Source organism: Hippocampus guttulatus, chromosome 12, assembly GCF_054856545.1.
Source record: "Hippocampus guttulatus isolate MCC_2025c chromosome 12, RoL_Hgut_1.0, whole genome shotgun sequence".
Taxonomy (NCBI): domain Eukaryota; kingdom Metazoa; phylum Chordata; class Actinopteri; order Syngnathiformes; family Syngnathidae; genus Hippocampus; species Hippocampus guttulatus.
The window spans coordinates 8,497,617-8,741,409 of record NC_141272.1 but is presented as its reverse complement, the minus strand read 5'-3'; the positions used below and the strand labels follow the sequence as shown (position 1 = coordinate 8,741,409).

General features: G+C 42.4%; 22 protein-coding genes across 47 annotated transcripts in view; 11 read left to right on the top strand and 11 right to left on the bottom strand.

Moving 5' to 3' along the window:
* The first annotated feature begins 6,034 nt into the window (after positions 1-6,034).
* On the top strand, positions 6,035-10,334 carry LOC147197242 (cdc42 effector protein 2). The gene is made up of 2 exons (XM_086126274.1): positions 6,035-6,198; positions 8,554-10,334. Exon 2 carries the CDS (start codon positions 8,720-8,722, stop codon positions 9,482-9,484), a length of 765 nt encoding a protein of 254 aa, XP_085982400.1. The 5' UTR covers positions 6,035-6,198; positions 8,554-8,719; the 3' UTR covers positions 9,485-10,334.
* Positions 10,335-11,582: 1,248 nt separating this feature from the next.
* Positions 11,583-20,374, top strand: ercc2 (excision repair cross-complementation group 2). The gene is made up of 23 exons (XM_086126250.1): positions 11,583-11,715; positions 11,883-11,982; positions 12,524-12,601; positions 12,672-12,734; positions 12,819-12,932; positions 13,777-13,893; positions 13,971-14,087; positions 14,875-14,998; positions 15,077-15,173; positions 15,309-15,442; positions 15,512-15,680; positions 15,760-15,878; positions 16,155-16,224; positions 16,479-16,548; positions 16,626-16,727; positions 17,164-17,227; positions 17,572-17,693; positions 17,781-17,873; positions 17,954-18,026; positions 18,661-18,731; positions 18,814-18,957; positions 19,130-19,273; positions 19,725-20,374. Exons 1-23 carry the CDS (start codon positions 11,711-11,713, stop codon positions 19,815-19,817), a joined length of 2,283 nt encoding a protein of 760 aa, XP_085982376.1. The 5' UTR covers positions 11,583-11,710; the 3' UTR covers positions 19,818-20,374.
* Positions 20,375-29,711: 9,337 nt separating this feature from the next.
* Positions 29,712-42,257, bottom strand: klc3 (kinesin light chain 3). Of its 4 annotated transcripts, none has more exons than XM_086124820.1 (14): positions 42,156-42,257; positions 35,097-35,331; positions 34,873-34,938; positions 34,625-34,792; positions 33,772-33,847; positions 33,544-33,695; positions 33,343-33,425; positions 33,131-33,218; positions 32,479-32,580; positions 32,060-32,233; positions 31,891-31,990; positions 31,519-31,693; positions 31,041-31,107; positions 29,712-30,964 (listed from the first exon to the last, which is right to left on the bottom strand). In XM_086124820.1, the coding sequence occupies exons 1-14, from the start codon at positions 42,161-42,163 to the stop codon at positions 30,884-30,886; spliced, it is 1,575 nt and encodes a 524-aa protein (XP_085980946.1). In that variant the 5' UTR covers positions 42,164-42,257; the 3' UTR covers positions 29,712-30,883. The 4 variants fall into 4 exon arrangements, 3 of the variants coding, with proteins under 3 accessions (XP_085980946.1, XP_085980945.1, XP_085980947.1); XM_086124819.1 differs by lacking the exon at positions 42,156-42,257 and adding an exon at positions 36,304-36,750; XM_086124821.1 differs by lacking the exon at positions 42,156-42,257 and adding an exon at positions 36,132-36,743.
* ckmb (creatine kinase, muscle b) lies at positions 40,446-44,574 on the top strand. Its single transcript, XM_086124822.1, has 9 exons — positions 40,446-40,530; positions 41,701-41,813; positions 41,985-42,081; positions 42,176-42,330; positions 42,521-42,653; positions 43,061-43,232; positions 43,484-43,607; positions 43,671-43,860; positions 44,193-44,574. Exons 2-9 carry the CDS (start codon positions 41,721-41,723, stop codon positions 44,369-44,371), a joined length of 1,143 nt encoding a protein of 380 aa, XP_085980948.1. The 5' UTR covers positions 40,446-40,530; positions 41,701-41,720; the 3' UTR covers positions 44,372-44,574.
* A 571-nt stretch (positions 44,575-45,145) lies between these two features.
* mark4b (MAP/microtubule affinity-regulating kinase 4b) lies at positions 45,146-75,309 on the bottom strand. Of its 9 annotated transcripts, none has more exons than XM_086125253.1 (19): positions 75,024-75,309; positions 66,025-66,222; positions 65,528-65,581; positions 59,796-59,844; positions 59,652-59,717; positions 57,867-57,937; positions 57,566-57,622; positions 57,205-57,441; positions 57,020-57,139; positions 56,530-56,629; positions 56,348-56,457; positions 55,525-55,708; positions 55,231-55,451; positions 54,014-54,105; positions 51,817-52,104; positions 50,094-50,176; positions 48,754-48,798; positions 48,372-48,396; positions 45,146-47,297 (listed from the first exon to the last, which is right to left on the bottom strand). In XM_086125253.1, the coding sequence occupies exons 1-19, from the start codon at positions 75,063-75,065 to the stop codon at positions 46,964-46,966; spliced, it is 2,376 nt and encodes a 791-aa protein (XP_085981379.1). In that variant the 5' UTR covers positions 75,066-75,309; the 3' UTR covers positions 45,146-46,963. The 9 variants fall into 9 exon arrangements, with proteins under 9 accessions (XP_085981379.1, XP_085981378.1, XP_085981380.1 ...); XM_086125252.1 differs by lacking the exon at positions 75,024-75,309 and adding an exon at positions 73,101-73,995; XM_086125257.1 differs by lacking the exon at positions 75,024-75,309 and adding an exon at positions 73,101-73,995 and having other exon boundaries at positions 47,172-47,297; positions 48,754-48,790.
* Positions 75,310-76,154: 845 nt separating this feature from the next.
* On the bottom strand, positions 76,155-81,664 carry LOC147197237 (uncharacterized). 2 transcript variants are annotated; one of them, XM_086124918.1, is made up of 8 exons: positions 81,520-81,664; positions 80,173-80,274; positions 79,791-79,956; positions 79,557-79,606; positions 78,701-78,814; positions 78,185-78,392; positions 77,181-77,920; positions 76,155-76,895 (listed from the first exon to the last, which is right to left on the bottom strand). In XM_086124918.1, exons 2-8 carry the CDS (start codon positions 80,248-80,250, stop codon positions 76,629-76,631), a joined length of 1,623 nt encoding a protein of 540 aa, XP_085981044.1. In that variant the 5' UTR covers positions 80,251-80,274; positions 81,520-81,664; the 3' UTR covers positions 76,155-76,628. The 2 variants fall into 2 exon arrangements, with proteins under 2 accessions (XP_085981044.1, XP_085981043.1); XM_086124917.1 differs by having other exon boundaries at positions 81,256-81,543.
* A 695-nt stretch (positions 81,665-82,359) lies between these two features.
* Positions 82,360-90,768, bottom strand: LOC147197236 (uncharacterized). Its single transcript, XM_086124916.1, has 9 exons — positions 90,465-90,768; positions 88,867-88,968; positions 88,192-88,357; positions 87,018-87,067; positions 86,713-86,817; positions 86,060-86,252; positions 84,814-85,559; positions 84,024-84,128; positions 82,360-83,729 (listed from the first exon to the last, which is right to left on the bottom strand). The coding sequence occupies exons 1-9, from the start codon at positions 90,615-90,617 to the stop codon at positions 83,472-83,474; spliced, it is 1,878 nt and encodes a 625-aa protein (XP_085981042.1). The 5' UTR covers positions 90,618-90,768; the 3' UTR covers positions 82,360-83,471.
* Positions 90,769-91,164: 396 nt separating this feature from the next.
* On the bottom strand, positions 91,165-96,636 carry LOC147197235 (uncharacterized). Of its 4 annotated transcripts, none has more exons than XM_086124922.1 (7): positions 95,229-96,636; positions 94,227-94,343; positions 94,013-94,121; positions 93,892-93,951; positions 93,168-93,509; positions 92,564-92,909; positions 91,165-91,754 (listed from the first exon to the last, which is right to left on the bottom strand). In XM_086124922.1, the coding sequence occupies exons 1-7, from the start codon at positions 95,337-95,339 to the stop codon at positions 91,211-91,213; spliced, it is 1,629 nt and encodes a 542-aa protein (XP_085981048.1). In that variant the 5' UTR covers positions 95,340-96,636; the 3' UTR covers positions 91,165-91,210. The 4 variants fall into 4 exon arrangements, with proteins under 4 accessions (XP_085981048.1, XP_085981049.1, XP_085981045.1 ...); XM_086124923.1 differs by having other exon boundaries at positions 94,227-94,271; XM_086124919.1 differs by having other exon boundaries at positions 94,013-94,343.
* LOC147197234 (uncharacterized) lies at positions 95,992-101,493 on the bottom strand. Its single transcript, XM_086124915.1, has 5 exons — positions 101,003-101,493; positions 100,440-100,771; positions 99,922-99,991; positions 98,675-99,099; positions 95,992-97,840 (listed from the first exon to the last, which is right to left on the bottom strand). The coding sequence occupies exons 1-5, from the start codon at positions 101,373-101,375 to the stop codon at positions 96,668-96,670; spliced, it is 2,373 nt and encodes a 790-aa protein (XP_085981041.1). The 5' UTR covers positions 101,376-101,493; the 3' UTR covers positions 95,992-96,667.
* Positions 101,494-102,310: 817 nt separating this feature from the next.
* On the bottom strand, positions 102,311-137,743 carry sptbn4b (spectrin, beta, non-erythrocytic 4b). Of its 3 annotated transcripts, none has more exons than XM_086125043.1 (44): positions 137,608-137,743; positions 134,721-134,880; positions 133,946-134,097; positions 133,582-133,755; positions 131,627-131,718; positions 131,438-131,518; positions 130,683-130,798; positions 130,489-130,601; positions 130,233-130,420; positions 129,843-129,960; positions 129,617-129,775; positions 128,323-128,625; positions 127,351-127,501; positions 127,102-127,238; positions 126,886-127,035; positions 125,842-126,210; positions 124,637-124,851; positions 124,311-124,448; positions 123,646-123,886; positions 122,710-122,868; positions 122,234-122,364; positions 121,651-121,876; positions 121,259-121,461; positions 119,530-119,620; positions 116,956-117,102; positions 113,841-114,104; positions 113,472-113,696; positions 113,042-113,131; positions 112,358-112,636; positions 112,064-112,194; positions 111,433-111,637; positions 110,818-111,063; positions 110,564-110,698; positions 110,226-110,470; positions 109,762-109,900; positions 109,564-109,648; positions 108,772-108,968; positions 107,717-108,052; positions 106,529-107,034; positions 106,166-106,226; positions 105,139-105,395; positions 103,970-104,140; positions 103,821-103,863; positions 102,311-103,735 (listed from the first exon to the last, which is right to left on the bottom strand). In XM_086125043.1, the coding sequence occupies exons 2-44, from the start codon at positions 134,863-134,865 to the stop codon at positions 103,439-103,441; spliced, it is 7,911 nt and encodes a 2,636-aa protein (XP_085981169.1). In that variant the 5' UTR covers positions 134,866-134,880; positions 137,608-137,743; the 3' UTR covers positions 102,311-103,438. The 3 variants fall into 3 exon arrangements, with proteins under 3 accessions (XP_085981169.1, XP_085981168.1, XP_085981170.1); XM_086125042.1 differs by having other exon boundaries at positions 137,582-137,715; XM_086125044.1 differs by having other exon boundaries at positions 103,970-104,137; positions 137,582-137,715.
* Positions 137,744-138,372: 629 nt separating this feature from the next.
* Positions 138,373-140,864, top strand: blvrb (biliverdin reductase B). Its single transcript, XM_086126358.1, has 5 exons — positions 138,373-138,552; positions 139,851-140,012; positions 140,104-140,193; positions 140,275-140,406; positions 140,641-140,864. Exons 1-5 carry the CDS (start codon positions 138,468-138,470, stop codon positions 140,793-140,795), a joined length of 624 nt encoding a protein of 207 aa, XP_085982484.1. The 5' UTR covers positions 138,373-138,467; the 3' UTR covers positions 140,796-140,864.
* Positions 140,865-144,579: 3,715 nt separating this feature from the next.
* LOC147197231 (sushi domain-containing protein 6) lies at positions 144,580-152,093 on the top strand. 3 transcript variants are annotated; one of them, XM_086126120.1, is made up of 5 exons: positions 144,580-144,746; positions 146,180-146,269; positions 147,568-147,768; positions 150,725-150,869; positions 151,189-152,093. In XM_086126120.1, exons 2-5 carry the CDS (start codon positions 146,188-146,190, stop codon positions 151,460-151,462), a joined length of 702 nt encoding a protein of 233 aa, XP_085982246.1. In that variant the 5' UTR covers positions 144,580-144,746; positions 146,180-146,187; the 3' UTR covers positions 151,463-152,093. The 3 variants fall into 3 exon arrangements, with proteins under 3 accessions (XP_085982246.1, XP_085982245.1, XP_085982244.1); XM_086126119.1 differs by having other exon boundaries at positions 147,550-147,768; positions 151,192-152,093; XM_086126118.1 differs by having other exon boundaries at positions 147,550-147,768.
* A 1,224-nt stretch (positions 152,094-153,317) lies between these two features.
* On the bottom strand, positions 153,318-157,703 carry LOC147197230 (uncharacterized). The gene is made up of 9 exons (XM_086124986.1): positions 157,615-157,703; positions 156,508-156,598; positions 156,293-156,416; positions 155,562-155,710; positions 155,254-155,396; positions 154,987-155,179; positions 154,441-154,574; positions 154,208-154,370; positions 153,318-153,447 (listed from the first exon to the last, which is right to left on the bottom strand). Exons 1-9 carry the CDS (start codon positions 157,701-157,703, stop codon positions 153,382-153,384), a joined length of 1,152 nt encoding a protein of 383 aa, XP_085981112.1. The 3' UTR covers positions 153,318-153,381.
* A 537-nt stretch (positions 157,704-158,240) lies between these two features.
* hif1al (hypoxia inducible factor 1 subunit alpha, like) lies at positions 158,241-169,096 on the bottom strand. 3 transcript variants are annotated; one of them, XM_086124983.1, is made up of 14 exons: positions 168,932-169,096; positions 165,260-165,450; positions 165,015-165,181; positions 163,638-163,719; positions 163,397-163,512; positions 163,069-163,253; positions 162,434-162,540; positions 162,197-162,344; positions 161,602-161,783; positions 160,736-160,968; positions 159,910-160,058; positions 159,571-159,703; positions 159,367-159,481; positions 158,241-158,870 (listed from the first exon to the last, which is right to left on the bottom strand). In XM_086124983.1, exons 1-14 carry the CDS (start codon positions 169,033-169,035, stop codon positions 158,812-158,814), a joined length of 1,971 nt encoding a protein of 656 aa, XP_085981109.1. In that variant the 5' UTR covers positions 169,036-169,096; the 3' UTR covers positions 158,241-158,811. The 3 variants fall into 3 exon arrangements, with proteins under 3 accessions (XP_085981109.1, XP_085981110.1, XP_085981111.1); XM_086124984.1 differs by having other exon boundaries at positions 159,583-159,703; XM_086124985.1 differs by having other exon boundaries at positions 160,808-160,968.
* A 1,536-nt stretch (positions 169,097-170,632) lies between these two features.
* On the bottom strand, positions 170,633-177,346 carry LOC147197228 (WD repeat-containing protein 20). The gene is made up of 4 exons (XM_086125964.1): positions 176,562-177,346; positions 175,623-175,805; positions 174,001-175,386; positions 170,633-171,947 (listed from the first exon to the last, which is right to left on the bottom strand). Exons 1-4 carry the CDS (start codon positions 176,973-176,975, stop codon positions 171,900-171,902), a joined length of 2,031 nt encoding a protein of 676 aa, XP_085982090.1. The 5' UTR covers positions 176,976-177,346; the 3' UTR covers positions 170,633-171,899.
* Positions 177,347-178,152: 806 nt separating this feature from the next.
* LOC147197227 (von Willebrand factor A domain-containing protein 5A-like) lies at positions 178,153-190,798 on the bottom strand. Of its 3 annotated transcripts, XM_086125512.1 has the most exons (22): positions 190,708-190,775; positions 190,402-190,431; positions 190,012-190,093; positions 188,857-189,059; positions 188,569-188,791; positions 187,788-187,954; positions 187,588-187,702; positions 187,354-187,502; positions 187,044-187,132; positions 186,807-186,951; positions 185,919-185,998; positions 185,354-185,468; positions 185,086-185,244; positions 184,027-184,130; positions 183,082-183,290; positions 181,907-181,936; positions 181,708-181,740; positions 180,836-180,868; positions 180,586-180,708; positions 179,591-179,727; positions 179,385-179,508; positions 178,153-178,615 (listed from the first exon to the last, which is right to left on the bottom strand). In XM_086125512.1, the coding sequence occupies exons 3-22, from the start codon at positions 190,052-190,054 to the stop codon at positions 178,536-178,538; spliced, it is 2,361 nt and encodes a 786-aa protein (XP_085981638.1). In that variant the 5' UTR covers positions 190,055-190,093; positions 190,402-190,431; positions 190,708-190,775; the 3' UTR covers positions 178,153-178,535. The 3 variants fall into 3 exon arrangements, with proteins under 3 accessions (XP_085981638.1, XP_085981637.1, XP_085981639.1); XM_086125511.1 differs by lacking the exon at positions 190,402-190,431 and having other exon boundaries at positions 190,708-190,798; XM_086125513.1 differs by lacking the exons at positions 180,586-180,708; positions 180,836-180,868 and having other exon boundaries at positions 190,402-190,740.
* Positions 190,799-192,308: 1,510 nt separating this feature from the next.
* On the top strand, positions 192,309-202,490 carry vwa7 (von Willebrand factor A domain containing 7). Of its 3 annotated transcripts, XM_086126239.1 has the most exons (17): positions 192,315-192,563; positions 194,087-194,352; positions 194,433-194,666; positions 194,767-194,863; positions 195,825-195,959; positions 196,209-196,404; positions 196,651-196,820; positions 197,514-197,626; positions 197,701-197,817; positions 198,356-198,562; positions 198,823-198,955; positions 199,659-199,811; positions 199,886-199,978; positions 200,085-200,389; positions 200,532-200,668; positions 201,253-201,412; positions 201,877-202,490. In XM_086126239.1, exons 2-17 carry the CDS (start codon positions 194,113-194,115, stop codon positions 202,381-202,383), a joined length of 2,997 nt encoding a protein of 998 aa, XP_085982365.1. In that variant the 5' UTR covers positions 192,315-192,563; positions 194,087-194,112; the 3' UTR covers positions 202,384-202,490. The 3 variants fall into 3 exon arrangements, 2 of the variants coding, with proteins under 2 accessions (XP_085982365.1, XP_085982366.1); XR_015102538.1 differs by lacking the exon at positions 201,877-202,490 and having other exon boundaries at positions 192,309-192,563; positions 200,085-200,393; positions 201,253-201,399; XM_086126240.1 differs by lacking the exon at positions 192,315-192,563 and having other exon boundaries at positions 194,199-194,352; positions 194,438-194,666.
* An 877-nt stretch (positions 202,491-203,367) lies between these two features.
* LOC147197225 (sodium- and chloride-dependent GABA transporter 3-like) lies at positions 203,368-209,588 on the top strand. The gene is made up of 13 exons (XM_086125390.1): positions 203,368-203,570; positions 203,641-203,775; positions 204,686-204,826; positions 205,396-205,470; positions 205,547-205,680; positions 205,767-205,901; positions 205,971-206,074; positions 206,459-206,583; positions 207,408-207,545; positions 207,846-207,947; positions 208,268-208,368; positions 208,523-208,693; positions 209,236-209,588. Exons 1-10 carry the CDS (start codon positions 203,411-203,413, stop codon positions 207,920-207,922), a joined length of 1,224 nt encoding a protein of 407 aa, XP_085981516.1. The 5' UTR covers positions 203,368-203,410; the 3' UTR covers positions 207,923-207,947; positions 208,268-208,368; positions 208,523-208,693; positions 209,236-209,588.
* A 4,816-nt stretch (positions 209,589-214,404) lies between these two features.
* On the top strand, positions 214,405-222,538 carry LOC147197224 (sodium- and chloride-dependent GABA transporter 3-like). The gene is made up of 14 exons (XM_086124856.1): positions 214,405-214,549; positions 214,617-214,751; positions 215,867-216,007; positions 216,778-216,853; positions 216,946-217,078; positions 217,155-217,289; positions 217,358-217,461; positions 218,849-218,973; positions 219,259-219,371; positions 220,062-220,199; positions 220,736-220,838; positions 221,135-221,235; positions 221,749-221,919; positions 222,077-222,538. The coding sequence occupies exons 1-14, from the start codon at positions 214,405-214,407 to the stop codon at positions 222,173-222,175; spliced, it is 1,719 nt and encodes a 572-aa protein (XP_085980982.1). The 3' UTR covers positions 222,176-222,538.
* Positions 222,539-225,807: 3,269 nt separating this feature from the next.
* LOC147197223 (sodium- and chloride-dependent GABA transporter 2-like) lies at positions 225,808-231,004 on the top strand. Its single transcript, XM_086124861.1, has 14 exons — positions 225,808-225,952; positions 226,023-226,157; positions 226,482-226,622; positions 226,731-226,815; positions 226,890-227,022; positions 227,114-227,248; positions 227,318-227,421; positions 227,936-228,060; positions 228,620-228,732; positions 228,799-228,936; positions 229,169-229,271; positions 229,738-229,838; positions 230,626-230,796; positions 230,906-231,004. Exons 1-14 carry the CDS (start codon positions 225,808-225,810, stop codon positions 231,002-231,004), a joined length of 1,728 nt encoding a protein of 575 aa, XP_085980987.1.
* An 803-nt stretch (positions 231,005-231,807) lies between these two features.
* LOC147197222 (sodium- and chloride-dependent GABA transporter 2-like) lies at positions 231,808-238,832 on the top strand. Its single transcript, XM_086125289.1, has 14 exons — positions 231,808-232,048; positions 232,109-232,243; positions 233,905-234,045; positions 234,267-234,345; positions 234,424-234,556; positions 234,648-234,782; positions 234,857-234,960; positions 235,390-235,514; positions 236,441-236,553; positions 236,623-236,760; positions 237,372-237,474; positions 237,767-237,867; positions 238,379-238,549; positions 238,697-238,832. The coding sequence occupies exons 1-14, from the start codon at positions 231,889-231,891 to the stop codon at positions 238,793-238,795; spliced, it is 1,737 nt and encodes a 578-aa protein (XP_085981415.1). The 5' UTR covers positions 231,808-231,888; the 3' UTR covers positions 238,796-238,832.
* Positions 238,833-241,578: 2,746 nt separating this feature from the next.
* The window catches only part of numbl (NUMB like endocytic adaptor protein), a 33,455-nt gene continuing 31,240 nt past the window's right edge, over positions 241,579-243,793 (top strand). The window contains exon 1 of the mRNA XM_086126082.1: positions 241,579-241,713. The gene's annotated coding sequence lies outside the window, so the exon portion shown is untranslated. The remainder of the gene's footprint in view (positions 241,714-243,793) is intronic.

Below are 243,793 nucleotides of genomic sequence, written 5' to 3'. Positions count from 1 at the left end.
ATTACCTTTTTGGGTCAGGTTTGCAGATTTATATGTGATAAGAGAAGGCACAACAGCGGGTGGATGTGTAAATGTCTTTGATGGCTAATCTTCTTAGCTGCCGCTACCTGCGGCGAGTGTGAACATACTGTATATCTATATATATACACGTATAAATATATTTAGCACATGAATCCTCTTAAACCTTTGACCGGGATTTGGAGATCTGACGACGGCAAAGGGTGCCTGCGCTACTCGCTGGGATCTTGCGGGGGCGCTGTGCTTGGGAGTCAGGTGACAAGAGTATAAATGGTAGCTATTTTCAGTCCATTTAGGGATTGGTGTCATGTGAGCTTGGAGCAGTCTGTCTTGCAAATGTACAAAACGGTGCTTGAGTTGATATTCGTCTTTATAGGCTATTCACATCACTTCCCTTTTTCTACATTTTGTGAAATGTACGAAAAATCAAGAAATTATATGTACATGTAGTGAATACATTAGCATTGATGCATCGTGGCATTTTGGTTTCATAAATTTGAGTAGGCCAAAGTTGCTGGTCCCAAACATCCCCAAACTTGCCTGACTCGTTTATGATGGGACTTGACCTTGACTTCAAGGTTAGGTCAAAGTTAATTATTCAAGTTAAAAAGGTTCACTTTAAAAAAAAAACTAATTGAAATGAATTAAAGCCAGTCATGAAGGTTTGATCTATCCTTATTTTGGCGATACGCCCTTATAAAATAACCAACACTGTGACCAAAAAGCACGTGTGGAAATGTCACATTTCACACAATTGATACAAGTCACTGACTTTGGGTTTAAATGCAACTTGATGAGACATTAACTGAGAGAATGGAGGAAAAGTGGATCTCGATTAACCTGAGGGTACTAAAGTAGCCACTTAGGTCTTGGCTTGCGTCCTGCCCTGGCTTCAAATAGCTGATACGTGACTCTCTGGCGGGAGGCCTTAATCTCTTAATGTCTCCTTGTGTCTCGTGAATATCAGGACACTGGAAAGTACCCACACATGCAGCAGAACTGTTACCTCATGTTCACCAAAAGAAAGACAAATGTACTTTTGTCATATTTGTACGTCTTGAGCAAATCAATCTAACGAGGCACTCCAAGGGATCCTTGCTCCTGACGCCACTGTTGCTCTGTTTGCACAATACCCCACCTCCCACCCCTCACCCGTTTTCACAATGGGTCATTCCGCTAAATCTTCTTGCTTGTAGCTTTCCCGTTAAAGTCGGAGGAAGGTTTTTACGTCAGGTGACATCCAGCCCACATTTACCGGTACTTTCCTACTCTTTCAACTTTTAGTGAGCTCTTGCCTTTTAATCATTCTGAACCGGAATGAGGGATTTCAAAACTGACTTTACCTTTTGATACACACATTTGTCAGAGCCAATCGACTTCCGGAAGATTTCAACACGCTCAGCTCAAAAGATTTAATAGAACGTGAAAATTAACATGCTTAGCTCAAATTTGTCGCTATCATTTTTAATGTATTTAGAAAAAGCAAGCTGTCTTGTTAAAATAAATTGCTGCGTGTGTAGCTATGGTATGATTTGTCATAATAAAGACATTTTAAACAAAATTATGTGCAACCATGAAAATGACTTTTTTTTTTACACTTTAAAAATTATGATAGTAATTTTGTGCACCAACCGCCAAGTAATATTAGCTGTTCCGCGTCAGGATTCACAACTGTATAGATAAGTGGGAAGTATAATATTATTGACAGTGATGCATAATGATCCAATAATGACTTATAATACACCTAATACGTATATTGTATGAAACTGCAGATTTGCGCACTTATGCGTCTTATGAGACCAAATTTTCTTGCCTGTCTTCCCTCCATAGTATAAGGAATACGAACATTGGTAACATCGGGACCACCGTTGTTATTTTTTGGTAGTCTCTTTTTTGGAATAATAGTTGCTAAAGTGGTTGGAAAACCTGCTAAATATTGCAAAAACATTGCTGAACTGGCATCGCTGCAGACACAAGTTGTAGCTCTTGCTTGCTACCTGTCCACACATGTGCACATGAAATAACAGCACTACTTTCAAAATGAAAGCACTGCATAATTTGTTTGATTTCAAGGTCATTGTGAAGGAGACTCCCCAGGGTCTGCTCTAAAGGAAGGCCACCGCTTGCTGCCCCTTTCACACTGCCCCTCAAAAGCTCCCCTTTCACAACTTTTTTTTCTCCATTTAATCTGAAATGTGAGTGCAAACAGCTGTGTGAGTCACAAGACTTTGTTTGCTGCATTTCTGCCTCTGCCACGCACAATCTCACCTCTTTCTTGCAAGCAATAAACTATAAAGAGAACTGCTGGGGGTTTTAGTCCAAGAACAACATCTCCGCTTCCTGTTGTGAAGCACCAACTTGAAACCACCTCGGCCCGGAATGTTCCGACAAACGCTGACACGGGATTCAAGCCCCTCCTGCACTTCCGAGGAACTTGTTATTGTCGTCACACACACACACACACACACACACACACACACACACACACACTTGCAAAGTCATGTGATGTTTGTTTTCCGCTTACAAAGATGCCCAACTCGTACACACATTAAAACAGTTTTGAGTTTTGATCTTGAATCTTGATCCCCTTTAAAGACCGAGCCGATTGGTCGCCACTTAGCCTTGTGTCTTCCTCCTCCTCGTCTATTTCGGAATGTTTGTCACTGGAGGGCCCTGACCTTCCCGCACTTCAGCGGAGCCTCGAGAACAGGGGGCGGGGGTGGGGGGGTGCAGATTGTGGGAATGAAGGATGAAGGGCGGGACCATCAGACCCTGAAGGGAGGCGGGAGAGAGCGAGCACGGATTCGTTTCCCATCCTGCGTTGAATTTGTGATATCGTGCTTTTATGTAAGTCACTCCACAAGCAGGGAGTGCGTAGCTCCTTTCACCAGGGTCTTGCATTCTGAAAAATGTAAAGAAGGGAGCGGGGGGGAGGAGTGTGAAAGGGGCTACATGTGACATTCCACCTTTGACTTTTGGGAGGTTACTTAAGCGTCCCATTCATCAAGGACCTTTCATACTCAATCTTTTGGTGCTCTTGTGTATTCATTGGTAGGTATCAGTGTAAAATGCGCTCTTCAAGTCAACCCGCAACTTTGTGTGCTTCTAACATAAAAACGCAAAGTGGAATGTCGGCTGCCCCTTTCACGCTACTTGTTGAAGCCGGACTTCTTCGCCGCAATTTTGTCCATTTCACAGTACCCTTCAGAATTGGCTTTTTCTCATATTTTTCTCTATGTTGACTTCAACCCCCATTCTGTATCGGTACCTTTAATGCAGGAAATACCACCCGTTGAATGACCAACCTACCTGCACACCAATTTCCAGCGATATTGTTTAACCCTGTCATTTACAATGTCTACACTACTTTTGAACAAACGTCAAGGCAATTTTCTGCCCCAGACAACTGGGAAAGTCTGCAGTAATTACAACAACAACAAGAATTCACCAGATCCATCCCAGTAACATCATTGAAAACGTTAGCGAGGGACATTTTATTCACCGTGTGCTATGATGCTTTGTAACACATTATGTAACTGTGTCATACTCTACAGTTTGATCAGTGTCGCTCTGTTTCCTAACTGAGGTGACATCATCTTTATTTCGTGCTTCCTCATTCCTGGTTGGGAATGTCACCGTTAGTGTTCAACATGACGAAGTAAATCCTCTCATTTTTGGGCCCCTCGTGACAGCAATCACAGCGAAGTGGATCCACATGGACGTCTTATGGACAGATTCCCAGAATTCCCCATGATGATGTCACTCCAGTGTTACAGCTGCATGTCAGTCCTGGTCCAGGTTTTGAGTGTTTAGGTTTTGATCCAAACAACCGAGGACGCTCGAAACTCCGGAGAAGGTTCCGTTCCACCTGTTGCGTAATAGCACAGAGCTGAACAGCATAGATCTGCTGTAAAGGGGGTAACTTGGCACAGCACCAACGTCACAAAGTGTGCATGGATATGGACTATTTCCTGTTTGCTCTCCTTCTGTTCCGTAACTTCCAGCACATCCCGAAGGTTGCCAAAATAACACCTGAAGTGGTGCGTGTGAAATTATATCTGATGGGCATTGTGAAAGGGGTAAGAGGCAGTATTTTGCTGGTAATCCTAGGTCATCCATCTATTTTCAATTGCGCTTACCCTCACAGGGGTCGCAGGCGTGCTGGTTTGCCACTCCAACAATCGGATACTGTCGGACGCCTGCAAATTCACAGCTCAATTTAAATTATCCAATCTGTACCTTTCACACAAGACAAACTACCAGGGAAAAACTTGATCGGCAATGTGAAAGGGACTATCTGTGTTGTGCTGTTGTGGACCTCACACGGGGCCTCCTGGCTGGGCTGGAGGGGGGGTTGTCTCAGCATGTGGTGACACCTAGGGGCCTGGGGCCTCACCATGAGGCCAAATGGAGAGCCGTAATAATTACATTTTGATTTATTTAGATGATGTCATACCCCCTGCACGCGTGTGTGTGTGTGTGTGCGTTTGTTTGCGCACGCGTGTGTGATGTAGGCACATGTTGCAGAGTCCTTGTATTTATCTTCTCTTCACATTCCAGTCACTTTTCAAAGGCTCTGGAGAAAAAAATGAGGGTTTGTACAATGTGAAATTACATTGGATGTTACGATGTACTGATATGATATTGATGATATCATGCTACGGTGTTGATGTTGTGATGTGATGCTACAATGTTTAATGTTACAGTGTTACGATGATGTGTTGGTACAATGTCGCGTTGCTGCTTTGCTTGAGTTACAATGTCATTATGCAATGTTTGATGTTACCACGCTGTGAGACTATTGGTACAATGTTGGCGTACGACAATATTGTGAAACTTATGCTACAATGTTGTAAAGGTACAATACATTCATTCATTCATTTTCCGAACTGCTTTTATCCTCACTAGGGTCGAGTGATGCAATATTGTTGGGACAGTACTAATTTTCTGTGATGTGTTGCGATGCTGATTCATCAGAAAAAAATGCTACTCAAGCACAAAGCACACAAATATTTTGTAAAGTGTGTGTGTGGGGCAGGGCGGGGGCGGGGGGTAATTTTCCCTCCAGGTTCCCTCAGGACTGTATACTGTGAGAGCCAGCAGACACAATGCTGACAACACACATGTGCCTAATTATTATCTTCATCATCTTCCTCACCACACATAATAAGAGTACAGCTGAGTGTGTGACCCTTCCTGTACATATTAGCACAAGCAATATTTGTAAGATTAGAGTTAACATGTTTTGAGAGCCCAGCAGCAAAATGGAAATTGTCTCGCGTAACCCAAACTGCATAAGCATTGATGAAATATACAGTTTTGTCACATTCAGCGTGTCAGGCATTAAATTGTAAATAAGACAACATGAGTGTCTTATTTAAACAGGTTATGCAGGTTATGAACATATAATGACTGATCATGAGTAATATTATGATAGTATGTTAATATGTACAGTTTAATTAGGCAGTGTACAGTCCAAATACATGATGTATTTTCAGATGGACCAGTTGGGGTCTTTGGGTTGTTTTTAGTTTCTACTATCCTCCTACTAATCAAATTAAACCACAAGACACACACGCTCGCACACAATCCACAATAAGAGATCCGGTAGTGAGGGGTTATTTCAAACCTTCCACGGCCATTAGCACCTTTATAGCACCTTAGTACCTTTACCTATTTAATGAAATAACCTTGCGCGAATCCTCTTAATCCACACGCCAGCACTTTGATTAGCATTTTGTGGCTCATCAAGTCAAAGGAAGCCACACCGGAAGTCAACCTTGCCTTGAAAAACTGTCAAAGTAAAAGAATCTGACTAAAAGTTTATGTATGTCCTTATACGTTGTTAATAGTCATTAAATACATTTTATTTTTAATATAGTTGTTTTGATTGACACTTATTCACCAAGAATCGTTTTCAACAATAGGAACTAAAGACAATTCCTTTATTTTGAAAATAACTAATAGGATGTGTTTATTTCCATCACATAACACTTCTTGGCGGCCACACGCTAGTTGTCTGGTCCACCGGAGGAGTGCCTACCGACAGTCTGTCTTCAAGAGGTTTACTGAAAGGTGGGCTCCGTCGCCGCCACCACGAAAACAACGTTTGCTTCAACGAAAGAGGATGAAAATATGAAACGAAAGAGGATGGTTTTGGAACCACGCGTCCCTTTTTAGGTAAATATCAGCCACACACACACCAGTCAAGAAGTGGGGGATTTCATTCTTAACTCAATATTATTATTAACATGAATAACAAAAAAGAAAAAGGATAAAAAAAGAAAAAAAACGTCAGAGTAAACTGTGAACACGCTGTGACACGCCCTTTGCGAGCAGGAGGTGGTCCGCATCTATCTTTAAAACCGCCTTAAAGCAATCTCTGTGTTGCATTTTTGCGACGGAGTCGCTTTTGAACGCACGTGAAGATGTTGGTGGAGATAAAAACTCCTGGTGACAACAGAAAAGTGTGTGTCTGTGTGTGTGGGTGCCTGTGTGTGTGTGTGTGTGCGTGCGCGTGTTGTGCGTGAGTGTGTATGTCTGTGTGCGTGTGTATGCGTGTGTGTGTGCAGAAGAATATATATATATATATTTTATATGTTTTTAAAGTTTAAAACTAAGACCAACAAGACAACAAATTTGGCTACTTTTGAAATGTGACTAGCAAGAACTACATAATAGCAACCGTGACAGTTTAAATGAGACGAGTCGCTCATGACGTCTGTCCTGCGTGAGTTACTCTCGTGACATCACCTTTAAGGGTCCCTGAGTGGGACACAAACAAACACAACAGCAGCAGTGCAGGAGAGGTAGATGCCAAGCTAAAGTCCTTGGCTGTGTGGCTCCTGATCCACAACATTGGACCCCCCACATGTTTGTGGTTTGGCACCCGCTGATTCACCTCTTTGCAGATTTTTTTTCAATTACTACTTTTTCTTAATCTCTCTCTCTCTCTTTCTACTCTACTGTCTGTACTGTAAAAATGTTATTACTGTTCCATTTGACAATATATTTATAGCTTTGTATTAATGTATGTAGTAACCTATAAAATTTCGGGAAATGAGGAAAACCAATCTTTGCCCTGAGCCCCACTCTGTCACAAAATTTCGTAGGAATATTTATCCTCATCCTCCAGGTAGTAGTTTATGCTTGTCAATATTATTATTTCACTGTGATTGGCTGCTTTTCTGAAGAATCACTTGCTGCTAGCAGCTGTGGAGCTCGCGGAGATTATGTAAAAATGGAGTACTGATCCAAAAAAAGACAAGAGTTTTTGACTGATAAGCTTTAATGGCAGTCACCTGGAACAAAAGCAGAAAGTAACTAGTAATTTACCAGAAATATGGAAAAAGAGGAGATTCATTAGACAGCTTCGATAAGCATGAATAACGTACCATGCACACCGGTGATGTTGTGTCTTTCAGCATGTCCCAATGCACAGTAATTCTACTTTATAAAACCAATTTATTTCTTAACATTGTCTTTTCACAATTCATCCCTATTTCGTAATTAAGGACATGGAGTAAAAGTTTCCAAACACATTTCAAAAGTAGCCAAATTTGTTGCCAAGTGCTTTTTGGAAACAAGTTGTCATGGTAGTCTGAACAACTGTTAAATCAAGCAACAAAAAAAGACAAATTGGTGCTCTCATGCGTTCCTTCATGTGTGTGCATCTTAAGTAGAGGATGATAAGTAAGTCAATAGCTAAAAGAACAGGGGGGGCTGTATGGTCTTTGTGCCAAAAAGGATGCTTAGAACAGAACCAGATGTCACAGAGATGACATCACCAGGTGTTGGAATGCTTGTTTGTTTGTGAACACAGTCAGAAAAAACCCAGAAAAATCCTTCCAAGTTAAGCTTTTTCGTCAGTTGAAATGCGCACATCTCTTAAAAGTTCAGCAGTTGGCCACTGTTGATGATAAAAGGCAAAAGCAATTAGTCTTAACTTTCATGGTGAATTTGATGTCACTTGAAGTTTCATTTGCATGCAACTCTGTGTTATGTAACATTCTTATGCTCAAAAGAAAATGCTAAATGCTTTGTATGTGAAATCACTTCCTTTCTTTTTCCCCCTAGATGACTACTTTTTAAATATGGCCCAAAAAAAAGCCAATAAAAAGCAAAACTCATGCATGCGATGAGTTAATTCCTAGATACGTATGTATATGATATTTATTGTGTACCTAATGAAGTGGCTAGTGAATGTACAGTATGTGTAGCTTTCTAACTGCAGTTAGTGCAATTCTATGGACTGTTACACACAACACAGATAAAACTGTGTGTGAGTGTGAACATTCACAGGGGCGCTTCACATGCCATCGTCATGACGACACAGACTGAAAACTCACTGAGTGATTGTAACTTGGCCAAACCACAATTACTGTACATTAGCTAACTGAGGACGATTGTTGGGCCGCTTTTGAAGGAATCCTACTACCAATGTACAGTAAATCGACTAGAATGTAATAAATTAATCAAAATACCATTAATTCAATGCAAACATTATTAAATACATATTATTTTCTCTCTGCTCAGATTCAAGAAGAAGACGAAAAAGTCACCCAGAGCACTTTGCGCCGTCCTGGGTGTGGAAGCGTCTTCCTGGACCGTTTGCACGCCATCGTGGTGGTGTCTCCGACATCTTCCGAGCACGCCCGATTGGTCCGAGGTATCCGGTGGAGGCGACGAGTCGCCCCGCAGGATGCCCGCCAAGACCCCCATGTACCTGAAGACCACCACACCCAAACGAGGCAAAAAGGCCAAACTGCGTGACATGCTGTCTGGTGATATGATCAGCCCCCCGCTGGGCGACGTGCGCCACAGCGCCCATGTGGGGCCGCAAGGCGAGCAGGACATGTTTGGAGACGTGAGCTTCCTAAGGGGGAAAATGGACATGTTACCGGCGCGTAACGGCGACGCTCGCTCGCATAGCGTGGACGAACGCCACGGAGACGTGTCCGCCACCTCGGACTACTCCTACAATGGATTCCACTACCAGCCCTCATCCTCTGGCTTGTTGAAGAACACCATCTCCATGCCCGTGTTCATCGCCCACGAGCAAGCGCCGCCCAAACCGCCGCGCCTGCACCTGGATGATGCCAAACAACGGCACTTACAGCCTGCTGACAAGCAGCAGGGACAGTGTACTTCAGAGAACGGCGGCCGGGACATCTCCCTGTCCCCCTCCCTCCGCCGACTGGTGCCCTCATCCGGATCCTTTTCTGAGGAGTCATCGGAGGAGTCGGTGATGGACGCATGCATGCCACTAGATGAGCAGCGAGGCCTCAGTCTGGACTCGGACGCCGGTCTGAGCAACGAGGACCTGCGCAGCGATTCGCCGTGCGGACTGTTCCTGCGATCGGACTCCGCGGCAGACCTGGACCTGGATCTGGGGCCCTCCATCCTGGATGACGTGCTGAGGATCATGGACCGCTACAAGGATGTGGACCACCGATGCGAGCTGTGAGCAAATGGAAGATAAGGTGGACAATAAGGCCTTTTACTGAGTCAATGTACTGAAAACCTGACAACATGGCGGACATTTTGGATACAGCACTTCCATAAAGTACTTACAACGCTTAACTGTTTCCACATTTTATGTTACAGCTTTATTGCAAAATTTATCAAATGTATGATTGTTCTTCAAATTCTGCACATATGATCCTAAAATGACCGAGTGAAAAGTTATCTTTTTTTATTTTTGCAATTTTGTAAAAGGTAATGAACTGAATGTGGTAAAAATGAAGTGCTGTGAATGAAAAATGCGTCACTTTTCTTCCATAGCTTTATTCTAAATTTTATTACATTTTCCTCAGAATTCCTAGGCACAATACCCCATATGACGTGAACATATTTTTTTCAAATTTTTGTTGAACTAAAGGCAGAAAACTTTGTTGTACAACGCGTTTGAATAGTATGCACAACGCTTCACTTTATTTTTTTTCCACATTTTATGTTACAGCCTTATTTCAATTTTTCACACCCTTTAAAATTCTACACACACCATCCTATAATACAATATGGAAATATTTGTTTCAAATTTTTCCAAATGCATTGTATAAAATCTGATGTCTAATTTTGTGCTTCATGGGGAAAAAAAAGATGGAAGGGGTTGATAATGTTTCAAGGGTCTTAAAAAAAAACCATAAATCACATTGGGCTGTGGTGCATCCCGTGGCAATTTTTTTTTTTTAAATACCTGAACCCAAATTTCCAGAAATCTTTCATTTTGTCATTATGGAGTGTTATGTGTAGAATTTTGAGTGGTAACAGGCTACAACAAAACATTGAAACATTAAAGTGCTGTGAATACTTTGCGGATGCTTTGTGTTTTTGGTCGATGGTAACAGGCTCAGGCTGGTCCTCAAGAGCTTTATAGCAGCAATCTTCAATACCCGTTAGTGTCATTTTATCTCACGTGAAGCTGTGAAACGTCCAAAATCACGCAAACGGTTAACAAACGCTTTCTGTATAATAGGAGACATCGGCATTTTTTCCTCAATTTAAAACAGGTTTCAGGTGTTTTACTATGACGTTTGTGGCATGCTTTTGTCCAACTATTCCAATGATTTACACATCCTTCATAAGCCTGTTTTGAGGTCCTGGCTCATACAAAGGAGTCACTGCTCAAAAATCGTTGTCATATTATTTATATGTACTGTATATTCTGTCCAAATTGGCCACTCACATCAGTAATATATAACTTGATATGTGTCTCAGAAGCTAATGGAAAACTGCTTTTACATAGCTAACTAAAAATGTAGAGTGCTTCTTGTCCAACTGGTTTTGACTGACACATAAGTCTCTTGTTCCATAAGTCATGCATGCTGTGTACATTTCTGTGAATATATCAATAAAAGTCAATTGTGAATCAAAAGAGTCTGATGTGGGTTACATCATATGAACGTGAGTAGATTATCCTGTATTATTTGTACTAGCCGCAGTATAATTTATGAACATGTCTTCTTAAAATCATTATCTTTGAAAAGTGAAGGTAGTCTTTAATAATTACAATTGAACCCAGGGTCAGTAAACAAATGAAATGCTTGTTTAAAACCCCGTAACAAAATGTCATCAAGAAGAAATTCCATTCAAAAAAGAAATACATTTTTAAAAGGAACATTTACTTTGACGAATAAAAATGCAACGGTGCAGAGGTACCGGGTTCGATTCCAGCTCCGGCCTCCCTGTGTGGAGTTTGTATGTTCTCCCCGGGCCTGCGTGGGTTTTCTCCGGGTGCTCCGGTTTCCTCCCACATTCCAAAAACATGCATGGCAGGCTGATTGGACGCTCTAAATTGTCCCTAGGTGTGAGTGTGGGCGTGGATGGTTGTTCGTCTCTGTGTGCCCTGTGATTGGCTGGCAACTGATTCAGGGTGTCCCCCGCCTACTGCCCGGAGACGGCTGGGATAGGCTCCAGCACCCCCCGCGACCCTAGTGAGGATCAAGCGGTTCGGAAAATGGATGGCTGGATGGATGTTGTAAGCAATACAGTACTGTACTGTATTTGTGGTCCTATGCTACACTAGGTGGCAGTATACCAAATTTACGTCGTCATTTAACAAAGCGAAGAAGAAGGCACCTGTATGTCCACTGTCCAGCCTTCTCCTCACAACAAATTTGTCCAATGTCCATGAAAGCTTGTTAACGCATAAAGTGAGAAAGAGTCACAGAAGGGAAGACATTTAGGAACGATGAAGTGAGTATTCCGTGTGGTTAATATTGACCTTATTCTACTTGAAGACAGAGTACCGGCTGTTACGTGCTAGTTGTGTCATTTAGCTTCGCGTGCGAAACTCGAAGCTAGCGTGACTAGATTGACTTGGATTGACTCATGTTTTCATTTCAATGTTCATATTATTTCAGGCTCAACATCGACGGTCTGTTGGTGTATTTCCCCTACGATTACATCTATCCTGAACAATACTCGTACATGCTGGAGCTCAAGAGGACGCTCGATGCTAAGGTGGGCAAAGCACATAAGCATATACTAAGGAATTCATAGCAAAATGTTGGATTTATATGTCGTAGCGCCTTTGAAGGGACCCTCAACAGTAACTAACGGGGGTAGTTAAAATGTATTTCTTGTACAGTGGCAAGTAAAAGTTTGTGAACCCCTTTTAATGACCTGGAGTTACTGCTGAAATTGGTCATGAAATACGATTCGTGTAACGCAGAATGAGTAAAACAACGTAAAATAATAATAATTACTAAATATTACTATTTGCATTAACTATGTAATGGCATGTTTTAATTTGACACACCAGGTAAACAGTCGGCATGATTGGAAAAAAACCTCGTGCTGACTTCACCCAGGTGTCAGGAGTCAGCCGGGGGATGTAGGTGTTGGTTAAAGCTGTCATGCCCTAGCAAATTGCCAGTTTTGAGTTTGTTGTACCCTTGTGGATTGCTGTCATTGAAATAATGACCATTTGGTTCCCTTGGTCAGCAATGGTAAGACCAGTAATTGAACAAGAAAAACTGTGTTTGTCTTCTTGCACTTTCAGGGACATGGCGTCCTGGAGATGCCCTCAGGAACTGGCAAGACCATCTCACTGTTGTCACTAATTGTTGCGTACCAGAAGGTGAGTTTGACCCAGTGTGTATGTTCTGGTTCTGTTCCTTGCCTGAGAACATCTTCTGTTTTCTCCTTAGGCGTTTCCTCTGGAGGTCACCAAGCTCATCTACTGCTCCAGAACAGTCCCCGAGATTGAGAAGGTGACTCAAATCAAACCCCTCAAGATGCGCACATGCAGTATGAGATGATACTCTTCTGGCTCACTTTTTTGATGGTGCGTCGAGGTGGTGGAGGAGCTGAGGAAGCTGATGGAGTTTTATTCCAAGGAGACAGGGGAGAGAAACAACTTCCTGGCTCTGGCACTCTCCTCCCGCAAGAACCTCTGTATCCACCCAGAGGTGAGCCTGTTTTATTTATTTATTTTAAATAAAGTAATGCAAATGATCTTTTATCTACTTTTTTAAATCTGATTCATCTGTTAATTGACAGATTAATTTAGAATTAAAATAGGATTTTTCCTTCTGGGGATGTAATTGTCATATATTAAATTATCTCAATAATTTTAAACTATTAAAATGTCAATTGGCAATTAGTGTTCTAAGTAGGTCATGATGTTGATATGTCATGAGTCATTGTATTTGAACCTATTTAATCTTTTTTTTTAATTGTTTCCCAATCAAAATTAATAATAATAATAATAATAATAATAGATTTTATTTATAAGCGCCTTTCAAGACACCCAAGGACACTTTACAATAACAAAAAACACAAAACAATACGGGTTGAGCAGCGGCAGCCAAAACGCGCCAGCGTTCACTCAACCCGAAAGTCAGAAAGAAACAAGGGAGGGAGAGGGGGAGAAAAAAAAAACCACGCTCGAACTGCCCTCATTTGAGGATAATTTGAGTGAGGCAAAAAACTCCTGCACAAGCATATGACAGTTACAACAGGTCACAAGACATAAACAATGAAGACGGTGAAACAAGGGAATGTATGAGGGAGGGGGTGATGGTGGGGGACTAGCTTCCGTGCGTACTTTCATCAGGGGAAGGTCAAGATAGCAGATGTTGTTTTGGTAGCAGGCTGCCCAAGAATTTAAGACAGCCTTGAGTGGGCAAAGCACATAAGCATATACTAAGGAATTCATAGCAAAATGTTGGATTTATATGTATGTTTATATTATTGTAATTTTTTTCCCCTCATTACAATGATTTGAAATACCTTTCTATATTGCTGTTTCAGGTGAGCAGCCTGCGTTTCGGAAAGGAGGTGGACAGTAAGTGTCACAGTCTGACAGCGTCGTACATTCGCGCCCAACGTCATAGCAACCCCGACCAGCCCGTCTGTCACTTTTACGAGGTACACCCCACACCGCATGCTTACCTCCACTTCCTGCTTGACGAGAGCTGAACAAAGTTGTCCACTGTGCCCACCAGGAGTTTGACGCGGTGGGCCGGCAAGTGCCGCTTCCCGCTGGCATCTACAACCTAGACGACCTGAAGGACTTTGGCCGCAAAAAAGGATGGTGTCCCTACTATCTAGCACGCTACTCGGTACAAACAAAAAGTGGAAACATGATGTCGACCTAATTTTATGACAACACTTTCACACTGAGATATTGTGAAATAACCACTTTAGAGCTGGAACAGATTTTTACTCGACTCTTCTCAACTTTATTTTATAGAGCATTTTAAAAACAACCATAATTGCATACACAGTGTACACGGAGTAAGATCAGACATGCAAAAACAAAAAGACTTAAAACAATACATTAATAAAAACGGTAAACAGCAAAAAAATACTAAAACAATGCCAAGTCTTATTATGAGTCCAAAACCGTAGAATAGTAGAATAAAAATGCGTTTTAAGAAAAAAATTTAAAAATGGACTTGCCTAACTTGTAGCAGGAGTTCATTCGAAAGAGAGGGAGCGGCAACGGAAAAGGCCCGATCCCTTCTGAGCCTCCGCTTAGTTTTCAGTCGCGTCTAGTCCGCTGACCTGAGGCACAAGGGCAGGTGCATAGGGGGTGAAAGAGCTCAAGAGAGCGAAGGTGGGGCGAGACCATTTAATGATTTAAGAACAAATAAAAGATTCTTAAAATGAACTCGAAAATGTACAGGGAGCCAGTTAAGGCAGGACAGAATTAGTGGCAAGCAAGATGGAACCCAGCAGCAGCAAATACAATGAAAAAAAGCAGGGACCTCAATTGAATGCTCCAGAACACCATACACCAGTCACACAGAACCCAGGAAAGGCAGGATATTGTCGCGACAATGCTGTAAACACAAGTTCCTTGGTTGGAGATCACAACAGCATCCATGTTTGTGTTGCTGTGGTCAGATCCTGCATGCTAATATTGTGGTGTACAGCTACCACTACCTGCTGGATCCCAAGATAGCAGACCTGGTGTCCAAGGAGCTGGCCAAGCAGTCTGTGGTGGTCTTTGATGAGGCGCACAACATCGGTGAGTGTCACTTTGCTCTGTTCGGACTACAGCTGAAATTTCATACATGACTTATGGAGCGTTTCACATCATCGGTAGACAATGTGTGCATCGACTCCATGAGCGTCAACATCACCAGGCGGACGCTGGATCGTTGCCAGGGTAATGTCGACATGTTGCAGAACACCATACACAAGTAAGAACATGTCTGACATATCTTTTAGTTTGAGGAGGAACTAAAAGCTCCCGGTACTCGCGGTGGAAATGCAGTTATGAGTTCACGGACAATTAAGGACCTAAGTTGAGATCATCAGCTTTTTGCCTTTGACAGCATCAAAGAGACTGATGCTGCCAAACTGAAGGAGGAATATCGACGCCTGGTGGAAGGCTTGAAGGAAGCCAATGTGGCGCGGGAGACAGACGTCTACCTCGCCAATCCCGTGCTGCCGGACGAGATCCTAAAAGGTAAAAGAACGCCCCTGGCATGAATATTGTAAATTTTCCGATTGGCTGTTGTTTGGATGATGGTTACAGAGGCCATTCCGGGCACCATCCGGACCGCCGAGCACTTTGTGGGCTTCCTGAGACGCTTCATGGAGTACTTGAAGTCCCGTCTGAGGGTGCAGCACGTGGTCCAGGAGAGCGCCCCGCAGTTCCTCAAAGACATCTTTGACAAAGTCTGCATCGACCGCAAGCCTCTCAGGTCCCCACCGCCACCATCACTTATCAGTCCTGAGACATGTGACATGTGGCCTCACTCCCGATTTGACGGCGTCTCGCAGGTTTTGCGCCGAGCGTCTGCAGTCGCTATTACGGACGCTTGAGATCACAGACATTGCTGACTTCTCCGCCGTCACGCTCATCTCGAACTTTGCCACGCTGGTTAGCACATACAGCCAAGGTGCGATTGTCGATGGGATCCCGACCGCCTTTTTATTTCAAATGTTCATATTTATGTGTGTGACATAAACTTTCTGAAGGGTCTTTATTTATACTCTAAAGAGCCTCAATTTAAATCTAAAAGTACCTCCAGTTTGATTCAACGTTAAGCTCTGATTTTGGTTTAAAATTCCCACTTACTGTGGTTTAAAAAAAATCCTTTTTGAGTCCATAGTTCCTCGGTTTTAATTCAAAACGATCTCTATTTTAGCACTAAATTTAACCTTTCACCTCAAAGGTTTCACCATCATCATTGAGCCCTTTGAAGACAGAACGCCGACCATCGCCAACCCCGTGTTGCACTTCAGGTATGTGGCCCTTCAGTTTTGCATTCCTGTCACCTGCAGGACTGGAGGGGAATTGTATAATTTGAAACTTTTGGTGGTTAATTGTTTAAGTCTTATCTTGTAAAGAACTAAATTTGAGGAAATATTTCAATTTTAGAGAAAAATATATATTTTTCTTTTTTAGGCAAATTTTTTTTTGGGGTGGGGGGGTGGAAAAAAATTAAATCATGTTTCAAAACGTACTATATGATCTCTGACTTGTCTCTGACCCTCAGCTGCATGGACCCGTCCATCGCCATCAAACCTGTCTTTCAAAGGTTCCAGTCGGTCATCATCACGTCAGGGGTAAGTCCTCCGGCCTCAGCGTACGGGTTTTGCCCTGTCTGCAACCCTTCACCATCTCGCATGTTTGTTCTGGCCAGACGTTGTCTCCGCTGGACATTTACCCTCGCATCCTGGACTTCCGGCCTGTCACCATGGCATCTTTCACCATGACACTGGCGCGAACCTGTCTCTGCCCGCTGGTGTGTGTGCGCACGCTACTTTGAATAGCTACAGTATGAAGACTATAACAATTTTGTTTTTGTTTGTTGTGGCCATATAGACACATTTATGGCTTATTATATATGGCCACCACCTGGGTATGATGTGGCTTTAATATCATTCCCATCAACAACTTTGACATCTTAGCTTACAAAATACAATCTGCAATGTTCTGTACCTTAAAGTTTTCAGAGAAGGTACACTCGATTGTCTTAGCCACCTGTCCAGCAAAATTAAATATTACTAATTGTATTTTGTGTGAACGGGGTACCTATTTTGTGTCCACATGTTTGAATTACGTGCCTGGAGATGATCATTTTATGTTTGCATGATATCTGCAGTGAGGTCGCAGTTTTGCCCCTATGTCACTTCTGTCATCCTGACTCGTTTCACCTTTCCTTTTTCCTATTTTTCCAGATTGTTGGGCGAGGAAACGACCAGGTGGCTCTGAGCTCCAAGTTTGAGACTAGAGAAGATTTTGGTGAGTAGAAAACAGCATTCCCAACATCTTGGAAATGTTAGGGGATTTTTTTTCTGGGTCAAATTGAGATGATTTTACATTTCAACTATGTATTATACTAAAATACAAAAAAAATGTATGAATACACTTTGATTAGATTATGTATGAAAAAGTAAGTGTGTGTGTGTGCGTGCAGTTCAACAGCAAAATAACTGAACTTCAACTTGGCTAAATGTGGCCCTGCTCAATGGTATTTGAAAATTTTCTTGAGCAGTGCCATTGGCACATTTAAGTAAATTTAACCTCCAAATTTCCTCTTCCAAACTTCATATACAGAAAAATTAAAATTGATTTTTTTTTTCTAGCTGTGATCCGTAACTACGGCAACCTGCTCCTGGAGATGTCCGCTGTGGTTCCTGATGGCATCGTGGCATTTTTCACCAGCTACGTCTACATGGAGAACATTGTGGCGTCCTGGTACGAGCAGGTCAGCGTTTTGTTTCCTCGCAAGCTCTCTGTTAGCATCAGACTCACGTAGCGACTACACATAGTTTTTATTTTTAAATGCTCTCAGGGAATTCTGGAGAACATTCAGAAGAACAAGCTGATCTTCATCGAGACGCAGGATGCCGCAGAGACCAGCATGGCGCTGGAGAAGTACCAGGAGGTGATGTCCTTGTCCAAGTCAGGATTTTAAGGAGCTTTGCCCACCACCTTCTTCCTCCTCTTCTCTCTTTCTCTTGACAGGCGTGTGAGAATGGCAGAGGAGCCATTCTGTTGTCGGTGGCGCGGGGGAAAGTGTCAGAGGGGATCGATTTTGGTAAATGTGGAAAAAAAAAATAGTCATTGTGTTGCCTCAAATTACAACAATTTCCTGATGAACTAGTACAGGGAAAAAAGTCTGCCAGTTATTTTAGATAATTTTAATATTTTTTTCTTTAAAAAAAAATATTTTTAGAATTATTTTATTGTTATTATTTTTATTAAATATTTTATTTTATTAATTATTTAATATTTTCAGACGTTTGTGTGTAGACTTAAACACACACCATATGTCTTGAAAATGCTGAAACGTTAATTTTTAAGGTCTTATTTATGTTCAAGTTCTATTTTAAGGAAGGGTCGTTCTTTCAAGAAAATGTTTGTTCTTTGTGGGGGGGGTTGTTTTGTTTTGTTTTTACATTTTGAGGACTTTTTCTATGGAGAGAGGTTGTTTTAGATTTTTTGCTTCATTATTATTATTTTTTTTAAATTACTGTTAATATTTTGTTGGGGGCAGGAAAATATTTTTGGGAGAAGAAAACCATTCTTTTGTTTTTTATTGGTGTGGGAGGTTATATTCTTTAAAGTATTTTGGGAAAGTAGAAATCTTATGAAAATAAAACCATAACCTTATGAGAAAAAGTTAATACATTACATGTCAAACATTCAGTAACTGTTTTGTTTGTGATCAGTGCACCACTTTGGCCGAGCGGTCATCATGTTTGGCGTTCCGTACGTTTACACACAGAGCCGCATTCTCAAGGTAACAGATCTCCTCCTTCGCCCCTGTGCTGTGAACACGCTTCATTTCTACTTGGATGATGTGACTGCGTGCCGTTGCACAGGCCCGTCTGGAGTACCTGCGTGACCAGTTCCAGATCCGTGAGAACGACTTTCTCACCTTCGACGCCATGCGACACGCCGCGCAGTGCGTCGGCCGAGCCATCCGAGGAAAGACCGACTATGGACTCATGATTTTTGCTGACAAGGTAATTTGGTGTTTTGTTTATGTCAAGTGGCATCAGTTTCAATTTTGTACTGCTGCTGTAACATGGACACTGTTTGGGTTTATTTTGAGCTAGCTAGATCATGGCCACTAAAGATTAGTTTGAAATTTTTTATTTCTGGTTGATTGTGATGGCCGTCCTCTTCCTACGGCAGCGTTACGCCCGAGCGGACAAGCGCGGGAAGCTTCCTCGCTGGATCCAAGAGCACATTAACGATGGCAGCCTCAACCTCACTGTGGATGAGACCATTCAGCTGTCCAAGCATTTCCTCAGACAGATGGCTCAGCCCTTCAGACAGGTCAAACTCAAACATAGCCTACCATAAACTCCCGTTTTTAGACGCCACCTGACCTCATATTGAACAGACGCCATAGAGGAAATTCCATGATAAAGAGAGACCAGAAGGCATTTTTTTCAGTTGTACCAGTCTCACATGCTTTAAACACACCTCTACTTACTAAGTCACATTAGCATCTGTTCTCATTCTCACTCATTCAGTTCTCCACCTGAGTGGCTAACCGTGCTAAGATGTTCGTCACTCTCAGTTAAAGTTTTGTGCAACGCCGACACATCAAACAAATTAAGCATTGTAAATTTAAACACAAAAATGTTCAAACGTATTCTACGTTTCGGTCATGATTAACTTCATATGAGTACTTCTCGCCAGGCAGTCAAACCACCTTTATTTTTTCGAGCTACTCAAGACATTTGGTATCGCTAACCGTTCTGTGTCACACCCTGCTGTACAGGAGGACCAGCTGGGCTTGTCTCTACTGACGCTGGAGCAGCTGCAGTCGGAAGAGATGCTGAAGAAGATCGCTCAGATGGCTCATCAGAGCTAAAAGTGCTCCCAGTCGACTCCCAACAATCATCACGATCATAGCAATGTTGTTAGTGCAAACCAGTGATAACACGTGAGTGGAAAGTCACTCTTTGGATCGTCTGTTGTACAGACATTGATGTACTTAAACTGGTCATGTGACGTTTTATGTATAGATAGCTTATCATTTCGTCTTTTTCCAGTTACACCGGGGGTCACTGACACAGTTAAGTGCCTTTTAATTTTCTTGTCAGATTAACTCAGTCATCATGGAAAATGGAGCAGGTCCTATTGCAAGAAGCGAAATATTTCCGCGTATACAAGTTCAATGGTACCATTTTTCTTGTCCCCCACACTGATAATTCCAATTGTTCCTTTGCATTGTTTTGATAATGTGTATAGTCTTATGTTCAGTCATATTGAACAAATTGCATGTCCCTGAAACTGCGTCTACCCTGTCATTATTGGATAATTGAACGTTTTCAGTGAAATTCTGTCGTTACAAGCTTAACATGCCCACTCTGCCATTGTGACATTTCTATTGATTAAAAAAAAAGAAAAATCAGAAATTTGAAATGTATTTGTTGTACAGTACAGTCAGCTTGCTTACTGAATCAAATGCCTGATCGACACAACGATTATGTAACGGCCGAAAAATACGACCATGTATATATCGTAAGGCGTTTTTAGCAAAAAAACCCCAAAAAACGACCATGTATAGTAAGGTGTTTTGAGCCCAAAAAAACGATCATGTGTAGTCAGGCGTTTTCAGCCGAAAAAAACGACCATGTAGATAGAGTAAGGCGTTTTTTGCACCAAAAAACGACCATGTAGAGTAAGGCGTTTTTTGCACAAAAAAACGACCATATATAGTAAGGCGTTTTTAGCTGGAAAAAAACGAACCATGTATAGTAAGGCGTTTTTAGCCGAAAAAACCCGACCATGTATAGTAAGGCGTTTTTGGCCGAAAAAAAACGACCATGTATAGTCAGGCATTTTTTGGACGAAAAAAACGACCATGTATAGTAAGGCATTTTTGGATGAAATTTTTCGCCGAAAAAAACGACCATGTATAGTAAGGCGTTTTTAGCCGAAAAAAACGACCATATATATTTTGGCGTTTTTGGACGAAAAAAACGACCATGTGTATTAAGGCGTTTTGAGCCGTAAAAAAACGACCATGTATAGTAAGGCGTTTTTAGCTGGAAAAAAACGACCATGTATAGTAAGGCGTTTTTAGCCGAAAAAAACGACCATGTATAGTAAGGCTTTTTTAGCTGGAAAAAAACCACCATGTATAGTAAGGCGTTTTTAGCCAAAAAAAACCGACCATGTATAGTAAGGCGTTTTGAGCCGTAAAAAAACGACCATGTATAGTAAGGCGTTTTTAGCTGGAAAAAAACGACCATGTATAGTAAGGCGTTTTTAGCCGAAAAAAACGACCATGTATCGTAAGGCGTTTTTAGCTGAAAAAAAAACGACCATGTATATATAGTAAGGCGTTTTTAGCCGAAAAAAAACGACCATGTATAGTAAGGCGTTTTTAGCAGAAAAAAAACGACCATGTATAGTAAGGCGTTTTAGCTGAAAAAAAAACGACCATGTATAGTAAGGCGTTTTGAGCCGGAAAAAACGACCATGTATAGTAAGGCGTTTTTAGCCGAAAAAAAACGACCATGTATATAGTAAGGCGTTTTAGCTGAAAAAAAATGACCATGTATAGTAAGGCGTTTTGAGCCGAAAAAAACGACCATGTATAGTAAGGCGTTTTTAGCTGAAAAAAACGACCATGTATAGTAAGGCGTTTTTAGCCGAAAAAAAACGACCATGTATATAGTAAGGCGTTTTTAGCCGAAAAAAAAACCGAACATGTATAGTAAGGGTTTTTTAGCTGGAAAAAAACGACCATGTATAGTAAGGCGTTTTGAGCCGAAAAAAACGACCATGTATAGTAAGGCGTTTTTAGGCGAAAAAAAATGACCATGTATAGTTAGGCGTTTTTAGCTGGAAAAAAACCACCATGTATAGTAAGGCGTTTTTAGCCGAAAAAAAAAAACGACCATGTATAGGAAGGCGTTTTTAGCCGAAAAAAACGACCATGTATAGTAAGGCATTTTTAGCCGAAAAAACGACCATGTATAGTAAGGCGTTTTGAGCCGAAAAAACGACCATGTATAGTAAGGCGTTTTTAGCCGAAAAAAAATGACCATGTATAGTAAGGCTTTTTTAGCTGGAAAAAAACCACCATGTATAGTAAGGCGTTTTTAGCCGAAAAAAACGACTATGTTTCGTAAGGCGTTTTTAGCCAAAAAAAAACGACCATGTATAGTAAGGCGTTTTTAGCCGAAAAAAACGACCATGTATAGTAAGGCGTTTTTAGCCGAAAAAACGACCATGTATAGTTAGGCGTTTTTAGCTGAAAAAAACCCACCATGTATAGTAAGGCGTTTTTAGCTGGAAAAAAACGTCCACGTATAGGAAGGCGTTTTTGCCGAAAAAAACGACCCTGAATAGTAAGTCGTTTTTAGCTGAAAAAAAAACGACCATGTATAATAAGGCGTTTTTAGCCGAAAAAAAACTACCATGTATAGCAAGGCGTTTTTAGCCGAAAAAAAACGACCATGTATAGTCAGGCGTTTTTAGCCGAAAAAAACAAGCATGTATAGTAAGGTGTTTTTAGCTGGAAAAAAACGACCATGTATATATAGTAAGGCGTTTTTAGCCGAAAAAAACGACCATGTATAGTAAGGCGTTTTTAGCCGAAAAAAAAAAACGACCATGTATAGTCAGGCGTTTTTAGCCGAAAAAAAACGAGCATGTAAAGTAAGGCGTTTTTACCTGGAAAAAAACGACCATGTATATATAGTAAGGCGTTTTTAGCCGAAAAAAACGACCATGTATAGTAAGCCATTTTTAGCCGAAGAAAACGACCATGTATAGTAAGGCGTTTTTAGCCGGAAAAAAAACGACCATGTATAGTAAGGCTTTTTTAGCCGAAAAAAAAACGACCATGTATAATAAGGCGTTTTTTGCCGAAAAAAACGACCATGTACAGTAAGCCGTTTTTAGCCGAAAAAAAACGACCGTGTATATAGTAAGGCGTTTTTAGCCGAAAAAAAACGACCATGTATAGTAAGCCATTTTTAGCCGAAGAAAACGACCATGTATAGTAAGGCGTTTTTAGCCGAAAAAAAAAAACGACCATGTATAGTCAGGCGTTTTTAGCCGAAAAAAAACGAGCATGTAAAGTAAGGCGTTTTTACCTGGAAAAAAACGACCATGTATATATAGTAAGGCGTTTTTAGCCGAAAAAAACGACCATGTATAGTAAGCCATTTTTAGCCGAAGAAAACGACCATGTATAGTAAGGCGTTTTTAGCCGGAAAAAAAACGACCATGTATAGTAAGGCTTTTTTAGCCGAAAAAACGACCATGTATAGTAAGGCGTTTTTAGCCGAAAAAAACGACCATGTACAGTAAGGCGTTTTTAGCCGAAAAAAACGACCATGTATATAGTAAGCCGTTTTGAGCCAAAAAAAAACGACCATGGATGATACTAAGGCGTTTTTAGCCGAAAAAAAGGACCATGTATAGTAAGGCGTTTTTATCAGAAAAAAATGACCATTTATAGTCAGCCGTTTTTATCGGAAAAAAACTACCATGTATAGTAAGGCTTTTTTATCGGAAAAAAAACGACCATGTATAGTAAGGCTTTTTTATCGGAAAAAAAACGACCATGTATAGGAAGGCGTTTTTGCCGAAAAAAACGACCCTGAATAGTAAGTCGTTTTTAGCTGAAAAAAAACGACCATGTATAGTAAGGCGTTTTTAGCCGAAAAAAAACTACCATGTATAGTAAGGCGTTTTTAGCCGAAAAAGAAAAGACCATGTATAGTAAGGCGTTTTTAGCCGAAAAAAAACGACCATGTATAGTCAGGCATTTTTAGCCGAAAAAAACGAGCATGTATAGTAAGGTGTTTTTAGCTGGAAAGAAACGACCATGTATAGTAAGGCGTTTTTAGCCGAAAAAAACGACCATGTATAGTAAGGCGTTTTTAGCCGAAAAAAAAACGACCATGTATAGTCAGGCGTTTTTAGCCGAAAAAAACGAGCATGTATAGTAAGGCGTTTTTAGCTGGAAAAAACGACCATGTAGATAGAGTAAGGCGTTTTTTGCACAAAAAAACGACCATGTAGAGTAAGGCGTTTTTTGCACAAAAAAACGACCATATATAGTAAGGCGTTTTTAGCTGGAAAAAAACGAACCATGTATAGTAAGGCGTTTTTAGCCGAAAAAACCCGACCATGTATAGTAAGGCGTTTTTGGCCGAAAAAAAACGACCATGTATAGTCAGGCATTTTTTGGACGAAAAAAACGACCATGTATAGTAAGGCATTTTTGGATGAAATTTTTCGCCGAAAAAAACGACCATGTATAGTAAGGCGTTTTTAGCCGAAAAAAACGACCATGTATATTTTGGCGTTTTTGGACGAAAAAAACGACCATGTGTATTAAGGCGTTTTGAGCCGTAAAAAAACGACCATGTATAGTAAGGCGTTTTTAGCTGGAAAAAAACGACCATGTATAGTAAGGCGTTTTTAGCCGAAAAAAACGACCATGTATAGTAAGGCTTTTTTAGCTGGAAAAAAACCACCATGTATAGTAAGGCGTTTTTAGCCAAAAAAAACCGACCATGTATAGTAAGGCGTTTTGAGCCGTAAAAAAACGACCATGTATAGTAAGGCGTTTTTAGCTGGAAAAAAACGACCATGTATAGTAAGGCGTTTTTAGCCGAAAAAAACGACCATGTATCGTAAGGCGTTTTTAGCTGAAAAAAAAACGACCATGTATATATAGTAAGGCGTTTTTAGCCGAAAAAAAACGACCATGTATAGTAAGGCGTTTTTAGCCGAAAAAAACGACCATGTATAGTAAGGCGTTTTTAGCAGAAAAAAAGCGACCATGTATAGTAAGGCGTTTTAGCTGAAAAAAAAACGACCATGTATAGTAAGGCGTTTTGAGCCGGAAAAAACGACCATGTATAGTAAGGCGTTTTTAGCCGAAAAAAAACGACCATGTATATAGTAAGGCGTTTTAGCTGAAAAAAAACGACCATGTATAGTAAGGCGTTTTTAGCTGAAAAAAACGACCATGTATAGTAAGGCGTTTTTAGCCGAAAAAAAACGACCATGTATATAGTAAGGCGTTTTTAGCCGAAAAAAAAAACGAACATGTATAGTAAGGGTTTTTTAGCTGGAAAAAAACGACCATGTATAGTAAGGCGTTTTGAGCCGAAAAAAACGACCATGTATAGTAAGGCGTTTTTAGCTGAAAAAAACGACCATGTATAGTAAGGCGTTTTTAGCCGAAAAAAAACGACCATGTATATAGTAAGGCGTTTTTAGCCGAAAAAAAAAACGAACATGTATAGTAAGGGTTTTTTAGCTGGAAAAAAACGACCATGTATAGTAAGGCGTTTTGAGCCGAAAAAAACGACCATGTATAGTAAGGCGTTTTTAGCCGAAAAAAAACGACCATGTATAGTAAAGCGTTTTTAGCTGAAAAAAAAACGACCATGTATAGTAAGGCGTTTTTAGCCGAAAAAAAAAACGACCATGTATAGGAAGGCGTTTTTAGCCGAAAAAAACGACCATGTATAGTAAGGCGTTTTTAGCCGAAAAAACGACCATGTATAGTAAGGCGTTTTGAGCCGAAAAAACGACCATGTATAGTAAGGCGTTTTTAGCCGAAAAAAAATGACCATGTATAGTAAGGCTTTTTTAGCTGGAAAAAACCCACCATGTATAGTAAGGCGTTTTTAGCCGAAAAAAACGACCATGTATAGTAAGGCGTTTTTAGCCGAAAAAAACGACCATGTATAGTTAGGCGTTTTTAGCTGAAAAAAACCCACCATGTATAGTAAGGCGTTTTTAGCTGGAAAAAAACGTCCACGTATAGGAAGGCGTTTTTGCCGAAAAAAACGACCCTGAATAGTAAGTCGTTTTTAGCTGAAAAAAAACGACCATGTATAATAAGGGGTTTTTAGCCGAAAAAAACCTACCATGTATAGTAAGGCGTTTTTAGCCGAAAAAGAAAAGACCATGTATAGCAAGGCGTTTTTAGCCGAAAAAAAACGACCATGTATAGTCAGGCGTTTTTAGCCGAAAAAAACGAGCATGTATAGTAAGGTGTTTTTAGCTGGAAAAAAACGACCATGTATATATAGTAAGGCGTTTTTAGCCGAAAAAAACGACCATGTATAGTAAGGCGTTTTTAGCCGGAAAAAAAAAACGACCATGTATAGTCAGGCGTTTTTAGCCGAAAAAAAACGAGCATGTATAGTAAGGCGTTTTTACCTGGAAAAAAACGACCATGTATATATAGTAAGGCGTTTTTAGCCGAAAAAAACGACCATGTATAGTAAGCCATTTTTAGCCGAAGAAAACGACCATGTATAGTAAGGCGTTTTTAGCCGGAAAAAAAACGACCATGTATAGTAAGGCTTTTTTAGCCGAAAAAAAAACGACCATGTATAATAAGGCGTTTTTTGCCGAAAAAAACGACCATGTACAGTAAGCCGTTTTTAGCCGAAAAAAAACGACCGTGTATATAGTAAGGCGTTTTTAGCCGAAAAAAAACGAGCATGTATAGTAAGGCGTTTTTACCTGGAAAAAAACGACCATGTATATATAGTAAGGCTTTTTTAGCCGAAAAAAACGACCATGTATAGTAAGCCATTTTTAGCCGAAGAAAACGACCATGTATAGTAAGGCGTTTTTAGCCGGAAAAAAAACGACCATGTATAGTAAGGCTTTTTTAGCCGAAAAAAAACCGACCATGTATAATAAGCCGTTTTTTGCCGAAAAAAACGACCATGTACAGTAAGCCGTTTTTAGCCGAAAAAAACCGACCGTGTATATAGTAAGGCGTTTTTAGCCGAAAAAAAACGACCATGGATGATACTAAGGCGTTTTTAGCCGAAAAAAAGGACCATGTATAGTAAGGCTTTTTTATCGGAAAAAAAACGACCATGTATAGGAAGGCGTTTTTGCCGAAAAAAACGACCCTGAATAGTAAGTCGTTTTTAGCTGAAAAAAAACGACCATGTATAGTAAGGCGTTTTTAGCCGAAAAAAAACTACCATGTATAGTAAGGCGTTTTTAGCCGAAAAAGAAAAGACCATGTATAGTAAGGCGTTTTTAGCCGAAAAAAAACGACCATGTATAGTCAGGCATTTTTAGCCGAAAAAAACGAGCATGTATAGTAAGGTGTTTTTAGCTGGAAAAAAACGACCATGTATAGTAAGGCGTTTTTAGCCGAAAAAAACGACCATGTATAGTAAGGCGTTTTTAGCCGAAAAAAAAACGACCATGTATAGTCAGGCGTTTTTAGCCGAAAAAAACGAGCATGTATAGTAAGGCGTTTTTAGCTGGAAAAAAACGACCATGTATAGTAAGGCGTTTTTAGCCGAAAAAAACGACCATGTATAGTAAGGCGTTTTTAGCCGAAAAAAAAAAACGACCATGTATAGTCAGGCGTTTTTAGCCGAAAAAAAACGAGCATGTATAGTAAGGCGTTTTTACCTGGAAAAAAACAACCATGTATATATAGTAAGGCGTTTTTAGCCGAAGAAAACGACCATGTATAGTAAGCCATTTTTAGCCGAAGAAAACGACCATGTATAGTAAGGCGTTTTTAGCCGGAAAAAAAACGACCATGTATAGTAAGGCTTTTTTAGCCGAAAAAAACCCGACCATGTATAATAAGGCGTTTTTTGCCGAAAAAAACGACCATGTACAGTAAGCCGTTTTTAGCCGAAAAAAAACGACCGTGTATATAGTAAGGCGTTTTTAGCCGAAAAAAAACGACCATGTATAGTAAGCCATTTTTAGCCGAAGAAAACGACCATGTATAGTAAGGCGTTTTTAGCCGAAAAAACGACCATGTATAGTAAGGCGTTTTTAGCCGAAAAAAACGACCATGTACAGTAAGGCGTTTTTAGCCGAAAAAAACGACCATGTATATAGTAAGGCGTTTTGAGCCAAAAAAAAAACGACCATGGATGATACTAAGGCGTTTTTAGCCGAAAAAAAGGACCATGTATAGTAAGGCGTTTTTATCAGAAAAAAATGACCATTTATAGTCAGCCGTTTTTATCGGAAAAAAACTACCATGTATAGTAAGGCTTTTTTATCGGAAAAAAAACCACCATGTATAGTAAGGCTTTTTTATCGGAAAAAAAACGACCATGTATAGGAAGGCGTTTTTGCCGAAAAAAACGACCCTGAATAGTAAGTCGTTTTTAGCTGAAAAAAAAACGACCATGTATAGTAAGGCGTTTTTAGCCGAAAAAAACCTACCATGTATAGTAAGGCGTTTTTAGCCGAAAAAGAAAAGACCATGTATAGTAAGGCGTTTTTAGCCGAAAAAAAACGACCATGTATAGTAAGGCGTTTTTAGCCGAAAAAAACGACCATGTATATAGTAAGGCGTTTTGAGCCAAAAAAAAACGACCATGTATAGTAAGGCGTTTTTAGCCGAAAAAAAACGACCATGTATAGTAAGGCGTTTTTAGCTGGAAAAAAAACGACCATGTATAGTAAGCCATTTTTAGCCGAAGAAAACGACCATGTATAGTAAGACGTTTTTAGCCGAAAAAAACGACCATGTATAGTAAGCCATATTTAGCCGAAAAAAAACGACCATGTATAGTAAGCCATTTTTAGCCGAAGAAAACGACCATGTATAGTAAGGCGTTTTTAGCCGAAGAAAACGACCATGTACAGTAAGGCGTTTTTAGCCGAAAAAAACGACCATGTATATAGTAAGGCGTTTTGAGCCCAAAAAAAACGACCATGTATAGTAAGGCGTTTTTAGCCGAAAAAAAACGACCATGTATAGTAAGGCGTTTTTAGCTGGAAAAAAAACGACCATGTATAGTAAGCCATTTTTAGCCGAAGAAAACGACCATGTATAGTAAGGCGTTTTTAGCCGAAAAAAACGACCATGTATAGTAAGCCATTTTTAGCCGAAAAAACGACCATGTATAGTAAGGCGTTTTTAGCCGAAAAAAACGACCATGTACAGTAAGGCGTTTTTAGCCGAAAAAAACGACCATGTATATAGTAAGGCGTTTTGAGCCAAACAAAAACGACCATGGATACTAAGGCGTTTTTAGCCGAAAAAAAGGACCATGTATAGTAAGGCGTTTTTAGCCGAAAATAACGGCCATGTATAGTAAGTCCTTTTTAGCCGAAAAAAAATGACCATGTATCGTAAGGTGTTTTTATCGGAAAAAAATTACCATTTATAGTCAGCCGTTTTTATCGGAAAAAACTACCATGTATAGTAAGGCGTTTTTATCGGGAAAAAAAACGACCATTTAAGGAAGGTGTTTTTAGCTGAAAAAAACGACCATGTCTAGTAAGGTGTTTTGAGCCGAAATAACGGCCATGTATAGTAAGGCCTTTTTAGCCGAAAAAAACGACCATGTATCGTAAGGTGTTTTTATCAGAAAAAAATGACCATTTATAGTCAGCCGTTTTCATCGGAAAAAAACTACCATGTATAGTAAGGCTTTTTTATCGGAAAAAAAACAACCATGTATAGGAAGGTGTTTTTAGCCGAAAAAAAGGACCATGTATAGTGAGGCATTTTTAGCCGAAAAAAACGACCATCTTCAAATCCCTCCTCAAAACTCACTTGTATTCTTTGGCATTCGACTCAGCATGACTTAGATTTGTTCTTGGTTTTACTGTTCGGTGCTTTCTACCGTCTTTGTTACTGATTTGTTTTACTGTTTATTATATTTGTTAAATTGTTCCATGAATCAAATGCCTGAGCGACACAACGATTATGTAACGTCACCTTTAAAATATAAGCCAATGTGTGAAACAAAAACCAAATAACTCCAGAAACACTAAAACATGTTGGCCTTTATTTCAACTTCCCATCTAGTTATTCCAATACCAACTGACTAAAATGAGTATCTATAGAAATATATGCAACCAACGTGATATTTTACACCACAGCAAAATCTACATTCAAGATTGTAAAAGCAAAACAGCAAGTAAAAAAAGCCAAAATGAATGAAAACTTAAATTTTCAATGAGAGTAGAAAGGTGAGTGTCAATATATAAATAGTTATTTCAAAAATCCTGCGGCATCACATGCCAAACTATGAAATAATCTTCAGAGTTCCACTTCCAGTGCAGCTGACATTAAATAGTTTCTATAGGGCCAGTTCTTGATTTGCTACAGTTTAATATGTGCAATAAGCTTCCAAGAGTTAAATAAAAGTCAGTTCCATCAGTCGTGTTGGGGGAAACACAACCGTTACATGTACTGTAAACAAACCCTCTCGGAGATGATAAATGATGAAAATACTTTGTCATTTCAAGGCAAAAAACGCATTAGACTTATTCGTCGGAATGTAAAACTTTTTCTGGAAATGTATGTTCATATTGAGGTGGAAGTTATTCATAAATTCAAGAAATCACATGAACTGGAATGCAAATTTGTCAAATAGTCAAATGATTGCCGAAGACGGTGTCATTAGCAGGACAGGCCACTAAATGGTGATGCAGAAACGCCACACACTTAGTTTTATCCACCTGTTGAGCTTAGCTTATATCGTAGAAGCACAACTAGCCTCAATAACATTAGTGTGATCCGCCATTTTTTTGTACTTTGTAGGTCAACGGCCTCCCTATTATCTTTTGAGGCCTAAAAATGATATTGGCATGTAAACAAACAGCCAAAAGACGTTTTATTTCCCCTCATGAAAATAGATGCCTCCCTTACATGCAAAGTTTAACAGAACCCAGCAAAAGGGGTTGTTGTGTGATTTACAACTCAAGACGGCAACGTCCAGATAATTTAATTGTGTGGCATGGGAAAAAAAGAATGGTGTCAAGCAGGAAAATGGAATCCTTTCAAGCATTTTTATCTCAGTTACGACTGACGCCACCTCTGAAAGTGCATTTTTGGCCCATTTTGTGACATTTCGACAGAATAGCGACTTGGGGGGAAGCAGGAAAAAAATCCTGTCTGTATAAAAGGGGCTTAAATGTGTGCGTTTGTGACGCTTAACTGGGTCCGAGTGATCCTCGCCTGTTGAGGTTCTGTGTACTGGAGCTGAGTCCTCGATGGTCCATCAGGCAGCGCGACTGAGCCACAAGAGCAAAACAAAATGTTGCCAAGGCCCGCGTCAACAACTTCCATTTTGGGACGGCATTAGCTCACCTGGCCGCCGTCCTGACTTTCTCCGCCGCTGATGTTGAGCACGTTGAGCGAGTTGGCTCTTTTCATTCTGAAAACAGGAATTCACATGACAACATTGGCTGAGCGTGCACTATTCTTTTGTTCACGTTCACACCTGCTTATCCAGCGTAGTATTTACTCTACTGTCAGTTTTGTCAGTTACCTTGGGAAAGTGACTTAGTTACTTTACTGATGACTTGTTTTGAAAAGTAACTCCGTTTTAGGATACAAATGAATTTATTCGTTACTTAGAGCAGACGCCGACAAAACGGCTGAAGAAAACGACAAGTGGTTTTGCTAATACCTTATTGGAAGTGCACTTTTACAGCTATGTTAAATGACTCCGTTTTTATTTAACAAAAGTTTCAAGGGAGCCAACGACACTTATTGGTTATCATTGAGACGGACAATACTCCTGACTATTGTTGCTGCCTTTACTTACAGACAAGCATTACTTTACCCAGCATTCCTCGGAGTGGCTTCCTCCACATCGACACCCTTGAGCTTGCGCACCAGCTTCTCGCTGCTTCGCCGTATGGACTCTCGCAGCTTGGTGAAAGAGCCACTTCGCCTCAGCGGGCCATCCTGATGCCCGGATTGGTCGCTGCCGCCCGACCAGCTGGGCCGGGCATCGCCTGGAACGACGGAAGAGGGTGAAGAAAAGATTGGATGTTATGACAGCAAGCCTTGATTAAAAATAACTAAATAACACTGAAGATAAATGTGTGTGTGTGTGTGTGTGTGTGTCTCTCACTGTCTCTTCTCCCCTTTCTGTTTTAGTCACCTGAGGATAGTTTGCAATCCTGGACGTCATAGTAACGTTTCCGCTTACCTTCCACAGATCCAAACTCCTTCTCATGCGCTCGGGTGAGAATCTCCTTGTAGAGCGCTTCCGCTTGGCGGTACTTGCCCTGCTTGAGGTAACAAGAGGCCTGACAGGAAGAAGACAAAGTTGAGAATGAGGATCCTGCGGTTGCACAACGGCATGACTTGGGGCTTACCAGGTTGTTTTTGGTCTTGGCCACGTTGGCATCGTCGGGTCCCAGCTTGCTCTGATAGATGTGCAGAGCTCGCTCGTAGTAGCGCTCCACTTCCTGGTACTTTCCCTGGTTCTGACACAGCAGTGCCAAGTTGTTGAGCTGCTTGGCCACGTCAGGGTGCTCTGTGCCCAGTACCTGGCAAACCACGCAAGGTACAACTTGGGCCGTTAACACATGGTCGTTCCAGTTTAATTTTTTTCCACCAGAAAACTATTGTTGCACTGCTGACATTAGTCAGGAGAATCCCAAAAAATTATGAACAAACAAAAAAATGGTAAAAATACAAAAATATGAGGAGGAAAACCAAAATATTAGAACATTTTAATATTAATGCAGAAATATGTTTAAAAAAATATTTCACAAGATTGAAAACAGTTGACCTTCTCGCGGATCTGCAGCGCTCGCTTGCACAGCGGCTCAGCTTCTGTGTATTTGCCTCGCTTCCCATAAAGCACCGCCAGGTTGTTGAGTGTGGCCGCCACCTACAAACACAAACAAAAACACGCATACAAACATGTGTGTGAGGGTGTGTGTGTGTGTGTGTGTGTGTGTGTGTGTGTGTGTGTGTGTGAAAAATGACCATGTATAGTCAGGCGATTTCATCGGAAAAAAAAAACATGGTCGTTTTTGTCTAATATTTCCAGGATGAAATATTAGACAAAAACGACCATGTTTTTTAAGGCGTTTTTAGCCGAAAAAAACGACCATGTATCGTAAGGGGTTTTTATCGGAAAAAAAACGACCATGTACAGTATACTAAGGCGTTTTTAGCCGAAAAAAAGGGCCATGTATAGTGAGGCGTTTTTAGCCGGAAAAAAAACGGCCATCTTCAAATCCCTCCTCAAAACTCACTTGTATTCTTTGGCATTCGACTCAGCATGACTTAGATTTGTTCTTGGTTTTACTGTTTATTGTATACGTTAAATTGCTCCATGTACAGCACTTTGTATGCAGCGATGGCTGTTCGAAAGTGCTCTATAAATACAATTTGAATTGAATTGAATTGAATATGTGTGTTTGTGTCCAACTTACAGCCGGGTGGTCCACTCCCAGTGTTTTCTCCCTGATGGCCAGCGCGTCATTTAGCAGGTTGGCAGCTTCTTTGTATTTGTTTTGGTCTCTAAATATACAAAAAAGGGTACAAATGTCTTTTTTATTTTTTAAAACATTTTTAATTTGAAGGGCAAAACGTTTGAATGACAAGTTACTGAAGAATGTTGTGTTGCCAAAGTTACTGTCCTCACCTATACACCAGTGCCAGAATGTTCAACATGGTGGCCACGTCAGGGTGGGTGTGGCCCGACGACTTCTCCAAGTCTTCTAAGGCCTGGGGAGGATTTCAAGTTTCGGTCACATGATATGTCTCCGTCACATGATCTTAAATGATTTCAGGCGATTTTGCGACCCGTGTCATTTCCGATACGTTGGCAGCAGGGAGCGCTCACCTGTTTGCAAAGGGGCACGGCGACCTCGTATCGTCCCTGCGAGGCGTACTGGATGACGAGGTTATGGAGCGTCCGGAGGCGAGCGGGAATCTCGTAGCCTCCTTGTTGGGCTGCCGCTGCCGCACTACTGTGGTGATGTTGCGACGTCGACACTGACAACACACATTATGCGCACATTTTCAGGTCATTTACATTATTCGGTTTATTTTGCGCGTGTGTGAGTGTTACTTTGTGATGACTCCTCAGCCTCGCCAGGGAAAAGGTAATCCAAAGACTCCTTGTTGGAAGATGTGTTCTTGTCATCCTGGAAATATTAGACAAAAAATACATAAGTCTTATGACAAATTGAAACTAAAAGTACTAGCTAAAATACTAGCTAAAAATTTGAAAATATTTGGAAACATAATAATACTAAACAAAGATGTGAATATGACAACATGTTATCTTTGTGTATTTTTTTAAAATAATTTTTATTTATATACTTTTTCATCTACTTCTCCCTTTCATAATTTTGCTGCTGTAAATTGGAAATTTCTCCATTGTGAGGCAAATAAAGGTATATACTGTATATATATATATATATATACACACACACACACACACACACACATATTCATATATAAAATATAAAGGAAATACTAGACCGAAAATAAATAACGTTAGATGGAAATAAACATTTTACCTCAAATAAACACATAAATAAATAAATAGGCAGAATAAATTTTAAAATAGTTGATGGAAACACAGAAACATTTTGGTTGGAAAGTTAATGAATAATGGAACAAAAATATGAGCAAAGAAAATGCTAGACATGAGCAAAGATACACAACTCTAAGACACAAACATTAGGTGAAACAAAAATATTGGGTGGAAAATACAACTGAAGAATCAATAAACTGTGTTTCTTCTTTGACCATTAGTTTGCTGTTGTGGCACCCAATGTATGAGAAAAACTGCTAAACGCACAATTTTTTTCTCAGCAGTCCAATCAACCATCTGAAGTGTAATCGCACTTTTTGTTTGCATCCTGCGAGTGCGTGCTAAGTGTGGTTAAGTGTGCCCGCTTGGTGTGCTGTCTCACCGGCGGCGGTGCCTCCTCCTGGTCGTACTTGCGCATGGAGGCCATGAATTGCAGATGCTTATTGTGTTCTTCTAGCGTGACCACATCCTGCTCGCGCTCCTGCAGACGTTGCTGGGTGCCCGCCAGCTCGTCGCGCAGCCACTGGTTCTCCTGACACAGGCGGCGCACCTTTAAATGGACGCCAAAACAAATGGAATCAACCTCCTCTTGGTCCTCCTTCTCCTCACATCCGCACTCGGCAGTCTCACCTGCGCTCGCAGCTTCTGCTTCTCGGCCTCCAGAGAACCCAAATGAGCCGACAGTGCCATCATCACCTGATCGCACAACACACAAACTAAGTACCGCAAGGTAGCGTTGCAGCTCGTTCTTCTCTGTTCTGTCTGTGTGTCCCCCATGAAACTACATACTGTTAAATTAAACTAGGTCATCATTTTTCTTGCTTGTTTCGTTTGCTTTTTGTGTCAGACTCAACCTGTGCTTCACTGAGTCCCAGTTCGATCCTGTCCAGCGACTGTCGTATGATGCCACTCTTCTCGCGCTCCACGCTGCAGTCGCTTTCAACCATCATTTCGGCACTCTGGGACGTCCCCTGCAGGCTCTCCAGCAGGCTGCGATTCTCTCCTCGCAGCGCCTCCAGCCCAGCGATCACCTGCTGCGTGCTGCACAGGATCTCCTCCGCCGACAACATGGCCGGACCTCCTCGCGTGCTACAGAAAGAAAGTACCACAAACGCAATCAAGTGAAAACCATAAATTGTGTTTTCAATTTAAAATTCCTTGATAGACTCTGAAAATATTGAAAATATATAAAATATTTACTCATGAGGTGCTCTAGGTGATATAAACATGCTGTCCAAACATTATCAGATGGTCGAACAAAAACCTTTGCATATGTTACAAACTTTGTGGGTGGGTGATAAAAATTTTTACATGACTGGTTAGCACGTTCGCCTCACGGTGCATAGGTGGATTCGATTCCAACCCCGGCTTTCCTGAGTGGAGCTTGCACGGTGTTACAAGACAACATATCTATTTTCTCAGCATTTTTAAAAAGTAAAAAAAAAAAACCACACAAAAAAAAAACAATTTTGTTCTGGGGGGGGGTGATACGTCATTTTTTAAAATGTAAATACTGTATGTTGAGTAGCAAATGAAATACTATTTAATAAAAGTTAAAGGTCAGAAGACATATTACTATTTAAAAAAATATCACGTCGTGTGTATACTTTAAAAAATATCACACCGTGTGTATTTTTTAAACAGAAATGGGCAGTGAAAAAAAAACATTTTAGAAAATGTTGATACAATGTGCAGCAGGCCCGCGAGCAATAATTATAATTCGCACATAAATCTCCCAACTCGGACACTTCGAGTTGTTTATGGGCCAAACGAAGTGAGGATTGCAGTAGAATAAGCAACATATGTTAACATTTGCGAGCTTGCAGCAAAGGTAAACAAACACAAAGACGGTTCATTTCCACTCCCACTCTAAGTTATTTTTAGCCTACCTGCTAAGTCTACACTCCGTCGGGATCTCGTCTGGTTTAGTGCCCTGCAAGGAGGTGCTGTTTTTATATGAGGGTGAATATTATTTATGATTTGTTGTACATTTTCGCCCGGTTTATGTGATGCTGAAAAGCTTATTGGTCTTAAAAAGTGATAGAAGTGTCAATGATCCACCTGCAACCTCCTCGACTCGCTGTCATCGCACAGAACTAGCAGCAGTTTTGTAGCACAATCTGGCACCAACTTCCGCCTACGAATGTGACGTCATAAAAGTAAACGTTTTGACGGCACGACACAGCACAGAAAAATATCGTCGTAATTAAAATGTTTCACTTTATTCAACATATTATTCCTATAATTGTGAGTCATATAATTTATGTCGGATAAACCTAAAAAAAAAAGAGCAGTACACGTTAGACTCCGTTTAGACTGGAGGGAAAAACCGCTAACTTCCTGTGTTTCTTCCCCTCGCTTTGTGACTGAAGGAGCTTACCTGATCCCATTTTTCCCAGCATCCTCTGCAGCTAAACGACGTCACCTGGATGCTGTTTCTGTCGAATATCATAATTGTGAGAAATAAAATATTAAATTTTGGTTTAATGACTGCTTCTCTGTGATTCGCCTGTACACTACTTGATTCATTGTTAAGGGTGCAGCGAGTCAGCAAAGATCAGTCAGAAGCAAGCGATATATTTTGTAATTGTTTACATTTTTAAATTTGTTTTCCTGAATATTTTTTCCTTCCGTTCTTAAATGTATTGTTTTGTATCATTCAACAAAAAAAACAACGAAAATAATTCCCAAAAGCTGAACTTTTTGGAGAACCAGGAAAAAAAATTCTGAAAAACAAACAAAGAAATTTGATAAATCCATGAACGAGAATTTTTTTTCACGAAATGGAAAAAAAAAATACTTTGAAAAACAGAAAAAAAATAAATACAAATACTCAAAAATAAATTACCCAGAAATCTTTTTATTTTTGTTTGTTTTCTCAAGTGAAAACTGACTAGTGTTACATCCATCCATCCATCCATCCATTTTCCGAACCGCTTGATCCTCACTAGGGTCGCGGGGGGTGCTGGAGCCTATCCCAGCCATCTCCGGGCAGTAGGCGGGGGACACCCTGAATCAGTTGCCAGCCAATCGCAGGGCACACAGAGACGAACAACCATCCACGCCCACACTCACACCTAGGGACAATTTAGAGCGACCAATCAGCCTGCCATGCATGTTTTTGGAATGTGGGAGGAAACCGGAGCACCCGGAGAAAACCCACGCAGGCCCGGGGAGAACATGCAAACTCCACACAGGGAGGCCGGAGCTGGAATCGAACCCGGTACCTCTGCACTGTGAAGCCGACGTGCTAACCACTGGACTACCGGGCCGCCCTTACTAGTGTTACAGTTCAATCAAATAAGAAAAAATTCTGGTTATTAAACATGCAATTGTGTATGTATGAGTGTGCCTTTTTAATCCGAGTGTAATTCATTGGGATTGAGGAAAGTATTATTGTTACTTACACATATTTAGTGAGCATCTTAAACAGCCAATCCACTAAAGAATGTGAGCAGATTGTCGTTGAAGTCACATTGTACAGCAAAATATTGTGTGTGTGTGTGTGTGTGTGTGTGTGTGTGTGTGTGTGTGTGCGCGCGCGCGTGCGTGTGTGTGTGTGTTTGTGAAAGAGAGAGAATGTGGTCGGGTCATACCCAGGGACAGCTGAGTCAACGCAATCCAATCGCGGTTCTGGCCGAGGAGGCACCACTAAAATAGTCAGAGTGTAAAAGTTGAACTGGTGTGACTTGATCAGTTTGTTCAGTTAGTGTTTCATGAAAAAAAAAATCCATATGAAAAACAACAACAAAAAAAAAATCAACAACACAACTGTTATGATAAAAAACACAAGTGCAGATTCAGCTGTGAACATGGCGATGGCAACGATATATGACGTGGCGTTGGTACGTGACAAGTACGTCCATAGAAATACCTTGCATGACTACCAAGACCCGTAAAACGTGACACCACAGGGGCCGCTGCGGTGGAAAGACTAGGACGTCATGGATGACATGCAGAAAAGGGAGGCAACTCAAACATGATGTGTTTATTAGTTAGGTGTAGGTGTGAGAAAGGCATCCATTTTTTTTGGTTTGTTTACATTTTCCAACGTTCACTTCAACAACACTTCTAGGAAATTACAATATCCCATCACTAGTGAGCTTTGTTTCCAACAGGCCCTCGGACTATATATCTACTTGAAGATGGTTTTGCAGGAACCATGTTGGTGACCCCTTCAATAATGTGCATTCAATGAGTAGACTGCATAAATGTATACATTCAAGTGGTGTAGCATAATGTACTACGGCATGTTTCAGCGTTACGTGTCGTAATGTTGTGCAACATAATGCCCTGTATGAAACATTGCATGCATTAATGGTTTGGACCATGATCTTATGTCCTACAATGTTCTGTACCATAATGTTGTATGTCATAATAACGTTGCCATAATGGTTTGTACCATGCAGTTGTTTTCAGTCATGTTGTGGAGTACAATTCTGTCAGTATTCATGTTATGAACCGTTGTGCATCAAAATGCGGCACCATTGATCTTGTTCACCATCAAGTCGTTTGCCCTCATGTTGCGTACATGAATGTGAATACTGATTGACACAGTGTCGCTGCTTATATAACTGCCCTTGTGGGCAGCTGTGGCACTGTGAGGGGTCGGGACAGGGCGGTGTAGTGTGTGTGTGTTAGGTGGGGGGGGGGGGGGGTGGATGCTGATCCAGTGTGCATCTAAAGTGGGAAACTGGATCTGTGCCACAGTAGCATATGATCAAGGGAGCACGCACACACACACCAGACATGACCCAAGTCCTATTGATAGTCTTATAAAAGTCAGCGTGAAATACTTGCTGTCAATACATACACACGTTATATTGAAAAGTTGCTTGTATGAGCCAGTGCTATGGAGTTGTCTGGCAACAAGCTGTCGCGTTTAATTTAGGGAGCGACACGGAGGCCTGTTTCAGTGAAACAAGAGACCAGGGGAGGATTTAGTACCTGATGCTCATGTGCAGCACAAACTGATGTCTTTTGCTGCGACACAAGGAACACACTTTTCAAAAACTACTTTGGCCCCATGTTAACATTTTATTTGCTTATTTTAGTACAGGATCTCACTCGGTGACGTCTCTAGTGAAGCATCCAAGATCCAGCATGATCTCAGTATGATTAAATAAGCTTCAGGCAGATGACTGAGGTTTAGCAAATTAGCAGCCGGTGCTAACGCTAGCGGCGCTTTGAGAGCGATTGGAGCAAAGTTTCACATGACGAGAGGGGGAATTTTCGGAAGTTCACCCCGTGAATCCCCACCCCAAAGCATCAGTCTCCAGTCATGTGATCTGTTCCATGTCTCAACAAGCTGGTGTTGAGTTTCACTGAGAGATGGTATCGAGCTAATAATGCACAGAAAATACCTGACTAGTTGCCAAAATGTTAGCAACAGCTCAAGTATTACATAGGGCACACACTGAAAATTAAAGCAAAAACAAAACATCCCAAATACATGAGGAAACGTGTTACAGGAGGAAGGAAACCAAGACATAACTCTTTAACCATAATTCAAAAAGATTTGTTTGCCACAGATACAACACTGTTCTCCAGCAAGAGAGCACAAGCTGATGCCTCAACATCTGAGCTATCCAGCCACTTATACATATATATATATATATATATATATATATATATATATATATATATATAAAATTAATAAAATGTTTGTTTTGGTTCATTAACGGTTACAACAATATGAGGATTTGAATTACAGGCAGGGTATTTGGTTGTACTGAGGTGATATTTTAAAGAGGTAGTATCAGCCGATACATCGGCTGGCCAATTAATTAGTCGGGCCTGGAACATACATGTATAGAAGAATGCGGTATCGTTGAACATGGAAGGGCTGAACATGTTTTGACAAGCACCGATTGGGAATTTGCGTAAATTGAATAGTTGAACAAGTACCGGTAATTGAACATGGCTGACAAAATGACGTGTGTGTACATGCTTGAATATAGCTGAGAACACGCTTACGAACACATCACACACACACACACACACACACACATACACTGGTCCTGCCGACTGCGGCGATCCGCGAGGTGAAAGTTCTCCATGTTCCTTCTGCAGCTGTCACCTCAACCACATTTCCTCGTTGCCTTTTACAACAGTCGGCTTGCCACTCGTCCAATCACATCAGAGCGGCCCGAGTCCTCTCAGCCAGTCGTGGTGGAGGTGACGCTATAAAAGTCAGCGTCCAACACCTGGCACACTTGGGCAACCCCTACATTTGGTGGACAGGATCTGATCCCGGGATCTGTTACCTCTCTCTTTCCTCCTGAGCAGGTAACGCTGTCAATCATGTCACAATTTTGTCTGGTGTTGATCATTAAAATAACACCAATGGAATTTGTAATTTAGAGGTTTTGATGTGCTCACTCTGTTGCTGTAAATCTGCTGAAAAAATAACACTTGTGTTTGTTAAGGCTGTTGTGTCTTCAAGGGGCCCCAATTGTGATGAGCTTTTGTTGAGGCAAATTTGACCGAAAATGAGATCAAACATTATCAGAGGAACATAAAATGTTCATATTTAAGTTTAAATTCAAATGAATGAATGCTAAAAAATACAAAAATAAAATTCCAATAAAACAATAAAAAATATTAAAATTGTTTCATTGTTTAAAAAAGTAAATGTTTTAAAATATTATTCACTTTAATACCTGAAATTTAAAAAATATTGCAAAACAATAGTCAAAAAAGTATTTTTGTATTTAAGTATTTACCGGTAATTGTAAATCCCAATTAAACTAAGGCAGCGCACCAAAATATTTGCCCAATCTACACAAGATAGACAAGAATATTTTTTAAAAATGAAGGTTAAAATCTAAAAAGTTAGATTTATTTTTCGCAACTATTATTAAAGTCGTTGCATAGTATTGGGAAAGCCTCATTGTCATGGGGGGAAAATGTGAAAATAGATGCTTCTACTTTTGAACTGTACTTGGGGCTGTCGCGTGGAACAAGCGTGATGATGTTCTGAGGTTGCATGAGATGCAACAGATTGATTCGCACACACTACCTTTCCTTTTCAGTGCCTTGGCCGAAGGAGCTGTGAAGGGGGCCAAGGCATGGAGGTGGGGGGCTTCTAGACTATTAATAATCCTCCCTGCTGGGAGTGGGCTCTTGCGGTGGGAGGGATGAACGGCACAGCTGAGAAAGATGTTGACAGAGTGACACTCAGACACAGATACCTTTGACTTTTAGCAAACACTTCAAGGCCTCCACTTCTATCAATCAGAGTAGTGACGCAAAAGGAGAGAAAGGCAGGGAGAGAGCTTAGCGGAGAATGAGAAGGTGTCTCCTCTTCTCCCAAAGAATCATCAACAAAGCCATTGAAGCACTGGGAGAGACCTCAGAAAATGCTATGGGTGCTTAATTCATTAAAATACACACACACACACACACACACATTCATTTTCATTAATAGGTCATCATTTTGAATGTATTTTGTGACAGTCGGAGCAGGAATTGCAGCCATGGCCAAGAATTGTCACAACGACTACAAGATGAAGTTCACATCGGACGATGAGTACCCCGATCTGTCCCAGCACAACAATCACATGGCCAAGGTAGCGCACGGCTACAGTAGATGTATTCACTGTACAGTATATGAATGCACAAGCGTGTGCATTTGTATACATACAGTATATCTATATTTATATGTGCGGATAGAGAAATATATACTGTATATAAAACTTGCATTGAATACAGAGCCACCGTTGTCCCTCTTCATGATGCAGGTACTGACCAAGGACATCTACGCGAAACTGAGGGGCAAGTCCACCCCCAGCGGCTTCACCTTGGATGACATCATCCAGACCGGCGTGGACAACCCCGGTAAGCCGAGTTCCAAACACCTTGCAGCTTTGACGACAAAAAAAAAAAAAAAGAACTAATAAAATGCCACCAACCTTGGCATCGTCCTCCTCAGGACACCCCTTCATCATGACTGTGGGCTGCGTGGCCGGTGATGAGGAAAGCTACGAAGTCTTCAAGGACCTGCTGGACCCCGTCATCTCGGACCGTCACAATGGTTATGGACCCAGCGACAAGCACAAGACCGACCTGAACTTTGAGAACCTAAAGGCAAGTTCTTCTTCATAGTTGGTACACAGAGAAGGAAAAAAAGTACACTCTTAAAAAAATAAAAAAAGAGATAACCTCAAAATTTCAAGGCAACAATCTTAGATAAAGTTTTCAGTTTGGCAATTGAACTAAAAGTTATAAGTTTTTTCAAAGAGACAGGTTAAAACAACTCGCTCGTGTGTTCTCGCAGGGCGGAGATGACCTGGACCCCAACTACGTTCTGTCCAGCCGCGTGCGTACCGGCCGCAGCATCAAGGGCTTCACCCTGCCACCGCACAACAGCCGCGGAGAGCGCAGAGGCATCGAGAAGCTCTCCATTGAGGGTGACTAGCTTGTCAGAAAATTGCTTCATTCAAATGTATTTATCCCCCCCCCCCACCCCTGCCAAAAAAAAAATCGAATGCTTGTGTTAACAGAAATGGTGACACAAGCTCCGACATTGCATACAACCCTTGATTGATACGCGATGCGATTGGCCAGCGGGGGGCACGACCAACACAAGACGGAACCCAAATACAATAATATACAATCCATCTATCCGTCCATTATGAGATACGCTGATCCTCACAAGGGTCACGGGCGTGCTGGAGCCTATCCCAACTGTCTTCGGGTAGCTGTCTCGGTGACCCCTGCACTCAAGCAAATGCTAGTACAAGTGCTAAGAAATGTGCCAACACCAAGCGCAAACACAAACGCTAAGTCAAGTGCTAACATTGTCCCGCTTCCACAGCCCTGGCCACCCTGGAGGGCGAGTTCAAGGGCAAGTACTACCCCCTGAACGGCATGACCGACGCCGAGCAGGAGCAGTTGATCGCCGACCACTTCCTGTTTGACAAGCCCGTGTCTCCGCTGCTGACGTGCGCCGGCATGGCCCGCGACTGGCCTGACGCCAGGGGCATCTGGTGAGTCCAAAACAACCGACACGCCATTCCTCAACCTCCTGAGCTGTGAATGCAAAATGTTGCGCAACTGGTCCCAACATCTGCATTTCTTGACGGACAATTTGTCAGTCTTGACCGGTGACAGGTACTGACAGACAGAATAAATTTATGGGGAAAAAAATCGAAAAAATATTTCCCTAATTGGCTGAACAAGTTGGGAAACACAATAAATAGACAGAGAGATAGATCGTGACATTGATTTGGTTATGCAGGCATAACGACAACAAGACTTTCCTGGTGTGGGTGAACGAGGAGGATCACCTGCGCGTCATCTCCATGCAGAAGGGCGGCAACATGAAGGAGGTGTTCAGGCGCTTCTGCGTGGGTCTGCAGAAGGTAAGCAAAGAACAAACGAAAAAAACAATGAATGAATATGTTGATAAATTGGCTTTTCCACAGATCGAGGAGATCTTCAAGAAGCACAACCACGGCTTCATGTGGAACGAGCACCTGGGCTACATCCTTACCTGCCCATCCAACCTGGGCACTGGCCTGCGCGGTGGCGTCCACGTCAAGCTTCCCAAGCTCAGCACGCACCCCAAGTTTGAGGAAATCCTCACCAGACTGCGCCTGCAGAAGCGCGGCACAGGTACCACCACTCCACTTCTGAACGGGGGCTCTGCTCGCTTCACTTTTTTCAATTTTTCTTATTCTAAAAGAGTGGAAAAAAAGTCACCTTCCAAAAGATACATCAAATCCTTGAAACAATATGTCATTTCTTTTAAAAAAAAAATCACTGTAAAACATCTTAAAAAGTCAGCATTTTTTTTCTCATAACATAACTGTACATCTAAACAAAATCCCCTTTCATAAGATTACATCTTTTTTTTTTTTTGGCACAAAAAATAAAAACAAACAAATTTCAAAGCCAGTATTTCTGCGAGGCGGTCGACCAAACTTGATCTTACTTTCTGCCTGTAGGTGGCGTCGACACGGCCTCCGTGGGCGGCGTGTTCGACATCTCCAACGCTGACCGTCTGGGCTCCTCCGAGGTGTACCAGGTTCAGTTGGTGGTGGACGGTGTCAAGCTGATGGTGGAGATGGAGAAGAAGTTGGAGAAAGGCGAGTCCATCGACGGCATGGTCCCCGCCCAGAAGTAAACGAAAAGACCAACGACCATCATGCTATGACTGTGTTTTTTTTACATGTATATCAAAACCAAAACAAAGCCTGGTTGTTCCTTGACATCATCGGTATCCTCCTTTTCCCCTCTGTGACATCCTGGGATCAATCCATCTGCCTAATATTCCTCTGGTCGTAAATTAAACTGGACTAATAAACAAATGCCCCATTTAAAAACAAACTACTTTGTGTCTTGTGTTCTTTTATGCTAACTGACTGTTAGCTACACCCCGGAAATGGAGAATGGCCAAAGAACAGCACACGCCACCTAAGTAAAGACATGTACGCGGTCTCTCAAAAATACCCCCCCCCCCCCAATTTTTTTTCTTAAATGTTTCCTTCATAACAATACAGCATTTTAAAAATAAGAAATGTGCTTCATACTTTACAGGGAAAAAGTATTTAAAAAAATGCAGTCAGTAAATTTGCATGCCCGTTTTTTAGGAAGAAAAAATGTATTCTTACCTTCAAAGTATTTTCCAAACCCCCAAGAACATTGCAGAAACATTGGACTTTTTTCCACATTACACCTCCGGCACCCCAAATGCTATTCAGTTATTTGACAAAACTCAATGAACACACCTGTCATCTCCAAGGTGTTCAAGTGCGATGCTGTTAACTAATATATTCCACATTTACTCACCAAAGCACGAGGAATCTAATGGCGGTAGCAACACGTTCCTGGTTGAAGTTAATTAGCTAATGTTAATTCCTCTTCCAGGTGAAACATAAATGCATGAGAAAAAAGATGATCTGGTTAAATCAGAGGTTGAAAGTCTTTATTTACGACACATGATGTTTTGAGGACTGCAGTTCGCTCCATAAATTAAAAACAGCGACGGCTACAATATGCGCTAAAGTGATGTCCTAGAGGTCCCAAAAGAAAAAAACAACACAGCTTGCTGTCTTCAGTCACCAGCTGAAGACCAGCCACAAACTGACAAAGCTTTTTGTCTCTCCATTGGTTGGTGATTTAAGATTATGATGACATATCATTAAATCAAAGAAAAAAAATCCAATATTCTGGGTATCTTTGAATTTTTAATATTTCTGTGTTAATGTTACGAAGCTCATCAGCGAAGCGTGTGTTTGTGTTAACCCAAAAATACATCACACACATTAAGTGCTTTAAGACAACGGGAGGAACTCAAATTTTTCTTAACGTCAATCAGCATTTGCGTGCCAAAGCTAACGTGATGTTAGTTTGCAAAACGTCTGTGAGCATTTAATATATTTGAGAAGTCCGATTGGATGCTTGCATGAAGACAATGACACATTGTCATTTTTATTGTCAGGTGTTTTTTATGCTAACATCGTAATGATTTAGCCAAAGGTGTGTGAGTAGGAACCAACTCATCCATTTTGCCTCATCTTCCAAAAATAAAGAAATAAACCAAAAAAAAAAAAAAAACCTACTACACAAAGCAGAATTTGTAACTGTTTCCTGCATGTCACCCTCTAGAGGCTGGAGGTCAAAATGCAGCATCGCTACTTCGGTTTGTAACACATTTTTTGCTGTCTGTCCTTTTGAATCAAAAGTTGAAAAATGTGACTTTAAATAGCAGCGCTTCAGGAAGGAATGATGAAAAATTCATTGGGGAATAAAATAATAGGTAATTATGAACTGGTATTAAGACCGCAATAAAACAAAGAAAAACAAATTGATGATACGACCAGATTCAAATTGGGATCTTACAGAAGTCATATTTTGGGGGGAGAAAATAGAATACAATCTTATGAAAATTCAATTATAATTTTTCAAGAACAAAAGTAGATTTTTAAGGAAATCACATTTTAATGTGAATGATTTTTGACTATCTTCACTTCCCTTCACAAAATTAACGCGTTATAGGAAATAAGACTTTGTTCTTGAAAAAAAGTGATTTTATTCTTGTAAAAGGACACTTTGTATTGAAAATCATCTGAAATAATAATCAAACTAACTTTGTTGCCCTCTTGAACAAAACTCATTTTCTTTTGAAACAAAACGACTATTCTCAATTTTTTTTGAAATGGTGATTGATTTCTCTTCCTCACAAAAAATTGCTGAAACCCTGATTTTATTCATGGTTTTTTTCCTCTCACAAATTACGTTTTTTTCTTTTCTCCAGAGAAACTTTCTCCTCAAAATTCTTCTGATTGTTTTGAAAATCAGTGTTTTCCAAGAAAAATTTTGACAATTGTCATAATTTTTCACAAAAATATGACAATTTTCTTTTCAATATACCGGTACATTTACTTTTTTCTCTGAAAAATACACGATCCCTTGAAAAAAAACGGACAATTTTCATGAGATTCTTTTTTATCCCCGACTTTATTGTACAATAGTTCTGACTTTAGTCTGAGTATTTTGCTATTCTTTTGAATGTGGTTTTAACACTCGTTGGTAGCTGATCAGTCAAACATGATGAAATAAAGTGTGTTTGAGTGATGTTCTCTTTTCGCTTGTTTTCAGCAGTTCAAGATGGGACACAGAACGAGGGTCTTTGGCGGAGGCATAGCGAGGAGTTTGCACCCGCTTCCTCCCTGCCATTTCAGTATTTTCTCACTTTGCCCCTGCTCCTCAGCCCTCAGAGCTCCAGCTCCTTGGACACTTTGGTGGCGATGTCCCTGAAAGCGAGCGGCGCCCCCCAGAGGCGCTTGAAGCGCACGCCGCTGCTCTGCGCCGGCCCGCCAGGCAGCTGGCACACTTCGGCCTCAAAGGCCACACGGGCGCCAGCCGCTCCATGCGTGCAGGACAGCAGGAAGGGGCCCGCCAGATGGACTTGGCAGCCACAGCCCTGGGCCGCCTCCCGCAGAGCCAGGATCACTTCGGCTGGGTCGCGGGGGCTGCGGACCCTCACATCCCAGCCGCTTCGGGGGGTCCGGGGCTCGGCCGCTTTCTGATGCCCAGATATATGGCGACTGAATCAAATGTGGGGTGGTGAAAGGGGGAGGGCGGGGGGGGGGGGGGTGGAGGTTAGATGAGTTATGATGAGTTTGACGGAGAGAAAGCAAGAGGAAAAATAGATTACTATCACACATTAGTTCAATTTAAATACAGCATCCCTTCATATGGTAACCAAGAGCTTTTGGTTATTAATTGCTGAGAACTAGACACAACTTGCGTTAATAAGATTTATATTCTAAAAACAATGTTAATGTTATATTTCATATTGTATGTACATTTTAAATTATTATTTCTGTGTGTGTGTATATACAGTATATATATAAAATCACCATATTAAAACAGAACCAAATCAAAATCTGTCTATCTAATCACTGCATTAAAACAGAGGACATCCAACTTTGAACAAGTCAAAAAGTGTCTGGACTTTGAAGAGAAAAATCATACACACCATAAAAGAACCGGAACCGGAAAGGAATTACGGTATGCTACACCGTATATCAGCCAGGTGGGCTGGCTCAAAAGGTTAAAAGTATATTAGTATAGTATGAAATATTTCTATCAGTGGGATGAACCTGCAAAAACAAAACAAAACAAAAAAAATCTCTACAAAATTAGAAAGTTGCTCCTGAAATGAAGACATTGTTTCACAAAACTGCTTTTTTCGAGCCTTGATTATACTAATCACTGACTGTCATTTGTTACCTTTAAGGACATAGATAAATTGTTAAGCAGCTTTTCTGACAAAAAACACACATATCAGGTTTGTAGATGCCACATTTGCTGACTCCTCTAAGAAAAGAAACCCTTTATTTGTCTCACAATGGAGAAATTCACAATTTACAGCAGCAAAATTATGAAAGGGAGAAAGTAGGAAAATTTGAGGAAATACATTGGTCTCTAAATCTTTTTTTATCCACAATGAATATCTAAGTTTTCCGAATGACAACTTTCTACATCACAAGTCAAAAGAGAGTGAAAAAGGAGGTCCATGTTGTTCAAATAAGAGTTCTCTTCTTTTTTTTCTCTCTTTTTTTAATGGGATTGTCAACTACGAGCAAACACAGCACGGCTAACGAAGCTAACGTTACCTGCTGCTGTTGTTAGCCTGAGACACTGAGAGGAAAAACACAACTTTTAAGAAACAAAAGGCACATTTGTGCATTAACGGTTTGCTACTTATAATGCTTGATCCTTATGTGGTATGATTAAATATAGATTTGCTCACTTAAGTAGGACACCACAGTTTGATTACTGTGTATGTTTTTTTCTGAATAACAAAAAAAATGACCAAAAAAAAGACCTCTGGCATAAGATTACAATAATTTACAAATTCTTGTTTTACAAATACATTTTTTTCTCCAAAATTGTGGCTTATTTTTTCATACATTTATTTTCCAAAAAAAAACAAACTTTTTTTTTGCCCCATTGAAAAATTCTGAAAATTTAGATTGAAAATCTTTCACAACTCACCTTGTGACCGGAGATCTGCTGATTCTCTCAGGTTCGTCTGTGACCCTCAAGAGGAACACAAAAGATATCCATTAGAAAACAACCAGGAAAAAAAACAATAACATGAAAAAACACACCTCCTGCTTACGGTCTACTTCAATGAGTAAGTACACTGATTAAAACACATAACACGGCTACTCATCCATCACTGTGATCAGATGTCAACAGCACACACAATGAATGTGAGGACTTCACACAAAACAGTCATGTGTTCTGCTGCATCTGTGTTGTGACTGATTTTATCTTGACACCTCAGAGACCTGTTGTGTGACAACGTGAGACTGAATAAATGTGGAGAAGAGTACAGGTGCATGATGGGAGGACAGCAAGAGAATACAATAGCAGTAAAGTGTTGGTCCAACAGCAGGGCAAAGGAGATTAACATCGTTTAACCTTGCTGGGAAACAGCAAAGACACTCGCTCAGGATCACGCGGGCACAAGCTGCCATCCTCTTAAACCACACCCACACACAATTCTATTCTTTGGAAACAACTTTAACTTTAAAAGCCACCTCCATTTGTATAGCACTACCTAACGAGCAAGCGTAGGAAGGAGTATGATCAGCAGTGAAGGAAAAAAAAATAGAAAAGTTTCAAAATATATTTTTTTTCTTTGTGGTGGAGTTTTCCAAATCAATGACTTCATTTAGAGAGCGACTTTCTAACTATGGAGCATTTTTTCCCCCTGCAGGTTGAGCCTTGAGTTCCTGAAAGCAAGGGTTTTATTATACAATTAAAAAAATACACACACAAACACCCGTCCTCTCTAAACTTCGACTATTTTTTTTCCTTTCCTGTGAGGCCCATTACATCTACTCTATGTACAAAGCCCCAAGCCCCAAACCCCAATAAACTGTTCTACCTTGTTCAACCCATAGGGGGCGGCACTGCAGCCCAAACCAGGGCCACACCCACACGCACCTGTTACTCTCTCTTCTCTTCAAACAACCGATCGCCGATGACACAAGCATGCACTTCACCGATGCACACACACACGCACGCGCGCACACACACGCGCGCACACACACACACGCATACACTCGCACACTCATAGACTTTAAGTCAGACACGCAAACAGTGCAGACAGACACTCGGGTTGCTGCTGGTTACAGCCGCTGTCTGATGCACATTATGATTTCAAAGTTTAAATATTAAAGACCAAAATTCTTACATACCGCCAATACATGCTTACAGTACATTCCAACCAGTGATAGGGACAGCTAGATAAACACACGGGTAGACACAGATGGACATGTAGCGAGACACACAGCAGCCAGAAAAGATGGGAAAGGAAGACTTACTAACTGTTTTTGTGGCTTGCGGGAGGTTGCAGCCCGACACGGATTTGTTTGAACTCTGACGCTTAGATGGGTCAAGAGTGACCCTGGAAGAAGAGGAAGAGGAGGTATGGAATGACAATAAGAGCAGAGTGTCAGGGCAAAGAAAGAAAGTGGGATAGGAGAGGAGGAAAACAACATGGAGGTGAGAGGAAACAAAGCAGAAGATTGAAGAAGAAGACAGGATGGCAAATCGGCAGGTGACTGGTGAGGGGAAGCAAACGTGGTTAGACAATCAAGCAAACACTGAAAAGCAACAAGCAGAACGCAACGCGTAGAAAAGAAAGTTGTCCACATCAGACGGATGCCATCACGAGGCGCAAACTTCATCAAATATGTCGTAATGTGTCATAAAAAACTGCGGGGAGGCACCTCAATGCAAGAAGTAATGCCATACAATATGATACCGCAGTGTGAATGAACTGAGAGGTTCCTTTCATTAAAGTCTCATTCCCACCAAGCCACAACGTGTTGTTCAGCCCGACACGCTTTTTTTCAGAAAGTTAAAAGTTTGACAGAATCGTTACTTTTCCACGATACGATAAGGAGACTGGGAGCGCAGCAGCCAAGTGTGGACGAGGGAAAGCGAAGGCACAGCAACAGGCTAACTTTGGTATCTTTAGAACTTTTGTATGACAATAAAAAATATCAAATTCATTACACAGAATTGTTAAAAGTCAGCCTTATGTGAAAGTAAAGGCAAATGAGCCATAAATTAATTCGATTTTTTTATTTGCTTAGTTAAAATAGGATTGTTAACTCGCAAAACGCTTGGATTTGCAGCCTTTCAAGTGTTCACGGCAACAGCTTGACAAAATTCTACCAAACAAGTGTGGCGTAAACGAAACTCAGTAAATCATACGTCAGATTCCAGCAATAATAATACGAAAAAATATCAAGGTCCTGAAGGTTAGCTAAAGTTAGCACATATTTTTGTCAGTTCTAGTCAAGGAGTGTCAAAATGTGCACACTTTAGAAGCATTGCCTCATCGTGTTTGCTTTGGCCAATGAAGAAGCATCGAAGGCCAATAGAGATGTTCTGAGTTGTTAACTGTAGCGTGGAAAAGCAGCGCTACGATGGTACACTCTCGGCAGAGCGGACTCAGCTATCTCCATCCCCGCAGTGAAAATAGACCTGCTCGCCATTTACCGGAACCGTATCAAATTAACATGCACTACCAGGTGGATATGAGGTCACATTTTTTTACATGGATTATGAATTTATCGCCATGTCTCAGACTACTGTGCCAAAACTAAACTGTACTGCCTGCTGGGAAAAAAAGGTTGGTACATTATGATGTTTTTTTTTTTTTTTTTAGACCGTTTATGTAGCTATTGCCATCCTGCTTCCACACCCCTGCGCTGGACACTCAAACATGATCAGGATTTATCTGGACCATATTGAACCGAATTGTTTTGCCTGGTGGAAACGAGGCTAAAGATGTAAACCTGAGGCAGACAACTTGTCAAGGCTTCATTGAAAAAGAATAAAAGCTGACTTTGTTAGTAGATGAGATCGTTATGTACTAATAGAAGTCATTGAAATCAGTCCACAGGCACAACATCATCCAGTGCACTTAAAAATGTCAGTTTTTAGCGTGCTAAACATTTAGCCACAACGCTAGTCCAGAGTCAGCAGACGTGTCCTCTTCCCGCCATGATTTTCTCCCGCGGCTTCTCCGCTTACCTGCGGGTCAACTTGGAGGTGAGCTTGCTGAGCAGGTTGCTGGTGGCGCGTGGGGTCCTGGCACCGGACAGGGTGCCGCCAGTGTCGTGCGACGAGGTGGGCGAGGCTGGTGTCACATGTAAGGGCGGCCGGCGGTCTCGGATTTGCCCGCCGTGGAAGGTGCTCCTGGCCGTGGAGCCCCGGGAGAGACGCGAGGAGGGTGTCGAGGTGGAGGACGACGACATGGCTGATGCGCCGGTGATGCTGTGGGTGGAGGGAGAAGCGGGGGGCAGCCGATGGGAAATCGAACTGGGGTGGAAGAACAAGGGGATGAAAAATGTTTGTTTTTTTTTCCCCCGAATGGAGTTCCAGGAGGGCATTCGTCTTCTCATGGAGCACTAATGCATGTGCGCACCTACTCCCTCAATATTACCCTCAGGCTGCTTTTCATTTCGCTCTACAAAGCAGAAACGCACGCACACACAGAGACGCACACCACACAAATCGCACACATAAGCTAACTAAAGCAGCATTGATGTTGCGGTAAATATAAACATCTTCTGAACATTGGAACGCAAGCGGGAGCAACACAGGAAAACAAAGCATTTAATAATACGCAAAGGCATGAATTCTTTTTGCTCTGCTAAAAACTATTTGTCTTGCTGCAGCTTAGTTTTCAATGGTCATCTTTGTCCATCATTGTCAAATTGATGTGCATTATATTTCTGAATATCATGAATTGTCCCTCCAACGGCCATGGCGCGCATGCGAGAAGGAGCAACACAATCAAAGTCCACTGAATTAAAGCATGTTGCAAAAACTGTTTTCGTTATTTAAATTCAATTTAATTTTGTAACTATTGTAGGCTTTATACTGTACAGTATAATACTGCCTAGTACTATTTCTCGCTTATTAAATAAACAAAACATGAAAAAAATGGGTGGTGTTTTTTTGAGGTGGCTGGAAAAAATTCACATCAATTCGATTAGCTGATTTGAGAGACGAGTGATATGAGTTAAGAAGAAGCTCGTTGGTCAAGGTGTCACTTTACATAGAAGTAATCTTGGATGACGAGCCACGTGTTGCTTCACCAAATTCACAACCAGACATTTTCTGTCTATTCGCACAGGTGCTTCTCTTCTCAAGTGTTAAAAGAATTCACCAAAGAGTGTGTGCGTGTGTGGACCTGCACGTGTTTACCCCATCAAAGCAGCGTGGCATGGCATCAACATTGACAAAGCCTCGGAGGCAAATGTAGGCATGAGGGTGGTGTTGATGTGGGCACTGGGCCAATTGCAACTTTGTCACCACAATGCTTCCTCCTACTTTATTATGCGCTGTGACTTAATAAATCTTGATTCACTAAAAATATGAACTAGTCTTTGCTTTTCTAGAGTCAATAAATATCGTAAGCATCACACTCACAATTTTGAGTCTTCAATGTAATTAATAATAAGCATGTTTTGGGAAAGTAGGAGGAAATCCCCATGCCAACACAGCGAGAGCATCCGAAGTCCACAAAGAACTTTGAAATTCCGAACGGTGAGGCAGATGTGCTAACTACACATCTAGCGTGCTGCTGGAAATTGAACTTAGTCCTGATACTTAATCACAAAGATTTATTCATTTGATCTTGTTCTTTGCTCTCTGTTGTGTGACTATCAGGAGTCTTCAAAGGACAAGTACCAGTAATCCTACTTGATTTAGTTTCATTTAATCTTATTATGCTAGTGGTTCACTCTTAAGTTAATGTTGTGTAATGTTCCTCCCACATTTGAGCTCCCGCTAGAGTAACAGCTAGTATCACTGATAGTGTCCTGTATTTAGTTGAAAAGTTGCGGGCTCTGGCTCCAGCATGGAGACCAACTTCACTGCAGCAAAGTGAAGACGATGGGGTACAATGTTGTCGTGAAGGCTAAGTTAGGGTTGAGCCAACGCGAGTGAAAGAGAGACAGAGCGAAGAGCAAGAGGCGACTGTGTCTGACACACTCAGAAGCACCAACATCTGTCACAACAAGACATCTCATGCTGGCTCCATAAACATACGGACACACAGATCAATTTGTCTAACTCTAAACGTTGACCCCGCCAAACATGCAAGACAAATTTCTAGTGGAATGATATTTGCCTTTTTTCAATTTAATCATATTTATTGGCTATTCGAGTAATCAGAAAGAAGAGGAGACCTCATGTATTTCCAGTTGGAAATGCTTCTCACCTGTTTTCTTTGCCATTTTGCAACAACGAGTGTCTGTCTGTGCTGCAGACGTACGTATTCCTTCGCGTCATGCCACTAGCAGCGACATTACTCTGCGGGGGTTGAGGAGGAGGGGGGAAGATGTCAACAACAAAATATGTCCAATTCAACAGAGGTGGGCTTCAGTCACATATTGCATGAGCAAGTTATAAACGAGTCTGAAACTTCAAGGTTGAAGTGTCAGGACAAATCAATTTGAAGTAAATTGAAAGTCAAGCGATATAACTTTGCGACCTTGCCAGTCATAACATACATTTCACATTGATCATAACACAAAAAAATACATTTACACGAGGGATGAGGCGTTTGCTGTTTTCAAGGTACAGCATACCGCAATTTTAAAAGACATCGCAGTTTAACTTTCCCATCAGCACTGACAGTATTTATTTACACATTAATAAACTATATGTGCAACTACTTCCCAAAAACATTTTGTAAGATAACGAATGAGCTGTGTTCCAGCTGGTTATGGCAAAGTAGATGTCGAACTTCACCCAATTTGATACGAGCAAGTGTTAAGTAAGTTGAGTCTCTCGTAATTGTTAGCCAAGTAAGTCCTAAAATTGGCAACTCTAGTCTGACTCGAGGGAAGTCATGTGACTCGAATCCAAAAGAGGACTCACGCGCATTTAAATACATTAAAGAGTTCATTTCAGGTTAATGTGGCTTCTGCTTGATTTCTTTTTCGAATTGTTCCAGTTATCCAAGTGTCGGCAAAGGAATCAAGGCATCTATATCTGATTTAATGAGCCATTCGCAGTGCCAGAAGGTCTGTGTGCACATAAACTTGCATCTTTTTTTAGATGCTCGACTGAAATTGTCTTTGCAAAATCTTTTGACTGTCTTTGTCCTTTGTAGTAACAACTCACTGCTAAAACGTGTTCTAATAAAAAGCCCAGTTGACTCGACGAACACAACAGCCGGCTGGCTACAGAGTTGGCTCAAGGTGCTACTCCTCCATCTTTAAAAAGTCACAAATTTTGACGACATTTCCACCTTGAAAAGCATCAGCAACCAACTACTGAATATACCCATTACACGAGCCCACACATTTCAAGAATGAGAGGATTCTTGAACATAGCATTTTACCTAAAGTTAATCTGCCGGATACGAATCTCAACACATGGATGCATGGACTCAATGTAACTCAGTGAAAGATATACATTTTTGAATGTTACCATGGTGGAGTTGGCCTCCTTCCGTCTGTCGGGAATCTCGGCTTTGTTGGGATTGTGAGCAGAGCTGACCATCGGGCTAGAGGGCGTCGGGATGCTGCGGGAACCCACGGTGTTGTTGCTGGACTTGCGGACTGAGAGCCTTTCCTCCTTAAGTCCAGAAACTTCTCCCACCCCACTCGGGCTGCGCTTGGGGTGCGCTGACCCAGGAGCTGCCGGACCACCTGCGAGACAAAAGATGCAAGCAGATTAGGGATCGGTTTGAAGCTTCGGGGATGTGATGTCAAGAAGTCATACAGAAGTCAGAGTGCCGTCTCTGGCGCTGATAGGTGGAGACGCTGCGTTGTGGCTTGTAGGCTGAGGAGGAGGACGCAGCCGCAGCGGAGGAAGTAGAGTGTTTGCTGGTACCGTTGACGATGGTGCCAGGCCTGACGCGAGCCAGGCTCAGACTGCTGCCTGAGCGGGACACGGTGCTTTCGGCCTGAGACAACACAGAGTGACTGCAATGACATTTTGTGCCAGTGTTGTGTTGGGAGTGTGAACAGAGCATGTCGCAGAAGAAGCAGAGCCAAGTTTGGCTACGCGTTGAATTTATTAAAATAAAAGGCAAGAATCCTATCATATTGAAATTGCATTCGAACAGATCAGAATTGAGGTAAATTGTATTGTAAGGATAGAGAGGGATTATTATGTATCATACTGGAATGCAATTGGTGGGAATAATATGGAGTGAATCGCATCGGAGAGATTTGTACAGTAATTGCAGCAAATCAAATCATATCTAACAACATTGTCATTGAAGTGAATTGTACCACAACGTATCGTAGTTGGCGTGAATCATATCATACTACATCGTAATTGCATTTTTAATTGCATCCTCATAAATTGAGTGAATCAGATTGTATAATATTACAACTCACGGCAACTGACGTGAATCATGTCGTTGGCATGAATCATGTCGTAATTGCAGTGAATGCCGTATAGTACTTGGAGTAAATAGTATCATAATTGGAGTGAATTGCATGGTAATGAGTTGGAACAGATTGAAATTTCAGGGAATCATAGCGAATTGGAGTGTATCATACAGAAACAACCACAATCTCATACATGTCATACTTGCCTCGTTCTTGCGTGCCAGCAGCAAGTACGTGGCCGTCACCTCGTTGTACTTGTGACCGACCAGAGAATCTCGGATCTCCTCCCTGGTGAAACCCATCCCCACCATCACATCTGCAACACCAAGTGTCAAAGTCATGCAAGCTTCAAAGCAGTGCTTTAATCGCTCTCATGGTATTTACTCACCGATGCGGACGTTGTCGTTGAAGTCCTCCTCGGGCTCTTTGTGAGGTTTTAGCTCCTCTCCATCGTAGCTCACATTCAACCATTTGTCTTTCATGATTTGCTGGTAAATTCATGTCAGCAAAATTATTACATCTTATCATGACTGCAAGATAGGGCTGCGCTATATGGCCTAACAACAACGTCATTGAAGTGAATTGTACCATTGCTTTTTTTTGGCAGGAAGTAGTCGCTGAACCCATTTTACAAAAATTGTTACGAAGGGGGTCGGAAAAGTCACTAAATAAAGGATTGCAATCAATTCATTCAAGTAGCAACACTGAATGCACCTCTCTGTTCGCAGAGCATGGTGTTTGGTGTCAGCGGTGCATATTAGCAGGGATGTACTTTGCATAACAGAACACACTAAAATAAAACATTTAGAGAAATAATAAATCGCACTGAAATAAACTTGAACGAATGGCCCATTCCTACTACAAATGTTGCCACTCACCTCCAGTGAACAGCGCTTGGTTGGGTTGAGGACCAAGAAGCGGCGCAGGATTCCCTCGCAGTCTGTGGACATGTAGAAGGGCACACGGTATTTCCCTCTCAGGACACGCTCACGCAGCTCCTAAATGTAACACAAATCCAGATGAGTTTCCGCCACAGAGACAATGATACAATTATGACACCCACCTTCAGGTTTTGGCCGTCAAAGGGCAGCGAGCCGCTGACCAGTGTGTAGAGGATGACACCCAGGCTCCAGATGTCGACCTCAGGGCCATCGTACTTCTTGCCTTGGAAAAGTTCGGGTGCGGCATAGGGCGGTGAGCCGCAGAAGGTGTCCAGCTTGCTGCCAGCCATGAACTCGTTGCTGAAGCCAAAGTCAGCGATTTTGATGTTGGAGTTGGCATCCAGCAACAGATTCTCTGCCTTAGATGGTGGAGCAGAAAAGATGATGTCATAGTGGCACATATTTATATGACTAAATCCAACAACTTTTTCCGCACAGATTGTGTCTGTAAATTATTACTATTATAATTTGGTGTGCACTCACCTTCAAGTCTCTGTGAACAATGTTCTTCTGATGGCAATAGTGCACAGCTGATACAATCTGTGTAAACACAAGAAAACATGCTTCATATACAGTGGACAATTGAATAGATGATTTCACTGCCACCGTTTATTTTATTCTGCAGTGCACCCCAGTGGAATAGTCTGTAGTGTCATCGTGTCACACAGCTAAACCACAGCTCATCTTTGCTGCCTCTCGTGCTCGTGTGTATGGTGCAGCAAATGCGTCTTTTTTTTTTTTTCTTATTCATCAGAAATACAAGTAGGGAGAAGTTAGAACCGACCTGTCGGAACTTGCCGCGGGCCTCTTTCTCCTTCATGCGGCCGTGAGCCACGAGGTAGTCAAACACCTCCCCTGTGAGTGATGACAAGCTTGAATGTCAATGCCATTGATTGCAGTTTTAAGATAAGATAACATAAGATAAGATATCCTTTATTAGTCCCACACTGGGGAAATTTACAACGATAATAAAGTCACACTGCAGAATCAAAGCAACTCTGCTCTGGGAAACTACAAACAAAAACAAGGGTGGAGAAGAGGGGTCTCTGACAATTTATTATTATTGTTATTATTATTTTTTGTAATGACAGCTTGTTTTAATCGAGAAACTGATAGAATCGCTGCAGTAAATTGGAGACTGTGGGATCATAAATAACAAATAATGAATTGTCAGCTAACTGTTAACTGCATCCCCCTTCAAACAATGAAAGATTGCCTCCAAAGTAAGCTTGGATAGACTCCAACTCAGCAAATTGATGGCTTGTCACTTTTTTGAGACTCCAGGCTAACAAGTAGACACTCCTAGCTTGATGCCTTGTAAAAAACAACAACAATTTGTGGTTGGGGGAAAAAAATTCCCAATTTGTCTGTCTCCTTTTGTGTCCTTTCTTCAGGAATACACTAAAGCACACTTCATCTTTGTAAGCTCCAATAAGTCCAACAGCTGGAGTTTATGTAATATGTACTGTAAATATTCATCCATCTGGCGGAAAAAGAACAACCACAATCTGGTCTAACGTGTTGGCCTAACAACTGAAGGTGAGTCAGCTACTTTGACACACGGTACATTAATTCTCTCTCTCTTTTTTTTTTTTAAACGGAGTCACAAATCATCCCCAGTTTGTGATGTGGACTACTTTATTGTGTGAGTAGATTAAGACTGGCTGCTCTGTCAATTCATTTGATGTTGAACAGTGTGCGTTTGTCTCCCATTTTGTGTGCTCGCTCCTTGTTAGATATTGTAGGCAGGCAGGAAAGACACCAGCACAGAGATGAAAGAAGAAAGGTAAACAGAAGCTTTCAAATTAGGAAGGCGCTAGTTTTCGCTTCATTGTGTGCTCATGCATGATAAAAATGATTCAAGTGTGACAGATCTGGAAGCACATTTACCAACAATTGGTCTGAATTTGAGCATTTTAAAAGTGAGTTTCTAAAAGAGTATCCTGAACAATTATCCTGTGGCATGGATTGTATTGAGATCGATTATGATGTGTGGGGTGCACAAAGATAGATTATGCTGTGCTCAGTGTGCTACGTTAATTAAGAGAGAGTTTTGCTCCATTCCGTGCCAGCTCCTCGAAAAACGGTCCGGCCGACAATCGTAAATGTTAACCGTTTACAATATTTACGACTGAAAACCTTTATGGGTGTGTTCAAAACCAAGTTGGGCCAAAGCGGTCTTCCTGCTCGATCCAAAAGAGAAGCTCACTGAAGGTGACATTGTTGGCACACACGATTAGTGGAGCATTTGAGCTGTACTGAGTGTTTGTAGAACATGTCCCTTAAAGTTCTTCACCAAAATGAAAAAATCAGCTTGCCAGACAAGATCACATTTAGCCAGTAGCTTCTTGTATTTCTTCTTCTTCTACTACTACCTGTACTACTCTTTCTTCATTCTGGATGCCCTGTGGCACCCCGTTGCCTCTCACAGTTCAGTCTAAGTACTACGACATACAGGCTTATGTGTGTGGCGTGCTGTGTTGCTCCTCTCCAGACACAGTAAAAACATATGGCCATCCCCCCCAAAATATGTTATATAAATTAGTATGTGTGCATTAGCGTCACCGACCTCCACTGGCGTATTCCATGATCAAATATAGAGTCTTCTCCGTCTCTATGACCTCAAAAAGCTGGACTGTAGCACACAAATGCAAAAGGTCACACTAAATGAAACGGACCAAAAGATCAATGGACACACTTAAGTGTGACTCACCGATGTTGGGATGGTTGAGGGTTTTCATGATGCGTACCTCACGAAAAAGCTAGAAAAAGGAGAGAGTATATCATCAATGTGGCTCATTCTCACATATACAGCTTTGGTGACCCACAGGGGCGCGTGACAGCAGTACAGCCGAACAGTCGGCCTCCGCCTTGGATAATAATAATAATAATAATAGATTTTATTTATAAGCGCCTTTCAAGACACCCAAGGACACTTTACAATAACACCCAAGGACACTTTACAATAACAAAAAACACAAAACAATACGTGTGTTGCACCTTGATTCAAGCTTAATAAACAAATATGACAAGGCTGATGCATTTTGCCCATAAATACTTAAATATTAAGACCTGCCTGATGATGACGATGTACTGCATATATCACACCTTCAGTGAGATTAGTAATTAGCAGTGCAGTAAGCCATACACATATGTTACTGGAAACCATATGTGGAGTGTACGATGATGATGGAAATGCAACGTGAATACAGTGCTTGCAGAAAGTACTCAAACGGTTTCAATTTTTCCGTAATTTTTTCACATTACATAATAGCCTTATTCCAGACTGATATTCATTCACCGAAATACTTTTGTAGGCGTGATTATGGTTTAAACAGATTTCACATTGTAATTATGGGATAGAGATGTTTTTATGTTGAATTTCAAGGGGAAAAAATGAAATTATAAAATCTCACAAGAAGGCTGTAACATTTGAATTCTGTCTCCATGTATTCTTCCTGTAATCAGAAAAAAAATCTTGACAAAAGAAAAACTTGTTTTACAATATGATCATCGTGTGTTGTTTCTAGATTTTTGAGGGGAAAATATCAATTTATTGGTTCTTGTAACAAAATGTTTAAAAAGTGAAGCACTATGTATACTTCCCATCTATATTAACTTGCTTTAGTCATGCAGCATCTAAGCAAGTCCAGTTGTACTTGATTTAAATTTACACGGTGACCACACACCAGTGACTCGGAACAAGCATCTTCTATTGTCAGTAATCACAGTAAAATGCACAGCTGCTGCCAAAGTCTCATTTCTTCAGCCAGTTTCATGCTGACGTCCCGCCTTCGCTTTGTTTTTTAAAACCAAACCCTGTGTGCACTTTCACACAGCAATACTTTGCAAGATGACTGCTTTCGACACAACAGGCGTGACATGTGAGTGTCGGGTGTGACAATGTTTTACGCCTGAAAGTAGACAATAGCGCACGGATGGACAAACTTTTGTGCAAGAGTCACATTTTTTGGGTGTTTAAATGTTTTTTTTTTTAACAAAGTAATGAGACACAGCATTTGTAGATAAGGTCACAAAAAAGTTCAAATATTTATCAAATTACATAAAAATAGTTGAATTTGATTATCTAATAACTCTCATTCTTTAATGTTACTAGTTATAATTAAATGTATGAAAATGAATAAATATATAATGTATGCATAAAACTATTGATTTTAATCAAATCAACTTAAAGAAATGTAATTTATAATTAATGTTAGTACAGTATAGTCAATCATTTCTATGATAATACATTATTAAACATTTGTTATATCTATGCAAAATATTTGTTTTATTAATTGAATTCATTCTCATTTTCAAATTTGTATTATTACAATTTTAATTAGTGAACCAAACATTTATTGAAATAAAACAGATTACATTTACATTATTTATTCTACTCATTTTTTTAAAAATTCTATGTTCAAGAAATCATTCAAACAATTATTTAATCAAATGAATAACTACATTTTATTTAACCAATTTTATGGATAGAAAAGAAAAGCCTGCTAAATCACTACATGTTACAGGATTTTTGACAATGCATTTGTTTGGTAGGCGAGATTAAAGGGCTGAATGTGTGACTTTTCATTCAAATGTTATTTTCAACAATAACCAGCTGTCGAAACAGCCCTTAATTCCACCTCTGTAAGGGTTCTAATACAAAAAATGGAGAAGGAAAATTCCTAGGTCAAATGTCCAATAACAATGGCGTGAAAGCAAAACGGCGACATGGGGGAAAAAAATAAAAATAAAAAAGGAAGCATACGATTAATGCGGCCGCAGTCTGTGAGAGTAAGTGAAGACCAAGAAGCTTCACTTCCTTATTTCCTCACTGCAACGTTGCACTTTTCTCCATTTGCGTAAATGAGATGAGACATTTGGCCTGGACGAACAGGTCCAGAGTCTGCAGACGTCAAGTAATGCATGCAGCACTCCCTAAATGATGTCACCAAAATGAAGTAGCATGAGGTTGTGAGGTGGTTATGAATATACTGTAAATAGAATCCAGAATCCAGATAGGGTGTTACAAAAAAAAGTCCTGATTACCATGACCAAAATAATCACTTATTGGCATGGCATCGAAGCTGCATGGCCTTTTCAAGGGTTCGTCTCCATAGGGCTGGAACTCCTTTCGTAAACTGAGGACCATAGTAACTGTTTGAAACGTTATGACATTTTATGAGTAAACACAGCAGCTGTGTGTGGCCCTCAGGGGGATTAATGCCGACATTGTCACAGCAACCATGACGCGGCATGTCCGTTGTCATGACAGCCGGGCAGTAAGTGAAAAAGATCCAGGCAGGGTTTCAAAGAGCAAGGCGGAATGGAAATGTTCGAGAGAAATGTAAACCTCATTCATCTCTGCTCGTGATTGACGAGATGTGGAAAATTTAAAGTGGAGGTGACAGGCTCATCCTCTTAATTCTTCTTAAAGCACTCAGATGCTCTACTTACTTAATTTGATTACACGCGCACAGACCGGTACGCTGTGTCATTGATTTTATCCACCCATTTTCAATAGCTCTTCTCCTCATAAGGTGACGTTAAGGGAGAGGCGAAGTACGCCCTGGACTGGTAGGCAGCTGAGGGCATGGCTGGTAGACAAACAAGCATGAACAATTGACAGCCTTCAATCAAACAATACTGACTTTTGGTGAGAGAAGTGTTTGTTGTAACCCGTGGACTGGTTATCAGCCAGTCACATTGCAAATAGACATACCACCAATCACGCTCAGATTCACGCCTGTATGGACAATCTAGAGGAGTGATATAAGTGCTACTGGCGGTAAGCCCTACTATAATAAGTGGGGGGGGGGGGGGGGTGAAATTTTATATATATATATATATATACTGTGTATATATACATCCATCCATCCATTTTCCGAACCGCTTAATCCTCACTAGGGTCGCGGGGGGTGCTGGAGCCTATCCCAGCTGTCTTCGGGCAGTAGGCGGGGGACACCCTGAATCGGTTGCCAGCCAATCGCAGGGCACACAGAGACAAACAACCATCCACGCTCACATTCACACCTAGGGACAATTTTAGAGAGTTCAATCAGCCTGCCATGCATGTTTTTTGGAATGTGGGAGGAAACCGGAGCACCCGGAGAAAACCCACGCAGGCTCGGGGAGAACATGCAAACTCCACACAGGGAGGCCGGAGCTGGAATTGAACCCGGTACCTCTGCACTGTGAAGTCGACGTGCTAACCACTGGACTACCGGGCCGCCTGTATATATACAGAATATATATTTTTTTTATTCCATAGCTACAGTTCAGCTTCACTACATTTTCACCTACAGTTCCAGGAGCTTTTACTTCATCTTCTTGTTCCTGGAACTAGAATATTACTAATCAGATGCAGTATTTTCAGAGTTGCAAACCCTAGTCCCAAGGTTCCTTGACCTCTTGAAAGTAACACCACCCCATATAGCAGGGTCTTCTGTCGTGTGTTTTGAGCACAGGAACTATGGTCTTCATTGAAGCCACATTTGTTTCACCTGAAGTACATTGTATTGGCAGTGAAATCTTGGCCAAGTTGCCAGTGTTGTGTTGATATTACTTGTGGGAAAAGCTGTTCTCAACATGGCTGTCCTCTTGTCTACATATTCTCCATACATAACCACAACAAAACACTCTGGGCCAACAATATGACACAATAGAAATGCATATAATTGCATTACACATGCAGACAAAAGGTGGTGAGACGACCAAGTCCGCGTAGTGTGTCTTTTCTCTATCTTGTCTTTCTCCTGTCCCGTGCCCAGGCCTCACAAATCCGCACCCCAGCCTGCTGCCCTTTTGTTCCCCTGTCTGGAATTCAGCTCTCAGTTTAGGGGGCCAGCACAGGGGACTAAAAAGAAGAAAAGAAGCTTCCCAGCATGGCTCGACGGTTCAAACACAGTCTCCAAACACTTTATCAGTGTCACTACTGGGCCGCACAAGGGCATGACAACATGACAACAATCTCCTGAAAAAGTTGCAACTGCAATTGTGGATGCAACGCGAGATGCTCGATAAATACCGGAATGACGACGTCTTGACAATAAATCTAATATCCAAAAAAAAAAAAAAAAAAAAAAGGACGGTCATGGGTACGATAGCGTTCTGAAAGCCAAAGAAAACGGTTGTGCTATCAAGAAAGGAAACATGCAAACCTTTCGCCAGAGGAGCCAAGGGCTCAAACAATGCAATCTGATTTCACGATTGACGTTGTGGGCGCTTAGGATCGTTGACTTTTGTGGGCCACTAAACCACTCGCCGCATACGGTTTAGACTTCCAAGCCACCGCTATCTTCTAAAACCCTGACTGAGTGTGAAAAATAGCAATCAGATTGTTTTTCAAAATCACTCAGCCCTAGACTGTGGTACCAGATACCACCTGAAACAGGGATCCCAAAAGAATAAAGCACCAAAATCCTCACATTTGTTGTTTCACGTGGTACCTAGGTACCTTTACTTGACAACAATCTGCTCAAATTGTTTCTGGAAATCTCGTATCATTGTTGTCAAAAAGTGAAGTGAAAAGGCTGTCACACGCATACCTGACGGTTGGCAGTGTCACTTTGTGGTGAGGTGGCTTTTTTCCCTTCGCTTATATTTAAAAAAAAAAAAAAAAAAGCAAAAACGAGCAGATCATTTGCGCTACAGTGGAGCTTGATAGCTATTTCGGCTCGGTGCGAGCCAGTATTGCACAGGGAGGGCCAGACGCCATCGATACTTGGGTTTATCAACACTTGTTAGCTAACCAGTAGACAACTCATCAATAGGCCAGCTGTGTGTGTTGTGGGTGTATCAGCGCGCACGTGTGTGTGTGCGTGGGCGATGGTGAATGGATTTTTCGTTTTGTTGTTGGGACAGTAATGATTAAGTCAGCCGATAATCAAACAAAGGCTACGTTTATTTTCTGTACAAAGTGCAATTTGTATCAAGTGTGAGAAACTATAACCAAGGTTTAGAAACAAGACAGAAAAGCCCCAAAAGTCTCATGTTTGATGTTGATTTGTACAGGGAGATAACATGATCGGTACACACTGGCACCTTGAGCTAAGAAAAAGTCATTCGAACATTCGCTGGTGTGGTCTTAGACGGTAGTTATGTCCTAACTAAACAAAACTCTTCCCCTCACTTCAATACGAGTTCCTGAGGCCCTAATCATGAAAACAGTGAAAATGAAAATAAAACAAATACGTAACATAAGACAATTATAATATAGTGAAACACATCCATTAAAAATAAAATAAGAAAATATAAAACAGATTAAATGTAAAACAAAAATATTTTTTAAATAATAACATTACCTACAAAATATAAATACTTAAATCAAAAGATAAATATATAGGATAAAAATACATTTGAAAATTATAAAAATAAAATCAACATTTGGAAATGAATTTTACATCACCCATAAGATTCATTAAATATAAAATACAATTCACTCACCTTCTGTAGGCTTGAAGGGTTGAGTTGGGTTTTATCAATGATTTTTATTGCAACCTAAACAACAAACAAAAGGAACAGAAGTCAATGACCATAAAAAAACAGTAGGTTCTGTGAAGACAGTCTACACTTTGTACAGAACAAAGAAGCTACTTTTTTTTTTTTGCTGCAAAAACATACCACAAACCAACCGGGATCAACAGTGCCTTTGTCAAACCAACTACTCTCACGTTGTCATGTGTGTGTGTGTGTGTACGGCAGGGCAACACTCATATGACAGGATGTTTTCTTTCTGACCTTCTTTAGACAAGTTAAATTTGCAGTAAGTCTTTTACGTCCATGTTGCAAGGCACACATCACAATCAGGCCCATGACAGTTCTACCGACATTAAATATGATGTATGCTACGTTAGAGGTGTTACAGACGTTACTATGGAATCAGTTACATGGACCTGCAGTGTAAATCCAGCCTTGAAGTTTAAGTCTTCAAAAAAACGTACCTCTCTACCCGTCAGGATGTGTCGCGCCAGTTTAACCTTGGCAAAGTTGCCCTTGCCAATGGTCTTGAGCAGCCTGTAGTTTCCGATGTGCGGCTGTTCATCTGAGCACAGGGCGATGGAGTTGCGGCATCGGGCACCCAGCGAGCGGCTGGACCAGCCTGAACCCTTGTCCGTGCGGCTGGTGGACAGCGAGGTGTGCTGAGGAGACAACAGATGAACAGTCGGCATCAGAAAAGACTCAACCGGTCACTGTGCAGCAAACATCAACAAATTATCCACAGCGTCTACAAAGTATTCACCGTGATTCAATTTTTTCCCCACATTTGATGCATTGCAGCTTTACTCTAAAATTGATGAATTTTCTCCAGTTAAAATTTTACACCACAATACCCCATTATGGCAATGGAAAATATAAGGTATATTATTTCACATTTTTGCTCATTTATCCAAAATAAAAAAAACTGGAAAAAAAAACAGTAAAGTGCTGTGAATATTGTCCACATGCTCAGTGTGGTGATCGGCAACTGGATCACAAGTTCCGTTGATTTGCTGTATGTTAGATATCAAGGAGGAAATCCGCTGAGAACACGTTTGAATCTGAATCAGGTGATGTTCACAAGTGGAATTGCAACAATAAATGCTGGCTCACAGTGGATCTGGAAAGAATTCACACCGCTTCACTTTCTCTTCTAATTTTAGCCGTACTGCAAAATGGATTACTTTATTTTTTCACCACAAAATTCAACACTCCATAATGACAACATGAAGAAGATTTTTTTTTGATAATTTTGCAAATGAATAACAATTAAAATAAACAAATGAAAAAAAAAATCACATGCACAACATATACTGCTTGGCCATTCATGGGGAAATTTGAAAATGGTTGTGCACCAAATGTTCCCCATCCAACCTGAAGGACTTTTGAGAGATACTGCAAATTGGAATGAGCGAACCCGCCCAAAGCTTTATGTGCCAAGTGGAGTAAAGACTGTGCTTTCAAGCCGCAAATGTTTTACTGAGCTAGCCTTGCCTCACCTGTACAAGTCTACAAGAAGAAAGGAGCGTGAGTGAGATGGAGGTGGTACTGGGTATTATTTCCAGCGACTAAAAAAGTTAATTTGCTACTTCTTACATCGTGTTCCACCGATAATATCTGACATACTCTAAGAAAACCAATGATGATGGCACAACGAAATGTGCTGCGGTCATAATGTGTGCGTGTGTGTATGTGTGTGTTGAAATAGGAAATGCATGGACTCCAGGAAATGTGACGTTGTGGCCCAGCTGAAGCAAAGTGGCGTAACCTTGAGTTTACCTCCCACCCCTGCCGCGGTAACACCAGTTTCCTTTTCCTCCCTAGTTGTTCATTCGTACACAAATACTCTCTCTCACACACACACACAAAATCTCTCTCTCTCCCTCTCTCACTCACACATACACACACATTGCCTTTCGCATGCACTCTCACACAAACATCGAGTGTCTCCCGGCATGACGAAAATAGACACGGGTGAGTCACCGCTTGACACAGGTGTTATTTAACAAGTCCCGTCCATTTTGTTAATGAGTTTGATTGATTGTCATCACACTATTGTGTTGCATGCTTGCGGCGACAGCAACAAAAGTCAACTGTTGCCAGACGATTCAGAGCCAAACCACAAAGGTTTTAGTGTTGCGCAACGTCACATTTTCTTCATTTTTCAACTGTCCCAACATTTTTGTCTCGTCACTAATGCCAGTGATATCCTTACAGCATTGGAAAGAACTACAAGAAGTTCCTTTGCATTACGTCCCGTCTGAGGGATGACAGCAAATAACAAAGACATGATAACACTTATGCAAAATTCAAAGCCTAGCGGCAAGATTCGTCTCCCCACATCATTTTCTGTGGCCCACCAAATTAAATCATGTGTGTCCATTTAGCGATTCATGCTAAAATTTGTGGAAAATTGCTAGTTGTCCTCACTTTTAATGTTGAAATATTGTTTCGCATTTTTCTAAAACAAAGGCTCTTTTTTTCAATGAGTGTATAAAATTATCCATATAGAAATTCCCGCTACAACATGGATGAGTGTATAAAATTATCCATGCAGAAATTCCCGCTACAACATGGAAAGCTGTCAATGCAGTCGCCAATGCATTTTTCAGCTGTTTATTGAACGCTTAAAAGACGACAAAAGTCAAAGTGTTTTGGAAGTTAGCAACTGTAATTGAAGTAATTAAACCGTCTTTCACATTTATTCGTGGTTCATTTGTCTTTATTTTAGTGCCAGCGTAACCTATAAAAAAGAAAACTAATCACAAATGAAATCGTAATCTCAATATTGAGGAAACAATCAATCACAATTTTTCAGCACTAGTTTAAAGTTTGTGGGGGTGGGGGGTCAATTTTTTTGTGCTATTCCGCGTGACAAATGGGGATTCACTGGAGATGTCAAAATAGAATGGGGCAATTGTACATTTGCTTATGGCTAGCCCTGCCAATACAGTACTGTATTACAGGACTCTTGACAGGGTTGGGTAGTCTCGAAGAAACAACAGACCATATATCCTTTTCCTGTCCCTTTCTAATATACTTGACAGGCATTTTTGAACTTTCCCACAGAAAGTGAACATATGACAAATATTTCCGTCCGCTGTGCGGGTCTACAAGACAACTACGTCAGCATTGCATTGTCACTGCATTTTTCAGTACAGGGCATTTCACTTGAAGCAGACGTAAGATCCCTGAAGGCTTGACATGCTCATTTGGAGTACATCCAGGTGAAAACACACTTGACGCTTTAAGCTTGACAACACAGCTCAAAACTATCACACGTGCATTCTCTGTCTTACAGTTGTTTATCATTGCAGAATGCGCGCCCAAAAGTCGCTTAACCTGTAACAGCAACAATGCAGTCAGTCGTCACATTTGGAAACATGATCACATAAGAAATAAAAATAGAAATGAGTTGATACTTATTAATTGCACAGAAAAAGTTTGGAGTCATCAGTCTGCCTACCATATTTAAAAGGTGGCATGTAGTCAATGTGCTGTTTGGTTCATGGTGTGTACTACACTGAACATAGAACACAAAAAGTAGCAATGTGACAAGAGTGCCCAAAAATGACATTCTGGCAAATGCTAACTCTGTTTGGAAAAGCCACTTAAAACTGAGTACCACACGCAATTAATTTGGAAAATCAGATGACAGGTTTTGGCGTTGGATGAAAGATGCAAAAGTTTTGATGTGATATTCCCAATAGAAAATCTGGTCAAAAAACGGTATGCCTTTGAATTTGAGTAAAACAGTGTAACCTCACTATTTGTCAACATAAATGCCGAAATTACGATCAGACCGACTCCAAGCAGCTTGATGTTGCTGATGTTACTGTTGCATATTTTCAGATGTTAACAGTCCACAGGACTGGAGTCATTTTCCCTGAACGTGATTGCAATCGGAAAATAGAACAAATGAATGGTAAACAAAGATCCCAGAACATCTTCCAAATAAATAAAAGGTGAACTATAAGGTCAAGGTACATAAGTTTCAAACAGCATCTCTTGTTGCTCGAGCCAAAGTTGACTTTATGGAAGACGCCTTATCAGCAATCATGAAAGCAAATAATTAAAAAAAACAGAGAGTCTGGAATTTGTCAATGCATATTGACAAAGCACAAAGCTTATGGGACATTGCCTTCTGGACAGATGAGATAAATCGGGATCTTTTTGACAAGGCACGTCAACTCTCTCTTCACAGATTCAAAACTGAAGCTTCCATCTCTCCATTCCATTTTCAACACCGCTTATCCTGAAGAGGGTCGCGGGGTTGCTGGAGCCTGTGCCAGCTGACTTTGGGCAAAAGGCGGACTACCATCTTAACTGGTCGCCAGTCGGTCGCAGGGCACATTTAGAAACAGACAACCATTCACACCCACAATCACACCGTCACTGAGTGGGAACCGACCCCACGCTTCCCGCACACAAGTCAGGCGAATGTACCACTACACCATCAGTAACTTAAACCGAAGCATATTATCTAGAAAAGAAATACTAATTCAAAATACTGGCATTTCCTCATTGTTACCAATCATTCCACACCAGCTTTCTTTGCCTCAGTATCAACCCCCCTCCAATGAAATCCAAAAGGCAAACACTATTACTCCGACCTGGGACTAGCAAACAAAAACTTATCTTACTATTTGTTGCCAACCAGTATGGGCAGAGGTAAACCCAACTGAGGAAACATGCTCTTCCTTTGTCAAATTATGTAGCTGTGCGACTTATGACGGCTCCTGTTGCCAAATAAGGTGTTTCTTTATTGAAGTATTCTTTGAGGGCTCTAATGGTCTAAATGCACAAATGCCATCGAATGGTCTAAATGCACAAATGCCATCGGGGTGCTGCCAAGGAGTGTTTTACGAAGAGAAACAGAATATGAAAAATGCTACAGATGCCTGGAGGAAAGTCTGGACTTCAAACATGATGTCACAAAGTGTCTCAATGGCAAGCAAGTGTGCTTCCAAGGAGAGACCTTTGTCATAGTTTAATGAAGCTTTATCAGCACTCACAAACGCTCATTGCGGCATTGCGTAGTGGAGCGACTTGCGGGTGGCCATCTTGGTAAGAGATGCTAAGAGTAAACAGACGGCACCTCAATCAACCTCCCAGAGCGCAAGCTTTAAGACGGAAACATTGCTGTGACTGTGCCATTTTTCTGACCTTACCACGCAGTCTGGGTGAAAAACAAAACCTGAAAAATATAGGTCACCACAAATCAAATTTTGTAGGCGTCATGCATGGCTGACTGGGCCTCAGTGGAGCACATGATGGAGGGCCTGAGGTGTGGTGCTAGTGCTGGCAAACAAGTTGTGACAGCAAGTCTATGACTTAACTTTGTGAGTCCAGGAAGCACAAAAGGGAAATTAAAGCAGCTGGTTGGGAGGTGCGCCACCCTTCTTTGGAGGCTATCAGACAAAATCTCAAGGACGAGTTCATCTTTGAAGGACCAACTAATAATGTCCTGGGAAAAAAAAGGGCAGACTTCCTTTGTTTATCCAGGCATGGCTTCATGATAATTTTTTGTGGGCCGACTCATGACTCCCACGCCTAACCAATTTTATATTGTTAAGTGAAACTGGCTTCAGGGGCTGAAATTTCAAAATATTTCAGAAGACGTGACCAAGTGTCATCAAATCATGAAAAGGGTGCTTTGAGCCAAATTGGCATACTTCCTTTGTCTTTTCAACCATGGTTTCATGAGTCTTCTTTCCGAGACTACCCATGATAGATTATATGGCGCAATATATTGCCAAGCAAGACTGGGAACACCCCCCCCCCCCCCCCACACACACACACTATATACATACATACATACATACACAGAGTGGACATTCTAGGGGAAAAACAACAAAGCCATGCATGTGCACACAGGCACTGAGCCACGCCCACGTGGGGGGGGGGTGCCTTTACACATGCTGATCAAATCTCACAACTCGCCTTGAGCAAAATATTTCAGTCCTGCAGGGACAACTTTACAGATAAACTTGTCATCATATGGCAAGGTCATACTATTGTAGCTCCGACTAGGGAACCATAAAAGATTGCCTGTATGACTGAAAAAGGTTTAATGGTCACACCTTAACCCTGGAATAATTATTGCCATTCAGCAGAATTACTGTAAATGAGCTTGTGGATACACAAGGAACGTGAACATGGCTGGGAAGAAATAGGGTGTGGAATTTATGCCCTACTGCTGTTGCCATTGTGAGGTTGCTACCACGGCTTGTGACTTTGGCCCTGTTCACAAGAAGCTTCTTTTTAAACCTCTTTTTTAGCAAAGCTATCTGTCAAATTAGGAAATATTACAAGCCATTCTTAAAACGAGTCACAATGAGATATTTCGTATGCCAGGCCTGCGTGTGACACTGTCATACTGCCACAGAAAGAGCTGAAAGATAAAGATGATGCACAGAATCCAAAAACATGTTTTTGTTGTGTATTATTTCAGTGTTATTTTAGCAAGACCCTGATGTCAAAGTACAGCACTAGGAATGAGAAAGTTTAGTTTTTACCAATAAATTGTGCTAACCTTTGGCGTGTTAGTACTGCCATTTCATATTTAAATTATTGTTCCTTATGATTGTTACTATAGTATAGTGTTTTTGGTGTAACAGAGAGCAGTCGTGGTTTTTCGGCTTCAGACCTCCGATGTGCAGCATAATTTCAAAGAAAGAAAGATTAAGAAAGACATTGGATTTGTTTGTTTATGGATCTCCCATGCTACAAAATGCAAGTTTCTAAGATGTCGGCTATTTGATTTTCACATCCAAAGAGGACTAGAGCAGAAGTGTGTTTGTATTTCACCAGATGGTAAATTACCTCAAGATCATTAGTCTGGAGGCAGATATTGTCAGAAAAAAATATCAGTGTGAAAGGTACCACCTGAAAGCTTTGGAGTCATTTTTATCTTTTAACTCAATATCATGGGGTCTTGGGTGCACGAATGACAAAAATGTATTTTGGGTGCTGACAATTTATAATGTGCAAAAATGACTTGGGGTTACTCATTGTATATGTCTTCAGATGTTTACAGATCTACAGTGCCATATTTTGCTTTTTAATTCCTGTAGATGGGAAATAAACTCAACACAATTAGAAATCTATTCAGAACATGTCATAGGAAAAAGTCAGTGTGAAGCAACCCCTATTTTATCAATTTTGTGGGATCGAGGCAAGCTAATAAAAATCATACTACTTGTTGATGTTTACAATTTCAAATTTATTTTTGTACGTAACTAACGCACAACACACACACACACATTTTCCCAATATCCACTTTACACTGATAGAGTCATCTTTCTGGTCGTATGTTTTCATTTGAGTGTGCTTCAGAGGCCAATCATTTAAAGGGTGAAGCGGGACTGAGTGGGTTTGTTCAAGGTGGTCTTGCATCAACTGGATTAAATATTGATTGGCTTTAGGGCATGGATGGTGGTGGTGGCGTCATAGCTCAAAATGGACATGATGGGACTCATCACTTCTAAACGTCCCATCGACTGTGCGTGTGTGAGTGTTGTTGTTTACGTGCACTTACGTGATCCGGGTTCCTCTCGTTTCCGGGCAGTGCGGAGCGTAATAAAGACATGCTCGTCCCTGAGTGCGATTCCGGTCAGAAGAGGGAGAGTAATGAGCAGACTGTTGTGTGTAGTGTACACACAGAGGCAGACAAGTCACCCTCTAACTGTCAATAGCAGCAGACGCAGCGTATTTGGGGGGTGGGAGGAAAGGTGGCCTTTCATACAATCTTCATGGTGAAGGTCCTTGAAGGCAGCACAGCAAAGAGTCCAGTGAGCTCCACGCAGCTCCACCAATTCAGCATCATCGAAGAAAAAAAAAAGAAAAACTGTACACGGGGGCCCGACTTTCAACCCACACTTAATGAGGACTCACTGCCTCTCGGCCCTTCAGCTCCACCGCCGCATTCCGGTGGACAAACGGCGTCACTAACAGGATGATCCCGGAGGTTAAGAAGCAAATGTCCTCAGTAACACCCAACGAGAAACTAGAGCGAAACCGCAGCGGGCTAAGAAGCTAGCTGGCTAACGGGCAAGCCGTTATGTCCCACGCTTTACAAAAGCGTCAATTTAGATTTGGAATTGTCACGATAACACACCCAGAGTCCACATTTCCACTGATGTACCAGGGGGCCTTGTCACGAAGAAAGCCTCGAGAATAAACCCACCGCTCCGCTTCTGGATGCGGCCAATGGAAAGTAGCCGGTGTCCGGTGGTCATGCGACGACAAAGCAAAAGGCTAATATCGCCTCCGCGGCGTCTTTTGAAATCTTGAAAGAGTAGTTCGGTATCGGGTATCGGAACGTGAGTTTAAGACTCTAGAATGAGACCGGTGGACGTCCAGTGTGATCACGGTAAAAGGGGAAGACAGGCTGACTCTCCCTCTTCTCCTCCCTCCTCCGACAATGGCCGCGATGCGTTCAGTGACACCTTGTAATTAGTGACAATCAGTCTTCCCACGATGGCGATGCGTTCAATGTCACGTCGTAATCGAAAGTTTACACTTCTCTATCACAAACTGAGTGCTTGTTTGTCTTTGTGAATACGGATTCTATAACAGTTGAGAAACAATACATGGTACGCCAAAATACAGTATACACTTTTCAAATAAGGGGTAGCCAGGTAATTTTTTTCCTCATATCATATATGATATCAAATCATATCTCATGTATCATATGTCCACTCATCTAAACAAGGCATTCTGATTAATATTGCGTTTGTGCAGCAAAATCCACCTAGCCTCGGGGCAACCATTTTGCCACTTGCTGTTGACAGAAAATGACATCACAGCAACAAAGTGCTCAGGTAAGGACCAATCACAATGGCTCAGGAAAAGGATAGTATGAAAAAAGGAAAGGATGATGTATGAAATGTAGGAAGTGTGAAAGGAAGGAAAGAAAAGAGGAAGGGAAGGCAGGAGGAAACTCAAGTGCAAGGGAGAAAAAGGACAAGGGAATAAAGGAATTTATCACCACTTTTTGGCTCTCTACCAAGTTAACACGTACAAACTTGCACTACCAAGTTGACACGCACAAACTTGCACACCTGGACTTGAAACCCTAACACTACACTGCTTTTTTTAATGACACCTGAAAAACCATCTATTTAAGTCCTCTGAGACATTCATTTGGAATGATGCATACACCATTTTTCATTTGGTTAATTTAAATGAATGACTAACAAGTGTTTTCCAAAAAAATGTTTACTGGAGTTATGGTTATACTACTGTGTTGGTGTGCCCACTTTAAGAAAAAAAGATTAATGACGACCCCTACGTTTAACTATCACACGTAACAGCTTGGAAATTTTATCTAGACTAGCCAAATTCTAAAGGAATTGCTATTTACTCAAAATATTTGAGCCATTCAACGCATCAATCTATTTAAATGTGTATTTGTATGAATAGTATCAAGAATCTAATCAGATCTTACAAAGTGTTTTACCTGGACTGATCTGGATCTTATGGACCGAACCCAAGGCCTCATCCTTCACTCGTTGCCTCTTGATTATAACTCCTCAATCTAAAAACTAAATACAAGTCAAGTAAACAGAACATAAGAAGTAAATGAAAGTCAAATAAACAGCAGCACTCAAAAGCAGCACTGTCATCTGTCAGAGCAGCTCACAAAGTGGACAGCAGAAAGCTCGCTGCTCTGACAGTGGAGATCGATGCTGGAAAGAACATCCATATTTCCATGAAGCAGCAGAATTGTCCGGTCAGAGGTGGATAAAGCAATTAGAGGGCAAAAAAAAAAAATAGTGGATGTGGAATTATCAATACATCCAACAGGATATGGGAGGCATGTGGGAAGCTCGGACAAAGGGCATGAAAATAATTTTAAAAATTTAACAATGAAACAAAGGGCATGAAAATAATTTTTAAAAATTGTAACAATGAAACAAAGGGCATGAAAATAATTTAAAAAATGTAAATTATTAATTATTTATATTTATAATTAATTAATTATTAATGACAATTAAATAACTTTTTTTTTAACTGAACTGACATTCAAGATAAAAATCACACTTTTCACATGGTCAGACCACACAATGCACCGACAAGTAAATCATCCCCCCCCACCCACCCAACACGCATCTCTAGAAGCTCCCCAGTTCTGCATGTCGTAGCTTTTGGAGTAAGTTGAGACGTTGGTGAACCTTCATCAGCAGACACAAGTATTTGGGCTTCAAATTACACGATACCATTTTATTTTCAGAATTTTACACCTTTTGTTCTGGAACGGAGATGCCTTCATCCACTAAAATGCAAGACATATTATTTGAGTAACATTCCTTTTTGCACTTATTTAAGTGAGAATATTTCGTCCAGATTTTTTGGGAGACCTGCAAGCTATGACTCACATGGCCCAGAGGGTCCCGAGCAAGGTTAGTTTCGTTAATGTAAGAACAAAGTCTAAAATTGACAAAAAAACATTTTTGGTAAAGAAATAAAAAAATAGAGATGCTTAAAAAATCTAGCTGAAACTACAGCTTATGTTTTAAAAGTGTATTTATTGTGAAAATGTCCATCATTTTCATCTCTGTCAATCAATACCACACATGAGCGTTCAAGGTTCATTTTAAATGTATTTATTTCGGTATTGCTGTCGATCAGAAGAGTTGTTTGAGAATTGTAGTTGATTTTATCATACAATTCTTTGTGATTTTTTTGACCTCGCATTGGACAAATAGCATAATCCATATATTTAAAATACAGTACTTTAATACTGAAACTAAGAAAAACAAAACTAAAACAAAGCAGTCGTGAAAAAAAACACTCAAAACTTGCTCTCAAAATAAATTAAAACTGAACTTAAAAAACAAATGTCAAAACTAAATAAACTAAAACTAATATATACCTTGGTCGTGGGACCCCAGGTTGATGACCTTTGCCATAAAGTTTTTGATCTCAACTAAGGACTTTTCCCAATCGTACCAGTGAGCATCGCAAAGGCTGTGAGGTATTTCACTATTTTACCGTAAAAACAACAACCAAAGCGTGCGTCCCTTCAATGCAACCATTAAGTTCAGTTCAACCATCCAAGCACTCAGTAGTAGAGGCACTTGTGGTGCTTGAGGTTCCTCCTGTAGCCGAAGCTCTTGCCACAACGGTCGCATATGAACTTCTTGTGGCCTGTGTGGACCTGCTGGTGGGCCTTCAGGCTGTTGCTCTGGTTGAATCTGCGACCGCACACATCGCAGATATATGGCTTTTCGCCCGTGTGGACACGGTGGTGGCGGGTCAAGTTGCCCATGTTGCTGAAGCGCTTGTCGCATGTGTTGCAGGCGAACGGCTTTTCGCCCGTGTGCAATGCCTAGAAAGCACAAGAAAAAAGCTCAATTTTACCCGGGAAGAATTCACCTTTGGTGAAGTACCATGTCGTGCCTGTAAATCAGGGGTGCCCAACCTTTAACCCAAGGTCTACTTTAGGAGCAACCAACCTACGCGATCGGCCCGTTACTGCACATGTCCACACACACAAATCTAAGACTTTATCAAGACTTTTACAGAAAGTCTCAAATTTAAAACCTTTTCAGCAATTTTGTCAATTCTGCACTTTTTGAGAGTGTTTTTTACAAACTTAAAAAAAAAAGGGTACCTTGTGTGTCTTGAGGCTGCTTTTTTGCGAGAAGGTGCGAAGACAGATGTCGCAGGAGAAGGGCTTGATTCCGATGTGTACCTTGAAGTGGATCTTCATGTAGCTTGCCGACTTGAACGTCTTCCCGCATATTGTGCAGCAATGCTCACCACCCGCCACATGGTGGTGCTGCTGGTGCGAGCGCAACTCCGCCGCTGTGGTCAGCCTCTGGTTGCACAGCATGCAGATGCTTGGCAAGGCGTCGGCGTGCGTTTGCAAGTGGCCGCGCATCATCTCCACGCAGTCCGCCGTGGCGCCGCAAACCACGCATACCAGCGCGGAGGCATCGGTGTGCGTCTCCAGTGTGCTCTTCTGGATGAAGGTCTTCCCACAGCTTGTGCAGCCAAACGGCCGCTCCCCCGTGTGGATCCTTTGATGGCTCTTGAGTGTATCGGCCTGGTTGAAGCTCTTCCCACATGTGTCGCAGCTGAAGGGCTTCTCGCCCGTGTGGATGCGCAGGTGGCGCCGCAGATTGCCGAGGACGCTGAAGGTCTTCTTGCAAAACTGGCAGCGGTTGATGCGCTCGCGGCGGACGACATGCAAGCGCTGGTGCAACTTGAGGCCGTGCGCTTGGTAGAAGCTCTTATCACACTGCGTGCACTTAAAGGGTCGTTCGTCATTGTGCGTTCGCAGGTGGTCCAGCAGGATCTGCTTGAGTGTGAAGCCCTTACCACACACGTCGCACATGTGAGCACGCTCGCCTGGAAAAACGCCAACAAGAAAATGTCAAACGGAGGCTGTGTTTTGTTGAGTCGCTTGTCACTACATAGAAGGGGTGGGCAATTTTTTTGCTCAAGTGTCCCATTTGATTATTGAAACAGACAGAAAAGCCAAGCCATTTGGAGATAACTTTTTACAGCAATTTTGATGTAAGTCATAATTTTTTTTAGGACCTTTTTCAGACCGGCTTGAAAACATATAAGGCCTTCGTAACTTCCATGTAAAACAATAAGGTGAGCACTGACCCGTGTGCTGCCGCATGTGCACGTTGAGGCTACGCCGCAGGGCAAAAGTGCGTCCGCAGAGTGAACATGAGAAGTTCTTGTCACGCTGGCGCGCTGCTTGATGGGCTCTGGGCTGCCGGTTACTCGAGTTCCTGCCACTCCGTTTGCCGGCTTGGAGACCATGTTCGGTGCCGTCCACGTGGCCGGTGTCATTGGCGTCTTCCTGCTCCTGCCCCATGAAAGAAGCGTCACAACAATGTTTTCTTTTCTTTGATTCCTTTTTTGGATGAATTCCACAAGTAATTATGTTAATCATCACGCCTGAGTAGTGTTTCAAAATTCTTTTTTCATTTGACCGATAAGTGAACGACTTACTCCACTATATAAAAGTCTCAGACCAACCACCGGTAAGTTACATTGGATGATTTCCTGCAGCACAGCAGATGGGGAAAGTGTACTAATAGCTTAGATATTATTCGTTAAATACAAATAAGAGTACAATAAATGTCATGATTGCTGTGATACTATTATCCTGACCTGATGGTCTGGATCATCATGATCCTTGGGGTCCGAGTTGCCTCCATGCTGGGCGGACCCACACGGCATCTGCTCAGCGAAATTGTCCTGCGTCAATGCTGGATTTACGTTGTCCTGTTTAACACACATATTAACAATAATAATGTTTGCTTTTGATCCACACCGTCAGCTACATGACTGCACTCTGTTGGGTGACGTTCTGGCATTTTGTTCAAATTTAATAACTTTGGGAAACCTTTACGGTCATTTTGATCAAATTAAATTTTTTTTATGTAACCTTGTCAGTGCATTTATGGAACCTTCCAGCGCACAAGGGACACTTGATCACTCTGATCAAGTGCAAGACTTTCCAATCTTTCGGATCAAATTTGATGAGACTTTTTAGGAGCTTTTTTTTTTGTGACAGTTGATATAATTCAACAGGTTGTGGATCCTATTACTTTAAATACTTTTAAGGACTTGGTCAAATTCAATTCTTGATAGGACTACTGTATTTTCATCACTCCAAAAAACAAGGCTTTTAGGATCACGTTGATTAAATTTTAGGGAAGTTTTTAAGAACATTGATACAGATAAAGATTGATTGATTTATTAGATTAAATGTAACAATTTATAGGACCCTTTGAGACCAGTGATACAAAAATTCAAGACATTTTATCACATGTAAGACTTTATGGAAAGATCATTGTACCTTGGTAGGTGTCTGCATTTACGGAGTGAAATTCCAAATAACTTTTTAAAGGCGCAAATATTAAGATTGCTGTCAAGTTGAAACTGCTCTGTGAGGTTGGGACAGTAATCGAGTGCAGAAAACATAACAAGGCAATGTCAACATTATTGAGATAGTTTAAAGTACCTTGTAAATTAGGTTAATGATGGTCGAATTCTTGACGTTCCCAGACAGAGCTGCAAACACAAATCATGTCAATGTCACAAACAAGCCCGTTAATGTTTTTGCAGCCATACCGTACAGCATCATTTACACTGTATTACAGTTTACTGAAAGAACACCATGGATGATACATCACAAAGTTGACGCGGCTGACGAAAATGGATATGATATTGACGATGATGAAGAATTGGAGGTCACCTGAACTGTGTGTGTCTACTTCTGCAACTTCTCCATCCACTTCCTGCTCTTGCACCTTCTCTTTCTCTTCCACGGTGTGGGCGCTCGTCAGCACCATACCCAGCGCTTTTTCTGCCACTTCCACCCTCTTCTTCAGGTCCTCCAACTGTGCCTCGCCTTGCATCACCTGTACACAGGCCATATTATTAAAGGTCATTCACATTTTTCAGATTCGTCATCCTTAATACATAAAATGGCATCTGTAGGGGAATCAGAAGATGAGAGGGAAGGAGAAACTATCCAGTGAAATGCAGTGTAATTGACACTCCTTTTATTCCATGTAGGCAAGTTCCTGCATTGTGAAAGCACCTTGAATACAACTGCGTTGGGTTGTGTGACGTACTTGCAAGTGCAGCAGAGATGAACATTCGTGGAAAAGCTGACAGATGTTGTTGGCCGCCTCTTGAGCCAGTGACGTCATGAAGGTGTTGGCATGATGGACCGCCTGATGGGAGACAATACAGCATATTTATTAATATAATGGTTTTCACATGGGATAGGTGTATTAAATACATGCAGGACTAAAAGAAGGCATCCACTTAAAAAGAAAAACGTTCATTATATTGCATGTGTATTTCCCCTATCCTTACTTCATACCCCTTTTTTGTCTTTCTTTCTTTGTTTTATATCATTTCCTTGGGAAACTTATAAGACCACTAACCTATTTAGGACCTTTGAAGACGTTTTTTTGTGCTATCCATTCTAGGACCTTTTAAAGACCCCTTTGTTCAAATATAAGATGGTTGGACCTGTTTAATCAAAGTTTCTGCTTTTTCGGGCCTCTTAAATACCACTTTAATTGGCATGATAGGAACTTTTGATAAAATGTTTAACTTTTTAAGTACCTTTTAAAGACCATTTAATGCACCACACCTCGTACATTTTAGATACTCTATTTTACCAATTAATGGGGTACACGAGCAATAGATCAATTCATAGGAACACAAAAAGTAAATAAATTTGAGTATTTTTTCCTAAATAGTCCTTTGGAAGCCTTGCATATTTGTGAAAAAATTTAAAACGCCTTTTGAGTATTCTATACAAGATTAAATTTAATATATAGCAATAGAATATCTGAATAAGCAGCTTTGTCGATTGTGATGTTACCCGATTAGATGTTTTCTACAATTGATCGATAACATATAGCTGAAGTATTTGAAGACGTACAAACAACTATCTTAATTCATGCTTGTCCGGACACAAAACGGCGAGCAAACTTGTTTCATAACACGCGGGAGTGACAATTAAACAAAATATTAAATTCGTTGTTATGAGTCTTGTCGTGAATTTAAAGCAGATGCTACAATGGCTAGCGAGCAAGCTATTCTATTTCTATGATCACCCAGGAAGGAGGGGCGGGATGTCAGCAAACAAACGTCCATAACAACAAACCCGGCACATTAATGAAATGAGCAATTAATTGTACTTTATCTATGGTTAAAAGTGGAGTGCGGTCGTCCTCGCCCGGCGACATTGCTTGGGTCGTGTCGCAGTCAACGACAACTTTGCTCATTTCGATCACAGCCTTGTTTGCCATTTGTTCCAAAATGGATGTCGCTCGCGCCTCAAAATCCCCCATATGACGTCTTGATGTACAGACGACTAGCAAAACAGACAATTGACCAGAAACAAATGATCAAAACCGTAACACCATTAAATTTTATGCACGGGAAAAAAGCGCTTTACTCACACCCGGAAGTGACGTTGTCCTCAGTGGTTGTTTCAAAATACGGGATTTTTTTTTTCAATCGTTTATTTTTATAATTTTCTATTCTTCCATTTTCTAATTTTCTTATCCTCACAAGGGTCACGGGCGTGCTGGAGCCTATCCCAGCTGTCTTCGGGCAATAGGCGGGCTACACCCTGAACTGAACACCGACGAACAACCATTCGCGCTCACGATCACACCTAGGGACAAAATAGTGTTCCATTAACACCTGCCTGCCTGTCAGCATGTTTTCTGGTGTAATGTGGGAGAAAACCGCAGTAACCGGAGAAAACATGCCACCTCACACGGGAAGGCCGGAGCCGGAATCTAACCCTGCACCTCTGCACTGCGAGGCGACAACCATTTTCACCGTGCTGCTCAGTAAAAACGTCACAGTACTATGATACGATGATATTGATGCTCTTGTTTCAATGTAAAGATTTATTTTGGGAGTGGCATTAGTTATACTGATGTATAAATGGAAAAAGATGGAAACACACGTTACCTTGTGCCATCAGTAGACGATCATTTAATTGCTGACCCTATTTACTAAAAACAATGTTTATTATGTTTAAAATATGGTGACAGGCAAAACTATGAAAAGCTCTTAATCGAGAGATGGCAGAAGGAGCTACCTGTATTCTTCATGGTCAACTAAAAAGGCCCAGATTTCACATAGTACTCAGTCACAAAATGCTGGTTCAGTGGATCATTTTTGAAAATCATACAGTACTCAACTGCGCCTTTTTAACTCATCTTTAGATAATGGAATATAGCCTACCATTAGTTAAAACAAATGCAAAAAAGTCATTATAGAATGAGTGCTCTTTCAATTGCTTTATTAAACCAAGAGTAATAAAATACAGTCATCAAAAAAACATTCGCAGGACACCTGCTGGTAGCCTCAACTTACACAGTCACAGTAGACCACAGTGGCTAACGCTAGAGCCGAGAAATCGCTGGCCAGTAGTTTGTACTCATATTTGTGTTCACAGTCACATCAGTTAGCCGAGCAGACCAACCTTATAAAAGTGTACAAACATTCAGTCATAATTACTAAGCTGTGGAACAGGCATGTCCAGCTCCGGTCCTCACGGGCCACCTTCCTGTTTTCCATCGCTCCTTGCTGCAACACACCTGATTCCAATTCCAAGGATCAGAAAGCTCTGAAGAAGCATGAGAATGATCCTGGAGCATGTACCAGGTGTCTTCAGCCAGTACACCCTGAACTGGTTGCCACCCAATCACAGGGCACACAAAGTCAAACCACCATTTGCGCTAACAATCACACATATGGACAATTTAGAGAGCATTCAATCACCCTATCAGGCATGCTTTTGGAATGTGGAAGAAAAACGGAGTACCCGTAGAAAACCCACACAGGTACAGGGAGAACATGCAAACTCCTCACAGTAAGGCCAGGGCCGGAATCGAACCCCAGACCTCTGCACTGTGAGGTGGACGTGCTAACCAGTGGCTCACCGTGCCTACTATTGATACATTTGTGAGTAAATTTAGACAGGGTCTTGATGAGATCAGTGTAATGTTTTTGGTGTGTGGTTTGGTGATGTGCCATGAGATTTTTCGAATGTAAAATTTGCTCGATAGGGGGTGAGTAACACTAGTGTAACACAACTGCATTGATATTTTTTTTTGCACATTACAGCCATCTATAGTTCAAGGTGGGGTCTTTGAAATGACCAGGAGGTGAAACATTGAAAATTGAAGGAGTACATGTTATAGAATTTTTCACCCATGTTGATTCAATAAAGCATCAGAATTAGGTCTCAACTCTGTGGACTTCAGTCATGCTAGGCGGCATTACAAAGCTTGTGCAGTGTTTCAGCTTCAGAAAGTAACCAAACAAGGACTTCCTCCTGTGCAAACTGCCATTTAACCAGTGAGTTAAAGGTAAACTATTCAAGTAGAGAGCATTAGAAACACTTGTGGTTCTTGAGGTTCCTCTTGTCGCTGTAGGTTTTGCCGCAGCGGTCACACATGAACTTCTGGCCGGTGTGGACCAGCTGGTGGGCTTTGAGACTGTTGCTCTGGCTGAAGCGGCGGCCGCACACGTCACAGATATACGGCTTCTCACCCGTGTGGATGCGGCGATGCCGAATCAGGTTGGGACCATGATTGAAGCGTTTGTCACACAGGTCGCAGGCATATGACTTCTCACCCGTGTATTCTCCCTGAAGAGGTGGGAAAAAAAGCTTAAATTAAGCAGGGAATATGAGACTTTTGGGCCAAGGAAGGATTTAATCTGACGTGCATTGCACCTCCTCTGGATGTAATTTGACAGACTGACACACAGTTGAAGCACCTTCGCCTAATGTATTGGTAGGAGAATTGAAACAACAACTAAACCACCTTCCACAAGTAAAACTCTCTAACTCCCAGTGGGCTTAACAAAAAAAATTAATTGTCTGAGACCTATACCATTTTAATGACCTTTCTCACTATTATTATTATTTTATTTTTTTTACCTTCTCAACTGTGTGGATGCGCTGGTGGCGGGTCAGCATGCTCAAGTTGCTGAAAAACTTGCCGCAAATGTCGCAGCAGAACTGTTTGTCACCAACGTGCACTTCCTGGAGAAGAGGACAAAAATGTATTATGTAAGTTATATAAGACGTGCATCGTGGTGGACATTTTAAAGCCACTGATCCTATTTTTGAATTTTGATACTTTTTGTTTTGATTTTTTTGCACTTACATCTTAGTTGAAAGTTTTGGAAACAGCACTTACAAGTAAATCCAAATGTAGATACATTTCTTACACTAACACCCGTTTACATTTGCATAAAAGAAGCTGAGAAGAAACAGTTGGCAAATCCAAAACAGAAAAAAAGTTCAATTTAGAAATCCCCAGCAACATCGTCTTTTCTCATATTTTTAAGGATCAGGATCTGCTACCATATCTCCAAATTTGTGGTGTTATTATTTTTTCTTTCATACTGAATCCATTCTCCCATGTTGATTCAAACTTCATTTTTGTGACCTTTGAACGACCAGCTTGATCAATTTTTTTTTGCCAAGACCTTTACATAACAGTGAAGACTTTTTGGGACCTTCTCAAGGTGTGAAATTTTCCTAACAGTCGGTCATTCATGAAGACTAATTGCTGAACCCTGCACAGAGTTCAGTTGGTTTTGGCTGCATCGCTAGATGTGGCAGGCCGAAGACTTTTAATGACATTTGAAAAACACTTTGATTAAAGAGAAAAAAATTTGTACCCCATTTTTTTTTAACTTATTGTCAAAAAAATAAAAAATACCTGGTGCAACTTGAGCCTGCAGTGCAGGGCAAAGCTACGGTGGCAGATGTCACAAGAGAAGGGCTTGACTCCGCTGTGCAACTTAATGTGTATCTTCAGGTAGCTGGCTGACTTGAATCTCTTGTTGCAGAAGGGGCAGCCGTGCGCACGGGTGGCCGTGTTGTGGTGGCGCTGGTGTGAACACAAAACATGCACCGTGGCCAGCGGGTCTCCGCATAGGATGCAGATGCACGGCATGGCGTCGGCGTGCGTTTGTAGGTGGTTGCGCATTCCGTCTGCACAGGCCGCCGTCGCGCCGCACACCACGCACGCCAGGGAGGCGGCGTTGGTGTGCAACTTTAAGGCTGACTTCTGGATGAAGGTCTTCCCGCAGGTGTCACATTTGAATGGCCGCTCCCCCGTGTGGATCCTCTGGTGAATCTTGAGGGAGTCGCCCTGGTTGAAGCTCTTCCCGCAGATTTCGCAGCAGAAAGGCTTCTCGCCTGTGTGGATGCGCAGGTGGCGCTGCAGATTGCATTGGAGGCTGAAGATCTTGTTGCAGATGCGGCAGCAGTGCTCGCCTGTACGCACGCGGCGGGAGACGTGCAAGCGCTTGTGCATTTTCAGGCCATTTGCTCGGTAGAAGCTCTTGGCGCACAGCGTGCACTTGAAGGGTCGCTCCTCATTGTGACTTCGTTGGTGGCTCAGCAGGATCTGCTTGAGCGTGAAGCCCTTACCACACTTGTCGCACGTGTGAGCATGTTTCCCTAAGGAAACAACAACAACAGGCAGTTGTCCCAAGAGTGATACTGACTGGGGCCGTGGTACCCCACCCTTGTTGACAATGATGGGTGGAGGATGCTGATTTATATTTTCCTAAACTAACCACTAAGTGTGGTTGGTGGTGTCAACTGCAAGACTTTTAGGACCTTTTGGAGACTGTTTTAATCAAATGAAAACTTTTTACAACATTAATGTGACCACTATTTTGAAATTAACTCATTCACTCCCAAAGACGTATTTAAACGTCTTTTCAGACTTGGTCCAGAATTGGCTGGTACTGAATGAGTTAAAGCTTTTTTGGAACAGTTTACATGCAACTTTAATCACATTTATGACTTAATAGGACCATTTGGGACAATTTTGATGAAAACTTTTAAGGACTTGTTAATGACTACTTGGATCGAAGATTTACTGGGATTTTCTTTCAAATCAGCTGGATAAAATGGAAGACTTCATGAAAACACATCTACAACATAATACTGACCCGTGTGTTGACCCGTGTGCTTCCGCATGTGTGTGTTGAGGCTGCGTTTGAGGGGGAAGCTGCTTCCGCACAGTGAGCACACAAAGTTCTTGTGCGGGTTGTGCGCTGCCTGGTGCACTCTGAGCTGCTTGTCAGCTGGGACTCTGCTTTCAGCTTGGTCCAAGTGGCTGGCATCGATGTCATCATCTTCTGGCTTCAGCCCAGAGAAAGAGCGGTCAGTCGTCAGGATGAAAATGCTTTTGTAATACACTTTAAAGCAAAAGAAAATTCCAATTTTGACACCGTTTTACAGTCTCCTTTTACACCGGAGTGAAAGGTCATACTGTCACTAATTTTATATAGAACCATAACATGACCTAACCCTAATGTGCAATGTGAAATTAGGAAGGAAAAATGCTGATTGTATGAAAAAGAAAAAAAATTATTCATTCATTATATTTTCTTATTTTTGTTGTTTAATACAACCATTGCTTCAGGTTCCTGGGATTAATCTGCAAAAAAAAAAAGCTCCACAATTAGACAGTTGCTCCTCAAATGGAGTCACTCATTAGCAAAACTTCCCCGCAAGGAAAACAAGTTATTTTCGAGCCTTCTATGTAAATGATAAATGAGAGAAAAATAAATGAAATGGTTCGTCTGATATGAGTCCAAACCTGGTCATTGTGGTCATCAGGGTCTGTGTTATTTTCCTGCTGGCTGGAATCACACAACGTCTCGTTAACAATGGTGTCCTGTGTCGGTGCTGCAAGCATGTTGTCCTGACAGACAAACATACAAAATAATGAGCTCCAAATTGTAGGTATGCATAGCAATGCCCTGAGTGACATCCCAATTATTATATTTATAAAGGCGCAATTATTAAGCTGAGTGGTTGATGTTAAGATCAAACTGCTCTGTGATGTTTGAGCAGTAATCCAGCACCGAAAATATGCCAGAGGTGTCAGGGAGTCTGGAGTACCTTGGAAGTTAGGTCAATGATGGGCGTCTTTTCAACCTCACCAGACATAGCTGCAAACGCAAATCATGCCAAGAAGTCAGTAACAAGCTGATCAGTGCTTTGGAAGACATTTTGTACTGCACCTCCACACTACACTGGAAGACAATCATACACAGCGAACCTTCATTTGAGTGTGTGCGTGCTGAAACGGCTGTTGCTGAAGTAACCAATGATTTTCACCTTGCTATGGACTCCGACACCTCATTAAAATGATTATTACTCGATCTTAGCACTGCCTTTGACACATACCGTAAGAATGCCTCAGAACGTGTGTTGGTCCTTCAGGCTGAGCTCTTTCCTGGTTTAGTTCTTACCTCTCAGAAAGGACGCACCGTGTATTTATGGTAATATGACTTCTGAGTTTTGTAATGTTACATGTGGAGTACCACAGGGATCGGCACTTGGCCCTCCCTTGTTCAGCATTTACATGCTTCCGCTCGGTGACATCATACATACATAGAACACTAGTTTTCATAGTTTTCACTGTTATGCTGATGACACCCAACTATATATCCCATGAGAAATAACTATGCCGCGCAGTTGCTGTAATCTCGAGGCGTGCCTTGCTGAGATTAAACAACGGATGACTTTTAATTTTTTGATCCTTAAACCCGATAAAACCGAGATGATGATTATTGGCCCTGCTCAGCATCGGCACCTATTCAGAACACTACTCTTAGTCTCAATAAATGTACTTTTAACCAAAGTGATTCAGCAAAATATCTCAGTGTTATATTTGAGTCAACGCTATCTTTTCAAATGCACATTAAGACTATAGAACTGCGTTTTTTTTATTCACCTTCGCAATACCGCTCAGATACATCCCATTTTATCTCCTGGTGACGCAGAAATCATAATTCACACGTTTGTTATGTCTCGTCTTGGTTATTGAAACGTATTGCTCTCTGGTTTTTCCATGTCCAGTGTTAAAAGCTTGCTTTTAGTACAAAATGCTGCAGCTTGAGTCCTGACGAGGACGTTAGATCACATGACCCCGATACTGGGCCAACTTGCATAGGCTTCCAATCCATTTCAGATGCGATTTCAAGGTTTGAAACACCGAACAATGATAAACTAGAGGATCACTGTACAATATGATAAACGATCTTGATGTTGATGACGAACTGCCGGACACCTGAGCTCTGCGGTTCCACTTCCGATGCGGCCACTCCTCCAACGTGCTCTTGCACCTGCTGTTCCACTACCACGGCATAAGCGCTTTGCAACACCATACTCAGGGATGTTTGCGCCACTTCCAGCCTCGTTTTCAGGTCCTCCAACTGCGCCTCCCCCTGCGTCACCTGGGCACAGAACAGGAGCCTTATTCATATTTATTCAAATTATTCATATTCCAGATCAGTCTTGCACAAAATGGCTTCTGGGAAAGAATGAGAACATTTGACTTAATGAAGGACTGAAAGAAAATAATGCTGTCAAGTGTACCGGTAAATACAATCTTTCCTCATACTTTGAAGTTACATAACTCCTTGACCACTTCAAGAGAATGTGCGCAAACTGTCCCATAATGCAAAATAATTACCATGAAAAACAAAATCAGACTTGGTTAAATTTGAAATGTTAACATCTGACCAGACCGGCATTACACCTTGAATGTTGCACAGCACACAACAACCCACCCAACCACAGAAGAGGGGAGGACACTTCATTTAAAAAAAGCAAATATTAAGACTTTTTTTTTTGCACCCAAAAACTGTACATACTCAATCAACATTAGGCCTTTAATCACATTCACCACTGTATGTGAATCTCTGCATAAATTGTGTGAATTTGAATTACTAAAGGGACATACTTGCACCCGCAGCAGTGCAGAACATTCATGGAAAAGTTGGCAGATGCTGTTGACCGCTTCTTGAGCCAGCAATGTCATGAAGGTGTTGGCTAGATGGATCACCTGATGGAAACAATAGATAGAAATATACATGTTCAACCTACGATGCCACGCCAGCTCTACAGCTCAAATTACCATTTTTGAAAGTGCATACCTGTGCTCTTATCCTGAGTAACAAAAAAGTAAATTAGCTAGTCCCTCAATGATCATGTTAACCAAGTATGAATTTTAACAACTTCCATCAATTTTCTATAAACCTAATCCTCAATAGGGTCGCAGGTGTGCTGGTGCCTATTCCATCTGACTTGGGGCAATAACATACCCGTCAACTTTTCGGAGCGCCAACCTGTATAAACTACCAAAAAAATCCTTATAACATACCAAAGCATTTTATATGTCAAAATAACGGCAGAAAATAACCCACGAAATTTTCAATGATATTTATTGTAGATCTCCATAATACAATGTCTGGTTAATGTCTAATCATCATTCTACTTAGTGGCATTCCTGTGTTCAGAGTTGTATTCCTGCGGTACTTTTTTGGCAAGTTGCCGGAAATGAAAGCATTCGAGTAGACTAGCACCATTCTGGGCAAAAGCAAACGGAACTACCTGTTAGGGGAAGAAAAAAAACCCGGAAATTTTCAGAATCCGTATGATTTGTGCGATACGGCCATATACGTAAGATTCAAAATCCGTATGAACTATGGCTAAACCGTATGAGTTGACAGGTATGCAATAAGTAACCTCAACCTTAGAACTGTGAGACTGACATGCCTGTCTCAATTTCCACCACTTCGAATTTTGAATCTACTTTCCTAATTTAATGATAAAGTATGGGTGGTGTTCCGCCTTCCTTGCAAGCAATTTACCACACGTAACACATTTTATTTCGGCTTTACGTGTCATACATTTAAGATACAGTTGTATAGAAGAAGGCGAATACATCATTAAAGCCATTTATGTTCTCTCTGTCGTCTGGCTTTGGTCAAATGACATGGGTTTGTACCGTTTGTTTACTTAGTAATGGTGCAAGCGGAGTTTCCGACACTCGGATGTACGGGTGCTGCCATGGCGAAGTTTTAATGACTATATTGTCCATTTGTGCTCTTATTTTTTTCAAATAAAATTCGGTCACTAACCCATTTAAAAATAAGAATCAGAATCAGGAGGTTGTAGAAGCAGCTCTTTAGCCAGGCCTGCAAGCGGTTGACGAGCGTCACACTCATGATAATTACGTATGTTGTCGTGCAAACTAATCTGTTTGATTACATTGTTGACAATTTTAAGACTGTTGTGACTTTTCTTCGATTGGTCGATCACATGTCACTGTATATAGACACACAACCACGAGATTGTCCGGTGTTAATCGAAACACAAGCTAGCAAAACGTGGCTTTTTGATACAAATTACGCACTGTTATTGATTTTAGCCGCAAAATACATTCGAGACCGTTCATTTTTTGGCAAAAATTCGGATGCTGAAGTGGCTAGCGAGCTTGCGCTTCTATTACTATGAACAGGCGGAACGGCGCAATAAGAAAGAAGTCATAAAATGTACCTTGTCCTGAGTTGAAACTTGAGCGTGGTCTTCCTCGCTCCAAAATACTTCTTGAGTCATGTCGAAGGAAAATACAACTTTGCACATTTCCATCACAGCTTTGTTCGCCATGTCCTCCAAAATGGATGTGGCTCGCGCCTCAAAGTCCCCCATTTGACACTGTCTTGAAGCGGACCCGAATCCACATGGAGCAAAGACTACTTCGGCATACGACTACTGCGGTCAGGCTAGCTTCTATTCGCAAAATTGAAGTCAAGACAGCCGCCACAGCGATAGTGAATACTGTGCATTACGGTAATCTGCGGCCAGCGAGCGGCGTTGGCCACTTTCAAAATAAAAGCGCTGTGGGACTACACAGTCATGCATGCACGTCAGTGGTTTGGATTTTTAAAAATGTTATTCCATAATTTATTGTAGGTGTGGAGCAACGATAAATTCACCCAGGGATAATGAAAACTCTCACAGAATAGCGCCAAGAATCGTTCTGAAGTTGAGATAAGGTCAATGGTAACTCTACATCAATGACTAAAATTTACGCTGATACTGTATTTAAAAAAAAAAGCATGAAAAAATGAATCGTAGTTATCCCGCAACCCCACCAGGTTTCCAACACACTCCGGCACCCCAGGTATCCAACCACAGTACTGTATTGGCATACAGATCGGCTGTTCCATTTCAAAATAAAAGGGCTCTGAATTAATAAAGTGAAGAATGTTTATTTTATTGTGTCAAACAATTCTTGTGAGTCAAGATGTCAGCAAAGTCTTCCCCAGCTCTTTCCCAGCACACGTGTGCCTCTTTAGTTGCCTAGAGTCGGAAAAGCCAATTCCACAGGCGGAGCAGGCGTATGGCCGCTCGCCCGTGTGCACCTGCATGTGGAACTTGACGTGTCCAAGCTGGCGGAATCTGACCCCGCACACCTCACACTCGTACGGCTTCTCGCCCGTGTGGATCCTGAGGTGTCTCCGGTAGTTGGTGTACACCCGGAAGGCTTTGCCGCACTGCTCGCAGGCGTGTGGCTTCTCACCCGTGTGTCGCAGCCGATGCGATTTCAGCGCGTGGTGGATAATGAAGGTCTTTCCGCACACGTCGCAGGCATAGGGCCGCTCGCCCGAGTGCGTGCGAAGATGGTAGTCGAAGGTGGTCTTGTAGAGGAAGGCTTTGCCGCATACGTCGCAAGCATACGGGGTGCTGCCCGTGTGGAGCAGCTCGTGTTTCGTAAGCGCCACCTCCGAGTCAAACCCGCGTTGGCACGTCTTGCAGGCGAACGCTGCCAACTCCACGGTGGTCCTGTTGTTAAAGTCAAATTTAAAATTAATACCGAATCTTTCATGGACAGAAAAATAGAAGGATCATTCGGGGCCATTATTTGAGCAGAACTATTTAAAAATGTGTACTTGTGTAGAAAAAAAAATCTGTAACCAGATACGTGGATGTGCAGTGGGTGGGCCGAGGGGGTGGAGGCTGCAGGCACCCAACTCAGGGTCCAGACGAGCAATAATGCTCTGTAGCAGCCATCAGGCATCACCCTAACCCTGGGTATAAACACACCTTTGCACACCACTGCAAAGGTGTGAAATAAATTTGCGAATGCGTAACCAGAATCACAAATCTGCTAAATTAATCTGGCTCTCTCATTGTGGGCCTCTAGAATGGATGTCATCTTGCAAAATTAGTTCTTGCACTTCATATATTTTCTTGTTTGCAGTTTGTGCTTATTTTGTTGTTTGCTTCAAACCCTTTGTTGTTGGGTTAGGATAGTGGATCGTTGATACATGCGTTGAAAATGTATTGTAAAAAAGGAAATATATTAAGAGCATGTATTTTGGATACATGCACGTATTTAGTTCATATCTACTGTAAATAAAGCATTTTTGTCATTGATCGAGTTAGGAAGTGTGTGTTCCTTTGTGGCTCCTGAGTAGCACGAAATACTGTACAGTATACCTTTTGAGCAGATGCTGTGGGCTGCCAAAAAATGCACAGCAGAGCAGTGAGTATTATCGAGTATTTGGCAAGTCACGCACTCGAGGCAAATCCACGCAAGCCTGAGGCAAATCTATAGAAATCAAGATAAGATTGGATGAATTTTCCATTACCTGTCGCGTTTGAAGATGACAGTGCGGTTTTCCCGTGCTCGGACCTTTCGCTGTCCTGCCTGCATGCCTGCCTCAGTGCCCTCCTGGTGCGCCACTTTCTGGTGCTTCTTTAGCTGCCAATTGTACAGGAAGGTCTTGCCACACAAGTCACACATGAAAGACTTGGTGGCGCCGTGGAGCAGCATGTGAGCCTTCAGCTTGTCCTGGACGAAACTGGCGCCGCACACGTGGCACTTGAACGGTCGCTCGCCCGTATGGATGCGGGCATGCCGCTTGAGGTTCTGCTGCAGCGTGAAGCCGGCACCGCATGTTTCGCAGGTGAACGCCTTACCCTGAGAAACTTGGTCTTAAAAAAAACACAAACAAATAAAAAAGTCATTAAAAGGAGAGCTCATTTATCTCCCAATAGAATAGCAAAATTGAACTGCATTTCTCAGAGTCTTATCTCCCATATGATAGATTTTTACAGATCAGATTGTGGGTGGGTCTGAAACATAGTGACTTTGAGGTTCATCCAGAAAAATCCATCCAAAAAGCCAAATATCCCGACCTTGTTGTGAGAAGTGTATTTTATCTTGTTTCGATTTTAGTTTTTGCAGTTTACCGGAGGCAAAGGGCCGCGCATCGTCACCGTGAACCGATTCGTGTGACTTGAGCAGTTTCTTGTTCTTGAAGGTCTTGTCACAGATAGGACACGTGAAGGAGTAAAGCGTCTTGTCCTTGTGACGCAGGAGGTGGCGCTCCAGCGCAGCCCTGCGGCGGAAGATCCTGGGACACTCGTGGCAACTCAGAGACTCTTTGTGGGTGTCCAAGTGTTTCTTGAGGTGGAGCTGACGACTGAAGCTCTTACTGCACACGTCACATTCAAACCCCTTCTTAATGACTTCAGTTTGCAAAGGATTCTGGGAGTCGGAGGATGCAGGTGTGTTGTCTTCCTCGGCAATGTCTGCAGAATACAGTTGGACGAATCAGTTTCTTACACACTGGCTATCTCAGCCAGTAATCTTTCTGATTTTTTTCACCTCCATGGCCTGTATGTAAACTTTTTGAGCACCTCATAACCTTTAAGACAACATTAGATGCAACAATTGCAGTATAACCTAAGTCTTACAGAAGGAAAGATCTATGAAACTTGGACAGCCCAGTTTAGGGTTGTTTTTGTACGTACATTTGGTGTGGGGCATCAAGGGAGTGGACGCAACACATTATTTGAAGATAGGTTTATAATATACAATGGTCAGAAAAGAAGAGTGTTATTTGCTGGGGGACTATCCTCTCTTTACCCAAATGCAGAGTCACCACACTCATAAAAAGTTGCATGAGCTTACGTTGTCTACATGCTGATGATGACTCGGCTCCATCGTTCACCTCCACCAACGCAGACTCTTCTAAAGGGAACATTTTAGTTAATATTCAGACATGAACATCACAATATAATTATAAGTGCACCTTTGATGCGTATGACGATGGCTGACGTTGTGGACTCAGTATCTTCCTTTGATAACTCATCTGAGTTCACCAATACACCGAAAGGCTTCAGGGTGAAGACCCATCCCGTCTGCTCATTGAGCACAGGGCATCCAGTCAACACGTTCTCCCTCCATATTCGGATGACATCAAAGTCTTCAGTGACAGCTTTCAACTGGCGCTCCAGCTCACTTACTTTGTCTTGAAGCATCAGCTTTTCCTTAGTGGTGGTGTCTAACAGCTGGAGGAAAACACAGTTGATCTTTCTGCTTGCCTCTTGAGCCAGCAGCTCCACCATTTTGTCAAATCCTACCTGTTGGAGCAGATACAAACATATGAAGATGGATACGTTTTCTGCACATAAAACTTTGAGGAAGGAATTACCTAATTTCAGGCCAGTTTAGTCCCTGACAGCATCAAAACTGTTATCTGACCAGTGTTGCACTGGTTGAGCGTCTTTTGTTACCTGGAATTTATTAATTTTAAGTGATTACAGTTTTTTTGTTCATATCAGGATTTAAATATCTCCTCCAACCTCAATAGTGAGTGCACTCTGAGTGGGCCGAGTCCGATGTTGGAGGGTCATACTTTTTTTCATCCAACACTGTCAATGGTTACATACTGTCAATTAGTGTTAAATATCAGCATGGAAAACATAATTTTATGTTTGCTATCCATTTAGGAAGACTGTTTGTCTATTGTTGTAGCTTAGCTGACTATCAGATCACATTTTGTGATAAATTTACGCAGCGCTCCCACGGTGTTGTCATTTGTTTTGGAAACGCTTCTGTACTCGCGTGTCGTCCTCCGGGTCTCTAGATGGCGCTACTGCAAACTGATAAATGTGGCCAGCCAGGCCTCTAGATGGCGCTCCCACTAGCGTCAAGTGACACAAAAAGCTAACACTTAGCCTAAATTCAACGGCGATATAATAATTCGTAGTCAGATTCCATAGACACAAATTAAACCACTTAAAGTATTAACACCACCATCACTAAACAAGAAAATAACGAGACAAGATTAAAGAGAGCCAAAGTCTCTGTGGAAACTTTAAATTTGCCGAAGATACGCGACAAGGCGCCATCTTAGTTCAGTTTCTTGTAATCCAATGTAACATCTCTGTAAAAACTGATCGATCCCAATCGTCAATACTTTTACTGGCAGAAAAATTCATATAAACACAGCTTTAAATGTTTACCTTCACAGAATGGTCCATTTTGGCCTGTCCAGCAGTTAAATCCAGCGCACACCTAATAAGAGTCTCCAAAATGGCATTAGTTTGAGAATAAAACACCAAACTTTCAGGCATTTTTTGGGACGTGATTTATTGCAGACTCTCACTAACAGCAGCTTCCGCTAGTTCGCAGCCCTTTTTACAAACACACTCCACAAGGTAAGCCGCTCGACCATGGGACTTCAAAATAAAACGTCATCAATTTCAAAATAAAATATCTCATTTTGCACATTCTCCAAAACACTCAACTAATGCAGTTATAATGCGGAGTAAATCATACTCCTGTATTGTACTAAAATATTTCAAACAGTTGTTATTTATGAAAATATTTTAAGAAAATAGGATATTTGTCATTTTGGGGGATTAATAATACTAATCTGTTTTTACAGATTGCATGTTCACCCCATGCTTTTGTGGGTTTTATCCAGCTACTCTAACTTCCTCCCACAATCCAAGAACATGTTCCGTTAAATCAAGACACTAAAACTGTACATAACTGTGAATGTAAATGCTTTTTTGTCTACACATACCTGGACCAGATCTGGAAGAGTACCTGGTCTTTCGCCCAAAGTGAGCTGGAGTAGGGATCAGCTCTCCAATATGTGGAAGTGTACAACATGAATGGATGGTTGTGTTGTGTTCTCTTTCTCTCTCTATATAGATAGATATGTACATACACACACACACACACAAACACACCTTGCAATTGACTGGCAAGAGCAAACAGTTCATCTTGTCACAGATTTTTACTGTGGCCACCAAATACTATTTAGTGCACACTCCATACATATTAAGGCAACAGGATGCACGTCTTGGATTTGCAGAGGGGATGAGACAGCTTCTCCAGCTTTTTTTTCCTTAACAGAAAAAGGTATAAATTACTATTGAGATTTTATTAATAATTCTGAGTAACGTTCGCGTTAAGACAATAATACTACAGGTGCACGTCAGTAGTGTCCAAACAATGGAAGGAGGTCATTTGTGGCCGGCTAGCCATTATCCATTTTTTTTCCCACCCGCTGCAGGGGATGTCTGAAATATGATTATCATTGGTTGTATCATTGCTTGATGTATTGGTTTTCACACGTTCAGTTAAAGGCACAGATTGCCGAAGTGGCACTTGCATTTTTCAATTTTTCAGTGTGCTGCCCTCAGAGAAAAAAATGATTGTATAAATATACTAGTTGTGCAGTAATGACATTGGTGACGGATTTGAGGCTAGCCGTGTTGAAGATATTCTCTCCGATTTGCAGTTATGTTATTGGTATTATTGAAAAAAAAATAGAACCAGTTTGTGGGGTGTGGGCTTCTGTAGAATTGTTTCCCCAGGAAAAAAGCACCAGGCGCCCTGCACAGTGCTCGGGACATTCTTTTTCAATATTTCCAGCTCGTAAAAAAAGCGCTCATGTCAACAATACTGGGACAACTGTTCCATCGCAACTGTGCTTCTTGAGCTGCCTCGAGTCAGAGAATCCTCGTCCGCAGGTCTGGCACGAATAGAGCTTCTGGCCCGTGTGCACCTGCAAGTGCGACTTGAGCTGGTTGGACTGGTGGAACTTGCGGTGGCAGTAAGCGCACTCAAAGGGCTTCTCTCCTGTGTGGATGCGGAGGTGACGGTAGAAGTTTCCGTCGGTGCGAAAGGCCTTGCCACACTGCTCACATTTGTACGGCTTCTCGCCCGTGTGGATGCGCTCGTGCTGCTTGAGGCTGCCGGCGTGGATAAAGCCCTTGCCGCACACCTCACACACGAAGGGCTTCTCGCCCGAGTGCGAGCGCTGGTGCGAGCGGAACGAGTACTTATTGTGGAAGGCCTTGCCGCACAAAGCGCAGGAGAACTCCTTGTGCTCACTGTGGCCCTTCTCGTGGAGCTTGAGTGAGCAGGCCGCACTGAAGCTGGCCAGGCAGATTTTGCAGCTGTACGGCTTGACCAGAAGCTTGTTCCTCTGCCTCTGAGGGAACACCTTGGGCTTGTCATCCTCCTTGGCGTGCACATATTTCTGATGGATCTGAAGGCGGCAATTGAAGAGGAAGGTCTTCCCGCACAGGTCGCACATAAATGGCTTTCGGGCTCCGTGCACCAGCATGTGCGACTTGAGCTTGTTGTTATCCGAGAAGCTCTTACCGCAATCCTTGCAGGTGAAAGGCTTCTCGCCAGTGTGGATGCGCAGGTGTCGCTTCAAATTGTTGTTGAGGCTGAAGCGTGCGCCGCACACGTGGCAGGTGAACGGTTTCTCCCCCGTGTGCACCACGCTGTGCCGTTTGAGCGCCGTACCGGTGCGGTATGAGCGTCCGCACACTCCGCACACGAACGGCGTGATCCCGGTGTGCTTGCGCTTGTGCACGGTCAGCGAATGGGCATACTTGAAGGTCTCGTCGCACACGTTGCACTTGTACTTCTTGGCGTTGGTGTGAACCATTTGGTGGAAGCGGAGCGTGTCTTTGCTCTTGAACTCCTTGCCGCAGGTGGCGCAGCTGAAGGGCCGCTCGTCCGAGTGCACCACCATGTGGCCACGCAGCTGCACCGGCGTCTTGCAGGTCTTGTTGCACAGCGGGCACTGCAGCGACTCCTTCCACTTCTGAATAGAATACGGTTGAAGAGAAAGCAAAATACAATGAATATTTTTTGGGCACATGTGACTCAAAGTTTGTGCACACAAACAAGGATGTTGTGCTCACAATTTAGTATTCTGTGGCCACAAATTATTGCCAACAATTTAATATTTTGTTGCATTTACTGTGCACGTTGTTGTGGTCAGACGATGGTATTCTGTGGCAACAAATTAGGACATTGGAGCCACAAAATACAAAACTGTATACTAATTTGCGGACCAAAATCAGTTTTTCCTTTTCCAAATAAAGTTAAGTTGTGTCTAATAATATATGTCACGCCTAAAAACGTTTGCCGATAACACGAGGGATAGACTAACTCTCTTGAGCCTTTTTAGAATAGCTGAAGAGTCTTGAGAGGCGTTTGGAAATATTCAAGATTGTTTGGATATTTTTTACCCTATTAAAGAGACTTTTTTTGGAGCCCCTGCAGATTATTTGGATACGTTTTGGACCAAATAACAAAATCTTGATAGACAAACGGAAGACTCTCGAAACTTGTTCTATAATCTGAAGAGTATTTCGAGATGTTGTGAAGTGAAAATGATTCCGATAGTTTTGACCCACAAGGGTGTCTTGACACTTGAAAGACCAATTAGAGTGTTTCGCAGAATATTTTGGACCAACAGAGAAGCTTTAAAACCTTGTTAGACCAACTGAACTCTGTCGAGGTTTTTCTGATCTTTCGACACTTCATGCCAGTTGCAGAGCAGAGGAGTCAGGAGGATTTTCTAAATGCAAAAAATAGCAAAAGGATATGGAATAAAATGTTGCCGTTGCTGTGAGGGAGATGATGTCTTCACCTGGTGGCGCAACAGGTGGTTCTCCAGAGAGCGCTCCACACGAAAGGTCTTCCCGCACTGCTCACAGGCGAAAGGCTTAGGCTGCGCCAGAGGTTGGTGCCGCTTCAGGTGGTTCTGTAGAGACTCCTCTTTGCGGTATGAGCGCTTGCAATGCGGGCACGGGAAGGGCAGTGGCGCCTTGGACGCCACCTGGTGGCTCAGTATCTGGTCCTCCACAGACGACTTCTCCGGGAAGCTCCTGTCGCACTGCTGCCGCGGGAAAGGCCGCTTGTGGAGCGCCGCATGCTTTTTCAGATCGGCCTTCCAATAGAAGGCTGCGTCGCATTCATCGCAGGAGAAGCGCTTCACGTTCCGCCGCGCCTTCTTTCTCGGGCTTTCATCCTCTTCGCCGGAGTCCATCTCGTCGTTGCTTATGTCGGCGGACGCTGACAGAGTTTGAGAGGGATGAGAGGCAACAAGACCTTCATTTAAAAGAAACCTGTTTCCTATTCAAATGCGGCAAAATCTCATAAATCCAATATTTTTGTTTGTCTGTTTGGATTTAGAGGAAGCATTCTCATCAGAAATAATGGGCTCCAGCCTCCAACTGTCACACAAGTGTTAAAAGAAGTGAACCACGGTTCATGTTAAAACACAAACATAATAAAAGGATGTGTACCTTCATTTTGATGAGTTACTGTGTGTACAACTGATATTGCTCATATTTTTTAAACATGTTAAATATTTATATTGTACATCAGATTTTTTCTAACACTTGTGTACCGGTATATGTCTCCTATTTTAATATTTTTGTTTGTTAATGTTTGTCATATTTGTGGTGGGAGAGAATTATATTTCTAATATTTTTAATGATCAAAAAAACATCATCATATTTGTATAGAAATATTTTGCACATTGTCTACTTTCCTAATACGGTTTTGCATATCATTTTTTGTACTATTTTCACATTTTCATATTGTGGCTTTCAGCAATTTTTGTCAAAAAAAATTCTAGTACTGTTATTTGGGATATTTTGTCTAACATATTGTGGAATACCTTAGGTATATACAGTATATATTAGTGACATGATATTTATATGACATACCTTTTTGGGGGCATTTGTTTTTTTTTGGTCTAAGGCAATATTTCATAGGAGTTTACTACAGAGCGACTTAAAGACCCATTTCCCATCAAACCTGATGGAATTCCAAATTATGCAACTTCAATAGGTTCACTTGTTACATAACCTGCCATCAAATCCTAGTTACCCATTTCCACTTTGAAGCTTGGCTTCCGTGTTCTTCTCGGTCTTCCTGATGAAGATTCTTCCACTGAGCCCTGTCACACAAACCAAATATTAAAAGCTTTTTCCTCATTATGTTGCCATACAAACACAGATGAACAAACTAACTAGTAATCTAGAAAGCTCTTATCAAGACCTATAATTTGGCATCCAACTCTGTGTGCCTTGTTGCAATTTAATCTTCAATTTGTTTACTAGTGAACTTTCTTGATTCTTGAGGTGAAAGTAAATCACCACAAAAGAAATCAACTGGGGAAGCAGTGTATCCTCTGCATGTCCACCAAATACGGAGATCATTGGATGAAAACGGCCGAAATTTTGAATGTGTGTGTTTTTGACTTATTTGGCATTGCTGTGAGTTTGACATTTAACCTAGTTTTTTTTACATGTTGGCATGACCAAAGCTACGTGGTGAATATCAAATATTTTGGTGCTGATTAATATGCGCCATAGGGTGAAAAGCCAATGTCTGAGACACCAAACCTGTTTCTCAGCTTGTTCCTGGGCTGGCTTTTTCTTGCTAAGTGGGCAGGAATCGGGACTTGGAGCATCTTGAGGCGAGACCGCAGGTTGAAGGACAAGTTGCGTCACAAACGATGCCTCAGTTATCTCCTGTGTGGGAGACTCTCCATCTTCCACAATGAGCATGGCGGGTGGACCGCCGAGCCCGCTGACAATCATCACCGGGGCGACAGCGGCCTGGGGGTCCGTTTTGGGACTCAGGACTGCCTCGTCATGTCCTACTTCCGAGACACTCGGACTCGATTCTGTGTCGGCAGCAGTCTGGTCGGCGGAGACTGACAACAGTGAGACTTCTGCATTCAATCAGAGAGGAATTAATGACATTATGGCAAATTAATGACTGGATAACTTTTCTCGTTTGCAGTTCATTCCAATACATGAGTGGATGATGATAATCAAATTTCGGATGGTTAGTAATACTGTTTTAAACATTCCATATGGTTACGACTAGCATATTTCATGTGGATTTTTTTTCAAAATCATTCTACCCTAGTCTGTAATAGGCATTTTAGTATCATGCTTGCCTCCTGCCGCAGTTCCTCCATCGCTGATGCTCTTTAGCTCCTTCTCCAGCAGCTCCATATCCCTGCCTAGCCGTCCTACCCGGACGTGCAGCTCCTGTTCCAGTTGTCCGGCCTTCCTCTGCATCACGTCCTCCAACTGCTCCACTTTGATCTTCAGCTCCTCGTTCTCGTCGCACAACTCGGCGAACACCCGCTGAAGCTGAGCCAGCAGACCGCGCTCGATCTCCCTTAGACCGCCAACGAGGCCGATCGTTGCCTCTTCCCACGCCGAGTTTGGCGCTTGTTCCTCCCACACCCCCCTGAAGACCGACACGGTGGCTTGGAAGGCGAGCTCGACGATCGACGCCACCTTGCCGTCGAACCTCGCCTCCATGTTTGTGAAAACTCTATACCGAAACGATTTAAAAACACTCAAATCAAGAATAGGACCTTGCTGTGATCAATTGCGACTCATGATACCAGACGATTGACTATGGAGGACTGTCCGTCGCGAAAAAACTTCCTCGATTGATTTCCGCTTCCGGTTTCTTTTTCTTCTTCGTCTCCTTTTCGCCCATTGCTGTCATGCATTAACTATTTCACTACTGTTCCAAATGAATAACACATAACATACTAACAACATACAAAGTTAAATTATTATATATTCTTTAGCAGGTGTTTAGCAGGTACTAAAACGGCAATGTGCAAACTATGGCCCACGGTCCACATACGGCTAGGTCTGTTCTTTAATATGGCCCACAAGTATTTGCATTGTACTAGATCGAGAGTCCTGTAAGTTATTTGCATTAATTTAGCGATTTACGCCTAAAATTGGATAGTTCAAATGAATTTTTTAAAACGTTGTTATTCTTTCAATAAAATAATATAATCAATTGATAGGCTTATTGTAAATTCAGCACCCTCCAACCCTGAACAGCATACGCAAATGTATATTGTATATTAGTGTATTAGTATGTTGCCCAACTCTGCTAAAAAGTCTCAAGGACCCAAGACTGAAATACAACAAGACATTGGACATTTTGGCTTGAAGCAGCCATTTGAGGCAAATTCCAGGGCTCTGACGAACTTTTACAAAGTTTTGCCAAAATAGTCCTGATCTGAAGCAGGTATCCCAGATAAAATGTCAAGATTCGCCATGACGAACCTTCACAAAATTTTGCCAAAATAGTCCTGATCTGAAGCAGGTATCCCAGATAAAATGTCAAGGATTCGCCATGAAAACAGGTGTCCAATTGTACTCAAGTAGGCAAAGAGTAGGACAACTGAGCAGCCAGTCTTTTGAGTCTAAGTCAAGAGGCGTGAAACAAATGAGTGTTTTGTTTTTAATTTTTTCCTACATGTGATTTCACGTCAAATCAGACATGCAAAGTCAAAAGGTGTGACAGCTGAAGCGATTTCCGGTCTGCCATCCATTCATTCATTTAGCCATACATTCAGTCATTCGTCCAACATTCCTTGCTTCCACTCCGCTGACATTTCTGTTGGTTTGGAACCACACATCTGGAAGACATTTGAACACACCAAGCACACGCTTACAACACGTTAGAAACCTGAGAGCAATGGACAGACGTACACATCAACCCGATTCCCATTTGATGGAAACAAAAAAAAAAAAGAGAAATTTGGATGATTTTCGTGGTATGATCAATGAGATTAGTTTCGGATTGAGGGCTTTCTCCACTAAAAGACACAGTTGTGTTCGGTATAAATAGCAGTGTGTTCAAAAAAGTACTTCACATTTATGTGTCACACCAATTCACAGGTGCCAGATGTTAGCCCACTCCTTTTGTACTCACTTATGAGTCTTTAAGGAAGATTATTTATTATTTATCGCAAATTATTAAAGCATTTTTGTTCTGCAGAATCTTCAAAGGTGGACCTTTGGGACTAACTGTAGCGTGCTTCAGATCTGTATTGCATCACGGAAATGTTAAAATCTTCAAATATTTTTTAGTTGATAGTTTCTCTCTTTTTTTTCATATTTGTTACAAGGAGTAACATCTTTGATACATGTTTTTCTTTTATGTTTATTTGGATTCAAGGTGTTGCGAATAACTTTTCTGGTACTGAAAACAAAAAACTGCGATTGTCAGAATTTTGAGGTTTACTCCCTTTTTTAATTACACTGCTATTACTCTGAACTCTACGCACACACACACACACACGCACGCACGCACGCACGCACGCACGCACGCACGCACGCACGCACGCACGCACCCACAGTTCATAAAAGCAATCAGAATAGGAACAGCGCAAGCTACTTGATATTCTGTCTCACAAGCGGCAATCATCTTCCCGCTTCACTTCCCTGCACAGCCAGTTAGTTGGCCGAGTTACGGCGTAGACACAGTAGGAGAAGAAGTCAGTTCAAAGAGTTCTTCTTTCCTGCGTCACGTTGCATCCAAGCGCTTCCACGTGGGAGGCGGTGAGAAGACATCATTTTTTCTTACTGGACTTCTCTGAGCGTTTGGCTTCCACCTTTCTACCGCGATCTGAGCGCTCTGCCCTGTCTTTGTCCCGTTCCCTGTCCTTTTCTTTCTCTTTTTCCGCCTTCTCTGCCTTCTCGGCTCGGTCTGATCGCTCGCCGCCGCGCTCCGAGCCAGCCTTGCTGCCGTCGTGCCGTGTGCCCTCATCGGTGGATGAGGTAGTTGCTTGGGGGAGGCCCCACTTGACCATCTCCTCGTGTTCCGCGATGCTGCTGCCAATACTGCTCACCCACATCTTCAGGTCCTCCTGACACCGGCACATAAACGAGTCATAGTCAATTTCCGTCAAGTTCCGTTGCCGTGTTTAAAAACAAAACAAAAGAATGACTCACTTCGTCTTTAGCGTGGAATAAGAACTCGCTCCCATCCTTCGTCCTGTGAGCACATGAGATCAATCAGTATGATTGTGTTCGGTATAAATGGGGCAATAAGGAGTTAAAAGTTGCAATATAAGGCGAGGGGGACGAGACTGATCTCGTACTTGAGCGTGAAGACATTCTTCTTCTTCTTGTAACCGTTGGTGACATCACAATGGCAGTGGGCAAGGTTGAGCATTGGCTCGTTGTTGTATGCCGTGGCGGTGTTCTTGGCATCCTTGTAGAAGCCCAGCCCACCTTTGTGCAGAATGCAGTACAGGTTCACCCAAGACCTGCTGAGGTGGGAAAGCGGAGGGGGTGGGGTTGAGGGAAAAGGGAAGGGAAGGGGCCGGAGATGTGAAAAGTTAGTGGGGGCTGCAGAGTACCCGCTGCTAAGCTAACACCTCACTCACCTGATCTTACAGGTAGGTGGGCGAGAAGGACCAACACCAACAAGGGAGGAGAAAACACACTGCAGACCAATACAAGACGGACGCCAACAGGGGAAGAGGGGGCACGTGCAGGGTGGAGGGGGATACTTACATTTTGGGGAAAAACGGGGAACTTAAATAGGACTTACCTTAGAGGTGACGAGGAGGACGGCAGCCAGCAGCAGCAGCAAACGATTGAAACAAAAAGTATGACAGTTTGGTTAAATGAAAGTTGATCAACAGAATACTCTAAAGAGACTTTTTAGATCAATAAGAGTCTTGAAAGACTTTCTGGGGAAAAAATAGGATTTAGAGATTTTTGAGGTCACTTGAACAGCCTTGAAAGACTTTGAAAGTGTGGTAATCAAGTTTCTGGACCAAATGAAAAATCTTTGGAGGGAGTCTTCTGAGACTTTTGAGAACAACTTAAATCTTTAGGGCCTTTTGGGATCAACAAGAGTCTTAAGAGAATTTATGGCTCAACTGAAGAGTCTTTTCTTTGGTGACTCTTAGACCAACCAAAAAAAAAAAGTTGTTTGAAACTTGACTGTCTTTGGAGCCTTTTTGACCAGTTAGAGAGTCTACTAGGGCATTTTAGACCAAATTCAGAGTCGTTTGATACTATTTAGGCCAACTGAATAGCATTCAGAAAATTTGTGGAACTTGTGAAGAATCTGAAGAGATCTTTTTTTTTTTTTTTCTCCGATCATTTGAACAGTCTTGAAGGACTCAGCCACCTGTGCGGAAACTTTGGGGGAATTCCTTTTCTGCTGGATAAGTTTGGTGTGTAAGACCACCCGTGATGAACTGTTGTGAGTATTCTCAGACATGTCTTGCATAGTATCAGGACCCCGAAGACCCACCTGTTGGTGCTCTTCTTTAGGCTCTCAATGTCTAGCTTGCGGAAGAGGAAACCCTCATGATGTGCACTGTGTGTGGGTGGCTGCGGGGCCGCGGGGCCACTCTGAGCTGGAGCCGAGCGAGAACGCCGCGTGGTTTCTCCCGGCTCTTTGGGTCGCGGCCGGCGCCGTGGTTTGGGTCTGTCCCGAGCTCGAGGCCGGTCAGGACGGGAAGACTTCTCTGGAAGGCCGTTTGGCAGCTGGGAAACCTCGCCTCGGGCCTGGAGAGGCGTCAATCAGGAGGATTTACATATGAATGAATGCACATATCTGTGTTCAGAGATATGGTTAGCCTAATAGCATAAAGAACTCATTTTTGAATGAGCAAGGACAGGCTAGTTGCCTCTATTCAAACTTTGCCTGTTACTATAACCCAGCGATTCTACACAGACATAAAGAATAGACACAATTTTGAGCAAGCGCATTAATTAGTACGGCAAGTAAAACAGATTTAGGCAACTCCTCGTGTTTCTGGGAAAATGCATATTAGAGGTTTTATAAAACATGTTTGGGGTGTAAAAGAAAAAAAAACCCATCACCATCAGCTTTTCCTCCTTCTGAAATAAATATTGAAAAAATGAATTATAATAACATTACAGGTATATTGGTTTAAGATAAGTGTATTTTACAAAAAAAAAAGCATTGTGGGCCGTACGTGTTGTCATTTAATGCTTTGTTTGTTGTATTTTTGTATCACAACTCAAAAATGTATCTTGTGCCATATATCAAACAATATCATGGGAACAGAAAATCATTTTTGCAATTCATTATGGGATATATTTCTTTTCTAGTGGACCTACTGTACTTTTCAAGGTACATTGTTGGATTGAGGGCACTATATAGGTGATAACCTATTGTGCCTACACGTTCGGACAGCACTACAAAATGACAACTCATTCAACTGTGCACTAAATCATGGACATGGACTGATTCCAAGCACAGCTAGTGACCTTTTGGAAAGCGCTGCGTTTAAAGTATGTAAATTTCCAACCTGTGCTGCTTCTCTCTCCTGAAGCTGCTCCACTATTTCTGCCATGGTGGCTCTCCTCTCTCTGCGGGGGAGAAAAAAAAAGCACACAAAGCAAGATGGCTGCTATTGTTTTGGTGTAATGAATATAATCGTGAGCCGGAGACAAAAGTCCACCGAACATTTCTGTTGGCTATAAGCACAATTGTGGATATAGTATGTAATAAAATGATAAGTTGATTATACATTGATTTGGTCTTAGTAATAACAGTTCTCTGAGGGAACCCTCAATACTGAAAATGAGTTGGACATCCCTGGAAATGGACAGCTTGGTGGTGGAAAAGTGACTGAAAAGAAGCATCATTGTCTTCAAAACAAACATCTCACCCTCCTCCTGAGCGTCTGTCAGACTGTTCCTTGCCAGTGTCGTGCTCGCTGGATTCCTGCCTCTCCAGCCGGTGCCGGTCTCGCTCCCTCCTCCGGCCCTCGTGGCCTCCGTGCCCTTCCTGTTCGCTGGATGTCTGCCTCTCCAGGGTCCGCCACTCCCGCCGTTCGGTGTGTTCCCTCCACACCTCCTGAGGAAGCTCGTTCTTGCGGGCCTGAATCAGCTGCTCGGGAGACATCTGACACTCCAGCTGGACAGTCTGAGTATGGACCTGCGGCTCAGGGTTAGTCCTGAAGGTCTTTGGCCCTCCATAGAGCCGGTCACGGTTAGGCTCCTGGAGGACCACCTCAGCCATCACGGCTACTTCGGCTCTCTCTGTTATCATCTCCCTGCCTTTCTCCCGAACCTTCTCCAGCCGGCTGGCAACAAGGAGGGGTGTCACAGCGTCATCCAGGTGTTTGATTTTGGGTTGGCGGAGGTACGGCGAGGGCTTGGCGTCCACTTCCAGCTGAAGAAAGGTTATCAGAATTTATGAAATCATCAAAACCATTGAAAAAACATTTTTGTAAACTAAAAGAGTAAAAAAACAAAACAAAATGGTAAGTCAGAGTATATACAGCCATGCTCCAAAAAGTTATATGATTGTATCTCTCTCTATATAATATATATATTTTTTTCACAAGCATAAAAACCTAGGGCAGCATGGTGGTCGACTGGTTAGCACGTTTGCCTCACAGTACAGACGGCTCAGGGTCCGATTCTGGGCTCCAGCCTTCCTGTGTTAAGTTTGCATGTTCTTCCCCAATGCCTGTTTGGATTTTCTCCGGGTACTGTGATTTCCTCCCATTTTCCAAAAACATGCTTGGTATGTTAATGGAACACTCTCAATTGTTCCTACGTGTGATTGTGAATGTGAATGTGTACCCTGCGACTGGCTGGCAATTAGTTCAGGGTGTAGCCCACCTGCTGCCCGAATACAGCTGGGATAGGCTCCAGCACGGCCTCGAGCCTCGTGAGGATAAGCTGCTCAGATAATGGATGAATGCATAAAAGCTGATAAAAAAAATAGGAAACCCACTCTAAAAAGAAAAGTAATTGAATCTGAAAAAGAAAAAGTCAAAAGGAAATAAAAAGTAACTTCGATCCTCAGTGGGATAGGGTCTTGATGAAAAATGCCCAGGTATTCTCACCTTGGGTTGAAGGTGACCCGCCTTCCTGCTGCTTTCTCGCGCCTGATTGGCCGAGACCAACATGGCGGCCGTGGCCACGGACAAGATGGACGAATGGGCGGGATGGACGGGATATCGGACTCTCGAGGGGGATGGCGTCGGTGTCGCGGGCGAGGGGGAGGGCGGTGTGCTGGCCTCATTCTGCTCATAGATGGTCTGTCTCATGACAGGGGAGAGGGGCAGGCGGTGGAGGCTGGAAGGGGGGGCGGGGGATGCATCCTGGGGGTCCAGGAAGACTTTACGGCCCAGCAGAGGCGTTGCCGGTTGTTTGCTTTGCTCGGCTTTCAGCTTCTCCACCTGGACAAATGACACAAACACCTGCTCATCTACTCGGAACACAACAGCAGGTCTTGAAACCCTAACTTGAGTCTGCTAATCCTTAAAACACAATCCCAGGCTTGAAACCGTACTTTAAAACCAAAACACTTACCCTTGTTTGAAACTTGACACCACAATTTGAAACTTTCAAACACTACTTTGAGACTCAGGTTTGAGACCCAAATGCAAACTACTTTGCAATCCTAACACTGCCTTAAAATCCTCATTTGAAAACTTTGGAACCAACTCTGATTTTACACCCTACTTTTATACTTTAGCCCTAATTTGAAATCTAATCCTAACCCAAATATGGAATCTTGACTTTGACTTGAAATCCTAACCCTTGTTTGAAACCTTAACCTAAGCCTGAAAACTTGATTTGAAACAGTAACCCAGTCTTGAAATCCTATTCGGTATTAAACCCCAACCCTGCCATGTCGCCTCAATGGGAAACCCTAATTTGAAAACCTATCGTGAAATCCTAATATGAAACCGTAACCCTGATTTGAAACCTGAAATGGAACTTTCAACCTCAAAACGTGCTTGAAAACCAACACTACTCCAGGCTTGAAACATAACATTGAAACATGTGTCAGGAATTGGTGGACTGCATGAGACAGTGGACACAGATGCGAAATGGCGCCTTGAATTTAGAAAAATTCGGAATAGGTTTAGATTAAGAACAAGCAGAGGCGTACCGTGGTAAGCCGTCTAAGTGAGCTGAATCGTTCCTCCCAAGTGGCGGCGGCTTTGCGGAAGGCTTCGTGTCGACGTATGAGCTGCTCCACCTCATCCACGCTGCCTCCCAGCTCCCTGCTGCTGACCAGGGGCTCCTGCGCCGTCAGCCACGCCTCCGCCACCACCGCCTCCTGAGCAAACTGGTGAACCTCCAGCACTGCACGGGCAACATTTAGACACCATTGTACTCTATATACAGTGTTCAGTGTAAAATATGAGCAAAAGACTTGTATGTGTCATATTGTGATTATGGAATGGACTTTTAGCATTGATTCGATATCCTTGTTATCTAGGTTAAGGGCCATGTACTCATACGGTCTTTTTCCTCACTCGTATGACAATTCAGTGCACTGCTGGAGTGACTAGCTAGAGCAACGATTTTCATTTTACAGTTTCGACCCATCCAAACAAAAATGGGAAGGCAGATGGGTCTCCAGGCAGGTCCCCAATTTATCTCACGATAATATACAAACTACAAGTTACTTGTACTGTCAGACCGAAATGTCACAAGCTGACAAATGTGTTATTAAGACTACTAATGACATTACAAAAATTTTACAAACTAACATCTAGAGCTTAACGAGTCATAATTTTAGTGTGCAGGTGTCAACTACTGCACATTTTGGCTCACTAGTAACATGTAACAAAGCGCATATTAGTACATGGACCTTTAGCTCAATACAAGGGATATTGAATAAGTGTTCAAACGGCTTTCTGTAATATACTGTACTTGTGCGTGTATGTGCACGTACGTTGCTGCAGGGCCTCCCAGTGCCTGTCCCACTTCACAGACAGCTCGTGTTGCTTGGCGACCACCTGGTCCAGCTTCTCCTTGATCTGCACTCAAATAATGTCAAACGTTCTCATCTTTATCATCATCATCGTTATGCGCCTTGATGCAATAAAAATTGGGAAACTGTTGCAATTCATTCACAAATTAGTAGAATGACCTGGTGAGCTGCAGGGTTCCTCGCCGCCAGCAGCATCTTTCCCATGTCGATACATTCCATCACACTCTGACTCCGGGCGTCCACCTCGTTCCTCAGACTCTGGTGATAGTTCATCAGAACCTCCACAGACGACACGTCCCTGAACACCACACGGTGACACATCGGAAATACACATAAGGACAGCATCACATACCAACAGTACCAACCAGAACGCTGTCGTGAAACCATACCCCTGGTTTGGAACTCACTCAATTCCCAGCTTGAAACATTACTTTGAAAGCCTAACACTCATTTGAAACCCCAAAACTATCTTGAAACTCTACTGGGAGGTCCTAACACTTGTTTGCAAGCCTAACCCAGGCTTGAAACCCCAATTCGAACCACATTGGGTTCATAATGAATACAAATACAAGTACAAGAGCTTCAAGATTAAAAAAGGCCAAAGAAGGGTGCTGCATGCATACCTTGGCTTCTCCCCCGTGTTGATCTGGCAGAGGATGGAGTCCATCCACATGATCTGATCGCGAGCAAGGCCCAAGAACCTGAGCTTGTCCGTCTCAGTGGTGATCTGTAGCCGACACTCCTCGCAGGAGGTGAGCAGCTCCTTCCAGCATTGCATAACTTGGTTCTCGCGGCAGGCAATGGCTTCCGCTTTCTCACCGGCATACACGGTCCTCAACTGGGCCGCGCTCTCCTGCAGCTGACGCACCTGATGGACCACAATGACGTTACAAGGCTCCCGCAGAAAAGGGACAATCTTGACCTTTTACATCAGGGGCGGCAAACATTTTATATGCTGTACCTGAGTGACCAGCAGCTGGATATCCTGCTCGAAGCCGTGCAGCAGCCTTTGCAGCGTGCTGGTGTTGGCCGTACTGCTCTGACAGATGCGCACCTCCCGTAATCTGCGGTGCTTGTCCTCAATCTGAGACAAAACCTGGAAACCATGAAAGCAAAAGTTGCTTCATGTCCAACTCATCCAGTAGTGTTTTCACATAACTTCATCAGTGCGACTTTTCGACGTTTCCTACCACCTGGGTGGCGCTACGAGCTCACCTCCCGGCAGTCAGCAAAGAACTTGTGCAGCTGGTGCGAGGCAGCCAGCATCTGTGCTCGTGTCTCTATCAACTCCAGCAGTTCAGCCCATGACTCGTTGACGGCGTCCTTCCACTCGGCGATGACGGCAGCATCGGCATGGCCGTAATCGATAAGCTCGTCCACCATCTGATTGACAGCCGTCACGCGTTCCTGACCCACGCTGCCTGTCTCTGATGCAAACTCTGTAAATTTCTCCTGGAGCAACTAAAAAAAAGATATTTTGATATTCTTGTAGAATCTTCCATGTTGAGAGGAGCAGCGCAGCTGTCATTTTATCTTCAACTTTTAGCCATCATGGTGATTAACTCATTCAGTAACAGCCAATTATGGACCAAGTCTGAAAAGATGTTTAAAAACGTCTTTGGGAGTGAATGATTCAATCTACAGCATCTTAAACACTAGCCAATGTAGAGTCTTTCATCGCAACTGGCCAAGTCGGTAAGCATTGCTTTGCCTTTTTTCCGAGCTCAGAATGTGGTAAGCTGCAATCGCTGTGTAAATGTGCATTGTCATGTTCTCTACTATTTATGGCCCTGATGCAGCTGATGCGGAATCCACAGTGTTCCAACTTACGCTGACATGCTCAAAGTCCTGTCCCAGCTCGGGTGAACTAGCCACCACTTCCCTCTGAGCAATCCATTGCTCCAGCTCATCCACCTCGCGGTTGAGCTGGTAGAGCCAGTACTGCTGCTCCAGGCGGCTCTTGCGCTCCTCCACCAGGTCCTTCAGCGAAACGTACAAGCGGTCCACCTGCGACTGACTCTTACTGATTTGCTCACTGTGCCAGAAACAGAATACAAAAGAGCAAGTTTTTTTTTACATCTGAGTGTCATTGATGTAAGAAAAAGCTTTTCTATATTTGTTCCAAAAAGTCTCGTAGACCCTCTTGGTGTGGCTTCAAAATGTCCCTGAAGACTCAGTTAAATCAACTTTTGATTTAACTGAGTTGATACAAAAGTTAACAAAAGTTGATTTGGTCTAACGGATTCTCTAGTTAGACCAAACCGTATTTAATGCCTATTCAATTGGTCTAAACAGGCTTTGAAGAATCTCAGGCCGATTCAGTTGGTCTACAGAGTCTCCAGTTGGTCCAAAAATGGACTCAACTGGTTCAAAACATTTCTTCTCACGCTTCAGTTGATCGAATATGTCTTTGAGTTTGCCCAAAAAGTCTATAGATTGCATTGTGTGTTTGTTCTCTAACCAGTCAGGGTGTCCCATCTCCAGCAGCTGCCGACACTGCTGAGACAGCAGCCCAATGGTCTCAGCATAGTCCTCGATGGTCTGTTCCAGGACCAGGTGCTTCTTCAGCAGCTGCAAGGTACTCGGCTCGTCCTGAATGGAAGAAGATGAAGATGATGAGGAAGGAAGACGTTTTATGGAGGCACCTCTGAAAAGAATTTTCACCCCTCAATAAATGCGACTGTTGAGCCTTTGAGGTGATTTCCAGATTATGTCAGCTTGTGCATCCCGAAAATATAGATATTTTTTTTCTCACCTTCCCTTTCTCCTCATTCATCATGTGCAGCTCCTGCTCACTGAGCCAGGCTTCCACCTCGGCAGTGTCAAAGTAGTACTGCTGCGCCTGGTACATGGCGTCCAGCACCAGCTGCCGACGTTCCGTTTCGGCCCAGAGCAGCGCCCAGAGCTGGGACAGCTGCTCGTGACCCACATGGACAGCATTTGCCTCGGGACTGCGGACCGAAGCGAAGATGGCTGCACGCTCCAAGACCTCCTCCACACGGCTCAGGTGGCCCCGGAGCTCCTTTTGGAGAGTCTGCAAGATAACAGGGGAAGGATGCATTCGAGCAGGGGTGGGCAAACTTTTCCATTCAAGGGCCACATTTAATTTTAGGAAATGGACAGATGGGCCAGGTCATTTCAAGAAGAGGTTAAAAAAAGTTATAATGTGTATATATAATATGTGTCGCTGATAGTGTAGTGGTACACTCGCCTGACTTGTGTGCCTTCAGCGTGGGATTGGTTCCGACTCAATGATGGTGTGAATGTGGGTGTGTATGGTTCTTCATCTCTTTATGTGGAATGAATATGGAAGTAATACAAACAAACATAAGAGGAGTTTTGATCATTTAAATACCGGTATGTGGTCTGTGAGCTGAATTTCGCCCATGACAGCATTACATGATTGCAAGTGCTAAATGGAGATTCTGATCGCCCAAACCTGATTCTTCTTCATGAGCTGCTGCACCGACTGCAGGGAGGAGCCATGTTCCTGACTCATGGCCAGTGGGAGGCGCTCCTGCACCCACAACTGCAACACGCAATGACAAGTCAGATATTCATGTTCTCACATAAATGTACAGTGACAGACTATCTGCTTATGTCACTATATTGCACATCTTTCCACTACACTCGTATATCCTTCACATCTGCCATTCTGTGCTTGTTTTCCAGGCTTTTGTGTCACGTGCTATATCACAGACTGTGAGCCTAATGCATGAGAGCAGAGTTGTCTTAAAAAAAGCCTAAAAGTAAAGCACAAGGTGAAGGACGTGTTCTACACAAAAGCTTGAAAACAAGTCCAGATGGAAAAATGTAAACAGTATGATTTTTTTTTTTTTTGATAGTCGCACATCGTAGACGATACTCACCATCTCATCCTCCAGGTCTCGTCCCACTTGGTGGACCTCCTTGGAGGCCAGCAGCAGTCGCCTGCGCTCCTTGAGAGGTTCGATGAGGCGCACCATGCGAGCCTCGACCGCTGCCTGCTGCTCAGCCACCGTCTCCTTGGCTCGTGTTTGTTGCGGCACAGCGGACGCCTGAGCCTGCAGCTCACCAACCTCCTGGTACCACTCCTCCATCTGGTACTCCATGTTCTGAATGTACAAGAACGGACAAGACCAAGTAGGTGCATGGGTAGATAGGTGGGTAGGTGTGCTGGGTAGGGCAAGTAGGCGGATAAATCGGTTGGTAGTTGTGTCGCGCATGCTAGTGTAGGTAGGATAAATCACAGTACCAACCTGCAATTTTTTCAGCTGCCTGTTGACAGTGGCCAGGTCGTGGCCGCAGTCCACGTAGGCCAGCTGGCCCTCCATCTGCCCCAGTCTCTGGTCCAGGCTGCGGTAGCTCTGAGCCAGCAGGTCTGTCTTGTTGGCCTGGAAGAGCTGCTGGGCCCTGGCTTGCGTGGTGCTCTCCAGGTCCAGCCAGCACTGGCGAATTTCCTCCAATTTCTGACGCACCAGCGGGCTCAGCTCAGGCTTCTCCTGGATCAAGTGCTGGCCCTCCTGCGAGACCCCAATGTTACATGTCAGCAACACAACATACTTGTCGTGCGGGATCAGATTTTTTTTTTTTTCCATGAAAGACAAAGACAACACAGACAGACAGTATGTCACCATATGTGTGAGTATATCTGTCTGCAATGGGGAGCTGCAGATGAAAAGAAGAGACCATGGTAATTGGGGGGAAGGGAGTGCAGATAATGTACCATTACATTACACACAGACACACACACCAAAGCACCTGCTCCCTCCCATCCCCCAGCCAAATGTTATTCCCTATTTGTACCCTTTTCACCAGTAGCAAAAGGGTAACATCACAACTGAAAGAAATCCTAGTTTTTGAAGAAAACCACAGCATTAGAGCTCACGGATGTTCCTAATCTTATGGCCAGTTATTGGCCTGAAAAGCAGCAATAATGTAGCACTGAGACCACTGCGGTGATGTTAAATTGTTGTTTAAATGTGTCTTGTGAATGTGGGAGGACCGCGTGGGCTGAAGCAACCACATTTGCTCACAGGCATGCACACACACGCACACACACACACACACACACGCGCACACACTCAGTAAATATTTTCTATATTCCTTGTAATGCATGCCGCAAATTGAATTCTAGGAGATTCATTGCAAGAATGAGATGTTGTATAGAGCAGACAGGGAATGCAGAACACAGGACCCTTTGACTCATATGGCAGGTTGCATCTTACACTAAACATCGTGATGACTAACATTCAATTCTTTACTGAAAAACACCAAGAGCCGCTTTTCTAGGTCAATTGTTGCGAAAAAGAGGAAACAAAACTAAGGCACGGAACCCAGGATTCAACGTCCCCTGACAACATATTGACAACGAGCCACCCTGCGATCACAAACATACAATTGTTTACTGGAAAACACTAGTAGTTTTATATCTCGCTGATTTCTTGCGAGAAACGGGAGACATACAGATGGAAATGCAGCCTTTAAGGTCTAACTAACATAAAAGCCACTGTCATGGCTGTCATAAACATGCAATTGTTTATCGGAAAACAATGTCAGTTGTCTTTCCGATTGATTCCTTACATGGAAGAGGAGATGATGAACAAAAAATTCGACATACACGAGTTTCTGTCTCACATGGGAGGTGATATCACTCATACTAAACATTAACCTCCTTGTGATCACAGTCATACAATTGCTTACGAGGAAACGGCACAAACGATCTATGTAGTTTATTCATTGCATTAAAAAGGGATGCACGGCGCACAGACGGAATTGCAGTGAACAAGGTTGTCTGACAGAAGCTCAGACGTACAGTCAGTCTGTCACTGTGGCAGACATCTGCTAGCCTCCAAATCTGCTAGCGTATCAATATTTACTCCCGAGCGTGGGGAAACCTGACAGTCATTCAGTCGACATCCTGGCTCCCCATGTGGAAGCAACATTTGTGCAAAGTCAACAACCACTGCCACTACCAGCAATTCTAACTAATATTACAACTGTTGCAACTAGTGTGCACATCCCTACGTTCAAACACTAGATTCTCAGGCCTGTCAAGGCATCACTTGTTTTCAAAGCGTCCTTTTGTGCATCATCATTGAGGATAAAAGTAGTCCACAAGCACTCAGAGGAGACGCAATCAGGACAGCAAAAAAAAAAAAAACAACTCACGACCCACGTCGACACGGCGGCGCTTAAATCAGGACGCCGTTCTCCTCAGTGTTTGAAGAGCTCTTCACGGACAATAACAATGGTTGACGCTCAAAGGAAAGAGCATATATTTTCTATTTTTTGGCTCTCAGCATGACAACGACTTTTGATGTTAAGTCATGATTAGTGCGCTGGCCGTTCTCTCTGTGCTCCCAGCGGAGGAGTTGAGTTTCAGCCATACCCGCTCACGGAATACTGCAGGGGAAGCTTGATGCGGTGCACAAGTGAGCGCATGCGTGACCTCCTTTTCGTTTTCAGCATATGCCTCACGAGGGAGAAGTCACCTGTTTGATTCCAACAGCATTAGGATTGACTTATGTGGAGCGGTTTGAGTGACGCTCATGTGGTGCCAAACATTCACGAAAGAAATGCTCGCTGCAATCCATCTGACATAGCATTAGCATCAGTTAGCATTAAATTATCCAAATGGTATCTCTTAATTTTGATGATTGGTGTGTACAGTATGATGCCAGATTAGCTCAAATGGGGTTTCATGGTAATATGAAAGGCAATAAAACAATGAAAGCACAATCAGACAGATGAATACAAATAGAGGCCATTTGTAAGTTACCCCAACGACTGTGCATAATATGCTGCTTTTATATGAGGATAGCATGCTACGTGCGGAAGGCAATGACAAACAGTAAAAGTAAAAGAAGCGGAGAAAAGGCTGCAGTTTGTAGTGTTTCGCCCCAAATCCTGCAGCGCATGACAAAGACAACAAAAGAAGAAGATGAAAGACCGAGAGAATTATTATTGTCAGTGAATGATATGACACTACAGTAGAAACAAGGAAATCATGACTGATTGCAAGGTTTGATTTTGAACAGCAAAAGCTAAAAGAAGAAAAGCTGTTTACAGTGTGATACCAAAAATAGCCACGCATGATATGTTGCGAGGAATGAGGAAAATGATGATACATTAATCTTGAATGAAATACACTGTGGAAAGCAGCAACCAAAACAAGAAAATCACAAAAAGATGGTGAGAGACTTTTCACAGTACTTTGCTGAAATAGAGCAGACTATGCATGAAGCAGAAAAGAGCCGAAAAGAGTGCGGCTTTCGAGCCATGGGTTGCCGTCCCCCGGCCTAGACAGTGCATGATATGCTGCTTGTTTTGAATGAAGGTATTAGGATAGCATGTCATAATAAATGGACTCACCGTCTCAATCTTGTCCAGCCACTCTTTGTTCTGTGCTAGCTCTGCCATGAAGGCCTGGTGCTTGAGCCATTTCTTGTGAAGCTTCTGCATGTCATCGCAGTTTCCGTCCCTCGCCATCAGCATCTTCTCGCTCACCCAGTTGCCCAACTGGGGGCAAAAAGAAAGAGCTTCATAATCATAATCAATCAATCAATCATTTAAAGTCAACAAGTTTTGATGTCCCGAAGCAATGGAGGCATCACATTACTGTGGAGTTTGCTTGTTTTCCCCGGGCCTGCGTGGGTTTTCTCCGGGTACTCCGGTTTCCTCCCACATTTCAAAAACATGCATGGTAGGTTAATGGAACACTCGAAATTGTCTCTATGTGCGAATGTGCGCGTGGATGGTTGTTCGTCTATGTGCGCCCTGCGATTGGCTGGCAACCGGTTCAGGGTGTCCCCTGCCTACTGCCCAAAGACAGCTGGGATAGGCTCCAGCAGGCCCGGCGGCCTTTGTGATAAATATATATACACACACACTGACACACACATGGTCGAATGTAGTCACCAAGTACACACATGTCAAGTAAGCAGGAATCCCAACGTACACACGCAAGACATATCCACACACACGTGCACACACACACACACACACACACACACACACACACGCACGCACACACACACGCACACGCACACGCACACGACAGCATCGTCATCTCCGGCAACAACATCCTCGCATCGGCATGCAGCATCGCCTTCAACTCAAACCGGCTTTTACCGGCGACGCTCCTGAGCAGGAACGGCCCGAGGAGGAGGACGAAGAGGAAGCGAAGGGGGGCAGGGGGATCCGTCACCAGGGTCCGCATCCGAGCACGTGCGCAGGAGAAAGAGCAGAAAAAAAAACTCGTCCTCCTCCCCCTCCTTTTCCCAAAACAATAAAATGGCAGACTGCCCGAGATGATGCGCTGGCGCCTCCCACATTCATTGAAGGAGGAGGTGGGAAGCGAAGGGAGGGCGGGGGGGGAGGAGTGAGGGGAGCTTACCGGACACAGCTGATGATGCAGGGGGTTCAATGTGTGTGTCAGTGTTTTCTTTGAAATGGATTTCTCTCTCTCTCTCTCTCTCTCTCTCTCTCTCTCTCTCTCTCTCTCTCTCTCTCACACCCACACATACACACACGCACACACACTTAACCACACCCCACCCCCACTTCTGCAGTTGGCCGCCGTACTGCAGTTGCATCGCACGAGGGGAAATTGGACAACGGTTTGTGCTCAACGGGCTGATACGCTGAGCCTCAGCGCCAATGACGGAATATTTTCTTCAGAAACTGCTTAGAAGTTCTACAGGCTTTAATTTCTCTGTACTTTTCATTAATTACAAGTACATTTTCAGCCCCTTTCCATTGTACCAGTTTGACCCCAAAAGAGCCTGGTTCCGAGCTCTGTGGTCGCTTTTCCATTACACTTTTTCGGGACAGAGTGATTACAATGGAACCATTCCGCAGAACCCCTTCCAACCTGGTTCTAGAGCGCAGGCCAAAGAAGAAGGCCGTAAAGTCAAGTGATCGAGTGACAGATGTAGGCGTTTATTTTAGAGATGCAGCAGGTGACTTCACTGCATGTGCCCATTTACTGGTTTTAATCAAGCAGTACACATATATTGTATTTTACAAACATACTGTACATAATCATATTTACAATTACATAATAATAATAATAATAAATGTATTTTGCATGCTTCGATCTTCCGCATGGAATGTCAAAGACTATGTGCGCTGAATTGGAAGAGAATGGGTGGAGCCGCTTTCATTGGTCAGGAAGTAAGTTGGCTGTGTTCACTCTCAAAAGAGCACAAACGCCCCTTTCTGACTTTGTCCGTCTCTGAAATTACAAAAAGAAAGAAAACTCCATGCACACAGTTGTGCTGGAGTAAAGTCTTCCCTCGGAGGGCCGTTACGACCGTGAAATCGAATAAATGTTCATTCATCTCACCCTGTTATTACTTGTACACAACAAATTGATAGATTACTAGTTTTGAAATCTATTTGTTTGTTGTTTGTTCAATCATTTTTCAAGTGAGTGTAAACAGGGTCACAAAATTATTGCAAAAGCTCAACGTTATTTATTACACATGACAAATTGACATTTCAGCACAGATTTTAGCAAGGGCCACCTAAAATAATGTGTTGGGGGGTGTATGGGCCCCTGGGCCTTGAGTTTGTCACTTGTGATTTAGAGTGTTCCATTCACCTGCCATGCATGTTTTTGGAACATGTCAACTCCACATAGGAAGGCGGGAGCTGGAATCGAACCCTGCACTTCTGCACTGTGAGGCAGACGTGCTCATCAGTCGATTGTGTGACTGGTGTGGTGCATTTGAGTCCTTATTTTTATGAACAGAGGACTTGAATTTGTATCTGATCTGCTAGCTTGGTCAATCATTAAAAACATGTTTTGCGGATACACGTTTCGACAAGTTTGGAATTTTTACTGTGTGAACAAAGCATACATTGTTTACAAACCCACTAACCAAATGGGAGCAGAGGAAGAAACGTTCAAAACAAATCAAGTCTGGTCTTTGACATACTCACCTCGTGACAGTCCTGGAGGAACCTCTGGAGAGCCCACTGGTGATTGAGTTTTTCCAACCACTGATGGGCCTGTTCGCGGTTCTGGTTGCCCCTGATCCCAAAACATAAGCACGTAAATTCAACACACTTTCTGTAGCTCTAAAGTTTGCATCTTTCAGTCGAGACAATGTGAAAGGTCCTCATACTGTAATATGACCAAAAAAACAGATATATAGGATTTTGAAGAAAACCATACGCAGTGATCATCTTTTTAAAATTCTGCGTATGCTATTTTAAGGCATTAAAAATAATAAGTGCAGCATAAATGGGGACAAGGTTATTATAATTCTTAATTCACTGCAATCGAATCGCAAATATACTGTTTACAGCACATTTACTGAAATTGAGCGGATAGGCAAACCCCTCAGCTGACGACACACTCATCCCTGCCCCAACAACAGACGGGAGTGTGCGCGCACGCACGCACACACACACACGCACACACACACACACACACGCACACGCACACGCACATATGCACACAATCAGATGGATTTCATGGGCAGATGTTAGTTGTGTCCCGGCTGCTGATGCTCATTGTTGTTTAATGGCTGAATAGCAATGCGACAGCTGCACTCACATTAGTCTGAATCATTGAGAGCAGGGTGTCTAAATCCGGTCCTCAAGGACCACTAACCTGCATGTTTTAGATGTTTCCCTCCTCCAACACACCTCATTCAAATAATCAGCGCCTCAGCAAAAGCTACAGAAGCCTGATCATGATTCTGATCATTTGGTACAGGTGTGTTGGAAAAAAAAAAACATCAATAATATGCAGGATGGTGGTCCTGGTATGTGTATGTGATTTGTATTGCTAATAAAAGATAATTCATTTATATTCTTTAAATAATCTTTATTTAAAATGTAATGAGAGTGAGACTTTTTTTAATTTAGCATATAAAAAAATCATCATTGTCAATAGTATAATTGCAATATTTTATTAATTACAAAGCATGAATGAAAAAAAATTCTTGAAATAATTAAAAAAATAATTTTTTAAACGAATCCAGTGGATTCCCGCTATTTACGTGGGATTGCAAATTGTGAAACTTCCCCATTCTTAATTGCATTATTTATCATTTCAGAGCATTGAGATATGATTTAATTCGTTCTGTGACCTCATAACGCAAAAAACCCACATTGCAAATCATTGATCCCCATTGAAATGAATGGGTGCGTCATTGATCTGTCCCAGTCTTACCCAGGGTGTGATTTTTCATCAGAAAAATAGCACTCCATAATATGGTACTTCATAAAAACATGGCATGATTAAAAAGAAAAGAAATTTAAATGTTTTTATTTATGAATAACTGAATAATTTTTATTATTGAAACATTTTAGCTTCAATTTAAAAGACATTGTGCTGCTCCTGGTTTCTTGGCCATTCTTGAGGCAGTGTAATGCAGATTCAGTCTCAGTCTCAGCTCTTCAGTAAACTGCAGTAATAGTAGTTGTTCTTCGTGGGGGATAAAAAAATATATGTCTTTGTGTATGGTTGTAATATATTTGGTGTTGCTCCACCGTTTGCGTTCAAATATCTGTTGCTTAAATAGTTATAACACAGCGCCACTGATGCTATTCCTTAGCCCGTCTATGGCGTTTATCATTATAAGTTAGCAATAAGCTTGTGGAGATAACTTAATTCGTCGGGGAAAAAAAAATCAATCAAGATCATTTTAAGCTGGGGTACCTGTTGGCAAGCATGTCTACTCTCTGTCGTATGCGCTCCGAGTAGATGTTGTTCTGGCTGATGAGGCTCTCGCCGGCCTCAATGACAGCCTTGATGCGATGCAGGTTGAGCTCCATGGTGGTGGTGAAGTCCTTGTGCTTCTTCACCGCAGCCTCCACTGTTTCCACTGTGGTGGGAAGCTCCACGTGGGCCAGCGCTGACTCCTACAAGATACAAAGCCTATGCTCTTTGGCAACAAGTGACTGGTTGGGGGGCTTCTGTCACTGGTGTGGCATGGTTGAGTCCAACTTTTTAATAGACAAAACGCCTTGGATTTTATTTTTCTTCACATCGGACCAGAAAAGTCAACACATCAACTAGTTGAGTGTGGTTCAGCCCGTAACCTTCCTCACCTGGTTGTTGATGAAGGACTCTGCCTGTTTGACATCACGCAGGAACAGGTGAAATATATGTGCCTGCACCAGGACGTCCCGCCGGCTCTCCCACATTTCCAGCAGCTTGTTCCAGCCCACGTCCAGCTTCTGCAGCCACTGCTGCAGGGCGGCCTGTGGAAGAGGCGCTTCCTCCGACTCCAGCAGCTCGTTCATCGCCTGCAGACGCTCGTAGTCCTCCTCGTAACTGCGGAGGACAACTACAATTCACTTTTTGACAACAAAAGACTTTGATTTGGGACCTTCTGTGACAAGCGTGGTGCATAAACTATGAGGGAAGGGAGAGAACGTAAGAACTTTCCAATTTTGGGGGGCATGGCGCTTTATGAGAATGACTGCTTGTCACAGCAGCAGCGCATCATGGTTTTCAAATGGTTTTGAAATGTTTTCCCTCACAGGATATCTATCTACCCATCTATCTGTCATTTTTGTAAACAAAGTAATATGACATTTTGGGTGGGATCTTTTGTGACTGACTGGTGTGCTGCATTTGATTCTAACTTTATGTTGACAAAGGATAGTGGACCAGCTTCGAGGTACGCACCGTCCAATTTCCTCCTTGAGTGCGGCGTGTTTATTGATGAGTCTCTCGGCTTCCTCCAAATCATTAGGCAGCTGGTCCGAGGCGGCGGACGTCTGAGTTTGGACCAGCCAGGTCAGAAACAAGTCCAGGTCCTGATGAGAAGCAGCAACAGGGGAATTCTATTGTTTTCTAATACAGAACGTCTTGTAGAGCTGTCGTGATGAATCACACCCAACTTAACCAAGTGTGTTGTTGACTATTTTTTGATTCTGTGGATTATTTGTAGTCATTGTTGACTTCTTTTGTGCAATGGGGCGGTCATCATGAAAACGATCACAATGCAGTAATTGTATGACTGTGTTTCGCAAAATAGGGCCCGAGGTGACATGTGGGTTAGAGCAAATAGAATAATTTTGCATGTTTATGTCATTAATCAATCAACAGTTGTTATGCCTTGAGTAATTGTCAGTTAATTGGCATGAGCGCCATCTGCTGACCTGGATGAAGCTTTGCAGTCTGCTGGCCACGAAAAGCGAGTCCTCGCAGCCTTGCAGGGTGCGTTTAAGCTCTTCCCACTCCACGCTGATTCCGTCGAAGGGAAGCAGGACCTCCGTGGCCCGGTTAGCGTGGGCTGTGGCGAGGTGCTCTGCTTCCTCCTGCATCAGCAAAAACAAATCAAGGGCTTAATGTTCCTCAACGTTCCTGCCGTTTTTTCTCTACTAGTACTGACGGTATTTTTATTTTTTTTCATAAGTATACAATACAATACATCCTGATTTGTATAATGCTTTCAATATATACGATTTATACAGAAATAGACAATTTTTAATGTAAAACTTTATATCATATAGTATACAGTACTACTTATTTTTCTAAACGTAAGACCTTTTCAGAAATAATTGACTTTGTTGGAAATGAAAAACCTTTTGAAAATGATTAGCGATTAAAAAAATTTTTTTTTTAGGAATAAAATTGACTCCTACTCTTCGCCTGTGCATTATGAAAATTCATGTACGAATGACACCCAAATAGAAAAGATATAAAAAAATCAATATAAAAATATTTCCATAAAAGTGACTTTCTCTGAAATATGTAACTTTTTCCCAGTAAAGGAATGTATGACTTTGTTTCAGACATATTTAAGGTTTTCTGATATAGCTAAAAAATTTTCTGATATTGATAACATTTTTAAATATAAAATATTTGAAGAAATATACATGACTTTTCCAGAAATATACCAAATTTTAAGAAATACATGAATTTTTAAAAAACATCCTAGTTTGTCAGAAATACACAAATTTGATGGAAATATTATTCGTTTTTATGAATGATATTCCTTTTTCCCAAATCGCCAACAACTTTGCTTAAAGACAAGAGCGACAGCTCCCATTTCCTCAACCTCCCCGCATATTTTTCCACCTGTCGTGCCTCACCTGTAAGTGCATCAGCTTGGGCTCCAGCACAGACAGCGCCCCCTCCATCGTGGAGAGGCGGCGCTGCAGAGCCAGGACGCCGCCCAGATCGCTGCCGGCGTACTGTGTCGCGTCGATGGCCTTGCGCTTCTCCTGGATCTGAGACTTGATCTCGCTACACTCCAGTAGGTAGTTCTGAAGACGCTGCATGCTGTCCAGCTGGTTCTTCTTCTGCTCCACCAGACCCACGATGCTGTTCCACCTGCCAAGGAACAAACATGTTAAACAGATCATATGGTGTGTGTCAGAGTGTGTGTGTGTGTGTGTGTGTGTGTGCATGAGAGACACTGTGTGTGAATGCATGATGTGAGGCCACCACATCCCTCTCCTATCCCCATTCTTTTTGTCATCTGCATCACCAATCAAGATCTTCTGGACTACATCTCCATCTCTCTCCTTATCCTTATCCGTTTCCTGATCTCCAGCCTACCCCCACAAATTCATTCTGCTTTTGCTCACCATCCCCTGCACATCACATTCAAGATTTTCCACTCTGAATGATCATTGAACTCCTCATAACTAGCCTACTCAAGATCATCCACACCGTGCCTCCATCATGCTCCTCATTTCCCCCCAACCCGTGTGGTTCTATGTTGGACATTGAAGTAGCAATTTTCTGTCAATACCTGGAGTTGAGGTGGTCCTGACAGCCTCTGACCTCTGTGGAGGATGGATGTCCCCCATCCAGAAGCTGCTGGACTATCTGGTTGACATCCAAGATCCTCCCCATTAGGCTATTCATCTCCTGGTCCAGGGACTCGAACCTGCGACCAAAAAAAGAAAAAAAGAAACCATCCTATATAACATGACACTTTCCATGTGACTTTACAGTTCCTATGTAATGATACCATAGTTATAGATCGTCTTATTCTGCTCTTGTTTTCTGTTGCTTTTTTGGGTTTTGCTTCTGTCGGGTTTGTCAGGAAACACATTCCCATCGGCAGTGCCCTACCTGTGCGCCACCACCTCCACGTCCTCCAGGTTCTCAGGGATCTCCATTTTGTTGAGCCATTGCTCTTTTTCATCTATCCAGAGCTCGCAAGCATTGACTTCGCTGAACATGCGATAGACAGCCAGGGCGTCGTGGAGCCATTGCTGGCGGAGAACGGCCACCTCTACCACCTCCGTGTACAGTTGTTCCACTTCCACTACCCGAACCTGCACGTCCTACACAAAACCGCATGGAGAAGCCACCAAAGCCATGGAACAACATATAAATCCATTTCATTAAGCCCTCATTAATTCTCCAGTTTCCTTACATTTGTATTTAATTTTAGGGCTGAGTAATTAATCAAATTCAAATATCGCAATGCAGTAGAATGCGATTTTCAAATCTTTAAGGCTACAAATTGTGAAATGCTTAATTTCGGTTAGTCTATAGGCTTTATTTATTTAAATGCATGTATATTATCCTGATTTATTTCTATTGTGTCTAGGTAAGTTCAATGCTTACAAAGTGAAGTCCAGATACCATTGTTTCATGAAAAATGAAAAGTTGACATGAAGAAGCCTGCTTATGAGTTGAGTTGTGAGTTCCTGATTAATATTTACACTTGTTTGGTTGAATTTTGAAAGGTTGTCGTCTTGAATGCGTAAACCACAGCAAGTCAGAGTACTTAGTAAGTTCACAACTGTAATTGAAGTCGATGAATAAAATGTCTTCAATCTTAATTCATTCTTCATTTGCCTATATTTCACATTGGTTAAACCTATAAGAACAAAGCATTAAAACTAGTGTAGATTATCAATTTGATATTTACTGTATCTGATATTATTTACTGTAATACATATTAATGTATTGCTTGTAAAATACATACAATTGTATAATAATATAAAATATAATAAATCACAATTGTAATATAAAGGGAAAACAAAAATCACAATTGGATAATTTTTATTAATGTATACTTTTTTCCAGAAATACGCAAATTTTTAAAATAAATACACAGTGGTGGAAAGTAACAGATTAAATGGCAGCGCTAACGTTAGAAGCGAAAGTTAGAGCTAATGTTTGAAGCTAATACTTGTGGTCCACAACCGCTGCAAATACACGTTTTTTATTTTCTGAGATCCCACATAATGGGTGCTAAATTATGTGTTCGCTTATTTGAACAGACTGCACGCTCTGTTGGCAACAGGTGCAAAAGCAGCGCCTACCTCTTGTTCTCTGTAGCGCAGCGGCAGCAACGGCAAGTGCCTGCGCAGCGCCACCACATGCAGCCGATGTTTGTCGATGTCCTCGCTGACACTTCGGTGCTTCTTGAGTAGCGAGCATGTGGAGTACTCATCATGACCAAAGTCCTCGCTGGAGACCAGACGGTACGAGTCCTGCAGCCACACCACCAGGTCGTCAGTCTCGGTCGAGAACTGGAAGAAGTTGAGCGCTTCCTGTAGGTGGGCGAGGCGTTGTGCTGCCTGCTCTTCTAGCCGCGTCCACTCATCCGTCACGTCCAGGATGCGCTCATGAATGCCCGCTGTGCCCAAGCTCTTCTCATTCAGAATCTGCTGACCGCGCTCGATGGTCGTCTGGAGATGGTACCACATTATCACACCGAGTCATTGAGTTTTGGGTTTATGGGGATAAGGGGTGATTGATAACCACTTTAATATTCATTCTTACAAAGTACTGATACCCGTCTTTATCTATAAAATTTCATATAACACAATGACAATAAATTGTGATTCCTCAACATGTCAAATTGCTGCAGGATAGCGCCAATGACTGCCGAGGACTTACTGTACTTGACGTCAGATTTTTTTTTCTCGATAAGTATCGGTGGCTGGTATCGGCAGTATCCATGATACACAATACCTTAAAATAAGGCCTGTATTGTCCTGATACCGATACCTGGTATCAATACTCGCCCAACCCCTAAAGAGGAGTCAATAAGCTTTACTGCAATTAGTGAATGTTTCAAACAAGGGCTAAGGTTTCAAGCATGGGTTAATGTTAAATGAATGTCAAGTCAGTCAAAACAGGGTCAGGATTTCAATCTACTACTACTACTGTCTACTGTTTGAAGCCTAGGTTTAAGGTTTCAAAAGCTTGGTCAATTTAGTGTTTACAGCCAGAGTCAGGGTATCAAGTTCAGCTTTCAAATTTGAAAACGTCTATCCTTATTCCGCTACTACCTGACAGAGGCATTGGGACACCAACTCACATGCAGGACAGCACGTGCACGCAAACAAAGAAACACACACCTCCAGCAAGGCTCGGTGGGCCATTAGTTCACCGGCGAGGGTCTTGTGTTTCTGGAGTAACTTGAGCACGCTGCTGAGGTCTTTCCCATAGCCCTGAGCCCCCAGGATGGAGCTCTTTTCCCGAATCCACACCTCAGACTCCTCCAGTACCTGTTTGGAGGACACATGGATAGCATGTTCGCATTTCTGTATAGAAGTTGAGCTTCCATCTCAAACCTGGAAAAAGGCCCATAGCTGCCTGGACTCCTCCAACTCAGAGCGTCGCTTGGCTGCCAACTCCTTCAGCTCCTCTAGGCAGGACGACACGTGATTGACCCGGTTACAGATTACTTGCGGGTCGCATGGCTGGTAACCTTTGGAGACGGCAGCAACAAAGCAGCCAATCATGTCGCTCACTAGGATGCGGGATCATCATTTTGTGGTTGCTCCCCTCTTTGTGGGTGAACTAATGTGATGTGTGTGTACCCTCAATGGTGGTAAATTTGAGTGCAGCAGCATTGAGTGTCTCCACCCTCTCAACCTGCACCCCAATGTCGGCTTCCTGCAGGCTGTGCTTCTGCAGCAGGTCGTCCACCTCCAGAAGATGCTTCCCAAAGTCCTTGGACAACAGTTGGGCCTAGGAGGGAAATGGGTACACGTTTTATCACGTCCGGTGGATGGATGGATTTTGAAGGCTCTTGACTATCGAGTGGGCAAAGTACGGCCCATGGGCCACAAACGTTGTGTTTCCTTTTTCTAGCTCACCGAGCATTTCACATTATCAAGACACCCACCATATTAGTTGCATTAATTTAGCTGTTTTTCCTAAAATTGGTTATTTAAAATGTACAATAAATAATTTTTGTATTTTGCAATACATAAATATATCTCATTAAATCAGTTAATAAACCTCTTGAAAAATAATCAAATGAATCTATAAATAATACAAAAACATCACATTTGTAAAATAACAATTTTACATATATATCGGTACATTTTTACATTAATTTTGAGAAATGGTTGTTTAAATAATTTATTGGCCAAAATAGAAAGAAAACTCCTAGTAAAATACACAGTTTGAGGTTTCATTACTTTTTTTTCATTTAATCATAATGCATTGTAAAATAACAATAATATTACATGTAATATAGTCATATATTTTGGAATATTTATGAATTAAGGGTTAGGTTCAGCAACAGATGGAATTTCTTTCTAAAACATGATAGCTATAATTTACAATGCATAGTAAAATCCGTATCACGTGAGCTTTTAAAGGTCAAATTAAAAAAGTTAGGATTAGTTATTAAGTTAAGAAAAGTGTTTAGGTTTTATATTATTCATATTTCATTTTTTTTAACCTCCTCTGCAAATGACCGATGGACCATGTGTCCATTTTAAAAGTCAGACATGGCCCCGATGCACAAATGTTTGGCCAGTCCCATTCTAAAACTCGGCTACCTGTGTGTCCTCCATCCAGTCGATCATGTAGACCATGTCCTGGAAGGTCTTCTGCAGGGCCAGGTTCTTCTCCAGCCGGGTTCGCCTGCCCGCCAGCAGCTCCTTCAGCAGACTCCACTGTCCCAGGATGTTCTCTTTGCGGGCCAAGATGCGGCGGATGTCGTAGTAGCTCTCCACCTCCATCTCGGTGGCCAGCTCCACCACCACGCCAATTCGCTCCTCATACGAGGCAATATCCGCCTCGATGGCCTCGTGCTTCTTCATGGCCGCCTCAACCGCAGGGAGATCATAGCCAAAGTTGTCCTAGAGGGGACGGAGAAGAACTTGAGGATAATTGTGGACCTGTTGAACTTCTACCCCAAAACCCACCTCCTTCCAGGACATAGGCAAGTTTCCAATCTTAGGACTGAGTTTGTTTTAGATTGTTAGAGTTGGAATTGACTATTAAAGGTAAAGCCACCCACAGTGATGTCACAGCTTCGCCGTCCACATTTCTAGGAGTGGACTTCACAATAGTACCACATGTATACTTTTCAGATGTTGGGAACGTGTCATTCGAGGTGTTTCAGTTATCCAGTGATCTATATAGTTGGAAATAATCCCTAAAATGTAAGGAAGTCCTACATAGCTAAATGCAACATCAACATTTCATATTTTTAGGGGTGAGCTTTCCAGTGGTGCCACTTGTTTCCTTGTACAGGTATATTGTCATTTAGTCTGTCTTGGATATTCCCAAATTGTCCCGGTTGGTAAAAACTTTTTTAACAGAAAATCATGCAGGACTGAATCTGACTTCTACATTCACCTGGATCCTTCTCGGATATCGGGAAATATCCAGCCTGTGATTTCGGGTGTTTCGGACATTCACGGATCATTACAGATAGAAATGACTGCTGAACTGAAAGTCATCCAGTGCTACCTTGACATTTTTATGAGTGAGCTTTCTTATATGACAAAGGGAAATGTCCCAACAAAGATTTTCAGCTGCTTCAGCTATTCATGGATGATTACAGTTGGGAATAACTTTTTAATGGAAAGTCATACAGGGATGAATCTTCTTTTAACTTCTAGACAAGGGGTCGGCAACCCGCAAGCGTCTCTTTCATCCTTATGTTGCAGCTCTGTATGGCTTGGGAAAGTGTCTGATGTAAGTGTTTGTTATTTTAACTCTGCGTTTTTTTTTGTGGTTTTTTTGTAAGAAAATGTTTACATGTAATACATAAAATGTAATTTTTTGAAACATGGATTTAACATCAAGAAGCCTCGGGTGCGTGGGTGTTGTTTTTCACAGTACCTGCGACACGAGTCTCTGGTTCTCGTTGAGCCACGCTTGTCTCATGGTGGTCTTGTGGTCAAAACGCTGAGCCAGCAGCTCCAGCTTCTCCTGGCGAATCAGCTCCTTACGCAGGGCCACACCCCTCTCGTGCTCCGCCTTCTCTAGCCGTTCCCACGCCTGGAAAGAAGCTACGTAAGGCTAACCGATAAATAAACTTCAAAAGGGTAATATCTTGTAAGACCACCTTGTTGATGTCGGAGATGAGCTTTCCCTCATGAGGCATGTAGGCTTTCTGGTTGTTAGCTCTTAGTTTGCTTTGAATGGTGAAGAGAAGTACCTCGAGGTTCCCCTTTTCCTGGAACCTGCAGTTAAGAAAAGTCATCTTGACATGGGACATCATTTTTGATGCTGTGAGGGAGGTTTTCGGATAACCACCACAGGTGTTTATTCCTGTTTAAAAATCATAAACTGAAGCTATATAGCTGATCCGCCATTGTCTTTACATGGCATTGGAGATTCAAATCAGACACGGGGAGAACATGCAAACTCCACGCAGAGCTGTTAAAATGTCATTTTTAATTAATATGCCCCCTTTAAAGAAGCAAACTGTGGAAGTGGAAACCATTCAACTCACTTGATTGGCTTCTCGACGGTGCAGTAGGTGGTGAAGGCCTGCAGCTGCTGCTGAACGCCGGTCAGCGAGTTGGCAAACTTCTGGTTGCCAATGACAGCAATGGTCTTCTCAATCCAGTCCAGCAGGTCTGACGCCAGTGCCTCATACCGGCCCACCAGCTTCTCGGCCTCGATGCAGTTGTCCAGGACCTGATGCGCATTATAACCGGTTGAATCAAAACACGTTTGGAGAAGGGAGGGAATAAACCGCTTGTTACCTTGCCGACTCTCTTGCCCTCCACTATAAGAGCTTTCATCTTGGAGAAGTAGTGGTAGTAGGAGACCACGTAGGTGATGATGGACTTTTCATCGGGGTTCTCCGTGTTCACATCTGCACATGAAGCAATGTGAATTCTTTATAGAACTCTTTTAAGTGAATGAATGACGAGGGAGGGAGGGAGGTCCAGTTCACCCTCAGGGTCCAGCAGCTTGGTGAGCCCCAGGTTCTGCTCAGCGACGTTGAAGGCCTGCTGCAAGTTGTGAGTAGCGTTGGATCTGGTCAACTTGTGGAACGCAATCAGATCCGGCCTGCAGTAAGAAAGCAGGACAATCTTCAGACACACCTCAATTTTAAAAGACGGTTAAACCTGCATCCCTAACTGGATGTAATATATTCCCACTCAATCCAAGATGGGGAGCGGTGGGAGGCATCTATTAGGTCAAGTGAAAGAGGAGTTGAAAACAAAAATAAAAAGGACTATTATGGAGAATGGACAGCACGGTGTTCAACTGGTTAGCAAGTCTGCCTCACAGTGCAGAGGTCGGGGGCTAGATTCTGGGCTGCAGCCTTCCTGCGTGGAGTTTGCATTTTCCCCCCGTGCCTGGGTGGGTTTTCTCTGGGTATTCTGGTTTCCTTTCATATTCCAAAAACATGCACGGTTGGTTAATTGAACACTCTAAATTGTTCCGAGGTGTGATTGTGAATGGTTGTTTGCCTATGTTTGCGCTGCAAGTGGCTGGCACCAGTTCAATAAAAATAATACAATAAAAAGACGGCATCTCGGCATAATGGCACCCTGAGAACTGACCTTACTTCTCAACACAAGAAGGCAAAATATTTGATTTTTGGTCGATCTGTCAATATTGTACACCCATAGCTCATGTATAGTACAAGAGGGGACACATAGTAAAGTGCAAAAATAAAACCACAGAAAAAGTCATGTCAACCTGTGCCTGTGTATGAGTGCATTGAAGGCCAGGCCATCCCTCCAGCAGCTGGTGAAGTTCTGGATGTTCACTTCAGGGTACCTACAAAGAAAAAAAAAAGAATAAATAAATAAAAATCTGTGTGTGTATATAAATAAATAAATAAAAACATTTGAATTGTGTTTCCTCTGATGTGGACTTCCCCCTCACCCGGCAGTCTTCATCTGACACCAGAGCAGCAGAGCGTCCTTGGCCGAGCGTGTCTCTCTGTTGTCAGCTGTGGCAATTTTGATCACTTGGATCTGTACAAACACAACAATGATGATGATTTACAACCCTCCCTATAGGACACGGAGGACGGATAACTTTGAGAGACTCCTGGAAAGATTGTGTTAAGAAAAAATTGTGTGTGTGCTGGTTGCTTCATTTCCCACTTGATGGGTTGGCAGGTACTTGATATGCTTGCAAGTGGACTTCTATTCACTGTATTCGGTTATAAATACATTTCCCAGTTACTACCTCCACCTCCACCTCCTCTTCTCCTTAATCTTCCTTGTCTTCTTCATCAGAGTACTGCCACACCTCTCTGATTTCAGCACAAAAGAAAGGCGGAAACAAGAAGTGCGAGAAGGAATCGTTCCTTATAAAGAAAGCCACAAATGTCCTCTACCTAGTTAACTTTCTTTATGAAAAAACTACGATACATGTGTGTGTGCGTGTGTGTGTGTGTTTATGACTCCTTCCATTGTGTGAGGCCTGGAATGACCCCTGCAGCTATGATTGACATTCATAAAATACCAAGCAGGTGATTGGGTGGCTGCAAGGCCAGCTCATTTCATTCATTTTGGGTGGGGCAGTTTTGAGCCCCTGATTGCATCTCAGCCTGGGGGCACCACATGGCCAGTCACCATTAATGCATTGTGGGTGTGGGGGTTGTGTATGTCTGCATCTGTGTTTTTCATGGGGGAGGTTACCACTAAAGTCTCCACAGTAGCGGTGGTCATAGATCAAAGCTCAACATAAAAATCAAAGAAAAAAAAAACAATGTCAGTTTACTTAACTGCAGATGGAGGCTCTCTAAAGCTGCAGTATTCTCTCTAACAACACTAACAGCGAGTCTGCTCTTACATTCAAGAGTTATAGCGACCATGCACATCAAAATCTTATTAGGCTTCACAATGTGGTGAGAGGGCGGTATGGTGGTTGACCGGGTTAGCACGTCGGCCTCACAGTGCACATGCCTCACAGAGTTCTGGCCTTCCTGTGTAGAGTTTTCATGTTCTCCCTGTGCCTGTGTGGGTTGATCGAATACTCTAAATTGTCCCTAGATGTGATTGTCAGTGCGAATGGTTGTTTGTCTCTGTGTGCCCTGGAATTGGCTGTCAACCAATTCAGGGTGTCCCCCGCCTACTGCCCAAAGACAGCTGGGATAGGCTTCAGAACACCCGCGACGCTCATGAGGATAAGCGGATAAGAAAATGGAGGGATGAAATACATTTTGTCAAAACTTGCCGTAGGTCATTATTTTAAGAGACTGACGATATGACGATATGATATTCAAAGTAGGATTAGAGCATACAAATTCATATGAAATCATTGTACTTTTCCTTTTGCATGTGCCATTATCACAATGACAATATTTTTTTCAGCCCGAATGTAAATTCTGCCTCCTAATAGTAGCTTTCTTTGAAGTCCTTCTGAAATATGACAATGTTCTAATGTTTCTCTCTTCTTTAGAAAACCCATTTATTAACTTTTCAGTGTAATAATGTAATGTAAATAATAAAACAGTAGTCTCACAAGGATAATAATTTAACAAAGAAAAAAAAGGTCACTTCTGTTACACTGAGGTAATTTTTGTTCTTCTACTTCTCCTTTTCATTATTTTTGCTGCTGTAAATTGGGAATTTCTCCATTGTGAGACTAATAAAGGTTTTCTTATCTTATGTTATCTTACACAAGGTCTTAGCATGTTAGCATTTAAAACCCATTAGGCTTTTAAAACAATGGCCAATTACACGGTAGGATGTATCATGCCGATAAATCTACCGAAGTGCTTTACCTACCATATTCAAGTTTCTAACTCATTAGCATTTCTAACTTACTGTGACCATGCTAGCATAGTCAGCATCGGGCCTGCAGCACATTGAGTTTTTGCTTGGTACCTGGAAGCGGAGGATGATGGTCCAGATGAGGCCCAGTGTGAGGCGGTGGTTGCCGTCCACAATGTCATGTGAGCCCACATTCTCCAGGTGGACCCTCTGCTCCTTAAGGAACTGGAGGGCTTTGTCCACGTTCTCCAAAGAGTGGATGCGCATGCGGCCTCGTGTCGGCCTCGGCTGTAGGGGCCAACAAAAAAATAAATAGCTGGCACGATGGTTGACTGGTTAGAACATTTTGACACATTGTCATTTTTGGGAAAGGTCACATTGCTAATTTTATGATCACTCATTCGGCTTTTCTTTCTTATTTGGCTATCTTGTCATGTGTTGGCAACCATGTTAGCATAACAAATCCCCGGGCTCTCACCAGCAGCTCCCCGCTGAGAACCTCGAGCAGCCGCGTGAGCATGTAGCCATCGCGCAGGTCATTGTAGAGGTCTGAGATGCGGCAGGACACTCGGGCCAGGTGGGAGTTAACCCATTTTGTGAACGTCTTCTTCTGGACGGCATCTCGCTCCTCTGTGGGGATTTAGACAAAACGTATTGGGACAAGAAGGAGGACTCAGTGTAGGCAAGAGTACAATGTTACATTGGGCTGGGAAATGGATCAATTTAAATGATTAATTAAAATGATCTTAAAAGACTTTTTGAATTCCTATCCAGAAAACTTAAGTGATTTTAAAAAAATTGTTTTTTAAAATTGCATTACTTTTAATAATGGTTTTGTATGTTCTCTTTTAAAATTACTTTAATTTTGTGGCCTTTCAAAAATTATTCTTAGATATTTTTTGTTGATTTTTTTCTTAATTATTTAATTCAGTGTTTCCCCACTGATGTGCACGGCTTTCACTCTCAACATGGTTGTGAGGTGCTAGTTCATAAAAGTTGAGTCAGTGGCATTTTTCCAAAGAGGAACCATTTCATTTATTTGTAAAGAAAAAAATATATATATATTTCATACTGTATATTTATTTTAAAGTTAGTACAAGTTGATGCCATTAAAAAAAAACACTTTCAATGCAGTTTTGGGATCAGGAGAAATTAAGCAAACCTCGTTTTGACTCATGTCATTGTCATTAGCTTTTTGAATTGTTTTATTTTAAGGCGATATCACCCAGCCCTGGTTGAATAATTCCCATTACCGGCCAGGGCTTTGATGCGGGAGCACTCAAACAACTTGGCGCTGGTGCACTCTGTTTCCCAAAATGCCGAACTGATGGGCCGGTTGTTGTTGTTGAGCTGGCGCTGGGCATCGGCGTTGTCCAGGTCCGGCGAAGCATTCGCCATGACGCCACCAACACCCTACCACACACACACACACACACACACACGAACACACAAAATTTTTACTGTAATACACACATTGCATAACATGCTCACTATTGGATGTGTTTATAACATTTAAGAACAAAGACCTCAACAGAAGCCAAATTGTAAATAACAGTAAAAATAAATATTTTAAAAAAATCTAATTTTAAACTAAAATTGGAAATGGCCCAAATCTCCCCAAATGGTTCCTTCAAAACAAAATGGCGGACTAAATTAAAATACACATAAATAACAAGAAAGACAAAACTGAACTAAATCCAATTACATAAGCTAAATTAAAATAAAATCGCATGCAAAAAAATGCAAAAATGCAGAGAAATACAAAAATATATTCATAATAAATAAGAGGAAATGTTCATCTTTAAGGACTTGGGTTTTGGTGCCGGAGGGTTAATTTTCAAATTCCACTGGGGACAAATGTAAAAATGGCAACTAATTGTTGAAAAGATGCTAGCCTGCTTCCTGGGTACATTCGAGTTGCCCTCGAGCAAGGCACCTTCCTAATCCCCCAGCTCAAGTGAAGCAACACTGCTTGCACATCTGTTTCCCCCTGCCATCTCTCCCTGCATGCATGCATTTTATCTTGTTCAGTGTGTAGTGTGCAACACAAATATACAGCAATACTGTATTGAGCAGACAAAAATAAACTTGGACAATGAGACACATATGCCGCCTTACCACACACAAAAAGTATTCATGTAAGAAAGAGTGAGACAGATGCCAGTGTTAATCAAGTCACATTGTTCCTTGCAGGCGTGTTCCCCCTTTTTGATCTGAGTCCTCATCAAAGCTGTCACCCTCTCGTCAAAAGTGTCAAAAGGCAAAATCCAATTGATGCGCACACCTGAACAACAGCTGGCCCCGGAGAGCCTGCTCAGCTCCCAGCACGTCGAATTAGAACATGTATATTTATATGTAGCCACTAGCCGTTAGCTTCAACCAGTGAGACAGACAAGCTCAATTGCAATTGGTTCATGGTAACTCATAAAGTACTCATAAACAAATGACTTGTTAATTTATACTTCATAAAGATTGTTATGAACAGTTCAAGTGTGCCATGACGTCCTGTTTGCTAAGAAGGCACCAAGTGCGCTAGCACAAGCTAACGATAGGAACCTAGTCCCTCTTTGTAGTGCTATTTTGTGACTCTGAGGCTCAAGATTGACTCATAACTTACCCCACAATACATGAATTAAATTTAGAGCTCATATAAAGACATAAAACCAATTTGGGTTGGATGAGAATATTTACATATCATGGACTCCTGGATACACACAGAAGCGGAAAATAAAAATTGGCCTGAACACAAGGTGTGAATGACAATATTTACGTCTCATGTTCACTAAGAAGTAGAAAGTATAATTTAACCCTGAACCTCATACATGTCAGGAAGATATTTTAACCACTAGGGCACGATGCTAATCAAGTCACAGTGTTATTGAGAAATTTTTGCACTCAAGTCCATCCATATTTGTGCTGTATATCATGTAATATAACGACTTCGTCCAACATGGTGGATTAGTGGTTAGCATGTCTCCCTTGGAGTTCTGAAGTTTGTGACTTTATTGTAGGCTCATGCCTTCCTGCGTTGAATTTTTCTTTTCCTAATACAGTACTCCTTTGTAATGTCATCCATCCATCCATCCATCTATCCATCGTTTGAACCATTTTATGGTCATGAGGGTCACGGATGTACTGGAGGCAAACTATACCCTGAACTGCTTGCCAGCCAATCGCACGACACACATAGACAAACACTTCACACTTACAATCTCACCTACTGTAAAGTAGATTTAGAGTGATCAATTAACCAACTATGGATGTTTTTTTTGGAATGTAGAAGGAAACTGGAGTGCCCGAAGAAAACCCACGCATGCAAGGGGAGATCATGAAAACTCCACACGGGAAGGCTGGGGCCTGGATTCGAACTCATGACCTTTGCACCGTGAGGCAGACGTGCCAACCAGTGCCGCCTTTTGTAATGTCAGCTGACTTTGGGTGTGAAGTGGGGTACACTGGACTGTATCAGAGCCAAACAGAGGGCACACACTGATGAACAAAAGACTAGCATTCACACCGTTGAGCAATTTTTAATCTTCAACCAATCTAAACTGACTTTTTCAGAAGAGTAGCGAGCTATAGCATGAACTGGTCGCCAGTCAATCACAGGTCAAGAATAGAAACAACAATACTCATGTACGGACAATTTAGAATCTTCAGTGAGGCTAACATGGATATTTTTGGAATGAGGGAGTTAAACCCCACTCAAGCTCAAGTAGACCATGCAATCTCCACCAAACTCAAACCAGAACCCCAGAGCTGTAAAGCAAACGTGCTGACCACATCACAATGCTGCCCATCACAACGTCACTAAAAGTAGAAAGTAAGAAAGAGCAGTGCAGCTAGTGTGTGCTGTTGCAGCTATATCAGGCCTGCTGCTACTATGTGACCAAGGATGCTCTCACTTTCATGCGCCCTCTGACGTGCACCGTCAACAGTCGTCACGCGTGCCCCATCCATCACATGTGCACCGTGCACGAACGGACCACTGCGGTATGGTACCCCTGCAGCCTGACGCATGTCCGGATGCCGACTCTCCTACCCACCGGTCCGAGTGTAACCTCATCCCCTCAGTTTAGCCCCATTTCTCTCCTTCTCCTTCACTGGCTTTTACCTTCCACGCGAATGCCGAGGACGGACCTTTGTGTCTCCCGGCGATCGAGTGCTCGTCCCCGGCTTGCTTAGCACCGGCAAGTGCAAGCCGAGCCGAGCCGAGGATGCCGCCGATTAAGTGCCGGGCCGGGAAGTGCTGGCCTGGCTGCGGCTGCTGAGGAGGATGATGATGACATCCATAGGACGGACCCGCTCCTCTCCCCCCCACCAGCGTTACCACCTGACAAAACCTCCTCCTCCTCCTCCTCCTCCTCGGCTTTCTCCTCAACGTCGAGATGCGGAAAATAGCAGCAGCAGCGGTGACAGGAGGGGCCGAGAGAGAGACAGAGAGAGATAGAGAGAGCGAGAGAGAGAGAGAAAGAGAGAGACAGACAGATCATAAAATGTGCACTAGACGGCGCTATCTGACAACCGCATTTCAATCAAGAGTACTTTACAGCAATAGAAAGTATAAAAATATAATCACGAATAACAATACATAATATTTAGGAATATTTATAAATGAAGTGTTGGGTTTAGGAATTTTTTTTTTCCTAGAACGTCATAGCTATAAATTACAACGGATGGTAAAATCCGTATTACGCAGGCGTTTATCGGTCGAACCTAAAAACAAAAAAATGAAAATACATCAAAAACCTGATGTGCAATAAAAAAAGTAAATACATTTTAATGCGTTTGGGCACACGAAGGCATCGCTGATTAAAATTTGCTCTTAAAGTGTGTTTCAACAAGCGAGGGTAGGGATCCTGCATCTTTAAATGCATTTAAGGGGAGGAGCTCAATGATAGGCGGAAGCTTACCATAGCCTGACCGACTTATGACTGTGTGTTTATTGTAACTTTTTTTTAATTTACCTTCTGACTCTCGAGACGCTCGTACCGTTGACAATGTCGGACTCCGTTAAGAACGTGCTCATTTTTGGGGCGACGGGAATGACCGGCTTGGCCACCCTGCCTCTCGTCGCGGCTGCAGGTGAGAGACGACGGATGACATCACGCTTTGACGTACCTCTCGTTATTTAAAAAAAAAAAAAAAAAAAACTGACAAAAAAACCGTTAAAAATTATAATTATCCTAAAAAAGGGGTCTAGATTGAGAGGTTGGAATGGAACTTAATGTATTGTGTTGTTGTGAATATGACGTATTTGTTAAAGATGGGTGACATAGTGATTTTAATATATCGTATAAAGTAATTCACATAGGTCTGTGATTCATTTGTTTATAGAAAATACCAGTAGCACTACGACTACATATGGTGTATTTGCATTCGATTTTGATCTTTAACAAATGCATCTACTGAGATAAAAGTCAGAATTCTCACTTTCAAGTCAGAATTCTGAGATTAAAGTCAGAATTCTCACTTTAAAGTCAGAATTCTGAGATAAAAGTGAGAATCTTGCCAACCTTTTTTTTTCTTCATTGGCCCTAATCCTCTTCCGTATGTATCCGATGGGATTTTTTTCAATACTATAATCATTTGATTAAAAAAAGGAAATTATTTCCATTATTTTGTCTTGGACAAAAAAAAAGAAAAGAAACTTGTTACCGTTAATTTGACATGTAGACCAATCAGCTTTCAGTTACATTAATAAGAACAATCAGTTGCTTAAATGGTTAATTAATGTGACTAAGCCATTATGGTCCTAGTGCAAAAACTGTTGAGTCATGTTAGATTGGCACGGTGATGATGGATGCTTGTTATCTAGTTTGTGCAGGAAGGGCGATGTCACTCCGACTGTTAGGTCCAATTTGGGGGGGGGGGGGGGGTGCAAGCGTGTGCTCTCGCATTTGCGCGCGCGCGTGTGTATGTGTGTGTGTTCACGTGTGATAGACAAGGAGACGTCAGGTACAACTGCTGATTGTCATATCATCATCAGACTAGATTCTTTTCCCAAGAGAAATATTTAGTCCCAAGAGGTTTTACTCCCCTTTTTAGTCCTATTCATTATTTATTTCTTTTTTAAAGTGAGTTTTAATTAGTCTTTTGAGGAATTTTGTTAGTTTTTGTTCTTATTTTTTGAAAACGCGTGATTTTACTGAAAATTGAGTATTCGAGTGCAAAAAAAGGTCACTAAGTATTGTGAAATAAAGAACACACACACACACACAAAAGCCCAAAAAAAAAAAGCCAATTCTGAATTGGCTTTTGTGGCATTGCGCGTTCCACTCTCTTGAGGTATGCCAGGCACTGCCTTTTTATGACAGTGCAGCCAATCACACGAGGGCACATTACCGTGGCGCTCCTTGGCTCACCTGCTCCCTATCTTGCAGACTACAACGTGACGGTGCTAGTGCGAGACCCTGCCAGGCTGCCAGCAGACCACAAGGCCTCCAGAGTGGTGGTGGGTGACGTGCTGAACAAAGACGATGTGAAGAAGGCCATGGAGGGCCAGGACGCAGTCATCATCATCCTGGGAACGAGGAACGATCTCAGTGAGAACAAAACACACAAATACACAAGACAGTCAACACACGCTGTCCAACTGCTAAACACATGAATGTGTTTGTATTGTGCTTCTGTCAGGCCCGACCACCACCATGTCTGAAGGCACCAAAAACATTGTGGAGGCAATGAAGGCTCGTGGCATCCGCAAAGTGGTGGGCTGCATGTCAGGTACAACACGTTTACATCCGATGTGTGTACGTTTCCGAATGTTTCCAAATGATCTGTGTTCTTTCTCCTCCCGTGGGTCAGCCTTCCTGCTCTGGGACCGCTCCAAAGTGCCGCCGCGCCTGCTGGCCGTCACCGAGGACCACGACAGGATGTACGACGTCCTCAAGTCATCTGGCTTGGACTACGTGGCCGTCATGCCCCCTCACATTGGCAGTGAGTGTTGACAAAAGAATAACAATTACTGTAAAATCTTTTGAATAAAACTTTTTTAAACAAAAAAAAAAGATCTAAAATCCAGGGGAGTATTAATGAACCGTTTTTGAGATAACATACGGATTAAACTACACACACACACACATATATATATATATATAGAGAGAGAGAGAGATAGATATGTAAAACATGGCCTTTTCTGCCCCTTTCATTTTCATTTCTATTATGACACAGATGATCTTCCTCTGACGGAGCGCTACGTGGCGACAGAGAACACGCTGAGGGGCCGAGCCATCTCCAAACATGACCTGGGACACTTCATGGTTAAGTGTCTGTCCACCAACGAGTGGGATGGCAAGACGGTGGGCGTGTGGGGGGACTACAAATAGTTCAAATCAAACCACCAATGTTGATCAATGTTCGGTTTTGTGCTTTTCAAATAAATCAAGTTGAAAATTTCTCTGCGAGACATTTTCATCCTTAAACTAAATTATGCTCACTAATATTCAAAGGCAACGTACCGGTACCTTTTATTCAAAATTTAAAAGTGTCGTCAGGTGTGTTCACAACATGCCTGTGGGATGTTTTATCCAACTTCTTATGGTGAAATCAGCGTCTTTAACCATTCACCAAGCCACTGAAACACACTTGTCAGTAAATGCACCGCTGTGGCGGATGGCAGAGCCAACCAGAAATCACCTCCACTCCAACATCGACAGCATCGCCAAACATTATTATCAGAGGCAAATGCTAATCTGAGCAAACATTGCCACTCTCCTTACCCAAAGGCTTTGGCATGATTATCCATCCATCCATCCATTTTCCGAACCGCTTGATCCTCACTAGGGTCGCGGGGGGTGCTGGAGCCTATCCCAGCCGTCTTCGGGCAGTAGGCGGGGGACACCCTGAATCAGTTGCCAGCCAATCGCAGGGCACACACAGAGGCGAACAACCATCCACGCCCACACTCACACCGAGGGACAATTTAGAGCACCCAATCAGCCTGCCATACATGTTTTTGGAATGTGGGAGGAAACCGGAGCACCCGGAGAAAACCCACACAGGCCCGGGGAGAACATACAAACTCCACACAGGGAGGCTGGAGCTGGAATCGAACCCGGTACCTCTGCACTGTGAAGGCGACGTGCTAACCACTGGACTACCGGGCCGCCCTGGCATGATTACATCAAGATGATACTTTCGCTTTGGAGTTTCGACCAGCCTTGCTGATCATATCATTGACTGATATGATCAGCAATAGACCAGTTTTTCACCACAAATTAGGCATGCTGGTAAATGCAAACGAATCTGCCCAGCCATCATTAAATGTTCTATTTTTTCAGTTTTTTTTCTTTTCTTAGATTTCACCATTTTTGGACTAGCTACTGTTGAAAGTCTCGATGAATGTATCCGGCGTTTTACGGGGCTGTCGGAGAGTGTGACGCATATTTTGAGTGATGAAAATAATACAATATATAAATAGTTTTATGGTAATATTTTGAGATCACAATAATCTTACAATTTACAAGTACAATTAAACAAAACGAACCAACACAAATAAAATACTTTTTCCATATATTTTGCTGTTTTGGTGTCGCTGAGCTGCTGACCTGTCAAATCTGCCCGGTGACACGCAGGGGCGGTTCTGGATCAATTTCACTGAGGGGGCCGGGCTGGGGCCAGGGGTTTTGATGGGGGGGCACATTCAACCCAGGGCTAAAAAGACAAATTCGAAATCTTATTTGACTTTGATGAAATTGTAGTCATAACATTCCAGTGATGAGAAAAAAACAGTATTAGGAGGGCTAAAATGTCTGCAAGCGTAACAATATGCCGTGTCCATCTGTTGAGAATATTCAAGCCAGGGGATGATATGGTACCAGCCTGCCGGGGACAAAAATTGCAAATACACTGAAGCTAGATGTTTTACATGCATATAATCATTCAATTTTTAAAAGGCAATGTCTTATATATTGATCCTGTTAAATAAAAATTAAAATAAAAAGGGACACTAAAAAAGTTACACACACACACACAAACACGCAAATAGCACTCGTGTGGTAATTTCCTTCTCTGCGGACTGCTTCTCATTTTCCCGCTCATTTTTAAGTGGCGCAGCGCACTAAAGGGTCCGACTAGAATGTTAAATCACGCACTTTAGTTCCACCTATCGCGTCGGCGACGCGGCACGACTGCGTAATCTGCGCTCGGAGGGGGGCCCAGAATCGGTGCTACAGGGGCACTGGCCCCCGTTGCCCCCCCCCCCCCCCCCCCAGAACCGCCACTGGTGACACGTCAAATGCTCCAAACGTCTCTGAAGAAGGCAAATGCCAGAGTGTAACTAAACAGTGTTTCCTTAACAGGTTACTGTATGAACAGCACAACACGAGGTCGTTCAACTCACTTGCGTCCTCAGGACAGAACTCCTCTCCTTCCTTTTTCATCTCAACAATACAGTATTTTTATAGCCACACTGCCACCTAGTGTACAGTTAGAGAACATATCAGAAGTGATACACGTTTTCAAGACAAATAACATTCACTTCCACCAGACACTGATGACTTATTTTTCCAAGCCACGCATAGCCGCAACATAAGGATGAAAGAGCCGCGGGTTGCCGAACCCTGATTTAAAGGAAAAATAACCTCATTCTTTAAAATTGTCTGAAGGAGGGGTTTTGTAATAGATACAGTTGTGATCCAAAGTTTACGTGCGAATATTTAACGTCAACCCTCAGTTTGTGCTATATGTCTGTCATTTCTATTATTTTATTGATGGGTGTCTTTTATAGTTTCATAAAATCAAAATTGTTGCATCTGGATCATAGAACATATGATAATAAAGATGTATTCTTTGTTATCCCCTCTAAACAAAGTTGGGATGTGCGATTCAAATAAGTCGTGAAAGTCTATGTTCACACGGACATGCATTTACTGTGAAATGGCTCATTAAATGAAATATGATGAAATGAATGAAAATCGATTCACCGACACTTGGATAATTGGAGCAAATAGTGAGATGAATCGTCATTTGGGATAACTTGACGTCATTTCAGCAGATTGCGAGAATATTTTAAACAGTTTGATACTATCACTTCATGTTAGACTAGTGACCGGAAGTTAGCACGCCTCCTGGACCCGAAATACTAAAATCATGCGTGCAAATAGCCAATTGCTATGAGTCAGTTTTCAAGCAGTCGTTTGCTCCCCCCTTGTGGCCAGAATGACATGACTTCATATCACTTCTTATTTACTGCACAACAAAACAAGTTGTTTTTGAATGATGTAAAATACGGCTTATGTATTATGTAACTAAGTGTTATTTTATTTGGTGACATTATTTTTTCTATACCAGGGAAAAATATACTTAATTCTCGGAGCATTTGAAAATGCACATTTCATCCATCCCTCCATTTTCTGATCCGCTTATCTTCACAAGGGTCGTGGGGCGTGCTGGAGCCTAACCCAGCTGTCTTTGGGCAGTAGATGCGGTACATCCTGAACTGGTTGCCAGCCAGCCGCAGGGCACACGTAGACAAACAACCATCCGCGCTCACACTCACACCTCGGGACAATTTCGAGTGTTCCAGTAACCTGCCACACATGTTTTCGGAATATGGGAAGAAACCGGAGTACCCGGAGAAAACCCACACAGGCGCAGGGAGAACATGCAAACTCCATACAGGAAGGCCGAAACCGGAATCGAACCATGCATCTCTGCTCTGTGAGGCCGACGAGCTAATTTATTTCAGTTTCATACGCGAGATTTTGTTTAAACTTTATGAACCTCTTCCGTTTTAACCCATTTAATCCCAATTTTTTCCCAGACATTTAAAAGTTAAAATTAGGTGTCATTGGTAGCCCTTTTAAGTAATCAGTAATAAAAAATTTTTTAGAGCCCTGTAAATTAAATCATTGTTGTCCTTCACGAATGTGACCGATGGGATTAAATGGGTTAAAGCCCATCGTATGTACAGTACATACGGTATATTTTAATATAATAAACTCAGTGTAACACCTAGCTGTTAAAAAGTGAGAAAGGGCAGGAAAGGGTTTTTTTTTTTCATGGAAAATGTCATCAAGTGGGAGATTCCGGGCAGACTCTTGCGCCCACGGAACCACAACCACCGTTCAACCACCGTGGGGGCGCGTCTAACTACTCGCCCTCAGCCAATCAGTCTCCTCGCGACTGTTCGCTTACGCAGCTGATCGTGGACCGGCTGCGGAGGTGGGGAGAAAAGCCAAGCCGCCAAGAAACTGACAAGACAAGGAGCCACTTGTTGTTACCGAGCAGCGAGCGGCGGTCTTCGGCTTCATTCGTCACCTCTCCGCTGCCTCCAGGTGAGATGTTCATGGTTTAACTATGTCGTCGCGAATATTATCTCCGGAAGTTCTGACACATATGACGACATAAACAAGCGGAGGATGATACATTTATGATCCATATTTGTGATGTTTAGATTTATTCGTTAATTCGTGTCACCGCAAAATTAGTTGTAAAAAAAAATGTAGGGATGAGTTGTGTTGTGGACTTCCTCGAGAGAGCAGGAGTGGACAACCTATAGCCGGTGAGCCACCGCTATGCAGTTCTAAAACAAATTACCAGCTGCAAATGATTTATGTTTTTCTACATTTCCCCCCGAATCGGTGAATTCGTTGGTTTCAGTACAAGTTGTGATACCCAAACAAGCCTGAGTGGTGAACATGTTGCACACCCACGCAGCACAGGGTCACGTGACACATACCAGCTCTGGGTGTGAGATGACTTGACCTCACACAGCTGTCCTATCTGTTGACAAAACACACATACACACAAATATATTTACACTACACACAAACACGAAGAGTATACATCCATCCACAAATTTAAGTACACACATGCGCACGTACAGTACGTCAGGCAGAATTATCGCATTTGCAAAACCTATTAATTTCCAGAGGGGGGGGGGGAACGTTTTTTGACCGATTAACATTACCTCGGCAAAGAGAGCAAGCCATTGTCAACACTAAATCAAAAAAAATATACTATATATAACCATTAAAAATTAAAAAATAATACCACATCCATGCATGCGGGGGCAAAGCAACATGCATTTGGGGAATGTGCAATACTCATTTATACTTTCTAATACACATTCCCACCTTATCCAATATGCTGGTGCACTTTACAAGGTCACTGTGCGATTTTACTTTTCACAAAGGGAGTAGTGAGGATGCTTCCAGCTGCTGATCCACTGCCCGAGTCACCCACTGATCCACCTCAGTTATGAAACAACCACTATTGCTCAGTCCACACTCACACAGCAGGGAGCAGGCTCGTGGTTGTGGTTTCCTTACTTGCTTCCCCACAGTGTAATACAAGCATGTCACGTTTGTCGAATTTCCCATGAGGGGCATTTTTTTTCTTTCACATCAGAGCTTACATACAAGATGGGACAGAAAGCACGTACTGTATTTCTTTTGCATACTAGCTCTGTTGCTTGCCTACCACTGAATGAATGAAAGAATGATGTGTGTATTGGGTCTTCACTTTCTGACCCAATTTTTTTGTTTATTATATTCATACTTAAAATGTTGCAATCCACCTCCAAAGGACTAAAGAAGGACACTTGATGGAAGGAAACATCATGACTTGACATCCTGTTTTTTTTACATTGCATGATCATAATTTTTCCATTTGCTTCGCCGAAAAGAAACGTGAAATTCAATGATCAAAGATTTGAATATTAAGCATCTTACCGAAAGGCTGCTCAAAATTGACATATGCTCCACAGGAAGTTGAATGTCTACATCAGCGTCGTCTCCATGGCCATGTCGATGCATCATCATCATCCTCTTGACCTCCTTACCACGCCTCTTTGCAGGTAACCACACTCCTAACCAAATTTAAAAAATATTTGTGGAAATAAATACATCTTTTTATTTTCCAGACAAGACAATCCGTTTTCTTTTTAAACAAAATATGGAATAGTTATGACAGAAGAAATGCGTGTTAAGTTTAAATCCATAAATATTAACATTCTTTTTCTGTTTTCTGTATTTATTTTTTAGTAAGTCACTGTATACCATCATTGGTGAGCTATTTTTAGATCATGGGACTGGGCTACTCATATAGTCCTTGGGGCTAACTAGTACCAGCTGCCCCTTTTTTTTAACAGTTTAAACTGTGCTTCGTAGGCGTGTCTCTTTGTAGGTGCCATTTTCAGTATGTTGTTTTGCAAAGGGCACGGACTTTATACAATATACCACCACTGAGGGCCTTTAGTGTCTTCATTCATGCCCACCCTTCCCACTTGAACGTCTGCATGCTGTCCTCAATTACATCAGCCTTTTTCTCGATATAAGCAGCGTGTCGGCACAACATCAGTCAGTCAAGCGAACCCCTCATCAAAGTTGCACAACAGCATTCATAGATTTTGGAACTTGGTGCATACACAAAGCGACCTGCATTATCAGACGCCCAGTGCGTTTTGGAGAAAAACTTTTAAGTGCGCCTTTTGGTCATGAAAATACGGTAGTTTTTCTTTCTTTGCACAAGGCAGTGTTTTCTTTTCCTTTCTGTATCACAACGAGATGATTTGTCAACAAATTACCGAGCAAGTAGTAAAACTGAAATGTGAATCTTGCCCAGTCTCTTGTAATCAATCTTCCACATACACAAAGTTATAACTTTCAGGTTTGAATACGCACAACTAATTCTCATACTAATGACAAAATTTCTGGGGCATTTACATCAGAACATCGCTCCAGAGTACACTCTTCCACTTACAACATGACTAACTGTTTTATCTGTACACAATGACATAAAGACATGTTGTTCTGATGGCAGTGACCTGTTCATTCGGTGACACAAATATTTACTTTTGAGAGATGTGTTCAGGATTTAGCGAAAGAAAATGGCTTTTTGGAGAAATGCACTTACCGTTTGCCAAATTCAATTCTGGTTGGAGAAATGTACCAAAGCAACTGAGAAAAATGTGTAATGCGTGCAGATTAAAAGAGATGTGTTTTGCTATGCAATTATGGCTGTTCCGATAAACCAATAAGAGGAGGGGGAAAAAGGACGCATTATAAAATCGAGAATAGACTGTGAGGAATACATTAACACAATTTGTGATAACGAACGATGTCCTCTTTACCAAAGCCAATGCACCCCCTACAGGCCGTCTGAGCAACTGCACACACCCTCTGGTCCCAGAGCATGGGGGCTTCCGCTGTGAGCCCTCCCCCTGTCGAGGTTTCCCCCACAAGAGTGCCGTACACCTGTTCTGTGAGGACGGCTATCGCACAGTCAAGTCTCCCATCTCCTGGTGCAATCACGGCGCTTGGAAGCCGCGCATTCCCGCCTGCGTCCGCATTAGAGGTGAGCATTCACGGGAGTCTGTCAATTTGGGTGTCTGTCAAAAGGAATTTGCTATTGATGTTTTGTCCGATTGCAACCAAATTTGGAAAATTCAGCTCTAGGAGCCAGTTTGACCTTGCAACTAATCCGCGCCTCCTCTCGAGGGTCACGGACATGCTGGAGCCTATTCGAGCTGCGTTCGCGCGGTGAAGTTTTATGAGGCGCCATACAACAGGATGCCATTTTATGAACATTTTGAAATTGCAGCCCCTGAAGACGGTTTGACTCAGCGACATGAAATTTGGTAGTCATGAGTAGAGCCAAAAAAATGTCTTACGAAGGTCTGTCCAATAATACGCATGACGTCTGTCATTTTGGCTCACAGTCCATTTAAGGCTCATTTGAGATATTTCCAGTTCTTTATTGACACACATTTTGGGGGGGGGGGTTGTCTGATTTGAAAAATCCACTCCCCCAAAGCCAGTTTGACTTGACACATTGATACTTGGAAGAAATGTCTTTCATGAGTAGACAATTTTCAGGGTTCCTTCACCAACTAACCTGTCCTAGAGATTTTGTCTGAATGTTGCAAGATTGAGGACTGCGTACGAATTGAGAAGAATTTGAGTTTTCAGCAGAGCATGGTTGCAAATGTGATGATTTGCCATAAAAGCCTATTGTATTTGATGAAAGCACATTTGAAGTGTTTCATATCATGGATCTAGATCTAAACGTGCTGACCTAGTTTCTCTTGAAAGTTCTTCTTTCTTGTTTTGGTCCTTCCGCAAGCGTAAATGCTGGTTTCACTCTCATTAGGTCATGTGATTCCTCCTCCTTTCTGCCAGGCTACAGACCGAGCACTGAATTGCATGACAGTATATTAATGTAGAGTACAGCGGCATGGTGTGTAACTGGTTAGCACGTCTGTCTCACAGTGCATAGGTGCATGGTTCGATTCCGACTCCGGCCTTCCTGTGTGAATTTTGTATGTTCTCCCCGTGCCTATGTGGGTTTTCTCCGGGTACTCCGGTTTCTTCCCACATTCCAAAAACATGCGTGGCAGGTTAATGGAACACTCAAAATTGTCTCTAGGTGTGATTGTGAGGGCGAATGGTTGTTCGTCTATGTGTGCCCTGAGATCGGCTGGCAACCGGTTCAGGGTGTACCCCCGCCTACTGCCCTAAAACGGCTAGGATAGGCTCCAGCACACACGCGACCCTCCTGAGGATAAGCTGATTCAAAAATGGATGGATGGATTGTACAGTACATACTGAACATTATGCAGTTGGCCATTTTGAAAACGTTTTGTAAATTGTTTGATCAATGGAACACCATAAACAAATAAAAAACAGGTAAAACCTTCATTTGAAACCCTACCCCAGATTTCAAAGCCTAATTTGAAATCTTATTTGTTTGAAACCTTACCACAGTCCTTCAAAATGTAATTTGTAATCTTGAGTTATGTTTTAAGGTCTCACATTGACTTCAAATCCTAACCTGTTTGAAAGCCTAGTTCGAGACCCTAACCCTACTTTGAAACTCTAGTTTGAAAATCAAACACTAACTTGAAATCTTACTTTGAAACCCTAATCCAGGCGTGAAACCCTAATTTGAATCCTTAAATTGAAGCCCGAATCCAACCTTGTAATCTTCATTTCAAACCATAACTTGAAACCAAAATCGGAACTCTTAACCCAGGCTTCAACCTGCAATTTGATACCATAACTCAAAACCCTAACCCAAGTGACGTAATTTGAAACCCCGATTGCATGACTGTCCGTGTTTTATGTCATGTGTTGTTATTTTATTTTATGTTAACTGTTCCGCGACCCTAGTGAGGATAAAGCGGTTCAGAAAATGAATGAATGTTAACTGTTTATGTGCCTCGGGACTACGGCTGAAAACTAGCATTTTTTCATAAATACTTTGAAACCTTAACGCAAAACCACAAACCATGATGAAAACTCTAACTTGAAACGCGAATTTGAGACGTCTCTGGTTTGAAACCTGAACCCAGTCTTAAAATCTTACTAATCACTGAAGGGTGCGTGTGGTGTTCACTTTGTTCTACTTATCATCCTGTTTGTGGTTTTGGTACCATGTCTTCTTCTTCTCTCAGTGGTTCTGCAAACAGGAAGTGAGAGATCAGAAGAGGAAGTGAAAGAAGCCACCAGAATAAACATGAAGCTGATAGACAGGAAGCACCAAAAAAACCACACAGACATCAAATACCTGTCCACTCTTTTACCCACGATGCCCTGCAATGCTGTGATCGAAAAGAAAATAAGTCTGTCAAACGTATGAAACTGTAATTTGACAGCACAACCAAGAATGCAAAGAACACCTTGAGTTTATATTCAAGATTAAATGAGATAGTGGCTGGACTTATTAAGAATGATTTTCATTTGGTTTTTATCTCTGACTTGCTATTCTAAAGATTCAAATTCCAACTCGATCATCCTCCCATGATTCAGAGCAATGATGCTATGACACGCCAAAACCGGAGCCCTATGGATTATTTTAAGCAATACATTCATGACTCAGTGTTTGAAGAAATGTCCCTGTGCACAAATCAACGAGAACTACTTGCGGCTGGAGCAACACTAAATATCCCACCTAAAGAACTAGAGACGATTTTTGGGAGTTCTATTGACATGGGCTGTCTAGGACATCCCAAAATTCAAATGTATTGGGCCTCTTTTTCTAGAGTCCAAATTGTGGCAGAATCTCTCATGTTGACTTTTTGATATTTTCTGTTGGTTGCAAACAAAGTTCCATTTCACATGTATCGGCTTCCAATGTCCACTGCAGTGGACATATCATAGCTAAATGAAAAAACAATTTTTTTCAAAAATGTATTTTCCGGTCTTCCAATTACTTCACAAAGAATGGGGAATTTCAAAATAAAAGTGATTGCACCACGACTATTATTTTAGACCTCAACCCTGGCTTGAAACCCGACTGCTTGTTTCTACAGGGGACGCTCGCATTAACGCCAACGGCGGGGCAGATTTTGGCGTGCCCAACGTGGCCACGACGGCTGTGGGCGTGTCCATATTCCTGCTCACCACAACCGCCTGCCTGGTGGTCAAGTCCCGCCTCTGCCCCTGCCAATCACAAAGGTGAGGTCCCTGCTGTCACATGTAATATGACAGCTGTCACGTGTTCTCTGATGATGCATGACGTGTCACATCTGTTACAGGATGTCACATGATGCATCTGTCACATGATGTGTCATGTGTCAACTAACATGTTTTGAATGAATTGTATCATGTCAAAATTATCATGTAAAATGTGGCACATGTATGATACATCACATGATGCCACATGGTGTGCCATGACACGTGACATGTGTTTCACGTTGCATCTGTCAGGTCACATGGTGTATGTCATATGTATCAAATGTGTCACATGATGTCTGTCACATGACACATTTCCCAGTAGGCGTCGGTCCTCGGAACAGCTGGACCTGATGGCTGAGGGATTTCCTGTGCCGCTGCCGTCCTATGAAGAGGCGGTGTACGGCAGCTGGGGCCAACCCCTCCCCCCTTGTCGCTCGCCCCCACCGGGACCCACCCAGCTCCTGCTGGCCCGGGAGCCGGCCGGCGATCAATTCAGCCCCGACAATCCCCCACCTTCTTACGAAGAGGTCCCATCACGAACGAGTGACAGCCGACGGCTACGCGTTTCTCTTTCGGACGACAAGGACGTTTGATGGACAAAACTGTGAGGCAGTTTTGATTGACAGCTGTCCGATGTGACGACTAGGCACTTTTTTCCCCCTTGTATTGGGTTGGACGCAGCGGGCTGGCGTCCAGACCAAAGCTGATTGGCCAGTTTGCACTCATCTGACAATGGGAGCTCTCAGGTCCAACATGAAATGCTAATTAAAATAACCCTGGTTTGAAACACAAACGCAGATTTGAAAGCCTATTGTAATCTTGAACCTTTGTCTTGAAACCATAATTGGAAACACCAACCAAGCCTTCATACAGTTCATTGAAACCCCGACTGTAAAACCCTACTTTGAAACCTTAACCCCGACTTGAAACTCTAATTTAAAATTCAAACTCTGGCTTGTACTTGAAACTAGCTCACCCCAACTCCAGTTTTCAACCAAACTTGAAACCCCAACCAGGCTTGAAACCCTCATTTGAAATCATAACCCAGGCTTGCAACCATAGCGACTTGAGAGGTTCCACTGTAGCCACGAACAGAATATTATAATTAATGTATGAGATTATATTTATGTGAAGTAGATCAATTGCAGACTGAATGTATTTTCTCTTTATGAATGCCATACTGTAAATAATATCGACTTAATTGATAAATACTGTATATCTTTACCTCTCTTTGTTCTGTCATGTTTCAAGTTTTCCTTCTGACCTTTAAGTTTCATTTAGTGGAACTTGCCACCACAGCAGGAAACCAGAACCCACACACACACCAAGATGTCTCATATTGATTTATCTAGATGATAAGTCTGAGCAAGTTATTATTATACCTGTAGCTATGCGGTGTCATTACGGAAGCCCCCCACCCCCCCTGCACAAATAAATAAATAAATACTGATTTGAATTCGCCTGCCGCTTACGAGGTACAGTAGACAAATACAAAAATGTTAAAGTCTGTATTTTAACAAAGCTCACTTTTGGTAACTAAACTGTTTACTGCATAAAATAACTGAAATGGTTTGTCCGGAAAAAAAAAAGAAGTTGAATTACAGTAAAGCGAACACACACACACACACACACACACACACACACACACACACACACTCTCTCTCTCTCTCCCACAAGCAAACACACACATACAGACACCCACGCCTCTCTAACGTGCCAGACGCTCCCTCGAGCACACGAAATACATGAATGAGGACAAATCATTAATGACTTGTTGCAACTTTTTTTTTTAAAATATAATTTGTGATTTTGGCATGAGAATCACAGGAAAAACTCTCCTACCGTGACGTACAGCATGTTTGAGTAGAGTTCATCATGACAATTCATTGCACAAGAGGGAGCAGCATCAGGAGGAAAGAGGTACGATATTACCACATTCAGGGTTGTGAATACAAGAGAAGAGAATGAGCCTTTTGTGATCCCGCAATTGGTAAATTCATCTTCTACAGCATGAAAAAAAAATCGCTTCAGTTCTGGAGTGAGGATTAATTGTACCTGGGAGACACTTTAACACTACTGTATATTGAAATAGTTAATGATTTTGCAGCATGTGGCTCAAGGTTGATTTTACGGGCTCAAACTGTCACATCATAAAAAGATTCAATAACTCCCCAGGTAACATTCTCAACTCTGTTACTGTACAATACAACAAAAATAAAGTAAAAACACTTGATGAAATGAACGTTATTGAAATTCAGGCTCTTGCCTCATGCTTGGAGTAATACTGTTCTTCAGTACCTTCGGTCAGATATTGGCCAGAATGCATTGGATGGCTGACCCAGGATGCATTGTACAGTACTACCGCTTCCTTTCCTCCCTTTAGACTTTGCACACAAGCTTGCACACACGCACACGCACCGGCACACATCAATACAACCATCACATGACTATGATTCTTGCTAGTTATTTTATTCATTTGAGTGTCACAAATGAGAACATTATCATCAAAACTTCAAATGAGAGGATTGGTGCAAAGAAAAACGAGCCAATCAGTGAGGCTGCCATCAGGGTTTCGAGGCTGAGGGCAAAAAGGAGAACAAAAGACAGACAGAAAAAACAAAATCAATATTTTTTTCCATGCTTTTTTCCATTAATGCCAATAATTTAGAATAATTGCTATGTACGATTGAGAAACATGATTGATGCTAATAATTTGTGCTAATATGCTAGTGTTTGCTGCTAATTGATTGAGTATCAATACCAGGTATTGGTATGGGGTCGATACCAGATACATTTCGATGTACACGTATAGGGTACTCATAAGGCATTTGATAACGTCAGTAATACTTAAGGTGCCGGCGCCCTCTTGTGGCCGTTTCACCATCAGGAAGTAAATGGCATGCATGTCTGACATTTTTCTGTGTGAACTGCATGCGTGTCCACCTCCATTTCATTACATACGTGTCCTAAAATCAGAGAGGGTTGTTTATGTGTTTTTTTTTGGGGTGGGGTCAGGAATAAATAAAAGGTCTTTAAAATCATGTTATTGGTATAATTGAAATTTTATGAATCAAAAGTACAAGTCTTCGTGGTATCAGTTACTTGGTATCAGTGAGTACTCAAAAGGTGCCTACCAATGCTGGTATCAGTCTGAAACATCCCTATAATTGATCGTCATGATACATACTACCGATTAGTGCTATTGATTGGTGACAATTGTCAATGACATGCCAATGACTGGTGATAATGACTGACGCATTTATTTTATTTTTTTTAGATAATCATTAGTGCTCATAATTGATGCAAATGATGAATGCTAATGATGGCTGAGGTCACACCTGCAATGTGTCGGTGTTCAGTGGTTGTCCGTCTCTTTGTACGTCTCGCAGGCGGACGGCTCCGCCATTGGGGTACCCCTCCTGCACCTCCAGGTGGCACAAGATGGATGCTGACTTGAGGTATACCAGCACACGCTGAGCAGGACACCAATCGATGGCGAAGCTGAAAAAGGAAGCGGGAGCGCCCGCGTCAGGTCACGGAGGACGGCGAGGGGTCGCTTGCGGAGCCCCACCTGGATCGCAGACTTTGGATCTCAGCCAGAAGGTCGGCCTGACCCACATAGTTCTCCATCACCTCCACCAGAGCGGCACTGAGTTCAGCGGGGCGGCCCGACGCGTCTTCCTGAAGGTGCTTTGCCGCGCTCTCCTAATCACATGACAGCAAGTCAAGTTCACACGTCAATTATTATTCCTTTGTTACTATAGAAATGTTCTTTGTTACAGCTGCAGCTGTTGTAAAACCAGTATATAAATAAAGATGTATTGAAATGCATATAACGGACAATATAATTCAGGAAAAAGTCCACTAAAATAAGTGAATGATGTCAAAAGCAACGACTGTATTCAGAATCATTCATCACTCCCAACTCCCTATGACACAAATAACGAAAATCTGTGCATAATTGACACTTCCCTGCTCAAAAAGCTTATAATTGCCAGTAGATACCACCAGATGGCGGAAGAGCACTACCTTTGTCTGAATGAAGCCCCAAAACGCACTTCAACATAGCTCCTTGGCATTAAAATGGCACCAAATTAAATTCAAGAGTTTTTCATACTGGATCAATCTGAAGTGTGAAATGGTCGTCTTGGCTCCAGATGATGGACAGCTTTAACGGCTCCAGCTCATTGAATGCTAGGTTTGTGTTGGCGGGGGTGTGTGGCCTCAGCTCCAGAGACACCTGCGATTGGTTGAAGGACAGCAGGCGGACGTGCGCCACCTCCTGCACGGCCGCCACGTACGACTGCAAGCTGCAAACAAGAGAAAGCTATGTCATTTGATGTGTCAAGTCACCTGTCCGATCAGGTGACCCAGTGACACTTACGCCTCTCTGCAATGCTGCCAGACGTCCACTTGCCCGCGCTCCGCTTCAAGCTCCGCCTTCAGCCGAGTCAGCTGACCATCACGTGTCTGCAACGCTTTCTGTGCCTCCTTCACGCTCGCCTGTAAGTCTTCACGCTGCTGCTTCTGAAACACACAAACACGTAACACGTGTGTGTGCGAGTATAAGGGCTAGGTGATACAGCCAAAATACCACTTCCAATTTGAATAGATTATTTTTTTATGCTAGGGCCACACCTAACGATTATTTTAATAATTTATTGTTCTGTCACTTAGTCATTGTGTGTGTACCTTAGCTTGCAGCTGTTGCAATAGTTGTTTGACTTTGTGTCGTTTGTCAATGATGTCTTTTTGCAGCGTGTTGACCAGCTCCTCCGTATGCTCCGCCGTTGTCCTGCTCTCCACCTTCAAAGCCTTCCAGTGGCCTCGAGCTTCGCCTTCTGCGGTTAGGAAACAGAGTAGTGCCTGACGTGACACGATACATGTCACCCAAAAGAAAATAATAGTGCGCCTTTCAATTCAGAATGCGGAGGGAGTATGATAAGAGCATTTCTATAGTGTTCACCGTGCTAAATTGCTGTTGACCTAATCTTTAATTGATGTCATCAAAAAATGACGACGTCAAGTAGCAAACTTTTCGTTCCTCCACACATTTGTCCCTCTGTTGTTGTCCTGTACTCTGATGAAAGGAGCTAACCCATAAACAGAGGATCCAATAAAGAAATTAGATTTAGCCATAGTTCCCACAGAAATTCTCCATTATCAATGATGTGGACGGAAAATCCTTTATTCCCCCCACAAATGTTTTTAATTGATCTATGCCAACCACTTATAGTAACAGGCAGAACAATTAAAAGTTCTTCCACTAGATGACAGAAGGTACTTTTTTAACTTTGGTATCCACTTTTTGTCAGTTGTTTTGCTAAATAGTGTGTCTTAAATTTTTCTCCAATGTGAAATATGTGCCTTGGCTAAATTAAGGTTGGGAACCATGGGTCGAAATTGACTGGAGGTGGGGCTACCCGACTGTGGGGGACAGGGCTGCGTCAGCAGTTGTTGGGCAGATTGAACGCGCTCCAGCTCGCACATCATGGAGTCCAGAACAAACAGTTGACGCCAACCAACTTTTTGCACACGCCGCCTGTCCTACACGGACACACACATACACACACACACACAATGAATGAGGATGTGGATGTTTCAGTGACCAAAACCTTCAGAAGAAGAAGATGAAAACCTGGAGAAAGAGTAGTTTCTCTCCTGCAGGGTCCAGCTCCTCCCCGCCATCACACAGCGCCGGAAGGGTTGGGTCACAGCGCTTCAATACACTGACAAACATGCACACATTCATGATTAAATATACACACAAGCCAAGACAAATGCACCCAGCATAACGTGAAATCAAGAGATATCCATCCATCCACGAGCGATAGCGTTTGTCCTCCTCATTAAGGTCGCACATGGGCTGAAGACTCACCTGAGTTTGGGTTAGAAATGAGGTACACTCAGGACAGGTTGCCAGACAGACAATGGCTGGGCACATATAGGCAAACAATGGCCTGGTCTAGGGTGGCAGTTGGTGTTGTGGTGCACTTGCCTGACTTGTGTGCAGGTGGTGTGGGATCGGTTCCCACTCAGTGACGGTGTGGATGTGGGTGTGAATGGTTGTTTGTCTGTATATGTGCCCTGCAACTGACTGGTGACCAGTCCACGGTGTAGTCTGTCTTCTGCCCAAAGTCAGATGGGTTGGGCTCCAGCAACTCCCCGCGTCCCTGTTCAGGTTAAGCGGTGTTGAAAATGGATGGATGGCCTGGTCTCCAGTCAGCGTCAAGGTGCATATACCTGTACTATCGATAGTCAATGTCTCTCGTCAATCAGAGGGCTTGAGATACCGTATTTGACTATGGTTTTATTAATGACGTTGTGCGTCACTTGCTTTGATGTATTTAACATTTTATTTTGGGGTCCAGAAAATAATTCATCAAATTTATATAGCGCTTTTCTGGACACTCAAAGAGGCTTCAAAACGTATACCTTCATCATCGCTCACACCTTCACGCTCTCTCCAGTGTTGGTAAACTACGGTCTGTAGCCAAAAATAATAAATCGAACAAAACCAAATTATAAAGGTTGCCCATGTAGCTGTGACGCAGATAGAAGTGGCATAAGGCTGCAGTCTTATGACATTCTGAGGTTGCATTTCTTTCATTTTTATGACTTAACGATTCCGCAATGCCAACATTTTTTTCGAAGAACATCTACGTTCAGTTAATTTATGTAGAACACAAAAAAAGACTGCTCAGTGAATCGCATGGAGAAAGAGACATTTAAACGTCAAACTTACTTTCGAACGGATAATGTTGTTGGCGTCTTGTGCGGCATTTTTATTTTCAAATACCCCGCGCGATTGACGTGGTCGCTTGTTGATGACATCACGAACTATCTTCATCTGACATTTGGTTTTAGCTGCTTTAGCGTCACCTGGTGTTCCGGTAAAATTAACAAAAAGGAACGATCGAACCTTCTTTTCCCTGAAATAAACTCATCAGGAAGCTTAACTAAAAATATAAGAACAAATATGAAATAAAATAAAATACAATCAACCTTGTGTCCACAAAAATGACTCAAAACCATATTAAAACCAGTCCAAATGGAAACGCAGAAGTAACAGACGTTTGGAGAAACTTTATTTGACGAATACTTTGAACTTTTACGGCCTTGCACTAACTCAACAGTAACGATAAAACTAGTGTTGTTTTGGGGAAACATCATTGTGAGGTTCCATATTCTTAACCATCTTTTTTTTAAATTCATCCATCCGGCTCTCCGAATCACTTAATTGGTCACGGGTAAACAGTAGCGTTTTCATTTATATACTTTATCCTATAAATGAATTAATCTATGAATGCATTTTAAAAATATATTTTCACCATGTTTTTGTTAGCGTGGACACATTAAATATTTCTGCGATTGCCAAAACAGTTTATTTCAATAGACACATTAAAAACAATCTTTCACGTCATTGAAAGTAACATCAACCTTGTTTATAAATTCTGACTCGGAAAAACCTTTCCAAAACTACTCCCCGCTACCTCAAAAAAGTCACATAGTGTGGTCTTTCTACTGTAGGTCTAAAAACTAGCTGGTGCTAAGCTCACTACTCATTTACTGCATGTTTATTGGAGAGTACACTTGCATAAAAACCCCAAAATACATACATGCATTTCTGAAATGACCCGATAAGAAGTGTTAGATCTTCTTAATATCACTAACCCAGCATATGCAAGAGAAATACAAATAAATGCCCTCAAAATGTCATGCCACTGTACGGAGTTGATAATTGTACACATGATTGGTAATTAAGTATAAAAAATATGTCAATGAAAGGCCTTTTGTGCATCAGAGCAGCAAAGCGTCATCATTTTCTGATCTTAACATGTAGCTGGTTGGCTGGCTGCCATCTGAGCATGTGCAGAAATCAAAAGACCACGATGAAGACCATGATGAAGACAATGACCACCACGATGATGTTTTAGCATGGTCAGGACATCGGAGACAAGTCAGGGGGCGGCTCGGATTTGAAGATGTCCATCATCAGTGCTACCAAACATATCAAACGGAAAATTCCATATAAATATCGCATTTTTACGGATATCAAATTTAATGTCCATTTACCTGTAGTGTAGTATGTGTAATACTATCATAATAATGAATGACTATGCAGTAAATGTAAGTTTGTAAGCAGCAGGCGGGGTACACTCTGAACTGGTTGCCAGTCAATCGCATGGGACACATTCACAATCATTCACACTCACAATCACACCTAGGGACTATTTAGCGCGTTCAATTAACCTACATTGAATGTTTTTGGAATGAGGGAGGAAATCGGAGTACCCGGAGAAAAACCACACAGGCATGGGAGAACATGCAAACGCCCGGAATTGAACCCATTAACTCTGCATTGTGAGGTGGACGTGCTAACCGTACCCTGCGACCCTGGTGAGGATAAGCAGTATGGAAAATGGATGGATGGATGGATGAATGAATTATACCATATCTCAATCCTATTTTAAACATTTTAGTTGCGAAAACCTACATGTGGTGTCACAGAGTCCTCTCATGCCCCCGAAGATGGGATCTCTGTCAGTAAGAAGATGACTCCGCCCCTTGGTGCCTGGCTCCTCTTCTGATTGACTCTCCGTCAGGCAGCCCTGTGTTAAAAAAAATAAACAAAAACATTTACATACAATAACAGTCACATTATCCACCACGATTGGCTGCTGGCTAACCACATGATTACCATCTCGCTCACCAGTAGCACATGGCTGAGCAGGAGCTGGTTCTCCTGGGACGCGGCGTCGCTGTCGTGCTTGTGACGCTTGTCGTCTGCTGCCATCAGCCGGGACAGAACGTCCCCGTCTGAGTTGTGAGCCCTGAATGACATGAGCGTGGTAACCACCATTGCAACTTTATATCAGAGCAATAATGTATTAAAAAGTAATTCGATGTAACAATTTATTTTCTACAATACAAATATTTGGAATAACAATGCAGAATTTAGATTTTTCTCTTTTCATATTACGACTTCACTCTTTCATAATTTTTTTTGTCTTCTGCATGTTTCCAAATGGTATCTGACCGTTTCCTGTTGATGGCGGTGAGTTCAGGTGGTGGCTCTGTGTTAACGTCAGTGTTGGCTTCTGGGACGGCGCTGAAGAAACTGAGCTGGAAGTCATCGTCCATTGAGATGTACGGAGCCAACATGTCCAGATCCACGCCATCCGTCACCTGACAACATACATTCACAGGACACTTTATTTGAGCCACTATTCAACAGCCAATACTAAAATTTGGCTTTTAAAAAAGCAACTGTACAAATAGTGGAATGAGGGCTTTATTTGCATTTTAAATAATACTTAACAATGTTGGTGGTATATAATTAATAAATAATGTTAAGTTAAAAACTAAATCATGTTATCTATATAGAACAAAATATCAAAATATTACATAAAAAAGTATTACCATTCATGAAATGCTATTTATCATAAGCATGCATTTGTTTGCTAAAAATGAAAAATTGTGAAAATACCAAAAAAGGACCAGTATTTTTTTGGCTTCTTAAAAATTTCCCAGAACTGTATATATTTATTTATTGTTTATGTTTTGCTCGATGTAATTTATTATAATTTTATGAAACCATTTCAAATGTATAATTCATGTAATTTATTTATTGTATTCATTATTTTTTTAAGTACAAATATTGAGGAATTATTAAAAACCCCTCAGAGACAGCATATTGGTTTATGTTTAATAAACTTTCTTAGATTTTATGTTATTTGTGGGGGGTTTTATATTCATTGAAGCATATTTTTAGAAAATGTATTCTACAACTAAAATATAAACATTTTAAATTGATGTTTTGTATTTACAATAGTCTATTTAATTTTATTTCAAATATTTAAAACCTCGCTGGTGTCCCGCACGCTGCCATCAGCAACGGTCGTTTCCCACGTTCTGCAGGCGAGCTTTGGATTTACATGTGCTGGCTCTGGATCCAGTGAGGATGATGACGAGGACGAAGAGTCATGGTTGAAGATGGGAAGGAGGAGCTGGCGCAGCTGCGGAGTGCAAAGGTCCTGAGGGTCCTCGGGGATGTTGCTCAGGCTGCGCGGCGTGGCGAAGGAAAGCGTGATGAAGTCTACGACATACGCAACAAGTGCAACGATTATTACATTTTATTGCGTATGATAGTAATTTGACTTGCAAATCGATTTCCCCTTTGAAATTACGTGAAATGTCATTGATCTGCTCCAGAAACAAAAATCGCCACGTTTGTTACATTTTGAAAAAATACAAATGCACTGTAAAATGAGACACTGAGAACTCAAGTGGGCGAACTGCATTTTGGTCATTTTAAAGTTAAGTGCAGAACCGAATAGAGAAGGGCATAACTTTCAGATGAAAAAACAAAACAAAACAAGGTTTGGTTCAAATTTCAAAAAAGCTAGCAGTCATTATTATACTTCTGCTGATTTGTCAGTGATGCATTCATGTTTTTACCTTGTCTATGATTCATTGACAGTTTTACACAGCAGGTGACTTTATTTACTTTTTAAAATCTTTTTATTTTGGAGGTTAAACATTTTTTTAACAGCAGGTAGTTTTCCAACTCACTGCCTGTCAAAAAATATAACTGTGTTTTTTGTTTAATTGTGTTCTTAAGAGTTTCTACAAAGATTTACGGGTATGAAAAAAAAAACAAGTAACAACAAATTTCATTATAAAAACAAAACAAAACAAAACAAAACAAAAAACAGTCATAGCACCCAACCTCCTGTCAGCGGAGCAACGGCATCCTTGTCTTCAGCAGTTGGCGGAAGAAGTATCTCCGGCGGGCTGCGGCTTTCGCAACTCTCGCCTGCATCAGTGTTCTTGTCGAGGCGCTCGGCTTTGAGGCGATGGCCGGCACGGATCTGCTCAGAGGAGAAAAATACATCCGACTGCTCCACAGCGCTGCAAAGAAGGAAATGTAACTTGTTTATTTATTCATCTGTGATTCAATGCTATTTGCAGATAATAGGGACAAGCACTGCCAAGAATAGGGACAAAAAAACCCCCCAAAGTGATGACACCCCTCTAAAATGTTTAGACTTCCTACATTTGTAGTTAAAAACGTAAACATGCCACAAACTACAATCTGAAAACACTTGAATATCATGACAAATTCACTTTACAATTTTGTTGAAAATCTACAACAACATCTACCAAATCAAAACAAGCAGCTTCTAAAAGAATTAAATTCCTGCTGACCTAAAGACAATGAATTCACATTGAACACAATTGAGGTCAGCATAGCGCGGTCCTTGACATCCGATACAGTTCGCTAATTTGGAAAAATAATTTCCTACCCCTGGTCTGTAGCATACCTGAGCACAAAGTTGAGGCAGACCACGGCCTCGGCATGTGACGTTTTCTTGTTGTAGAGGACGGTGGCTTGTGTCTCGGCCCACACGAAGCCACCGCCACTTGCCAGGAAGCGGTAGGGACTGGTGCTCACTTGCCCTTTGGCTAGCACTGCACGGAGAAGAAAAAATAAAGTAAAAGCGAAATAAACACAAGATTTTTTTCCCCCTCTCCCCTGGGATGAGATCAGGAGAACGTACATGTGTGCAGGCTCTTGTTGACATGAACCGAGTCCATTGCGTGATAAAACTCGAATGCTGAGCGGCCGATAAGATCGTCCGCCTCGTATCCCACCAGGTCGCCCAACCTAGAAAACAAAAGAACAGAAAATGAACATTTACCACCTCTTTTGTGTTCTGAACAGGAAAATACTCTTAAAAATTAAAAATTGAACCACCATAGAGGGAAAATTTGGATAAAACAAAACAAAATTAGCTGGAGGTGGCTGCCACGCAATTTTGAACGCAGCAAGAGAAACCCTGCCTGAGATGCAACATGACAGAGCCAAATCCAAGATAATAGTAAGTAAGCACCTTCACACTTTTGGTGATTTTGTTCCCTCTCTCAATCAAATCTATAAGCCATTTCATTTTGTAAGATGAGTTTGACATTTAAGTGTTTGGGGATGATAGTTGGTGGAATATTTATGGTTTAAATCATTTAAATTGGACATAGATGCCCCACTCAGCCTTGATGCAAGAGGACTTTACTAAAAGTCAAAACAAAACTCACGTCAAAAAAATGACAAGAAACTCACACTTTCAATGTGTGCTTGATGGAGTTTCTTTTTTTTTTTTTCTATTTGAATGTCTGAGACAGGCGCTCTGGTTCTGACCTGCCCTCGCAGTGTGTGAACCGCATGTCCATGCTGTGGCGGGTGAGGAAGGTGTGCGTATCCAGGGGGAAGTCCACGGTGGACGGGTGGGGGACGGGCTCACACAGCAGCGTCATCACAGTATCCACAGGGAGCGCTGCGGAAGAGTCGCCCAGTGCCCGCATGTGACCCGTGCAGTGGAACACCTGACAGAGAAAGACAATTGGAGGCTATTTTTTTCACTGTTGAAGTTGACAAGTGCCTTTCCACAAAACATTTAGTAAAGCCTAATCTGTTTACAACAACACACATTTACAATAAGAATGCATGAGGACGTGCGGGCAAGTACCTTCCAGCTGGCAGACTTGATGTTAACTGTGCGCCCCTTGCTGGTTAAAGTGCTCTTCATTCGCAGGAAGAAGTTCATCTGGCGCAGCTGACCCCCGCTCAGTGTTTTACTGCATACTAAAAACAAAGACAAATAATGCTTGTTTCAAGCTGAACTCATCCGACATACCACTTCATCAACGATGATGTCATCATCATTGTACTGATATGAATAATTCTCTATATAATTGGGTATAACTAACCAGGGTGCGTAAGGAGGTCCCTGAGCTCCTCCTGGTCGCAAGGATGAACAAAGTCGTACACGCTCTGACCCAGGAGCTCCAACTAGAAAACACACCCGGACAAAATCAAAAATATTGATACACATATAAAAAAGCACAGAGAAGGGGCAGTAGGAGAAACAAAAGAAGAGCAGAGTGGCGAGAAGGAGGGAGTGGAGGAAAATGAGGAGGAGTGGGAAAAGAAGATGGAGGAACAAAAGAGGAAAAAGGGAGAAGAATGACATGGAAGGGTGGGAGAGGGATATTTCTGTACATCGTCATATTTCACAATGTTGGATTTTTTTTTCTTTGTGTGTATTTTTATGGTACCGTACTTTATTCATGGTCATATTTTTCCATTTTTCCAACAGGATTTTTCTGTCTTTTAATATTTCTGTAGTTTTCATTCATTTTGTTGAATATTTTTTGCATTATCTGTCAAATATTTTTGTATTCATTTTTGTTCTTACTTTGTATTTTGATATTTTTGGTACGATTTTGAACATTCTTACTTTGGGTCTGGTTGAATTGTGCAATATGTTTCACTGTCAGAAGCTGCTGAACAAGCCCAACAGCTCATAGGGACAAAGAACATCATGTCATAAAGCTCCTCCACCTCCTACCATTACGGCATGAAAGCATTCCTGGAGACCATTTGTAGTTTCTTTGATGAATATGTGGGTCCCAACCCCCCTCTTCCACCCCATTCTATAATGCCTTCCACCCCCACTCCTCACAACTTGAAATCTGCGCAGAAGTACAAGGACTAAAAATACAAGGTATAGTGGACTTTACACAGATCTATCCCGCCGGTTAGGATCGGCAGATATTTTGCGTTTTTATGCAAACTCGATGACCGGTTGAAATGTCATCATTCGACGTCAGTGATCGATCGATTGACTGGATCAGAGATGAGTTAAACATTTTAATTTATTTTTTACTCGCTGATCAGCTCCAAAATACTGGTCTACCCCCTCCGCGCCAACACACACGGTGCTCTTTGACCTTAAGAATCAGAGGCAGTCAAAACCAGATCAAAGCAGTCTTAGTCAACTTATCACTGCATTCCGCATGATGGACCCGAAAGCTGTAATTCTAACTGCTTCCACACGTGACCAACTGTTGACTTAAGTGTTAACCTTTGAGGTAAACATGCAGCAATATTTGTAATATTAGTTTTATTCATTATTATTAATGCATTACATTCTTTGTTGTTGTTTTTTTTTAACTTAACTAACTTAACTTTTTTTTAACTAACTACTAATATTCCACTTCCTATTTTAATATTTTTGGGGGCTTCTCCTAATATTTGCGCATTTTTTAAGCATATGTTTTTGGTAATATATGGAGCGTTATTACCTGTGGGATGCCAATGTGTTTGCTGACATTGTCGGTCAGGTAAATAATGTCTCCTTCCGCCGTAATCACCACGATGAAGCCAGATAGCGCTTGAGTGTACAGGACATCCGCCGGGTCCTCATCGTCGTCGTCATCCACCTCCTCAGACGCCTTTGGACTCTCGGTCCCTGAGACCCAGAAATTGAATTAAGGTCCAAACAGCCATTTTGGTGGACAAGTGGACATTTTGGAGTTAATCTTCCTACCAGAATGGAGAAGGCGGTGCATACGAAGGACGCTGAGGGTAACCCTCATGATGGCCGCCTTGTCCAGATGTGTGGAGACGCGTCTGGGCAGTGGTAGGGTTCGAGCCAGGTCATAAAATAGTTCTGTCTCCTTACCTCGCCTGCAGCGAGCCGCGTCGCGAGAACGCAACTTCCTCTGCTCAGAGCAGCTCCTGAACCAGGAAGAAAGACAACACCAAATGCTAGGCATGTCATGATAATAATAATAATAATAATAGATTTTATTTATAAGCGCCTTTCAAGACACCCAAGGACACTTTACAATAACAAAAAACACAAAACAATACGGGTTGAGCAGCGGCAGCCAAAACGCGCCAGCGTTCACTCAACCATGATATCCAAACGTCACAATACGCTAAACTCATGACATGAAACTCATGATATGATAATTGTCGCGATATTGTGGGGAAGTCCGTGATATAAAAAGCTTACAGTGGCGTATTAAAAACTCACGATAGTTGAAAAAAAAGCTTGTGATATTGATTTTTTTTTAAATCACAGTATTTTTGTGTTTTTGTACATGAGAACGTCAGTGACAAAGAAATGGAATGTGGAAGTAATTTTGTTGCAATGTGTTCGTATTGGCTCAGCGGCGCAAAGTAGTCTCTGCACGGCACTAACTGAGCATGTCCTTTTGCGCTGCAGGGCCACATATTCTTACGCCACTGCGCAATGTGGCTTATGGCACCCCGTTTGTAACCTTGAAACATTGTATGTCGGTACTGTCGTAAATTGGGAAACCGCTGTAATTTTTTTACTACTTGTCCGCAACCTACTCGTCATGGGTCCGCGACCCGCTTCTGGGTCTCGACCGACCTGTTGAGAATCAGTGCACTAGCTGATGCAGCTCTCCAAATATAAACACATCCACCTGATGCAGCCCTTCAAAATAAACCGACTCCCCTGCATACCACCGATGCAGCCTTTTTCCTTTTAAAAGCCTCAGTGCAGGAATGTAAAAAAATTGTCCCCTGGGCTTGCAGTGAGACCATTTTATGAACACGACCCCAACCCTTCTTCCTGACCTTGTACACTAAAAACGATCCTTCTGCTGCACAAACACTTTGGATTGCCAAAATAAGAGAGAAAAGTCCAAAAGAGAAGCGAACGTTTCTAAAATGGCTTCTCAGCTGTTGACAACCTATTAGATACTCACCATTTGACCCATGCCTCCCTTTCTCGTCCTTCCCCCCGCCTCCTCCTCCGCAACCAGAGAACATTGCAGACAGGACAACAGCATACTTTAATTTCAGTTTATTGTGCATGCATTGCGCAATAAACTGATAGTGTGTGCATGTGCATCACGACAGTATTCCTACGCTGTCATGCAGGAACACTTAGTCGTTGTGCAACTTGGCTCGTGTGTTTGTGTTCATGTGTGTGTGAGAGAGAGAGAGAGAGAGAGAGAGAGAGAGAAAGATGCAATAAGTGAGAAGAGGCGCTGCTCTTGTTCATATTAGTGTGTCTTGCGAAAGGCAGACGGGAAATGCTCACAGACACACACGCACATATGCACACAACTCATTTCAAGGAGAGGACATGAGGCAGAGATTAAACTTTTGCCCTGCTTTGATTGGGACATGCTGTTCATCAAAACAGGAAGTGCGCACGCTTGTCTGTGTGTGTGTGTGCGTGTGTGTGTGTGCGTGTGTGTGTGTTGTTTTGCTGTGGATAAGAAGGTTTCAACAGACTCTGGCCCTAAACTGGGCATCTTTTATATAGACCGAGACATATTCTGTACGCCATTTTGACTTTGACTTGTAATTGAACCTGTGCAACTTTTGGGGGTTTACAGTTGTCAACATTTAAACCTGCAGATTTAAGAAAGCATTATTTTCACTTGCACAACTGGGGAGATTCATAGTCGTCTGATTTGATCTCTTATTTTATGGACAAGTGTTGTGAGACAAGGTGGTCCTGACGTAACTGGTACATAGTCAGTCCCTCCACAATTTTCAAGGATTTACAGTACATGGAGTCTTTTTTTAACTTGTACACCTTTTGAGGGATTAAGTTAGTCCTTGCTCAAATTGTAGCGATTCTGAGTACAGTGGCGCCTTTACTTAGGAGTTTAACTCGTTCCGTGATGATACTTGTAACTCACAACCCTCATAAATCATGTCAGCTTCTCCCCTCAAAGTGAAGTGAAATACCTTTAATCTCTTCCAGCCCTTGTGCTTCTTCTGTTGTGTGTGCCTTGGCCACTGACAGTTACTATAATACATTCATACACAAATGCAAACGAGTTTCACAACTCGATAACTGAGTGAACTGCAGTCATTTTAGCTGTTTTTTTTTGTAAACGCAAAAGATATATGCTTGTGAGTATTAATACACTGTCTGTCTACATGTGTTTCTGCACCGTTTGTGTTCTATATCCATCGCATGAAGCATAATAACACCGCCACATAAATGTTTTTTCTTAACCGTCTATGGCAGCTTGCATAGTGTGCTACCATTCAGCAAAGCACATGCGAAGTGTTGTGGTTGTGCCAAATACACAATGTGGCATTTGCTTTGTTTAATGTTTTGTTTGACAGTCAACTTCAACTAGAAGTCACAATAAACATCTTAAAAACCTCGTTTATATATATCGAATATTTCCCTCTGTGGCAAACTGCTGCTTGCTGTGAAACGAGTTGTGTCCACTGCTGTCATGAAGTGCTCGTAATTCAAACTTTTGTTCACAAGTCAAAGCAAAACAATTGGCCAAGCCATGGCTTGTATCTTAACAAACTCGTCAATTCGGTTCATTCATAAATCAATGTACCACTGTAGTCTCATTTTATTCAGCAAAATTTTTGGTGGATTGATGGTAGTCTTATTTTAAAATATGCACATTTGTGGGGTTTAATGAAACTCTTATTTTGATCTGTGCAACTATTATTGTGGTCTAATTTTCACGTCCATATTTGTTATAGGTATATTTGAACATGTGCAACTTCATCAGTCATTGCGGTGGCCTTGTTTTAGCCTTCACAACGTTTTTAGGGGGATGGGCGAGGGGGTTTACAGTCTTCTTTTTATAACATTCCAAATACTGTACTCCAAAATTGCAAAATAAAGAGCTTACATAACCTTCTCATGAAACATTTGGACGGATTCAAAATATTCCAACTGCTCAGCTCATTGAGGCACTGTTCCCACCATTTTCACAACAACATTCCCATATGAAGTGCTATCTTGAATACTAACCTACTGCTGCCACATTTCCTGACGACCTCAAGGCTGCCAGAACTGCATTGTCTAAGCATCATCATTATTAGTAGTATTATTATCATCATCACCACCATCATCTTTACTGTTATTCTTATTATGTTTTGGGTGTAACAAGTGGACTGCGTGTGTCATTTTGTTCTACTTGTGCATATAACGACTCATCAAAGGCGCCCAAGAAGGGCAAAGAGGACAAGTTTCTGCAATAAACTAAAACCACACATGGCAGGAACCACCACAAATGACCACAATAAGCACATATTGGCTTTTAGTGATCGATTATTGGTCACAAACTAATAAACCACCATCTATGAATTTGGTGAGAAGTCACTGCCTTCACTCGACTTGTGCTTCCCAAAAGTTTCCACTCACGACAGGAAAATACGAAGGCACCATTTGACGATAAACAAATCTTACCCGTTGACGGTCACATTAGCTTCGTCTCCGTCGTCCATGTTATCGTTCATTGGTGTTGCGATGTGTCCGGTGTCTTTTGGCTTGTTTTTGTCAGGCATGTTCATTAAAAAAAACACGCCACTAGTGTGTCAAGTGTCCGAGAAAAATAGTGTTTCCGGTTGTACCTTTTCAGGCTCAAAGTCAACAGGAGCTCGTGTTACAGGGATTCCCGGCACACAAGAGCACGAGGATTCCAATCTGATTGTACAACACGAGGAATGCACACTTGAGAGCAGGGCTAGGCAATGTATGGCCCACTCCATTCATTAATCTGACCCACTAATCGTTTTTTATCGACATTAATTCGTTATCAAGTACATTACTGCTCACATTTGCCCGACTCTGCTTTAGAGTAATGTGCGTTCTACTGACAGGTACTTACCAAACCAGTTTCTGTATTCATTTTAATGTAACTTTTTCACTTAGACGCAGTTGCAAGGATCAACTAAACATGACTTACTCTATTTAAGACAAGAGTTACAGTTCGAACGCACTTTGATTTAAAATATGGTTTATTCTGTTAAGAAAACAAGCAGCTTCCACTTTCTGTGGTTTGATATTTCTTCCACTTTCTGCGGATTTCAGGGTCACCCCACCCCCTCGACCGTTGAGCTATCCATACATCCATTTTTTAACATGTTTATCCTGACATAGGTCGGGGGCATGTTGGAGCATATCCCAGCTGTCTTCGCAGTCGGCGGGAGACACCCTGAATTGGTCGTCCGCCAATCGCAGGGCACACAGACATAACCATTCGCGGTCACAATCATACCTAGGACAACAGAGTGTAAACCTGCCATGCATGTTTTATGGAATGTGGGAGGAAACCAGAGTACCCGGAGAAAACCCAGGCAGGCACGGGGAGTACGTACAAACTCCACACAGGAAGATTCTTAGTTTTTCCTTTTCACATTTTTTTCTTCAAAAGATTAGCCTAAATTTGACTATATTTTTAAGATGGAAAAACAACACATTTTCAAGATTGCCTTACATTTCTGTAAACTTTATTAGATTGTTTTTTTAAGTTAAAAAAAATCTCAATAAGGGAAAATGTCGACTCTTTTTTTAAAGAAAAAATGCAATTGTTAAGAATAAAGTGGTGTTTGTTGATAAAATACACATTTTAATTTAATGTTTTGTTTTTATTTAATGTACTAATTTAAAATTATTTTGGGAAAAATGTAATTACTTGAATGGTTTAATTATTTCGGGTTTGAGGCCTTCTCTCAAGCAGTGATCGCAAAACATACCATTTGCTTGTGACAGCTGTTGGGGCAAGGGCCCCTATGTAACAAAACTATGTTTTATTTTCTGTATTTCCTCACATAATGGTGTTCACAAAATTATTTTCTCTATTCAAGTACACAGGGCCAGGCAACTCTTAGGACTAAGGTGTTTATTTGTAAGGTCGGCCTTATGGCTACGAGGTACTTTAAGCAAATAGCTTGTTGACACACTTACGGTAAGTTGTCATGTGGTAGCGTGCAATCAAATGACTTTTAAAAATATATAATCAACCTCATCATCACGTGTGTGCTGTGTTCACATTATCATGGTTATCATCCAAAAGGAAATCAAGCGAAGCAATCAGAACAACTTCATGATTTGGAATTGGAGAGAAAAAGACATGAATGAGATCATCTTGGAAGAGAGACACAAACATACTTGGCTTGTTTTTTTATTATCGCTACAAAGCATAAAATAATCACAGGAGACTTTGAAACAAATGTAGCTTTTATGTGCTGACGAATGTATTGAGTGGAGAGGTGGCGACTTTTTTTTTTCTGTGCAAATTATTGCAAGAGGCAATTCAGGTGCAACACTACCAAGGAGTATCAGGGCCACACTGGAAAGGAAAAAACATCAAATACAGCAAAAATAAAGGTGTAAAATTGGATTGAAAGCAAATGAACTGTGTGTACAAAATAAAGTCACGTAAAAATTGGCACGTTTTTTTTTGTGGGCAAAAGACAAAAAAAAAAAGACATTCATGTCCTCAAGATTGTAGCATTCTTCCTCCCCCCAAAAGTATATTTTCTTGTTGGAAAAAGTTCCAATATTTGTGGAAAAAAAGATATACTGTATATATTTTCAAGAATTGCGTATCCACACCACCACCCCCTGCTCAAAATTAAATGCAACTTTTCCCTAACTGTAATATGACTATTTTCCCCTTAGAGAATTGTCTTTTTAAACCCCCTTCTTTTAAATTATATCAAAAAAGCAAGTGTTCTAGAATATTTTTTGAAGAATTTCTTTTTTTAAATGTACTTTTACAACCTTTCCCCCCCCCCAAGACTTGCATAGTTTTTCTTTGAACAAAAGAGTGCTTTTTAAAAAGGATTGCAACTTTTTGCCAAAAAGAAAAAAAAATCTAACTTTCATTATTTTCATTTTAAGGTTGAACATTTTCTATAATTCACCCCCTCCCCCCATCTTCAGCCTCATAGTACGGTTCCTGCACCACCCCAGCAGGTTTGTAATACTCCTTTGTGCAACATGAATGAATACGACACATATGACTCTGCAGCTACCCCATCAGCAACAGTGTGTTTTGTGCGTGTGGTGACGTGACTTGGACCCGAGCTCGACATGCCGCTTTTGGAGCCCCTTGAAGCATCTCGAGAGCAACCGGCATTAACTCAAAAAGAGACGGTGACATCAAGACAGAACTCCTGAAAAGACATTCAGTGCGTTGCCACGTACAATGTGTTCACTTGCTTCCTGTAGCGCCTCCTTGCTGTTAAAGAGTACTTTGACTATTTACAGTATAAATTACTAGACAGTTTAATGATGAAATAAATTACTTAAATACAGCTGGCCGTGGCTTCTGCAGGATGAGCAGAGGGTAATACTGCATTGGTGAAGTGGTCGGGTGTTGTCGGTTGCCTTCCGTTTAGGGATGGTAGGAGGAGTGATGAAGGTGCAGCTATACCACCGTGCCGCTTGGAGAGTTTCCGTTCTGTGCTGTTAAGTTCTGTGAGAAAAGACACAACCCCCCCCAGCAATTTAGATGGCGAGAGGTAAGAGTTAGTATAGTGTTCATCAAACTGCTGCCACGCTCTGTCCATGAAATTACAAAAATACCAAAACAACAAAACCCACAACTGTTTCACAATTTAATCCGCTGAGTATACAGTACGTGATTCAAGTTTCGTAGCAATCCAAAAAAATCTCAAGGTATACCTCTTCAAAAGGGCAGGAAATGGCCAGTATGGTCCAACAATGGCTACTTCAATCGACAATGGTCGGAGCCAATGTCATGCTCTTCTTCAGAATGAAAATTAATTGAGACTGCAGCACTCCCTTTTGTGTCAACTCTCACATACTTATGGTTCGGCACCGACTGAATTTTCTTCACAGAATTAAAAAAAAAATATATATATATATATATATATATATATATATATATACTTATGATTAATGTAGCAAAATCATTTGACAGTAGTTATGATCTGTACAGTAAAAAAAAAAGTGGTTAGGCACCCACTGAATTTATTTCACAGAATTAAAAGATATATCCTGGGTTAAATTTATGATTAATGTGGTAAAACCATTTGTCAGTATTTATGATCGGTACAGTAAAAAAAAAAACAACAAAAAACCCAGTGTGCTGTTGTATGTGAAGCTGAAAGTTGCACCTACTTACACGCAATTACATCAGTGGCCACGGAAAAACAAACAAACAAAAACAATTAGACAATAGCCACGGACAAGTATTGGGCCGCACAGATAAAAGAATTTCAAAAACAAATTACCGGTACTGCTGGTTATTTATTATCCGAGGCTGAAAAATATTTTATTGTTAAAAGTGACCGGATTCTTTTCATTCCGTTCGTCAATGAAGGACTTTTGACTAATATCAAGAATCAAATTGTCTTGGTCGCATAATAAATATTTTAGCCGCAAACTAGCAAATAAAGTTAAAAAATTAACTGACATATTTGGACAGGTTCTTTCCAGCAAGGAGACAACACAAGAGTCTGTGACCAAGAAGAAAAAACAAGGCGCATTTCACAGACAACGGCAGGAGACCTCCTTGAAATATGGATTTAACGCAACAGTTGATTCTCACCCACCAAGCCTGTTCTGCACACTATGCAGTAAGCAGCTTTCCAATGACTCAAATGAAGCTTAAAAACGGATTTTTTTCCCGCATTCCTGCATTAAAAAACAAGTCTTTGGAATATTTCCAAAGAAAATTGTAGGGAACTTTTAGGAGAGCAACAATTATTGAGGACTTCCACATACATCAACAAATCTAAGTGGCTTGAGAGCGTCATAATTGGTGGCTGAAATGATATTCATAATCGGTGAAGAATTGATCCTTCCCGCAACTCGGAGGGCATTGTTGCTATCCTTGTTATGATGTCGGCATTGCTAATACAGGAACATAAAAATTCAGTGGACTCGTGTTTATTTTTGTCGCATTGCATTATTCGACAGATGTAAGGTGTTTACTGCTCGACACTCTGTCGCAAGGCAGGAGAGGAAGGAATCAGTTTTCATTTGAATTTCACTTCCTTATATTCCACCAAGCACACATCACAAAAAGAGTAACATTTAGAGAATTTAGTTACAGCAGCAAATGGTGAGAATTGTGCGTTTGCTTTACTTTATGCTTTGAATAGAGGACAGTTTTGCAGTTATGATTCTAAATGTGGAGGTCTGCTGCTGCTCAGTAAAGGGGGCAGAAATTCTGGTAGAATACAGTGCAGCTGACCAACCAAAAACGCTCGACTTTTGGTTTCATCGCGAAACATGTAATGAGAGACCTAAGCATTTTGTTTTCTCTGGATGTGGCCCTTTGAAGAGAAAATGTGGACACCCCTGTTATCTTTGTTATGTAATGTGCTTTTATAACAATATACCATCAAAATATTGACAGGTTTTGATGCCCGTCAGACTTTGACTGTTCGACGGGCATCAAAATAAAGACCTCGTAACTTCGGCAACGAGCTTTCGGATTGAGATGGAAGACGTGGATAAGTTCCTGTCTGTCATGGTCCGGTGACTGTGCCGTTACATACCGCCTTGCCAGGCCTGGCCCAGGTGCAGATGAGCCCCTCCTGGCACGCCGTGATGATACAGTCATCCATGAAGACTAGCACGGTGAGTCTCTCATGGGCGATCTTTTTGCACACGAGTGGCTCCAACAGTGGCACCTCATGCATGCGCGGGCAAAGCGTGGTGCCCAGCACTTTGGCGGCATCCAGGCGCCCGCCACCCCGCGGTGCCACATTGATCTTATCGTTACTTTTGCTGATATTACCCAGGCTGTGGTAGCGTTTGTGTTCTTTCTCCACCCCGCCACCCACCACCGACTTGTCCGACTTGCGCTCCTGGAGGGAAAGCGTGGCAAAGCGGCCGATGCTGAACGGCGCGGTGTTACCTGGGGCACTCCCCACGGTACCGGTCCCACTTCCTGTTCCCCCAGTGCCGCCCTCCGTGGCGCCCTGGCTCTTGGAGGTGTTTGCGACCGCTGGGTGGGGAAGTGAGTTGGAGCGGGAGAGGGAGCGAGGCAGTGGGAGAGGCAGCGTGGGCGGGTTGGAAGTGCCCACAACAGGTGGGTGGTGGTGGCCCTCCACTCCACCACCCACAGAGTTGGGCAGCGTGGGTCCGAAAGTATTTGTAAAGGCTCGCGAAAGCGGCAGGCGAGGGTATAGAACATCATCTGTAAGGTCCCACAGACAAAACTGGGTGTCCTGCCCGACGGATCCGAATCGGTAGGTGACAGCCGCTGAGCCGCCGCCTTTGGAGCTGTGCCGGGAGAGCCGTGACAGGGTGCTGCTGGTGCGCACCCGTCCAAAGTGTGGGGTAGTATTGTTGGGCGCCCCTCCCTGGTGGAGGTCCTCCTCACTCCCACTGAGTTCCATGGGCTCCTCGTCCTCCAGGGATGTGGTGAAGGGGTCAAACGCCACCACGTTGACCCAGGATTTGTGTCCATGCCCGCGGGCCACCACCCGGCTCTCGGCGAAGGACCACACGGTGACCAGGTCGTCCTCTCCCCCCGTGGCCAGGTACTTGCCATCTGGGCTCCATGAGACACACAACAGTCCTCCAAAGTAACTCCTCATCACGCCCTGGAGCTCCATGGAGTCAAAGTGGAAGACCCGCAGGCAGCCATCCTGGCCCACGCATGCCACGTGGACCCCATCGGGCGAGAAGGAGAACTCATTCAGGCCACCCTCGCCCACGGCCCAGCGCAGAAGAGGGTTTCGGGGTGTCTTGGTTTTGCAGGCGTACACGGCGAAGCCCTCCCCTTGGCGCAGAAGCGAGTACTGAGGCGCAGCCGTGCCGCATGGATGCTCCACGTTGTAGAGATAAAGGTGGCCGCTCGAGTGAGAGGCCAGGAACAGGTTCTCAGACTTGGGGAGCCATTTCAGACACGTTACCTTGGATTTGTCGATTAGACGCTGCACATGCACGATAGGAGACAAAACGGTTCATTAGTGGCCTAAACAATTACTTCAATTGAAAATGACATCTCAATAATTCTGCCTCGAAATCCTACTTCAAATTGCTTAAATCTTGTTGGAAACCTTGGCTTGAAACCCTAACCTTTCCTTGAAATGCTAAACCTTTGATTTGAAACTCTTTGTAGAAACCCCAAAACTGGCGTGAAAGCCTCATTTGAAGTAACATTTAGTACCTCCTCATTGAAGAGCTTGCTGGTCTCCTTCTTGATGGGATCCAGGTACTGCACCTGCCCGGCCGAGAAGCCCACGATGAGTGCCACACTGTCGGCCGACGCCGAGTACTGGTTGAAGTCGTGACACGTGGGCTGCGTGCCCTTGTAAATCCTTTTGTCAATTGGCTTGCTCAGGTCCACTGCCTGGTGTGCACGCACACAAGTAGTTTGAGAAAACAGTATGACACCAAATAATCATAAAAGCACATGATGACATAAATATATGGCATTGTGTCTTGAAAACATAACAAGGGGTTGTAAGTCTGAGTCTGGTCTTGAACACCAGCGTTGAGACCCTCATCCTTGTTTGAAACTTCAACTCAAGGTCTTCACACAGTCTTGAACCATAATTATTTAAAAACCTTGCTTTGTCACAGCAAACCAGGCTTAAAACCCTTTACCCACGCCTGAAACCATTAACGAGGTTTGGATAGAAAAAAACGAACCCCCAAACCAAGTCTTGAAACCATATCGCTTGTTTGAAACCCAAGAAGTCCTTACTCTAACATTTGTGTTGTTTTAGACTACTGCCTCGCTTAATCCAGCAAAGATGAGTCATAAAAACAAAGATTAGTTGAGTTGAAGCGCATCTTTTGACATCTTGCAGCTCCCACATTGACCATCTCTGTCCATCTTCTGTTACATGACTCATCCTTAGAAGGACTCCAAAATCTAATTTTGTTGTCTTCTTGCCAATTGGTGCTATTTGTACCACCATGTGACACCAAAGACAACTAAAACAAATGAAATGTGGTGTTTGTTAGCAGGAAACTGACACATACTAGCTCGCCCAGAAGTCGTGAAATGTAAGCTAACTGCTCGGCTAGTTAGCATGGATGGCTAACGCCGACAGTCCACTCCCGTGACCTGGGCGGGCAGGGCCGTCGGACCGGGGCTCACCTTCTTAATGTTAGTGTACGTGTAGAAATAAAGCTCCCTGCCGATGTTGAAGCACACCCGCTCTGACTCCTCGCCTGGGTCTTCGGGCTGGAGCTTGACCATGGAGACCCGCACCGGCGGCAGGAAACCCGCCGGGGAGGAATTAGCTGCGGCATTCGATGAGGAGGCGACGGCTGCGGCAGCTGCTGCAGCGGCGGCGGCGGCACCGGGCCCCTGCAACAGTCCGACCCCTCCACCGGGTATCGGGCCGGCTCCAGCCGCGGGGCCCAGCGTTGCCCCGGCGGAGGGACCCCTTGGCAGCCCGCCCCGCTGCTGGGAGTCGGAGAGGGTGAGCAGCTTGTAGAAGCCCTCTCTGGTCCGGAACTGCGACTTAATCTCATTAATATCCTTTAGAGCGCCGCCATCTCCGGCCATTTTTAGTCCAAACGAGCCGCACGGGAAACTCTTGACCTGAAAACAATAACGCCGCGGTAATTAAAACAAAGAAAAAAAGAAGGCAGTAGCAAGTACTAAAGCTGAAACGGGAGCGGCGGAGGCGAGCAGCCGGGCTCAGCTAGGCCGACCAGCGCTGCCAGTGTGACCCGCTGCATTTTACACCAGTATCGGCCACCAGAGAGCCGCTGGCTTAAGACTCATGGCCGACGGAGAGCCCCTATGAGCCGGTGACGGCGTCATCATTGGGCTGCTCGCTGCCTCCCTCCGCTCGACCGCTACGATTTATGAGCAGAAATGCGCCCACCAGCCCGCCTGCCTTTAGTGTGTGCGTGCGTGTGTGTGTGTGTGTGTGTGTGTGGGGGGGGGGGGGGGGGGTCACAACCAGATAAGAATGTTGGGAGGAACTCGGTGTACAATATTCAAATCTAAAACAAATACAATATTATAAACTTGTTAGTACAATCCAGGGAGTTTACAAAATGCTTAAGCATCAAATAAGAACTCTACAAAGAATGATATCAAATAGATCAATTTAAATTAAATTATTGTGTGTGTGTGTGCGTCCCATACCTTTTATAAAGGTCCTCTAAACAATGATACATATTTTTTGAGTTATTTCAGAAACCTACTTTTATTTCTTTATTTTTAAATGCTTTTATAATGTGTTGTAATTGCGTCAGTGTTTGTTCTGGTAATTTTTGTCATCAACTTTGTTTTCCCTGCCTTGCTTCAGAATGCCATTGACTGTAGTGTTTGGAAATGCTTGCAGTTATGTCTTTGCTTGTATGAAGGACATTGAGTTGCCTTGTGTATATAAATAAAATTGCATTGACTGGACAAATTGTGTCTGGTTGCTTTCCTGACATTCACTAAGACATGGGCAAATGCAGAGAGGGGCGTTTTAATTGTAGTCAGTTATCAACTGAGCTATCCAAAACAAATTGATACAATTTCAAATGCAATTTAATATAATTTTCCTGATAAAAAATGAATATAGCCGTAAATACAGTTTCTGAGCTAAATGGGCAAAAAAGCCATCTGTTACAAATTGACCGATGTCGATTTATCAGTGATACTTATCGTCATCATCTGGGTCAAGTAGCCTCCATGTACGGGAAAAGAGACATGAGTGACTATACTCAAGAAAAAAAAAGCATTACCAGTGAAGTCTTTATTATTTAATAGTGGTCAGAGAGACAGTCAGACAGACACAGGAAAGATGAATTAAACATAAACAGAATTTAGAATCCTATTCAAAAACACACAAAGACTCTACACATTGTCCTTTGTGACACAATGTAGTTCCGGTTTCTCGGTTATCACCTGTAGTCTAGACCAGAATACTGTAACCTTTGTAAATTCAACCCATTTACCGGTAATTATATATCATATCATTTAAATGTTTTGACTACATTATATAGGAAAACAGTAATAAAATGCACACTAAAAATCGACCAATCAACAACTAAATAAGGAGGAATGGCAAATGGTGCAGAGCAATGGGAGTAAATCAGCAGGTTCTTCATTGTACTGGAGACCTTAAAGACCCAGCGTTTCTTTTTGCACGTTGCAGCCCAACAAAGTGTTTCCAGCCAGGACACACTCCGTGATACATGGTGCTTAAAAACACACACACACACACACACACACACACACAAAATAATCTGGGTGAGTAAAAGTATCATTTCATCAAAGCATTGCAATATATATATTTTTTAATCCATCTGTCCATTTTCTAATCCGCTTTTTCCTCATGAGGGTTGCAGGTGTGCTGGAGCCTATCCCAGCTGTCTTCGGGCAGTAGGCGGGGTACCCTGAACAGGTTGCCAGACAAGCGTAGACAAACAACAACCATTCACACTCACAATCACACCTAGGGACCATTCAAAGTTTTCATTTAACCTACTTTGCATGTTTTTGGAATGTGGGAGGAAATCAGAGTACCCGGAGAATACACAAACAGGCATGGGGAGAACAATCAAACTCCACACAGGAAGGCTGGGGCTCGGAATCGAACCCCGGTCCTCTGCACTAGGAGGCAGACGTTCTAACTAGTTGACCACAGTGCTGCTCGTAGATACAACTTTCATTATTTTTATCTTTTGTACTCAATATAACGATTAAGTTCCTGGTATGTGCAAATGTTTATTTCCAGATGTTTTATCGCAACAAAAACATGACTTGCCATGCCATATTTGACCTCTTATTGACTCAAAATTGAAGCATTTAAATTGATATTGAGTCGAATTGTGACCAGAAGAATCACAATCAAACACACACACAATAACAACCTAAGTAAATTGAATGGAAACGTTCATAACAATGCCCAGCCATACAAAATCACTCAACAAACAAAAAACCTCTGCGGTAATCGCTAAGGGTAATTACCATTCTGAGCCAGCAGCCATGACACAGCCTTACGAGCAAGAAGCTTCCATTCGACTTCAGCATCCGACTTGAATCCATGAAGCCAAACAAGAGCCAGAATGGTAGCCCACACGTTCCCGTTCACCTGAGTTCGGCGGAACCAAGGAAAAACAGATTGCACAAACAAGTGAAAAAGGTATTACAGCACATTTAAAATAAAGTCCTACCTTTGCCGGCTTGGACTGTTCCACCTCCTTTCTGGTCTTGTTCAGTGCAGCAGCCAGATCCGGGTTGAGCTCCCAGCAGCCCGACGCATTCTGGAGAGACACCAACTGCAGCAAAGTGTCTGGGGTTGTCTGGATGGCTGGATTGTGGGGAAAGGAAGGTCTTGTCAGATAGTCAACTGCAACTTTGTTGCCCTGCAAGTTTTGGGGGGCTTTCGTAGATAGGTTGCAATAAGTCATATCTATTTATGCTGTACAGTGAAACCTCTTCCTTCCAAAAAAATTAATAAAATTCCAATGGGAAACAATCCACTGTCGGCATCATAAGAAAAAAAAATCATTTTATTACTACTTGACATCACTTCCACTGTGCGTTGATTGTTCTTCCTGTACTAAGAGTACAGAGTAAGAGTGCTGTAGTTCCACGTGCCTGCCCAGAAAGCTAAAGACAAAGAAAATGTGTGTGTGTGTGTGTGAGATTTTTTTTGGTGAGTTGAGTGTGACAGTGTTTTTGGTTGTGAGAGCCTTTTTGTATACAGTATATGTCAGGGGAGGGGGTCCTTGAGGTGTGATTTTTTTTGTTGTGTATGACTTTTTTGGAAGTGCCAGTGTTGGTACTGTATGTGTGTGTGCGTGTAGTTCTCTGGTGAGTGTGAGTTGCCATTTTTGCATGTGTGAGAGGTAGAGTTATAATAGTTTGGGATTTTTATTATACTTTTTTGATTTGTGTTTGTTGTTGTTGTTGTTGTTAAGCATATCATCTACAGTGTTTGCTTTTAAATATGAAATCGAAATGAACTGATTTCGGAGCATCTTAGAATAAAATGAGAAACAATGCAGTAATTAAAAGATGTGATGGTGTTGTGTCGCGTGCGTTGGTTTGCTTGTTTTGTTCTTTACAGAGCTTTCCAAACTGTTTGGTCAAATGAAAATAAACTTGTGCTGTGTTTATAGAACTAAATGCAGCTTGGTGGTGTCTGTGTGCATGTTCAACTTACAAGAAGCATCAGGTATTTCCTTGGAAGAAAACGACTTTTCTTTCCTTGAATGTAACAGACTGCCTAGTGCACTAGACCGTATACTTCGTTTCTTCATTTTATAATGACCTTCGATTCCTTTTCCTGTTTGGATAAAGAACAGGCGCGGGGGGGGGGGGGGGGGGACGACAACCTTCATTATTTCCTTCAAGAGGCACTTGCGAAAATATTTAAATATTCCAAAAATTAAATTCTGCTATGTTTTACTTGCCGTTGGTTGGAGGTCCACTGGGACAACACATGTCTTTGTGAAAAAAAAAATACAAACAAAAAAAACAATCAAACAAACAAACAAACAAAAAAAAAAAGAAAACCACATCAGCAAATAGTGAAGAATGCGCTGTAAGATAATGATACAAATTTTCAATAAATTGGTACAGTATTCCAAGGAAGTGTGTGAATACTGTGTAATTTGATATATTCTATTGAACCACAATCGGTGCAGCTGGTATCTAATGATATTCAATTTGATAGCTGTATCATATTTCCTATGGTTTGATTGGTTGAACATCCCGATGGTCAAATTATTTTCAAATGTTTCTAGGGGGGTACCATCACTTTTGTTCAGGCCTGTTTTGTGAGGCTGTTTTTAAAAATAAGTATTTTTTTTACCACACCTCAAAAGCACGATGTGATTTTCACTGGTTAGCTTTCATTTCATTTTAATTTTTTGGAATTATTGTAAAATAATCTCTAAATCTCTCTCTCTCCCCTGCTCTCATCTTTGTCAGTCCTTCAAAATAAATTCTCCAGTTAAAGTTGAGAAACTTTGAACAGAACTTCAGCTGCCAATTATGGTATGTTTGGTTTCTCTTTGGTTGTCGTTTTCTTTTTCCCTTGCTGTTTTAATACAGTGTGTATACATATGCACATTTTGATCTGCAACATTCAATAGATTATATTGTTGCCATTACTTGTGCTCGTTAATCCTTGTTGCCAGGTTTACCTGTACCATCAAAGGAAAACTAAGGGGAAAAAACAAATAGAGCCTTGTCCTCTGCTCACTTACACTTAGGAAATCAATAGGTAGCTGATAGAAATTGAATTATTTATTCAAATGCCTGTCTGCACGATGCTACTTGCCTTGCATTTGAAGAGAACCACCTTGGTCTGGGGCTAAAAAAAAAGAGGAAATGAATAAAGTCAAAAATGCCTGAGAAATACTCATCCACAATTCCATTTTGGAAATGAGTGATTTTCCAATTGCATATAAAGTACTAGAAAAAAGTTTTGAAACTCACTCAACCCCCCCTTCAATCCCAGTCTCCATGATGCTACTTACTATGTAGAGCGTAAGAAACTGCGGAACCACCTTTGAGAGAAATAAAACAGGAATTAGTGAGCAACAAAACCACTTTGTAATGATGTCATATAATAACCCATCCTTAGAAATGCAATCGGTAGCTGCTACACATTTAATTCTTTCCAAATTAGCCTATGGTTACAAGGCGGTGTGGTGTTGACATGCATGAGTCCCATGTATTCATTAACATGTACTGTCCTGACCAAAGAAATAAAATAAAAGTATAAATCCCTGTCTGTATGATATTTCGTGCCTATATTGAAAACCCCATTGCGGGTACCTGAGAATTAATCCTTGTTGCCAGGCCTACCTGTACCATCAAAGGAAAACTAAGGAGAAAAACAAATGGAGCCATGGCCTCTGCTCGGTTACACTTAGGAAATCAATAGATATCTGAAATTGAATTATCCATTCCAATCCCTGTCTGCACGATGCTACTTGCCTTTATATAAATTAGGATGTATTGTATTGTATTGCTTTTGAAGAGAATAACCTTGGGATGGGGCTAAAAAAAGAGGAAATGAACAAAGGAAAAAAGTCTGAGAAATAGTAATTCACAGTTCCATTTTGGAAAGGAATGATTTTCCAATTGACTATAAAATACAGTACCAGGAAAAAGTTTTGAAACACACCCAATCCCCCCCCCCCCCCCCCCGCAATCCTAGTCTCCATGATACTATTTACAAGTTATAGTGTAAGGTGGACAGGATTTACCTTTGAGAAAAATAAAACAGGAATATTACATGGGAATTAGTGAGCAACAATAGCACTTTGTAATTATGTCATATCATAAACGAAATGCATTCAAATGATTCTGCGCAAATATGTAAATGCCACACCTGTAAATGCCACACCTTAAAGATGTCTCACAATACTGCCAGTGTTTGCATTTTTAATTCATAATTTCTACTAGCAAATCACAATCCTAGCACTGGTGGGCTATTGGTGTGGTCCTCACTGGCTACCTGGTGACCCCTGCTCTACACAGTGGCCAAAAGAATTATTGCCTTGGGTTGTCTCTGAGGAAATTTAACATTCGATGGTTTTATGTACTGAAAATGTGATAAATATGCAAAGAACAAAGAAATCAGGAAGGGGGCAAATACTTTTTCACGGCACGGTATAGATTGATTTTTTTTTTTTTTAGCACTCACGGACTCCTGGTACACTTCTGTGCAGCAAAGGGCCCCGTATGGCTTCCGTGCTGTCTCTGTTGATGGCAATGAAGGCAGTGAAGGAGCTGCTCACTCCTGATTGGATGCTGATATCCACCACCTTTTTCGTCACTTCCTCATCCTTCTCTCCCTCGTTGGATTCCAGAGAGCGAATCAGAGTTCGAGCACCTAGCCTGTGGATTGTTAATCTGCAGAAGGCAAATAGGTACACATTACAAACTATCAGCACAATCAAACAAACAAACTATTATATTTGATGGACAATTATTGTATCTTTCTTCTATCTATCTATCAACAGTCGAAACGGGCCGAAAATGAAGGAAAGCTAAAGATACAAACAAACAAATCTCTTTTTTTCCCCCCACCCATTTCCTCCTCCCAGCCCTTGCGGTCGACTTGGGACCAGTTTGCTGGCTCCCGGTCGATTTTGATTGACGTATTGGGCACCCCTGCCTTAAAATCAGAGCGAATTCGCTGACTATTTTAGCGTCGTTGTTTGCGCATGAGCGGTGATGCAGTCATCTGATTGGTTGCCCTCTATGTCAATCAAGTACAGGGAACTGATGACGTAGTACGTTCTGTGTATTTAGCGCCTTCGTTTGAATGGCATCACCACTGCCGACGCTTTTCGTGTGAAAGCCCGGGAGCCGCATTGAACCAGCCAAAGAGCCGCATGCGGCTCACGAGCCGCAGGTTGGCTACCCCTGTTCTAAGGCAAAAAAAATGTGGTTATTTCTGATGACCCAAACAACTCTTCACTCTCACACATAAGGACAATTTTGAGTCCTCACCGAACCTGACATGCATTTTTTGGGATTTTGGGAGGACGCTGGAACTGACTGGAGGTTCAGAGCCAAAATCTCTCACCTTTGAAGCCGGAGTGCTGCAATAGTGTGTCCAATACATGAATAGAGCCTGCATTACCCAGTGTCCTCTGTGGGTTGGAGAGGGAAGCCAAGCTTGCTCTGGAATGGATGGCCTGCTAGGCTGTACTTCACCATGACAGAACCATCTGTTTCCTCCGAACTCTGAAAAAACATTGCGGTGTTAAAGACCAGAGGTGGTCATTCTGTCAGACTGATAGAAGGTCCATCAGTCCATCACTATTTCAGGCAGTATTGTCAGCCAAATGGTATTGAGAATGTCATTTGCACGTCAGACACCGTGCCTTGCAGCGCCGCACAAGCCGACATGAAGAAAAAATGTAAAATATAAACAACAGAAACATACACAAGCAGTGTGTGGTGATTAGTGAAATAAAAACAATTTTGGACCTACAGGTATATCACTGAGGTCTGTGGGACTGAAAAGTATACAACATTCTTTTATTTCGTATTTTCATTGTATTTGGCTGTGTGTCAGGTGTGCGGCACCTGCGTGTGACATAGTACCGGGAAGTCTGTCCTCGTCGCTGTTTAGCTTTCGCCGATACTGGGCCGACCTGAAATACTGACTCATTGGACTGACGATGCCCAACTCTATTCAAGGCATGCTCAATTGTATATCACTGCTGTGATGTAATCAACTTAACTGCCAATGTCGCATGTCCAAAAGTCATTTGAGTCCATAAATGATGTGCAACTGCTCTTAAGAAGTAAAGAGTCACATCAACATCACTGTTTTGTTGGTTCTGCTGTTGTGATTGTGAGATGTTACCACACGAGTCATTTGGTGAACTATTTTTAAAATCGTAATTAATTAATTAATTTTATTATTATTCTTATTATTCTTCTTATTATTATTATCATCATCATTAATTAATTAATTAATTTAATTTATTTTAAGAATGGAAATCATGTACAAAAAAAATTATTTATCATGTGTTAACATTTTTAAGACTTTCGAAAGCTTGATTTGACAAATGAATGCCAAATTTGACCTTGTTTTGACATTAATGGATTCAATGTCTTTTCAAATTTTTTTAAGGAGCTGCAAGAACCCTGCTTTAGTGGATGTGGTTGGGAGTTCAGAGCTGTTGCCTACCTGTCCAGTGAGCTGAGCATAAATGAGCGACCGCTGACCCTGGAAAAGAGTCATGAGAGGCGGAGAGAGATGTGTGACAGACACCCCTTTTGGTAAATCCCAGATGACCGAGATGCCCTCCACAACCGGTTGCAAAGCAAACTGCAGCGACTGCATCACCTGATGAAATTAAATCCATGATTTAATCAAGGCCTTCCATTATGTCCTTGAAACAGCAGCGGTGCGCTTTAGGATTTGACAAAATCATTTGGTTCCATGTCTTGTGAACCTTTGCTTGCATCCTGTCAGCGCCTGTGATGAATTGAGCGTGACCTCGGCCCTCTTTAGCCAAACCATTGATGAGAGCAGTGCTGGCCCCTTGTCCAATCCCAAAAGAGAAACACCTGCAAAACAGTTACTTGGGTTCAAACACATAGTGACGATTTATAACATCTACTCAACTCGACTCAACTGTATTCATAGAGCACTTTAAAAGAACCATCGCTGTATCTAAAGTGCAAAGATCATAATACAACAACAAAGAATAAAACAATACGTTACAGTAGAAAGCGCAAAAACAGTAAAACTATAAATCACGTCTGAGTCATGCTGAGTCAAAAGCCAAATAGAAATGAGTTTTGAGACGAGTTGGGCAGAGAGAGGGCTTGCCGAATGTTCAGTGGGAGGTCATTTCTGTAGAGATGGACCAGCAACGGAAAAGGCTCGATCCCATCAGAGCCTCCGCTTAGTTCTTGGTACCCCTAATGTCTGGTCCGCAGACCTGAGGCACCGGGCATGTGTGTAGGGGCGGAGGAGTTCAGAGAGGTAAATATATATACTCCATGTGGTTTCACCTGTGGGAACTGGAATTCTTTTTCACAAGGGTTGTAACCTCCTTGGTGTTCCCCACTTCGCCGTCAGTGAAGACAAAGAGCTGGAGGGACAGTTGACGTTTGGTTTAAAAATGACACACCATCAATCCCGAGAAGTGTCACAGAACATGACTGGAGCAAAAGTCTTTTTCAAAGTGCACACAAAAGAGTTGGGCAAGCGGTGCCTGCTCAGCCTGTTATACCTAATTTGAATGCGTGTTTGTGTGTGTTGTTGTGTTATAAACTAAAATGTCTTTATGCGGCCCATTATTAGCAGTAGGTGTGACGGGCCATGCATTTGATCCCTGAGGAAAGACCAGACCTAATCTAGCTCTGAATGCCAGAAAGCATCAATACTCCAGTAAAGCAGTAAAACTATGGTGACCGTCCAAAACAATTCAGAATCAACATTTATCGATCAAGAACAATGAAATAACATATTTCATACTCACCAGAGATGCCTATTATCAAAAGTACTCATGTGTGCAGAGCTCTACAGACGTGTTTTGCTTGTCAAAGTTGGCTGTAAGTTTTGCTGTGACTAAGTAATTCAAAGGACGGAGAAATGCTGTCGTCAACAAGTGCCAGTTTGCCCATGGTGATAGGTTGAAGAAAAAAAAATCCCTTTGCCAATAAATTTTAGGTTGCATCAGCCAGCAATACTAATTCTGAAATCCCAGGACTGATCACAAATGGCGCCAGAAAAAATATCAAGCATCCACATCCATGGACAGTACAAGTTGCAACTTAAGGGAAATGCTACAAAATCAAGACTCTTAACTGATTGCTGGGGAAAAAAATGAATTCAATTTAGAATTTAGTTTGTAAATGTAGGTGAGTGCTTGTGAAAGAGAACATTGTAAGTAATACTTGTCGTGGTTGACTGGGAATGCAGGGCTGGCTGTAAATGTGATTGAGGGGCTGAAGTATCTCTGTTCCTCCCAGGTTTGCCTTCATCTCCTTGACAATCTTCAGAGCCTTTTTCATGGTCTTCTCACTGTACTCCATACTGTTACTGCCATCAAACACATACAAGTACAAGCACACGCGCTGCGAGACCAAATAGGATGTTGTAGTTTATTGGACTGGCAAAGGGTAGATTCTTACGGGAAGATGTGTTCAAAGGAGGAACCAAAACTGTAAATGTTGAAGTAGCAGCCCATGGGTAAGCTTTTCAGAAGCAGCAGCAGAGTATCCTGTGGGGAAGTGAGTTATCAATAATGAAGGAAACTGTAGGGGAGAAGGAATGAATGAATGAAAACCACATTTCCACCCGGGGGGGGGTGGGGGGTGGGGGGTACAGTTTGGTTTGCCACAGTTCTATTTGGAACGTTAAACTGTGAAGGTGTGTATGTGGATAGCATTGCCAATTCTCTTTGTAAAAAGGCCTGCAGAGCAATGTGCGCTTTTTAATTACCCTGGCACTGCCGATGCGAGCTCCTCCCATACTTCCGGATCGGTCCAGTAAGAACACAAATTCTCCCCTTGTGGTGAATGAAGACATCACTGCCTGGGAAAACTCAGGGTAAACACTGAGCATCACTGCCGCATCCCCCATCAGCGTGCCTGAATCACAACATGGATGAGAAAGGGGAATTTGGAGCATTTAGAAAGCATCCAAACAATTTGAATGAAAAGGACTTTAACACACCAGGCTTGGCAGATGCCTTTCCTGCCTCCACCACAACTGCTGGCTGGTGGGCATCTTTATAGTAAATCAACAGCTCAATATCTTTGTCAAAGGTGTGTCCTGCAGCCAGTTTAACCTGAAATACCCCAAATAAACAAAACATGAATAAACAGCATGCCTCAAGTGTGAACGACAGCGGATCACATGAATGTTCTACGTACGGCCGCATGAGTTTGCTCCTTGTCGAGGTACTGCAGGGGCTCCAGGGAAAAATTAGAGTCCACTTTGGAGACCCGACGCGGTGAGGACACCCGCGCAGAGAAGGACAGACTGTATGGCACTTGAGAGGCAGGAACAGACGTCACCTGGACACCATGACCTTCACTTCCTGGAAACATTAAATCGTCATAAGAAGAACGAATACGTAAAATCCCACAAAATGATGAAACGTTGCAAGTAGCTCTTATGTCATATGACTCTAAGTTTATAAGCATCTCAACATGTTAAATGTCATCTCCATGTAAAAATGAAATGTATAAAACTTGGTTTGAAACAAACATGGTATTTTTTTCAGAGTTAACAAACAGACATATGACTCGTTTAACTTTTTTTTCTAAATTATCGATCGCAATATTTTTCTATTACCTCCTCCAAAATCATCTCAGATATGTCTGAGTTGCCAAAACAGGATCAATGATTAAAAATATATCTATCATCCTGTACAACTATCATACATACAATACTCATAGACTAGAGTTAGAAAAACTGGTCTTTTGAAATTTCAGGATGAACCGATATGCACTCCAAACTTTACAGGTTAACATAATTCGACTTTCTCCAAACTTTTGAATGCGCATTCAACTTTTCAATGTTTCAATACCCTTTCACAACTTTCTGCTCTCTGACAAAGATTCAAAATTAGGTGGTTTAATCTCCAAGGACGTCCACTACTATGCCTTTCTGTGACTCTGTTTAGTTGAAAGCGGCGATGTGTTGTCCTACCCTGAGGTTGGTAGCGAGGGTTGAGCACCACAGGCAGACAAAACCTCAGCCCGCTATCAGCCTCCACAGCCAGCTCAGTGACATACTCCAGCCGGATGGAGGCGCTCTCTCCCGGGGGAAGACTCCCCACACTCAGAGAGAAAATGTCTGGGGTCTGTTCACTCTCTTCGAGGAGGAAGGCCTGCTGCCCAGAGCTCAAGGCATCGTCGTATTCCTCTCGAGCCTGCAGAGGAAACGTAATATTCACACAGTCTTTTTCTCCTCTCTCATCTTTGGAGACTCACTCACTTCCTGTTTCTCCTTCACATCAGCTATAATCTCAGTTTGTCCAATCTTGGCACTAAAATGGCAGACGGCAGCATCACCAGGCAGAGGGAAGACAAATACGGCCTCTATGGCTTTGTCCTCCTTGTTCTCATAGTGCAGCGTGGAAACCACGTTGGCCACATGGTCCTTTACCTCCACTTCAACTTCAATGGCCTTTAGGGGAACTGACACACACGCAGACACAAACCGATCACGGGGTTTCAAATGTCAGTGATCCATTCATAGTGGTGTTTGCTAAATGTACTTCCTTCATCTATTGACTTCCTGCTCAAACACATTTAAACATAATAATGCTTTCAGGAAGGCCCCAAAAAAATTAATGTGACCAATACAGGAAGTGTGTCGTTTGGATATGCCGCACCAAATTGTACAAATAAGGAAACAAACTGTATCGGCATGTTGTGAGTTTGTTGGATGAAGATCACACCTGTGGCATTGCATGTATCTGTGTTGGAGTTTTGCTTTGCTTTGACCTCGATCGTTCTCGAAAATGTTCACAAGTTTGGAAATATAATATAGTCTGATGCCAAATGGGCATTGTTGATTGTTAATTTAAAAAAAAATCAAATGTCTGACTTTTTTTCCAGAAAAAATAGATGGAGATTATACCTGTGCCTCTACCATTGCCACACCTTTATCAACTGGCACGTAAATGTTTATGCACACCATCTTCCTCTTCATCTGTTCCCTGTGAGTGAGTGTTTTCGAAGGCAGGGAAACTGGTGTCCAAGAGGAGAAATTGTCTTGGAAAGAGACTTCAAAAACTTTTCTCCTCATTGAAATATATGAATGAATCTATTTGTTGTGTTTTTTTCATAGGATTGAACACTTTGGAACACAAAATCCCATACATATGCATTTATTTTCCGAACCGCTTCATCCTCACTAGGGTCGCAGATCCCATACATACTCTAAGTAAAATGTTTTAACTATAAATGTTATTACAGACAAATTTGCTATATTTTGCATGCAAACTCATTTGACTATTGACTGACCAACACAGTATCAATACAGTGTCAACACAGTTTGTCTAATGTGTCAATACACTCCTTGGGGTATCATCTACCCATCACTCGTTAACACCCATTAGTTTTGAACTGCAATTTGAACTTGTACCTGGCTCCTTGTTGACGGTGAGCAGACCACAGCGGCACACCATGGTGAAGAGTCAATAGGTAACTTTCTTATGTTGGTTTTGCTACACACAAAAAAGAAAAGACACAATTACAACTGCTTGATGTGACGTTATTGTATAGTGATATAATAAAAGACAAAGAGAGCCTGCCGGGGAACACCCTGAATTGGTCCCCTTCCAATCGCAGGGCACACATAGACGAACAACCATCCGCGCTCACATTCACACTTAGGAACAATTTAGAATGGGAAGAAACCAGAGTACTGAAGAAAACCGATGCAGGTAGGAGGAGAACATCCAAACTCCACACAGGATGGCCTGAGCCAGAATTAAACCCTAGACCTCTGCACTGTGAGGCCAGCGTTACTTACCAGTGGCCCAAAGTGACGCCCACTGCTGATCTTCAGTGACAAAAGATGCAATAAAGGTTGAGATGCTGTTACCCGGAAAGAGTTTCACCGCCGCAGGGAATTGTGCAGCAATTCGACTTGGACAAACTATATGTGCCACTGTGATGCCAATTATTAGATTGTACAGTATTCAATTTAAAAAATGCAGAGGGAAAATACATGACAAAATACATGTACATGACAAAGTTCATCAAATAACTACAGACTACAGAGTGAATTTAGCGATCCAAATGTAAATTGAGAATCTGGTCCTAAAAACACTCCTACCTTCCTTATGCGGGATAGAAAATGTTTAGTTGTCCACAGGTAGTCAGTCCGGAAGAGCAAAGAGAGAAAAACCACACCCATTCTGCAGAGCTCTTGTCATTCCTGTTAATACGCCCAAGTTTGAGTTTCGGTTTCATTTTGGGCCACGTCACAAATGAGTTGATTAAAAGCAAACGTTTAGTGAGCCTATTCTAAAAATACTCTGCATTCTCACGCTTTTTCGTTACAACTAGAAACTGTGCCAAACAAATACATCTGTTTTCATTAACGCAGTTAAGAAAGGAATTATATGTATTATTGTGGTGGTAGTTTGCAGATGTGAACAAATGCACGCGCTTTAAACATTTATATGATCTCCTTGATATCCACTGCACTGGAGATGCCTGCTCAGTTTGTGGTGAACGATCCACTCACAAGGGAACTTTGGAATCACACACAACACCCAAGAAAGAAACTTTTGCCTGCTCAATTTGTGATGAAATCCAAGTATCCATGTTCAGAAAATCTTCTTTTGGACATTCTGCAGGGCAGGGGCAGAGCTGCGTGGTAGCCAGAGGTGGCCATGGCGACCAGCACACATTCCAATCTTGGAGCCTATCCCAGTTGTTTTCAGGCAGTAGGCGGGGTACACCCTGAACTGGTTGCCAACAAATCGCAGGGCACACACATAGACGAAAAACCATCTGCACTCACAACCACATCTACAGTGTTCCATTAATCTACCATGCGTGTTTTTGAAATGTGAGAAGAAACGGGAGTACCTGGAGAAAACCTACACAGGCATGGGGAGAACATGCAAACACCACAATTGTCTTTAAAAAAACAAAACAAAACAAAACATTATTTTAAAAATATTTTAAAGCACCCGCATCACCATTGGGTGTGTGTGTGTGTGTGTGTGTATAAGGGGGTGGGTGTGGGGGGTCACACTCGGACATACAATCATGGGTGCAAGGCGGTCTCCAATTACCCATGTTACACTCACAGCCAAATACATCATCTGCAAGGAGAGATCTTACAGTTTACCCGTCAATGTCATACATGGACCCAAGCAAGTCTTTTTCCGCTACCCAACATCAAGCACGTCAGAGTGGGGAATATAACTGCATGCCCTTAACTGCTGTGATTTTGATGCTGCATCAATATTTTTTCGAATCACTATAGTAATGCAAGGGTATTGACATCATGCAAGATGTGCAAAATGTCTGCTAAGTGAATCATTACAACACCAGTGCCTCCACAATTGAAACAAGTGAAAAAAAATGGACAAATGATTGTGGGATTTTTTTTTTCCTGACACTGGATCCAACTATGTGATGGTAATGGCGAGCAACGGCCATTAAAAGTGACGGCAAACAAGGAGGCAGGAAGGTACTACTGTGTTGTTTGTAATTGTGATCAACCGTGGTGAGGAGAAAAAAAGGGGAGAGTAATAGAGGATCAGAGGGGGCAGTTAGGGAAGGTCTATGGATGGTAATATATGCGGCCCTATTGTGGGGAATCAATGCACCATGCGTTAATGGGGGAGTTGGGGGGGTTCAAGGAGGGGTACACAGGGCCAAAGGCGGGCGATGACTAAAAGTCCCAAGAAACACACTCATGACCACAGAGTGTCAACCAAATTCTCATGTGAGTCCTAAAACTTACCTTTTGGGACCATATCTACATTTTATTTTTACGTTCGAGCTGGGGAGCAGCCATACAGATAAGTGTACATTTTGTACAAACGCTTGTCGTGGGAACTGTCGCTTTGTGGTGAAAGTCTGTTGCCACATGCACGTACGTGTGTGGTGCTCACCGTGGGATTGTCTGCATCAAGAGTGAAGAGACTGTCAAGAAGAAAAACACCAAGCAGGGTGAGAAGTTTTTTCTTCATTTGCATTGATAATTTATGAACTTTAATGAAGTTGTAACAGCATTGGTGATGATCTTGATTTCAAAGTGAAATTGCTGTTCTTTTATGACATACACTGAATTGTTGGGGGAGAAACTGTTTTAATTGCATGAAGCTAGAATCTCCTCCGCTTCTGGAGTGCAAGGAGTGTCCACATTAATCAGTTGAAACATATTGGCAGGGTGGGGAGTGCTAAGGGTGCACTTTTTGGTGGTTGTGGTGGTCGTGGTGGTGGGGGGGTGTTAACCGTGCTTTGTTTCGGCCTGATCCCTGCGAAAGCACTAGCCACAAGAACAAAAGTATTGTATTGGAATAACGATGAAAAGAACAATGGGGGCTCGGTGGGCGACTGGTTAGCCTCCCAGTGCAGAGGTCCAGAGTTCGATTCCAGATCAAGCCTTCCTGTGTGAAGATTGCATGTTCTCCCCCGTGCCTGTGTAGGTTTTCTCCGGGTACTCTGGTTTCCACCCACATTCCAAAAACATGCAGAGCTCTCTAAGGTGTCCCTGGGTGTGCCTGTGAGCGCGAATGGCTGTTTGTCTGTGTGTTGATCGCTGGCAACCATTTCAGGGTGTCCCCATCTGCTGCCCAAAGACAGCTGAGATAGGGAACAGCACACCCCACTGCCCTTGTAAGGATAAGTGGATTATAAAATGGATTGATGGAGAACAATTGGAGCCAGAGTACAGACCTAAATGAGAAAAGGGAAAGAGATGAAGAGAAGGTTGTCTTGTTTTAGGGGAGTTAGGAGTGGGTGGCTCAACATAGAACTGGATCAGCAATTTATTTTATTGCTATTGCATTGCACATGTATGGTTGGATGTTGCAACACAAGATTATTCAACATTCACATTCATATGCTAATGTATGTATGTATATACATGTATATACATATTATATAAAATACATAATATGTATATACACGCACCCAATTATTTGTAAGAATAAGTCTTTATTCGTGTGAATTTAATGATGATATAGCTCAACTGTAATGAGCATAATTATGTGACAGCTATGAATGATTTTTTTAAACATCCTTTGAATTAATGTTATACCGTAACAATTATCAAATGGCATGAATACAAACATGCTTTACTTAACTATTTTTTAATTCACAGTATTTGAGTTTTTAAAAATTATTAATTTATGATAAAGACTAAAACACCATGAGCATAAACAGGTGTGCCGCTGCAGGTGGAGCCCTACAGTGCCACCTGTTGGTCACAAACAGAATCGTGACAGTGACATGCAAAGTCGAAATTTCAACTTTAACTGAGCATCAACCACACCTTCAAATAAATATAAAGATGCAGTATTTATATATATTTTTTAAAGGAAAAACAATTAGATACTTTGTTCATTTAATTATTTCCATATTCATGCTCTAAGCAAAAGGTGCATTATCGACAGCCCCAGCACAGAAAACGCTGCCCCATCTTACAACCATTTAAATGAATCCAAACATGGTTTGAAACCTTCTTGCAGGTGGGATGAGACCTTTCGTGTAAACCATGATGTCAGAAGGAAGACAAAGAAGAATGCAAGACAATGAACGGAGCACGCACCGGTTTATGTTTGCTTACCTTCTCCTCCTGGCTTCACCGTGCACATGCTTCCTCCCCAACTTCTGGTCACGGGTATTGACGCTGTCCTGGGACTCGTACACACACCAGTACATCACTGAGCAGGCCATCCTTAATGTGACCCTGGATACTCTGCAACAGCACCAAGGTCACCATGATGAGAAAGAGGTGAAACGGAACATTCATTGTAATTTGGTGAGAAAAAAAAATAGACGTTTTTGTGTTTTTATATTTGGCCTCCTTTTCAGGACAGACTGGGACGAAGCTTCTGGAGGGCTGTGGGGGAGGTGGTTCATTCCAATGCTGAAATGGACTTTCTGAGCTCCACTAGGTCTGACCCCGTGTACCACTTTGATTCCGAACGGGTCGAGAGTGCAGTGGCAATGCTGCGACAGTTCTGGGCTCATGCTCTGCTGTCAGTGCGGGCCAATGAGTACCAAAGTGCTCGTCACAGCTTGGGACAACTATTTCACTCCCTGCAGGTACACAAGAACAACAGCTAAAAAGATATTGAAAGAAGATTGGACATGCTTTTTTTAAACATTATTATTATTTCTTTTTTAATTTATTTTTGAACACAAGGACTTCTACAGTCACAGTAACTGGGTGGAGATGGGCCAGCGCTCCATTTACCTCCACCTGCTACAGCCAAAGGAGCCAGCCATCCCTGTAGCTGAAGGTGATGCAGACTTATACAGTACCTAATTGACTTTTCAATGGTTCTCTTGTTTGGTCTTTCTGGAATGCATTCAAGTGCAGGTTGACGAAAGGTCTTGCCAGAACTATCTAATAAGAATCATGATTTGTCATCAGAAAGGCAGTGAGAGGGGATGGAGAGATAAATAGACACAAAAAGATCTTAAAGACTAGAGGAAATGCATACATAATGCAGGCATTACGAGACATCTTTAAATGTCAAATATCTCCAGACAGAAAGTCAATCTAATGCGATTTTTTTTTGTATTTAATTGAGGGGTGAGCGACACGGTGGGGACTGCTTAGCATGGCTGCCTCACAGTGCCAAAGTTGTGGGTTCGATTCTGGCCTACTGCCCAAAGAGAGCTGGGATAAGCTCATGACCACACGAATGAAGAAAAGTAGTACAGTATTGCGCCCTCTGGTGGTGAAGATCATTGTAACGTGACAACTAACCTTTGTGTCACAACCCCTGGTCCCCCCTATCTGGGCCCTGAGGGTATTTTCATCCATCCATTTTCCGATCCGCTTTATCCTCACAAGAGGAGGTGCGGGAGCCTATCCAAGCCGTCTTCGGGCAGTAGGCGGGGGACACCCTGAAGCAGTTGCCAGCCAATCGCAGGGCACACAGAGAAGAACAACCATCCCCGCTCACACTCACACCTCCACACAGGAAGGCCGGAGGTGGGATCGAACGCACGACCTCTGCACTCTGAGATCGATGCTCGAACCACTGGATCACCGGACTGCCCCGAGTGTTTGCAATCAAACAATTGTGTAAAAAAAGTCAGAGAAGCTTTCATAACAATGAACATTTGTACAGTTTCATCATTTCCTTGTACATTCAAAGCCCCTCAGAGAACTGAATGCATGAAAAGTGACTGGCGGCAAGCATAGGAAAACAATCCCTGCAGTGTGTTGGTCCTTGTGTGTCCTCTCCACAGGTGACACACCCACCTGTATGGAGTGCTTTAGCGCCACCTGTCGAAATAACCTCCATCCAAGACTCACAAGTACACAGAGGGACTCACAGCTGCTCACAACTGGCTATTTCAGCACCTTCCCTCCAAAACCTAAAGGTATGCAAGTAAAACTTTTTTTTTTGGTTACCCAAAAAGTATTCAACTTGGATTGTCACCTCCTTTAACCATCTGAAAAACAGCAATGTTGCTCTGTTACAAATTAGATTATTTAGGGGTCACCAATGTGGTGCCTGCGGGTACTGGGTAGTCCCCAAAGACCACGTGATGAGCCCACACGCCTTCATTAGTATGGGTATGAAAAAGGAGTTTTTTCGGAGAAACACAAACATGTAACTTGTTGGTCAGGCAAATGCAGTCACGGAGGTATGCTGGACAGCAGCCGCACTATGGGGGCCAAAGGGGGCATCAACAAAGACAGCACATCACCTCTCTTCTCCCCTCATCATTACCTCCACGCGGAAGCAGCTAAGCTGGCTTCCGAAGCTACACTGACTGTACTGAGAGATCTCAGGGACACAGTGGGGCACAAGACCTTCCTCAGGTGGGAATACAGAAATATAATACAAAACCATGTATAATCAGTGGTGAGAACTCGTAATAAATATTTCGCAACTGCACTTGAATATACAGTACTTTCATCTGTTTACTGCAAAGGTTTTGAATATTGATTTTGATCAACTAAAAAGTGAATTTGAGAGGGAAAAAAAATCTCTTAAGCTAAATAAGGTCGACGAAATCCTTCTTGATTTTATTTCTTTTTTACTCAAGTCTCCTACAACCTCCACAGGCTTTTCAGCGTGAAGCAGGCACCCGCTCTGGTTTTTGTCATTGACACCACAGGGAGCATGTTTGAGGAAATCACAGCGGCTCGAATGCGGGCTTACTCCATCATTCAGAACCGAGCAGACCTTTCTGGCCGACCTGGAAGCTTCTTGCTGGTACCCTTCCATGACCCTGGTGAGGAAGCACCACAAGGATAATGCCCATAGTTGTTTTGTACCTTACTTTTCATGTGGCCTAAAAATGGTTTAAAAGTTCAAACAAAATTATGTAAAAATGTGATCCGTCTGCCCTTTGGCCTTACCAATAAAAAGGGAATCATAAAAAAAAAAAAAGCTCCTTAAAAAAATATGTGAATATAGGTAAGGTGGCAAATCATAATTATGTAGAAGACATCATATCCAAAGGGAAATTTGTTTTAAAATTCGACAAAATTGGGGAAGTCAACTAGAGTCACAGAAAGGATTGTGTTCAACTTTTAAAGTTCTGCTATATTCTAATCCTTATTAATGTCACTGGAAACTAATTATTTATTACATAGGTCCTCAACAGAGGTTATGTTTTTATGGCTGCTGTTTGTTTGTCAACAGGATTCATCCATAAAACTGAAGTACCTCATTTTTGACCACAACACAATTAGAGATTCCAAAATGAATAAAACGGAAGAAATGTAACTTATTTAGTCTTTCTGTACGGCCGGGCAGCAAATGGCCTGAAGAGTTTTCTAAATTGCGTTGGCTCCACAGGCGAACAACAACACCTTCTGGTGGGATACTACTGTAAAACTCTTTACTGAAGACAACCAGTATGACAGTAACTGTAATAAAAGGTAACTAACTTTTCAATGATTCATGTCACTGCTGTGTGCAGAAGTCGGTCCGGTGTATGAGACTGATGACCCGAACCAGTTTATGGAGCACATGGAGAACTTGATGGCCCTTGGAGGAGGAGATGAACCAGAGATGTGCTTCACAGCCATTCAGGTGTGCATGTTTGTGTGTCTGTCTGTGTGTGTGCATATGTGCGTGTGTGTGTACTAATTGTTGCGCATTTCTAGTTGGCCCTCACTCACAGCCCACCACTCTCAGAGATCTTTGTGTTCACCGATGCCTCCCCCAAGGACGCACACCTGTTTGACGTGGTGAAGGCCCTCGCACTTACCAAACAGAGCAAAGTAAGACAATCTGTGAACCCTCTGGACCAAGGGTGTCAAACTCATTTTTGTTACGTTTGTCACATTTCTGTTACCGTTTTCCTTGGAGGGCCGTTATGACTGAAACCATATAAAGAAGTCAAGAATAACTACTGATTCAACTCTTGTTTAAGTTACTATCATGAGGGGTTTGGTAACAAGAAAATGCTGTCTTTTTTATTAAATATGAGAATTACAATTTTTGGGAGACGTTTTAGAAAGCATCATGGAAGTTGGCATGTTTGATCTGCTTTTGCGGGCCACATAAAATGATGTGGCGGGCCAGATCTGGCACCCGGGCCTTGAGTTTGACACCTGTGCTCTGGATTCTATGCTATACATTAACGTCCACCTCGTTTCCTTTGTTCGAACCATTTTAGCTGTTGCATTTAGCCATGAAATCTACATTTTGTAACTCCTTGTTATTGGAAGACAGACAAACTCAAAAGCATTGGGTTTAAGTAATAACAATGATAATGCAACAAGGACCTCGGTAACACTAAATCTGATGTTCTCACAGGTGACATTTCTCCTAACAGAGGACCCTAATTACACCATAAAGAGCATAATGAGGAGGAGAAAAAGGAGGGCAGAACCTTTGACCGCTGATCGCTTCTCCCTCTACTCGGCGCTGTCGTCCTCGTCGGGAGGACTGACGATATTCACCAGCAACTCTGACATCCACAGCGTCTCAGCGATAGTGGAGGACAACACAGCAGCAGGAAAGGTAAGATAGCCAGGAGTGCTCTCAGCTTCACATTTGGGCAACGAATCTTTTGGGCTGCATGGTGTAGGGTGCTTAGTATGTCTGCCCCACAGTGTTTGGGTTCAGGGTTCGAATTTCGGCTTGAATCTTCCTCTGTAGAGTTGATCTGTTCTCTGGTTTTCTGCGGGTGTTAAAATGAGTGTGAATGCTACGTGAACCAGAAAGGAGCAAACACATTCCCATGTCCCTTCTATAAGTGACTTCAATTTCTTCCTCACCAGGTGACTCTCCTACATGTTGAGACAGACCAAGAGCAGATGTCCTCGCACTCTTTCAGGGTCGACAGCGCCGTTAATGATGCCACCGTACACATTACTGGTCTATTGAGCAATTGCATCCTTATCGATCCCTCAGGTACACAGAGGAGAATTGTCACATACAATGCATCTATTAATAATTTCTCACAATGACTAGGAAAGAGATAAATATCATATGCTACACTTTAGTTCCATAAAGCTCTACTAGTGTTTACATTTTCAAATGATCACTTCTACTTTCCTAAAAGAATGTCCCATCACTGGTGAGCTTTTTTTTTTTTAGAACAGACCCGTGGGCAACTCATGCGGTCCCGTGGGCAACACTTTGGTGACCCTGCGACTGACATTGATTCTCAAAGTGAATTTGTGGGATTCACCAAAGAATCGCTACCTGTGTACAGTTCAGTTATATTTAACTTTTAATTTCAATTGCGTGTTATCTTTAAGAAGTGTTTGTTTTTCAAGACTTATTTAGGTCAGGTTTTTTAATAGATTAAGCGTTTTACATATGTGCAATACATTTTAATTATTTAAGTGGAATCTTAATGCTCAGACTGTACATAATGTTGTAGAGGGGTTAAAATAATATAAAATGTGGTTTTTAGGAATAAAACCTCAGTCTTGTTTTTGATGAAGACTTAGGCCTACGGTGCTCTTACAGTACATTTTAATGTCGGTCATTTATGTTGGGACTTGGAGAGCTAAATGCTGGGACTTCTTTAGCAGGTAATTGGTGTGAGGTAGTTTGAGAAGCGCTGCCATAGACAGTCCTTAGATGTTGTACACCTTTTTTCCTCCAGGCCAAACTCAGTCGCTGCTGAGTGAGCAAGGCTCTCTGGCCTCTCTCGAGGTCTTCAAAGGTCTGTACCGTGTTCGTCTTCTGCCTCCTATCCAGCCGGGCCAGTGGTACCTGCATGCTCAGGCTGACGGACATGTCACATTCAACATAATAGGTACTGAATTGAATGAGAATAATGTGAACACCTGTTCAAATGTGGCAAACATGACTGGTTTCATATCCCCTCAGCTGAGAGCAGTGTGGATTTTCTGTATTATTTTGCCACTGTAACCAACGAGACTCACCCTGGATTGGCCAGAGTAGAGGGCAGTCCTGTGTCAGGTGAGGGTCTTTTATTTATTGTTCATTTTAACAGTCTGAGTCAAAATGCCAGGACAGAGTTGCAGTACTTAACGTCCATATTTTGGTATGCTCTTTAATTCCTTAGGTGTCCCTGCTTTCCTTGTGTTGGCCGTGACTGGCCTGTCTCCTCATGACAAGGAGGTCTCGTTCAGTCATGTGACGCTGCTGGGAGCAGAAGGGGAAAGCCTGAAGAAGGTCTTGCTCAACTCCTCCTCCTCCTCCTCTTCGTCCTCTGTGTTGTCAAGCTATGCCACGGTAGATCTGATTGGCTGGGTGGACTCAATTCCGAGAGCTCCCTTCTGTGTCCGCCTCACGGGCCGAGACGGCGGGGGAAACAAGCTGGAAAGGGTCGCCACGGAAATGGTGCAGCCCACTCGTGTTCAGATACAGGCAAGTAAGGAGCCATGATGCTGCCACAAGACGCTAAGATGCGGCGTATAAATAACAAGAACCTCGGCTATTTCCATATTTAAATTGTTTATAGGAGTGGCATGGGACCTTTGAAACTTGTCTCCTTTTTCTCTCTCTTTAGGTCCTTTCCACACCCGCTCTGGTACCAGGTCACAGCACCACTGTGGATTTCAACATCCTGAACCACGGCCCTGACAGACTGTTCAGTCTGACAGCTGAGGATGATTCTGGATATCTCCAAACGAAAGGACCTCACAGGTAACCCCCCCTTGACCAGGGGTCACCAACATGGTGACATGGGCAACAGGTAATCCCACAGGCATTACATGAGTAGCCCGCAGGCCTGTTGTAAAAATAGCTCACCAGTGATGGAACATGGTGATTTTCTAGGAATGTTGCAGAAGATCTACAGAAATAAAAATATCCCGTATTACATTTTGCGTTTTCCAAATTATTGTGATAAATTATGAACATGATCAGTGTCGTTACATAAATGAATATCATTAACTATTCATCCATTTCCTGATCCGCTTTATCCTCACAAGGGTCACGGGGGGGGGGGGGGGTGCTGGAGCCTATAAAGTGACAAAAAAAGATCACTTTGATCAAGAAAATTATGTGTTTGGTAAATTAAAAACTGCATGATACATATCAGTATGCTGAAGAAATAGTTTTAGTTGGATACGGTCTCTGTTCCGTCGCTGGTCGTCCTGCCACATAATACTGCCCTAAGACGGTCGGGATAGGCTCCAGCACGCCCATGACCCTCACAAGGATAAGCGGTTGAGATGGATGGGTGTATAAAAGCTGACTTCAGAGCAGTTTGTCATTCTTCCCATCAGGTTCCATGTTGCTAGCCACAAACCTTTCCACAGTCAGGTGGGCCTTCACACACCTGCCTCAGCTCAGGCCGGAGCGACAGTTACGCTGACACTCTCAGTGTACGCTCTCGACTCTGCAGACACAAACTACGCGGTGGCCTACTTGACAGTGGTTCCACCTGTGAGTATTATCTAATCTGTTGGATGCGAACATGTTGATAATTTCAGACGTTGATGTGGGCATAGGTGGAGATGTACACATGCATTTTGGTGCCATCGGTTGTAGTTTTCTAACATTATGCCACGTTAAGCTTTTTCTCTGTAGCGAAGAAAGGACATAATGCCCATAAAATGCAAAATAGTGATGATTATTTTAATATTTTCAGAGGTTGAAGTGGGCAAAATTACAGTGTGCATGTGAGTTTTGATAATGATTGGTCATAATTTTCTGACATGGAGCCACGTTACACTTTTACATAGCGTTTTAGGCTGTCCCTAATTATGCGGCTGTGTGAACCAGGATTAAGAGGCGAGCGGCAGCATATGGCACCAACTGGAGATGTGATAAAGGCATAAATGCTTCAAATGGCCCCGAGGATGTTTTTTAGACCACCCTCGATGTTTTGGATCTAATCTCCCTTTCAGGACTCAGACACATCTCCTCCATCATGCTCGGCCACTCGACTGCAGTCCTCCTGTTCCCCAGCTTGCAATGAGTCCACCTGGAGCGTGTCACTGGCTGTGTCGGACAGCGGCCGTTCCGGCCTGGCCGCTCTCCAACTACACAAGGGACAAGGGACTTTAACTTTATTCCCACCGGTCACAGGAGGTAAACTGGGTGAGGCTCATCCTGACCAACATGTCCAGCACAAGGTCACATTAGAGGAGCGAGACGCCCCTTTGAACGTGTCCGGCTGGGAGCTGGGCTCATCGGAGCCCCTGTGGGTGAACTATACTTCCAGCTGTTGCTCGGTCCAGGCTGAGCTGCTGGTGTGGGACACTGCTGGAAACATGAAGCGCTGCCATCTTGCATCTAGTCAGCAGAGGCAGCTGAGTGACACAAGGACAGAATATAGTGGAGGTGGGCCTAATACGCCCACTAGCTTCTCTTTCTTAATGTTGCTTCTACTCTGCTTTGACCTGTTTTTCTAACATCATGCAGGTCCAAAATTGCTGTTATTTTTAGCATATTACTGCAGGAATGTAGAAAATTGAATGCTTATTGAAAATGCACTGAATAAACCGAATTTATTCTTTTAGTACTTTTGTCGTCTTCGACCTGGAGTGCAAAGGTGATGCTTTGTAATTTAAAAGGACCCTGTAATTGGCTGAACATTGGCACTTATGTAAGAGTTCCTGTCTCAAATGACGTCTGTACATTCCGCCTCAATGAGAGAAAAAAAAAAAAAAAAGATCCAGTCTTGGCGTTAGGCTTGCTTTATGACAGTTTACAGTGGCTTTAATAATGCCTGTTTTAGGTGCAGATGCATAGACCCGGTGACGTCAACAGTGTTTGTTTGTCTCTATATGTGCCCTGCGGCTGACTGGTAAGCAGTTCAGGTTGTAGTCTGCCTTCCACCTGAAGTCAGCTGGGATAGGCTCCAGCAACCTCCGCGACCTTGTTCATGATAAGCGGGATTGAAAATCATTTTTCTGCACTTAACGGGCTACAAAAGTGCCTCATTGCCTTCCTGTGTCAGGCCTCCCATTAAGGTAGGCAGTGATTTCTTTTTTTTGACAAATTCAGTCTTGTCTTGTATCTAGTTTTTGTTTCGTCCATGTTAGGGTCTGTTTTGGCGGTTGCTCATCATGGTATGCGTGTTTATACACGTGTGTGTATAAACACGCATTTGATAAGATGAAGAAAAAGAATTCGGAACCCAACAAAGGGGAAACCCATTGTGAAAGTTAATTGATTCCCTCAAATAGTTGGCTCCACTCGAAGTGAAAATCTGCCTCGATTAATTAATAAGTATCATCTTTGTGAATTCCTAATACACTGTCCTGAGAAATTTGGCCATGAATTGCATGTGCTGGAAATAATTTACACTGATACTCAAAACTGATTAACTGCTTGCTCGGTTGCTCATTAAGTGTCATGGAATTAAAAGTACAACTGGACAGACAGTGCGAGTGAGTGGCTAAACGGAAGGTAGGATTCAGGTCACGCTCTTAGGCAATGTGGAACAAAAAACGTGTCTTAAAGCTTGGCCAAGATGCAGTTGACGAGAGAGGACACTGGGGAAGTAAGGTAGAGTTTCTTCTGGCCGTTGCCGGGAACATTGTGGGCCTGGGCAATGTGTGGAGGTTTCCGTACTTGTGCTACAAAAATGGCGGTGGTAAGCAAACGTGGCGATCGGCGCTTTTTCCAGAAGTTGTGCGTACCACAAAATAATGTGTAACATTCAGGTGCATTCCTGGTGCCGTACCTGGTGTTTGCGGTGACGTGCGGTGTACCGCTCTTCCTTTTGGAGACCTTTGTGGGCCAGCACACTCAGGAGGGTGGCATCACTTGCTGGAAGAAGCTTTGTCCAGTGGCTCAAGGTGTGTCGTATGCTAGCCTGCCATTCTGAAACGCATATCAGGAAGGACCCATCAGTACCTTTTTTCATCGGTTAGGACAGTTGAATGTTTCATCGAGATCCAAATACTTTGGGAAATGTGCAATGAGAGTCAATCAATAGCCACCAACTATAACCCACATATAAAAACAAATGCTTTGCCATGGTTGTCAGTCAAATATTCACAGCACGAGCTCTTGATATCAAAACAAAAAAAGGGAGTTACTAAATAGAATTTTATGGCTGAGTGATGCTGGGATAAAATACTGATATTGTGATTTATCATTTTGTCATCTGTTATGATTCAGTTTTGATATATCAGAATTCAACATTGACAGTGTTTCATCTTGTTATATGCTGCGAAATATCTTTGGTGCGTTATGATCAAAATGATCTGTTAGAATACAATACCCATAGATGAGAATCAAATACTAAATTGCATTACATCAGCATCAAATATGTGATTTATCATCAAGTGTCAGTGCAGCATCAATCAATACAGCAGCCTAAAATATGGAAGTGGTGATATGTTATTTCGCTGTGTCTTGCGACACTGTTGACACATAAGCAGCACGTAGCAATGTTGCGATATTGGATCATTATTTGTCATAGTATAAAAATGTATGCATCCACATTAAGTAGTTAGAATTGTTTTGTTATATTTTACGATGCAGTATCAATACATTAGCATCAAATACATTTTAGTGACATCGTGATATGCATCACCCAGTTCTCTGTTATGATACATTGTCGATACATCAGCATCACATATCGATAATGTATATGACAATATCAATCCATGTATGCAGCTGTCCTTTGCTCCAAGACAAATGTCTCCTTATGGAGGCTAAAAAAAAAAAGTCCTTGAACCTCAAATATGTCATGCATGTCAGGTATCGGCTATGGGGGGCTGCTGACCCAGATATACGGCTGCATGACATACACTATTATTCTGGCCTGGGCTCTTTTCTACCTGGCGTTCTCCTTTATCTCTCCATTGCCCTGGAGCACCTGCGACAACTACTGGAACACGGGTGAGGTCTAGCACACAACATAGGCGGCATTATTGATTGGAGCTTTTCATGGGGTGACGCCGAAGAAATGACATTTTGCGACAATGTCGTCAGTGCGCAGCTTGTATAACAGTGCCATTTACCTGTTCCCTCAAAACAAGTCAACACACAGCCATTAATGTCTTAACTGCTTGCAACAAGTGTCAGTGCACCCCTAAGTGGAAATAGCTTCCAATGTTTCCTGTATGTATCATCTTTTAATTTGTTTTCTACACCAGTACCGCTTAACATATGCAGGGTCACTGGACGCTGAATCCTATCGCAGCTGGCTTCCATCAAAAGGCAGATTACACCCCGGACTGGTCGCCAGTCAGTCACAGGGGACATAAAGAAAGACAGACAAACTTTAACTTAGATTAACTTTCACAGTCACACTGTCAATGAGTAGGACTGGAACCCAAACTGCCTGAATGCAAGACAAATCACCATCAATGACCTTATGTGTGTAATATTATTGCATATATTGCACATACTGTATATAGTGTATGTACTTGCATGTGATTTAGTGTGACTATCGGTCATTCTTTCAGCTGATTGTGTCATTGTTACAACAAGGAACCTCACCAACCACACCAAAGGAAACTCGGCAGCTATGGAATTCTGGGAGTAAGAAAGATAATACACTAAATAAGTATCTTCAACATGAAATAAAATACAGTGTGTTTCTTTTTACCATGTGTAAACATCGAGTGTTGAATATCTCCGGTGGTATTGAGGAGATTTGCAACATCAGGTGGGAGGTGCTTCTGTGCCTCCTGACAATGTTGGTCATTTGTTACTTCTGCATCTGGAAAGGGGTCAAATCAACTGGAAAGGTAAAGTCCATTAAAGTTCACCGACTACTAAGAAAACCAATGTGAGTGAAAGGCTCTGACAATCTTGTGACCCTACTTTCCAACAGGTGGTGTATTTCACTGCTACGTTCCCTTATGTGACGCTCCTCATTCTTTTGATCCGTGGACTCACTCTCCCGGGAGCCAAACAAGGAGTCGAGTTCTACCTTCTGCCCGATCCGTCGCGACTCACAGACCCTCAAGTAGAACAGTGTTACCTGCACTCTGATGGATTGGAATGCAAAAACATGAGCGGGTGTCTTTTTAAACAGGTGTGGATGGATGCCGGTTCGCAGGTCATCTTCTCATACAGCATTGGTGGGGGCAACCTGATTGTACTGGGCAGCTACAACCCCCACAGCAACAATTGCTACAAGTAAGTGTCACAATGGACCGAGAAAATACAATGCACACATTCAACGGTCACATCGGTAAACCTGGACTAGCCAATGGGATCTAACACAAGAGGTGAAAGAAAAATGCTGTCTTTTACAGCACAGTATATGAACTCATTAGCTCATTGGAATCACCTTTGCAGAAGTCGGACAACAATTCTGATGATTTGAATCAGGTGTGTTGGAGGAGGGAAACATGTAAAACAGGCTGTATAGGGGCTCTCGAAGACCGGACTTGGGGACTCCTACTTTGGATAAATTAATTAAGAGTAAATACAACACTGCAGCACTGTAGCAAAGAGCTATAGCGGCTCAAAAGTTTGAACCTGAGATGGTCAGAAGATAAGTGTGTCTTTGTGCTGCAGGGACTGCTTCTGGCTGTGTTTACTGAACAGTTGTACCAGTGTGGTGGCTGGCTTTGCTGTCTTCTCGGTCCCGGGATTCATGGCTCACAAGCAAGGTGTTCCTATCACAGAGGTGGCCGAGTCAGGTAAACTTGAAATCCTCTTAAGCCCGCTATGAAAAAGAAGAGAAAGGAAAACAAAAAAATGTCTCAGATAGCAACCTATTTGTGGTACTAGATTTTTTTCCTGATTAAAAAAAACAACAACAACACAATTTTATTTTTTTTGCGTGGAGAAGCTGGAACAGATGAATTACATTTATTTCAACGAGGAAAAGCATTTGAGAGACAAATTGAACTCATCTCTCAAGGCACCACTGTGAATACTAAATGTTGGAGGTGAATGTGGATGTTGTTTCCAGGCCCAGGCTTGGCGTTCATCGCGTACCCTCAGGCGGTGGCCATGATGCCGCTGCCTCAAGTGTGGTCCATCTGCTTCTTTGTCATGATTATCCTCCTAGGCCTGGACACACAGGCTAGCCAAGGGAGAAATTATACAACGTCACTTCATTTAGTTGAATATCCATCCATCCATTTTTTGATCCGCTTTATCCTCACAAAGATCGCGGGAGGGTGCTGGAGCCTATCCCAGCTGTTTTCGGGCAGTAGACGGGGGGAGACCCTGAACCGGTTGCCAGCCAATCGCAGGGCACACAGAGCATTTCACACTCAGCAAATGCTTGTCCATTCATTTTTGTTATGTCTCAATGGAAAAAAAGAAAATATTTCACGCCCCCCCAACTCACTACTATACAGAACGTCTATAAAATTGTTGTGGGTAATTCTCTGCAGAAGAGCGAATACTCCCAGTGCACACTCTGACAGGGAGAGCGACACTGCCACCTACTATCGTGGATGCGCAATTACATTTTATTCTCGTAAGTGACCTTGCGGCTTGGTTCTCTTTGCAGTTTGTCGGCATGGAGATGGTGATGACATCTGTCACCGACGTATTTCCCACAGTGATGCGTCGGTCGGTCAGGCGAAAAGGTTTCCTCTTGCTCTTCTGCCTGACATGTTTCTTGTCACAGCTCCTCATGATGACAGAGGTCAGAATATTGACTTACACTTGCTATGACTCTGATTGTGCTGTCAAAGAACACTTCTTTTAAAGTCCCTGAGCATTTGGATAACTTTTCACCACACTTATTACTACGGTGAACAGTAGCTGAAAGGGAATTAATTCCTCACATTTTGGAAAATATTTTACGACAGTTTTTCTTGACATCATTACAATTTTCTGAAATGTGAAGTAGTCAGAGTACAGCTCGTATAACAGGCTAATCAATGACCTTGTCTAACACAAGCAACAAATCCAATCCAATATCTTTCCCTGATGTCGTTCTTAGGGAGGGATGCACGTCTTCCAGATTTTCGACTACTATGCTTGCAATGGTGCATGCCTGCTTTTTCTCTGTGTGTTTGAAAGCTTGGCTTGGGCTGGATATTTGGTAGGTTGATGAGTTCATCTTTTGTTTTGTTTTGTTTTTTTGCTTCACTGTGTTTTGGTAAAATCTCATCCAGGGCTTTAATCTGAAATGCGACGTCTTTGTGTTTTGTTATAACTTGCTAGTCATGCAGTAACTTTGAAATGATTGATAGTAACTCCTGATGGTCAAAGTGAATCGCTACCAAAAACGAATCACTAAACACCTATCATGCATTTTTTTTGTCGGTCTGGTTGTGCTTGTCATTACTTATGGCTTGGCAAATATGATAGTCACTCCCATTTGGGCTGATTAAGTGCTGTTGTACATACTTCTCCATGAAGGAGCAGAGCGGCTATACGGAATCATAGCAGACATAACAGGCAAGCGTCCCAATGCTTACTTCAAAATCTGCTGGCTCTATCTGACCCCACTGGTCTTATTGGTGAGTAGGACTATCAGATTTTAGCTGTAATTTTATTAGGTACACCTGCACCATCTAATGCAAGTATGATTTGCACTCCATTGGCCCTCGTCTGTACACATACAAAATTGTGCAAGTAATGATGATATACAAAGGGCATTTTTCCTTTTTTCAGGGCTCTTTTATATATTCTGTAGTTGAGTACAAGCCACTGAAATTCAACCGCTGGTACGTGTACCCCACCTGGGCATACGTGTTGGGCTGGATGTCTGCCCTCTCCTCCACCCTGCTAGTACCAGGCTGTGCGCTGTACAAGCTCAGCACGGCCACCAGAACCCTCAGTCAGGTGGGTGAAGTCCACCACTGAAATGCGCGCTTGAACAAGGAATAGGTTTTCTATGAATCCAAAAGTTAATTATTTCCTCAGTGGTTGTGGATATAACATTTTGGCATATTTCTGCGTCTCCATCACCTGTGCCGGCCAGAGCCTTTTGACTCGGCACCGACACTAAAGAGAAACACAGCAATGCAACATATCACTGAAGAGGATCTTGAATGTTTCTGATTCATGAGCATTTAAAGTATGAGAAACATGTTATAAGCACACCAATTGTGAACTCAGATGAAGGTATTAGCGTATATTGTTCACATAAAAATGGACAGGATTCCCACCATATAAGTACTGTGTGTGTTTATATAGTTATCCCTCACTTATCACGGTTATTGGGGACCATGACCGCGATAAGTATGTTGCGTTCGGGAAACTCGGAGCTGCGAGAAGCAGCCCATACTGTATTTTTTAACCTTTCGTATCTTCAGATTTATTTCATAACAAGAGGCAATATTTTGCTGTTGAGAAGTCTTGTAACTTGAAAATTTCCTATGAAGAGACGTTCGTAAATCGAGGTGCCACTGTATGCCAAAGAGAGGCAGGCGAATGAGAGTCATCAATCAGAGTCAACAGCGTGACCAGACACAAAAGAAGGTGCTGGGCGGGGCTGTGAAGATGCGCAGCCAATCAGCTCATGGGATAAATCCACTCGTGCTGTCATTGGTCGATGTCGCGCCGGGAACCAATCATTCGCACAGGCATGTACAAAACCTGTAAGTCATTCATTTGCCGTTTCAAATTGTGTGTGTGTGTGTGTGCGTGCGTGTGTGTGTTTCATTTGTCCCCTTTTGACTCTTTCATAATTTTCATGCACCTCAACATGCAGCACTTGTAAAACCAACTCAGCAAGATCCCAGTGTTTGTCATATTGCCTTTGAACAATGATAAATACCTTTTCTTGAAGCTATTTATTCAGTCAAATGTCACAATGTCACTAAAATAAATACCCCTAAGATAACTTGTAACTGGGAGATGCAGATCACAGATGTACATCAAAAAAAGGGTTCTTGCATTTTATAAAATATGGGAAGAGGGGCCCTCAAAACACAACTTATTTTCACTAATGAGCTGTGTGTCATGCATATCCTAATAAAGTAACAAAAGCTCCAAGAGCAGCCTCTGAGGAGTAAAGTGGGATTGAGGTGGAGATACAGTCCACCAAACAATGCAATCATTGCATTGGGTTCGATTAATTTATGACCCACAAGTTCCAAGTATTTTTTTCTCCAGTCGGAATGCAAAGCAGGACAGGACCAAAACAGCCGCACACGTGTGACAATTTGTGTTCTAGTAGATTTGAGTAAGTTTGACCTTTGTGTAGTGTGTGCCATGTTTGACGCAAATGTAGACGAGCAAATTGTCAGCGACAGACTCGCCGTTCCATCCATTCCTAAAAATACCACAGGGTTTCCAACAAAGTGCATTTAAGAGGGGCTTGATAGTTAAGGCAAAAAAAAAAGAAAGAATGAATAAATGCTACTGTTGCTCGGTGTGCGAGAGCTTCTTAAAATGCATCACACAGAACTATGTTGATGTATGGATTGGTAATTGCAAACAACAGTCATTCATCCAGGTCATTCATTTTCAGAGCAATTTCATCCTGATGAAGTCCAAGGTTGCATTTGAGGGAGGATTTGGCATGCCATGAAAGCATGGTGTCAAGTACAATATTTGACAGACCGTCTCCTGACCTACCTCCTGAACCTCTCCTGGAGACAAAATGGCAAGTTCCACTACAAAAATTAAAGCTTGACGATATTTTCATCATCAAAAAGGATAAGTGGCACAAGGGGTTGAAACGACAGAAGGGTGTGATGGATTGGTTTGTCAAGTCAAGGTTCAACTGGAGAACGCTTGTCAGCAATGCATAAAGATTTGCTCTCAAAACACTTCATCACTGAATGGCCAATATAAAAACTTGTAGGTTTTCAACAATGCGATTAATTTCTTTGAAAGGGTACATTTTGAACAAACACAACTGGCCTTGGGTTGTTGCCAAATGGCTAAGATTGTCGCCTGCTACCGAGGGAACCACAGTCACTGACAGGCAAAAACTAAAACAAAATGTCAGCGAGAGAGTATGCGGCAACTGATCATCCACCTCCGACATAATTACATCCACCTCTGACATAATTAATTCTTGTTTGATAAAGTTTAGATTTTAGAATGTTATGACAAAATCCTTTGAAGTGTGTGCATAATTCTTATTTAACACACACACACGCACACACCCACGCGCACGCACACACCTTTGCTTAAAATATTCGCCTCTTTTGCCAAACGGAACAGGTCAGGTTGGGCAGAGGAGTATATAGTGTTTTAGGGTAGCTGTCATCATTTCACTACTGCAGGAGGAACAGTTGAAGCGAGGTATGTAGCGTTGGAAACGCTGATGGCATGTGTTATTTTATTGTTTGTTATATTATGGCCCTTGTGGAGATAAGCGGATCAGAAAATGGATGGGTGTATATACTCTGGGCAATATTGCAGTTTTATGATTCACTGTTTAATAAAAAGTGTGGGTTTTGTTGGAGGATGATCAAACAGGGGGAAGCGTGTTGTTGTCGACACGGCGGGATCCCTTGACCGTTCTCCACTTCCCCAGGTCCTCCGCGCGTTCGTTTGATTCGGGCTGAGTTGATGTGCAAAAGTCAGAGGCTCGAAATGGAGAAGTTCTTGCAAGATGTTTTACTGAACGTTCAGGGCACAACCGGAATCGATTCGGGCTCCTGTGAGTCTCAGATTTCATCAGGAAGCCCCGAGCAACTACAGTCACACGTACATAAATATTATATTAATTAGGGGCGGGCAGTCCTTCCCCTTCTGTAAAAATCTGAAACAAAGAAAGGTCAATGTAGTTCGATCTTGGCATTTTGACAAAGTACAGACCACATCTGCTGTGCACAAATCTCGAGACAAGAGTTCCTCCTCTAGGGAACTTGACAGCCTTCAGGAACTTTCCCAAGGTGGGAGACGCAAAAGAAAACACTTGGGGGGCTGTTAATCACTCAAGGGGGAATAGGACTCCAGCTTCACAATACATTCTTTGTTTTAAGTAGCGGATGTTCAGGACAGAGACCTAATAGTCAAAGTCGACCTGTCTATGATACAAAGTTTTAAGCTAAACATATAACATCTATAGGTGATATCTTCAGTTTGAAACTTCACAGTGCAGAGGTACCGGGTTCAATTCCAGCTCCAGCCTCCCTGTGTGGAGTTTGCATGTTCTCCCCGGGCCTGCGTGGGTTTTCTCCGGGTACTCCGGTTTCCTCCCACGTTCCAAAAACATGCATGGCAGGCTGATTGAACATGCTAAATTGTCCCTAGGTGTGAGTGTGAGCGCGCATGGTTGTTCGTCTCTGTGTGCCCTGCGATTGGCTGGCAACCGGTTCAGGGTGCCCCCCGCCTACTGCCCGAAGACGGCTGGGATAGGCTCCAGCACCCCCCGCAACCCTAGTGAGGATTAAGCGGTTCGGAAAATGAATGAATGAATGAAAGAAAATAGTAAAATACATAATGAAGGGAATGTATTTATTTAAGTCAAATGTGTCAGTTTATAATATGTGTGCTTGAATATGCTATTTAGCTGTGTTTTTGCTTGTAGTGCTTTTGACGAATAACTTAAAATTTGCAGCAGTTGAACTCAACATTGTTCCACTGCTGTGGAACAAATAATAATTTTTATGTTTTTACATGATAACTTTCACTTTTTTTACATGATAATTATCATGTTTTTATATAACAATTTGCACATTTTTACGTGATAAGGGTTTATTGTTTTCAGTTATCTTACATTTGCATATTATTAATGATCAATTGATTATGCTTGCAACGAAGAACATGTATGCTTTTCATAAAGATATAATTATCCATCCATCCATTTTCCGAACCGCTTGATCCTCACTAGGGTCGCGGGGGGTGCAGCCATCTCCGGGCAGTAGGCGGGGGACACCCTGATTCAGTTGCCAGCCAATCGCAGGGCACACAGAGACGAACAACCATCCACGCCCACACTCACACCTAGGGACAATTTAGAGCGTCCAATCAGCCTGACATGCATGTTTATTGGAATGTGGGAGGAAACCGGAGCACCCCGGAGAAGACCCACGCAGGCCCGGGGAGAACATGCAAACTCCACACAGGGAGGCCGGAGCTGGAATCGAACCCGGTACCTCTGCACTGTGAAGCCGACGTGCTAACCACTGGACTACTGGGCCGCCAAGATATAATTATGCTTTTCATAAAGATATACTGTATGCTCACATCTATAATGGAGAATGTTAAGTGCACTGTGTGACACTTGAGGGACACAACCACCTTTCCGAGAAAGTGGTTGGAAAGAGATAAGTATTAAGACAAAACAAGAGCAAGGTCGGACGTGGATGGAACTGTCAACACCAACTGAATGACATTCACAGCTGGTGCTATGAATGTCTAATTGATAACCATGACATTTTTTTGGTGTATTGGCCAGTAATCGAACCCCGGGCTTCCCGCGAGAATTCCACCACTAAACCACCAGGGAGGCCTGGGTTAGATTCCCGGCCAAATGCACCAAAAAATGTCAGGGTTATCAATTAGACATTCATAATAAAGATCCAGGCGGCCCGGTAGTCCAGTGGTTAGCACGTCGGCTTCACAGTGCAGAGGTACCGGGTTCGATTCCAGCTCCGGCCTCCCTGTGTGGAGTTTGCATGTTCTCCCCGGGCCTGCGTGGGTTTGCTCCGGTTTCCTCCCACATTCCAAAAACGTGCATGGCAGGCTCATTGGTCGCTCTAAATTGTCCCTAGGTGTGAGTGTGGGCGTGGATGGTTGTTCGTCTCTGTGTGCCCTGCGATTGGCTGGCAACTGCTTCAGGGTGTCCCCCGCCTACTGCCCGGAGATGGCTGGGATAGGCTCCAGCACCCCCCGCGACCCTGGTGAGGATCAAGCGGTTCGGAAAATGGATGGATGGATAATAAAGATCCAACGAGGAGAGGAGACACTTGATTCTGGTACCAAATCACTCGAGGGGGGAACGAGGAGTAGCGTTAGGTTTCAGTTCTCTGCACGTCACCCATGGATCTCCCTGCTTGCCCTCTCATTTATTTCTCATTGGGAATCTAATGCATGTGTGAGTCCAACCTAAAGGGTGCGGGCTGTTGAAGACACTGAACTTGTTTGACTCTGTGTATGTGAGTGAAAATGAGTACATGTGTGCAATCATTACAAAAACACCGAAAGCAGCTGGTGTTAACAGCTCCATCCCCGTCCGACCTTGCTCTTGTTTTGTCTTAATACGTATCTCTTTCCAACCAATTTCTCGGAAAGGTGGTTGCGACCCTCAAATATCACACAGTGCACTTAGCATTCTTTATTATAGATGTGAGCATATTTTTATTAAAAGCATAATTACATCTTTATTAAAAGCATAAGCGTTCTTCATTGCAAGCATAATCAATTTCTTATTGCAGGCATAAGCGTTCCTCATTGCAAGCGTAATCAATTCATCATTAATAATATGCAAATGTAAGATAACTAAAAACAATCAACCTAACGATAAATTTCGTGTTTTTCGTGTTTCCGAACTGATTAACATCTCCGCTCAGTTGCTCATCACGCGACTTTAAATGTGTGTCTTGTGTGATGGTTAATAGAAGCTTGAATTCACATTGAACCTTTAGGGAATGTGGAGGAAAAAACGCCACAGTGTAATTGAGGAGAGAGGACACTGGAGCAGCAAGGTGGAGTATCTTCTGGCTATTGCTGGGAACATTGTGGGCCTGGGAAATGTGTGGAGGTTTCCGTACTTGTGCTACAAAAACGGCGGCGGTAAGCAAATGCGGCACTCGACACTTCCAAAAGTTGTACATATCACAGAAGTATGTGTAACATCCAGGTGCATTCCTGGTGCCGTATCTGGTATTTGTGGTGACGTGTGGCGTCCCGCTCTTCCTTTTGGAGACCGCCATGGGCCAGCATACCCAAGAGGGCGCCATCACCTGCTGGAGGAAGCTGTGCCCCCTGGCTGAAGGTGTGCAACACTCTGTCACGTACAAGTTTGCCATTCTCTAACACAGTGGTCCCCAACCTTTTTTGCCCCATGGACCGGTTTAATGTCAGACAATATTGTCAGGGACCGGCCCATCAAGTGGCGGCTAAATACAATTAAATAATATCATATGACCTGCATGAAAACTGTGGTATTTTCGTAACATTATACTAAACACGAATCATGATCCGAGGAACGTCTGATCTGGCCGCAACACTCTCTGGTCGCGATGGTAACGTTTAAATGTGGGTCCAAAATAAGATATACCGCAAATAAAAAGTGGATGAAAAATACGACTCACCATCGCCGCATATTATGCAGAGTGGGCTTGGTGCGTGGGAATCTCCTGTTGAGATAAATCCATATTTTTCAGTCGGACTCCTGATACTGTTTATGAAATGTAGCCTTCTTTCTCTTGAAAGTCGTAGGCTCCTCTTCTGTCTCCTGGCTGCGCTTTTTTCCCTTCCCAAAGAAACTTTCCAAAGACGTTTGTTTTTTACTCACTTAGCTAGCTCCTGGGTTTCATTTTAGCGGTAAAGTATCACGTGACCGAGACGCCGCGCCTCGACCTGATATATTGTAGACGGATGTAACTGTCACGTAGCGAGGTGGTGGTGGACCCCAAAAAGCAGGCAGGAGGGAGGAGCAGGGTGTATTTGAAGAATTGTATTTAAAACAAAGAAAACTAAATCCCAAAGTCCAAAGTATCAAACAAAAATCATGACTAAAGCTAAAACATAACAATGAACTAAACATAACCGAAGCCAAGAGCAAACAGCAACACACATGACAGTAGCAATAAGCAAACAGTGACCCGACACCGAGTGTTCGGGCAGGAGTCCTTTTATACAACTACTTACCAAATGACCAACAGGTGTGCAGCTGCCGGGGGAGCCCTACAGTGCCACCTGTTGGTCCCTAAACCGAATCATGACAGTAACAGAGATTCCGGTAATTTTTCAAAATACAACATCTTTCAGAACGCGAAATCAATAAAACGGAAGTTTTATTTTTTGCTCTGAGATGAATTTCTTCTTTCGGAAACAAGCAAAGAAAATGATTTAATATTGAAGCTCAAATGTGCGCTGTCTTGTAAGGTATCGGCTATGGGGGGCAACTGACCCAGTTCTACGGCTGCATGACCTACACGATTATTATGGCATCGACTCTTTTCTACCTGGCGTTCTCCTTCATCTCTCCACTGCCCTGGAGCACCTGCGACAACTACTGGAACACAAGTGAGGTCGAGCACACAATGCATCATGTCTTTTTGGTCAAGAAACTTTAACCTGTCCTATTATCTTGTCATGAGACAAGACTGAATAAATGGCATTTTGCTACAATGTAAAGTTGTCATCTTACAACTTCGATGAAGGCGTAGTCATTCCTGTCAAGTGTCAAGTCAAACTGAGCCAAATTTATGTATACAGCTCTTAATTACGGGGAGCGTCTCAAAGACAAAAGCATACAGTTGACAAATATGAACCACCTGGATTAAATGCCATTTGTGGGAATAGGAACTGGGACGGCCCACAAATGTCGAAAGTCTGCATATAATTGACGGCTATTGACATGCATATGGAATAGATATGGCCGCACTGCTCACAACCGAATGCTGCAAACACAGGAATGATGCAAACAAAACTACTGCGAAACAAAATCACTGCATGGTGCAGACGGCCAAACGCAATCTCATAAAACAACAGAAAAAAAAGCTTGAAGAAATAAATGCTGCAATCGCAAAAATTAATTAGAAGCAAACTTACAAACTACAAAACAAATTCAAAAGAGAAACGCTGCAAATAGTAAAAACACACAAAGACAAAAACACCACTCCCTGCCCTCATCTCACACACACACACACACACACACACACACACACACACACACACACGCATTATGGGACACACATTGTTTGTTGTAACCTGAATATGTAAGAAGTATCGTGAATACATAACGCCGGTACATGTATTTGGTGCCTCTGAGTGAATATCTGTCATTCTTTTAGATGATTGTGTTGACTTTACAACACGCAATCTCACCAACCACACCAACGGTAGCTCAGCAGCAACGGAGTTCTGGGAGTAAGGAAGACAATACATTAAAATAGCACCTTTAAAACATTCTACGTGACATAAAATATGCTTTTTTTTTTTTTTTTTTTTAACCCGTCCAGACGTCGACTGTGGAATATTTCATCGGGCATTGAGGAGATTGGCAGTATCAGGTGGGAGATGCTTTTGTGCCTCATGGCTGTCTGGGTCGTTTGTTACTTCTGCATCTGGAAAGGCATCAAATCAACTGGAAAGGTGAAGTCCATCAAGGGGCACCAAATACAAATTCATGTAAATGCCCAAGCAGTCTTGTGACCCTCCTCTTGTCCAGGTGGTGTACGTCACTGCCACATTCCCTTATGTGATGCTCCTCATCCTTTTGATCCGTGGACTCACTCTTCCGGGAGCCAGACAAGGAGTAGAGTTCTACCTTCTGCCAGATCCGTCGCGACTCACAGACCCTCAAGTAGGACTGTTCGGTTACATGCATTGTGATAAAAGAAAAACACACTCTACGGGTGTCTTTTTGAACAGGTGTGGCTTGATGCCGGCTCCCAGATCTTCTTCTCGTACAGCCTTGGTGTGGGCACCCTGACTGTACTGGGCAGCTACAACACCAGGAGAAACAATTGCTACAAGTTAGTGTCACAATGAAGCAAGAAAACTACACTCACCACCCAAACGATTAGATGCACTTGGACTTGCCAATGGGATCCAGTATAGAAACAAAATAACATGAACAGTAGCGGTAATCTGTTTTTTTGAAAGGTATCAATTTAACAATACAGTGTTTGTATTTTATTTTGATTTGATCACGAATGTTTAAGATGAGATAAGAAAACCTTTATTTGTCTCACAATGGAGAAATTCCCAATTTATAGCAGCCAAATTATGAAAGGGGGATGTAGAAGAACAAAAAGTATATCAATAATTAAATTAATATTTAATTGGCGGCCCGGTAGTCCAGTGGTTAGCACGTTGACTTCACAGTGCTGAGGTACCGGGTTCAATTCCAGCTCCGGCCTCCCTGTGTGGAGTTTGCATGTTCTCCCCGGGCCTGCGTGGGTTTTCTCCGGGTACTCCGGTTTCCTCCCACGTTCCAAAAAAAACATGCATGGCAGGCTGATTGAACACGCTAAATTGTCCCTAGGTGTGAGTGTGAGTGCGCATGGTTGTTCGTCTCTGTGTGCCCTGCGATTGGCTGGCAACCGGTTCAGGGTGCCCCCCGCCTACTGCCCGAAGACGGCTGGGATAGGCTCCAGCACCCCCCGCGACCCTAGTGAGGATTAGGCGGTTCGGAAAATGAATGAATGAATGAATAATATCCATCCATCCATTTTCCGAACCGCTTGATCCTCACTAGGGTCGCGGGGGGTGCTGGAGCCTATCCCAGCCGTCTCCGGGCAGTAGGCGGGGGACACCCTGAATCAGTTGCCAGCCAATCGCAGGGCACACAGAGACGAACAACCATCCACGCCCACACTCACACCTTGGGACAATTTAGAGCATCCAATCAGCCTGCCATGCATGTTTTTGGAATGTGGGAGGAAACCGGAGTACCCGGAGAAAACCCACGCAGGCCTGGGGAGAACATGCAAACTCCACACAGGGAGGCCGGAGCTGGAATCGAACCCGGTACCTCTGCACTGTGAAGCCGACGTGCTAACCACTGGACTACCGGGCCGCCTGAATGAATAATATTTAATTTAATTTTTATTTTATATATATGTACTACAATATTAAAGAATACACTTGGCCATGCATCGAAAAGCCTAAAATATTTTAAGTTAAAAAAAAAGTGATGTTATTTTCTGTCGTCAAGAATTGGCAACATGGCTGCCTCCCGATAGATATAAACGGGTGGGTTTTGCTGCCTAATCCATACTACACAAATGCAATATTAATCAGAATACTGTGTTTAGACTAATGGGGGCGCATAGAACATGTTGTAAATCACATTTTTTATTTTTTTAACAGTTTCAATACGAGTGGTTCAGAAATAAGTGAGGGTTTTTTGTGTTGCAGGGACTGCTTCTGGCTGTGTTTGCTGAACAGTTTGACCAGTTTAGTAGCTGGCTTTGCTGTCTTCTCAGTCCTGGGATTCATGGCTCACAAGCAAGGTGTTCCTATCTCAGAGGTGGCTGAGTCAGGTAAACTTGGAATTTACTTAAGTCTCACTCTTTAAAAAGGACCAAACAGGGTAAGAAAAACCATTCACCCCACTGCAACAACGTCAACAATGATGCACCTTAAGCGATAACTTATATATTATTGCCCCCAGCTCGGTTGTACATTAAGGTGAAAACAACGAGTGGCTAGTAAATCTGAGAAATGTGATAGGGTAACTGTTTAGAATGTTGCCCACATGTTTGTCCTTTTCATGTACCATCATTTGAATGTTATGTATTGACGGTGCATGTGGATGTCTTTTCTAGGTCCGGGCTTGGCGTTCATCGCGTACCCTCAGGCGGTGGCCATGATGCCGTTGCCTAACCTGTGGTCTATCTGCTTCTTTGTCATGCTCATCCTCCTGGTCCTGGACACACAGGTTTGACCACTGATTTCCAATCAGTTTTCTGTGAGTGCTCATCACTGTGCCCAGCAAAATTGTCCAATGTCACAAAATTGGTCCAAAATTTTATTTTATACAAATAATGTGATCCATAATTGTTTGTAATTGTTTTCTGACAAATCAATTGTTCAAAAGCATGTGATACAATACAGTGGACATGTCCCCAACATCATGAAAATGTATGTCTTAAAAATGTTTTGATTTTTTTCTTCATGCCTAAAGAGTCACAAAAATCCTGATGCATGTTTCAGTGAGATTATGATTGTATTCGATATGGTGCGACTGACTAAAAGGGTATGATGAGCTTCTCATTACTTTAAAATGTGAATGAACTTAAAGTGAAGCAATTCAGTTTGATTCGATGAACTCGCAACTTTTAAATGAAAACCTCTTTCCCCATTCAAATTATTTGCTTGTTACGAGAAGATATGTACCCCCAAAAAATCTGCCATTAGCCGACTACCAAAATCCATATATGCGTGGGTTCATTATACTTATACTGTATATTCTTTTTTTTGTGACCAATTTGTTTGGTGGTGAGCTGTGGGCTTTTGTCATTTATAACATGTCCGTTGTCTCAGAGAAGGTTGGGAAACATTGACTTTGACATAAATTCTTCATGTTTCTTTTTGGAACTGATCTTGTGGCTCTGCACTCTCTCTCCAGTTTGTCGGCATTGAGGTGGTGATGACGTCCTTTACAGATGTATTTCCCACAGTGATGCGTCGGGCAGGCAGGCATGAACGTTTCCTCCTGCTCTTCTGCCTCATATGTTTCCTCTTGCAGCTCAACATGACCACCATGGTGGGAATTTGGCTCGAAACTCACTTTGAATCCATCTGTAGTGACAATAAGTAGCCTATGTCAAAGTCCATAAGCATGGTGGTCGATTATCACCACATGATCAAATGTAGAGTTGCTCACAAAAGTGAATTCACCTCTCCCATTTTTGTTAATATTGTGTTGTATCGTATCACTGGATGGCACGAAGAGAATGACACCTACTGTAGCTACTATGTATTTAGTGTGGACAGCTTGATTAGCTGTACCGTACCCTTAAAAAGACATAACACTCAATGATACTTATCAAAATGAGAATAGAAATAAATGTGTGTGTGTGTGTGTGTGTGTGTGTTTAGAGAGAGAGATTTTTTTTTTTTTTATTGTAGAAACGTTTGCAGAAATGGGAGAGTTGTATCGTCAATGTTGCGAACTACTCCTATTAGACACTTTATTAGTAAGGCATATTGAAACAAGGTTGCAGCTGTTATGTTTGACAGGTGTCCCTTATATTGTGGCCAGTGAGTACAAATAATTCTCACTGATTTTTTTGTCCTCAGGGAGGGATGTACATCTTCCAGATTTTCGACTACTATGCTTGCAATGGAGCCTGCCTTCTCTTTCTTTGTGTGTTTAAAAGCTTGGCAATGGGCTGGATATTTGGTAGGTTGATGGGACATGTGTGGGTCATTTATGATTTATTAACAGAATGAATTACAGATCTGGTTACCCTTCGTCAAGGTATTTAATTTGATGTATGAGTCACTGTAGATGGCTGATACCAGAAACAGCAACAGCAGTGAACATTAAATTTTGGCCCTGTGCTCGTCAAAAATTATCACTACCAAAATCTATAATGGACTTTTTCTTTTTTTTAATTTCTAGTGGCACAACAAGTCTTACAGTAGTTCTAATATGGGCTCATTTTTATGTGCTGTTGTACATACTTCTAACCGAAGGCGCAGAACAGCTGTGCGGCATCATAGAGGAGATGACGGGCGATCGTCCCAATCCGTTCTTCAAAATCTGCTGGCGCTACATTAGCCCCTTGGTTTCAGTTGTGAGTGGAACTTCTTGTTGTTGAGTTTTGAGCTGTAATATGTGAGTCGGCCACCATATGTGATTGTATCTGTAAACTTGTTTATTCCACCATTCAAATTTACAATAAAATTTATTTATTTTGCTGGAAAAACATACATTTAAATGTGATTAGAATGAATAAATACATTCATTTTAATGAACCAATTCGGGAGGGGGTGTGGAGTGGCGGCTGAATACCACAAATATTTATTTTAACCTTAAAATGAATAGAACATTTGTTGAATAATGCAACGTCCGCGTCAAATACACCCACCCCACCCTGTCTAAGGTTTTCTCAGCGTCCAGGCTGAGAAGCATCAATGATTGCCTTTTTGATATGGCTAATGAGTGTAAATTTGGTGTTCTCCTGATGTTATCAGTTCCTTGGCATGCCTTTATAAATCCAGTTTGATCGGTTTCACATGTTTGTTTTTTTTAAATACATTTCTGTCGCTGGTTACTAATTTTTTATTTTGCTTTTTTTTGGGTCCAGGGCACTTTTATATATTATTTAATTGGGTACGAGCCCCTAACATTCAATCGCTCGTACGTATACCCTACCTGGGCCTATGCGTTGGGCTGGATGATGGCTCTGTCCTCCATCCTGCTGGTGCCGATCTGGGCGCTGTACAAGCTGAGTACTGCCAAGGGAACCCTCAGTCAGGTGGGCCAAGTCCACCACTTACATTGCAAAGTGAAAGAACAACCATGATTTCCTTGATTTAAAAATAATAATAATAATAATAATAATTGCTTCAATAGCTGTGTATATGATTTTGACATATCTCATTAAAACACTGCCATTTGTATCCATTTGGTAGCGTCTCCATGGCCTGTGCTGGCCCAAGCCACCTGAGGGCTCGCTGGCCCGAAACAGAGAGACCATGCTGCAACACACTACTGAGGAGGATAAAGAATGATTCATTAAAAAAAAAAAACAACAACAACAACTACACAGATGAACTGATCACAAACTGCCCAATAGAAATAATGTTCTCATGCCATTGTTTTTAACATGGTTTGCTAATCTACTGAGATCATTTTTTTATTTGGCCACGGGGCTATAATAATGTATTGTTCATCAAGCAGGGTCCCATTGTCCGAGCAATGGGTGTGTTTTCTCTTAGCAAATACATCTTGTGAGTGCTTTATGTTTTATTTAATGTAAAATTCACAGCTTGAGGAAAACAAAGCAAAATACTGAACCTTGTTTTTGTGGGACCATTTTTCATTCTCTGCAAGTGTTTTTTGTTACTGTAATACATTATTTATTTTCCTCCAATCCATTTAGCTGTAGTATAGAATACTTCGGTGGACCTTTTATGCCCCAATATATACAGTATGGATATTAAAATTGATCCATATGAAGAACTTCATTTTATCTGTGTGTACTTGATTGAAAGTTAAGTTTAGGGGTTCGTAGTTTTCGATTGGATGGCTCAACGTTAAGAATGGGCAAAAGGAGAGATGGACTTCGTTTGAATGCAGCTTTTATTTCTCCACGTCTGCACCGCGGTACGAACGAGAACACACCTTCTTCCGGCAAGTCAAACACTTCCCGCTTTCCTTCAGCCAATCAGACACTCTCAACATTTACATGTTTAAAAATTGTTAAAAAGAATATAATTTAGGTAACCTTAACATGAAAGACTACTCCATAATGCTCAAACATAAAATTATAATAATTAACAATTTAACAAAAACTTACATTTGTTAAAAACCCTTTACATTTTTTTGGAACGAAAAAAGCAGATGTGGCGCCCCCTACTCTCGGGATGGATAATCTGTGTTAGCGACCCACGGGCTCATTCACTGGCAGACTGGCAGAATTGTACTTTGTCTCATTTTATGTCTTTAACTTTGTTTTTAGCTGCTGTCTGTCTTTGCAGGTCTCTCTTGAAAATAGGTGCATTCCTGGTACCGTATCTGGTATTTGTGATGACGTGCGGCGTCCCGCTCTTCCTTTAGGAGACCGCCATGGGCCAGCATACCCAAGAGGGCGCCATTGCCTGCTGGAGGAAGCTGTGCCCCCTGGCTGAAGGTGTGCAACACTCTTGTCACGTACAAGTCTGCCATTCTCGAACACAAAGAATGAAGGAACTGATTCTTTCCAAAAAGGATCCACTTGTAGATTTTTGTGTAACGTGGATGAATGATTATTTGTATTAGTGTTTGCTGCTGTCCCAAACTCCAAGGCGCATTCCTCTTCACTGAAACGAATAAAGAGAATCCTTGCATCTGGAAAGTGTGATGTCTGTACAGGTATTGGTTATGGAGGAGAGTTGATTCGAATGTACAGCTGTATGACCTACATTATTATTCTGGCCTCTACCTCTTGTCCTCCCTCAACTCCCTGCTGCCCTGGATCACCTACGACACAGGGACACAGGTGAGGTCTCTCCCTCTCTCTCACTCTCTCTCTTTCTCTCTCTCCCTCTCTCTCATGTATCACATCATTTGACAATCGGATTATCTTCTATCCATAGAGCAGAGACGTGGCCTTCCCCTCAACCTGCAGAAAGCAATGAAGATTTGTCAAAATGGTCACTAAAACTACTAATTGTGACAAGACTATCGGAGTGATGTGGACAACTTAATTTGAGCTGAATGACTTCATTCTTGAGCCACTGTTTAAATGCAACTTTATCCCCTTTTGCCTCTTAAATCATGTTCATGCACCTCAACATGCAGCACTTGTGAAACCAACTCGGCAAGATCCCAGTGTTTGTCATCTAGCCTTTGAACGATGATAAACACCTTTTCTGAAGCTATTTATTCAGTCAAATGTCACAACACATTAAATTATGAACTTGCTAATAAATTAATACTAAAATACCCCTAAGATAACTTGTGACTGGGAGATGCAGGTCACAGATGTACAAAAAAAAGGGTTCTTGCATTTTGTAACATTTTGGAAGATGGCCCCTTAAAACGCAACTTATTTATTGTCGCTGAACAAAATGAAGGACTCTTCATCTGTAGAGTGTGTGAACCAGTAGTTGGTTACTTTATTTTCACGAATGAGCGGTGTGTCATGAATCTCCTGATAAGGTCACAAAAGCTTCAAGAGCAGCATCTTTGGAGGAAAGTGGGATTGGGGTGGAGATCCAGTCTACCAAACAACATTCCCCAGACCTCTGGTTCTGGTGTTCTTGATCGAGTCATTGATCCCCGTGCTCCTCCCTGGATGCTTAAGCAGCCCCTGCACAACTGTTAGGGGTGTTTGCACTCTAGTAATACGAAGGAAGACAAACTGACTGGAAAATACGATTGTTCTTCTTGATCAAGACTGTGGTCTGCCCTGAATCCAAACATAATTAATTCTTGTTTGATTAAGTTTACCCTGTTTTGACAAAATCCTTTGAAGTGTGTGCATAATTCTTATTTCACAGACACACGCACACACGCGCACACACACACACACACACACACAAACACCTTTGTTTCAAATATTTACCTGCTTTGCCACATGGAAAAGGTCAGGTTGGGTAGAGAATTATATAGAGTGTTTTGGTGTACCTGTCACCATTTCACTACTGCAGGAGGAAAAGTTGCAACGTGAAGCGAGGTATGTAGCATTGGAAACGCTGATATGTGTGTTAATCTGTAGTTTGATATATTATAAAAAAGTTTTGGAATGACGTAGTCAAAGTCCAGACTTGAATGTGGTTAAAATCCTGCAGCATAACCTTGTAAAGGCTATTAATCCTCCAAAGCCCACAAGGGTTGCTGAATGAAAACAATTCTTAAAGGAAGAGTTGGTCAAAATATCTCAACAGATTTGAAAGACTCATGACCACCTACAGAAAACGCTTGATTTTAATTGTTGCTGCTGATGGACTTTTTCATGGCACTCTAGTTGCACTAAGGCGGAGATACAAGTTAACACTGCTAAATGTCAAATTCTCACTACAATACTTTGACCTGAGAAGACTCCTCTTGCCCTGGTGAACATCTCGTGATATGACAGTATTTAATGAAAACTTTTAAAGAGATGACTTACTCTGGAAGCGTGTTGCTGCCACAGGACCAAAATAAATAAATAAATAAATAAAAATAAAGCCACGCAACTTAACATAAGTATCAACTAAAAGTATCAAGTTTTGAACTTGAACATTATCAAATAATATGATCATTATCATGTAAAAACTCCAGGTTTAATGCAACTACATTTGGAAGCACCTGCCTCTGCGTCCTGCTGCAGGATGGGACCAAGCTCGCAACAGAAGTTGGGAGGTTCTCAGCGAGGCTAACTGTGTCACATTTTTACATGATATGTTTCACATTTTTATATGATCATTTGTATGCTTTTACATGATAATTAGCATGTTTTACGTGAAAATTGTCACATTTTTACGAGATAACTTTCGTGGGGGTTTTTTCTCCCTGGTGTGGCAGCCATATGCTTCCGTAATTTCCTTTACATGTCTTGTAGTTAAAATGTTCCCTCCGAACTGATGAATGACTCCGTTTAGTTGCTCATTGTGCGACTTTAATGTATGTCTTGTGTGGGGGTTAAAGGAAGATTGGATTTACATTGAACGTTTGGAGAATGTGGAGGAAGAAACCCCGGAATGTACTTGAGGAGAGAGGACACTGGGGCACCAAGGTGGAATTTCTTCTGGCTGTTGCTGGGAACATTGTGGGCCTGGGCAATGTATGGAGGTTTCCGTACTTGTGCTACAAAAACGGCGGCGGTAAGCAAACGTGGCACTTGGCACTTCTTCCAAAAGTTGGACTTATCACAGCAGTATGTGAAACATCCAGGTGCATTCCTGGTGCCGTATCTGGTATTTGCGGTGTTGTGTGGTGTCCCGCTCTTCCTTTTGGAGACCGCCATGGGCCAACATACCCAAGAGGGTGCCGTCACCTGCTGGAGGAAGCTGTGCCCCCTGGCTGAAGGTGTGATTTGTTGTTTCTTTGAATTTATTTACCTTGAATAATTTGAGATTTGGAGAGCTTTTACATGTTTTACATATTCATAAAATGTACAAAAGCTATTGCCGGACCATGTCAAGAATCAGAATCAGAATGCCACTTGAGACACCTATCGAATCATCTTTTATTGGAAAGATGCACACCCCTCAAATGTGGTGTTTCTATGTGACGTGGATGAATGATGATTTGTATTCATGTTTGCTGCTGTCCCAAACGTCAAGACACATTTCTCTTCACTGAAACGAATTAAGAGAATACTCAAACCTTGAATGTGTGACGTGTGTACAGGTATCGGCTATGGAGGTGAGCTGATTCTGCTGTACTCCTGCATGACCTACATGGTTGTTCTGGCCTGGACTCTGTTCTACCTCTTTTCTTCCTTCAAATCCCCACTGCCCTGGAGTACCTGCGACAACTACTGGAACACAGGTGAGGTCCATGGTCTCTCTCTCTCTCTCTCTCTGTATATATATATATGCATCCCTTTTATATACAAATATAGTTCATTATGCCTGAGTGTGAATGTCTTTGTTTCAGCGAATTGTTTTGATGTGACGACAATGAACCACACTAACCACACCAACCACACCAATGGAACTTCAGCAGCAACGGAATTCTGGGAGTAAGGCAAATGAGACATTGAGATTGAATTTTTTAATCAATCATTTATTATGTTGTTGTTTTTAACCTTTACAGACTTAGAGTGTTGAAAATCTCAGGGGGCATTGAGGAGATTGGCAGCATCAGGTGGGAGATGCTTTTGTGCCTCCTGGCTATATGGGTCATTTGTTACTTCAGCATCTGGAAAGGGGTCAAATCAACTGGAAAGGTGAAGTCCCATCAAATTGTACCAAGCGCTAAAAAAAATAAAAATCAAAATATTTAATGCTGTGACATTTGGTGACCATCCTCTTGTCCAGGTAGTGTACTTCACTGCCACATTCCCTTATGTGATGCTCCTCATCCTTTTGATCCGTGGACTCACTCTTCCGGGAGCCAGACAAGGAGTGGAGTTCTACCTCCTGCCAGATCCGTCGCGACTCGCAGACCCTCAAGTCGGACTGTTAGGTTACATTAATTGTGTTAAAGGAAAACACACACTATATGGGTGTCTTTTTAAACAGGTGTGGCTGGATGCCGTCTCGCAGATCTTCTTCTCATACAGCGTTGGTGTGGGAACCCTGACGGTACTAGGCAGCTACAACGCCCGCAAAAACAATTGCTACAAGTACGTCTAACAATAAAACTAGAAAACACAACAATGCACACACTCACCAGCCAGAACATTAGGTACACCGAGACTGGGCAGGGATACAATTCAAGAGCTGAATGAAAATTCTGCCTTTACAAAGATAATAATACTTTGAGTATTTCATTTTTTGAAAGTTATTAAATTTACACTACAGCATGTATTGCAGCCCTGCGATTGGCTGGCAACCGATTTAGGGTGTCCCCCGCCTACTGCCCGAAGACGGCTGGGATAGGCTCCAGCACCCCCCGCGACCCTAGTGAGGATCAAGCGGTTCGGAAAATGGATGGATGGATGTATTGCATATTATTGTGGATGTTCTTTGCAATGGTGCTGGACAGCACTGCATCATGCTGAGAACTATTCCTAATATGTATCGATTTATAATCAGAAATAACTCGTAGTAATTATGTCATTCCAGCTGAAAAACAGAGCTACAAAGTTGCAATAGTTTGAACCTAAGTTTAGAACAAAATGCATTTGTGTGTTGCAGGGACTGCTTTTGGCTGTGTTTGCTGAACAGTTGTACCAGTGTGGTGGCTGGCTTTGCCGTCTTCTCTGTGCTGGGATTTATGGCTCACGAGCAAGGTGTTCCTATTGCAGAGGTGGCCGAGTCAGGTAAATCCTAAGTCTCACCCTATGAAAAAGAAGAGACAGGGTTAAAAAAAAAAGATATTCACACTTGCGGTCATGTTGTTTTTCTGTTCGCGATGCATTGTGGTCGATATTACCCTGTTGAGTGAACGTCGATGCGCACTACTTATGCAAGTGCATTGTGGGTAATTTTGAGTGTACTATATTCGTTTATTTATTTATTTATTTATTTGTTGACACCCCTACAAATTGGCGTAACTCCTTAATTGTGAACCATATATGGAATAGTGTGCCCATTCGGACACAGGCAATATGATTTTACTCGACTTCTCTTCATCAATCCATCCATGCACTTTCTGTAGCGCTTATCCGTAAAAACAAGCACTCACATTCACACCCCTGGAAAATGAAGCGTCCTCAATGAACTGAGCGCGAATGCATGTTTTTGTTACGTGGGAGGAACCAAGATTCAAACCGTGACCCTCAGACTGTGGTAAACACAACTACCGTGCTGTCTGGACTTGTATCCACTTCAGATCATTGAAATGTACCAAACTGGTGGTGCATGTTAATATGGTTGTAGGTCCAGGTTTGGCATTTATCGCATACCCTCAGGCGGTGGCCATGATGCCGCTGCCTCGAGTGTGGTCCATCAGTTTCTTCATCATGCTCTTCCTCCTTGGCCTGGACACGCAGGTGAGACGTCCGTCTTGGCATTCCTTTCTGCTTGGAAATGACCTCACGGCTCTGCTCTCTCTCCAGTTTGTCGCCACGGAGGCGATGATGACATCGATTGTAGACATGTTTCCTGCAGCGATGCGTCGGAGAGGCAGGCGGGAAGGTTTCCTTCTGCTCTTCAGCCTCACGTGTTTCTTATTACAGCTCGTCATGATCACTGAGGTTGGAACGTTTGGCTCGCGTCACTATGAATCTGTCTGTGCTGTCAAACAAATACATTCAAAGGCCATAACCACGTTGGTAGCTTATCACCACAAAATGAATCCTTCCATTTATTTTGAGTGAAATAAACTGGACGCTCACGTTGGACAATCTGAAAGAGACACAAAGTGTAGGCTGTACAATCCATTATACAAGTGTACCTAATAGTGTTGCCAAAATATGTCATCCTCAGGGAGGGATGTACATCTTCCAGATTTTCGACTACTATGCTTGCAATGGAGCCTGCGTCCTCTTTCTCTGTGTGTTTGAAAGCTTGGCAGTTGGTTGGATTTTTGGTAGGTTGATGGCTTCTTTCTTGTATTTTTTTCCATCATTGTGTGATCTTTTATGATTTATTTGCAAAACGGACTAAAGATGTGGTACATTTTCATCAAGGGCGTTAATATGACGTAACAGAAATTCATCTGTCTTGTAACGAGCAGTGGACAGTCAACTTTGACCATAGAGTCTCCCCCGGATAGTAAATCGCTGACTAAAATTGAAGAAACATTTTCATTAACTAAGTGAAATAAAAAAAAAAAACTAAACTGAAAGGGAGCATTTCTGAGGAAAAAAATATGAAAAATGATAAACATGCTCTAAAAAACTAATTAAAACCCAAATGGTTTTAAAAACAAACAAACAAAAAAATACCGATCATGAAAAGTCCAAAACATTATGATCCTGGTAAGTACATATTTGTCATTGTTTTAATAGGGGACTATTATGTAATGCTGTATATACTCATGCTTCTCCCTGAAGGAGCAGAGCGGTTGTGTGGTATCATAGCAGACATGACAGGCCAGCGTGCCAACCCTTTCTTCAAAATCTGCTGGCGCTACTTGACCCCATTGCTTTCACTGGTGAGTCAGACTTTTATTTCTGGAGCTTTTAGGCATAACACGCTCATCAGACACTTTGCGAGACAGACCCACATCATCTAATCAGACCTCATCTCAAGATCTGCATCATAATTTCTGCATTTAAGGAGAAAATGCTCAGTTTGATTGACATTGTCAGAGAGGTGTCTATTGAATTTTTTTTATCATGCAAGGAAGGATATTGATCATGTCAGTGTGTGTTCAGCATACCCAAGTCAAGTGGGGGTTTTTTTTCCACCTCTTACTATGTGCATTCTAGACCCGGCCTCTAATTTGCCAGAAAAATCATTGTACAACCCCTGGCAAATATCATGGAATCACCAGTCTCAGAGGATGATGATTCAGTTGTTTAAATTTGTAGAAAGTAAGCAGATCGCAGCCATGACACAAAATTAAGCCATTTCAAATGGCAACTTTCTCGCTTTAAACACACACACACACACACACACACACACACACACAAATCATGAAAAAAAAAGTCCATGAGAAAAAGGGAGCCACAAACTGTCAATAAACGAGTAATGTGACTTTTTTTTTTAATGTAAATGACCTCCAAATTGGGAGCCGAATGGGAGTGGGAAGTCATTGTGAACGGGAGTGCGCCAGGACAGGATATTTTTTTTTTTTTTTAATTTTGGTCTGGGACTTGGTATTGGATTATTTTCTGTAGTAGTGGTATGAGACATGAGTGAAAATCCACTCCTGTGTCACCCTCTCATCTAGATATACAGTATACCGTCGATATAGTACTTGTCATTTTTTGTTCCAGGGCTCTTTCATATATTCCCTAGTTGAGTATCAGCCACTAACATTCAACCGTTGGTACGTGTACCCGACTTGGGCCTACGTGTTGGGCTGGATAACTGCCTTCTCCTCCATCCTCTTCGTGCCAGCCTGGGCACTGTACAAGTTGAGCACTACAAAAGGAACCCTCAGTCAGGTGGGCAGAAGGAAGACTTTTGCATGAATCAAATTGGCAGGCAATATATTCAATTGTTTTGCTGTATGCAAGATTGTGGCATCATTCAGTAAGTGTATCCATTTTTTAGCGTCTGCATCACCTGTGCTGGCCCGAGCCGCCTGACTGCTCGCTGACCCTGAACAAAGACACGGCACAGCAACGCATCCATGAGGAGGATCTGGAATGATTCTGACACAGACAAAAAAAATGAACTGAAGTCCCCAAACGAAGCACTCTTGGTATAATAGTCAACTAATCTTACCTCCGCAGTATCCGTGATTTTAGAGGGTGTGGGAATTTCGGTCCACTTTCCCATTTGTGAGGTTATAGCCTGGCTCACAATTTCGGTATTTTGTTTCATGGGATTCAGGTCAGGGCTCATACAACCATGACATCATGTATGTTTTCCATAAAGTTGGAAGCATAAAATGGTCATAAAAGATTTCCATCCTTCTCCTAAACTGGTTAGCTTTATTCGAGTCATGTGTGAGCTGGGGCCAGGGCTAGGGCACTGACAAGACAATCATTCACACTCACAATCACACTGACAGACATTTTAGACTGAGTGTTAAAGCATAAAAATGTATAAAAAGAAAATTCACACATCCAGTACCAACACACAACACACCTACAACACAAGCGGGACCAAGTCCAAGGAAAAAGCCATTTTTTTTCTGAGCTACAGTAAGTTTAATCAATAATGCCTTTTTCCTTTCCATTGCTTAGCTTGTATCTCATGCGCTGATTTGTATTTGCTAGCTAACAGCCAATCAGTGATTGTCACCGACACACTTTGCATACTGTGATTGTCGAATCATACTGTATCTAAAAAGCACAATGACACAAATATATCTTGATTCTTCACAATTTTAAGTTCTCCTTTTTACTTTAGGTTTGTTCCCACCGTTCTGGAGATGATTTATATTTGCTCTCGAAACTGATTAACTGCTCGGACGGTTGCTCATTACGTGACTTTATCTGAAAATTTGGTCTACAAATTAAACTGGACAGCTTGTGTTGCATATGTGTGTGGCTGAAAGGAAGGTCGGATTGATTTTGAGCTTTTAAGGAATGTGGAGCAAATATTGTGGTGGAAAACCGGACCAAGATGCACTTGAGGAGAGAGGACATTGGGGCAGCAAAGTGGAATTTCTTCTGGCTGTTGCTGGAAACATTGTGGGCCTGGGCAATGTGTGGAGGTTTCCGTACTTGTGCTACAAAAACGGCGGCGGTAAGCAACATTTTCTCGAGCTGAAGTTGTCCAAATCTCAAAGGAGTATGAACCATTCAGGTGCATTCTTGGTGCCATATCTGGTGTTTGTGGTGACGTGCGGTGTACCGATCTTCCTTTTGGAGACCACCATCGGCCAGCACACCCAAGAGGGGAGCATCAGCTGCTGGTGGAAAATGTGCCCATTGGCTCAAGGTGTGCAACACTCTGTCACGTACAAGACGGCCATTCTGAAACAAAAGTGTGAAGGAACTGATTCTTTCCAAAAAGGACCAACTTCAATCCAGTATTGACAGATCAGCCTCAAATTAGATTGTGACATATCTTATATTGCAATATGAATACGCCGGCATCACATCCTGACATGCTGATATACAGTTGCAAGAATAAATGTCTAAACCTTTGGGAATTACAGGTACCTGGGTTTCTGCATAAATTGGTGATAAAATGTGATCTGATCTTCAGCTAGGTCACAACAATTGACAAATTATGTGCTTAACAGTATGTGAACGTTTATGCGAACCCCTCAGGCTAATTACTTTTCTAAGAAGTAATTTAGTAGTCCATCAACGGCAAGTCTATGTGAGATTGGAGTTGTTGGTTAAAGTTGCCAATTTTGAGTTTGCTCTCTGAACAAGCATTGCTCGATGTGAACAGTTCCTCATACAAAGCGGTCTTAGAATAACTGTACCTACTTCCTACAATGAAGAATTATCTTGCATTAATCTGGAAAGGGTCACAGAAGTACCTTTGAACGCATTTATAGTTACCAGTCCAGGACAAAACATTGTCTGAAAAGGAAGAAAAGGCATCACTGTTGCCACTCTCACTTGTGAGCTACATTTCTCCCTGGAGGTGAGGGTCACCTACAGATTTACAGAAATGTCTGCAGTATGCTAACATCGCTGTTGAAAAATTTACAATAAGTAATACATTAAACAAGAATGGATGTCATGTGGTGTCGCTGAAGGTGTCGTGGTACTCTCGCCTGACTTGTGGGTGGGTAGTGTGGGACTGGGTCCCACTTAATGACTGTGTGGATGTGGGTGTGAATGGTCATCTCTATATGTGCCCTTTGATTGACTGATGACCAGTTCAGGGTGTGGCTAGAATAGGCTCGAGCACTACCCTGCAACCTTGTTCAGGATAAGCAGAGTTGAAAATGGATGGCGGGAAGGATGGAAGCATGAATGGTTGGATGAATGGTGTGCACCACAGAGTAAGCCACTGCTGTCCCCAAAAACATTACTACAGGTTTGAAGTTAGCAACAGAGAGCGCGTGGATGTTCCAATATGTAGGTTGGACAGATCAAAGCAAGGTTTTGGTTTTTTTGAATCGAACATGTAACCTTAAGTTTGGAAAATAAAAACCACAGTAGAGTTGAAAATTCATACCAACTGTGCAGTATGGTCCAGGCATCATGTTTTGGGACTGCTTTGTTAGCTCAGGCCCTGGACACATTGCTATTAGCAACAGAAAAATAAATTCCCATGTTAATCAAGACATTGTGGAGACGAATTTAAGACTATCTGTCTGTCAATTGAAGCTTAAAAGAAGACGGTGAATGCAACAGGAGAATGACCCAACAGGCAGAAGAAAGAATTCAAAAACAAGTTGAATTGTCATTGCTGCACAATGGCTTCAACAGTGAAATATATACATTTTTGGAGGGGCCGAGTCAGAGACCTGAGCTCAACCCGATTACGATAAAGTGGCATGACCTCAAGTCAGTGATCAAAAGCCACCCTGACATTAAACATGTGTTAGGATTATTTAAAAAAAAAAAAATATATATATATATATATATATATATATATATAATAATTTTAAAAAAGCAGTGTGTGGTGTGTGTCAGGTATCGGCTACGCGGGGGTGCTGATCCTGCTGTACAGCTGCATGACATACATCATTATTTTGTCCTGGGCCCTCTTCTACCTGCTGTTCTCCTTCAGCGCCACGCTGCCCTGGAGCACCTGTAACAACTACTGGAACACAGGTGAGGTCAGTCTTTGGTTTTGGGTAAGGAAGCCACATTTCGCATTTTTGTAAATGCTTTATTCCATAATATCTTTTACACGGTATACCAATGAGGAAATAACGCTTTGACACAATGTAAAGTAGTCAGTGAACAGCTTGTATAACAGCGTAATGTTTACAGTCCTCTCTGTATACACATTCTGTCTGTGCGTCTGTGTATACCTCGGTCACTTTTGTCAGTGGATTGTTTTGACGTTACGACAACGAGGAATCAGACCAACCACACCAAAAGAACTTCAGCAGCAGTGGAATTCTGGGAGTAAGAATCTGGGAGTAACATGATAATAGCATCTTTGAAACTTTTTAAGTGACATAATTTTTTTTTCACCCCGTCCAGACGGAGAGTGTTAAAAATCTCAGGGGGCATTGAGGAGATTGGCAGCATCAGGTGGGAGGTGCTTCTGTGCCTCCTGACTATGTGGGTCATTTGTTACTTCAGCATCTGGAAAGGGGTCAAATCAACTGGAAAGGTGAAGTCCCATCAAACTGTACCAAACGCTAAAAGAAATAAAAATAAAAATATCTAATGATGTGACATTTGGTGACCGTCCTCTTGTCCAGGTAGTGTACTTCACTGCCACATTCCCTTACGTGATGCTCCTCATCCTTTTGATCCGAGGAATCTCTCTTCCGGGAGCCACACAGGGAATTCAGTTCTACCTTCTGCCCGAGCTGTCACGACTAACAGACCCACAAGTAGGACTGCATTACATCCAACACACACTGTGATAGAGGGTAAACACAATCAATGACACCCTTTTTTAAAACAGGTGTGGATGGAGGCTGGCTCGCAGATCTTCTTCTCGTATAGCATCGGTGTGGGCACCCTGATTGTACTGGGCAGCTATAATCCCCGCAGCAACAATTGCTACAAGTAAGTGTTCCAATAAAGCTAGAAAACACAACAATACACAGACTCAATAGTCACAACATTATGTAGACTGACTAGTCAATGAAATCCTATTCAAGGGTTATCTCAAAAGCAATTAAAGTATTGCTGGCCTTACAAGTAGCTGGCTGGGACTTGACATGGCAGAGTCTCCAAACCGGTTGGGTCCCCCCCTCACCTGCTGCTGCATTTTGATGCATGGTTTGATACAAATTAGGTCTTTCTCGTCTAGAGAGCCAAGGTCCATGGAGTCTTCCTTTCCACATCTCAAAATTCATTGTCTTTATTTTCTGGGAAGAAGGGGTGGGGGGCTACTCGAATACATTACACATTTATTCCGACTGTGGCACCGAGCTACAGCTTCTCAATAGTTTGAACGCATTGTTCATAAAGTACTGTGTTTGTGTGTTGCAGGGACTGCTTTTGGCTGTGCACCTTGAACAGTTGCACCAGTATGGTCGCTGGCTTTGCTGTCTTCTCGGTGCTGGGCTTCATGGCTCATGAGCAAGACATCCCTATTGCTGAGGTGGCAGAGTCAGGTACAATGAAGTCCCACATGATTCGCAGTTAATTCGTAAATATACCCTGGTCACCGACCTATCCTCTTGTGATTTGCTGAAAAAGTCACTTATTTGCTGTGTTGGTGCTCACGGAAATTCAAATTAAAGCGTTGCGTTGGTGCCATCATGCGGCATCTTAATGCCAAGAAACTTCTGTATATGTTGAAGTGATTTGAGGAAGTTGTGATATGTATAAACAATTATAAAACTCTTTGTGGTAGGACTCTCCCCTTCCCCGTCAATAGCAGTGAGTCACTTTTTTAAAAAGAAGAGCAAGGGTGGATGTGCTTAAATTAGGCAGTGTAGTGATTTTGTGTGGCGTTCTGGCTTCAGAGGGGTGAACATTTCCTGCCTCCTCCTAATGTGCTCCCTTTGTGCCAAGGAACAATGACCTGGGTTGAGGAGCTTCAGTTCGACAAAAGTAGTCATTTGTCGGCCTCTTCTGGCATCTATAGTCAATTGCAGACCCATGTGGGGCATAAGTTACTCACTGTTTTTTTGTTTTAAAGGCGAGTTTGCAGTTTTAAAATCGCTAGCAAGATTCGAATGTAGCCTCACTTCATGACCCCCTGACCAAAGCTGCGTAGTTGTCATATTCCCAGAAAACACATGTGTAGCGTCATCGAAATAGCAGTGCCAACAATGCAAAATTATCATTAACACTGTAAATAAGAACATTTTAGCCGCTAACGCTACATCGATAGCATGACTTAGTCATAATGGCGTGTTACTAGGCATGATCGGTTAGAAAGTTGATTTTTTTTAGGGTGGGGGGTCGGAGGGTGTAAAATCAATCAACAATCAGAAAGAAGTGATCCTCATGACTATGATATGGACCAGAAGAAAATGAGTTTAACACCCATCCCAAGTTAATGGTTTTTGGTGCACGTGGGTGTTGGCTGCAGGCCCTGGCTTGGCGTTCATCGCATACCCTATGGCGGTAGCTATGATGCCGCTGCCTCAAGTTTGGGCCGTCTGCTTCTTCATCATGATCATCCTTCTGGGCCTGGACACACAGGTTAGACGTCTTGTCTTTACATTCCTTTTCACCTTCACCTGACCTTGTGCCTTTGCTCTCTCTTCACAGTTTGTTTCCATGGAGGTGGTGATTACATCTATCACTGACCTATTTTCAGAAGTACTGCGTCGTGCGGGAAGACGGGAATTTTTCGTGCTGCTCTTCTGCCTCACATGTTTCTTCTCACAACTTGTCATGATCACTGAGGTCAGAATATTGGTGACACTTTGTCACTGATTGTGTTGTGGCACCCTCGCCTGACTTGTGTCCAGGCAGCCTGGGCTCGGTTCCCACTCAGTGACGGTGTGGATGTGGGTGTCTATGGTGGTTTGTCTCTATGTGTACCCTGGAACTGGCTGGCGACCAGTTCAGGGACTAGTCCGCCTTTCTCCCGAAGTCTGCTGGGATAGGCTCGAGCATCCCCCCCCCCCCCCCCCCCCTCTGTTCATAATAAGCAGTGTCGAAATTGACAAAACATGACAAAAATGACACTTCGGGTCCAATATAGAAAATTTCACTTCGGGGTGTAATCACTTTTGTTGCAAGCAGTTAAGACATAAATGGCTGTGTGTTATTAAGGGGACAGGACTACTTTATCTAGCAACAAGTTTCTTCTGTTATTCCATAGAAAGGTATAAAACATTTACAAAAACGTGACAGGTGTTGTCACTGTTGCAAAATATTATATTCTGAGTGAAATAAATACCTTTAACCAGCATTCCTTCATAAGTTTATGAGATATAATTCGTAGCTACGATAGTAAGTTGTACATGTAAACCTAATATTGTTGACAATGAGTGCAAATATGTCATCCTCAGGGAGGGATGTACATCTTCCAGATTATCGACTACTACGCTTGCAATGGAGCCTGCCTCCTCTTTCTCTGTGTATTTGAAAGCTTGGCAGTGGGCTGGATATTTGGTAGGTCGATGGGTCAGATCTGGTCAGCTTTCATGTTTTGTCGAATGGATGTGGTTTGTTGAAGAGTTTTTAAAAAAATTTTACCTTGTTGTCAACAGTGAACTTTGACCATAGTAACTCTCCCCTGATGGTCAAAATGAATCACTATCAAAAACTAATCAAGTGAACACCAATCACAAACCTTTTTTTGTAGTTCTCGCTTTGATTGCAATTACGAATGGTTTCACACGTGTGATAGTAGCTCCAAAATGGGCTGATTATGATGTGCTGTTGTACATACTTCTCCATGAAGGAGCAGATCGGTTGAGCGGCATCATAACAAACATGACAGGCAAGCGTCCCAATCCTTTCTTTAAAATCTGCTGGCGCTACCTGACACCCTTGGTCTCACTGGTGAGTGGAATTTCTCACTCTTGATCTTTTAGCTCTCCTAACATGCTCTTGTTTCATTAGGTATACCTGCACCATCTTATCCTGGGGAGCATGCATGAGACATTTTTGTCCTCAAAGATAACATTCAATTTCGAAAACAGGAAAACGGAACTGGCAGGGGCGGGGCTACGTGGTGGTCATTGGTGGCTGGCTGTTCGACCCTAGATATCCAGGGGAAGATTTTGATAAACCTGATTCTGTGGTGCAGGTTATTAATTCTGCTTTACCGCCATATCCACATGGCCGTGATGCACTTAGGCACATTGATGCTACACCGGCATATATTCAGATTGACCACCGAAACAAATTTTGACACTATTCGGCTAGAATATCTCAACTATGTGGCAAATGAACGAATCAGCCTATCTTGTAAGACTTGTGGCAGCACACTTGAAAAACTGCTCCAGCACCAATCGCCACATTATGCTTAAATGACCCAGACACAACTTTTTTTTTTTTTTTTTTTGCCCAGAGCTCGTTCACATGTTCTCTAATTCAATACCGGCCACTGACATTCAACCGCTGGTACGTGTACCCTACATGGGCCTACGTGATGGGCTGGATGATGGCCCTCTCCTCCATCTTGCTGGTGCCAGGCTGGGCACTGTACAAGCTGACCACCATCACTGGAACCCTCAGTCAGGTGGGCCAAGTTCACCAGCGACCACGCAATGTGAAAGAATGATTTCTGTTCTATGAGACAGAAAGAGGGAACATTCTCAACTGTTTGGTTGTATACCAGTATATGATTTTGGCATGTTTTAATACAACATTTTTTTTCATTTGTTAGCGTCTCCACTCTCTGTGCTGGCCTGAGCCACCTGACTGCACATTGGCCCTAAAGAGAGAGACCGCGCCGCATCACATCACAGAGGAGGATCTCGAATAATTCTGACACTGTAAAAAAAAAGAAAATCAATACTTCAGATGAAGTGATCCTGAATTCCTCAGTAGAAGCAATTAAGAACATGAAAATATCTCACTCCATTGTTTATATCAGGGTTTCCCAATCTTCCCAAATCAATTTTACTAAAATGTCCTTCACATACCAAAACAACTGAACCCATTATATAATGGAGACAAAAGTTTTTCACGACTACATAGATTTTTGTTGTTGTTTTGGGAACATAACCAGGATCATTTTCAAACAAAAACACATTGACAACAGTTGTTTCACTTTAAATTGATTAAAAAGTAATTGTATAAACACTGCAATTTTGACAGTGCATAAATAATTTAAAGTGTGTGTGTGTTTGTGTGGAAAAAAACAAAACAAAACAAAGGACATTTAGCTGATGACAATATGGCAACCAGAGTAGCGGGTGAAAAGGAACCCTCACAATGCTTGCGCAATAATGACACGCAGATTCGTGAAACCTTGCTTCTCTTTTTATATTAATTTTACTAAATAAACAAGAAAAAAAATCCACCAAAATCACTTTGAGACTCAACTCTGCTGTCCTCTGGTGGATGAGTTCATCATTACTGCGTATTTACTAGCATTTGTGGCCTCAGCAGAGCATCCTTCCGTCCATCCCTTTTTGAATCCGTTTATCCTCACGAGGGTCGCGGGTGTGCTGGAGCCTATCCTAGATGTATACCCTGAACTGGTTGCCAGCCAATCGCAAGTCACACAAACAACCATTCACGCTTACCATCACACTTAAGGACAATTTAGAGTGTTCCATTAACCTGCCATGCATGTTTTTGGAATGTGGGAAGAAACTGGAGTACCCAGAGAAAACCTACGCAGGCACGGCTAGATCATGCAAACTCCACACAGGAAGCCGGAATCGAACTCAAAATGTTCAGTGGCATCAGACCTATCCATACATGTAAGATTGGTTGCTTTTATGCCTATATATGTCTATGTATGTATACTGTCCTTTGTATACAGATATCAAAGTGGAAAAGATTATGGAAGGTAAATAGTACCTTGAAAATGATCAAAATGTCACAACAATTATGAAATATTTAGAATTAAAAGAATGCATGTCAATAAAACAACCAACAATTACTGAACAAATTAAACATGGCAAAAACAAAGAGATACAGGGCACCTTTGTGATTGCTGGCGTTAAAACTAACTTCTTCTTCTTCTTTCGGCTAGTCCCTTTTCAGGGGTTGCCACGTGTCATTAATTTCCAGCTGGCGTTAAAACAAACAAACAACAACAAAAAATCTCATGACACCAGATGAAAAGACAGCTTTGACAGAAAGCTTTTGATTTGAGACAAAAGTTGTGCTTTGCTGGTTCAGACATCTTACTGGTCGTGATGACGCTGTGACCTGTGCAGCTTGTCATCAAAGCACCTGCATCGCGCGGTTGATATGCGTAACTCTCCTATGCAACATTGTCTCAGCGGACACGGGATGACCCATCTTCTTGTCCCAGAGGCTGGCCATAGTTTCATCTTTAGAACGGTACATACCAGCCGGGATCAGCAGACCCGTTTATGGTCAGCAGGCCTGATGCTGCTCGCGTTGGTCTTGCGTACCTGTAGGTTGGTCATGTTCACGATCAGCTAGTTGATGTCATCGGGGAAAAAAAGGTTCTCGGCTATCTCCGGGCTGCTGATCCTGGCTACGGCGTATACTTTTAGCACATTTCTTTTTTTTTGTTCTTTGATAGTCACGTGATGTTGTGCGGTTCGTCGTCCTCTGGCTGCACGCCTGCACCATCTCTATGGCCTTCTTCCTCCTCTGTTGGGTTTTGAAGGAAAAAAATCCTCATCAGACTCCTCCTCAAAGGTCACTCAGGAGGAATAATTGGTTCGCCGTGCTTCCTCCGTTGTGTTCTACTTCACCATCATAGCACATGTCAATCCAGGGAAGTAAAGAGTGCTCCTTGATGTGTTGATAGTGTTAAAGTAACATTGCATTTTGATATTTGTGAGGGAAAGAGCAGAAAATGACACCAAGTTCACGACATTTTGATCATCTTGAACCGAAAATGTACCATTTTTCCCCGCAATATAATACGTACTTTCACAGGTACAGTAATACATAGATTCGCGCCCAATACAGACATACCCAAACCTCAAAAACTATTCAAGAAAACGACTAAATCGATACTTACCAAAAAACGGACATTTGCTAAATAGACAACCAATTGATATTGCTTCGTGGGGCAAATGGTCATTGAACTTAATGCTATACGTACTAATTTGTAACTTTATGAATATTTGTTCACACGTCCCAACCCATCTTTGTGGCCTTTCCCTGGATGGTGACGTCGAGTGGAGAGCAGTCACAGTGGGCGGTTTACCGCACAGTTGCGCAGTGGAGTGATGGAAACGTGCCTTAGCACCCCCCCCCCCCCCCCAACCCCCTTTTCCTATGGAAAACATCAATGGGAAGTGTGTATTTGCATGTCCGGCCTTGTGTGCCAATGGGTGCACTGGGAAGGCAGTCTTAGCGGGCGGAGCCGGAGGAGAGCAGCCCAGTCAGTGCACAGTGAACAGGCAAAGCATCCAAGCTCAGCACTAAAAGCGCCACACGGACCAACGCTGTACTTGAAAGCATCGTTCTTTGAAGCCTTTTTAGCTTCAATGCTTGCGTAAGATTGTCTTGTTGTAACGCCGCGTGTTTTGTGCGTGTTGAGTGTGTGTTGAGTGTGTGAGTTCGAGGAGCGTTCCAGCCTGCTCGAGTTCCGCCTAACAGGGACACCATACATTGCCGTCATAGAATCGTAGAGTGGGTGGAGAAGATCTTTGGCATCTTCGGAAATATCACTGAATTCTCTTTTTTGGGTACACTCTCGCGCTGGATTCACAGGGAGGAGCCGATCATCCGTCGTTGTTGTCGGTGAGTTAGCTGAATTCAATCCAATCCTGCGTTCCGCTTGACTTCCACGGTTATTGCCTAGAATGCTTGTGTATGTAACAATAGCACGGTGCACGAAGAGATAGTAGTCGACTGCATGAGTGTTTATAATTGGTTGGGTAATTATAGTACCTCTCGTTTCTTTTCTATCGGATATGTGAAATGAATGAAACATGACCCTCCCTGCCTTTGGGAGCAGCTCACTTCCATAAGCCATCAGAAAAATACAATGATCTCATAGTGGAACTTTGCTCCGCTTTTAAAAGCAATATTAATGTGACAATTTTATTTTTTTACTTTTATGATATTTCTTCATTTGTAAGGTTTCCATCTTATTTTTTTTTTTTAAAAACATCGTAGTCACGGTAAACCAGAAACTTTGACTTCTACTTCTCAGGGACCACACTTCAATCTGTCTGCAGATCCTTTCAGTCTGTCAACTTGTGTTTTTTCCAAGTCTTGTCATGTAATCTCAAAATTAATGGTTTGACTTTGAAGAAAGAATTGCTGCACCATACTGTAATGTCTCAACGATTAAACAGAATATTATCAATTTACTGAGAGGGGTACCATGGCACCCAAGAAAGTGTGGTGGGGCTTCCATTTAAGACGCATGCTTTTGTACAAGGGTCAGGGAATATGTACATGCGGTTCCATTGTCTGTAGCTCTCCATCTGTTCCATGACATGGCATTCCGTGGAGAATACTGCTCTTATGGGTGGGGGTCTGACCCATTGCTTCCGAGAGGGAGAAAGAATCATATGTTGTGCATTACGACAGTAGGCACGGGATTCATGCCACCAAAGCCTACAAATCATAGATCACCTGCAAAGACAGCTTCTGGATCTGACAAGAGAGGGATTTATTCAAATGAGTGAAGAGAAGGTGCGGTGGTGGTTTAGTGTTGGTCACTACTGGGTGCAAAGATGGCTTGATAAGATTTGTTTATAAGCTAGGCTACTTTTTAGATAGTCATTATATTCAGCAAGATAACGGCTAGGTTTTTGGGTAAATGTACGCCAGACCGGTTTTTAAAAAATTTTTTAGTAGACCGAAAACCTCACTTTGGATGTTAGCTCTTATAGCGAACAACAGTATTTTGTAAAGTGCAAAGCACTTCTACAAACATTGACAACGATCACGTTGTCATTCTCATCAAAACATTTGGCAATGAACGATGTGGTGAGTCTGGCCAATAAACTACATTCAAAATAGTAATGGGTGGAAGACAGCGGTATAGTAGCATTTATGACGCAAAGTGTATATTTGCTGCATGCTGCTATTGTGTTACATAATTTTTTACATACAGTATATGCTGACAAAGCATAATAAAAACACATTTGTGCTGGAAGACCAGCAGTTTGCGGATATGCAAGTCGTTAATTTTTTTTTTCTTTTTTGTGACTCACTGCTAACTACTGGCCTGACATGCGTGTTACAGTACAGTCTTTCTTTTTGTAGGTCTCTATGACCATAACTTGAAGAAAGGCAAAGAAAAAAAATCCCCTCTTTCTTGTGTAAACATAACTGCGGCTTGGAGGACAGGCATTATTAAGGTTAGATTTGAGGATTGCGTAAGGTTATGCTTCCCCTAAAGAATTTCAATAATTTAGTTCTCTGATCCGAACCAGAGTAGAAACTGATCCATGGTACGTTTTACATTGCGCATTTGGTCCCGGTTCTTATTGCCTTGACATGAGCGACTTTAATGTTAGACCAAAAGTTCCCCAGTAAAAAGCATAAAGCAAACGTTGGCAACCCAACTGAGAGCAAAATTGTGATTATGCTGGGGACAGACAATAATGCTGTCTGGTGGGTTACATGCACTCCTAGTGTTGGAGTGTTTGCAGTGTACTTCAGCCTAAATATTGTTGACCCCTGTCTTAGTTTTCCTAACATTCACAATTTTTCGTCTCATTCTTTTTGGGGATGCTACTTTGGGTTTAGTTTGTATTTGTTGGATTTGGTCTTTATAGCACCGGAACAGTATGAGACCTAGACCCATCCTGGCCTTCTTTTTTTTTTTGTTGCACACCAAGGTCTGGATGATCGTGTTGACACT

Coding starts and splice junctions, on each gene's coding strand:
- sptbn4b (XM_086125043.1), bottom strand. CDS start 134,865: ATGGCGAATGCTTCGCCGGACCTGGACAACGCCGATGCCCAGCGCCAG. Junction 130,602..130,682: donor CAAGCTGCTGGACCCTGAGG/GTGAACTGGACC, acceptor CTTCATGTGCAG/ATGTGAACACGGAGAACCCC. Junction 108,053..108,771: donor CACTTAGACGGCTTACCACG/GTACGCCTCTGC, acceptor TCATTTGTCCAG/GTGGAGAAGCTGAAAGCCGA.
- LOC147197224 (XM_086124856.1), top strand. CDS start 214,405: ATGTGGAGGAAAAAACGCCACAGTGTAATTGAGGAGAGAGGACACTGG. Junction 216,008..216,777: donor CGACAACTACTGGAACACAA/GTGAGGTCGAGC, acceptor TCATTCTTTTAG/ATGATTGTGTTGACTTTACA. Junction 221,236..221,748: donor TTAGCCCCTTGGTTTCAGTT/GTGAGTGGAACT, acceptor TTTTGGGTCCAG/GGCACTTTTATATATTATTT.
- LOC147197222 (XM_086125289.1), top strand. CDS start 231,889: ATGTGGAGCAAATATTGTGGTGGAAAACCGGACCAAGATGCACTTGAG. Junction 234,346..234,423: donor GCAGCAGTGGAATTCTGGGA/GTAAGAATCTGG, acceptor CACCCCGTCCAG/ACGGAGAGTGTTAAAAATCT. Junction 237,868..238,378: donor TGACACCCTTGGTCTCACTG/GTGAGTGGAATT, acceptor TTTTTTGCCCAG/AGCTCGTTCACATGTTCTCT.
- vwa7 (XM_086126239.1), top strand. CDS start 194,113: ATGATGTCAGAAGGAAGACAAAGAAGAATGCAAGACAATGAACGGAGC. Junction 198,563..198,822: donor ACAACACAGCAGCAGGAAAG/GTAAGATAGCCA, acceptor CTTCCTCACCAG/GTGACTCTCCTACATGTTGA. Junction 199,812..199,885: donor TGTCACATTCAACATAATAG/GTACTGAATTGA, acceptor ATATCCCCTCAG/CTGAGAGCAGTGTGGATTTT.
- blvrb (XM_086126358.1), top strand. CDS start 138,468: ATGTCGGACTCCGTTAAGAACGTGCTCATTTTTGGGGCGACGGGAATG. Junction 138,553..139,850: donor GCCTCTCGTCGCGGCTGCAG/GTGAGAGACGAC, acceptor CCTATCTTGCAG/ACTACAACGTGACGGTGCTA. Junction 140,013..140,103: donor GGGAACGAGGAACGATCTCA/GTGAGAACAAAA, acceptor TGCTTCTGTCAG/GCCCGACCACCACCATGTCT.
- LOC147197235 (XM_086124919.1), bottom strand. CDS start 95,339: ATGCCTGAAAGTTTGGTGTTTTATTCTCAAACTAATGCCATTTTGGAG. Junction 92,910..93,167: donor TGCGCGGCCCTTTGCCTCCG/GTAAACTGCAAA, acceptor GTTTTTTTTAAG/ACCAAGTTTCTCAGGGTAAG. Junction 91,755..92,563: donor GTCATCTTCAAACGCGACAG/GTAATGGAAAAT, acceptor CTTTAACAACAG/GACCACCGTGGAGTTGGCAG.
- hif1al (XM_086124983.1), bottom strand. CDS start 169,035: ATGAACATGCCTGACAAAAACAAGCCAAAAGACACCGGACACATCGCA. Junction 161,784..162,196: donor TGCCTCAACTTTGTGCTCAG/GTATGCTACAGA, acceptor CCTTCTTTGCAG/CGCTGTGGAGCAGTCGGATG. Junction 158,871..159,366: donor AGGACTCTGTGACACCACAT/GTAGGTTTTCGC, acceptor TATGTTTGGTAG/CACTGATGATGGACATCTTC.
- LOC147197230 (XM_086124986.1), bottom strand. CDS start 157,703: ATGTCATCAACAAGCGACCACGTCAATCGCGCGGGGTATTTGAAAATA. Junction 156,599..157,614: donor ACAACATTATCCGTTCGAAA/GTAAGTTTGACG, acceptor CATGTTTGTCAG/TGTATTGAAGCGCTGTGACC. Junction 156,417..156,507: donor AGAAACTACTCTTTCTCCAG/GTTTTCATCTTC, acceptor GTGTCCGTGTAG/GACAGGCGGCGTGTGCAAAA.
- LOC147197237 (XM_086124917.1), bottom strand. CDS start 81,408: ATGGGGGATTTTGAGGCGCGAGCGACATCCATTTTGGAACAAATGGCA. Junction 79,957..80,172: donor CATCTCTGCTGCACTTGCAA/GTACGTCACACA, acceptor GCCTGTGTACAG/GTGATGCAAGGCGAGGCACA. Junction 76,896..77,180: donor GCAGCCTCAAGACACACAAG/GTACCCTTTTTT, acceptor TGTGCTTTCTAG/GCATTGCACACGGGCGAAAA.
- ercc2 (XM_086126250.1), top strand. Junction 12,602..12,671: donor TAATTGTTGCGTACCAGAAG/GTGAGTTTGACC, acceptor TTTTCTCCTTAG/GCGTTTCCTCTGGAGGTCAC. Junction 19,274..19,724: donor TGGCTCAGCCCTTCAGACAG/GTCAAACTCAAA, acceptor CCTGCTGTACAG/GAGGACCAGCTGGGCTTGTC.
- mark4b (XM_086125252.1), bottom strand. CDS start 73,151: ATGTCTTTATTACGCTCCGCACTGCCCGGAAACGAGAGGAACCCGGAT. Junction 66,223..73,100: donor ACGAGAGGAACCCGGATCAC/GTAAGTGCACGT, acceptor TTGTCTCCTCAG/CACACCTCGCTGTCCACCAG. Junction 55,709..56,347: donor TGCTGGCACGCAAGAACGAG/GCAAGTATGACA, acceptor GTGTTGTCTCAG/GCCGAAAGCACCGTGTCCCG.
- LOC147197242 (XM_086126274.1), top strand. CDS start 8,720: ATGCCCGCCAAGACCCCCATGTACCTGAAGACCACCACACCCAAACGA.
- LOC147197234 (XM_086124915.1), bottom strand. CDS start 101,375: ATGGAGGCGAGGTTCGACGGCAAGGTGGCGTCGATCGTCGAGCTCGCC. Junction 100,772..101,002: donor TGGAGGAACTGCGGCAGGAG/GCAAGCATGATA, acceptor GATTGAATGCAG/AAGTCTCACTGTTGTCAGTC. Junction 99,992..100,439: donor AGGAACAAGCTGAGAAACAG/GTTTGGTGTCTC, acceptor TTTGTGTGACAG/GGCTCAGTGGAAGAATCTTC.
- LOC147197228 (XM_086125964.1), bottom strand. CDS start 176,975: ATGGCCGGAGATGGCGGCGCTCTAAAGGATATTAATGAGATTAAGTCG. Junction 175,806..176,561: donor CGTACACTAACATTAAGAAG/GTGAGCCCCGGT, acceptor CGTGCACACCAG/GCAGTGGACCTGAGCAAGCC. Junction 171,948..174,000: donor GGGCCAGGCCTGGCAAGGCG/GTATGTAACGGC, acceptor CTTTTCTCACAG/AACTTAACAGCACAGAACGG.
- ckmb (XM_086124822.1), top strand. CDS start 41,721: ATGGCCAAGAATTGTCACAACGACTACAAGATGAAGTTCACATCGGAC. Junction 41,814..41,984: donor ACAACAATCACATGGCCAAG/GTAGCGCACGGC, acceptor TTCATGATGCAG/GTACTGACCAAGGACATCTA. Junction 42,654..43,060: donor CGAGAAGCTCTCCATTGAGG/GTGACTAGCTTG, acceptor CCGCTTCCACAG/CCCTGGCCACCCTGGAGGGC.
- klc3 (XM_086124819.1), bottom strand. CDS start 36,329: ATGACAGCGAGTCGAGGAGGTTGCAG. Junction 33,426..33,543: donor CCGTGCCCCTTTGCAAACAG/GTGAGCGCTCCC, acceptor AATCCTCCCCAG/GCCTTAGAAGACTTGGAGAA. Junction 30,965..31,040: donor AAAGTCAGGACGGCGGCCAG/GTGAGCTAATGC, acceptor CTTGTGGCTCAG/TCGCGCTGCCTGATGGACCA.
- LOC147197223 (XM_086124861.1), top strand. CDS start 225,808: ATGTGGAGGAAGAAACCCCGGAATGTACTTGAGGAGAGAGGACACTGG. Junction 226,816..226,889: donor GCAGCAACGGAATTCTGGGA/GTAAGGCAAATG, acceptor TAACCTTTACAG/ACTTAGAGTGTTGAAAATCT. Junction 227,023..227,113: donor GGGTCAAATCAACTGGAAAG/GTGAAGTCCCAT, acceptor CCTCTTGTCCAG/GTAGTGTACTTCACTGCCAC.
- LOC147197236 (XM_086124916.1), bottom strand. CDS start 90,617: ATGGGGGACTTTGAGGCGCGAGCCACATCCATTTTGGAGGACATGGCG. Junction 86,818..87,017: donor TCATTGACCTAACTTCCAAG/GTACTCCAGACT, acceptor TTTGTCTGTCAG/GACAACATGCTTGCAGCACC. Junction 84,129..84,813: donor GCAGGCTCAAGTTGCACCAG/GTATTTTTTATT, acceptor CCTCTTCTCCAG/GAAGTGCACGTTGGTGACAA.
- LOC147197227 (XM_086125511.1), bottom strand. CDS start 190,054: ATGGTGTGCCGCTGTGGTCTGCTCACCGTCAACAAGGAGCCAG. Junction 185,469..185,918: donor AAGAATTCCAGTTCCCACAG/GTGAAACCACAT, acceptor ACTGTTTTGCAG/GTGTTTCTCTTTTGGGATTG. Junction 179,509..179,590: donor AACAGTCCAAGCCGGCAAAG/GTAGGACTTTAT, acceptor CGCCGAACTCAG/GTGAACGGGAACGTGTGGGC.
- LOC147197231 (XM_086126118.1), top strand. CDS start 146,188: ATGTCTACATCAGCGTCGTCTCCATGGCCATGTCGATGCATCATCATC. Junction 146,270..147,549: donor CTTACCACGCCTCTTTGCAG/GTAACCACACTC, acceptor TCTTTACCAAAG/CCAATGCACCCCCTACAGGC. Junction 147,769..150,724: donor CGCCTGCGTCCGCATTAGAG/GTGAGCATTCAC, acceptor TTGTTTCTACAG/GGGACGCTCGCATTAACGCC.
- LOC147197225 (XM_086125390.1), top strand. CDS start 203,411: ATGTGGAACAAAAAACGTGTCTTAAAGCTTGGCCAAGATGCAGTTGAC. Junction 205,681..205,766: donor GGGTCAAATCAACTGGAAAG/GTAAAGTCCATT, acceptor ACTTTCCAACAG/GTGGTGTATTTCACTGCTAC. Junction 207,546..207,845: donor AGCTCCTCATGATGACAGAG/GTCAGAATATTG, acceptor TGTCGTTCTTAG/GGAGGGATGCACGTCTTCCA.